Source organism: Diospyros lotus, chromosome 1 (genome assembly GCF_014633365.1).
Source record: "Diospyros lotus cultivar Yz01 chromosome 1, ASM1463336v1, whole genome shotgun sequence".
NCBI lineage: Eukaryota > Viridiplantae > Streptophyta > Magnoliopsida > Ericales > Ebenaceae > Diospyros > Diospyros lotus.
This window is the reverse complement of record NC_068338.1, coordinates 31,682,340-31,889,036: the sequence shown is the minus strand read 5'-3', so window position 1 is coordinate 31,889,036 and position 206,697 is coordinate 31,682,340. Positions and strand designations below refer to the sequence as shown.

Genomic DNA, 206,697 nt, shown 5'->3' with positions numbered 1-206,697 from the left:
AAGTTAGAAGCTTACCATTATATAATGGGAATGCCAACAGTTACCAGACAGGAACAGTGGACATCTGCCAAATGGAAGTACTTGGTAACCAAAATGAACTACTAGATTGCAGTTCATTCCAGACGTAACCTTTATCCAACAACTTCATAAGGCTTAATTCCACTATGTGCAGTTAGCTACATAAATTCTATAGTTCTCCAAAATTCACAATGTTTAGTCACCAGTTTTACAGTAGTTATCAGCTACTTACTGCAAGCCTCCTCTTTTACCTGAACTTCTAACTGGCCTTAAATAGGAGGAATACCTTTACACTAGAACTTTATAGTAAGGATATTACTAAATTAACAGGCAAAGCTAGAGACAACCAATATGAACTAAGAAACAGACAACAATCTCCTGAAGCCAGATAAGAATCACTTAGAAGATGCAGCATAAACAGCAAAGATAGGGACTTGGTTTTAAAGTTGAGTTCATAAAGATGTAATCCACTTCAGGATAGAGACTTGGTTAACAATTTCAAATTAGCTTAACATAATATGTTTTAGCAAATTTTGGATCTTATGTTGATTTCCATGTCAAACTAGTATTTCCAAATGTCTTCCCCTAAACCTTTGGTAATTTCTAGATTCTCCACATTTAACCTTGCCATTTAGCAAATGATAAGCAAATCATTCCACATAAATAAGAACGCCCATGCATCCTATCTTTCTCACTTAATACTTTGTTTCTCTTTTAGTTGTCAAACTCCACCAGATCTCCAAATTCAATTATAAAAGGACCAAATTTTCCAGATGTCAGTTTCAAAAGTGCTAAGGACAAAGTAAGTAGTTCTCAGTTCCCTTCAGGTTGCTACCATTTAAGGATGCATATATTATAGAAAAATTAGTTCAAATTAAGCTGATGAGTGAGATGAGTCATTACACCAAACAGACCCCATTTAGTAGCATAGAAGATTGTATGATTCAGAGAATCATCTGATTAATTTGGATGGCAGCAATTGACCAGTACTCACGGTTATCACTTATCAGAATAGCAATATATCACAAAGATATGACTGAATCATTTGAAAGAGCAAGATTGAATTTTTTTCACACTTTATGTTCCAAACAGACCTGTAATTGCGTCAAGCAGAAAAACAATTTTTTTTTAACCTTCTTATAAACAACAGTAGAATAACATCATGGACCAAAAGGGGTATAAAACTTGAAGGCAGAAAAATCTCAACAAAAAAACTATATATATATATATCATGCATTTATATATCATTAGCCGAGATACATTTTTGAGCACATCTGCAATAAAACATTGGAAATGGTTTCCAAACGATTTGTGCATTATGTAAACTGCACCGCATAGAAAATTTTTAGTCAATCACACACATGGAAATGTTAGATTTGCATTATTGCGTCACTGGAAGGCATGTCAAGTGCAGAAAAACAAGTAACAACAATATTTCGTGCCTTTGTCCAAAACATGAAGAAGAAACATAAATATTCTGTTTTTACAGGTCTGCACTCCATTGAACAAGTGTACCTTTAGCTCATGCGTAGCACACTCTTGGCAGAAGAATGTGAATTCTTCCGCCTGCTTCTTCCAGATTTCCTCCGAGAAGTCCATGATGGTGTCAAATGAAACCGCAAGAGTCCATTATCAAAGTGGCTAGGCGAGTACCTAGCACTCCGGTTTTGCTCCAACGCAGGCTCTTCTCTACTCTTAACAGCATAGCTTCTGGACTCAGCTACACTTGATGATCGATGGAATGACCCATTCATTTTGTAAGAACTGCTTGAGCAACTACCAATCCGAACAAATTTCCCACTAGAAGACCCATCGGCTGCTACATCAGCATCCCCATTCTGTTTTTCTAAGCAATCTCCAAGTGGGTAACCAATTGCATTCCCTTCTGGTACTTCGTATTTTATGTCATGGAACCTATGCATGAAACCCAAAATGTTCCAAGCCTTTCGCCACTTCCCCAATTTCTTGCCCCCATCCTGGATACCACCGCCTGCAACAGAAATGGCATCCTTGCCGGCAGATTCAAATCTCCCGGAATGATCATATTTGACAGAACCAAAATCTATGTCTCTAGTATCTGTATTGGCAACAGCAGACTCCATATTTGAGACCTTGTAATCGGACAGAGACTTCATCTTATCAACTTCTAGTGTCACCGTCTTCTTATTGGAACTCTTACCAGAACTTGAACAATCAAAACTATTTTGCCTTTGAGAAGATGAGGAGTCAGAACAGTAATCCCTGGTTTGAGCTGATCCACCAGAAGTCGTCTCGTCTTCGTTTATTGGATTCATCTGCTCTTCGATGGATACCCCAACCCCATATCCAGCCCTGTTCATAAGCGGCAATGGCATCATCGCATTTTCAATCACAGAAAGCATCGGCGCAAGCCGCGGGATTGTCCTCGCGATCATGTATCCATCCCAGGAAGCCCTAGGCTCGTCGAAAGAGAATCGTGGATCGTCTAAAGACATGCGAGCAGCGTCAACTGAAAACCTTGGATCTGTATCGCAAGACCTCCGGCCATACCCATAGTCTCCTACCTCCGACTGCGTCTCCCTAAACTGTCGTCCATTTTGCTTGTTGCCTGGCGTCAAATCGCCACCGCCGCTGCGGCTTTCGCCGCAGTCACTAGGCTTTCGCATCCTCTGCTTTAGCTTCAATTTTCGCAATTTCTGGCTGAAAACAGACGCAGCGCCCCAGAAACTTTCCGCAATGTGCTTAAAATCCCTTACCTTGTGCCTCCTACTCTGCCATTCGAGCTCTATGTGCTCTTTCATCGTCTTCACGTCTTCCTCAAACTCTTCGTCTCTCGGCTGGCTAACATTACCATTTGCTCCCGACACATCTTCAGAAACCCTAATCTTATCACGAATCTCGGCCACCGAACGTGTAACTCCGGAAAACCCTAAGTTCTTCGATTCGACCTCGATTCCTCTACCCAACCCCTTCTCTTCGTCGTCAACGTCGAAAAGATGTCCCAGGGTACTCCGAGCCCTGGCATCGCAAGACTTTCGCCGCGGCTCCGATGCGCCGGCATAAGCTCTGCATTTTCCGGCCGCATACGACTTGCATCGACGGAGCTCCTGACGAGGTGCGTCGTTGGCTCCACTCCGCGCACCGGCTCCATCATCTCCGCCGCCGAAACCGATAATGACGGCTTCGGGGGCAGTGATTGAGGAAGAGACTTCCGGATGGGCAGGAGAATCAAGGCCGGCGAGGCGTTCGCGCAAGCAGGAGGCGCAGAAGCCGGTAACCGGCTCCGCTGGGTGGCGGTGGCAGATGGAGAGGCGGCGAGGCTTGGACTGCAGTTCGCGGTGCGTCATAGCCGGAGGTGCGCAGAATACGCGCGGCTCATGTTAGAGGAAAAGAGATTGTCAGAAGAGGGGGTTGCAACGGGAAGTGAACAGTCAACAGTGTAGAGAAAAGGATCCGAAGGGGAACCAAGTGGCGGTGGGGTGGCAGTGGAAGAAGCGTAATAGAGAGAGGTAGGGACAAAATTCTGGAGCATTTTTATACTTCCAAGAAGCCAAGGAACCCTTCATAAGCCCTCCTCCTATCAACCATAATAATGATATTTGTTTTCTATTTTATATATTAAATTAATTGAAGTCCACCAATAAAACATAAACAAGAATATTAAGACACCAACTTATCAAGGGATTACTAGGTATTATGTAACATTAGGATAACAGTTACTGGCATATAAAATGTATTTTATTTTTGGATAATATATGTTTATTAAATTTTAAAATAATTTTATTAATTGATAAATATTATAAATTTATTATTTATCAATAGGAGTATATTTTGATGAAAAAATAATATATGATAAATTCAAAAAAATAAAATATATTTATTATACTTAAGAAAATAACTAACATTACCCTAAAAATGCGATTCTTACATAATATAATAAATTACAATTATAAGTTGATAGTTCAAAACCATATTGATGCGTGACTCTTTCTTTTATTAAATGCAAAAATTATTTATCATGACTTGTTTCTTCTTTCTTTCTTTTTTTTTGGTGTTGAAAAGTAAAAATCTGAGGGACCCACTACACATGAATCTGGCATCAAAATTTAAGATCATCTGCCTCAAAAAAAGTTGGAGAGGATGATGACACATGAAATGAGTAAAGTACAATCTAATTTTGTCCAGCCAATAATGTTGCTTTTGCTGGGGAAGATACCTATTTATTTTCTAACTTTATTTTGAAATAAGGCTTCTTATTAGCAAACTAATAATTATAAGGTAGACTTTGTCTCGGAAAGATACGAGTTTAATTTGTGTATTTAACTTAAAAATAATAATTATAATTTATTTTAATAAATATCTATTTAAATTTGTTATACGCATTTCTCGCATCATTCTTCATGGGCCAGACTTAATCCAATGAGCCGGCCCAATCGCCCGAAGCCCAGAAGGCCAAGGCAGCTTCGCTAAAGAAAGTCCATACACTATCAAAATCCGAAACTCGTAAAGCGAGCTCCCGGCAAAGCCCATAGCTAGCTCTCAGCGATCGACTAATGAGCTACTGGCAAAGCCTTCAGTTCGTTGGACCATCCAGATCACTGGCCTAAAACTTCCAATTCGCATAAGTGGCAAAGCTGCTAAGAAGTTAAAGGAATGGTCCATTTACTTTACCTGCAACAGTCCATGCTCCTCATAATGAGGATCTCACTCCCGATTTTGTATAGATGATAAGGGTTGTTTGTCCCCCAAAATGTCATCTTTATATTTCTATATATTATCCAAATTATAAAGGCCCCTCATTATAAATAGAAATCAGATATATCATGAGGGGTACAAGGAAAATAATCAGACACTGTCATTCTGAGAGAATAATCAGAGTGCGGTCGTGGAGTAGGCATCGTTCTGATCGAATCACGTGAAAATCGCTTGTGTTGACTCACATCTGGGATCTTTATTTTCCTCCTCTTGGCATTTTTGGACTCACTCATCGTGGTTCAAAACGAATCACGATCGACTGAAATTGAAAATCGATAAAATTAATCATTAATCACATAATAATTAAATAAATTACAGTAAAGTACTCATATATTGTTTGCGTTGATAATAAGGGGTGGAGCTAGCGGCCAGGTCCATGCCCGCCCTCTCACACCATGAGTTTTTTTTTATTTATAAATAATTATAATATGAGATTATGACTTTATATTTATATTTATATTTATATTTATATTTAGACAGTCTCATGTCATAAAATTAATGAATTTAAGAAAAATAAATAAATTTTTAGTAGAGCATGAGGTGGCTAAATTGTTGAGAGGTTTTACAATATTTCTTAATTTATCTAATTACTTTTAAAGGATAATGATATATTTGTGAATTGGAAATCTACAACTATTCTTTTTGAAATTTAGGTACCTTGAGCAAATTTGCTCATTAGCCTTTTAATACAAGAGAATATTAAATCTAATTATAATATTACAATTTAGTCATAACTTGTTATGTATAGATAGTTGTTAACAAAAATTAAAATAAAATTTCCACTATTATGTATTTCATATTGGGAAAAAATCCAAATTAGCTTCTAAATTTTTTATTTTGATCATTTTTTATTTCTTAATCAAATTCACTCCTAAACCTTTCAAAATGATAGATTTATTTTGCCCCATAAAATTATAGTTTTTGATTCACTTTATACCTTAAAATATTAGTTTTTTTAAAATCAAATTGATCATTAAATTAAACTATTTAAAAAGTTTGAAAGTGAATTTTAGAAAAAAAAAAATCAGAGCTAAACCAAGTAAATAAAATTTAAAGACTAAGTTAATCTTCTTTCTATTTAAAACTTACAAACAAAATAAATTATAATTAAAATAATATTAATGAGTATTCTAACAGCAGCCCTATAATTAAATTGTCCACTGGCATATCTAGAACATTTACCTATTTATATACTTATTTAATAAATATTTAAAATATATATCATATTTATATCATTTAAACATAATTTTTTAAAATTTATTTTAATTTTTAAAGAATAACTAATATCTATTTTAAATAATCTTTACTTTTATAATTTATTTTATAATTATTTTAATTTTAATAAATAAATAAAACTCATTTATTAAACCATTATCATTCCTCCCGGGAACTGTTAAGATGGTTGCACAATAAGCCGCGTGATAATTAATATCGAGTCATAGACCTCTCTTGTAAAATAATTGCTAATAGGCCGAACCGCCTCGCTTTGATTTGACGAGGAGAGACAGCGGGGGAGAGAGGTGTAGCAGAAGAAGGCCAACAAAAATGGAGAGGGCAAAGGAATCCTTACAGTTGACCAGTGAAGAATCTGAGTCAGTAGCCCGACTCACCGTCGCTCCTCACCGAGTCGGCATTGACAGCAGCTTCTTCGAAGACTTTATACTGAAGGGCATCCGAGTCGACCGAGTCGAGCCCGGCCTCGTTACATGCACCTACAAGGTCCCTCCTCGCCTCACTGTATGATTCCTCAAACCCTTATTTGCATATGGTTTGTGATTCGCTTCGACAAGTGTAATAGTTTCATATTTTTAATCTCAAAACTCAAATGCCGTCCGATTTTGCCACAATTTCGAGAACCCTAATTATTAAACACCAGTATGCATGTATACAGTCTTCGATGATTGGTTACAGATTTTGAAATCAGTTTTCCATCCAGGATAGAAATGGAAAGTTGTGTGCGGGAGCTATTGCGAATCTGGTTGATGAAGTCGGCGGTGCTGTGGTCCATGTTGAGGGTCTTCCCATGAATGTCTCGGTGGACATGTCCATCTCCTTCCTTTCGACTGCAAAGCTCGATGTAAGTCGCATTTGCCTCGAAATCCCTCACTTCGAGATGATGTTTTTGACACTAACGTTTTCTACCTATTGCCTAATTGTCCTTTCTCCTTTGTCGTAATATTTTTCGCGAATTCTTAAGACTTATGCCCTCTGCCATTGCTGAATTAATTGCACACAATTTGTTTATGGTCACACACATTGTATAAATTGAGGGTATCTTCATTATTTGGGCTTGTTTGGCATCTATATTTGGCTTGCCACCTAGTTTTAACATTGAAATAACCTGTTAACTCGCAAAGTAAGCTCAAACTGTCCCTAATTCTGCAGCAGAGGGTCTTTACACCGAGTATATGCTATAAGACTCTGGTAAAATGGTTACTCGTCCAGCTTTCTGAAATCCTTGAATTAAGGGTATTATAATATGTATCAAATATCTTGGTACTGATATATATATATATATATTCGGGGTATATTTAAGCATAAGGTGGATTATAATATATCATCAGATGTTATGATATGAGATATTGAGGGTTAAAAAGAAATGAGTCATGAATTTTTTTCCCCATATCAAAAGAGAGATTTTTAACTTAAAAAACATAATTAAAAATTTGAGAAGTTAAGCATCCAAGTTTGGGTAGAGCTTTGGAAATATTTCACCTGCCTTTTGCCGTATTAGGTGAAGACTAGTCTGCAAACGAATGCACTGAACTATTAGCAAACAAACATCTTCCTACTGAAAGGTCAATCATCTACAAGATAATTGCTCCTGGGAACGCGTAAATTGTTCTCCAACTGACGTAGCTTCTTCATTGCTTGTATTTTCTTCTTAAGGGATGTATATATGTTCTGAATTCTCCAAATTGAAGTCCTCTCCGAGACTTCTCATCAAAATTAATCATAAAAAATTACAGCAAAATGCTTTGTTTGTCCGGAATATTTGTAGCTACAGCTATCTTATCGACCTGTTATCAGAATACATGTTTGCTGGTCGGTTACAGATTTGCGAAATAAACATGTTTTCCAAGTATTATTAGGCTAAGGTCATGAAGTTACATGTTTTTACTGTAACTGAAGACCATTGTTTCGTTGCTGCATGCATCTGAAACAATGGCCATCATTTTAGCATTTTGTGCTGAATATGCCAGTGTATGGTGTTTTCATTTTCTAGCTTCATTATGCGAATATTAAACTGCTATAGATTTAGTTGTATGCTTTGCTAGATGTGTCATGTTTTACATCCTGGACATTGAATTGGCAGGATGAGTTGGAGCTTACCGCAAGGGTTCTAGGCCAGAGAGGCGGTTATTCTGGAACGAGCGTTCTTGTAAGAAATAAAGCAACTGGAGAGCTGGTTGCTGAAGGTCGACATTCTTTATTTGGTAAACATGCAAGCAAACTCTGAATGCATCATTCTGTTGAATATCTGATCTAAACGGTATTGGCCTTTAGAGTTTCTTCTTCTGTCAAGAAATGTGTATAGTAGTAAAATGGCAACAAAATAAGCTGCCTCTGGAACCATTTGTTTCTATGCATCCAGTAAAGTTAGAAACGTAATGATAGCAAAATCAAACAAGAACATTCGTAATAGTTGCATATGGTTTAGAGTATCAAGTTGAAGTGTGAAGGCTGATGATGATGTTGGCTGCTGATAGTGTGAGGCTCCAAAGAGGAAGAAGCTGGAGATCCTATCCTAAATCAATGAGATCTTTTATGCCCATCAGAATGATCTTGCAAGTACGAGGAAAAAAAAAACTTTTGATTTATTTGGTAAAATTGCGTGGAACTGTTACTTTTTGGGTAGTCTGAACTGAAAAGACCAATGGGTTTTAAACCTGGTCCCAACCGTGACAATTTGGGCCCAACAAATTACGACCCAAATTGGTATCAATGCCATCTGCCTAGGGGAATGTATGGTGAGACTGCCTCATTCAGGGTTGTGAATACTGGTTGAATTGGTTTGGGTGGCTTTGAAGAAAATCGCCTGGTAAAAAATCAGCTGAATGACGGTGAACTGGTTGACTAGACTGCAAAGCTGCTCACCAAGCCATTCTTTATGGATAATGCTAGACCCATAATTTTATCGTGACAACTTTTGTGACAATCAAATTTATCACGATATTTTGATACCAGTATATCATGATAAATTTAACTTAAAATTTTGAATACATGTTAAAATCTTCTCTCCCCTCAACTCTCTCCCCCCCTCTCTCTCTCTCTCTCAAAGATTGGCCTCGCCGTCAATGTAAGAGACGCACGCAGGACGACAACAGATGCTAGAGAGCATGAGCAGACCAAAGGACGTCAGATTCAGACCAAACGCATTTGACATCTCTCCCTTTTGTTGTTGCTGGTGTCTCCTACCTCCTTCGTCCTTTGTCGTCACTGATGTCTCTTCTCCTTTTGTTTTCGTCAACATCTCCTCCACCGGCGGCAGCCTCCATCGCCGCTGCTGCTAGCATCCCCTCCACCCACCCTTTGTCTACTTTTTGTCTCTCCCTCTCTCCCCTACTCGGACCGGCTCCTTTTGCTGCCGTCGGCATCTCATATTGGAAGGATTTCTTTTTGTTGTTTGTTTGCTTTTTTGTTTAGTGTTATTTTCAATTTTAATTATTATTTTTGTTTTTTTAAATTAAAAATATGAGCACTAAAAGCATATTTATATAATGTTAATAATGAGATGTTGAAGGCTTTCTTTGGCGTTGGACATGTTTCAAGCCTCTGGTGTTTAACTAAAACTAGAGCGGGCAATCAACAGTGGGATGATTTTGGTGGAGTAGGGCTTAATCTGATGCTTTTGCTTCAGATACTACCAATTTTGCTAAACTTGTTGCTTGCTTATCTACCATTCTCAGAGTCCGATTATTCTTTGCAGAAGAATTATTCTTATCAGTTTTCCAAGATCACTAAGAAACATGGAATGGATTTTTTTTTGTTAAATCACCACATTTGATTAAGGCATTACCAATACAATACATTCCGTATACTGAAGACAATAAACAAATGAGCCAAACGAAATACGTCACTGAGTAAAAAAAAAAAATGCATCATGGGGGGGTTTTAAAACCTAAACAAATAAAAATTTATTCAACCGCCAATTATTTTCCCATAGAAGATTAAGTCAATGTTGCTTCTCTTATGCTGTTGTATAAGTATTTCCTTCCATAAATCTGTTTCTGCGAGTGAACTCGTCAAATCAATTAGTAAGCTATTTTATGCAAGCAATACAAATAAGTAATAACATAAAAATATACTTTAACCCAAAGTATATTATTTATTTATATCGTTGTTTATTAGTCTATATTTTTATTTGAAAAATATGTATATCTACCCTAAAGTTATATGCAAATACATTTTCAGTAAATATATTATATATTTGTGTTATTTTAATTTTTTAAAAATTAGAAATAAAATGGTCAATCCATACAATTTGTTAACAATACCGTGTTTTTATCATTTATGATAAGCTAAAAAAGCATATTTTTTTCGTCAAAATTTTTAAAATATTAAGTGCAATATATATAAAATAAATAAATATAAATCTTTTTGATAGGAGAACGGCGAGAAACGACGGCGAACAACGGGAAACTATAAATGAAGAGGAGAAGTCGTGGGTGAGAGCAAGAAGATAAAGAGAGAGGGAAGGAGATAGAGGTGTCGTTGATGACTGGAATGATGAAGACGAATGATGATAGGAGAGAAGTAGCGAGCGAGAACAAAAAACCCAAAGAGAGAATGAGATGAAGGCAGAGGTAGCAGCTAGAATGGCGGAAGCGAACAACAAACGACAATAAGAGAGAAGTGGTGGGCGAGAATAGAAGACCTAAAAAGATAGAAGACATCTGCAAGAACGATGGAGGCGAACAACTATGGAAGTTGCAATAGAGGCGAATGGCGACCAAAAGCGTTGATGGTGGTGACAGAGATGGCTACGTTGATGGCAACAGTAGCGAGAACGAGAACATAAAATGAGAGAGAAGGAGATGAAAGCATCGACAATGGCTGAAATGGTGACGAGAAGTGTTGATGGCGGCGAACAACGGTATGTCAATGAGAACGAGTAGAGAGAGAGAGTACGAGAAAGAAGCATGAGGAAATAGGTAGCAAATTAGGGGTATTCAATTTGAGGGTAGATTTGTAATTGAAGTTGAGGGTAAATTTGTAAATAGAGCATAATTGTCACCTAAATTGTTCGTTCAGCATTATCTATTTTTTATTTGGGGAAAAGTGTTGGAAATGTGTGTAAATTAGTTAAAATTAATCAGTTTTTTGTGAACCCAGTCAAACTAATGACCCATCAATTGATCTTGTGAGAGATCACAAATTGGTACCTGATAAACCTGATCCAAATAATGAAAAAATTTCCCAACGCACCTAGTGGGAATAAACTAAGAAATTTCTTGCCTACTGATAAGTATGAAGATCTCTGATTGGCCCAATATACACATTTTAAATATTTTTTTTATTTTTTTATACAGAACAATTTTCTTTTTTGATCTAGATATAAGATTATTATCTAATAATTTTTTTTTTTTGTAATATTTAGGTGCAGTCCCTTTTTCTTCTAATACTAGGAAAAGCACATTGAAATTTTTATAATTATCACAGGGGTATGATTTTATTTTATTTTATGTTTGGATCAACATCATAAGGTATATTAATACCTTAATAATTTGATAATCGATCCATTTAGGTAAGTCAGTTTCTAAAAAAAAGTGATGGAGCAGAGAGTACTGGATAGCAGGCAGCTACTAGAACAAAGAACAATTAAAAATTTTATCATATATCTTTATGTCTTTAAATCCATAATATATTTTAAAAATATATTTTTATGTATTTTAATTTTTTATTTTATTATTAAATTATTACATATGATTTATTTTTCTTTTTTCACTTGATCGCACATTCTTTATAATATATATATATATATATATATTTTATCAGTTATGCTCATGTTTTGCATATTTGTTAGGGTTTAATTGGCTAACATTGTGAGCCATACTCTAAATATGGTCTAATCCCCCCAACACTTAAGAATTAAAAGTCTTCCTTTTGATTACAACTGGTCCCCAAACTTGGATAAATGAAATTCATTGCATCAAACATGAATTCTAGATAAATTTTTTAAAAAATATATATTATTTTTATAGAAACGTTCACATAAAAGTATTAATAAAATGATTTAATAATAATATGTTTATCATTATAATGAGTTCTTTTTTTTTTTTTATTTAAGTATGTGACATTACTTTGCGTTTCCCACATATATCTGCTTAGCATGACCTTTTATAAATGTAAGTCATTGTGATAATTTTTCAAAATTTTAATAAATATATTCATATATTATTTTGTAAGCATTATTTTCTTTGCATCTAAGGGTGCGTTTGATTGCAATGGTAAAATTTAAGTGAAAAGAAAATGAATTCCAAGAAATTGAATTACAAGGAAAATAAATTTCTGAAAATTGAAAATTTAAGCTGTTTGATTGGTATAATTTTCTACCTAGAAAATGATGTTATTTTTCATCTTTTGGTGTTTGATTGATAATATTTTTCATAGAATTTGATCATTTTTCTGGCATTTCGTGTTTGATAGGCATTATTTTTCATGAAAAATGACACATTTTTCATGGAATTCAATAGTGAAAATGTATTAAAAAAATATTAAATCTTGTAAAAAAAATTAAAATAATAACGTATTTTAAATTAATTAAATTATTTTTTCAAAAAAATAAAACTATAAAATTATTTTTGTTTTGTTTTTCAAAAAAATAATTCATACATAATTTTGGCATATTTTCTTTTTATATATTTATATTTATTAATTATTAAAAATATAAAATATAAAATATAAAATAATTTACAAACCCTCCCCCACCCACCTTCCCTTCTCCCTTATTCCCAGTTGTCACTCACCCATTGCCCTTTTCAATTGTCAGGAAAATTTCATCTCCTTTCCCCTAAAGAATTTGATTTTTATGGTTCGAAGGAAAATGACCTCACGTGACCATTAATAAGAAAGTGACTTCTCTAGAAAAAAAAATGCTATCAAACAATGTAAAAGTTAAAAATTAAATAAAGAAATTACTTTTTTCTTAAAAAAATTTGAGATATCAAACTCGACCTAACATTATATTACGGTGTTATTGGGTTCTTCCGGCAACAATGGATGGGCCTGTACTAGCACTGCTGCCACTGTATAAGGAAAGCCCATACCCTCCTCTTGGATGCATACGCATTATTTATTATTTATTATTATTAATGTATAAAATTGGAGCTTTGCATTCATTCAAGTTCAACGCTCGCACGTGTCACTCGTCGCTGAGATTTGGAATTAGAAACACGCAGTCAGATGATATCTGTTGATTTCGCCGATCTCAACGCTCTCTCCCCTTTTTCCTCTCTCCCATTACACGTGAACGTGATCCCTTTCCCTTCTTCATCCTCCTCCTCGCGATGCTAAAATTTATTTTCATTTCTCAAGAAGTTTTTTAATTCGAACAATTTGTATGAGTGAATTACTAACATTTTTATTATTTTTTAATTTCATAAAATAACGAAAATTATAGACCGTTGAAGGAAGGAACCTTTCACTCACTCTCTCAATCACTTCGACGACTTCACTCCGGAGAGGGGACTCTTCCGTCTTCTTCTTCTTCTTCTTCTACTGTCTCTGATATTTGTGGTCTCTCTCTCTCTCTCTCTCTCTCTCTCTCTCTCTCTCTCCGCATATTATATTATATTCCCAAACAGTCCCTTTTATCTCTCTTTTGGAAACATCTGTACAAATATCTCCATCGACTTTGTAACTTCTCAATTCGCTCTATATAGTCTAATATCTTAGCTCAGCAATTTTCCTGCAACTTGATCTATTCACGTGATTCTCTTCAATTTTCGCTTGGCTTTTCTACAAGAATCCTCATCAGGGGGAGCTTGAGGAGTTTGCCTCTAAGATCACGTCTTCAAAGAAGTTTAGATTACATTTCTGTGGTCAGATTCCTACCAAAGTTTTAAGTGAGAGAATTCATTTTGCTGTATACTTCTTCAATTCGGAATAATTCATTTTGAATAACTCTTTGACCTTGCATGAAACTGTTTGCCTTATTTAAGTTTTAGCAAAAATCTGGCAATTTGTAGAACAGTTTGGACGCTTAGTTTTAATTTTATTCCATTTGATTTTATGATTGTCATCCTGTGTTGATGTTATGGCTTTCGTAAGATTTAATTAATTATTGTTGTTGCTTCGGATTGATTTTGTCGTTTGTGGACTACTTGTAGAAGCTATACTAAAAATTGCTAGGCATGGGGACTGTAGAAGAAGTCAGTGGCAATACTAAGTCTGGACTTTCTGCTAAATCTGGTGTACTAGCCAAAATTCCGGCTGTTGCGCATCCGCTGGCCGAAGAACCAGCCGAGATTGCATCCAACATCAATTACCATGTCCAATACAATCCTCATTTTTCCCCTTTCAAATTTGAGCCAGAGCAAGCATTCTACGCAACAGCAGAGAGTGTTCGCAATCGTCTGATACAAGTAAAGACTTCTTTATTTGTCATCTGTGAAGGTTTTGGATTTGAAGTTACTGCGCCTAGAAATTTATCAGTTCCTTATAGATTTATAAACTCATTTTTTCCATAAGGTTGAAACAAAAAATGGTGTTATTTGTGTTATGCCTGTTGCATCTATTTGCTGAATGCTAACTTGTTGTCAAAAGTAATTTACCTTGCTGGTACCACAAATTACCTGTACTAAACTTGAACTGGACTAGGAAAGTCTCCTTTGGTATCCACTGGATTTTATTATTTCTTACGGTGCAAAAGTTGGCTGAAATAGAAGTTCTTTGGTAGCTTGGTCTAAAATACAAAACGAAACAGCTTTTTGTGATAAAAAATTTAATAATCAGGCAGAACCACAGAAGTTAAACATTTTACTGGATCGCATCTTCAGACAGAATATGCTTAACACTGCTCAAAGTCTCACCTGCCAGATTCAGTTGTGGTAGACAATTTCTTTTGGAGAATTTGCCATGATACATCTGATACATGCTTAATATCATGAATTACATCATAATACTAGAAATGAATGCACACATAAATGCATGTGATTTGGTGTTGTCTAATAAATCCACTTAAGAAAAAATACGAATAGAGATTTTAATGCATTTATAAAAAAAAATAATAATGATGGAGATAACATAACAATTAAATGCATATATTAGGTTTTATAAATAAATTAAATTGTAAAAACACTAAATATGAATAAAAATAGTTTTAAATAAAATTAATGTTAAGTTAATATTAGTATATAGAGGTTGGAAACATGTAATGAAGGGAGGCAGGGAGAGAGAGAGGGGAATTAAACCTTATAAAGAATGAAGATATACGATATGTTAACTTTTTGGACTTTAAACTCTTATTAAGCTTGTAAAAGAGGTTAATTGGAGATTAAACGTAGCTTATCTGCATTTATTTATTTATAAACTGCAGCTGATCAAATGGTGTCTGTGCTATGTGGCTATTTCTTCTGCAGCAATGGAATCAAACCTATCTTCACTTTCACAAAGCCGATCCAAAGCAAACATACTATTTATCCATGGAGTACCTACAAGGACGATCTCTGACTAATGCAATTGGAAACCTGGACTCTCAAGATGCATATATTGATGCTTTGAATAAGCTGGGTCATGACCTCGAGGAAATTGTTGAGCAGGTGTGATGATGTCTCAAATACCTTAATACGTTTTGCATAAACTTTGAAGCATTTGCTAATAGTCACAAGACTCGCAACAATTAAGTATTTTATAATAGACGTCTGTGCATTCATTTATGACTTTGTTATGGACTATCTTGGTAGAGAAGTTGAATCTAGCTCCAGATTTTTTTTCTATTAGCCTTCCTTAAAACACAAATAATTCCTGTGTTTTTCAGCTGCAATTTTGTTTTTCCTGCCTTCCTTAGTCTGCATGTCTACTAAGTCTTAGAAGCAGATTATGGATTTTCTCACAAGTAATTGTTTTGTAGGAGAAAGATGCAGCTCTAGGTAATGGGGGTCTGGGAAGGTTAGCTTCATGCTTTCTAGACTCGATGGCAACATTAAATTTGCCTGCATGGGGTTATGGTTTGAGGTACAGATATGGGCTGTTTAAGCAGTGCATTGGCAAGCAGGGACAAGAAGAAATTGCTGAAGACTGGCTTGAGGTTTGATTTTCCCCAACAATGTTCCATTATATCCATTGAAACTATCAAAAGCTGATAAGCCTACATTTTTGTGAGAGTGCAGAAGTTTAGCCCTTGGGAAGTTATCAGACATGATGTTGTCTTCCCTGTAAGATTTTTTGGTCAAATTGAAGTCCATGCCTCTGGATCGTAAGTGTGACTTGGAGGTCATCCCTTCATAAATGTTTAAAGAAATGTTGCTTATACTTTAGGTTGAAGAGTGCCATTAAAACTTTTAGTTTGATTTCTCTATTTAAGTTTGCAGTTGCATGTGATTCCTCATATTTCTACATGTTGCACACGCTATCTATCTTTCTGACTATGTTCAGGCGGAAATGGGTGGGTGGGGAGGTTATACAAGCTCTAGCATATGATGTACCCATTCCAGGATTCAAAACCAAGAACACTATCAGCCTTCGTCTCTGGGAAGCAAAAGCTGGTGCCGAAGACTTCAACCTCTTTCAGTTTAATGATGGACAGTATGAATCAGCTGCACAGCTCCATTCTAGAGCTCAGCAGGTTGGTTATTCTTTACTCTATAGAGGAGTGTGAATCACCCTTTTTGGGGTGCAAACATAATTCATCAAATGCTTCCATGAGCACTTACAGTTTTCATTCTTGCATCTAAAATGTTATTCTCTTCCAAACTCTTCTGATTTTCTATTCTTGAGCTGTAAATAATACATGGTTACTATAGTTGTGCGTGTGTTTACTTTTGAGGAGTAAATTGTCAAAGAGAAAATCCATGAATGGAAAGATTAGTCTGTCCTGGATCAGAACTGCAAAGGTTTTTTCTTTTTTTTACTACAAGTGCTTAGATGAGATGCATGCAACTTCACCAAGGGTTTTTTTATTTTTGGTTTTTGGTTTTATGTTCATGGGTGCTTCTTCTGCATCCATGAACATGTTTCAATTGCTTTAGCTAGTAATTACAAGCAGATGTGGTTTTGCAGATCTGTGCTGTCTTATATCCTGGGGATGCTACAGAAGATGGAAAGCTACTAAGATTGAAGCAACAATTTTTCCTGTGCAGTGCATCACTTCAGGTTAGCTGATTTTTCTTTTCTTTGTTGGTTGAGATCGCTCCAAAGTACTAGGTATCATTATGATGCTTCTGCCGGAAACATAACCTGTTGCGATTATATATCAAAAACACCTCAGGTTGAGTTTATGAAGGTGCATTGACCGAGAATGTCTTGGGTTTTTAGCTGAAGTAGATTTAGCCCTTAATGTTTCACTACTGAGAAAATCAAGGTTTTTTTTATTAATACATGGGTGAGACATGAACATATTACTTCCCACTCGATTTTCTAATCATGGGGCATTCTCAGGACATTATTTTCAGATTTAAGGAGAGAAAAGAAAAGGGTGTGCGGCAGTGGTCCGAATTTCCAAATAAGGTTGCAGTACAGCTGAATGATACACATCCAACTCTGGCTATTCCAGAGCTGATGCGACTACTAATGGATGATGAAGGACTTGGATGGGATGAAGCTTGGGATGTGACAACAAGGTGCAATTATCTCTCTTTCATGTTCTGCTTGCATAATACTTTATCTCACAACACCAATTTCTTTCTGCTCGCCACTGTTGATATTTCATGTTAAATAAATAATGTTTTGTGCTAGTGAATATAACAAAGAAAAGTTTTAAACAGGACAATTTCCTATACAAATCATACTGTCCTTCCCGAAGCACTAGAGAAATGGTCACAAACTGTGATGTGGAAACTTCTCCCTCGCCATATGGAAATCATTGAAGAAATTGACAGGAGGGTCTGTTCACCCCCGTTCTGTTTTCCTCTTTAAACATGCATATTGTTTTAGATTTTCTGTGTAAAGAATTTTATTTCTTGCAGTTCATAGCCATGATAAATTCTAAGCACCCAGGCCTTGAGAGTAAGCTTTCCAGCATGTGCATCATGGATAATAATCCCCAAAAACCAGTTGTACGAATGGCAAATTTATGTGTGGTGTCTTCACATACGGTATGAGTTCATTCTTTGGAGATCAACAGGTTGATTATATTATATACCCCATTCATCCAAACCCCTTTTAGAACCATCAAGGGTCCTGGTTTCACAAAGTGAAATGGTAAAAATTAAGTTACATTATATTATTACCACAGTAGTTCTTTTCAAAACATCTCCATACTGGATATCAACTATATTCTCATTGTTGAATTACAACTGTGGTTTTTGTCTCTGATCTTTGTTCAATAGTGTACTTGTAACTCCTAAAACGCAGATCATGCTATCAGGGAACGTCTTCTGTTACACACACACACCCCTATATTGATCCCTTATCGTTTTACTTAACCCTGTTTCCTTTTGCTCTGCCAATGCTTTTAGTCCTTGATCCACTAGTTGATGATCTCTTATGAACTGTTGGTTAATTTCATTTGGAAGTCAGAAACTGATTTGTTGTTAGCCATCTTGTGTAGGTGAATGGTGTGGCCCAATTACACAGTGACATTTTGAAGTCAGAGTTATTTGCAGACTATGTCTCTGTATGGCCTACCAAATTCCAAAATAAAACCAATGGTATAACTCCTCGTAGATGGCTCCGGTTTTGCAGTCCTGAACTTAGCCACATTATCACGAAATGGTTAAAAACTGATGAATGGGCGACCAACCTTGACCTACTTGCAGATCTTCGGCAAGTATGTACCAGAGAGAATATTTGTATTGCATTGAATGTTATTGCTGTCAGTAAATTTTTTGTTTGGTGGTAATAAAGTTGCTACTGAACCCTTTTCTCCAAACAGTTTGCTGACAGTGCAGCCTTCCAAGTTGAGTGGGAATCAGCCAAGATGGCTAACAAGCAACGATTAGCTCAGTACGTACAGCAAGTCACAGGTGTAAGCATTGACCCAAATAGCCTTTTTGACATACAGGTCAAGAGGATTCATGAATATAAAAGACAGCTGCTAAATATTCTTGGTGCAGTTTATAGATACAAGACATTAAAGGTATGGTGAACTCATGTGCAAACACCTTTAATTGTTCAGTACTCATGCTTAAGTAGCTTTACCTTGAACAAATTTCAAGATGTTTGCTGTCTGCAGGCTCTAGGTTCTTGTTATTTTCACCAAATGCAGCACAAAAATTTATGTATTTGTGTATATATGCATGTATATTGATTACCTCAATAGGGTCTGGAATTCACAAATGTGTTATAATCTCTTACACTAGCTCGTTCATTTCCCTGTTTCTCATCTTGATTACGCAACCTAAAAAAAAAATTAATAACTGTAATTCCTGAGGTGCCTTAACTGTCTTCATCTACTTCACTTTGTTGTCTCTGTGACTGTAATTCAACTGCCACAAAATTTTCTGGTATGACTAGTCTATCACAATATGGATAACTACTATGGTTTTCCTGCTTCTTATTATGATAAAATCCTTAAATAGTAAAAATGTTTTACAAGCAGTCAGTTAACTAGAACTCTGCTTTAGTCTTTGATGTATATCTTCAAAAATACCAATATCTCTTGGGTAGATTTATTGAGTGCCTTGTAATGGATTGGTGATAGGAAATGAGCCCTGAAGAGCGAAAAAGAGCAACTCCACGCACCATCATGATTGGAGGGAAAGCATTTGCAACATATACAAATGCAAGAAGGATAGTCAAGCTAGTGAATGATGTTGGTGCTGTTGTCAACACTGACCCTGAAGTCAGCAGCTATTTGAAGGTAAATAATTTGTATAAACTTTTTGCCACATGCAATTTTCCCGCTGTTGAGTCAGTGGTAACATCTGAAACAATACTTAATATGCCAAGTTTGCCTTCTTGTTTTTCCCTCCTGTACTCGTTGTGTGCCACTAGTTCCCTATATTGAAACTACATGTAGCAGTTCTGAATTTATTTGACGGTGTTTCTCCCAGTGCACTTTGATTAGCCCAGGGGAAGGCTGCACTCTGATGGGAAAATAAACAGTCAGCAGAAATTCTTTTTTGTTTAGAATAACTGGTCATTTCATTTAATCTGCAAGCCTGCAACCATCTTGGAACACTAAGAAATACATAAAACATATACTATTTGGAAAGAATAGTTTTAAGACATCTGATTAGGTATATATTGCCAAACACTAAGAGGGCACGTGGCATATATATTCTAACCCCTAAACTTGCACGTTTTTTTCATTTAGACACTCGAACTTTTTATTGTTTTAAAGACACCCCTGAATTATGCAATTTCGAGTTAATTGCACCTTTGAACTTTTTGTTGTTTCAATCACCCTTGAATTCATTGTGTGTAATTGACTCGAAATTGCATAATTCATGGGTGCAATTGAAATGAAAAAAAAAATTAGAGGTGCAATTGACTCGAAATTGCATAGTTCATATATGTATTTAAAGCAGCAAAAAGTTCGAGTGTCTAAATGAAAAAAACGTGCAAGTATTGGGGCTAAAATATATATTTGGCCCGGTAATCATCAAGTTGAACAGAATCACAAACCACATTGTCATCATCCTCTCTCATATTTGATTAGGTATTGTTTCCTCTAGCTTTACTAACCATGTAGTCAATCAAGATAGTTGATTGGTCTTCGATCACTAGCAATATGCTATGTTTAAGGACTTTTTAATTTATCAACTGTCTAGATTATTGGTATGGTTGTATATGGAGTTCACCAAATGACTGTGTTAGGCCCCGGTTCACTTGACTTATCAAAGAAGGTCCAAGGGGTAGCGATCAAGGGCGAAGGTGTAAATGAGCTGGCTAGCATAATAGCCAGCCATGTGCGTAAGGGGTAGAATGGGGAATTGCTAGTGTAACAACCCAACTATTGCATAACAGAATTCGGTTAAGGTGTAGAGTGAGGAATATGTATGGGGTGGGGGGGTAGAGAGAGGGGATAACGCTGGTTTCTGGAAGAGAATTTGGGAGAGAGACGGCCTCTCAAATGCCCTGGGTGTTCTTGTTCTTGGTTGGAGATCCTGATAGCTATTGAAATATTGCTTGCTGATTGAATTTTCTAATTGGGAATCTACCAATTTGGTATTAGAGCGTCATCGATCCTAATGGTGAACCTGATCGACTGAGTGGGTGAATTGGAAGGGAGGATGGAAGGCATTGAACGGGGTGTTGATGCTATGAGAGGAGAGGTTCAATCGGTGGAGAAGAATGTAGCGGGCTTGTTGGAACAGTTCATTTGGATGAGAACCAGATGGGAAGAGCAAGAGAGGGAGAGGAAGAACAAGGAGAAACTGGGAGGCCAGCCGCTGGACTTCGCTCTGGATTCTGAAGCGACACCGGAGGTTGGGGTGAGGCGAGCTGCAGCAGAGGACCTCGAGGGAGGTTGGCAACCTGAACCACACGGTCACTGGCTAGAGATGTCGTTGTTCGATGGGGGTGATCCAGATGGATGGATCTTCAGGGCCGAGAGGTATTTTTCGGTGAATGGGTTGACGGACATAGAGAAGATGGATACGGAAGCTATATGTTTGGAGGGACCTTCCCTCTCGTGGTTCCAGTGGGAAGAAAAGCGGCGGAGAATGAGTACTTGGGAGGATTTCAAGCTGATGTTGCAAAGCCGATTCCAACCCACTCAAGAAGGGTCGGTAGAAGAGTGTTTTTTAGCTCTTCGACAGAGAGGGACTCTCTCGAATTACCATCAAAACTTTGAGGCATTGGCATCGCCTCTGGAAAATCTACCAGAAGCTGTGCTAGAAGGGCACTTCATCAACGGTCTCCATCCGAAGATCAAGGCCGAGTTGAGGGTGTTGAGGCCAAGGAGTTTGGAGCAAATGATGGACCTGGCGCAACGAAGAGAAGAGAGGAACCTTGTGCTCCGGGGAAATGCAACTGGATCGACTTTGAATAGAGGTCAGTCCGTTTCATTCGCTATTCCAAATTACCAACGTTGCGGTCCTCATCCCTGTGTGCAACCAGCTTCTAAATCTTTGGCAGCGAACTCCCCCTATCCATTTCGGCCCCAAAACAGTGGGAAGGTGAGTAATCATCCTTGGAAACGGCTTAGTGAGGCCGAATGGAAGTCCAAGCGAGATAAGGGCTTATGTTTTAGGTGTGATGAGAAGTATACGATAGGCCACAAGTGTAAGAATAAAGAGCTACAGGTGATGATGATGATATATTATGAAGAAGTAAAGGAGGAGGAACAATAGGTAGAGGAAGAAGAAGACAACCAATGCATTAGCCAAGAGAGGGAGGCAGTAGGGGAACCAGCCTAAGGAGGTGAGGCCATTGAGTTGTCTATAAATTCTATGGTAGGATTGATAGCACCCCAAACAATGAAGATAAAAGGGGTGATAGAGCAGCAACCAGTTGTGGTCCTTATTGATGGAGGAGCAACCCATAACTTTATTTCTATGGAGTCGGTGCAGTTGTTGGGCCTAATCAGGGAGGAAACAGCAGGGTATGGTGTGATTATGGGGACAGGAGTGGCAGTTCAAGGGGCTGGAGTTTGCAAGGGAGTGAAGCTTTAGCTCCAAAATTTGCAGATTGTGGAAGATCTCTTACCCTTGGAGTTGGGAAGCTCGGATGTTATTCTGGGAATGAAGTGGCTAGCAGCGGTGGGAAAGATGAATGTGGATTGGAAAACTCTCACCATAAAGTTTCAAGTAGAGGCATGGCTGTAACTTTGTAGGGGGATCCTAACTTAAGCAAGACATTGGTATCTTTAAAAGCTATGGTGAAAGCATTCAAGGAGAAGGGGGAAGGGATGTTGCTAGAATTGGGGACAATGGCAATTGCTAAATTTGAAGAAGATCATATAGCAGTTCCAGAATTGTTGAAAGGGGCATTGGCCAAATTTGGAAGGGTGTTTACTGCTGTGGCGGGACTGCCACCTAGCAGGGAAAGGAATCATGCCATAAACCTAATTCCGAGATCCTCACCGGTGAGTGTAAGACCCTACCGTTATCCTTATTTACAAAAGAATGAGATTGAAAAGTTAATGGGTGAAATGTTGGCCGCAGGAATCATTCAACCCAATTCCAACCATTTTCCAGCCCAATATTATTGGTTAAGAAGAAGGATGGAGGGTGGCGCATTTGTGTCGATTATAGGGCCTTGAACAAGGTAACGGTTCCAAACAAATTTCCCATTCCGATAATAGATGAGTTGCTTGATGAGTTGCATGGTGCTAGGGTCTTTTCCAAACTTGACTTAAAATCTGGTTACCACCAGATTTGAGTTAGGCCTGAGGATGTTCCAAAGACAGCATTTAGGACTCATGAAAGGCATTACGAGTTCCTAGTGATGCCTTTTGGATTGATGAACGCTCTGGCTACATTCCAAGCTTTGATGAATGAAATTTTCAGAGATTATTTGAGGCGTTTTGTGTTGGTGTTTTTTGATGATATCTTGGTGTACAACAGCAGTTTGGAACAGCATGAACAGCACCTAAGATGTGTGTTAAAGGTATTAGCGGACAACCAACTGGTGGCCAACAGCAAGAAGTGTGTGTTTGGGTAGCTGGAAATTGAGTATTTGGGCCATGTTATTTCTTATTTGGGGGTTTTAGCTAATAGCAACAAGGTGCAAGCGATGGTAGATTAGCCTACTCCAAAAACAGTAAAGGAATTGAGGGAGTTTCTTGGGCTTACGGGGTACTATAGACGCTTTGTGAGAGACTATGGTAAGCTAGCTCGACCTCTAATGGATAGATTAAGAAAGAACAACTTCTTTTGGGATGTGGCTGCTGAACAGGCCTTCCAACAACTCAAGGCTAAAATGGTATCCTTACCCGTTTTAGCCTTGCCCAACTTTGAGAAGCCCTTCATCATTGAAGTTGATGCCTCGGGGCATGGAATGGGGGCTGTTTTGATGCAAGAACAGAGGCTAATCGCTTATTTCATCCAAGCGTTCAGTCAGTTGGGGAGGAAGAAATCAATTTATGAAAGAAAACTCATGGCCATAGTGTTTGCGGTGCAAAAATGGAGGCACTACTTGTTAGGCAGAAAATTTTTTATTAGAACGGATCAAAAAAGCCTCTTGATAAAGCAGCGGGAGGTAAGTCTTAAATATTTGAAATGGATGGTAAAGTTGATGGGATACCAATTTGAGATACATTATCGGGCTGGAATGGAGAATAAGGTGGCTGATGGGCTGTCTAGAATCTGCCACACAACAGCTTTGATGGCTTTGACAGTGCCTAGGGTGGTCCAATTGGAGCAGGTGGCAAGTGAGGTAGATGCTGATGCAGGGCTGCAAAAATTAATCCAGGAGTTACGAGCTGACCCCTCCTCCTATCCTAATTTTCAATTAGTGGACAAGCATCTCCTCTACAAGGGACGGCTTTACTTACCCAAAGGATCCGCACTAATCCCGTTGATACTCCAGGAAGGGCATGATGGGAGTGGGAGGTCATTCGAGGTTTTTAAAAACTTACAAAAGGGTGTCGGCGAATGTCTATTGGTCGGGTATGAAGAAATATGTGCATCGGTATGTAAGTGAGTGTACAACTTGTTAACAAAACAAATATATAACCCTGTCACCAGGGGACTGTTACAACCACTACCAATTCCTAACCAAATTTGGGACGACATCGCCATGGACTTTATTGAAGGACTCCCAAAATCTAACAAGGTGGGCTCGATCTTGGTTATGGTGGATCGACTTAGCAAGTATGGGCATTTTATTGGCCTTAAACATCCATTTACAGCTGGGGATGTGACTGGAACTTTTATCAGAGAAGTGGTGAGGCTCCATGGAGTTCCTAGGTCCATTGTGTCGGATAGAGACAAAATTTTTATGAGCAGATTTTGGGAGGAGATTTTTCGGCTACAAGGCACCAAACTCAAAAGAAGTACAGCTCATCATCCACAAATGGATGGGCAAACCGAGGTACTCAATCGGACTTTGGAGACCTACTTAAGATGTTTTGCTTCCTCCAAACCAAAGGCATGGTTCACTTGGTTACCTTGGGCTGAATTATGGTACAATACCTTCTATCACACAGCTGCAAAGTTAACTACCTTTCAAGTAGTGTATGGGAGGGAACCACCTCCCTTAGTACGGTTTGAGAAGGGAACTACCCCTGTCTCGATGGTGGGGCAGCAGATGATTGAAAGGGATGTGATCCTAGATGAACTGAACGCCCAACTATTGAGGGCACAAGCAGTAATGAAGAAAAGAGGCAAGAGACTTAGTTTATTTGAAACTAAGGCCATATCGACGAAGATCTTTGGCTGCTCATGCAAATGAGAAGCTAGCTGCCCGTTATTATGGCCCGTTTGAGATTGAAAATGAGGTAGGTCCTGTAGCTTACAAACTGAAACTGCCACCACATTGTCAAATCCACCCTACATTTCATGTGTCCCAACTACGGGAGGCCAAGGGTGCAGTGAAGGCTACTATAGAGCTGCCCTAACAGCTTAATGAAGACCTGGAAATGGTGGTGGAACCCTCAACAGTGTTAGGAGTGCGGTCGGGTGCTGGCAAGAATATGCAAGGAGCAGAAGTGTTGATCCAATGGAAGGGGCTTCCACCATTGGAAGCCACTTGGGAGCCCTACTCAGTGATTCAGCAGCAATTTCCATTTTTCCACCTTGAGGACAAGGTGAAAGTTGGGGAAGGGAGTAATGTTAGGCCCCCGGTTCACTTGACTTATCAAATAAGGTCCAAGGGGCAGCAATCAGCGGCAGAGGTGTAAATGAACTGGCTGGCATAACAGCCAGCCATGTGCGTAAGGGGTAGAATGGGGAATCGCTGGTGTAACAACCCAGCTATTGCATAACAGAATTCAGTTAAGGTGTAGAGTGAGGAATCTGTATGGGGTGGGGGGGTAGAGAGAGGGGATACGTGAAGGATCCATAAACGAGGATACATAGCATGCAACGGAAGCGGTTTTTAAAAAAACTTTCCTCGTATTGATTAGAATCTAGGAAACTTACTTTTCCTTCGGATTACCGGACGGAATGGAGCGATAGGAGGAGGATGAGCGGGAGCTTCTTCGCGTGGTGGAGACGACGGCTGTCCTGCAATCCTTCGGCTCCTTCGCATCAGAACTTGAAGGCTCTCTTTCGATCTTCCGAAGTATGACTCGAACTCGTGGCCTCTCTTTCGGTGAAGAAGAGTGAAAGAACCCTGGATGAAAAATAACCAAAGAGAGAATATATAGAGAGAACCCTAGGGTTAAAACCCTAGTGGGCCAAGTCCATTTAATTAATTTTCTAATTGGGTTAGCCCAATTAATTAATTAAAAACTAATGAACTATTATTTTATTCTAGCCCAATTAATTATGGACCATTCTGAATAAAATAATTCTCTCTCAATGTAATTCACCCAACAAGCCAAATGTATTAAATAATACATGAGTTATATCGAGCTACCCCGGGGACCAAAAGACAAATTATTCACGGCTACTAAAATGACCAAAATATCCCTGCTACCTAGTAGCTATATTTTGTCATTCTAAGTGTTCCAACTATCACCATATGGTAACACTGACCCCACGAATAATTTTGCATATGCCATGTCTTTGACCTACTGGTGTAATGACGAAAATATCCCTCTGCGTAACACCCATCATTTAGAAAGGAATAATGTACTAACACCTCTCTAAATGATTTCTATCATCCTTAGATCACTAGTCCAATAATCCGTGACTACTCGAATGTACTTGCTTATCACTGGGAGCTACCCAGAAGCACACACTCTTAAGTCACGTTCTCAGGGTCCTGGATTATTTGATTATTCTTGGACAATCACAAGGGGGTGAATCACAGAAACTATCTTGTATTAGTCTGTCTTAGCTAATTAGAAACCATACTCCCAACTCAAAAGGTTATTGATCTTTGATAGACCTCACCTACAGTGAATCTAAGAATATAGCTCTAGGTTCACTAGACCACCAACTAATACTCAAGTATTAGAGTACTCGTCCACGTAGTAGCAGTGATAGACTAGCTCCATGATAATTAGTACTTTGTCATTAGCTTCTATCATAGGTCCACTCTACGCATTCCAAATGCGCTTGTACAATTAGAGTAAACGGACTGTTTACTGGCTAAGGCAAGCCATCCTCCATTAGGATCTATTGTACAATGATCTTATCATGATAGAATGCCCAGTTCTATCAAAAGATCAAGAGTAATATTTTCTTGCTTATTAAGTACCCATGATTCATGCCTAACTGTGAAGAACGACCCATCACATGAATCACTTACTTAATAGCATGGACACTTTTCCAACAATTAAATGCAAATATTATATGTGCCATAAACTGAATAAAAGAAACATCATTACCATAAATTAAACAAAACGTGTCTTTAGGGCATACATTTCCAACAATACGTTGGTTTCTGGAAGAGAATTTGGGAGAGAGAGGGCCTCTCGAATGCCCTGGGTGTTCTTGTTTTTGGCTGGAGATCCTGATAGCTATTGAAATATTGCTTGCTGTTTGAATTTTCTAATTGGGAACCTACCAGACTGTTATATGTTTAGGCTTCTAGAGCAATTTTTTCCACAGGCTTGGAAAAAAAAAATCCATAGGTTAATAATTTTTGTTGTAGAGATTTTTTCTCAACATGCTTAACATAGTATTAATGATACTTCCTCATCATAGGTTGTCAAGATTGCCTGTTCACAGGTTTTCAAGATTGCCTATGAATGTTCTGGATATTATTAATTTGAGAAAGACAAATTGGTAATACTTTAAGAACTAGACTTCATCCTGTCCCCCAATTAAATATTAAGAGATAGAACCCTAGTAGTGATCCATTAGTGGATCTACCATTTTCCTTCGAAATTTGATACCACTTACTCATTCTTCTTATGCCAATGCTAGCATTGCAATCTTTCCATGTTCCAGTTCTCATTCATGATATTACAGCAAGTCTATTAAACATTTTCTGCAGAGGTTTATGACATTTAGTGACCCAAAATAACATGCACTTTACAAAACAATATCTTTTTTGATACCGTAAACTAATGTAATGGCTGACTATTTTGCATTTGGTATAATAAAGAGTACCTTGACATGCTAGCTAACATCATGACTGACCTTTGTTTCATACTACCATCTGTAGGTATCTTGACATGCTATAAGCCTATAATGTAGTTATGGAAATCGACATTTTTTGATTGTCCAAACTTTTCAGCAGTATGTACCTTTTCCAGTTGCTATGTTCATTTTGTAATGGTTTCAAAACATTTCAGGTAGTTTTTGTTCCCAATTATAATGTATCCGTGGCAGAAAAGCTTATACCAGGAAGTGAGCTATCACAACATATTAGCACAGCAGGCATGGAGGCAAGTGGCACAAGTAACATGAAGTTTGCACTTAATGGGTGTCTCATTATAGGAACATTAGATGGGGCTAATGTAGAAATAAGAGAGGAAATTGGAGAGGAGAATTTTTTTCTCTTTGGTGCAACAGCAGATGAAGTACCTCGGCTGCGCAAGGAAAGAGAAAATGGACTGGTAATAAGTTGTGATTCTCAATGTTTACCACAAATCAATTTTCATTTTGAACCACAAAATGCTTCTAAAGCCAATCATACTGTAGAATACTTGATCCATATTTGACAGACATCTTGAATAAGAAATGAAGTATCTAGTCCTTTGATTGTAATATCTACCAAGGATCTCCCAAAGGAATTAATCTGGACATAGTTTCTCTTTTTCATTGCTTCTCTTGTTGGCATGCACATGGGCTACAACATTTGTCCTAATACATAGTTTTTGGCTGCTTGTTCTACAGTTCAAACCAGATCCTCGGTTTGAAGAGGCCAAGCAATTCATAAGAAGTGGAGCATTTGGAAGCTATGATTACAATCCACTCCTCGAGTCCCTGGAAGGAAATTCTGGTTATGGTCGTGGTGATTATTTCCTTGTTGGTCATGACTTCCCAAGCTATATGGATGCTCAGGCAAGAGTAGACGAGGCTTACAAGTAAGACATTTGCACCTGAATAAGAATCTTAGTTCCTTTATTGGGAGTGTAGCCATAGATGGTCTTTTTCTCATTTTCATATAAATGGTCTTCATGGTCAAGGGTCCATTTATCTAGGTTGGGTGACTATTATTAAACCCTATACTTGACTATTCTTTCTTAAGACGACATTTATTTCTTATTTCGGTTCCTTGTCATCCTGTGAGTTTCTGGTTGGCCTTCTCTAATTTGAATCCTGACATCTTGCCCTGCTTGCAGGGACAGAAAAAGATGGATAAAGATGTCTATACTCAGCACTGCAGGGAGTGGCAAATTCAGTAGTGACCGGACAATTTCTCAGTACGCAAAGGAAATTTGGAACATAGAGGAGTGCCGTGTACCATGAACTACATGACGTAATTCACCTCCTCCTTACATAACTTTCATTTTGTTAAATTCCTGCCTTGAAAACATGAGTTAAGAAGAAAAAAAGAAAAAAAAAGCAAAAAATAAATAAAAGAAGACAATGTAACACGTATCTGCACTGTAGCCACGCGGATGGCATTAATAAGCTGTATTTGCTTGTACTCTTCTGCGCTTGTATTTACCAAGCAGCCAGTTTCAATCTTGCTATTGTTGTTTATTGAAGAGGTAAAGTCTTGTGTCTCGTGTTATAATGCATACAAAAAGTCCAATAATGCTTGCCTGAACATCTGTTTTGTTTTCTAGACATCTAGGACTATGCCCATCAACCACTTTTAACTACTTACCATGTCCATAGGGCTTGCTTCGGGTTTGATTTTGGTTATTTTACCCTTAAAATATAAAGGTGACCAGGTATGATTAGCACCAGAAAGAACAAAGGGGCATCAGGAATCTCGGGGTTGGACTTGCCATATCTGTTTCTATTGTTCAACATTAGGTAATCCAAACTCCAAATCAAAGTGTGCCGAACTTCCCGTGGATAAATTGGACACTGAAAGAACTGGAAGATCAGAAGTCCAACATTTTAAGGACGCGGAGAAAAGATCCAACACCATAAATAATTGGTTGCCTTAAAAGATCAATAGAACTCCCAGTAAAGTATGCATAGGGTTTTACTACAACCACATGATATTAAACTCGCACCTGCTCGCAATTAACTAAATTCCAAAAGTCATTGTCAAGCAGACCTAGAACTAACAGACTTTGAAACTGATCTGGAACGTACACTCCAACTACGGCTCCTGGAAGAGCTCCTGGAAGAATGTCCACCCCGCGAATATTCATACTTGTGCGAGGAGCCACCAGATGTACTCCTCAAGCTCCTCGGTTTGGGGGAAACACTGCGAGAGTAGCTTCTCCTAGACCGCCTGGGTGAACCACTTCGAGAGTAGCTTCTCCTCAAACTTCGCCTTGACCTGGGAGAGCCACTGCGTGAATAGCTTTGTCTAGAATTCCTCCTTGACCTTGTTGAGATGCTACGAGAGACAGATTGGCTGCGGCTTCTCTTGGAGTACCAGTCAGCTGGTGAACGCCGCCTGGAGTCGTAGGGGGAGTAGGAGCTATCACGCCTTCTTTTCCTGTAATGACGATCATCCGGGGCATAATACCTTGAGTCGTATGGGGAGTATGACCTTTCCCGCCGGCTTCTTCTGTAGTACCGATCATCTGGTGATTGGTACCTGGAGTCAGAAGGGCAGTGTGACCTTTCACGCCTGGAGTCATGAGGAGAGGCAGACCGTCTACGCCTGCCAACTGGTGACCTGCTGTAAGGTGAAAGAGATCGCAAATATGATCTTCCACGGCAGTAAGGAGGAGAATACGAACCGTGGCAGCCATAATAAGGTGAGTACGATCTCCTTCTGTGATAAGGAGAGTAGGATCTGCTTCTACCTCGTTCAGATGAATAATGGGGAGAACGGCTCCTTGAATAAGGGGAGTAACTTGGAGAATGACGTCGTCCTGCAGCAGTGGAAACAGAAATGTTAACAAGCTTATCTTACAAACCGAGGCAACCAAGAGGAACACAAAAGAACTCTCATACCTCGGATTGTTCTCAACCCAAGATACCTTCCTGGTGTAGGAGTCCGGCCTCTCCGCCTCCGAGCCTGCAGAAATAGATGGCATGAGATCATGAAATTCACCATCCAATCACAGCAATGCAAGGCACCCCAAATTGGACTAGTTAATACAAAGGGGCATATAGATGCAAAGGTTAGTATTAAGCAAGAAATAAGCAAAAGGCTAAATTGGTAGAGAAAGAGAAATGCAGGGGCATACAACCCTCTGATATAATAGTCTGATATTTGCTTGATGTGTTTGATTTGATTGGTTAGTTGTATTGACTTTGGTGAAGAGCTGCTACACACAGCTACCTGCTGCCAAGAAAACTTTAGGCAAAAGAAGCAAACAACTTTCAAACACAAAGAACTACTAGCAACGTACATACATCGCCTACAGAATTCAAACAAATATAGCAGGAGTGTTATAAACCTAAGCAGCTTGGAAAAGCCAGATAGAAATTGGATTAATTATACCTTTTCCACTGTAATAACCCGGCCCTCCAGAACAGATCCATTCAAATATTTGATGCAACGATCAGCCTCTCCAACACTGGACATGGTCACAAAACCAAACCCTCGAGACTCCCTTGTCCAGGGATCAACCACAAGGTGAATATCCTCTACCTGAAAAGGCCACATTCCTATTAACAAGCATGCAAAAGAGCATCTCAACCCTTAACACTGAAAATACTCCCTACACTTCATACACCTACAACTTCTACATAAAAAAAGAAAAGACTTCACACATTAACATATTATTATCATTTCCTACAACTATTTCAAACCAAAAAATCCAGGAACAAGTGGGGTTCCATAAGTGCTCCACCAAACTAAAACCACAAATGAAGAAAAAGCTACAGAAACAATTGGTACAACTATAAACCAATATCAAATACTTAAATCTGACTTGCATTCTTGCAACTCATTTCATACATAAAGACATATTGAAAATTGAGTCAATAATTAATACACTCCACATTACCTTTCCCTCTGTTGAGAAATGCTTCTCAAGCTCTCTCTTTGTTATCCGAGTTGATAATCCTGTCACATAGAGATTGTTTCCAGGATTCTCAACACTTGACTCACAACTCCTGTATGCTATGTCAAGATTAGATGAAGGAAACCACCTCAAAAACAAAACAAAACTGAGTAAAGGGAATAAATACAGAAAACAATAAAAACAATACAAAAGAACATAATTGGGTTGCAAGGTAGCACCTTGATCGGCTCCTTGATATTGAACTTGACCTTGACAATGACCTTGAGACAGACCTATACCTTCCATATGGGGAGCAAGAATGAGAATATCTAAAATAGACGCAGCAAATAAAGTGTGAGAGATGACTCCCAAAAAAGAAAAAAACAACTGCACATAAAATTAAATCCAAATCCAACACAACTACTATATATTTCCTCTAGTATTGGATGATCATGAACCACACCTTGATCTTCTGGAGTACGACATCTGCAACAACCACCCAAAAGCAACAACTTAGTACAATTATTAATAAAATATAAAAGTACAATTAAGAAACAAAGACAAGTCAAATGATTATTCTCAAACAATGGAGCATCCATTACACCATGCAGCAAAGAGTTAACTTTTCCATCCACATCTCTCAATAATCATATCATATTAAGTGCCTACACAAGAGTCAAGCACAGAAGTTGTGACCGCCCAATGAGGAATGAAAAAAGGGAATAGAAACCTCCATTAGTACTCAAGCAAGAACCCATCTTAGTATTGCAGTCACAAGATTTGCACCAGTAATATTTTGCATACAAAATATCCAAAAATACGCAAACACAACCCAGGAAAACCAGCTGCAGTCTGAAAGGAGTTCAACTGATGACATAGAAATTTCCAGATATGACAAGTTTCTTATATTTCGACGGATGCCACAGATCTGGAGTCTCTGGGGCGCAAGACCAGTTGCCATCAGAAAAGAATTCATTGACTGACAGAAAGGAATTCAAGAACTATCACATCTTTGAAAGGTCTGGCATAACTGCATTTTTAATCTAATCCTCAGGACCAGAACAGTATGCATGAGAACTTCTTTCATATCCTTGCATTGCCTCACTTCATTTTCAAAGCAACTAAAAAAAATAAAAATTATTGGAAATAACCAAATTGCTAACAAGATTATATAACTGTCCTACAGAAGCATTTCATTATGTCCTATTATAAAAACATATATCTCTATCTTGCATAAATAATTTAAACTCCTTTAGTCCTTTTGGTTGGTAACTCTGGGATGTGACAGTCAAGTGACTCGAGTCTAATACATATAATTTAAGTGCGTACCCCACAGTGACTAGCAAAAAGTCTGTCCTTACAAGAACTTCAATCAAGAAAAATCCAAATCTTTTCATGATTGATCACTAAGTGCTTGTGAGAACCAGGCGACACTCTTTATGCAACATACTTCTGAAGTAAGCCATATTCCCAAATTATATTTGTTAATACATAAACTTATTATCTGTGGACAACATACATAAGACACTAATGGCCTGAATGTTAAGAACTTTGAGCAACCAACGGTAGTAGTTTCAAATGCTCTAGATTACATTTGGTGAAACGTTTTCCCCCTAATGATTTGTGAATACAGGCTAGACTCTTATTACCAAATGTTAACCAACAACAATAACACATCACATTTTTATCACATTATGTTGGGTCAACTACACAAATTCTAGCCCGCCAGTCATGTCTATCTATGGTCTTATCTTATGTAAGGCCCTTACACCTAAGTTTCTCCTATGAAAATTTTCTTTTCATCTTCCTCTACCCCTTTTTCTAGTTTACTGAATGTTAAGCAACGACAAACTTGTGAGAATACCACGAATCAAGCCTCCTGTGAGTAGAGTTCATGGATGGAATGAAACAAATTATTAACAAAAGAGGCAGGAGACACCCAAAAAAGGCTTTCCTACTCTTTAAGTATGATATAAGTTATAAGAGTTTTACAAAAGATATATTCATGCAGTTGACCCCATCTAGTGAGATTAAAGCTTTATGTTATTGTTGCTGTTTAGCAGTTCATTTTCATTCTTAATTTCCTAATAAGGAGTAAAAACAAAGAAAGACAAGAGTTCAAAACACGCAATAAATAACAAAGGATCCACCTCTATAAATTTAAGACACGATTCAAAAGCCAAAACACATTTCAAAATGCATATGTTTTTATTTTCAATTGGATCAAAGCTCGTGCCATCATACCAAGGAAACCAACGGTATAGCAGAAAATTAGCAACCAATTGCTCGCTCAAACTCTGATAACAAAAGTTGAACCGAAGTACCACCTGAATTAACCACAAAACGGTCCAATCATAGATGGATCAAGTTTCAAATGATATATTAGGATTCTCCTCTTTCTCAATCACAAAAAAGACCTAAAACTATGAATAATCCAAAGAATTTGAACGATCCATTAGAACTTCCCCCTTTCGAAATCATAATAAGACCTAGAAAACTATGAAATCATCGTATACTGATCCAACGAGTTTGAACAATCTGTTAGAACATTCCTTCTTTCTCAATCACAATAAGAGTTAGAAAACTATAACATCATTGCATACTAATCGAAAGAATTCGAGCAATCCAGTTCCGATCAGTCGATCCAAGACACGAAAATCGCAACTTACCATAACGAGTCCTGAACACACAGTAGCACCGAAGACGGATCCACGGACCTCTCTATTTTCTTCTGTTCGTAACTCCGTATCCGCAGGCAGGATGGCTTTTCTTTCGGCGGTAATCTCAAAAGTGGAGAACCCGAGGGGGAGAAGGAATGAGTTTATAAAGGAAGAGGCGAAACCGAAGTTTCTGGAGTGGCGGACGCGAAAAATTATTAAAATAGGTTGATTTCTTCTTGTTCTGTGGTTCAGGTTCCCTGCGGGTGACCTCTTGATAATCTCCATGAGGCAGAGGGAGCCAATTAAAATAATTAATAGAAAATATTGTGGATTTGCTTTCTATTTCCGCGCCATAAAATTTAAGGCCTTGATATGTTATTGAGAAATTCGCATAGTAAATTAGAGATAAAATAAATTTATAAATTTGAAGGATAAAATTGTATAATTATAAAATTAAAATTTTAAATTTTAAATTTATTTTATTTTTAATAAACTCGATCTATCTTATTTAAATAGACTAAGTTTATGACTACAAATTAAATTTGATACTTTACATTGAATATTATTTTGAGATTTATAAAATTATTTGACACTTAATAATAAAACTTTTAAGGTGTAAGGTTAACTAATTATAAAATTACAAAATAAAAAAATTTTAAACATAATAATCTTTAAGTCAGTTTTCTCTCTATAATTATGCCTTAGTGATATTTTAAAATGGGTTGCAAAAGAGATGATAGAAGTTCTAAAAACCTCAAATTATCATGTTTTGATTTCGTTATCTGGAAGGGTTTTTAAACTTGAAGTTGGTTATTTATAATTTGATGATTTATCTAATTATATTATAATGGGTAAACTGTAAAAAAAAAATATTACCGTATCATCCTAGTCTCAATTTTATAAAATAAAAATAAAAATAAAAATTTTCAATTCATCTACAAAATTTATCTTTTTTGTTTTAATTGTAGAAGGTCATTAGTTTTTGTTCATTTTTATCATTAAAATAATAAATAACGACATCCTACAATTAATAAAATAAATTTAGTGTATGAATTAAAATTTTAAAAAATTACTTTTAAAATTAAAACTAAGTTAAAAGTTTACTATTTCGTTATAATTGACCCCATTATATGAATTATTTAGAGCTTCATTTGTTCTATTATGTACTTAATTGATCTAAATATACTTTATACTGATAAAAAAAACCTAAAATAATTATGTAATCTTATTGTTGTGCATCCATCTAGCTACCTCTAAAAAGAAAATAATATAATGTTTTTCTTGAGACTAATTCCATGTTATTGACAACACGCGGAATTAATAATGGTAAGAGTATCCAAATTGGACAATGCTATTTTAGCCAAGATGAGAAGGGAAAAAAAAAAAAAAATCATCTCAACCGCATAATAATATATTGCAAGATCGATCGCATTCCTATTTAAATGAACATAAGTGTAAAAAATCCTACTTTTTCCATGACATTTCAACCCAATTGCTGAAATAGAAATATTTGGCCACGCGCAACCTGGACCCACTGTTCAAGCGCAACGTGCATCCACCAGAATGAGTGGAAAATGAGAACAACTTTTTAACAGATGCATGAATCCGGGCACCCCATTCCAACGTTGCGTGGTTTTTTAACCTCATTTTTGCCTTGAGTTTTCACCATAAAAAGTTTCAACGGGAACGGGATCACCAATTAGTTAAATAATATAGACAAGCACGGCAACAATTGTGGACAAAAATACGACGGATAAAAGTTAAATCATGCCAAATAGGACGATAAAGAAAAAAATGAACAAAAAGATCCGGAAACTTTTGACAACGAACTGCAGGATGGTGGCATTACACACAAGAAGCAAATATAGGGTTTCATCCAAAGCACAATGACCGGCAATGAGTAAACCATCCACCATAAGTACAAGAACCGAGAAAAATACCACCTCTCATAAACCGTATCACTGCTGTGATGATCCTGGTTGTTCCGAATGCTGATACTGCTGAGCCGCTGGGGGTGGGGGTGGGGGCGGCATGGGAGGCATAGTCGAGTGATAAGGCACAGGAGGATATTGCTGGTAAGGAAGAGGTGGGGGCGGCGGCATATACCCATATGGTGGATAAAATGGCTGGTGAAATTGACCTTGAGGTGGTGGTGGTGGCGGCGCTTGGTAACCGTAATGCTGGCCTTGCTGCTGCTTTCCAGAATCAGCGTTGTTATCAGCTGCTCCTGTGGGCGCATTGGAAGCTCCCTCTTGGGATGGAACGAGGGCACCCATTCTCTGAGGATCCATGGATGGGTAATATGTCCTCTCCTGCTGAGGTGGAGGAGGAATGTTGAAGTAGTGCATCTGTGGAGGCTGGTCCTGAGTACCGGGTGGTTGTAGCTGGTTCTGTTGTTGGGATATGACTGCCCTTGGCAACATCCCACTATGAGCCAAGGCGGCCTGCTGTCTTGCTCCATCAGAACTTTCACCCTCGGGTTTTGGTGCCTGGGGCCTACCCCACATCAGCTTCAGCCTCAGACCCTTTATGACTAGCTTGTTTGAAAGTTCATCGGCCGCTTTCTCTGCACCTTCTCTGGTTGTGTAGGTTACAAAGGCACAAGCTCGTTGCAGCACCATCTTTATGGACTCGATCTCACCATGAGCATAGAAATTATCCCTCAAGTCCTGCTCGGTCACTCTTGCATCAAGCCCGCCTACGTATAAGGTTTTTATGCTCTCGTCCTCGGGCGGTTCCAATGAGGGCATTTCACCTGCCTTGTTTAATAACTTCAATGCCACAGGATCATTCACTCTGCAAATATTTTAAAATAAACCAAAAATGAAGATCATAAAGAAATGTTTTGCTGTAAAAGCGAATGAGCATGTGAGAATTGAGTGTGTGAAAATCACTTCCATAGCAACAAAGTCGGACATTTGGGACCACAAACAACAATTCCAACTTCAAAAAGTTTGCTAAGTCTGAAGTATTCAGTGATAAAAAAATGCACCAACTGCATCTAAATATCACAGTTCAAATGAAAGAGTTGTCTTATAGATAGATATATTTCTTCCACTTGTTTAGAATTCATTTCATGAAGGGAAGCACGCTTATATGCAGACACTTTGCCAAACAGAGATACGGAGGTAACAGAGAAGTCCATCAAACTCATATATACTGCAAGGAGAGATGACTATTGCTATAACATGTGATCATGGAAAGAAGCAATTTCACATAATATAAAATTTAAAAAAATAGGCCAGGTCAAGTAGGAACAAAATATATACTAAAACATCACACGTGACAAATATTGTTGGAAGGAATGGAGAGCCCGACCAAAGTTTGATTAGGAACTCATACCTCCTGCTCACCACATAACTTGACCTACTTGAGATTAAACTAGGGCATGATTTTCTATGCACAAATGAAAAGTGCTTAACTTTTGGTTAGTAAAAAAATTTGGTGAGGCAAAAGAATTTGCAGGTTGAGCAATCCCCTTAACATTTAAACCATTACAGGTATTCTTCATCACCACAGCTGGTCCCAAGCCCAGATAAAAGAGGAGAATTGCGAAGGTACAAAGCCAGTGCAGAAATCGCCAAATCTTTCAACATCAGTTCTAGAGATGGTTGGAGTTCTAAAATTCATGTAGCCAAAACTCCATTTAGTAGGATCAAGGCTTGTGATGACAATGATATGATGTTCATCAGAAAAATAGGGAGAGAAAGAGATGGAAAACTATATAACTTTGAGATGCTATTTGCCCACTCAAAAAAAACCTGAATATTTACCATTGTCAAAAAATTTCCCACTTAACAGTTATCTAATAGCACTTTTCAGCTGGAGACCTAGAAATAAGAAAAGTCTGTGTACAATAAGATCTTGGAAAATGACTAGAAGATTCACATTTGATAGTTTCTATAGGAAGTGGTAACAAGAGAATATGGTTGATCGTGGAGTAACCTGTCTACAGATAGTCATAGACCACACATGAGTCTAGTAGTTTGGAAAGTCATTTTTTCGGTTTGGGATCTCATCTCCAAACATTCACCCATTGAAGTCAGGATGGGTCAAGGATAAAACTCTAGTATCATAAATAGCTTGGGCATAGACATAAAGAAAAGACATGCTTGGGTAAAAGATCTTTTCTATCAGACTCAAAAAGGGAATCATTGGGTCACCAATCTTAATCATAATCTTGGATTCTAATACAGGTTTCTTTGGATTATGTGAAATCCACCATTGGACAGTGGGAGAATAGTCGTGTATGGCGCCATCAGTGGATGGAGCTGTTACTGTATAGTCCTTTTATGAAGTACTCAAAACTAAAGATGCCATAACTTTCCTTGGAAGGTTATTTGGAAAGTTGAAGCAGCCATGGTAACCGTCTTTGCATGGATGACTTCACATGGCTCTATCTTCACTAACGACAACTTGAGAAAGAGAATATCTTCTGTGGCTGATTAGTACTACCTGTGAAAGCAGAGTCAGTTAATTATCTTCTGTTACAGTGCCTATGACCAACATTTACGATATCTTCTAGCACTTTTTGTGGTTAGTTGGGTAATGACAACAACAGTATCAAACTTGTTTACTATAAGGTCTAGAAGCTATCTGACAAGACACTGAAGATTACTTTGGAACATCACCCCAGCTCGTATGATGTCATGCATATGGAAAGAAAGAAACAGACAGGCTTGTTTTTAGTTCAGTGGAAGGAACTTATGCCTAGGGCAGAGGATCTGGCTTCAAACCCAAGGAGATGACCGGGAATAATGACCCTAAAGCTTGGTACCCCTATGGACCAACAAACATGCTTCTGAAGTGTATGCTTTACTATATTTTGAAGACAAGATATCTCGTTTCCCTTTTTTGTTGTCAAAGGAGGATTTATCATTTGCCTTTTATGTTGTTGGACTTGTCTTTTTCCATGACTTCCCTTACTTCTTTTTCTTGATGAGATGGAAGAAAGACAGGTTCATTTTCTATATGATCTCCTTTGCTTACTGTTGTTGGAGGAGAACCAACCTCTTTAGCATCCAAGGTTCACAACCTTGGCATTTTGATGAGAATTACAACTTACTTGTTTAAAAAAAAAAAAAAAAAAGTTACCTTAACTGAATACATTAACAATATTAAACTAGGAAATTTCATCCAATATTTTACGTGATCATAAGACCCCTTTAAAGCTAAAAGAAAATTTTATAAGAGAACAGACTATAAGACCATTATTGTTATATGGCTTAGAATATTGAGCAGTTAAGCATCAACATGTGTGAAATACGTGTACATATATAATATAAAGATGTTATGATGGCAATGTTGTCATTTAAGAAAAAACAAAATTAAAAGTAAGATTATGCATAATATGATTCAGAGTTATTGAAGATAAAACGTGAGATGTGCAATTAAGATAGCTTGGACATGTGAAAAGAACAATAAATGCACCCTTTAGATGAGATTATACACAATAAGATTAAGAGTTATTGAGAAGAGATTTGGGAATGTGATTGAGATAGTTTTAACGTGGGGAAAACAATGAATAAATGTATCAATGAAGCAAATGGATGGAATGAAAGAAGTTTGTAGAAATAGAGGTAAAGGACAACCATAGACAAATTGGTTAAAAACTCTTGAATATGATAATGAAATATAATGGCCTTACTATATGGCCAAGTACAAATGGTCGGAGCCATAATTCATGCCGGCTCATGTAGAATCCAAAAGAAAGAACATGAGAATAAACTCGAAAACTCAAATCAATATCAATAGTTAATGTCAATAATCACAGCTACCTTCAATCACAACCTTAAGGACTATTTATAGGCAACTAATAGATAAAGTTATAATCCCAATCTAATTAAGATTCTACTAACTAATGGAAACAAAAGAAATCAAAAGAAATTAGGAAACAAAGTAAAAATAGGAAATAAATAAAGTAAATAAAACAACACTACTAATTCCTAAAATCTACTCTTCTTGTCCTACGTCGTTGTCTCACCTAATGGAATTAAGGCTTGTAATTGTTGTCTTAAAATTGAGTTCCTCTTGGCCTATTTGCCTTATTCATAGATGACTTATTGTGCTAGATAGGTAGCCCTGCAACTTCTTGGCCTATTTTGTAAAGGACCTCCCCCTTATTGAAGTCTTCCAATTCCTATGATATTTACTTAAAACTTAAAAAAAAAAACATTTCCTTGCTAATGCAACAAAAACCAAGTTTGGTAAAGTATCTCTCAAACTCCACAAAAAAATACCAACTGCACCCCCCCCCCCCAAAAAAAAAAAAAAAACAAAAAAAAAATAATAAGGGTGATTAACTAATGCTTGGTGTTGCGAATAGATGTTAGAGTGGCAAAGACCTAAGAAGTTCCACAAGTGAATTAACAATTATACATGCCAATAATTAGTTCATAATTTCACTTGTTAAGACAATTAACAGATAGGAACTGATGACAAATCTTTCTCATCTTTAACTCTTTTTATTTACATTTGTCTTCCTTTTTTTGCCTTTCCTCTTTCAACATGATGTAGTAGCATTATCTAATATAGCGGATAACTTTCAAAATAAGATTTTATAGCAAAAGCAGTGGTATTTTGGAACAACTACCCAACAGCTTGTTTGGAATCAATTCCAAACAGAATCATAATTCCAATCCCATAGTTTTAAAGATTCAAACAAAAATAGAATTCTTAATTATTTCGTTTGGAACAATACATTAAAAATTATAATTAAATTCCAATTCTTATGTTTGAAACAAGATGGAAATGAAATTAACGAAGTGGTTTGTCCAATTTTACCCCTAACAACCAAATAGAAAATAGTAAATGTATAACATTAAACAATTAATTTTAGTTTTTTTAAATATTCTCTATAAAATAAATAACACTGAATTGCATATTCTTGTATTGTAGAAAATATTAATTAAGATATTAAGTGTCAAAAATAAGATTACATAGACATCAAATATATAACCATGCCATTTTATCATTAAAAATAAAAAAATAAATCAAAATATTAACTGAATTTAATGTTAAAAATACGATTTTAACAAGTATTTTTTTCATAAATTTTTAAGGTAAGGTAAGAAAATTAATGTCACAAATATGGACATAAAAAATGAGGAGAATGTAAGAAAACCTAGTAAGATGAGAAAATTCTAATTCCAGACTCTGAAAGTAAATGGAATTCCAGTTCCTACACTTTTTTTATTCCAAACATAAGAATTTCTTAAAACTCTATAATTAGAATTCCAATTCTAGAGTTTTTGAAGATTCCAAACAAGCTGTAAAAGGAGATGTAAGGTTCATAGGCATCAATTGGCCTCAGGCATGCAGGCATATGCACAAGATAGAAGAATAAGATGATGAGAAGAGAAAGGGGGAAAAAATGTCAGCTGTGAACTTTATGAGAATAAATACTGTCAGCCATTGCGCATACCCATAGTAGCGATCTTTAATGTTTTGTTGTGACAACTCTCCAGTTTCGGGCATCTCATGCCTGTAAGGGCACTCAGCACCTCTTGTGCATTCCCCTCGAATGTAGAAACTGCAGATATGTGCTCTATTTCTCTTGTAATATGGTGTTGTTCTCTGAAGCTTCAAAATAGTATCATTAGGCCTTACCTTGCCGAATGAAGATTCATAATCTATACCAGCTCTAGCCTGCAAATAAGTATAAGCACTTTAATTGCCATAGACATATTTTATTTATTCATTCTTTTTTTTTTCTTTTTTTTGGGGGGGGTTGGGGGGGGGGGGAGGCATCACATTGTAGTTGACAAAAAAACTATTGATGATAAATAAACATACCCTTCGATCATGCTCCTCTGCAAAATATTCCCTATTCACATCACTTTTCGGAATGGCATCATTGGAATTAATACTGAGAGCAGTATCTCGAACCTGAACTGGCAATCCATATTCGAGATCCAAAAGGCAAACTTGGCAAACATTTTTCAACTTACTGCAAGTCTGGCAAATCTCAGTTTTTTTATACCTTGCATCACGGCCAGGCCTCCACCTAAAAACTGTAAAGGGCCTAGTGCAAATTTTGCACTCCTTGTCATAATCTGCCTTTGTCTGCAATCAACAAGTCATGCAAATGGAAATATAATTATAGCAAACAGAGAAATTAAAGTTGAAAATCAATTCAACATCACTTTCCTGAAATTACTTGTGCCTGATATGTACATTCCAATAAGAAAATTAGTGGAAGATGAGAGGGTGAGAGAGACTAAAACTACAAATTTGACAAGGCAAACATATAAAACAAACATGCATCCATGTAATTAGGAACAGCAGGCAAGATGCAATCAGGCTCCCACTCCAATTAACAATTGCTGAATATTTTGTATGATAGAACCATAATATCTTTTTAAACTACCTTGGAGAGATTCATAGAATAACATGTTATACTCTCTTTCTAAACAGATAGGCTTACACAAAAACACATATGTGCATGGTGGTACAAAAAACAGCCAAAACCTACCTTGCAATTGTTTATCTTGTAAACACATTCTGTGCTTTTGTTGCATCCCCATGATCTGGTCATTCGAAAAAATTTCAACTAATTAATTAAATAAATTCGCTTACACAAAAGTTTCACTACAATTCTTTATATTTGATGTGATGCGTTCTATGCTAGAAGTCTGGTGCCTATTGCGTATTCTACTATGTTCACTGTAAAGTTATAAGGAATTGATATTTCATTAATGTAAGGCCATCTGAAACTAACTTCTTATATCCATTGACTGTCGATAATGAAATTTTATCAGGGATTGTCCCTTGGCTTTTACTTTCATATGTAAACTCTTGTGTTCTTTTGTGGTTGTCTGGTGGGAAAATTTCATTTTATTTGTTTTCAAATAGTATCTTTACCCATTTCTTCCATTATATTACCATGACACTGGATAATTTTATTTGTTGATTGTTTGATTGAACAGGTATTATATCGACAGATCCTGCTTTTACAATCTCCAAGTAGCCATCATAGAGATGAAACCTGCCTTTCAATAGGTGCTACCCAATCTTTAAGAGCCGAAATATTCAGAGCTTGATGGTTATTACAAAAAATTCCGAGGCAAAAAATACTAATTAATAGATGATAACCAGTAAATATTGTTGCCAGCTATTTGTTGACTCTTTGATTAACTGGATATTCTCTCGACAACATCCTGTTTTTACATTCCCCAAGTAACTGTTGTATGACTGAAACCAGCCTTCCGACGGGTGCTACCCAATCTTTAAGAGTTGGACAGTTCAGATGGTCGATGGTTATTCCAAAAACACTCCAGGTAAAAATCAACGAATTAATATATAGTAATCTAAACGTTGTTATCAGCTATTTTCTGCTGCTTGAGGCTTCCTGCTGAATCAGATAGCACTTAAGAAATCCCTTCAGATGGTAATTGGTACTGCTCTCTTCCCAAACCACCCACTTCTTCCCCCTGAATCGGATAATCAATTGCGAGAGTTCTTTTACAACCTAGTTAACATTTTTAATTCACGCAACACAAGCTACATACAAGTTTCGAACTTTTCCACGGTATAAATCAACCTTGGGTTCGTAGATAGGAAAGTGATTTTTACGTTGAGAAGACAATCAGATAACTTCAACTTGTCATTCAAAACCTCAAATTAAACATTAAAATTAAGCTCTAATGGAGTGTCTAGAATATTACCATTCGAACGTACGGATTATCTCCGAGGCACGACTCGCATATGATGGGGAAGTCGGAACGTTCCCACCCATCGGCTTCGACGTCTCTCAGCAACCTGTGCGCCATGGTTTGGCTCTTCTCCGACCGATTAGCCGCTCCAAAGTCCTCGCTCCGTCCAAATATATTTGGAACCCTAGATGCAAACTGCGAGGCGGGGACGGAAACTGGAGAGCGAAAGGAGTTCGCCCGGGAGGCAGATATCGGGTAATGTACGACCGAATGCACCTCGAGCCCAAACCCGGTCCTAAACCCGCGTAAACCGACTTGCTCCTGTTTATAAAGAATAAAATATATATATATATATATGATTTTGACGAGTTTAACGCGGCCAACCTAATTATTTTGCTTTTTTAATTAAAATTACAATTTTGCTACTGTAATCAACTAATTTGATCAACAGCAATAGCTATTGATGAGGCAATATTTGATATTTTCTTGTTTGGTTTTGATTATAACACTTTGACTCTTCGGTTGAGTCAACGTCCTTTATTATGTTTTATTTTCAGTTTTTTTGGTATTTCAAAAAGTTCTCAATTTTCAAATAATAATATAAATAATAATTGCATTGATATATGAGGAAATCCCCTTCCTATCACCCCTGGCATACAATTCATTTTTAGAATTTGAAATATTTTTAAGGGTTGACAATTCAAGCTTTATAACATATGTACCCATATTGCATTAAATTCATTTATTTTAAATTACTAAATTATTGACTTAGTAATTAAAGTTAAAATTATTGATTTGTAAATTATTCGTAAACCAACGAGTTACACAATTATTACGTCAATTAAAATATTAATAATGTGAATTATCCAAACTTATGTTAAAAATAAGAGATTCTTTTTATTAAATAGACAATTGTTGATCTTTTAGATAGAAGTTAATAGTATTAATCTTTAGTGCAAATAGCTTAATTAATTATAGAAAGTAACCACATTTTCTAATGAGTTTCAATTATTTTTCTCTCTTTGTATTTTCACATTATGCTATATTTATGAAAATCCACCATTTAAGTTGAGCACTCAAATGTTATCTTAAGAAAATTCATAAATAATTTTTATTATATAACTTATAACACTTAAATACAAGATAAAATATATAAAATGATTTAAATACTAAATTGGTTTATATCTGTTATCGCCCAAAAGATAGTAACACCAGAGACAAAGCTAATTTAATTTAATTACACTATCAATTATTAATTATAAACGGTGTAGCTAGAGTCAGCCTTAAATTATTGTTTATTTATAAATTATTTAAAAAAATTATAAAAAAAAATTTATTTTAATTTTTTATAATGAATAAGGTTGACTTTTGAAAGTATTTCAAGAGCCTTAAATAAAAGCCTTATATATCGATTCAAATATATCAGTTGTTGATATACATCAGTTAAACAATAACTAATATCTTTTAATTGATATATTTGAACCAATATGTTTGAACTTGCATCGATATATTCGAACTAACATCTATCAATAATCAATATCTAAAACTGATGTCTTTGAATAATCTTTGTGCTTGTTTGACGAATAACTTGTACAAAGTAAATAAGTAAAAAATATATAATATAATAACAACTTAGGCGAAAAAATCAAGATGCATGGGCATTGTGTGTGGTGAATTTTTATTTATTTTTTCACCAAATTAATCAACGAGGAAGAAGATGCATCATTAAAAAATAAAAAAAAATAGAATACGATGATGCAGAGCTGATTACCTTCTTTAATCTCAGACCAAGTACTTGTAAAACGCAGTCGGGGACTCGTTCCCCGTGATCACTTCAACGTTCAAGTTAGTTAACATAATTATCCAAGCTAAAGTACGTAGCTATAAAACTCAAGGAAGAGAGGAATCATTTGTCTGTATTGGTTAATTTTTTTATTATCCTATTGTCAGTATAAGATTTTTTTTTCCGAACCTTCAGGATCCAGATCCCATCATTTGTGGAGCTATGATATTGGAGATCTGGATATGATAATCGTTTTCGAGGGATTCAAGATAATCCCCATCTCCATGATTTTCAGAACGATGATTAACGTCGAGAAATTCGGAGAATCTTCGTTGAGCAAAAGGTTAGTTGGTTTGTTGAGTTGTATTTGTCACGCGTCCCTCCTAAACTTATGGTGGATGGCAACATTAGACTGGCACCCGACGAACACATATCTTTGTCATTAGTGATTGTATTTTCGGGATATACGGGTAATTATGAATCCGATGACATTTTCCCTCATCATAATATAATAGTAGTTTAGGTGGAGAAAACAAAACGCACAATCACGGTGTGTGATAGACTTTGAAAATCTTCTTAACAAATTAATCAGCGATGAAAAATAAGCACTATTAAAAAAAAAAATAACAAAGAGAGAGTTAATTGAAAGACAAGAGTATTTTTATCCGATACACGTTAAAAAATCATAGACTTGCAAAAATTTGTAAAGTATCTTACTTTACAAAAATATAGTACAGAAGGTCCTATTTTTGCAAATTTCCCAAGAACATTTCACCAAAGTAACGAATCATCCTTTTCATTGCCCGTCAGATCCTTGCCGTTTGCAGAAGAGTGCTACTGTGGCGAAGAAGCATCAAGTCCAGATCGCCGCCGAACATCGGTTTCCTGGTTCGCAGGACGAGATTATAAGCCCAATTCGAAATCAACGTCTCCCGAAGGCGAAGACCCGGAGTGGCGAAGCGCCTCGCCGGAGAAGCGGAGAAGATTGAAATGGACAGGATTGTGGCCGCGAAGGAGCTCGCCTTTCGAGTCGGATTCACTGGCTACAGTGGCCACCTCAGGGTCGAACCCCTCTCGCCACTCGAACGCCCCAACGGTCTCAGCTCTCTACCCGATTTTGTGCCAGTCAGTGTTTCCGTCTCTCCTTCCGATGCATTTCCTTTATTTTCACACATCGTTTTTGTAAACTGAATTTAGTATGGGGCAGTTTATTTTATCCGGATTCTTTTCGTTTTGCTGGATTTGCGTCTAGGGTTTAAACAGGGTTTAACGACTGCCTCTTTTTCTCTGTTCGGGGACGGATGGAATAGTGGCTGGTACTTGTATATGACACTTATACGTGGTTATCTTAATTTTTTCGATGAATAAAAAGGGTGAAGTGGGGACTATTGGTAGGAGCTCAGATTGGACATGGGGTTCATGGTTTTTGAATGGGGTATGGCTGTGCGCGGTACACGGCCCGAGGGATACAAAGTGGTTTAGACATACCCGGTGTGGATTGAGTGCTTTGCACACCGTGTCTTAAGTGCAGGGGCATGGGACAATTTGCGACCCCTGGTGGAAGTCACCTATTCTACCAGGCAGTCACCTCCATTGGTATTAGGAGGAAAGGACATGTTTTACCACCTCAGCGATGTTCTTTCTTCACTTATTGTTTCTTAATTTCTCACTCTTCTATTGAGAACATGCAAAAAGGAAAATTAAAAACAAAACAGCAACATGAAGCAGTTATGAAAGCAAAGAGCACCTCCCTTGACCATTCCCAACTGTTATAATGGTGATAAGTGAAAATGCAATCATTTTAAGATGTTTAATCTTACATTTTCCCCAAGACACATCAAGATAAATTGATCAACTAGTAAATAATCAAAATTCTCACCATTATAGAACATTTCACCTTTGTTAGTATTGCCATGGATGCACCTAGTTGTCATTGTCCATTTATAGAACTAGAAATTATGGCTTATGAGATGGCACGCTTTGAATAAGGAAGCATAAACTATTCTTATGGGAATGAAAATTTCAAAAATCAAATAATAAGAAATAACATTAGAGTAGATAATGCTCCCTACTTTGTGAGAGCTGGGGGAGGGTTGTTTTTGTAAGCAACCTTTCCTTTGGTTTGCAAAGAGGTTTTACAACCTGAATCCAGGACTTTCAAAGGAGAAATCCTATGGCTGCTACCAGGGTTGCCCTCGTAAGAGAAAATGTTTGTGTACACGTGATTTTTCAAATTAAATCTAATACATGAAATTAGGAGGAAAGGTTTGTGCCATATTTGTTGATTATGCATTTATGATAATCAATCCAACTTGTTATCCTACTTCCTTGGAAGGATAATGAAATATTTCTTTAGTGTCAACTATGCTCCTTGCATTGAAGCATACAAAAAGTCGCGGGGTTATCATTTTCTGTTTTCTTAACTCAAAGTGGTGGAAATGGAAAGTTGCATGATGAAGCAATGAATTGAGCCTGCAGGACTTGGACTAATGGGATGCTGTCTAGAGCTACTTGGTGTACTTGCAAGACAAACAAAGGATTGGTCAGGATCTTCCATTAAGAGGCCCTCCAATGCTAAGTCAGCTTGAGAGATAATGTGGATGTATGAATAGTGGATAAAAATGTATATATATATATATATTTATATTTATACACATATAGAAAGAGAGTAGCGATACTCTATTCAATAAATATGATATGCTGTATGTGTGTTTGAATGAATATGTGGATGTAGATGTCTCCTTATGCTTAGGGTGTGCCCCTTTCATAGAGGGGATGCCTTTTGGGGGCCCAACCTTGTAACAACACGTGGAGGGTGGCCATATCTGGTGGTCCTTGCTCATATCAGAGTGACATTTGAAAAGTTCTAAGTTTCAGTTATGGGTTGTAGCATACTGCATCAAGGACAAGTTTTTAAGTAGTTATTTGTGTGATTATTTCCCGAGAGTATTATTTAACTTCTTTCAAAATCAGAAGGGGCTAGACTAGGCAAGAAATTTTGGAAAAAGATGAGGGGGAAACCAGTAAGATGCCAGAATATGTTTATTCCACTGCTCACACTCCTTGATCCGCATGGGATCTCATCAATTGAAGTTTGTGCTGGGGGAGCTTTTTAAATGTGAGGCTACTTAAATGTACTGTTTCAACAACATTCAGAGCACCATGAAAAAAGTATACTATTGTGACTGCTGATTTGAAACACAGGTCAATTACAGTACATTCCTCCAAAGCAGGATTGGAAATTGTAAATCTGGCTTCCTCCAGAGCAGGATTGGAAGTTGTAAATCTGGCTTCTTTGCCTCCTGAAATTCAAAGAAGCAAGCAACAAATTGAAACAGGCATTTCCTATTATTTACAATGAATAAAGTAAATTCCAGGTTTTAGATATATAGCCTGTTGGTGGGAAACCTAGGGGTGAAAGAAGGTTGAAAATATGAATTTTAAGGTCTAAAAACATGGTCTGGAAGTAGGGTTATGAAAACAAGAATCTAAAATTGAAAGATTAGGAAAAAGAGAGAAATATCTTTTGGGCTCACACCTAGGGTTGTGTAGGCATCACACCTAGGGTTAGAATTGCATCACACAATTTAAAGAAAGCATGCATGCTTAGAGAAAACTGCAATAATTGTTCCATTCACTAATGAAAAAGAGAGATTATAATCTTATTTATAGAGTTCTAGTAATGTTATTCCTATAGGATTAGGAAAACTAACCAAAACTTTAGCTATTAATAATAAGACTAGGAAAACTAAAATCTAACTATAAATAAAATCTAAACATATAAACAAATGACCCTACCAGATGTTATGTAGAATGAAAAAAAAAAAAATACCCCTGATGCCTAAAACATCAAAACTAAGCTTGACAAAGCTTCCCTGAGAGGGTTATTCTTCACCCAGATCATCCCAATTAGGCCTTAGAACTAGTTTTAAGATGCATCTTATACGTCTTTAGAGGTTGCTGCCAACATCTTCCATCAGAGTCTAAAACCAAACTATTATAACGAATTAATAAAAATTTCAACAACAACAACAACATATCCAGCATTTATCCCACTATGTGGGGTCGACTACATAAATTCTAGACTTTCATGTATTTGTCTTTTGTCATATCTTCATTTATGCCCATACACTTCATATCAAACTTGAATGTCTCTCCCAAAGTCTTCTTGGGTTTACCTCTACCTATTTTTTTGACTAATTGTTTCATTTCATCAACTCTCCTCACATGATCGTCTCTTGGTCTTCTTCTCACATGACCAAACCATCTTAGTCTAATCTCTTTCATTTTCTCCTCGATTGACACTACTCTTACCTTATTACGAATAACCTCATTTCTAATTTTTTCTTTTTTTGTATAGCCGCACATCCATCTTAGCATTCTCATCTCTACTACGTTCGTCTTTTGCTCATACTGGTATTTGACTGCCCAACAGTCTGAGCCATACAACAAAACCAGTCTTATAGCTGTCTTATAGAATTTTCCTTTCAGTTTGAATGGGATTTTACCATCATATAACACCCCTGATGCATTTCTCCATTTTAGCCAACCTGCCTTAATTCTATGCGTGACATCCTCGTGAATTTCTCCATCTTTTTGAATCACTGATCCCAAATATCAAAAATGGTATTTATTTGTATGATTTGGTTTTCCAATTTTATTATAATATCCTCTACTCTTGCATTCTTACTAAATTTACATTTCGTATATTCTATTTTCTTTCTACTTAATTTAAATCCCTTAGATTCTAAATTGTTTCTCCACAACTCAAGCTTAGTGTTCACTTCTTCTTTTGTTTCATCCACCAACACTATGTCATTTGCAAATAACATACACCATGACATCTCTGTTTGAATGTGTTTAGTGAGTTTATCTATTACTAAAGCAAGTAAGTTTGGACTTAGTGCAGGCCCATTGTAATTTTAAACGGTTTAGTCCCCTTTGCATGTTTTGACTCTTGTCTCTGCATTGTGCTACATGTCCTTAAGAGTTTGTATATAGGCTATTCAGACTTTTTTATTCTCTAAAACCCTCCATAATACTTCTCTAGGAACCCTATCATGGGCATTTTATAGATCTATAAACACCATATGCAGGTCCTTCTGAATCCCGATACCTTTCCATTAGGCGCCTCAGTAGGTATATAGCTTTCATTGTTGACCTACCAGGCATGGAAGTAAATTGATTTTCCAAGACGTCTGTTTCTTTTCTGAGTCTCTGCTCTATTACTCTCTCCCAGAGTTTCATGGTATGACTTATTAACTTAATTCCTCTGTAATTTTCATAGTTTTGAACATTTCCTTTGTTCTTGTATATAAGAACCAAAGTACTATACCTCCACTCATTTGACATCTTTTTTGATTTAAGGATCGCGTTAAATAATTTCGTTACCCAGGAGATGCCCTCTTCTTCCATGCATTTCCGTGCTTCTATTGGTATATTATCCAGTCCCACCGCTTTATGATTTTTCATATTTTTTAATGCTTGTCTTATTTCTTTTGAATTTATGCGTCGATAAAATGTATAGCTCACGTTCCCTTCGGAGTTACTAAGATGTCCTAACCTAACTCGTGTCCCTACCATTATTGAATAATTTTGTGAAATACTCCTTCCATCTCTCCTTAGTCGTTCCCTCATTCACTAACACATTTTGGTTTTCATCTTTTATGCACTTCACTTGGTTTAGATCTTTTTTTTTTTCCTTCTTACTTTAGCTAATTTATATATATCTCTTTCTCCATCTTTTGTATCAAGTCGTTTATATAAATTCTCATATGCTTTTGACCTTGCTTCACTAATAGCTTTTTTTGCTGTCTTTTTCGCTTCTTTATAATTTTTTAGGTTTTCTTCATTACTGCACTATTATACAGCCTTATAGCAAGTTTTCTTATTTCTAATTTTCAATTATACCTCTTCATTCCACCACCAAGACTCCTTAAGGTTTGGGGCTCTACCATTTGTCTCTCTAAGGACTACCTTTGCCATGCTTCTCTGGGCAGTAGCCATTTCCCCCTAGATTTGGTTTGCCTGTCCTTCTTCATTCCATTCCCTTCTACCCTTTAATTTTTCTTTGAAGATTAATTGTTTCTTCCCTTTTAAATCCCACCACCTAATTCTTGGATTTTGTTTTATGTGATTTTTTCTCTTCCAATTTCTTACTTGGACGTCAAGTACCAAAAGTTTATGTTGAGTAGTCATACACTCCCCTGATATCACCTTACAATCCCTACAACATAACCAATCCTCTTGTCTCATGAGGAAGTAATTTATTTGGGTGCTTGTTGTGATATTTTTATATGTGATTAAGTGTTCGTCCCTTTTTTTGAATTTAGTATTGGTTATGATGAGTCCATATGTCATAACAAAATCTAGAATAGACTTACTCTCATTATTAATTTTCCCGAATCCATACCCTCCATGTACCGCTCTATAGCCGTTTCCGTCTCTACCCACATGATCATTTAAGTCACCTCCTATAATCACTTTCTCTCCTCTTGGTATCATTTGTATGAGTCCCTCTAGGTCCTCCCAGAATTTTGCTTTTATCTCCTCACCTAACCCCGCTTGTGGTGCATATGTACTAAAAATTTTCATAGTCATTCTTCCTAGACCAATTTTCATCATAATAATCCTATCCTTTATTCTCTTTACATCCACTACCTCATCTACTAAGCTTTTATCCATAATAATCCCCACTCCATTTTTGCTCGATCATTTCTCGTGTACCATATTTTATATTCAATTTCTGATAACGTTTTTGCTTTTTTCCCTACCCATCTCGTTTCTTCAAGGCACATAATATTAATTTTTCTCCTAATCATCACATCTACCACTTCCATAGCTTTGTCTGTTAATGTTCCTATGTTCCATGACCCAATCCTTAATCTATGATTTTGATTTTGATTTTGACTTTGAATTTGATTTTATTTTTGATTTTGATTTTGGATTAACTTCTTTACCCGCATCAGTCCAAGCAAATGCGAAGACCCTTTTGTCACTACATCTGGGCGTCGATGCAGCGGCTCTAACTCACTTGACACTACACGCGGGTAGTGTAGCCGTCGCTATGAAGGGTTACGCCCTAACGATCTTTCATAGTTTGTCTAGAGTTCATGTTTTGGATCCGACTAGGTTTTATGTTGGTTGTCGGCTATCAACATAACCCTTCTCCTTTATCTGGGCTTGAGATCGACAGTAGATAACATCCCCAGGCGGAGTTGAATTAATAAAAATTTCATTGTGGTTTATTTTATATTGGTTTTCCTCTCTCGCCCTCTCTATATACGTGGTTCAATGTCTGAAGATTAGCAGGAACTGTGGCTGTTGGTAGTGCAGAATGGAGAGAAAAGGATCCCTGTAGCTGATAGGTTCAAGGTATCAAGTCCTAAACTTGCTTATTGCTGTACCAAATGTTTCCCCCATTTCATTAGGAGTTATCAGTACAAAATGTTAAGATTTTTGAGGAATTAAGTGGTGAAAGTCAGGCCAATCTTCTTATCGACTAGCAAAGATGTGAAATTGGTTGGTTGGAGTAAGATCTTAATCTCTGTATGGTTCTATATAGAAAACACACTGAAGCTCTTTTCTTCTGCTACACTTTATATTCGTGGCACAATATTAGTTAGAGGTGGTCCATAACTAATGATTTTGTGGTGGCCCTTAACTTCCTCTTTCAACTAATTATTATATATCTCTTTCTTCAGCCACCTGCATTTCCTAGGGAAACTCCTGAATCTATAAAAGAGTACATAGAGGAGAAGTATCTCTTTCCAAGATTGGATGCTGATGAGTTTTCTCCAGAAAAAGCTGGAAGGCAATGGGAATTTGATTGGTTCAGTAAATCTAAAATTCACCTAGAGCCATCATTGCCCCGGACTGTTGTAGTTCCCACTTGGGAATTGCCATTTAGACACCCCAAGAATGGATTGGGGAAAGGAAAATGCGAACCCATCTCGGTGCAGGTATATAGCTCTTACACAGTCTCTTTCTTTTTAAGCACAAATTTCGAGTTTTCTTAAGATGAAAAATTAATTGCACTTGTATTACTTGTTCTTGTGAGTTATTTCAACTACAATGTTTTAGGGGGAGGTATCAGGACTCACGGTAGGGGCTGAGGGATCTGCTGGTTTGCCACGCATGGCTGGACCTACAAAAGACTTTGTGAAGGGAAGCCTCAATAACCGCCCTTTCCGTCCAGGTGGTTTGGATGATTCCCAAGCCCTGGAGAAGCTTCTTCCTATGGGTGTCTCTAATGGGGAATGGGTATGGGAGGTAATTAATGGTGGCCCTTCCCAAACCATTCCTCCTGGCTTCAAGCATGGAGTGGATCTTGATGATCTCAAGGTAATTTTACTTGCTCTGTAGAGTTGAATCACTCCCAACAGAACATTTGCTTCCTGTTTTATTCAGCTTAGCATATTTTGATGTTTACTCCAATTCCTCAAAGGCACATCCCTACTCATGGACAGTTTGTGAGGACCAAAATGCTGTTGAGAGCGCATCTGATGAAAAGCTGGTCAGTATTTGTAGTCAACTGATGGTTTTCTGGTGAATGATTCAAAACACATTTCGGTGTCTTGATTGTATGCATACATTAATGTCTAGACTGAAGAATTACAACTTCTATGATAAACACACACATGTCAGTGCATCAATACGTGTCATTATTTAATAATTCAACATAAATGTTTTTTATGATTATATCTAATGTATTATTGATTTTTGCATTTGCTCATGTAATTAAATGCAAATCCTAATTTTGTGTTTGATTGATCTATATGTTTTTAAATATTTGCAGAATGAGTTTTCAGTGCAGTTTGATGACTTATTTAAGAAAGCATGGGAAGAGGATGTTGGAGAATTTGCGAGAGATGGTCTGTATGATCTACATTACAATATTCTGGCTTCTATGTTTGAAAGTATAGAGTACATGAAAAGAGTTCTAATGATCCAAGGCCAGCTTGGCTTAAGCTCATGCATGCTTTGTGAGGGGCAGATATTGGAAAGAATGATGTGAAGGAGGAATTTAGATAGGGCTGAAATGGAAAAGAAACCATATTTCTTTTTCTAAAGATTAATATAGGAACAGTTCTTGATTTCCTTCCAAGCTCAAGTTCTTATATTTAATGGAGAAGAACTCTGGGGAGGATAGGTTAAATTGTTTTTTTTTACTGAACCAGTTGACCAGTTACTAGACCATACATGGAAATGAATTTTACATGAATAGCTATTAATGTACAAACCAAAATTGATAAACATAATTTTGTGTCAAAAAGTTTCTATGGACTGCTAAAATAATTGGCCTTGTGAATCATAGATAATCACAACTGCTGGTTAGGTACTTTTTGCAACTTTGTTCAACCTTATAAGGTAGAGCTGCAAACAAATGTACTTAGTTATTGATCTAAACTTTTATGATATGGATCTTTAGTAGGGATGACCCTGAAATCAACTTGGTCCACCGGCATTTTTTTTGGGATCTGTTTTAATGGGGCTGTCTTCTTTGGTATTTTTGTTTGGTCAGTGTGAAAAAGAAAAAGAGAACTGCACTATCTTACCATGCATCCTATGGGAAGAACCAAAGGCTGTGTTAACCTTTTCCCTGTTGTGACTTTGCTTCGTGCCCCTGCCTCCAAAAAAAAAAAAAAATCCTTTCTTTCCCACCTAGTGATGCATTATGGGATGAACTTTTCTTGATATGACATGATGAAAGGTACATGACACGTGGTTGACCCCATGCACATATAAGGCACTTAAATCCCCGTTTCCTTGTGAAAAGATGCTTCTTACATTGGACATGGATAGGGAGATTGAACTCTGTTTATTTCTAATTTTCCACTTCATCTTATTGAATGCCAAGTTATTCCTAAACAAAAGCAGTATGCATTGTGATGCAAAATACAAGGTTTTAGACTTTGAATGTGGTTTATTTATTTCCGCTTGTGTATCCTTAATTTCCTGGTTTAGAGAGGTCCAGGGCCAATGCACCCACTTGAATTTCTGCCCATCACCAAATTGAAGCAATATGGCTGTCACTGCAGTGCAAAAAATAGTCAAGGCATGGTGTTTTGGAGAATCAACAATTTTATTGTTATCTTTCTTGGTTCAACTAGTTTCAAGTGAAATATTTCATATTCATTTTGCTTATAGTAGTGAAACTAACCACTTTTTGCAATAATTGAATAAAGTGATTTAACATAATGAAACGTGATTCTAGTGATCCAACACAATTTTTTAGCTTATAGAAGTCCAAGATCTTAGAGTTCCAGAAGGCTTAGTTTTCTGGGCTTAAGCGAAAGAGGTTCTGTAGTAAGCTTTACTGCAATAACAGTAGGTTTTTTGCAATTATTCCCAATCACTTGGAGTGAAAATTTACAATATGCAAGTTGCAATGAAATTTATCTAGGATAGGTTATGAACCATGCTTAAGAGAGCATACACTGGAAAAAAATCCAGTGGTTCTTGGGTAAGTGGAGTTGTTAGGTTTACAGTTTTATAAAGTAGAATATGTCTCATAGGGTTTTGATTAGAGAAGTTGCAGGTTGCAGTTGTGATCTAAAGGGCTGGGAAGACTATTATAGGGTTTTAATGATTTGAATCAGTAGCTTACTGGGACTTTAATGATTAAGGCTTGTTTAAACTTTAATTTGGTAGTATCTTGAGACTGGAAATCACACTGTTCTTGGAAACAAAACTGTAGATTTGAACTACTAATGTGAGACTGTTCCATGTCTTTATGTTTTTAAACATAAAGTTTGATTTACATTTTAAATCTTCTGATATGTAACATATCCCACATTGAACAGTGAAAGGTTCTCACTTATTGGGGTTACATTTGCTGCAATTGCATAGGGATTGTGGTAATCAACTTACTCAGCAAGCCGATTCCTTCAGTTTATCTACAGCTACCTTTCAACTCTCTACATTACCATGGTAGATTATGGATGTGATTCTTTTCAAGTTATACTTTTCATTTTTCGCCTATATCTCGTTTCTTCCAATGTTCTTTGTTTTATGTCCTCCATGCAAAAATTTACTGTCTTGAATTTCAATCTGAGGCCATTTTCCAAACTACAGTGTAGAGCTTACTCAAATTGGTAAGTCAAGATATCAACAGACAGTTGCCATCTTGTTTAGATACCTATAATCAGTGTTCTATTTTTATTGGCAATATCTGTTTTCTTGCTTTTGACATAGGATATAATGGCCTTAATGAGGATATGCATGTATCCAAACCCACCTTGTGAGATTAAGGCTTGTTGTTGTTGTTGTTGTTGTTTTGTGTTTTCTTGCTTTCTTAGGGTTCAAAATGGACTTTCCATTTCTTCTGTTTGTCTGGGCTTATACTGGCTGTTTCTATAAAGGTCACAATTCAGAATTGGAAGCTGAAGTCCACGAGGAATCTATTGAGTTGCAACCTGAAGCTAATAAGGAAAATGCACCTGGTGGTATTGACACTGAATCTCTGGTCCTGGATGAGATTTTGTCAGTTGAATCTGGAAGGTCAACTTCAAGACTGAATGAAACTAGTGATAGTGGAGCGGAGGCTGCAGAGCAGGACAAAGAGGTCATTCTAACTTCTTCAGTTGTTTTAGGTCTGTCTCTTGTGATGCTATTAGTTAACGAATGCTTTATCTGCAGGCCTGGGCGATTAGTGGAGGTAGTGAAGGGGTTGCTGAACATTTTCATGAACTTGTTCCAGACATGGCACTTGAGTTTCCTTTTGAACTTGATAAATTCCAAAAGGAGGTACTTTTGCTTCCAAGTTTTTATTGACATTTGTTTGCACTAGTACCTCTGCTAACACTGGGTTGGAAAGGTTTTGATTGGATACATTTCAAGAAATCTGTGCGCAAGTTTTTGGGATGTGGTTTGTTAAAGGGACTTTTCTACTCCTCCTTGGTTAGATGTGTAATACCCCGAGAGCCCAGAGAGATTAGTATATATCGAGAATAGTGTAAGAAAGGAAACAACACCAGCTGGATACCTTTTAGGCTGAATGTTGGCAAAAAAGTCTCAAGTTAAGCGTGCTTGACCAGGGGTAATCCAGGGATGGGTGACCCCCCTGGGAAGTTCGTGTAGGCCCTTCAGGATAAGTTGTTCTAGTCCTTTCTATCGCTCGATCGGGATGTTACAGGTGGTATCAGAGCCGACCCGGGCCGTGTGTTGGGACCGTGTACTAGCCAAAGGCTGGGGGTACTGGACTGGGGACCGGGGACACTAGACGGGGGAGAGCTGGGACCAGTTGTAAGGTCGCATGATGAGGACGTCATGTGCTTAAGGGGGGGAGAATGTAATACCCCGAGAGCTCAGAGAAATTAGTATATATTGAGGATAGTGTAAGAAAGGAAACAACACCAACTTGATATCTTTTGGGCTGAATATTGACAAAGAATTCCCAAGTTAAGCGTGCTTGACCTGGGGTAATCCAGGGATGGGTGACCTCCCTGGAAAGTTCGTGTAGGCCCATCAGGGTAAGTTGTTCCGGTCCTTCATATCGCTCAAACGGGATGTTACAAGATGTGTCCACTAGATCTAAGCATAAGGTGATGAGATATGTATTTGATGCCCTTACTGTAGTAAGACACTTGTTTCTTCTAGTTTTTAATGTTATTTGAAGAAATGTAGCCACAATGATATTGAATACAATTTTCAAAACTCTGGTATGGATAAGTGATAGATATCTTGTTCATTTAAATTTTATTTAATTTGAATTACATTACAGAGACAGTAATCATATTCATTTTAGAATATTATGCAATGCACGTTAGGGTTATTATTACTTTTTTGATAAGTACAAGATAAAAATACTCAATTGAAGAAAAATCGATTCCCCCTATTTCCTTTTGGTACAACTTAGAATTACCTTGCTTGCACAGGGCCATATCTCACATTGTTATTCTTCATTTAACAATCATTTTTTTCAATATTTCTTTTAGTAATTGTTTTGGGCTGTCTTTTCTTCTTTCTCTGTAATAACTCAAAAGTTTAATTAGAAGTAAACAATATGGTGTGAAAGAAACAATGAAGCCTTTTTTTTTTCCCCTGACAAAACAATGGAGCTTTTAATGATACACAGGGAGATTGACTGATTGGTTGAGTGGAACCTTACCTGTTCCATTATCTTTGTGGTTTAAGACAATCCTTTGCTCCTGTTTCCCTTTCTGTAATCTTTTAGTAATTTATTTGTGCCTGTAGACAGAGAGATCCTCTAGCTTCCTATTTATTATCTTTATTTTTACTTGGTTTGCCTCCTCTAAGGTGTTTCAGGTTAATGATATTCTTATTTGTGTATATGTAAGTTTTCTCAGAAGGAAAAAAGTGCCTAGTAAGGGCTGTTCTGATAGACTAGAGCTTTCCTTCTTGCTGTTTTAACCTCACTCTGATATTCATTTTCTTTAAAGTATTCTTTGATGAAGTCATAATCTGCATCCTCTGGCTTTGGGTAGGGATGTAAATGGGGCCCCAATTAACCCCATTTACATGCTTGTTTTGATAAATTTTCAAATAAGCCTTGAACCCATACCTCATTTTTATACTTATTTTCACTTAAGTGGGGTTAATTGGGACCCATCGAGGACCCCTTACACTATGAGCTTAAGCTTGTAGATCCATTGGTGGTTAATTCATATGGTATTCAAAACTTACTGCTAACCCGATATTAAAATAATTTTAAGAGTAAAAAAAATAATATTCACTGTTTAATTACACCTCTCTACAATTGGTGTTTAACAAATTAATAGATCCATTCTGCATAAGGTTTTCTAGATCTCAATTGTTTGCACTAATATGCTGGATGATATTCTAGTCAACTTAATTTCATTATAGTACGAATCACTCTGTGTGATGGGAATGTTAGGTTCTTCCTATTTACTTCTTTGGCATGCTCTCTGTGCATTTTGTTGAGAGCATAGAACTCTGTAAATTCTTTAATTTGCTGCTCATGTTAACATCATTTTTATTTTAATTATTACAGGCTATCTATTACCTTGAAAAGGGGGATTCTGTTTTTGTTGCAGCCCACACATCAGCTGGGAAGACAGTTGTTGCAGAATATGCATTTGCTCTGGCATCAAAAGTATGATTCTAAGTTCAAATCCCCACTATTTAGCCATGTGCTTCTTCATGCATGAATTTGTTAATAATTGAAGGAGTATTTTCTTTTTGCGTGATTCCTTGATATCAGATGATTTCCCTTCTATCCTTGATATCTTCATGTCCAATCTTGCTGTTTGGTTTTATGTAACTTCTATACTTGGATTTTTCAAGAAATACTTATGCCATGCAGCACTGCACGAGAGCTGTATATACTGCTCCAATTAAAACCATTAGCAACCAAAAGTACAGGGACTTTTGTGGGAAATTTGATGTTGGCCTTCTGACTGGGGATATTAGCTTGAGGCCGGAGGCTTCTTGTCTTATCATGACCACTGAGATACTAAGGTCAATGCTTTACAGAGGTGCTGATATCATACGTGACATTGAATGGGTAAAGGGTTTAATTTTATTCTGCATTAACTTCCCTTACTTTAGATTTTGTTATTTTATTACCTCCAGTTTTACTCCTTTTTATGTTTATTTCATTATTATCTGATATATATATTTTTGGTTATTTTATTTCCTTGGACATGAGGAGGCAGGTTATCTTTGACGAAGTGCATTATGTTAACGATGTGGAAAGAGGTGTTGTTTGGGAAGAAGTTATTATTATGCTTCCAAGGCATATTAATATTATCCTTCTTTCTGCCACGGTACAGACTTGTTGATTTCATTTTGATGTTTCAAGGGAATAGTTGCTGGGGATGATTTAATTGCTCATTTCTCTATTTGTCACATATTTGTTTTAAACTCCATCTTTGTATTAGTTACTGGTTAATGAGCTTGGTTAATATTTTATGAGGGAAAGTACTTGAGGAAGAAGGCATATACCATTTGCATTGTGATATTTAAAACTAATTAAAACTACTTTGGGATTTTCTAACCATTGCTTGCTTCCTCAATCAAATAACTAAATGTGCATATTGTTGTAGGACCCAAAAAAAAAAAAAGAAAAAAAAAGAAAAGAAAGAGAAGACCATCATCATTAACTACACGTTCTTAATGTCAATTGTCTTCTAAAAGTCACATTGACAATACTTGCAAAAGAACAACGTGACAACAATTTTATGCCGAATGCCCTTCTTGACACAACCCTATAATGAGGGAATGATGAAATAAATTTTGAACACCATCTTCATATGGAAAAGTTTAATGAGATGGTGTGAATAAAGATAATTGATATGGTTGTGTTTCATCAATAGTTGATATTGTGAAACCAATTTGTACAACATGCAAACATGACACAACAGAAGAAATAGAACGAGGAAGAGAAAAAGCAATGAAGAGAAGAAAATCAGCTGTGAAGAAAAAAAATTAGGGAAGAGAAGAAGGATGAAAGAAAGAATACAAAAGGAGAAGGAAAGGGAGGGTAATTCAATAACGATTTATTCAATGATTGAAATTTGAATAATTTCTGGTCTTGCGAGGTATTTATATACTTGAGAAAAATCAAACTAAAGAAGAAAGCAAAAGCATAATATCTTAATCATAGCTAAAATTGGAATTCAAATCATGAAAGAAAGGACTTAAAACTTCTAATCCTCTAAAGTTTCTAAATAACTAAAACACTCAGTTAAGAAGTTATAAAGCAATTATAACTCTAGATCTCTATTTTTCTCTTGGACTGAGTTGAATGGAGAGTCAGAACTGTGTTATAACTCAGAACCATCTAGGAGTGAATATATGGGTCCTCTTAAAATTATCGTGGTGAATCTAGTCACTCCCTTGCTGGTGTGGTAGTTCCAGGAAGCAACATCAAGCTCTTCAAGAATTTAGTGTATCCTGAAGAAAAATTCCACAGCCTTTTGTTTTGACTAATTTGAAGGAAAAATTCCACAGCCTTTTGTTTTGACTAATTTGCTATTACTGGATCTGTTTCGACCTGGTATGTAAACTGTTGTTGCTGCTGGTTGGTCACAATCTAGGTTGGGTTAAATAGGAACTTTCTTGCTTCATGTTCTTCCTTGCACTGCAATGGCAAAAAATCCCTAGGTCTCTGCCACCCCAGCAAACCAACAAACCTGACCTTAGACTTTTGCAATCAATGTCAAGGGACTGGATACTGTAAATTTGGTGTTGGTTGACTGCGATGAGGATGGAATTGACTTGATTATCTCTTATGAAGAAACTCATTATTCCCACCAGCTTAGATGTTGGATGACAAGGCTGCTGTTTGCTGTGAAGTGTGTTGGCTGCAAGCTGATGCACAATGGCAATTTGCAATAGATTTCAAGGATAGATTGAAGTTAGGTTCTAATCCGAATTTGGTATAGGACCTGAAGAAAAAGAAGAAATGAGAGAGGAAATCAATAATAATGGAAGGAATTCTCGTGGTTCTTCAACATTTTTTCAGAATAAATAAGCCATCTTTAAGGTTAATCTTGGCACCTACATAAGGAAACTAGCAATCAACCTACTAAGAAAATTAGTTACAAAAGAAATGTGTACAATTAGAAACTACCTAATACAAAAAAAAAGAAAAGAAATCTATACATTCCATATCTATTATTCCATATCTCGAGTAAATCCTCTAATTTATTCAGCCTTTAAAACAACATGGGCAAAGGTCCTAGGTTCAAATCTCATTGCTAACCTAATATTTAAATAGCTGCATGTATTTGGACCAATTATATAATAAAGTTTGCCAATACATGAGGGGGCATGCTCAGAGTAAAAATAATAATATAAAAGATAAAGTTAACTTTCTATCTACTAGTTTGAGCTTTTAAATGGGATGGTGGTTGATAATTTAATGTTGGCAATATCACAATTTACTCAAAAGGATAATTCGAGTAACAACTAGATATCTCTCTTAATCTTATGGCTGAAAAATAGGAGATAAAAGGATAAAGTGATTTGGAGATTAGTAAACTTCTAAAATAAAGGGATAAAGGCAGCAAATAATTCAAGATATCTCAACAGTTTTTTAAATTCTTATTGTTCTATTTGATCTTCTAAACATTCAAATATGTTCCTAGAATATAGGAGATAACCTAGGTGATTCTTCTTGTTGTATTTTATCTTCTAAACATTCAAATATGTTCCTAGAATATGGAGATAACCTAGGTGTTGTGTATAAATACCCCATGCTACCCGAGAATAGATCAAGCAAGCAATATACAGTTTTTTCAGCTTGTTACATTTTCTTCTACATGGTATCAGAGCCTTCTTTCTTGGAACCCTAATTTTTCCATGCCATCCTTAAGTTTTTTTGGTGTTGTTAGAGCCTTCATTGTTGTTCAACCACTACCTTCAATCCTCTCCCTTTTTCAGTCTTCATCATTGCATCTATTTAGCAAATATTGCCACTACCATGTCTACAATTTTTGATGCAATCACTCTAAATCCTTCTGATCTTCCTTTAGGGAATCAACCTACTGATTTTTCAGGTAATTCTTAGCCTACTAAAAATACACTTGCCTATCATAGTGATCTCCATCCTATTAATTCAGCTTATTGACTCCATGAAAAAAATTATTTACAATGGTTTCAAGTAGTTTCTACCTATCTAAAAGGGTGTGAAAAACTGTCTCACCTACTGGCAAGGGCCCTAGCTCTACCGATCCAAGGTTTGGGGCAGGGGATGAAGAAGATGCTATGATTATGTCATGGCTTTGGAACTCCATGCTACTAGAAATAAGTAGAAACTGCATGTTTCTATCTTCTGCTCATGACATTTGGGAGACCCTCCACAAAAGTTATTCAATAAAGTAAGATGCAGCAGTTATCTATGAGCTGCGAACCAAGGCTGATGCGAGCAGATGAAGATCCCTTCGATTGCATCTAAAAGCCCATGAACAAGATGAGCATCATCCCAATGAAGCTAAACCAGATTCAAGCAAACAAAACAAAATAAGAAAAGAATGATATAGACGCCACCCTCCATAATAAGAGAAGAAGAAGTTGGGAGTGATAAGCCTTGGAAATTGGACGCCACAAGATTGGAACAATCTTGATAAGTCTCGAGTTCTTGGAAAAGCCAAATGGGAAAGTTCTCCTTTCAAGAAGCACAAAAATAATCAACTTTTTGAAGTGTTTACAGTTCCCTTTTTAAATAGAAAAGGAAATATGAAATAACTACTAATATGAAATAACTATCTATAAACTCTAATTACCAGCCACACATACCCCACTACCTTAATGGTCGGCCCCCTCTCTCTCCATGCTTATAAATAAAATTTAACAAATTAAAATTACAAATTAGACAACTATTTTTGGCCAGCTACACATGGGCATGAGCTTGGCTGCTGCGTGTCATCTTCTAATGGGTTGATGCATCAATTTAGGTCAGCTAGCATGCTGATTAAATGGACATAGGCTTGACTTCCACTTGTTGTCTTCCAATTGATAGATGCATCAGTAAATGCTTGTTTGGCTCGAATGTCTTCAATTAACCCATTGAGTCTCTTTCTCATTTTCTTTGCCTTTGCTCGGGTGATTGGACCTCTTTGTAGGCTTAGAGGATCTTTCGCATCTTCATTAATATCATTAAAGGCCGCTGCTATGTAGCAAGGAAGGATGATAGTGACTGATTATTACAACACTCTTACTAGTATTTGGTTTGAGATCAATTATTACCAACATATTGTCATGACCTTAGGAGTGATGGAGGGGCAAAATTGTAATAGGGATATAAATAGTTGTTAGAAGGTATTTTGCAATTTTTTAGGATTACAATTGTATTGCACATGGGTGCATGGGTTGAGGCCAAACGGATTGCACATAGGTGCAGGAGTGGTGAGGCTATAAATAGGCAACTACTATAGGAAGAAATTATGTTTTGATTGATAAATGATATTTTGATTTTCCTTTTCCAAATTCTCTCTCTCTCTCTCTCGATCTTTCTCTGCCTCACTTTCTGTTCTTCTAATTCTCCCTATTCTTCTTCTAAATTTCCCCTTTCATTCTATTTCTTCCAATTTCCAATCCAATCATAGGTTAAACCCTAAGTACACAATAATTGGTATTAGAGCAATCGTCCTTGGATGTGATTTCAATCGATTCTAGATGTGAAGACGAGGCAGAGGCGATTGCAGAAATCGGTAGTAGTAAGGTGAATTCGAGCAGTGAAATTAGCAACTCTCAGAACCTATCTAGGTCGTTGTAGGTGGGTGAGACGAGCGTGAGCCCATTGGCAATCAATACAAAGGAACGTTGGCGATTGGTGAGGGAGTCCGTCAAAGGTGGTGACGTAGACGACCAGGAGGTTCACAAGTGAGTTTGTAATACCCTGAGAGCCCAAAGTCAAGTCCAAGAATGGACTTTAGAGAAGCTAGTATATATATTGAGGATAATAAGGAAGGAAACAACACTAGCTGGAGACCTTTTGGGCTAAATGTGGATAAAGAACTCCCGGGTTAAGTGTGCTTGAGCTAGGGTAGCTCAAGAATGGGTGACCCTTGGGTAGTTCGCGTAGGCCCATCAAGGTAAGTTGATCCAGTCATTCTATCGCTCGATGCGGGATGTTACAGAGTCGGACGAAGAAGTGGGAGATGTGGTTGTTGTCAATTGCGATTGGTGATTAGGCAGAGCAGGTTCGATAATTTCGATTGTGATTCAAGCAACTCTTCATGGATAGACTCGGATTTTGAAGGTGTAATCAAATGATTGCATCTCGGTTGATGCTTTGTGAGTTAAGCGAATTAGGATAGGCAAGCGGCCAATGACGAGATTTTGGTGACTTGGGACATTGAGAGTAGGCGACCTATAGGAAGTCATAACAAAGTTGATTGAGTATAGACCCAAACAATTTCTGATCGATTCTTGGTAGCAATAGAAACCAATTGTGCTTCCAGAAAGATTGCAGCGTAGTAGGTTGGTTTACAGAAGATTTTCAAAGGTAATTAAACTAAGTCGATCAGGTTTAGTTGATGTTCGGGTTTCACAACAGATTAAGTTTACTAAAATTGAAGCAGCGATTGAGGCGAAATAGGCGAATAGTAGCAGTTGTTTCGGAATCAATCGGTTTTTGGGAGATTGCGGTCCAAATCGGAAAGCGTCATAGAGTGAGGTTATCCTCGTGACTATAACAGATTAGCTGATTTGAATTTTCGTTCAATTTTTGGAAGGCGAAGCAGGTGAGTGACCCTCGTCCTCTAATTTTGGTGTTTCATGCTCGGAATTGAGGGACAAAGCAAGTTGGGTGATTTTCGACTTGAATCCGACAAATTGTATCGACTGCATCAGAGTCGATCAATATAGGAGGCGGATTTGGAGCAGTTGATTGCGAATTAGTAAGTAGTACCATAAGGCAGCTGCTGTAAAGTAGAGACAGAAGGGAAGTAAAATCAGAGGTGGATTCCATTTGAGAAGCGGATTCTTCCAACTTATCCTGCTCGTTTATTGTTGGTACTTTAGGCTGTGAGTAAAGGAAGCAAGAGATTGATTTCGACTTTTAAATCTTGTTAACTTGTTCGAAGGGGAGTGGTATGTATAGAACCCCTACCCCTTGGTCTTTGAAGTGTCGTGTTCGTGAGAAATCGGCCATGGGGAGCTGTGCATGCATGAGATAATAAGGGTTTCAATTGCACCAGAAGAGTGCTGCATGTGGGATGCCTTATTTGTGAGAAGTTGGCCATGGGGAGTAGTGCAAACATGAAACAAGTGGAGTCTAAATTGCGGCTGAAGAATTCAGTCGGAGGTAGAAATCATGAGGATTTTGGCCTAAAGCACGAGACAGGGGAAAATAAATTTGATAATGAATCCAGTCGATTGGACAAGGAAACAAGAAGAGTGATACACGAATTGTGTGTGGAATGGGGCTGTGTACTACGAGAGCAGTTGCAAGAGTTTGCGAGGATGTTGATTAAGAGTTATAATGTCAGCTTTCTCGCTGAATTCTTTGATAAACCAAGAAGAAATGTCTCAGATGATTATCACATAAGTTCTAACCAAGAGGAGTCCCTTAAAATGGGGTAGGCTAATGAGACGTTTGGAGACCAGGGCTCGTCTAATGTGGTGGAAGAGTTCAACAAAATCAGGCAGGTAGGGTCAGTGATGGAGTACCAATTGAGGTTTGAAGAGCTGAAGGCCATGATGCTCAATCATAATCCCTATTTGACAGAGGCCTGTTTCGTTTCAAGCTTCATAATTGGCTTGAACGAAGAGTTGAGGCTAATGGTGATGGCGCTCTAGCCCAAGACTCTCAAGCATGCTGCTGATAGTGCTAGGCTTCATGAATTAACGTTGGAAGCACTGAAGAAGAAATAGAGAGATAGAAGTGCTGATGGAACAACATGGGAACAATCAGATTTGGAACGAAACATTAACTTGTTGGATAAATCGATTATAAAGCAAGTCAGAGCTGGAGCTGAGAATGAAAATGCCTGTAACATGTATCCTAGGTGGGGTCAAGATTGTGATGGTCCATATGCAGTTGAAGGTGGTTTGATTGAACAATTAAGACTTGAACAATCTTATATTGGCTTTACAACAACTGATCCTAAAGTTGATGAACTTGGACAGGCATTCATCAAGGGCTTAGACCAAAATGGTGACGAAATATTAAAGGAAATTGGGGTCACGGTTAGCCAATCTCCTGGACGTGCACCAACTTACATTGAAGAAATTGTGGTGGGGAAAGTTGGTAAGGACAACAATTGGCAAATTTCAGCTGCTCACTTTGACCAACGAAGAGTGATCGATTTTGGTTGTGTTCCAGTTGAGGTGTACATGAGAACTACTACAAATTTGTTGTGCATATAGAGAATTTTCAAAACTTCTCCATTCAAGCTGTGGAAGAGAAGGTAAAAGGCATATAGGAGGCTGTGGAGGTTTGGCATTTAGTTAAAAACAGCAAAAGAGCAGCAAGAATAAATCTTGGAATGGAAATCTTGGAAGAAATTGTACTTCCTCGAATTAATCTATTAAATACTCCACGAGGAGTTTAAATAAACAAGAGATCCTAAAATCTAGGGATTTGAATGCAATAAAAAAACTATTTAAAAATACCACAACATAGATATAGCTAATCTCCTAATTTTTAGAGGAGTAGATAAGATTCTATCTCCTCCTAGAATTTAGGAAAGATGAAGCTTTATCTTAATCATAGATTAAGGCATTATCTTTGAATATTTCAACACTCCCCCTCAAGCTAGGGAATGGATATCTATCATTCCAAGCTTGCATGTTAGGTTTTCAAACCTCTTGGCTGCCATACTTTTTGTGAATATATCAGCTACCTGTTCCTCGGATGAAACATGAGGAACATTGATTATTCTTGCATCCAATTTTTCTTTGATAAAGTGTCGGTCTATTTCAATGTGCTTTGTCCTGTCATGCTGAACTGGATTATGTGCAATACTTATAGCAGATTTGTTATCACAAGACAACTCAATTGCCCCCTTAGTTTTTATCTTCAAGTCTTCTAGGATAATTTTTAGCCAGAACAATTCACATATCCCAAGGGCCATAGCCCTAAATTCTGATTTTGAACTTGATCTAACTATAATGCTCTGTTTCTTACTCCGTCAGGGCATTAGATTCCCACCTAAGAATGCACAATATCCTGTGGTTGATCTCTTATCATTCATAGATCTTGTATAATCAGCATCTATGAAGCCTTTTAACATCTAATTCTTTTCCTTTTCTGAACAATAGACCTCTACTTGGATTAGTCTTGAGATATCCAAGTATCTTCCTTATAGCTTGCATATGCTCCTCAGTTGGGTTATGCATGAATTGGCTCACAAGACTAACAGCAAATGTAATATCAGGTCTAATATGTGAGAGATATATCAACCGACTCACTAGTCTTTGATATCTCCCTTTGTCAATTGGTTGACTGTCAGGATTCTGCCATATTTTTCCATTAGGTTCTACTGGAACACTAGATCCCTTGCCTCCTGTAAGCTCTGTTTCAGTGAGTAAATCCAAAACATATTTACGTTGAGATAGAAAGATACCATCCTTATGGTAGGCCACTTCAATGCCCAGGAAATATCTGAGAATACCAAGATTCTTGTTTTCAAATTCGTGGGCTAGGTTCCTTTTTAGCAACATTTGTTCCTCCTCATCATCTCCTGTCACGATTATGTCATCCACATATACTAACAATGTTGTAATTTTCCCTTCACTTGAATGTTTCATCAAGAGTGTATGATCACCTCGGCTTTGATTATATCCCATAGTTTTCATGGCTTTAGAGAACCTGCCAAACCAAGCCCTAGGGGATTGTTTGAGTCCATAGAGAGCTTTCTTGAGCTTGCATACTTTTCCTTTTTCTTGAAATTCCGGAGGCAACTCCATGAAAACTTCCTCTTCTAGGTCTCCATGTAAAAAGGCGTTCTTAACATCAAATTGTTGCAGTGTCCATCCAAAAAATGCTGCCAAAGAGATTAGAATTCTTACTGTTGCCATCTTAGCCATTGGTGCAAATGTTTCAAAATAGTCTATGCCATAGGATTGGGTATATCCTTTGGCTACTAACCTTGCCTTGTACCTGTCTAATGTTCCATTAGCTTTGTATTTTACATTGAATACTTATTTACAGCCTACTGGCAAAACTCCTCTTGGTCTTGTTACTATTTTCCAAGTCTGATTTTTCTTTAAGCCTCTCATCTCTTCCATCATGGCTTGCTTCCAATTCTGATATCTGGCCTCTTCTACTGAATTAGGAATGACAATTGAATCCAAAGATGCTAGGAACCCTTTGTGTTTGTGAGACAGCCGATGGTAGGATAAGAAATTAGTTAAGGGATGCTGGGTACAACTTCTAACACCCTTCCTAACAGCAATAGGAAGATCTAAATCATCATAACTTGGGTTAGAAGGATTAGAACAGTCTGAAACTGAGAGCTGAGAGTCATTTTCTGCAATAGAAGGTTGTATAAATTCCTTACCTTGACTAGGATCAGATGATGCTGCTTGCTGTGAGTCCAGAACATGCTGTCTTTTTCTTTTGAAAACATAGGGAGATCCCTTGAATCGACCTGAGAGCTGTTGGCTGGACTGAACATTGTGAGAAGGGGGAAGAACAATATGCTCACTGTTGTTATTTGGCTGAGATGAGAAAGGCCCAAATTGAGATGAAGGATAAGAAGAGAGCGGAGAGATAGGAAGCCGGGATGGAGCTTGAAAGATATCTTCCCCAGCCCCAATTGTCTGGTCACCATCTAAACACTCCCCCTGGCGACCAGTTTGATGTGAAGGAAAGAAAGATTGGGTTTCAACAAATGTAACATCCTTGGAAATGTAAAATTTCTTTGTAATGGGATGATAACATTTGTATCCCTTTTGGGTAGGAGAATATCCTAGGAAAACACACTTTAAGTCTCTAGGATCAAGTTTGTCTTTGTTTTGTTTGGGAATATGAACAAAAGAAACACACCCAAAGACCTTTAGTGGAAGAGGAGAATGTAAATTGAGGTATAGGAAATAAGTAGAAAGGAGCTGGAATGGGGTTTGATTGTTTAAGGTTTTTGAGGATACTCGATTTATTAAATAGGCTGTTGTAAGAGTAGCTTCCCCCTAGAAATTCTTAGGCACTTTATGATGATGTAGGAGACTTCGAGCAATATTAAGAAGGTGTCTCATCTTCCGTTCCGCAACTCCATTTTGTTATGGAGTATGGACACACGAAGATTCATGAATTATCCCTTCTTGTTGAAAGAATTGGTGCAAGTGATTATTAACATAATCCTTTACATTATCAGTTTGGAATTTCTGAATTGTGCAATTGAATTGAGTGGAGATTAGCTTACAAAAATATGGCAAAATGGTGCTCATTGCAGTCTTATCTTTCAATAAGAAAACCCAAGTCATTCGAGTACAATCATCAATGAATGAAATAAACCATCAGGCCCCCGAACAATTTGGTATTTATCGTATTTTAGAGGGTCCCCATAGATCGGAATGAACCAAAAAGAAAGGTTTAGATGACCTCTTATTGCTAGATGGATAGGACACTCGATGATGTTTGGAAATAACACATACCTCACACTGAAATTTACTAAGATCTAGGGACTGAAATAAGGAAGGAAACATGGTTTCTAGAAGGGGAAACAGAGGGTGACCAAATCTGTAATGTTGCAGCCAAACATGTGCAGTAGAATTAGAAGTAAACTGAGAGAATCCAACAACCTTAAAGGATCGGTTTTCAATCAAAGGATAGCCTCCCTTTTTCTCCAGATAGTACAGCCCATGCTGTTCCTTAGCTGCATCAATCATCTTCCCGGTCTTCAAGGCTTGAAATTCACACATATTAGTAGAGAAATTGGCACGGCAGTTTAGATCATTAATAAGTTTATGAATGGACACAAGATTGGTAGATAAATTTGGCACATGTAGGACCTATTTAAGGGTAATACTTGGGTTGAGGGTGACTGTTCCTTGACCTTTAATGGAAACTGAAATTCTATTAGCAATGGTAATCCGTTTGGAGGTAACAATAGGTTCATAAGTGTTAAAAACCAATGGATTAGGGGTCATGTGATCAGTGGCTCCTGAATCTAGGATCCAAATGTCATTCTTATCAGTTTTAAAGGCATTAAGAGATACCAAATGTACATAATTACCTTGCTGGGCGAAAGTACAGTTTCCATCATTGATAGTCTTAAGAAGAGCCTTAAGTTTGTTAATTTACTCACCATCAAGTTGTGCAATCTCAGTACTTGGGGCTGATTCTACCTTACTAGTTGTTCCTCCTTCGTTTTCTTTAGATGGCATGTAGGCCTGCTTTGGTGTTGCCATATTTTTAAAACCGCCCATCTTTTTCAACACAGCCTCCTTACCATGAAGTTTAAAGCAATAATCTCGAGTATGCCTAGGCTTGTTGCAGAAACTACACCAAAGCCCTTCACGATTTTTGTTTGCCTCTGTTTTTCCCATCTTAAATCGTGCTCCATCCTTCTTTGCGGCAGTCATGGCTGATCCTTTTGTTCCTTCGTCACTGAGCATGACTCTCCTTCGGTTTTCTTCACTTCTTACCACAACGAAAACTTCATTCAGGGAGGGTAGCTTCTCCCTACCAAGGATTTGAATCCTTACTTGATCAAACTCAGTATTTAACCCGGCAAGCAATTCAAAAATTCTATCTCTCTCAATAATCCGGCTAAGAGTGGCTGCATCATTGCTGCATATCATCTTTATCTCCTGGTATTGATCTAGCTCTAACCAAAGCCCATTCATCTTGTTAAAATACTCGGTAACTGTTAGAGATGCTTATCGAGTGCTATTAATCTTTGTTTTGATATCAAAGATTACCGATACATCCTGTACCTTGGAATAAGTCTGCCTAATGGTGTCCCAAATAGCCTTAGCCGAATCTAGGAACATATAATTCTTAGTAACCTCAGGTTGCATGGCATTCCACAGCCATGACATGATAAGAGAGTCCTCAATATCCCATGCCGGAAAAGCTGGATCAGTGGTCTTCGGGGGTGAGGCGGTGAGGTATCCTAGTTTCCCTCGTCCTTTGAGGAAGGTTCGAACAAGCTGCGCCCATTGGAGGTAATTTTTACCGTCCAATCTGTAGGAAATAGGCATTCCAGGCAATTCTTCACTGCTGGTTCCAGAGAAGTTGCCCGCACTTCCAGTTATACCGGTAATAGAATCCGGTTCTGACTCTCCAGTAACAAGACCGGGATTAACATCTGAGATTGCTGACATCCTTGGTGATTAAGGAATCAAGAGAAGGCAATAAAGGCCTCGGGATGAACACAAGGGATGAGAAACAAGGAATGGAAAAGACCAGAGTGCAATGAAGGCTTGGCAAAGGTCTAAGAGCAGAATGAAGACTCTGATACCATGTTAAAAACAGCAAAAGAGCAGCAAGAATAAATCTTGGAATGAAAATCTTGGAAGAAATCGTACTTCCTCGAATTAATCTATTGAATACTCCATGAGGAGTTTAAATAAACAAGAGATCCTAAAATCTAGGGATTTGAATACAATCAAAAAACTATTTAAAAATACAACAACATAGATATAGCTAATCTCCTAATTTTTAGAGGAGTAGATAAGATTCTATCTCCTCCTAGAATTTAGGAAAGATGAAGCTTTATCTTAATCATAGATTAAGGCATTATCTTTGAATATTTCAACACATTTCTTAGGGACAAGACATGTTTTAAGGCAAGGGGAATGATCATGATCCTAGGAGCAATAGAGGGGCAAAATTGTCATAGGGATATAAATAGTTGTTAGAAGGTATTTTGCAATTTGTTAGAATTATAGTTGTACTGCACATGAGTGCATAGGTTGAGGTCAAATGGATTCCACATGGGTGTAGGAGCGGTGAGGTTATAAATAAGCGACTGCTGTTGGAAAAAATTATGTTTTGATTGTTAAATGATATTTTGATTTCCCTCCTTCAAATTCTCTCTGTCTCTCTCTCTCTATGTCTCTCAATCTTTCTCTGCCTCACTTTCTGTTCTTCTGATTCTCTCTATTCTTCTTCTGAATTTCCGCCTTCTTTCTTCCAATTCCAATCCAATCCTAGGTTAAACCCTAGGTACACGACACATATGACAATGATTTGCTTTGAAGATTCTCAGACACACTCTGCATTTGTGGAGAAAGATCGAATCTTTGATTTTCTTACTGGTCTTAACCTAGAGTATGACCAAGTAAGAGTGCAGATTTTAGGAAATGATCCTATGCCTCCCAGTTTAGAAGTATTCTCTATTATTCGAGGAGAAGAGACACGACACTCTGCCATGCTTGATTCACCAATATCTGCTGGATTTGCTATGACAGTAAATAAAACCACTCCAGCTGTAGCTAAAACAAGATCTAAGTCCAACAAAGATGATTTATGGTGTAGCTACTACAAGAAACCAAGACACACAAAAGAAAATTGTTTCAAACTTCATGGAAAAGAACAAGTACTTAGCAGATTGTGAAGTTTTAAATGAATTTCCAATGGCTAGGCTAATCTCACTAGTCAAGACAATTCTTAGTCAAGGCAAACTTCCTCATCGGGTATTGATATCAAAGAAGAGATTGAATGACTGAAAAGTCTCCTTGATACACTCTCCAAGTCCTCCTTGTTCATTTCCCCGGAATGGTAAGTGTCTTATTTCTTCTTCTTTTAATGCTTCTGGAACAGCTCCACCTAACTGTTGGGTACTTGATTCTGGTGCTACTGACCATATGATCCATGATTCTACTTCATTTGTTTCCTATACACCAAGTTTAGGGCATCACAAAATCACTGTTGCTAATGGATCCTCTCTTACTATTGTTGGTGAAGGCCACATTACCTTAGCACCTTCTCTTCATTTAACTAATGTCCTTCATGTGCCAAAACTCACTACTAATCTCATCTCTATATCTAACTAACCAAGGACTTAGATTGCATTTTTACCTTTTCTGACAACCATTTTGTATCTCAGAATCTGATATCGGGGATGAAGATTGGAGCTGCTAAAGTCCAAATGGGCTGTATCTTCTTGATAATGTCCAAGCTCTTGTTGCTTCTAAGAAATAGCCTGCTGAAACACAAGCCAAATCACTTAAACAGTCCGATATTTGGCTTCACCATAAACATTTAGGTCATCTCAGTTTTGGTTCTCTTAAAGCTATGTTTTCTTCTTTATTCCTGCATGTCTCTAGTACTGATTTTCATTGTGAAGTGTGTGAGCTTGCTAAACACTGTTGTGTATCTTTTTCACCTTCATCAATAAAAACTTCAACTCCTTTTGGTTTAATTCATTCCGATGTATGGGGTCCTTCCAAAGTTTCTGTCCTGACCCAAGGAACAATAAAGAGCATCATGGTAATATGGTTGCAATAGTTTGTCACGAGACTAGGGAAACTATAATTTCACGACCAAGTTTTGTATCGGCTTGGATATTACTTACTTGTATTGCCTTAGTATTTCATATTCTCTTGTTTGTATTTCATTTCCAGCTGGTTAGTTTGTTATGGCAGAATCTGCCAGGTGTCCATCTGTTAGAATAAGACAAATCAGTTAGTTAGAGTGGGTGTGATATGATGTGGCAGCACCCACGGTTCAAGCTATATAAGGTTGGTCCTTCTTCTGTAAAAGCATGTTGATTTTGATATTGAATTCTCAATTCTCTTCCAAGATTTCTCTCTAATTTCTCTCTCGTTCTTCTGCCATTTTCCTTCCTTTCTTCTAATTTCTCTCTCGTTTTTCTTCAATCTTCCCTCTATACATTTTGTTCTCGACTTTAAATGAATCGGACTCTTTTGATTTCCATTCTAGTCCTAGGCTAAACCCTAGGACCATGACAGTTTCTAATCTAAATGGGGCTAAGTGGTTTATTCCTTTTATTGATGACTATACTCGGGTCACTTGGCTATTTTTGTTGAAAGAAAAATCTGAAGTTCCAAAGATCCTTCAACATTTCTTTCAACTCATCCATACTCAATTTGGGGTTCATATAAAGTGTGTTTGGACAGACAATGGGAAGGATTATTTTAATCATACCCTACACCATTTTTTTTAATCCCATGGGGTCATTCATGAGTCCTCTTGTGTTGACACTCCTTGGCAAAATGGAGTTGCCGTGAGCAAGAATCGTCACCTTCTAAATGTTACTCGAGCCTTTCTCTTTGACACCCATGTTCCATCTTATTTTTGTGGGGAAGTAGTCTTAACTGCTACACAACTTATCAAGCGAACCCCATCTCGGATCCTTTACTAGCAAAGTCCCCTTCAAAAACTCTCTATTTCCTACCCTCACCTATCATATTTGACTGATTTACCTCTCAAGGTCTTTGGCTGCATCACTTTTGTCCATATCCACAAATCAACCACACTAAGCTTGACCCTAAAGCGCTTAAATGCCTATTTTTTGGTTATTCTAACACTCAAAAGAGATACAGTGTTATCACCCCCCTTCTTGGAAGTTCTTTATATCTCTTGATGTCTCCATTCATGAAGATCAACCATTTTTCCGTTTCCGAACCTTCATCTTCAGGGAGAGCACTATTCCAATTCAGAAGATGAAGCTTTTCTCCTTCCTTTGCCTGTAGCAACTGACCATGATCAACCCTTGCAACCTTCACCATCTGGCTAGGACTAGCCTGTAGCAACTGACCATGATCAAGCCTTGTAGCCTTCACCAACTGACCAAGACTAGCCTACAGACTAGCCTTCGCCTTTGCCTATAGCCACTGATCAAGACTAGCCCTTGATTGGAGCAACTACCCAAGACCAACCTTTGCCTTTGCCTATAGCCGCTGATCATGACAATGACCTTTCTATGACTAGCAATTAGTCCTCCCCTATGCCAACCTCACCATTGGAACCTCTAAATCAACAAGAGACAAGGAGATCACAATCTAATTTGGATCAAGAGCAACTCACCAGTTCCAACCCGACATTAGGTAATGAATTTTTGGAACCTGGTTGTTCTAACTTTTAGAACCCTACTGATCTTGAGTGGCCTATTGCATTGAGGATGGGTGTAGAAGGATTATTCACTGCATTTCAGTATTTTGTATTTTCTTATCTACAAGTTGCTTTGTTTATTTAGCTAATAGCTGTATGTATTGTGGCGGTGTAGTTAGGAGGTTATCTTGCTAAGTATAAATATAAACTTAGTATAGCTTTGTATGTTGTTGATTACACTTTAGTTCTATTCAAAGATTCACAAGAGTTACTTCTTTCTCGATTGTGCCCTAATCTACTAGTTCTCAATTTGTGCTGTTTCTCTTGGTGTATGTGGATGACATTTTAATCACTGGGTCAGATGGCACAACACTTAGAGCTTGTATTCATGATTTGGAAACTCATTTTGCTCTAAAGACTCTTGGATCTGTTAGTTACTTTCTTGGATTTGAGGCCTATAGAGATCATAGTGGCATCTATCTTACTTAATCCAAATACACATTGGATCTCTTGAAGAGGCAACTATGTTAGATTGTAAATCGTGTGCCACTCCAGTAACTACAACATAATCTTTAACAAATGAGGGTGATATTTTCTCTAATCCATCTCTATTTTGGATTGTGGTTGGTTTCTTGCAGTATCTAACCTACACTAGACTCAACATTGCTTTTGCGGTTAACAAGCTCAGTCAGTTCCTATCTACCCCCAAGCAGCAGCATTGGCTGGCTTGTAAAAGACTTCTTAGATACCTCAAGGGTACTATTAGTTTGGGCTTGTTATTTTCTCCTTCTTCTACAGATCTACCCGTAGTTGTATATACTAGTGCTCATCACGCTGGTTGCAAGGCAACTTGACGCTCCACAAGTGGATTGTGTGTATTTCTTGGAAATAATTTGATAGTTTGGAGCTCTCGAAAGTAGTTAGTTGGAGAAGCTGAATATAGGGCTATTGCCCAAGGTGTAACTGAAGTTATGTGGCTTAAATATTTGTTTTCAGAACTGGGGTATCCATGTATTCCTCCTCCTATTGTATGGAGTGACAATCTAGCGATTAAAAGCATTGCTGAAAATCTAGTATTTTATTCTCGCACTAAACATATTGAGATTGATATTCATTTTGTACGAGAAAAGGTGGAGAATGGTGAAGTTGATATACGTTATGTTCCTATTGCCTATCAGATAGCAGATGTTTTTACTAAGGGATTGTCAAGAAGTAGATTTCAGCTTCTATGTGACAAACTCAGTCTTAAGTTGTCACTTGTTCAAAAGGCTTCTTTTCAAGGAGTCTCAGGTAAGCAAACATCCAAAAAGGAAGTCTGATTTGAGAGGGAATGTAGAAGGATTATTCACTGCATTTCAGTATTATGTATTTTCTTATCTACAAGTTGTTTTGTTTATTTAGCTAATAGTTGTATGTATTGTGGCGGTGTAGTTAGGAGGTTATCTTGTTGAGTATAAATATAAACTCATTTTAGCTTTGTATGTTGTTGATTACACTTCAGTTCTATTAAAAGATTAACGAGAGTTTCTTCTCTCTCTATTGTGCCCTAATCTACTACTTTTGCCTGCTCTATCAAGGACTATTCATGAGGCGTTAAAAGATAAAAACTGGATTCTTGCTATGAGGGATGAAATGAAAGCCCTAGAAAAAAACAAGACTTGGGAGGTGGTTGATTAACTAAAAGGGAAAAGGGTAGTTGGCTATAAATGGGTTTATACACTCAAATACAAAGCTGATGGGTCGTTGGAAAGGTATAAAGCTCGTTTAGTTGCAAAAGGCTATACTCAAATCTATGGGATTGACTATTAAGAAACTGTTAGAAATTAGGACGCAATAGGGATCGTTCTTGAACAATTCTCTCATCCTCACCCAAGAAAACAATCACAACAGAAAATGTAAAACAGGAAATGCAAGAACAATAAAAGAGATTAAGTAAGAAACATCAAACCAAACAGCATTAGACGCAGATTTATCTTGGTTCGGAATGCCTTTGGCAATCCTACATCCAGTCTTCAAACACCCCTGAGTAGCCTTTATTATGATGAAACCGATCAGTACATCAAGCCTCTAAACCCTCATCTATATCCTTGAGTACAAGCACTCATTCTCCCAAGAAAACACAAGACTAAAACCAGCCTTTCTCTTCTCAAGAATGGAAACCCAGCACTCGATCATAGATAATATTAGACACTCTCTCACAGAATCATATATACGATTGCCTCCCCTACCCTCTTATTTATAGAAAGGGCGGACATCCCAAGGTAACTTAATTACTATGAGAATATTACAGTTTGGCCCCTCAAATTTCTAAGTAATTACACTTATAATTTTAAGCTCTAACTGTTCTAATCTTCCAGCCGATAGTCTTCAATATTTTACTAATCTTCTACTGCACAAACTCTAGGCAAACTCAATAGAAACTTTTGCACCTATGGTTAAAATAAATATTGTTAGAATCCTATTATCTCTTGCAGTTTGCTTTGACTGGAATTTGCAACAGTTTGATATTAAAAACGCCTTCCTACATAGACATTTAAAAGAAGAGGTTTTCATGGAATTACCACCAAGTTTTAAGAATAAATTTGGGCCAAACAAAGTCTGCAGGTTGAGGAAAGCTCTCTATAAACTAAAACAATCCCCTAGAGCATGGTTTGGTAGATTTATTGAAGCTATGCTAAGGATGGGATATCGATAAAGTCAAGGAGATCATACCCTCTTCATCAAACACTCAAAAGGAAGGTAAACTCACTATCCTCCTTGTATGTGTTGATGATATAATTGTAATTAGGAATGATAATATTGAAAAAGAAAAATTGAAGATTCAGCTGGTTAAAGAGTTTGAAATTAAAGATTTGGGAAGGTTGAGATATTTCCTAGGGATTGAAGTTGCCTACTCTAAACAAGGCATATTTATTTCCCAAAAGAAATATGTTCTTGATTTGCTCAAAGAAATAGGAAAGCTAGGATGTCGAGCTTCCAGTACACTAATTGAGCAAAATCACAAATTGGGAGGATAAGGAGACGGAAGTGTTGTTGATAAAGGTCAACATCAAAGACTGGTAGGAAGGTTAATTAACCTATCTCATACACGACCTAATGTTGCCTACTCAATAGTGGTTGTTAGTAGATTTATGTATGATCTTAGAGAAAAACATATGCAAACTGTTCACAAAATCTTATAGTATTTGAAAGCCTCACCGAGGAGTGGAATTTTGTTTAAAAGAGGAGGAAAATTGACTATGGAAGCTTATACGAATGTTGATTATGCTAGATCCTTGACATACAAAAGATCTACTACAGGTTATTGTATATTTCTTAGAGGAAATATTCTTTCATGGAGGAGTAAAAAACAACCAGTGGTATCCAGATCTAGTCTTGAGGCAGAACTAAGAGCAATGACTCATGGAATTTGTGAGTTATTATGGTTGAGAATTATTCTCAACAATTTGGGATTAGAAAGAGCAGAACCTATGAGGCTATATTGTGACAATAAGTCAACAATAAGCATAGCACATGACCAATGCAACATGATCGAACTAAATATATAGAGATTGACCAACATTTCATCAAAGAGAAATTAGACAATGGTCTCATCACCATACCATGTCTCTTCAAATAATGAATGGGCAAATGTCTTTACAAAAGGTCTTCCTATAACTAGATTCAAAGAAATTACATACGAGCAGGGAATGGAGAATATCCACTCACTAGCTTGAGGGAGAGTGTTGGAAATATCATAATTTACTCAAAGGATAATTCGAGTAACATCTAGATTTCTCTCCTAATTTTATGGCTATAAAATAGGAGATAAAAGGATAAGGTGATAAGGTGATTTGGAGATTAGAAAACTCCAAAAAATAAAGGGATAAAGGCAGTAGATAATTCAAGATATCTCAACAGTTTTTTAAATTCTTATTGTTGTATTTTATCTTCTAAACATTCAAATATATTCCTAGAATATATGAGATAAATAGGTGATTCTTGTTGTTGTATTTTATCTTCTAAACATTCAAATATGTTCCTAGAATATAGGAGATAACCTAGGTTTTGTGTATAAATACCCCATACTACCCGAGAATAGATCAAGCAAGCAATATACAGTTCTTTTAGCTTGTTTCATCTTCTTCTACACTAACATTAAGGAAACTAGAGAAATGAACAAGAACATAACATCCTAATGTGAACTAAACTTGAAGTTCAAATCTAAGTAGGAATAAAACTTAATATTCCTAATCTTCTAGAACAAATTAGATACTTAGATAGAAATGATCTAAGTGGCAAAGGGGTGAGGGGAAATGAATTCAATCAACTTGCATTGATCGACTACTGCATATATATATATATATATATACGCAAGTTGCTATCAACTTTTTTCTAAAATCTAGAAATTGAAAAATCAAATTTAAAATACAGTACAAGAACAGATAAAATAGGATTTAAATATGAAAAGTAGTTTTCCTCCCATCTTTATGGAACAATTGCAACTTCTTATCTTCGTTTAATTTCAACCTCTTCTTCTTATCATCTTATCTCTCATTCAAACAATTGCTCTTATCATCATTTAATCCGGAATTCTGATATGTTCTTGAGTCGGAATTTCTTCCTCAACACTCCCTCTTAAGCTGGTGAATAAATGTATTTTATTCTTAACAAGTCTCTAGATTGAGACTTGAATTTCTGAAACTATAAGAGAATTGAGGGAGAGAGAAAAGGAGGGAAAAGAGAGACAGAATTTGGAGGGAGAATTGAGAGAAGAAATTGGAGGGAAAGAATTCAATATTATTTATGTGAAATGAATTCCCATCCTTAAGCATTTAAGCCTTTTATAGGCCATCATCTGGCAGTTACAGCCTCACGTGAGGGTATAATAGTCATCACAATATAATCGAATCAGTTAGCTAATGCCTACTTGTAAAAGTTAGAAAAAATTATAGAATGGACTCTTAGGTTGTGATACTCCCCTACCCTTCAACAACATTCTTGTCCTCAAGAAGTCTTTAAAGTATTCTGGTAGCTCTGGGAAACTTCTTTAGCAGCTCGTAGAGGTATTCCTAGGTGGTATGGTCGGGCTGGAGGTGCGACCATTGGACCAAAACTTGAATGAGGGGTGCTGCACCTTGGTGTACCACCCTCCTGTCTAGGATAACCCGGGGTTCCCGTTGTTCAATTCATCTTCGTCCTCTGGTAGCTGCGGGCTCATGGATGCCCCTGGTTCGATGGATCTCTTAAGTAGAGAAACATGGAACACGGGATGCACCTGTATCCCTTCGGCCAGTTTTAGTTTGTAAGCTACCTTCCCTACCTTATCTTCTATGATATAGGGCCCAAAATACTTGAGGTTGAGCTTGAATATCGGTGTGGACGTGAAAGGCTATTGCAGAAATCTCTTCATCTTTAAAAACACCTTGTCTCCTACTTCAAAATCCCTGTCACTCCTCCTTCTGTCTACGGCCTACTTCATCCTATTCCAGGTATTGCTAGTAGTGGTGCAAATGAGCTTCACTTAGCTCGACAAATTTTATCACAGGCTCAAGCTCAAGCTCAAGTTTGAGTCAAGCCTAGAAGCTTGGCTTGAGCTCAATTAGCATAGCCAAAGCTCAAGCTCAAGTTTGAGTCAAGCCTAGAAGCTTGGCTTGAGCTCAATTAGCATAGCCTGAGCTTGTGCTTGGCTCGGTCTTGGCTCATTAATTTGATTGACGAGTCGAGCTCAGGCTCAAGCGAGCCCCAATTTGAGCTTGGCTCGGGCTAAAATATATCAAAGTTTTATTTAAAAAAACCTAATAAACCGATCTACAATAAAAACAAATATCAATCTGATAATCAACAAATATACCTAAATGAATCCAACTTGATAATCAACAAATATAACATCAACATAATAATTAAGTAATAATATTTTCACAAATTATAATAAGCATAATATCATTTACCGTACAAAAAGATAATCAAATTACTTGTTTAGTTATTTTCAAAATACAAACATAATCAAAATTACAGCACAACAAATATATTTTCAATTCAACTTCAAATTAGCTACTCCAAATATCAATCTGTAATTTGAAATTGTAATATTAATCAGTAATCATAATTATATATCAAATCACATATATCAACCTACAAAATACCAACATATCAAAAGTTTCCAAGAATCACATACCTTGTTTTGTTTCATGTGGCAGAAGAATTTCAATGATGTTATCCTATATATAAAAACATAAAAAATAATAATTTTTATCAATATCAACTAACAAGGTGCTCACGAGCCTATAAGCAAGTAAGCTCGTGAACCTCTATTCGAGATAGCTCACGAGCCTATAATCGATCCAGCTCATGAGCCATTATTCGAGCCAACTCGTGAGCTAGCGAGCTGAATTTTACTGAACTCAAACTCAGCTCGTTTATAAATCGAGCTTCAAAGTTAAGCTAAAACTTGTCTCGTTTACCTTAACGAACAAACTCGAACAAGCTTTTATTGAGTTGAAGACCAAGCCGAGCTCGAACGGCTCGGCTCATTTGCACCCTTAGGCATTAGTAAGCTCTCTTTTAAGGATAGAGAACATTTCCCTTCTTTGCTGTAAGTAATGCTTTACTGTCGCCAAGTTAGATGAACTGCTCGCTATAGCTGGTGGGAGGGGGGGGGGGGGGGGCCTTGTACCCAAACACTGCCTCAAAGGGGCTCCTATTGATTGCACTATGGAAATAGGTGTTATATCACCATTGGGCTAGTGGTAACCACCTGTTCCAGCTCCTTGGTTTGGTGAAACACATGCACCTCAAATAGGCCTTTAGGCATTGATTTACCCTCTTCATCTGGCCATCGGATTGAGGGTGGTAAGCGGTTGACAGGTGCAACCCTACTCTCAACTTCTTAAATAATTCCTGCTAAAAACTGCTGGTGAACATCTTATCTCTATTGGACTCAATTGTTTTAGGAACCCCATGCAACTTGATCATTGAATCTAGGTACACCCTGACCACTTCTTGTGTCAAGAAGGGGTGTGTTAGGCTGAGAAAGTGTCCAAATTTTGTCAATCTGTCAACAACTACTAGTATCACATCATTTCCTACGGACTTGGGTAGGCCCTCCACAAAATCCTTGGAGGTACCTTCCCATGCTTGCTCTGACACTTCTAAGGGTTGTAGTAGGCCAGGGTATGGTACTTGCTCGTGTTTGTAGCTCTAGCATGTTTCACAGGCTAATACAAAATCCACTACATCCTTATTTTGCCTTGGCTAAAAAAATAATTGCCTTATCTTGTGGTAGGTGGCTTGGATTCCTGAGTGGCCCCCTAGCGGTGAGCAGTGGAGGGACTTCAAAATCTTCTCTTTTAACTCTTTGTCATCCATAGTTGTTAAAGGCGTGCCTAGGCGCAAGGCGCCAGTTCGGCACCTCGCCTGAGCTGAGGCGAGGCGATTTCAGTGAGGTCCTCGCCTTGCACGTCGAGACGAGAGGCGCGCCTCATGAAACTTAGGTTTTAATTAAAACCTGGGCTGCCCAATTTCTCTCATTTTCTCGATTCCAGCATGTATACATTACAACATATTTACATAAATGTATCTACATTTTCTTTTATTTATATTTTAATTTCTATTTACTTTAATACATAAATGTAAATAAGAAAGTACCCCCATTTGGATTCAATAAAAATATCTAAAAAATCAAAATCCATAACAATAAGAAAATAGAATTTTGGTTTTAGTACAAACTCGGGATTTAGCGATTTTACTACCTTCAAAATACATACCTAATATTTCTTGAAAAATTCATTACAAATCATTTTAACAACAATGAATATTAGCCATCAAAATACCGGGAGATAGTTTTTCAAAATGAAAACATTTTCTTATATGTCTCCTTATAATGCGCTAATCTTCCAAACTTAGAAAAATAACATTTTTCAAAATGAAAATATTTTTCTTTATTGTGGACTTGTAGTGTTTATATGTTTGTTTAAAACTTTGCATGATGATTGATACTTGTTTGAGTTTGAGACTTTAAGTCTGAACTTTGATGATGTTTCTAGTTTAGAATTTGCATGATGAATGAATTAACTTTGATGATGTTAGTTTAGAATTTGAAGATAATGAATCATTAATGATATGCATGTGTTATTATTGATAATTTGATAGTTTTTTTTATGATTTTACAAGATTTTGAGTTTTTTTTTTTTTCTAAAAGATGCGCCTCGCGCCTCAGGCTCCAGGACCCTTTGCGCCTCGCTGCACCTCGCGCCTTTTAGAACTATGTTGTCATCTCCTATCACCAAGCGCCCTTGAAATCTGATGAGACCATTTGACAGTGAGTAGCCTTTTTTTCCCCTCGTTTGAACCGCCAATTTGGGTAAAAGGGACTACACCCAATCTGTATGTTCATAACTCTGCTCCGCCTCCTTCACCCACTTCGGAACTACTATAGTAATCCCATAGCATTTGCCCTCATTTTCTTTGACTTCTCTCCTGGATAGTGCATCTGCTACTACATTCTCTTTACCCTTTCAGTAGAGGATAGTGTAGTCCAAACCCATTAGTTTTCTAACCCCCTTCCTTTGTAATTGGGACTACAACCTTTGTTGGGAGAAAAACCTTAGGCTTTCATGATTTGTCTTGATTATAAACAGATTGCCTTCTAAGTAATGTCTCCATTTATCCACTACCTTCAACACGACCAGCAACTGTTTGTCGTATACACTCCAACCTTGGTGTTTAGGCCCCAAAGCTTGGATGATGTAAGCGATAGGCCTCCCTTCTTGCGTTAGTACTGCACTAATCCCTTTCTCACACGTAGACGTCTCCACCACAAACTGTTCGGTGAAGTCTGGGAAGGTTAACGCAGGGGCTTGCATCATGGCATTCCTTAGAGTTAAGAATGCTGCTTCTGCTTGGGGATTCCAGATAAACCCTTCCTTTTTAAGCAAGTCTGTCAGGGGCTGCCTAATCAATCCATCGTGTCTTATGAACTTGCGATAGTAGCCTGTTAATTCCAAAAATCTCCTTAGTTCTCTCACTGTCTGGGGTCTAGGCCACTCCACCATTGCTGTGACCTTGCTGGGATCGGTTTTGACTCCTCCTCCTAATGATGTGCCCCAAATAGCCCACCTCATCTTTGGCAAAGATACATTTGGATAGCTTGACATACAAGTGGTTAGCTCTAAAGACCTCAAATGTGGTTTTAAGATAGGCTAGGTGTTAGTCCAGGTTTGGGTTGTATATGAGAATATCATTAAAGAACACTAGGATGAATTTTTAGAGATAGGGAGCAAATATTTGGTTCGTAAGGGCTTGAAAGGTGGCTGGTGCATTTGTCAGCCAAAAGGACATGGCAACAAATTCATATAGGCCCTGGTGAGTGCAGAATGCTGTTTTTGGGATATCTGTGGGTTTCATCCGGATTTGATGGTATCCGGACCTCAGATCAAGTTTAGGAAAGATCTTGGCGCCTGCCAATACATCAAGTAGGGCATCGATGAGGGGAATGGGAAATTTGTTTTTGATGGTGTGAGAGTTGAGTTGACGATAGTCAACACAAAATCTCCAAATCCCATCTTTTTTTTTTTCACCAACAAAACAGGGGATGCGAATGAACTTTTGCTAGATTGAATGAATGAAGTAGCTAGCATGCTAGAGATTTGTTTTTCAATCTCTGCCTTTTGTGTAGGTGAGTATCGATAAGCTCTAATGTTCACTGGAGTGGTATGAGGTTTAAGGGATATGGCATGATCCAAAGGCCTTCTGGGAGGTAGGGAATTAGGTTCATGAAATAGGTCCTTAAAGTTTTCTAGCAGTACATGCAAGCTATCTAAAGTAGTAGTTACCTTAGAATGGGGAGCGTGGGAGTCTTTCCTCTCCTCTGGTAGGTACTTTGCTGTTTGGTCCGACTCCTCTCCTTTAATGGCATGTATCGAGTAGAGCTGGGATATTTGTCCCCCTTTTTTCACCAGCAACCTTTGTAGCTTGCCTCCCTTGATCTTTTTGCACTCCACTTGTTCCAAACTTCCCACCAATGTTAACTTTTTGTAGCCCATTTCCACTGTTACCACCAACTTGTTAAAGTCAAAGGTTAGTGTGCTAACCGTACTCATCCAATCCACACTGAGCACAATATCACAGTGTCATGAACCTAGGGTTTAGCTTAGGGTTGGAATGACAATTGGAAGGAGCTGATGAATAGAATCAAGAATAGAATGCTTGAGAGGAAGAAATGGACAGAAATGGGGGAAAGAATGTAGAGAGAAATGAGGGAGGGAAGTAGAGAAAATGAGAGAGAGATTGTAGAGAAATTGTAGAAAGAGAATCAGATTTCATTCATTTAATTCAAGCATATTCATCTCCTCCTACAATGGGGCCTTTATATAGGCATAGTAGCTACTAAACTAATTTCTAACAACCTCCTAACAGCGCCCATGTGCTTCTAACAACTTGTAAAAATATCCTAACAATCCATTACAATCCTATTACAATAATACCCTTCTATTATTCCTTGGGTCAAGACACACAGCCACTCAGCTCCAAAACCCTCGGATTAGCTTTGAACTCATTTCCTTGCATCATCCAAGTGAAACTCACACATTTACAGGGGCTGTACATTTTGTGTCTGTTGGCCACGGTCACTGATAGAGGATTAGTATGGGTCAACTTACACCCGAATTCCTTGGCTATAGCTTCATTAAGGAATCTATGGGTACTATTATTGTCTATTAGTACCATGAGCTTCTTCTTTCCCACATTGCCCTTGACTTTGATTATCTTGCCCGTAGGATCCCCTTTTAAGGCGTGGAAGGAAATCTCCCCACCTTTTGATCCTTTTTCCTCTTCAAGTACTTGTGATGGTGGTTCCTCCTTCTCATCTTCTTCTTCCTCTTCTCCTCCTTCCATGTTAAACAATTGTCTTCTACACTGAGGCCCTTGGCTATATTTCTCCCCACACTTGAAACATAAACCCAACATTCTCCTCTGATCCATGGTGGTGCTCCTATTTGCCACCACATTGGATCCCTCTTTTTGCCCTCTTGAAGTTACTATGGGCGCCATAGCCTTCAAAGTTCCCCCACTTAAGGCCCCTCCTGTAGGAAACGACCTAGTTACAACCTTGTTCCTCCTGAAAATGGCTTCAAGCGTGAGTTCTTGTAGCCTTGCCTTCTCTGTCGCTTCTCTTACCGCGGTTGGCATCATCATTTTCACCATCGATTTTAACTCGTCCTTGAGGCTGCTGATGAAACTAGAGACGAAGTATTGATCAGTAAGAGTGAGTTGAGCACTCCACATTAATGACCTCAATTCCTCAAACTTCTCCTGATAATTGGTTACTGTACCCTTTTGCCTTAACTTGTTAAATTCCTCAATTACGTCGGCCATATTCCTCTCCTCGAATCTGACACACATCTCCTCTGCAAAGTCTATCCATCTCACCCCCATACCCCTGGTTCTGGACCATCCTTGGTACCAACAATCGGCCACATCGTTAAGATAGGCCAAAGCTAACGTGATCCGCTAGTTTTCAGGGACATTGTAGAATTGGAAGTACCTCTTGTAACACCTCCTTTCCTGGACAGTCCCAACACTTAGGGAGCCCCGAAAAGGGAGCATTAAATGGGAGGATAGGAAACCCAACAATCACATTATTGCACGCAAGAGGGAATATTAAAAAAAATATCAAACCATACATGCCATCCATTCATTATACAACCTAAACCATGCATGGAGACTTTCATCATTTTACAAAACATACATCCCTCACACATATTACATTCACTTTATAAGAAAAATCATAATGCACTAGCCTCTCAAAATACTCCCAAGATCTTTATCTGAGGGTGCCCCGGCACACATAACTACCCAACTGTTTTACTCGGACCCCCATCGGCTACCTCTTTGCCCTTACTTGGAATGTTGAAGAATATAAGTATGAGCCACAAGGCTTAGCAGGTATGAAATATAAGAAGAACAACACAGCTGAATTCAAGGCATAATGGATATATGATGGGTGATATTTGAACCACAAAGGGGCAATATGATTAAGACAACCTCTCACCCACCCAATGTAACTTATTCCATGCAACATGCATAGGTAAGCCAATAAACACGTATACGGCCATGCGGCCCCACATAATGAATAATAACACATACCGGCTTGTGGTTGAAAACCTGAATCCAAAGACACTGTGACCTCTCTGGGGACTAATGGTCTTATCTTAATTGTTGGCTATAGCCAAATAAATAGGTATATACTCTCGCCCATAGTTGTCACCAGTGGATGCACCTCCGGTCATCACCAATGGAGCTTGAAACGCCAGTCAGGCTTAAGCCCACTAGTTGTTGGGGGATATATCCCGCGGAATCCTCCGCATCGCGTGCATTAACTTTCCATGCAATGCAACATTTTAGTGGCCACACACATATGCACATGCAACAATTATAATTTGTGCTCCATGCTCACTCATGTATCATGATATCATATGTATCATAAGATCATGCCCATGATGCACATATACCGTACTTTCCAAGTCATGCTATGCCAAGGCTCAATATTCACAAAATTAAAGACATTTCTATCATTTCATTATGGCCAACCACTCCTGCTAAGTTTCATTAGAGACCTTGGGAGACATGGAAGTATGAAGATATTTGTCTTAGAATTGATTCGGAACATTTTTGTGTGTTTTTGGTCAAACAAGTCGACTTAAGGTATATAAGAGTCGACTCGAGGGGAAATTAAGTCGTCTCAATTGCAAACAAGTCGACTCGAGAGGAAATGAGTTGACTCGAACTGCCATGGGGTCCAAAAATGAAGCAAAGAACAAGGCTAGCAACCCACCATTCCTTAGAAATTGTGGGGGGAGTACAAACTCCACTCTGGCTCACAACAAACATGCACAAGAATTTAAAGCCATCAAATTCAAGAATCAACTAAAATAAAGCCAAAACCCCTCTTCTCCCAAAACTTGTTTTTCTCCCCAAAACTATCTCCAATACTAGAATCCCATAGTTTACAACTCTCACAAGCCCTCAATTTATTACTTCAAGACCTCAAATTAGAGGATTTAACAACCCAATATTTCCCAAACCAAGCCCCCAAAAGGGAATTAAATGCCCATAATGGAAGAAAAGAAAGGGAGCTTGCCTTATTTACTTCTTGCTTCCTTACTTGATGGATTTGGAGCCTTTAGAGAGGAAGAATCTTGCTTGAGAATTGAAGAAGAGAGGTTGGATTTTAGAAGGGAAGAGACCCACCAGAGCTCTTACCAAATGCCTCATTTTTCTCTTAAAATTTCAGATTTTATGTTTATATATTTTCCATTAAATTTTACTTTATTGCTCCACCACTAATTTTGCTCTGAACTCAAAGATTGTAAGTGTTTTACACCTTAAATATACCCCATTTCGAGCTGTTTTCCACTCCCAATCTTCACCCTTAAGGCTTCTAGAAAGTCTTCTCCAAGGCCACAAACTTTTGACTCTTGCGTTCTCCAACTTCATGTTTCTAGAAGGCCTTCCTTAATCCTTAAGTCTTGACTTTGCCTTCATCAACTTCATGCTTCTAGAAGCTCTCTTCAATAGCCTTCATGTGCCATCCGAGAATTCACTTCTTCAATCTCCCAATTTCCATTTTGACTTTTCAACACCCACTTGAGCTCATGACTTCCATTCTTCCACTTCACCATTTCACTTAGAATTTTTAACATCTCAACAATACACAACATTTGAATTTTCTACAATAACCAAACTAACTTGAATTTCACTAGCACTCATATTACTTAAATAATCTACATAATTTATTGGAAATAACTAGACCAAAAATCTTCATACCCGGCCTTTCTAATGCCGTGATGTCGACTCTCCAGGCGCACCGTCACATACTCTCGGTCCTTGGCAATAAATAACTTAAGCTCTTTAGGCTAAATAATCCCATAATTAAAATACCCAAAACGGGGCATTACACCTGTTGCACCTACGGATCCACCATGTCGGTTTAGATCCCTCAAATAGAGGTATCTTTAGCCTCGGCAGGGGTCCTTGGTTAGTTCTAGGGGAATTCAAATCCCTTACCTGATCGTAGGTCTCCTCCATGTGTACATTATTAGCCTCCCCTACTCCCTGAGGTCTCGAGAGTATTCCTTGTCCCGAAGTCCCCGTCTCCGGTATTGATCAAGGGGGAAACTTCGGCAGTAACCGGAATTGAGGGAGTGCGGACAACATGCTGATCACGCTGTTGATTCGCTGGTCCATCGACTCCTTTTGTCGGGCCAATTCTCTCAACACGCCTTCTTGGGAAGCCGCCATGTCCTCCCGCAGCTCCTCCTTAATGGATCGTGCTTCCTCTCTGCTCTGGGTCACCGCTTCCTGCGTCTGCGTTAGTCCATACTCGATCGCCTCCATCCGATTCTCCAGTTGCTTCATTCGTGTGTCCTCTGTCATTCCGAATTCCGTCGTTCAAGTTTACTCTGATGATCGATCACTACTCCGGAATCACAACCTAGGACAGCCGACTCTAATACCAATTGACAAGTCTCTGGATCGAGACTTGAATTTCCAAAACTATAGGAAAATTGAGGGAGAGAGAAAATGAGGGGAAAAAAAGAGAGAATTTGGAGGGAGAATTAAGAGAAGAAATTGGAGGGAAGGATCATTATTATTTCTGTGAAATGAATTCCCATCCGCAAGCATCTAAGCCTCACGTGAGGGTATAATAGTCATCACAATATAACCGAGTTAGTTAGCTAATGCCTACTTGTAAAAGTTTGAAAAAATTATAGAATGGACCCTTAGGTCGTGACAATTCCTAGCTTGCCTCTAATTAGTTCAAACCCTTGTTTAGTCATGGCTTTAGTAAGAATATAAGCTTCTTTTAATCCTGTAGGGATATATGTAAGATTTACTCCACCATCTTCAATTTCCTGTTTGATGAAATGTTGATCGATTCTTACATGTTTCATCATCTCATGTTGGACTAGGTTATTCACTATACTGATGGTTGATTTGCTGTCACAATATATCTTTGTAGGGATAGTTATATGCACTTGCAGATATTCCATAAGCTTTCCGAGCCATATTATCTCACATATACCTTAAGCTATAGCTCGGTATTTTGCTTTAGCACTGTTTCTAGCCACCACACTTTGTTTCTTACTTCTCCATGTCACAAGATTACCTCATACCTTAGAATAATATTCGGAAGTAGTTCTACTATCTTCTATAGATCCAGCCCAATCAGCATCCACAAAGCCTTTTATTTCTCGGTCCTCATTCTTTCTGAACATCTACCCTTTTCCAGGAGTTCCTTTAAGGTATCTTAGGATATGACAAGCAACATTAAGATGTTTGCTAGTGGGTGAATCCATAAATTGACTCACTACACTCATTGCATATGTTATATCAAGTCGTGTAAGAGATAAATAGATTAATTTTCCCACTAACCTTTGGTATCTATCTTTTTCTAGTGAAGTTTCTGTGCCATCATCTTTAGCCTTCCAGTTGGGTTCTAGTGGTGTGTTGGCTGGCTTACAACCAAGCTTACATGTCTCATTCAGTAGATCCAATGTATACTTTCTTTGGGAAATAAAGATTCCCTCCTTACTCCTTGCTACTTCCATTCCTAGGAAATATCTTAGTTATCCTAAGTTTTTGACTTCAAATACTTGTTGTAAGTGTCCTTTAAAGTGCCTTTATTTCCTACACATTGTCACCAATAATGATAATATCATCTACATACACTATTAGGATAGTTTTCTGGCCATTAGCTACATTTTTAGTAAATAAAGCATGATCAACCTGCCCCTGTTTATATCCTAATTGGTTTAAGGTTGTACTAAGTCGTTTAAACCATGTCCTAGGGGATTGTTTAACTTTTCCTTCCCTACCTTCCGTCTCAAATCTAGAAGGAACTCTCGTATAGATTTATTCCTCAAGGTTGTCAGATCATAGATTTGACTGGGGAAATTCTCTTCTATTTAGAGGAGAATTAGGCGGGAATTGTAGAAAAAGGGAGGGGAATTTGAGAATTGAGGGAGAAGGATTGAGAAGAGAAAGTGAGAGATAGAAAGTAGAGGGAAATTAGTGAGAGAATAAGGCAATTTAAATTGTATTCGATGCCTTCAAACTGAGCCGAGATTGTGCTTTTAAACAGATCCACAGATAGGGAGTTGGCGCAAAAAATGGTTACTCCCGTGTGTACAAATCTAGATGCACCCCCTTAGGTACATGTCGTCACAGCCATAACCACCCCGCGTATTACAATAGTACCCTTACAATAACACCCATATTACAGTAGTGTAGTCCAAGTACATGATATCGGTCCCCATTGATGAATGCATTTTTAATGTCTAGTTGGTGTAATTCCCAATCCAAATTAGTTGCAAGAGATAGTAAGACATGTATAGAATTGAGTTTTGCAACTGGTGCAAAAGTCTCTTCATAATCTAAACCATGTGTTCAGGTGAAGCCTTGGGCCACCAACCTTGCCTTGTACCTATCAATACTCCTATCAGATTTATACTTTGTAAACACCCATACCTTACCACCTTCTTGTCTTGAGGTAATCTTACCACTTCCCATGTGCCATTCTTCTCCAGTGCATTCATTTCCTCCATTACAATATTTCTCCAGTGCGGTGTTTGTAATGCCTTATAGATATCTCTAGGAATTTGTAATTCATCAACCCTTGTAGTGAATGCCCTGAATTGTGAAGACAACCGAGAATATACCAAATGATTAGAAATGGGATATTTTGTTCATGATTTCACCCCTTTTCTCCAAGATATTGGAGTATCCAAATCATAGGGCTATGCATTTTCTATCCTTTGTTCCTTCCCAATAGGCTCTGTTATGATTTCAGCTCCTTCAGATTCCAGTCTTCCATTCTCTTCAGGTATCAGAACTTCTTCCGGGGTTAATGACTGGCCTTGCTTTGGTTCATAAGTCCTCCTTCGAGGATACACTAGAGGTGGTGGTTGAGGAACTTGGACTAGCTGTTCTCCCCCTTGGTCAATTACATAACTAGAAGTAGGAGTAGGAGTAATCAAGTTAACTGCCTTAGGATAAAATAAAAAATCCTTACCTTGCCCTACACTAGAAGTCCTCCCCTGCAGAGGTATGGTAGAATAAAAATAGTGATCCTCGCGCAAGGAGACATCACAAGACACAATAATTTTCCTAGTGTTAGGACAATAACACTTGTAGCCTTGTGTGGGGGAGTAGCCTACAAACACACACTTCAAAGATTTGGGTTTCAATTTGGAGGGATAGTTATGCACAAACGTTGTACACCCAAAGACCTTTGGAGATAATGAATTAAGCATTCGGGTAAGAAGAGGATAGGTAGCTACAAGCGTGCTCAAGGGAGTCTTGAACTTGAGAACTCGGGTAGGAAGTCTATTGATTAGATAGGTAGCAGTAAGTATAGCTTCTCACCAATAGGAAGTAGGGACTGAGTTGGTAAACATTAAGGATCTAGTTGTTTCAAGAAGGTGTCTATTCTTTCTCTCAACCTTTGCATTTTGTTGTGGATTATAGGGACAAGTACTTTGGTGAACAATTCCATTCTCACTGAGATAGGTTTCAAACTTGGTTGAGAAATATTCCTTTCCATTATCTGACCGAAAGATATGGATTGAGGTTTGAAAAACATTGAGTATCATTTGATGGAATTTTCTGAGTATAGCATACACTGAAGAATTTTCTTTTAGTAAAAACACCCGACAAACTCTGGTATGATCATCTATAGAGGTGACAAATCAGCAAGTGTTAGTCAAGTTTGGAGTTCTTATTGGTCCCCATAAATCACTATGCACTAAATAGAATGGTTTAGTGGATAGATAAGAGTGAATAGGATGTGAAGCTTTTGTTTGTTTAGCAAGAATACATTGCTCATAATTGAAAGACTCACTTTCTTTATTGACAAACAAATGAGGGTACAATATCTTTAGGTATCTAAAACTTGGATGGCCTAAGCATTTGTGCCCCAATTGAATATTAGAGTCTGAGATAGCAGAAAATGAGGATGTATTATGTAACTTAGATAAAGTGGGAGTGCAAGCAGTTCCATTAACATAATATAGGCCTTTTTTTTCCTCGGCATTGCCAATCATGTTCCCTGAAATTAGGTCCTAAAACACACAATGAGTTGGTGAAAAAATCACTTTACAATTCATATCCTTAGTGATTTTGTTGATTGACAACAGATTACATTTCAATTTAGGCACATATAAGACAAACTTCAAATGTAAACCAGCTATATATACTGAACTCTCTCCCTTAGCACAAGAGATAGTACCATCTGCCATGGTCACTGTTATAGTTTTACCACATCTTTTATAGTCTGACAATCCATGCAATGAACCGATTATATGGTTTGAGGCTCCTATATCCACAATCCAATCATCTGTAGACAACAATTTAGAGAGAGAGCATTAGCAAGGGAAACAATTGCTTTTGGGGTTTCAACCAAATCTGACGATTTTGTAATCCTTGTCTGGTTCAGTACTTGTTGTAGGACCTCCAACTGATCTGTTGTTAAGGTAAAATTAGTCATTTTACCTTCTTTAGCATCTACTTCATAGGTTGCTTGAGTTTTCCTTTGGCTTTTTCCTTTTCAGTTTGTTGGTTTCCCATAGATCTTCCATCAAGTGTCTCTAGTGTGATAAGGCTTGTGGCAATGATCACACCACTGTTTCTCTTTTTGTGGGTCTCCTCATGTTGGTGCTGTTCTTTGTTTAGAAGCAACAAGGGCTGAACCACTCTGATTGCTATTTTCAGGTAATGAGTTAAGCATTACCTTCTTTCGACTTTCCTATCTTCTCACTTTTGCAAATGCCTCCCGGATAGATGGGAATGGTTTGGTCCCTAACAACCCCCCTCTGATTTCATCCAAGTCAGAATTAAGGCCATATAGGAAATCAAATACCCGTTCTTTTTTCACCATCTTAAGACTATTTAACTCCATCCTTGGTACACTCCCAACTAAGGTCATAAAACAAGTCAATTTCCTGCCACAATTCAAACAACATATTAATCAGTTACTGAGTGATTACCTTGTTGAGTGGTCCGCATAGTTGATCAAACTTCAAAGCATTGTGCCGTGTTTTCCATATCTGAGTAGAGACTTTGTACATCTTCCCATACTTCTTTGGCTGTCTTGTAAAACAGATAAGTTCTCCCTATTTTTGGCTCTATGGAATTGATGAGTCAAGCCATAACTATGGAATTTTTGGCATCCCATACTTCATAATTAGTAGCTTTGGGATCTGGTCTAGGAGTACCCCCAGTTAGATACCCCACTTTTCCCTTTCCTCTCACAACCAACAAAACTGATTGAAACCATTCTCGAAAATTAGTCCCATTCAGTTTATGCTGGGTAATTTGAAGGGTGTGGTTGTTGAGGGAAATAAGGACAGCTGAAGGTTGTGAGGTTCTGGTGGATACAGGACAAGTAGTGGAGGCTTCACTGGTTAGTGAATTACTAGTCATCTTGGAACGGTTGTGTGAAGAAGAGGATAAGGTATGCAGTCACTGGATTGATGGCTCTGATACCAAGAACAAATTAGATACTTGGATAGAAATGATCTAAGTGGCAAAGGGGTGAGTGGAAATGAATTCAATCACACACTTGCATTTAATCAACTACTGCATATATATATATATATACACGAGCTGCTCTCAGCTTTCTCCTAGAATCTAGGAATTCAAAAACAAATTTAAAATACAGTACAACAACAGATAAAATGGGATTTACATCTGAAAAGTAGTTCTTAGATCATTTTATGAAACAACTGTAACTAATCTGGAATTCCAATCTGTTCTTGAGCTGGAATTTCTTCCTCTTAACACTTCTAAATGCTAAATTACAAAAGCCCATATATAACTTGAACTATAAAATTCTAAAACAATTAGAACTCTTGATTTGCATCACATATAGAGCATGGACTTGTTAATCTTCATTTGTGACTTTGATAAAGTAGATGACCGCAAATCAATCACGACATAATTTATGAAATATTTTATAGTTAAATTTTGTTACAGAAATCAAAACATGTTTGGAGAATTGGAAAAGGAAAGAGCTTGTTCTTTTTTTTTTTTGGGGGGGGGGGGGGGGGAGTACATAAAAAGCTTTTTTTTTGGGTAGAAAATGTAATACTCATACCCTATGGTGAGTAGACTGCATGATTAGGTTGGGTAAGTCATCAAGTTGATGGCTTACCTCTTGACATTGACTTCCCTGCTAATATGGATGTAAATGATCTGCGCCATTTTATAATCATTTTTGCAGGTTCCGAACACGATTGAGTTTGCTGATTGGATTGGTCGCACAAAACAAAAGAAAATTCGTGTAACTGGGTAAGTGGCATTAATGATTGTAAAATTTCTATCTGTATTCACCTTCTTGTAAGTTAATCTTGTCATTTTCCTCCATATTTTTCCCAAAAAGGTCATATCCTCCTAGTGCCCTACATATTTGTTTGTAAGGTTGAAGAAATAGGAATTATGCCTTTTATTTTGGTTGACTTATTTTAAATTAGCTTTCCTGCATTTTTTTATGTTTCCCCCCCTCAAATCAGGACAACAAAGAGACCAGTTCCATTGGAGCATTGTCTCTTTTATTCTGGAGAACTTTACCAAATTTGTGAAAGCGAAATCTTCATGCCTCAGGGTGTCAAAACTGCTAAGGAGGCATACAAGAGACAAAAGGCAACACATGGTGGTTCTTCAGGAAAATATCCTGGGTTTTCATCAGGCCACGATGGGAGTAGACCTCAAAAACGTGAAAATTCTCATGGAAGACATAATAAACATTCTGGTTCTCACAATTTGGGTAGCTTCTCTGGGATGGGTGGTGGGAACCAACATAATGCTAGCAATCGTGGGTCCTGGAGATCAGAAGCATCCTTGTGGCTGTTGCTTATCAATAAGCTCTCAAGGAAGTCATTACTACCTGTAAGTGGACTTTCATTTTGCAACTCATGTTTCTTTCTTATATTTTCTACTAAGATCTATGAAATTACTACTCATACAGTTACTGCACCATTGACAGTGAACTTGAAGATATTCATTTCTTTTAATAAATGAACCTATCTGCTTAGCACTGGACAATCTAAAGCTTGAGTTTAATTGTTGAGGTGCTGGTAGTGTTGAAGTCTCTGAAGAAACCCTATCTATTTGTGTTTCTAGTTGTTTTCTATAATTTAAACATTGCCTTTGCTTTGTGAATTTAGGTGATTATTTTTTGCTTCTCAAAGAATCGCTGCGACAAATCAGCTGACAATATAACAGGGATCGACCTCACAAGTAATTCTGAGAAAAGTGAAATACGAGTCTTCTGTGACAAAGCATTTTCGAGGCTAAAGGGATCTGACAGGAATCTACCACAGGTTTGTTGCTTGAGCACTTATCCTGTCTTTTGTTAATTTAGACAATTTTCAGCATGAGGCATATTATGTTTCTGCAATGTACAGGTGGTCAGAGTTCAAAACCTTCTCCGGAGAGGTATTGGTGTGCATCATGCAGGTCTACTTCCAATTGTTAAGGAAGTTGTTGAGATGCTTTTCTGTCGTGGGGTGATTAAGGTGAAGCTTTCTTTCCATATACATGTTCAATGATGTGGAAGTTTCTGTTGGGCCTTAACTTTAGGTTCTGCTGCAACTAGAGTTTTTCTTCAATGCTTATGTTTTTTGACGTGTTTGTTTAGTTTATTAGGGTCATTGTAGAGGATTCCCAGTGTTGATAATCATATCTACTTCTGCAGGTTTTATTTTCAACAGAGACATTTGCTATGGGAGTTAATGCCCCAGCTAGGACAGTGAGTCTTGTTTTCATCTCAGTTCTTTTATTTCTTTATTTCATGCCCAGGTGACCCAAAGTCATTTTGAGTTGAGACAACCCCAGTACTCTAGGTTTGTCAACAGAAATGTTGCTGTCAGTATTAATAAACTATGGAACATCATCTTCAACATGTTTACAAGTTCATCCCTTAGCAAACCAAAGAGATAGGAATTCGGTTCTGGTTCTTGATGTAATCCTATTGTTCAGTGGATTTCATTTCCATCTTGCAATGTTATCCCTATGTACGGTTCTTTAAATACACATGCCTGGCTTCTTTGGTTGTTTTCGTTGGTAGATAAGTTATATTTATATTTCAATATTCATCTAATATTTTATTTCATTAAACAGGTATTTGTAGTATTGAAGTGACCTTTTTTTTTTTTTTTTTGCTGTGTAATTGAATCAATCTTTGACTGAGAACTATTGTTTACAATTTTTTCTTGAATTGACTTGTCCACAAGTTCTATTATTTAGTTTATGGAACATGTGTTGTCTAATGTTTATTGCAGCAGTACATCAAGGTGTGTAATGTATTCTTCAACTTTTCAATTTCTCGTTCTCAATGTACACATGGCAGGTGGTTTTTGATACCTTAAGGAAATTTGATGGCAAGGAATTTAGACAATTGATTCCTGGAGAATACACTCAAATGGCTGGTCGTGCTGGCAGGAGAGGGCTTGACAAAATTGGTACAGTTGTCATAATGTGTCGCGATGAAATTCCCGAAGAGAGTGATTTGAAATGTGCCATTGTTGGCAGTGCAACCAGGCTTGAATCTCAATTTCGACTGACCTACATCATGATCTTACATCTCCTTCGTGTTGAAGAACTGAAGGTGAAAATCTGGACCATGTTGATGTTGGTAAATCTGTGAAAATGTAAAAGATGTGCATCAAGCCTTATTGGAATATTGGTCATCAAACCTTATTGGAATATTGGTTTCTGCTTAGCCACTCCTTGCTATTTATGTCCCTTACTCAAAATGAAGGAGCTATTCATTACCTAGGAGTAGTTTGTTTATGTTATGGAAAGTTGTGTATTAACCATTGTCAGAATGTTGTTCTCCTGTTAGCCAGCCATCCTTACCAATTTGCATTGCATATACTTTCAAGGTTATATATTTTATTTCAAGCTTTGATCTGTGGCATGATTTTTTCTCAGATGCAATTTGAGCCTCATAGATGCCCTTTTCACTCCTAATATGCAATTGAATAGTTAAAACATGGTGGGACTAAATCTCACAAGAAAAACTTCCTTGATGACTTAAAAAGAATAGAACACTTGAAAATGCAGCCATATGTGTCAATCAAATCTAACCACCAACAAATTCTGAAGTGGTAGGTGGACAATACTCACCCATCCAATATGAATGTCTTTCAATATGTTGTTTTTTCTTATGTATTTTGGTAGGTACTATGACATTATAAGAAATGATAAGAGTTTGAGTGGGTTTTGACATTATAAGAAATGATAAGAGTTTGAGTGGGTTTAATTTTGTTACAGAATTAGTATCTGTCCAAGTGTCCATCTAAGAACATTCCCTTCTTCATCACACAATTCAACCACTCTTTTTCTCTACTTGCGTATTTTATATAGTTTTTGCTCTTCCCAAAATGTTAATTTTGCCTCTGTTTATTCGGGATCACTGCAGGTTGAGGACATGTTGAAAAGAAGTTTTGCTGAATTTCATACTCAGAAGAAACTTCCAGAGAAACAACAACTTCTACTGCGAAAACTTGCTCAGCCCGTAAGAACTATTGAGTACGTATGTTAGGACAAGATTCTGTTTGCTGATTCTTGTCTGTGCAATTTTCTTCTTTCTTTACAATAAACTACACTTTCTCCCACATCCATGTAGTAATTAGTGACACTGTTGATGGCCACAAACACATATTCTGAAATTTGATTGTTTAGCTTGAATGTCATTGTTAGGCACTTTAATTTCTTGGGATATTCTCGGTCTATGCGTATCCTATTTTCATCTAAAATTCCCTCTTTACCAAGCTGCACTGCAAAGAATCTATAGATTCTGAAATTACCATTTTTGAGAGGCTGTACATTTTATGTAATATACTGGGTAGCTTTAAAAATTGTTTGTGAAGATACTGAATCAGAAAGTTCTAGTATTTAATTGAGGTGTGGCATTTTTGCTTATAAAATTGTTTTACCATCACACTTAGTTGAAGGTATACTGTGCAACTTATTTGCAGCCAATGAATAGGTTTGTCAGGGAGGGTTTGGTGCCATTGATATGTTCGCAGGGACATGTTGTTCTTGTAGTGTTTGTTGTCTCATTGTTGTTTATCTAGTTTAAACTTCACAATCATATTTTGATTTACTATATTTACACCTATAATATGAACCAACAGAAGCTTGCTTATATTCAGGCTGTGGAATCCTGCTTGCCTTGGAGAATTCCATTATGCCTTGTATTTTATTTGTGTGGTTGAATAAACATGGGTTTGCGCATGTAGGTGTATAAAAGGTGAACCAGCAATTGAGGAATACTATGAGATTTATTCAGAGGCCGAGAAATATAGCAACCAGATATCAGAGGCAATTGTCCAGTCTCCCTCCTCTCAACAATTTCTTATGCCTGGAAGAGTCATGGTTGTGAAATCACAATCAGTGAGTTCTCATTTGATTGTTTGTTCTAATGGTTCCTTACTCCCTTTAGTTTTGTTTTGTATTTTTTTGGGAGTAAATGCCACGTGGCACCACTGTGATTTGGCAAAAAGGTGCTAACACCCATGTTTTCAGAAATAGCACAGATCCTCTTTCTGTTAAAAAATTAGGGAAAAAAAAACATTTCACCCCTGCCTTGCTTTCTCTTTCCCCCACCCCCCTCCTCTCTGCTTACTCTCTCTCGTTTGCTGAACCCATCAAACCATGAGAGGGGAGAGAGAGAGAAAAAAAAATTTAAAAATGAAAAATAATACCGGCCACCACTGTCGCTGGAACCCCACTGGTGGCTATGGGTTATGTGATGAAGCCCATCATGGTTGCAATGGGTTGTAGAGAGGAAAGCCAGGGAAGGAGAGAAAGAGAAGAGGACAAGAGAGGAGAGGGGAAGGAGAGGAAGGCAGTCAATTGGCCATGGATGAGGTGCTTTCTATCTCTTTCCTCTCTTTCTCTCTTCCATTGCTGAAAGCCTCTCCCCCCCTTCTCTCTCTCTCTCTCTCTGTCTCTTTCTTGCTTTGCCGGCTAAACCCCATAGTGATGGTTGTGATGCTGGATGGAGGAGGGAGGGGGAGAGGGGAGAGAAATAGAGGCAGCCATGGCTTTTTGGTGACTTTTTGACGGTGAGGTAGAGAGGAGAGAGAGATAGGGTAGAGAGGAATTTGATGATATTTTGGTCATTTTAAGAAGTTTAACAGTAATAAATGTAATGGTAGGGGGGAAGTTTGCATGGTCATGAAAGTCAAAGGAAGTCAGTGTTATTTCTTAAAACAAGGGTGGTTGATGCCTTTTGCCAAACCTCCAGGATGTTGTGTGGAATATAACACCCCCCCCCCCACCCCCACCCCCAAAAAAAAAGAAAAAAGAAAACAACTTTGTTCTTTCATAATTTTATTTTGGTTTCTATATGTTGTTGGCAAGGTTGTTAAAATCGTGAAATCGTAAGAGGGTCTTCGACATGTAAAATCGTAAAATCGAGTGCGATTAAACTTCAAAATCGTAAGGGTTTTCGATGCAAAAAATTGTAAAATCGTATCCGTAAAATTGAGAGTTTAACAACCATGATTGTTGGTTCTCATTTTCACTTCATAAGTGTTTAAATTGTTAAAGATATTGCTGTTAATCTTGTTTTTCCTTTATTTTGTGTTACGTTTTTTAACATTTACTTTTTACATATGAGATTGTTTGGGATGGTCTGATTTCTGGTATTTTGTCAGTGTTGTAGTTCACATGTTGCATAATTATACCTTGGCTATAAATGCACCATAGCTGTTTATTTTAAGCTAACTGTTGTTGAAATTTTATTATTCTTAGTGTTAATAATTTGAATTGTGGGTGAAATAAGGATTAGTGATGGCATTCCTCACGTAAAATAATTGTAATTTTACTCATAAAGAAGCGGACTTTTCATTGATGTATGAGTTCTTCATAATGTTTAGATGGCATGCCAGCATTTTGTAAAATGAGTGTAGCTTTGGAACAAAAATGAGCTTATTCTTTTTTAACTTTTCTAGATTTGTCTTGTTCCATTCTGCCTTCTACTATTGAAAACCTTATAGAGATCAACGAATTATATTCTTGTCATGCTAAGGACTTCGAAGAAAAATATGCAGTTCTTGCCGTCTTTCCTTCTTTAGCCATTAGAATGGTTAAAAACTTGAGGATAGTAAGCTAGGAGGAAGCTTGTTTATTTTGGAACTTCAGTGGTTTAGATGTTAATTCTATCAAGGAGTCATCATCAAAGGACAACATAGTGAGCAAGTGTCTATCATGAACCATGGAGATGAGCTAGGGTATGAAAGGAAGATCGAGACTAATAAGAGAAGAATTTGGGGAAGAGATCAGTTGAGAGGGAGAAATCAACAAGAAGATAAAGGAGGAGATCACCGAGAGAGAGAGAGAGAGAGAGAGAGAGAGGGGGGGGGGGGAGATATTAGAGAGAAACAGAGTATTCAATTCATTTTCAACATGCTTCTTCCTACAGCTGAGACAATATATATATAGAGCCTCACTTAGTTACCAAACAAAGCTCTCTAACCACCTAAGCTACAAGACAAAAAGGGAAAATAACAGAATAACAACACCCATGTGCTATAACCGAATTACAAAAATTCCCCATAGCTGTAATTGTAACTCAATTACAGCTTTGCCCCTATAATACCCAAGGTCGTGACAATTCCCCCTCCTTGAAATGTTTCTTGTCTCCAAGAAACTTATTACCACCTAGCCGTTGCTTCTTTATCCAATGCCAATCTTCACCCAGTGGTTACTTCTTCGCTTTTCCTTCTTCTTATCTTGTTTTTTCCCTTTTCTTTCTCCTCAGCAACAACAACATTATGTCTTGCTGCCACACCAATTTCAGCCATCCACCTCTTCTTTAGTGTCGATAAAAATGGTTCCAAATGTGCTGTCAGCCCTACAACCCCATCCTCCAACTCTTCTTGCTGCAATGTTACCTTTGCTTTGTCTTGTGTGCCTGTGCCAATGACATACATGTGAGATGTTCCAAGCAAGGTGCTCAGTGCAATCCTTTGTTCCTTCTTGTTAGACTCCTTATTCTACTGTTTTAGGAGATCACTGGCATTAGGAGTCTTAGCACCAGTGACAATACGTGAGAAGTTGCCAACTGATTGAGTGTCCTCCTCCCCAATCTCTTCTTCCACGTACTATTTAGCCCTCTCCACAGCCAAGACCAAGGGAGCAATATGTTTAGACCCTTCCATATCTTCTGTAGGGGCCTCCTCGAGTGGAAATACTTTTACTTGCTGGTAGCTGGAGTACACCAAGGATTTACTTTCAACAAGGTTGTCCTTCTTCGGCTGTTCCACTTTAAGGAATTCCTCCTTGTTAAAACTTCCTTGATAATTATCGAAGTATTCTGCGGGGAAGTTGTAATGATACTTCTTAGTCAGTATCATTGCAAACTCCTGCAGCTTCTCGCAGAACATTCGACTGAATTCCTTGTACTCTTCATGAATCCCACTTCTTGTTTCCTTGTCCCCTTGGTTGATCTCCTTCTCAAATTCTTTCCCCATGTTTGATGCTTCTGGTCAACTGAAAATTCAACATTTTTCTGCTGCCATTGAGGATATGATTGTCTGACGTGGGCACTGCTTTCCAAAACCTCCCGAGTAGGACATCCCACTAAAAATGCAGCACTGTTTCGCTGCAATTAAGGTTGTTGTCTTGCTTGAAAATTAACCACATCAGTCGACAATAGCCTAAACGGATTAGAATTCACCCGACTAGCTTGCCGACGAAGTCCACCTCCCAAACTCCAATCCTCAGTGCTATGGCAGCCGTCTATCACCCCAGGCATCAGATTCACTCTCTGAAAATCAAACTCGATTCCGGTACAGGATAATTTGCACGTTACAAGAACTTTGGTTGGTCTTCAAGAGTTGCCTAGGGCTGTCAATTCTCCTGTCACGCCTGCTGCAATAGTTCCTTATACTTACTGGAATCACTGTTGAACTCGCCTTATCCAACCACTCAATTGCACCCCAAATTGTTAAAACTCAAATGTATTCCTTCCACCCGTCGGAGTTTCGCCAAATCGCCGAAATTCAGTACTAGAATGGCCTGGGTTGCTCGCCTCCCTTGCTGGATTGTGCTGTAACCAAAGGAATTCCCTGTAATTAATACCCAATGATGCTGTAATTTTATGAATTTGTTTATAAATCCGCCGAATCTGCTTCAGCCTTCCATTTCGAGCAATAACGGCTCTATTAAATTTGCAAAGAGTCGGCCAGCAATAACCCTCACAATAAGATTGGAAGCAACTGCTTATCCGCCGTCAATCACCTTCATGCATTGAAATCTAACCACGAGAATCAATGGCCCAGAAAAATCGCTCACCCAATCACCGTCTGAGTAGTGTCGGAATCCCTGCACCTGTTGTCCATTCCAGTTCGCGAATCCTCTTGGGTTGCTCGTCTTCAAGTCTGGTCTAGATTATTGGAGTCTTAGCCCCGATCCAATCCTCCTACTTCTCCTTCGCGTCTTCACTGGAAGTTGTTGCTTCTTAAATCGCCTTCAAGCGACGAACCAGGATTGCCAAAGTTTTGCCAAACCGACTTTGATCACCATCGTAGTTTACGCTCACCTCACCCAGATCGCCTTCAAAGCCTTCTCAACCTGGCCAAACCGACTTTGATTTAAGAATTCATTCCATTCAAGTCTTCTCAATCTGGGCTCGATTAAATCAAGCAGAAGGAGTCGACGGCCCCGGATTTGCGCTCGCCTGGTATATCTGAAATTTGATAGCAACTGCGATGGATTCAAAAGGTCGCCTAGATTCACTTCTCACCGTCTGGGTCAGAATCACCGACCTATCAAGCGTTAACACCAGCAAAGCATCGGTCGGAAGCTTCACTGTCTGCCTGCGTTGCCAACTCCAGCAGATCTCCTGCACCAATTGTTCGCTCTAGTCACGACCCTCCTGGCTGTCTGTGTCACCACCTTCAACGGACTCCCACACCAATCGCGAACGTTGTTTGTTTGCGTCACCTTAGGTTAGCTCTCCTATTGACCCACTCCAATCGCAAATGCTCCTCTGTTCGCGTCGCCTTTGGTGCTCCTTGAATTTGCTGGAATGATGCCCGACTTCTGAAACCGTCCTGTGCTTAGCTCTCAATTTCGTACCAGGAGTTGTTTTGTTTCTCGGTTATGACTCGTCCTTTGATTCCTCGGAATCTGATCGGAATCGCTGCTTGCACTCACCTATCAAGAGCTGAGAACCCCCAGTTTCGACCACTGTTGGGATGTAGTCATTCAACCAAATTGCTATGAGTTCGCTGGAATCACTGTCGAGGAAAGATTGGCTCTGATACCATTTGTCATGAACCTTAGAGATGAGCTAGGGTATGAAAGGAAGATCGAGACTAATAAGAGAAGAATTTGGGAAGAGATCAGTTAAGAGGGAGAAATCAACAAGAAGATAAGGGAGGAGATCACCGAGAGAGAGAGGGGGGGGGGGGAGAAATATTAGAGAGAAATAGAGTATTCAATTCATTTTCAACATGCTTCTTCTTACAGTTGATGCAATATATATACAGACTCACTTAGCTACCAAACAAAGTTCTCTAACCTCATAAGCTACAAGACAAAAAGAGAAAATAACAGAATAACAACATCCATGTGCTGTAACCGAATTACAAAAATATCCCTTAACTGTAATTGTAACTCAATTACAGTTTTGCCCTTATAATATCCAAGGTCGTGACAGTGTCTTACTGACCTTTTTTGGTAATATAAATCAGCTCCATATCCCATCCTCTTTTCCATCCTGCTAGAGATATTCGTCCTCTTGAAGCAACCCTTGCCAAGAGAGATATCGGCGATGAATATTCTTGAGCTTCATAATGTAGGATAAATTTATTACAAATACACCCGTAGTAGATCTGTGGTTGCATTTAGAATAGAGAAGCTTATAGGGTTCAAAAAGGTTGAAATATCCTTAGGTTTTTTTTACCCCCCAAAAAAGTCTAAAATTGATTTAATCACATAATCAGGAGGCTAGTATTACCTAGATAACAACTATTTTATGGTATTCTGTACTGTCATGACCCCAAGGACATAGGAGTAATTGTTCTGTTACATGTATTTGTCCTTGTTATACCTTAGGCTATTATGGTGTTGTACCTACAGTTAGTTACTAACTAGAGGGATGTAACAACCTATAAATTGCTGTAGAAGTAGAGAATGGTAGTTCATGAATGAATTGGAATTTTGTTTCTCTCTTAATTCTCTTAACTCTCCCTCGATTTTCCTCTCTTCTCCCACAATTCTCTCTGTTTTTGTTCTGTCTCTCCCTCCCTTCCCGCTTCCTCTTTCTCGTATTCTTACCAAATTCCTTTCTAAATCCTAGGGTACTGACATTTGGTATCAGAGCCGTCGTTCCTCGATGGTTCTCTCTATTAAGTAATTCTGACGAATATAGACAACTGCCTTCTTATGTAGTTGATTTTCGAAACTTGATTCCAACACACGTAGGTTAATTCTCGGCTAAGAGTCAGGAGATCTAGGTGACTCTTAAAGGCCGATCAAAGTCACTGCAACTGTGCGACTTGTCCTGCTCCTAAATTAGGTTTGACGTTGAAGCAAAACGACACCAACGATTCTTGGCAAATTGTAGGCGAAGTAGATTTCATAATCCAATCTGACTTGAGACATTGAAGACGACACAGATTCCAATGACTTTTGATTAATACTAGGCACTGAGAATCAGACTAATTCAGTCTAGCTAATTCTTGACTATTTCGGGTGATATTCCATCGTTTTTCGATTGTAACCTCCAGTAGCAAATCCGGAAGGAGCGAGCGACTCTTGGATCAAATTTTGCTGCTGAAACAAGAGGTGATTCTTGGTTGTGTTTTTTGACGCTCCTTGAAGGTTAATTTTTGATCGTTCATAGGCTGTTACTTTCCGACGATTCTTGGCTGTGAGTTGGAAATTTCAATGGCTGATTCGGCCATTGGATGGTGATTCGGTGAGAAGGAAGGCGCAATCAAAAGCAAAGCCTTGAGTGATTGAGATCGAAAACTGTTCAGAAGCAGATTTTCGCTAACGACGATTCTTAGGCTGTCGATTTCTCCATTTCGACGTTAATTTCTAAGCGGTGAATTTTGAGTTGACTCAAAGGTAAAGGAGATGGACTGAAATCGAACGAGCTAGGCAATCCAACCCAGCGATCTTGGCAGCAAGTAGAGCTAGGCAATCTTCGAACAATTCGCGACGGAGTTGAAAGCGAAGCAGAGGAACGCGGTTCTTTGCTCAAATTTGAAGGGAATTAAGAGCAAACCATTATTGGCTATTGTAGGGTGGCTTGGGCGATACCTACGGATTAATTTTCGATAGTGACTGCTAGCAATTCAGAGCAATTGAGCCGGTCGACTATCGGCTGATTGATTTTTTATGCTTCTCCGTTATTAATTTCCAATGGTGATTTTCGACTATGATTATGGCCAATTGTCGTAGTTGCAACCGAGTGGATCGAAATATCAGTTGGCAATCTCTGTAGATCTCGATGGCTCCTACTCAAGTTACTAAATCATGTACTAGAAGGTTGTCCTTGGAGCAACAAACTGTTTGCGGTAAGTAACTTGAGGAAATGGTGGAAGGCAACCACATGATGTAGAGAGAATTTGATAAATACAGAGAGAATCTTGATAACTTTGGCCAAAAGCTGGACCAAATGGACGAATTCCTAATTCGGCTTGCTAGGATGTATTGGGTTAGTATTTCGATTGAAACTGAGGTTAATTGGACTGAGTTGATGAAGGATTGAAGTGATCGGTCTGGAGAAAAGTCAATGACCGTTGCGATTAACGAATTTCATAAACTAAAACAGGTCGAATCAGTGATGGAGTATTAGGACTGATTTGAAGGATTATAAGGTCCTTGATGTCGACTTTGCAACCTGCCTTAATGGAGCGATACTTCGTTTCCAATTTCATCAGTGACCTTGAAGATGAACTACATATAACTATCAAGATGATGTAGCCTGCCACTGTTAAGCATGATGTCGAGAAAGCGAGGTTACTGGAGCTTGCTTTAGAAGTGATATACAGAAAGCATGGGTTGCAACCTTAAAATTATTCTATGAGCACAAGCAAATTGACGGTACTTCTAAGGCTACCAATCAAGTAGTGTAGGAAGATGATGAAGTAGCATTGAAAGAGGAGGATGGCGAAGAAGATAGTGTTTATGCAACTGTTGAGAGGTATGAAGCTAATGAGGTCCTGAGAATAGGAATGGCTGTTGCAAGGAATGGGGAAAAACCTAAATTGGATCAAACAATTCAGGATGACGAGAAAGGATTGGTAATTGCTGGAGAAGTTATTGAGGTTACACTGGAGGAAAAATTTGCTAGAAGTGAGCATTTGGTGTACACCAACAATTATTGGGTAAAAGATACTCCACTTGAGGAGGTCTCTATTGAAGATGAGGAAGGAGACGAGGTTGTGAAGATGGGAAAGGATACGACTACACCAATCTTGGAATTTGAAGATTTTGAGTTTGTTTTTCTTGAAGGCATAAACCATCAATCACCAAGATTGAAAGAAGTTGTTGAATTACCTACATTGGATCAGGTAGCTTCAACTGGAAAATTAGACAATGGTAAGGAAATCGGTGCTTTAATCAAAGTGAATAACCGATGGAGTACAGTTCGAGGTTGGTTAGAGATTGAAGGGAGGATGCTCGCTCTTGGAAGAAATTGATCACATTGAAACCTTCAAGCAGTATATTCTTGATCTGGAGCAGAGGAGGATGCTGAAGGAAAAAGTGAAATAAGATGAAAGGAAGGTGATGGAAGAAATTTTTGTTGAGGGGAACAAAACTCTTGCTGTTTTGTTTATTTCTATTTCAGTTGGAGAGCTGTAGCGTCAAATTAGATTTTGGCTTGCAGAGAAGTTTGAATTCCTTTCTATGATTGGAAATGATAGGGTGGCAGGAATGACAGATCAATTAGAACCATTTCCAATGGCAATAGGGAAGAGGTGGATGGTTGAACTGGGTGTTGCAGCAAGTCATAGTACTGTTACTGTTGAGGAAAAAGAAAAGGGAAAGCAAAAGAAAAGGAAAATAAGATATAAAAACAAGAAAAGGCAAAGAAGAAACCAGATGTTGAAGATAGGCATTGGATGAAGAAACAACGGTTCGGTTGTAATAAGTTTATTGGGGACAACAAACCTTTCAAGGAGAGGGGTTTGTCACGACCCCAAAGGCATAGGAGTAATCTTTATGTTACATGTATTTGTCCTTGTTATACCTTAGGCTGTTATGGTGTTGTACCTACAGTTAGTTACTAATTGGAAGGATGTAACAGCCTATAAATAGGCTATAGAAGTAGAGAATGGTAGTTCATGAATGAATTGGAATTTTGTTTCTCTCTCTTAATTTTCCTAACTCTCCCTCTATTTTCCTCTCTTCTCCCTCGAGTCTCTCTATTTCTGTTCTGTCTCTCCCTCCCTTCCCACTTCCTCTTTCCCGTATTCTTACCAAATTCCTTTCTAAACCCTAGCTAAACCCTATAGTGTGACATGTACGGAATTGATAGCCAAAGGGTACGAGGCCTTTGATAGTTTAACCAAAATCAGGACTGTTCTTGGGATGTGACTGATCAACTAATAAAGAAATAAAATCATACTAGCTGCCAACCACTAAACCATACAAATTACTCATAGCCTCAAGTATCACTATACCAAGGCATGCTTCACATAAATTCTAAAGATCTTGTTCTTTGAATGGTCCATATGAATATGTAATGAGTAAGACAATTGAATGTGTCTAGCATTCTAGCTCCAGATGCATATGATACGATCTTTTAGAACTCTTATCATACCATGTTCCCATATCCATTCTATGTATTGGAATGATATGCTCCAGTTAACATGGTTTTGAGGTTCATTATGAAATATCCAGTTGGGGTGTGGATAATATTTTAAGAATGCCAGTTGCCTCATTTATTTTTTATTTTTAGGGTTTTTGGGAGGGGATAGAATAGTTAACTCCATTTTTTTTTTTGAGACTTGTGACAGTGGTTTCCTATTCATTGAAACTATTCTTTTGGGAGGCCCAAAATCACTGACCCTATTTCCTATTTACTGAAACTATTTTTCCATAATTGGCAGGCCCAAGATCACTTGCTTGGTGTCATTGTGAAATCACCTTCTGCTAATGCTAAACGATACATTACTTTAGTTCTGACACCAGAATTACCATCAACTTTTCAAGGTCCTTTGACTGGTGGTAATTTGCAAGATAAGAAGTCTCCTGATTTCCAGATACTGGTACCTAAAGCAAAACGTGGCTTGGATGATGACTATTATTCTGCTGTTACATCTCGGAAAGGATCGGGCATTATCAACTTAATATTACCTCACCGTGGCATTGCTGCTGGTGTAAATTACGAGGTTAGGGAGATTGATAATAAAGACATCCTATCTATATGCAGTTGCAAGATAAAGATTGATCAAGTGGGGCTTTTACAAGATATCAGCAGTGCTGCTTATTCCAAGACTGTGCAACAGCTGTTGGATAAAAAATCTGATGGAAAATACCCTTCAGCGCTGGATCCAGTGAAAGGTATGTAATTTCAATGCTAAATATTTATACCACCACCAGACAAATAGAGCACCTCATTTACGCCAATCAATTCCTTGACATACTGTTGGTTTGAATAGATAGGTACAACTAACTTGCTATCATGATGCATCTGAGACTATAATCCATAGCTGTTCACAAAAACTTTGTTTAGCTGATCGTGAAATGACCTGTAATCAACTTCTGAGAAGAAAAGGAATATAGAAAACTGGCTATACTGTATTTAACCGTACATAGCTCTCTACTGAATACAACACTGCTCTCTACTGAATGCAACCCTGCAGTGCAAGTTCCTAATCGCTACCACTAGCTTGCCAACGTCTGGACTTTCTCTTCTCTGCTTTTACTCTCTTTAAAGCATTCATGAATTTGCTTCCTTATAGTAAGCTAGTATATACTTGTGCACTTATTTATCTTTGGGATGAAAAAGAAAGAAATAATGTATGATGTGCTTATTTTCTAAGAACGTAGCACTATGTCCTTTTTGACTGACTGTGTCCTGATTCATGGGATGGATGTACCACATCTTTTTCACTATTTGGAGGGAAAATTGACTACCTTTATGTTATTTACTTTTAGCTATTTATCACTTGAGGTTTTGTTGCTTCCCTTCCCCCTTCATATTATTAGTCCTTCAATCCTGCAGTCATTTTTGTCTGGTCAAACTAGAGAGTGACATCCATATCTCATTTTCACTGGCTGTAGATTACCACCAGAGTGTTTTTTTTCCCAGCACATCATACCAGACTTGTAAACTAGGGCAACATCTTATATTGGGTATTAGTTGGAGTCTGGAACCAACAGCAAAAGTAATGGAGGTTTCGCAGCTTCTGAGTTTTTGTAGGGGTTGAACTTGGTGACATAGTGACTAGTATTTATAGTGATGAGCCCAATTAGTATAGAAACAATGCTTGGGTTCTATAAGAAACTCTGTTTGTGTGGGAAGGAGTGACAAATGGATTGAACAGCCTGTGGTACCTTGACTTCCACGTCACTGGTCTGGGTTCCTATCTGTAATTTGAACATGTTGGGGGCCATTGTTGTGTGTGGGAGACTCTCTCTCTCTCTCTCTCTCTCTCTCTTTGTTGTCAAGGGATGTTGGGGGTAAGTTTTACCCAAGAAAATTGTTTTCTACAATTTACGTACTTTGATATTATTTGTGAAACTTTGATTAATTATGTTGAGCTTTCTAATGGAAGTCCTATGGCAGATCTGAAGTTGAATGACATGAATATTGTAGAAGTTTATTATAAATGGAATAACTTATGGCCGAAGATGGCGCAGAATAAGTGTCATGGGTGTGTTAAATTAGAGGAGCACATCAGGCTAGCAAAAGAGATGATGAAGCACAAAGAGGAAGTTAACGCATTGATGTTTCAAATGTCAGATGAAGCACTTCAGCAGATGCCAGATTTTCAGGGTCGAGTATGTGTTCATTATATGATAATGTTGGAAAAAATTCTCTCATCATGTTAAATTTTTGGTGTAGACTCTGTTATGATAAAGTTGGAAGAAATTCTTCTTTGACATCTTAGGTGACCTTCTGCAGATAGATGTTCTGAAGGAAATTGGGTGTATAGATGCTGACCTCGTTGTTCAGATTAAAGGACGTGTTGCTTGTGAGATGAATTCTGGGGAGGAGTTGATATGCACTGAATGCTTGTTTGAGAACCAACTGGATGACCTGGAACCAGAAGAAGCAATGGCAATAATGTCTGCCCTTGTATTTCAGCAGAGAAATACTTCTGAACCTTCTCTTACTCCCAAATTGTTCCAAGCCAAAAAAAGGTTATCCTCTTTTTCCTGTTTTCTTCCTAGTTGTATAGTTTTAATCTACTGGTCTAATATTTTGTTAATTGAGCGATTTTGCAACAATTATAACTCTTAATTTCACTAGGTGGGTTGGCTACATGAATCCTAACTTTCCAACTTTATCAATCCAGTTTAAGGACATTATATCCCATGTCATGTTTAAGGGTATTCCACAATGTTTTCTTTAGTTTTCCTGTACCACTTTTGCTAGAAGCTTCTTCCATTCCATCCACTTACCTTATTATAGGTGTACCTGTTAGTCTTCTTATCTTATGTTTATATGTTGCAATGCTAAGATGGATGTGCGTCCAGACAAGAAAAAAAAATTAAAAATGAAGTTATTTATAATAAGGTCAAAGTAGCTCTTAATTAAGATAAGATGCATGTGACAAAATTAAGATGAAGACTAATATAGACTCCCACGAGGAGAGTGGATTAAATAGAACAAGTATCTAGCAAAAGAGGTAGAGGAAGACCAAAAAAAATTTGGTGGAAGACACCTAGGTATGATATTAGTTATAAGGCTCTTCTTACAAAAGATAATGCCATAAATAGAAATGATTAGAAAGCTAGAATTTATGTAGTTGACTCTACATAGTGTGATAAAGTCTTGATATGTTGTTTAATGTGCCCATATTTGGAGCTTTTTAATATAGGAACAACGGTAACAACATCAACAATCCCAAGCCTTAATCCCACTAAGTGGGTTTGATTACATAAATTCTAGACCTCCATACATTTTTGAACAAGAATGAAATAAGCTGAAAAACTTACTTGAGTAACATAGAAACCTTACTCGAGTAGTTTGAGAGCTTACTTGAGTAACTAAGAAAGATTCCTCGAGTAAGTTGAAAGCTTACTCGAGTAACTAAGAAAGATTACTCAATTAAATGGAAAACTTGTTTGATCTATTATTGCATTCACGTATGAATACACACACACACAAGAAATCTTCTACAACATTCCTAAAAAACATGAAAAATTTTGACTTAGACTTAGAAGATAAAGTTTATCAACTGAGTTGGAATTATCTCTTGTAAATTGCCACCTCCTTTAATCTCGGACCTTATCTCCTTTATCCCTTTAATCTTTGTAATCCTCTCTTATCTCCAAACAACCTTATCCTTAGTTCTTGGCCATGAGAGAAATAAGTAGGATTTGATTTTAATTTTCCAACACTATCACTTTATTCTTTATTTCGGTATTCCAACACTCCCCCTCAAGCTGGTGAATAGATATTGTAAAAAAAGATGAAACAAACTGAAAGAATTGTATATTACTTGCTTGATCTATTCTCGGGTAGTATAGGGTATTTATACACAACACCTAGGTTATCTCCTATATTCTAGAAACGTATTTGAATGTTTAGAAGATAAAAGACAACAACAAGAATCACATATTTACCTCCTATATTCTAGGAACATATTTGAATGTTTAGAAGATAAAATACAACAAGAATAATTTAAAAAGCTGCTGATATATCTTAAATTATCTGCTGCCTTTATCCCTTTATTTTTGGAGTTTTCTAATCACTTTATCCTTTATCTCCTATTTTTCAGCTATAGGATTAGGAGAGAAGTCTAGCTATTACTTGAATTATCCTTTGAGTAAATTGTGATATTTCCAACACTCTCCCTCAAGTTAGTGAGTGGATATTCACCATTTCAAGCTAAAAATATAAATGAAAAACATCACAAATCACAGAATCGTTTAACTGTAGGAGAATAATACTTGTGCCCTTGCTATGTTGGTGAATAGCCAACAAAGACACACTTGAGGCTTTTTGGATCTAGTTTTCCTCGATGTATGGATGGAATATGAACGAGGGTAGTGCAGTCAAAAACTCTTGGGGTTAGAGAATCAAGGGGTTAGATGGAAGCCTGTTAATTAGGTATGCTACAGTTAAAATAGTTTCCCCCCATAAAGAGTTAGGAACATTGTTAGAAAACATCATAAATCTAGCAACTTCTAGGAGGTGTCTGTCTTTTCTTTCAGTTATCCCATTTTGCTATGGGGTGTAAGGGCAAGTGCTTTGATGAAAAATACTTTGATCAAAAAGGTATTAGGTGAATTCTGGGCCAAAGTATTCCCTCCCATGATTAGATATGAGAATATGAATAGAGGATTGGAATAGATTTTGTGCAAGTTTATGAAATCGAATTAAAACGGAATTGGCTTCAAACTCGTTGTTCATTAGATAAACCCAACACACCCTTTAGTGATCATCAATAAAGGTAATAAACCAGTGAGTACCAATTAAGATTTGAACTCGGGCCGGTACCCAAATATCATTGTGAAGAAGACGAAATGGTTTGGAAGGTGTATGTGTGTTAGATGGACTAGAAATACGAGATTGTTTGGCAATAACACACTATTCACATTTAAAAAAACCAATGTCTTTTTTTCTAAATAATCTGGGGCACAAACATTTTAGGTAAACAAAGCTAGGATGGTCTAATCTCTTGTGCCATAACATAACATCACAATAGGACATAGATCGCCTGTGAGGAGTTGGATTGGATAGAAAGTAGAGACCTTTTTTTCCCTTTAACATTGCTAATCATCTTCTCCAAAAACAGGTCTTGAAAAACACAAGAAGAATAGGAGAAGAGGAGAACTTAACTGCACAATATATATCTCTAGTCAACTTACTAATTGATATCAAGTTGCAGTTAATGTTGAGAACATGTAGAACTGACAAAAGTGTTCATTCCAGCAGTTTGATATCTCCTTTACTAGCTATACTAGTCAAATTGTCATCTTCCACTACAACTTTGGCATTATTAGTACATTTCTCATAGGTAGAAAATATGGAGAATCAGCTGGTCATGTGATTTGATGCTCTTGAATTTATAATCCACACATTTTTAGAGTTTCGGTGAGATAACAAGGAGAAGTGAAATTTACCTCGTTGAGCAACAAGACTGTTGCATTAGAGATTGTAGGTTCAGGTTCCTTAGAGACCTTAGATTGGGAAAATAGAGTTTTCAAAATCTCTATTTGTTCTGTGATAAATGGAAGAGAATTGCTAGGCTTCTCATCTGTAGGTAATGATTCAGTAGCATAGGCTAGTTTAGGTTGGTCCCTTTGATATTTTGACTTCCAATGAGTAGGTTTTACCGTGAAGTTTCCAACAAATTTCCCTGGTGTGATTAGGTTTACTATAGTAATCACACCAAAGGTATTTGTCTTTACCCTTTTGAGTCTTTTGGTGAAGTGGACCATTTTGATGTACTGCCAAGTGCCAAGGTAGAATTTTGAATACATGTGTCTGGAATTTGAGGAGATGAGTTGTTAAGAATCACTTTCTTACTGCTTTCCTCTCTTCTAATTTTAGCAAAGGCCTCGCGAGTAGAAGGAAAAGGTTTAGAACCTAGGAGGCGGCCACGTACTTAATCCAAGTCCTTGTTGAGTCCGTGTAATAAATCAAACACCCGTTCCTTCTCAAGCATCTTGGCATATTTGGCACTATCTTTATAACAATGTTGATTTATGTCATAGAATAGATCAATTTCCTACTATAATTTGAAGCATTTCGGTAGAAACTTGAATGAAAACTACCGTAATAAAATTCATTCAATGGTCATAGAACTTTATACACAGAGAGACCTAAAAATAGTTAACTTTATCTCCTAGATATCAGCCCATCTATCTCCTAAATATTAGCTAACTTATCTCTTAGATATTCTCCTATAAAATAGGGAAAGATTACAACTCAATTTACAGCTAACATGATAATCTACAACCTTTAAATTCTAGAAACCTTCTTCTTCCGTGAGATTATCTTCCAAGACTCCTAATGGATTATAACTTCTTCCAACACCCTCCCTCAAGCTGAGGAATAGATGCTCATCATTCCCAGCTTGCTTCTAAGGATTTCAAAACCCTATTTTTGCAGGGCTTTAGTTAAGATATCTGCTTCTTAATTTGCTATACGGATATACATTAGTTTTATGCCTCCTTCTATCTCTTGCTTAACAAAGTGCCTGTCAATTCTGACATGCTTCATTCGGTCATGCTGAACCGGGTTGTTCACAATGTTAATGGCTGATTGGCTATCACTATATAGCACCTTAGATGATGATATAGGCATAAACAGGTCACCCATTAATTTTTCTAACCAAATTACCTCACAAATTCCTTGAGAAATGGCCCGGTATTCCGCTTCCGCACTGCTCCTAGCTACAATTGGCTATTTTTTGCTCCTCCAGGTTACTAAATTGCCCCAAACTTTGGTGCAATACTCGGACACTGATCTGCTATCTTCAATTGAACCGGCCCAATCCGAATCAGCAAAGCCAATAATGCTCCTGTCTTGATTTTTCTTGAATAACAGCCCTATCCCAGATGTTCCTTTGAGATATCTAAGAATGTGATAGACTGCCTCAAGATGTCTCTTGCTCGGTTGGTGCATATATTGACTGATAATGCTCACAACATAGGCTATATCTGGCCTAGTGTGAGATAGATAAATCAGCTTTCCTACCAATTTTTGATACCTCCCTTTATCTACCAAATAGTCTCCATTCTCTTCCTTATTTTTCCAGTTTGGTTCTAGGGGAGTACTTGCTAGTTTGTAACTCATTTTTCTTGTTTCTTGTAGCAGGTCCAGTGTGTATTTTCTCTGAGATATAAATATGCCTTCACAACTCCTAGCTACTTCCAATCCAAGGAAATATCTTAATTCCCCAAAGTTCTTCACTTCAAACACTTGCCTCAACTGTTGCTTCAACCTCTCAATCTCTTGCAAATTGTCCACTGTGATGATAATATCATCTACATACACTATCAAGATAGTTCTTTTTCCATTTTCTTCAACTTTAGTAAAGAGAGTGTGGTCAACTTGGTCTTGCTTGTACCCAAGTGTGTATAGAGTATCACTAAACCTTTCAAACCAAGCTCTAGGAGATTGTTTAAGCTCATAGAGTGATTTTTTCAATTTACATACCTTTCCTTTAGTGCTGCCTTCTTCAAAACCTGGTGGAAGTCTCATGTAGATCTCTTCTTCCAGCTCTCCATTTAAAAACGCATTTTTTTACATCTAGCTAGTGTAATCTCCAGTCTAGATTTACAGCCAAGGACAATAACACTCGGATGGAGTTCAATTTTGCCACTGGTGCGAAGGTTTCATAATAATCTAGGCCATGGGTTTGGGTAAACCCTTGTGCGACAAGCCTTGCCTTGTATCGGTCAATTTTTCCATCAGATCTATACTTTATGGTGAAGACCCACTTGCTTCCCACTGCTTTCTTTCCCTCTGGTAGTTCAGTCACTTCCCAGGTATTATTTTTCTCCAAAGCTATCATTTCTTCCATAACAGCTCCCTTCCAGTTCTTATCTTGTAGAGCCTGATTAATATTTGTAGGAATAACTTCCTGATCTAGACTTGAAGTAAATGCTCGGTATAGAGGAGACAATTTTGAGTATCCCAAGTGATTTGAGATGGGATATTTTGTACAGGTTCTTACCCCTTTTCTTAGGGCAATTGGAATTCCAAGGTCATCTTCACTTCTACTCTCGGTTGCCACTCTGCCTTCTTCAACATTTTCTGGACTTATCCCCAAGTCAGATGAAGGTGTAGGCTGAGGATTCTGAGGTCTTCTTGAGTAAACCTGGAGAGGAGGTTTATTTTTAGCTTGATCTTCCCTACAGGTCTCAGTATTTTCTCCTTCCCTCCTTGGATGATCTGAGAGCGGATTGATAGAGTCAATATTTAGATTAGGATCATCCTGAGAATTCTCAAGCTTTTGGGATAGCTCAAGAAGAGAATTGGGATAAGGATGACCAGATATAGGCAATAGAGTACTCCATATATCTTCTGGGTTGTTTATACTTTCTTGAGGCTGATAGTGTTTGAAGAAAGGCTAAGATTCTAAGGAGGAGACATCACAGGAAACAGTGAACTTTCTGTTAGTAGGATCATAACATTTATAACCTTGTTAAGTGGGAGAATGCCCAACAAACACACATCTCAAAGCTTTAGGGTCTAGCTTAGATTGGTTTGGTTGTTTTTGGTGTACAAAGACTGTACATTCAAACACTTTTAGAGGCAGAGAATTGAGGAAAGAAATCAATAAGGACGCTCAAGGGGGTTTGGAACTTCAGAATCTTTGAGGGTAGCCTATTGATGAGATAGGCGGATGTCAGGACAGCTTCCCCCCAATAGTTGTTAGGAACTGATCTAGCAAACATCAAAGCCCTGGTTGTTTCAAGAAGATGCCGATTTTTTCTTTCTGCAATCCCATTTTGTTGAGGGTTGTAAGGACATGAGCTTTGGTGAACAATACCATGCTCATCTAGGTATTGATTGAATTCGTTTGAAAAATATTCTTGGCCATTATCCGTTCTTAGAATATGAACGGAGGTTTGGAAAACATTCAAGACCATTTGATGAAACCTTTTGAATACAAGATAGGTTTCAGATTTGTCTTTCATAAGGAAAACCCAACACATTCTTGTATGGTCATCAATAAAAGTGATGAACCACCGGGTATTTATTATGTTGGATATCCTAGTTGGTCCCCAAATGTCACTATGAATCAAGTGAAATGATTTTGATGGTTTGTAAGCATGTTTAGGATGAGAGCTCTTAGTTTGCTTTGCAAGGATACAATCCTCACAATTGAAATTCTGAAGTTTATTTCTGGGAAGATCTGGATACAAAATCTTGAGATATTCTAAGCTAGGATGCCCTAATCTTTGATGCAATAATATCAATTCTAACTCTGAAACTGAAGCTACATGTTTTGAAAAAATAACCTAGACTCTGTAGGAGATTCAAGCTAATTTATTTGATATAATCCTCTTCTTTCCTCAACCTTGCCAATCATCATCCCCGAGAATATGTCTTGAAAAACACAATAAGAGGAGAAAAATGTTACTGAGCAATTCCTTTCTGAAGTTAATTTGCTTACTAATATTAGGTTGCATCTCAGATTTGGTACATAGAGTACCGTATCTAAGCTTAGGCCTGATATGTAAGCCTTTCCCTTTCCTTGTGCTGAGGATTTTGTACCATCAAATAGCAATACTGTTATTTCTTGATTCGCAGGTTCAAAATTAGATAAGATTTCCAGGGATCCTGTCATATAGTCAGTAGCTCCTAGATCTACAATCCAACAATTAGTATACGATCTTTTAGATAGGAGAGAGTAGCATATATTACCTTACTTTGCCAAAGGCATCTCAAGACTATCTGTTACTTCCGAACTCCCTTTTCCTTTAGAATGATTTAGTAATTGCCGAAGAGCCTCTAACTAATCGTCTGTAAAAGTAGGCATATTTGAGTTACTCTTCTCCGTTTCTGCAACATATGCGGATTGACCACCTTTCCGTTGATTTCTTGGTTTCCACTAAGCTAGCTTTCCATGTATCTTCCAACAAGTTTCCCTAGTATGATAGGGTTTATTGCAGTGGTCACACCACTGTTTTTCTCTTTGTATTTCACCTTTGTGGAGGCAGAGGCCTTTCCTCGTGACATACTCAATGCTGAGTATCCTTCGTTTCCTGCATGTCCAGCATAAGGCAACATCACTCATTTCCTACTTTCTTCTCTTCTTACTTCAGCAAACACTTCTTTTAGAGATGGGAATGGTTTAGTACCAAGCAACCTGCCCCTTACTTCATCTAGATCCGAATTTAGGCCATGTAGAAAATCAAATACTCTCTCTTTTTCCATCATTTTATCATACTTCATTCCATCCGCTGGACACTCCCAAGTGATCTCATAAAAGAGATCCATCTCTTGCCACAATTCAACTAAGGTATTATAATACTCAGTGATCGAGTTATTACCTTACTTTGTGGTTCGGATAGTGGATCGGACTTGAAACTTTGTGCTGTGTTCTCAAGATCTGAATATATCTCCTTGACAGCCTTCCAAATCTCACTCGCCATCTTGTAGAACAAGTATGTCCTACCAATCTTTGGCTCCATGGAATTTATTAGCCATGCCATGACTGTGGCATTTTTTGCTTCCCAGACTCCATAAGTTGTTGCTTCTGCACTTGGTTTTTCTATTTCTCTGGTCAGATAGCCCATTTTGCCTTTTCCTTTAACCACAAGCATAACTGATTGGGACTATTCACGAAAATTGGTTCCATTGAGCTTATGCACGATTATTTGGAGAGTATGGGTATTGAGAGCTGTTGTAGAGACTGGAATCTGATGATTCCTAACCTAGGAAGGAGGATCAGAGGCTGAACTCTCACTTGGTGTAGAGTTCTCGGCCATCATGATGATAGATGAGTTCTAGTTGAACTAGAACTTCTGATATACTGCCACAAACCGTGGCTCTGATACCATGAAGAATTTCGGTAGAAACTTGAATGAAAACTACCATAATAAAATTCATTCAATGGTCATAGAACTTTATACACAAAGAGACCTAAAAATAGTTAACTTTATCTCCTAGATATCAGCCCATCTATCTCCTAAATATTAGCTAACTTATCTCCTAGATATTCTCCAATAAAATAGGGAAAGATTACAACTCAATTTACAGATAACATGATAATCTACAACCTTTAAATTCTGGAAACCTTCTTCTTCCATGAGATTATCTTCCAAGACTCCTAATGGATTACAACTTCTTCCAACATAATTCTATTAAGACATTATAGTATTCAATAACTGACATAATACCTTGTTGAGTAGTCCTGATGGCAGATCAAATCTCAAAGCATTGTGAGGTGTTTTTTAGGTCTGAATAAATTTCTTGCACAACTGTCCAAATATCCTTTTCAATTTTGTGGAATAGGTATGTCCTTCCTATCTTTGGCTCCATGGAATTGATGAGCCAAGCCATTACAATTGAATTATTGACATCCCAGGTTGAGTAGTGAGGTGCCGTTTTTGGAAGCATGGGAAGTGAGCCATTGAGATAGCATACATTTCCTTTACCCTTCATAAACAACAATACTAACTATTTCTGAAAATTAATCCCATTCAATTTGTGTTGGGTGATTTGAAAGGAATGAAAATCAAGGTTTGAGGGGATGCAAGGCATAGGTTGAGATGGAATATCAGAGATCAAAGAAGTGGGAGAAGGGTTGCCCGAAGAGGAGGTGTTGTCTGCCATAAGAATAGGGACCGGTAAGCATAGAATGACTTAACCGGACAGGAAGAAATCAGCCAGTAGAGTCGTCAGCTCTAATACCATGAGCAAGAATGAAATAAGCTGAAAAACATACTCGAGTAACATAGAAACCTTATTTGAGTAACTAAGAAAGATTACTTGATTAAAGGAAAGCTTACTCGATTAAATGGAAAACTTGTTCGATCTATTATTGCATTCAGGTATGAATATATACAAGAGATGTTCTACAACATCTCCTAAGAAACAGGAAAAATTTTGAATTAGACTTGAAGATAAAGTTTATCAACTGAGTTGGAATTATCTCTTGTAAATGACCGTCTTCTTTAATATCGGAAGCTTATCTCCTTATCACTTTAATGTTTGTAATCCTCTCTTATTTCCAAACAATCTTATCCTTAATTCTCGGCCATGAGAGAAATAATCAGGATTTGATTTTAATTTTCCAACACTATCACTTTATTCTCTATTATTGGTATTCCAACAATTTCTTTCTAGGTGCATATCCTTATGAGGCCACTAAATCCTATGTCATTTTTAAGAGTTACCCACCAAGTTTTCTTTGGTCTATCTCCCTCTTTTATTACTAATTTCCTAAATGTCATCCACTCGCCTCGCAAATGCTTTTATTGGTTTTCTCTCACATGTCTAAACTATCTTAATTTTAACTCTTGCATCGTATCTTCAGTAAGTACCACTCCAATCTTATTATGTATGATGTTCTTTCTTATTTTTCCATTTCCTATATGTCTGCACACCTATCATAACATTTCATCTCAATTACACTCACATTTTGCTCATGTTGGCACTTTAACTGGCCAACATTTGGTCATACAAGGATGGTCTTCTGATAAAATTTTCCTTTTAGCCTTCAAGGAGTTATACAATTGTATAAAATGTTAGATACACCTTGTTACTTCTACCATCTTGCCTTGATCCTATGAGTAACATCCTCCATGATTTACCTTTCTTTTTGAACAATTGATCCACTTGTTTTAGGAATAACTTGATCTCTAAGTTTAAGAATAACATCATCTGCACTTCTATTATTGAACAACTGCTTAGCTTTCAAGGAATTTTATGATTTTATAAAATGCTAGATGCATTTCGCAACTTTAACCACATCCTGCATGATCTCCCTTTCTTTTTGAACAATTGATTCAATATATTGGAACTGATACTTTTTGGAATAACTTGATCCCCAAATTTCACAATATCATTCATACTTATTGAACTCACATTCTGCATGCTCAGTTTTCAATTTTCTTAATTTATAACCTTTGGGTTCTAAGGCGCATCTCTATAATTCAAGTTTATTATTCTTTCTTTTGTCTCATTCATTAAGACAATATCGTCTACAAATAACATACACTGAGGCACTTTTTCTTAGAAGTGTTTTGTGAGTTAATCCTTCACAAGAGAAATGAGATAAGGGCTCAATGCAGATTCTTTGTGATGCCTCTCCCCATTAAGAGTGTCATTGGATTATTTATTAAGTGATTTGCTCCAGAAATTATTATTTTTCCCCGTCCATAAACCATTTTTTCGATCACTTATAAACCACTAAGAGTTTGCATTATTTCACTATAATCTAGGATCAACCTAGAAACACCTGTAGTTAATTATACTCCTGATTTATGTGTATGAATCATGCCTTAAAGGTACAAGTGACCTTCGACTGTCATTGTCAACTATACAATTGGCTTCCTAGAGATTCTGGAAGTCCCCAGTTGACCCCGCCGCTATCAACATGCTAGTTGATCACCTGGTTTTCTCAGCCTTTCCAGTTGACCTCACAGTTGTGAAAGCCTATAAGTGGTATGGGGTATTGCATTCTTGGTGTAATCCAATTATAATTGGGAGAGCCATAGTACCTCCTCCACAAATCCCTAACGTGAGTTTTTGCTTGATAAAGAAAATATATACTACAAGCTTCAAATGTTGAACCTGGTTCTGAAAACAACGGTAATGCATGTACTATGTTATGGTGCCTCTATCCTTGCTTTGTTTTGTATCAAATCCTTCTTGAGAGTTTTCTAATTGCAAGTGACTGCTTAAGGGGCATAGATTGACTAGTTCTTGGATTGGAAGTTGGTACCTTTTTCCCCCCTTTTCATGGTAAACCATGTGCTAAAACCAAGTTCCAATTTTGTTTCTAATAAACTTGTTAAGAGTTGAAAAAAGTACCAACTGTAATCCATGTCCATATGTACATGGATTGGTCCGTACTTCTCATCTTCATCTCCTTGCTAACGACTTGCAGATTGTATGAAACTGCAATAAGACTTGGGGAACTTCAAGCGCACTTCAAACTACAGATTAGCCCCGAGGAGTATGCTCAAGAAAATCTCAAGTTTGGTCTTGTCGAAGTGGTCTATGAATGGGCAAAGGTTGGTTCCTTGTATATTTACTTTGCAGCCTTTTTTTTTTTTTGAAAAGATATCGACAAAAGATCTCACTTATTCCTCAAATTGGCTGGCCTGATTTATTTTGTCATGGCAGGGAACTCCGTTTGCGGATATCTGTGAGCTCACTGATGTTCCTGAAGGGCTGATAGTCAGGACCATTGTCAGACTGGACGAGACATGCCGGGAATTCAAAAATGCGGCGTCAATCATGGGTAACTCTGCCCTGTACAAGAAGATGGAAGCTGCTTCGAACGCAATAAAGCGCGATATTGTTTTCGCTGCTAGCTTGTACATTACTGGTTTATAAAGCATTTGCCTCAGCGCTTAAAGAATAGAAAGGGGATTTTCCCAAAGTGTCTGTTGTACATTTTCATCTGGAGTAGTGTCTCAAACCCCACAGCTTTAAGTTGCTGAATTACCCCAGCATCTGTAACCAGTTGTTGTCTAATTGTTTCCTAGGAACAGCTGAAAATGTATATTATTAACTTGGCGATAAATGCCTCAACGAGCCAATAGAGATGATTGAGATTTGAGTGATAGATGAAGCCATTAAGGCCTGATATAAATAAATTTACAGTCAACTAAGCCTTAATCAACTTATAACCCAAATGCCTAAATAACGCCTGCATTGTTTATTTGTTTAGTTTAGGAATCAAGAAAATTAGTTTATAAATATATATAAATATTTTGAAAGGTTAAGAAAAAAATAATTTGTATAATTCATCTCTATCGAATTTTTCAACGGCAAATGGCTACAAATTCGATGGTTAAAATATTTTTTGTTATAAGATATATTTTTAAGTAAATGTTGTATAGTGAACCGTCTCAGCCCAATCTTTACCCAACTTTCACCGTCCAATCTCGACCCAATTTTCATGGCCCAACCTTGGCTTGACTCTGGCTTGCGCCAACTTGTAGCCCCATACCGAGTATTCGCGCACCTGTTTAAATCACATTTTTATTAATGGTAGATAATATTTACATTAATGAAGATCTCGTCAACACTATGCTATCAGTTGAGAATTTTTATCGGCACTGGATACTCAGTCTTATCACCTACAAACACATGGCGTACACATGCAAGAGGATTATTTCTTCTTATATATGGACACGCTTTTCATAGAGCTAAGGTATTTTCTTCTTTTAAATTTACTGATATTTTGTCATTTTTACTCTCTTACTTATTAAAGTGTCGGAGTGTTTGCAGGTGTCAGCTGTCTCCCTGACGGATCGATCGCTAGGGCCCATCCCTCGTCATTGTAGGCTTGTTTCCGACCATTCTTTTGTCAAGAAGGAACATATAGTGTATATAATATAATTATATTTTTATTATATTTACGACTTAGTTTGGTATTTTTAACCAAACTTAAAATCAAATTACAAATCTTTTTATTCAAAATTTACAAATTAAATTGTCCTTTAAAAACACAAACTAAATTAAGTTGAACGAATTAAACTAATTTAATTTGATTTTGGTTTGATGTATTGGGTCATTTATTTATTTTTTCTTTAATTGAGATTACGCTTTTTTAATCATATTTTTATTTTGAAAATTTGAGTAAAGATGTTGTTTGATAAGATAAGAGTAATTTAGTGAAAATTGTTACAAATTTAATAGCAAGGTTAACTCCAATCGAACTAACCTTATCAAAAGAACTCAAATAATTTAGGTAATGTTATTAATTAATATATAAATTGAAAAAATAAAAATATAAAAAATATTTTAAATAAAATATTTTTTATTTTATTTGTTAAATTTATCTAATAATTTTTAAAAAAGAACTCATGTAACTTTTTATCTCTTTTTGGATAAATTTATTTTAATCCTTATAAATAAAAAAAATAATATATGTGTTATTTAATGCATTCATAAAATTTTAATAAAAATTTTAAAATATTTTCTATTTTTATATTAATTATTTTATATTTTAATTCAAAAAATATTCTGTTGATTCTAGCAAACGCTACCTTGGATTCAAAGAAGCAGATAACCAAGTTCATAATAGGGGTATTTAAGGGAAAACAAAATAAAATTGTTTAAAATATTTATTTAAATGCATCAAGTCCAAACAACAAACCCATGCAAAGTAAACGACAAATTCCACTTTAACCACCCCTCGCCGCGTTTCAATCTTCTAGACTCGTCTCGTCCGAATCTCTCACCGTGCACGTTGTGGTAATCTGGACGGTCAGGCGTCATCATTTTTCAGTTTAAAGGACGTAAATGCCCTCCGCTTTTTCAGAAATGACGTAGTGCCCCAACTTAGATGCTTTAATCTATCGACACCTATTCGATTGCCATTTTTCAGATGCCGTGCCGGCTGCAGAGGATAAATGCATTTGGCGGTTGCAAGTTCGAATTCAATGTATAATGGCTACGGAATTGCCTAATCCGTAAGAGAATTTTGGTTCAATGGCCCTCTCTGTTTTCCTTATTGGGCCACAAATTGGGGTTTTTCTTCTTCATTTGTGATCTGGCCTTTCTGGTTTTCTGCATCTGAAAGTGAAGACTGAAGACCTTGTTGGAGAGGCCATGGAGGGAGGAGATAGCGACTGGGAAAGCGAGCGCATGTGTGTTTATTTCTTCTCTCTGGCCGCGATTTTTCTTTTTCTGTTCTTCTTGGTTGATTCTTTAATTAATTTTTGGGATGTTTTTGCAGGCTTCGTCTGTTTATCTATGCTTATCTGAAAAAGACCGGGAACGAAGACGTTGCAGAAGCCTTTTGGAAAGAGGCTCTCTCCTCAAATCTACCAACTCGTCCTCGTAATCTTTTCAAAGATTCATTGCGTTGTTTCATTGTTCTATTTCGTACATATTTTTGTATCTGCTTCTCTTCTTTCTTTTCAGTTCTGGGTTTTGATTATTTTTCGTACAATTTTTGTCTCTTTTTTGTCGGTTCTGTTTATTGCGAAGAACGGTGAATGCTTGTACTGATGTGGCCTTAATTCAATGTTTAGTAACCTTCTCGGTTTCTTGGTCTGTGTTGTATGCTTTTGCTTCTCTGTTCCTTCTGTTTCTCTCTTCCAAGTGGACCTGGGATTTCATGAATTTGATTATTGAAAATTAGTACTAGTTCTTATTCCTTTTGATTTATTCGGAAGATTTGTCCTGTTGTTACTACTCTATTTTACGTTTTATCTAAAGTCCAAGCTGGATTGATGAATGCATATATGAGCTTGTCTCTTTTCACTTGCAAAAACATGAAGATTTGTATCTTAGAATGTCTGAATACATCGATGTGCAACACCTGAATTTTTATGTTTAGATTTTGTTGTGTTATTTTTAATTTTTTAGTATATTTATCTAATCGTGATGAGAAGACTGGATGAAATACAGTGCAAATAAAGAAAACCAGAGAACTAGACAAGACGAGATTTAATAAACATTTGCTTGATTGAGATAAACATTTTTTCCTTGATGTGGAATATGATTTGTTGCTTGGTTCTGAGGATTCTGACTTGCGCTAAAGGTCTTGTTTTATTTTCTTTTATTTGTCCTTATTTTTATCCCAGAAGATGATGTTCCTGGTGGGTTTCTGCATGAATTGGGGTTGAGATTTTTCAAAACGTTTGAACAAGAGCTGCCTAAGAATGCAGACAATGAGGGTTCCTCCTCCTCGGTGATTTTTTAATCAGTTTATTTTTTACTACTGATCATTACGCATACAGCTCTTGTTTTCCCAATTGCACTAATGCTGTTGTTGTGCTCTGTTTTTTAGATGACTCGACCAGGTAATCCTTCTTCATGGAGTAAGCAAGAGATGTTTGAAAAACTGGCTGCAGAGCTGACTGTTGGTGGTGATTCTGGTATGCTGCCTGAATTTTCCATATCTTCATTTGGGTATCTTGAGATGTAATCCAATAATGGCATATGTGATCAGAAATTTGCTATCATTTTTCAACTACTGAATTCTTTTGTCATTTAACATTTCTTCATCCAATCCAGTAGGGTAAATTGGATGGATAACAGTTGAATGATAAATTAATTCATACATTAAATGGCCAACAGTTTAAAAACATTTTCTTGATTGGGATAAACAAGATCTTATTTTATTATCTTTTATTTTTTCCTTGTTCTTTGGCCAGCAGATGATGCTCCTGGTGCTTTTCTGAATGAATTGTGGTCGAAATTTTTCAAAATGTTTCAAATAGAGCTTCAAAAGACTCCAGAGAGCAAGGGTTCCTCCTCCTTGGTGATTTTTAAATCAGTTTCTTTGTTGCTGCTGATCATTATGCTTACAGCTTTTGTTTTGCCAATCATACTAGTGCTGTTGTCATGTTCTGTTTATAGGTTCAAGAAAGGATAAATTTGACTCAACTAAGAATGGTTGAAAAAATGACTGCAGAGCTGACTGCTGGTGGTGACTCTGGTACACTGCTTGAATTCTTCATATGTTTTTTTTTTTTGGATAGTTTGAGATCTATCCAGTAATGGCATTTGCAATCAGAAATTTGCTATTATTTTTCTACCACTGGAGTCTTTTGTCATTTAACATTTCTTCATCCAATCCAACAAGACATGGATGAAAAACAGTTGAATGATACATTAATTCGTATATTAAAGGCCGACAGTTAATAAGCAATTTTTTGATTGGGTAAACATTTTGCCTGGTTTATAAAGGTTCTGACTTGCAATTAAGGTCTTATTTTAATTTTCTTTCCCAGAAGCTTGTGCTCGTCGTGGATTTCTGCATGAAATGTGGTTGAAATTTTTTCAGAAGTTTGGAGCACAACATGCAAAGAATCCAGACAAGGGTTCCTCCTCTGTGGTGATTTTTTGATCAGTTTATTGTTAATGCTGATTATTGTGCATACTGCTCTTGTTTTCCCAATCACACTAATGCTGATTGTCATGTTCTGTTTTTAAGGTTCACGAAATGATAAAGTTGAGTCAACCAGGTAATCCTTCTCAGGACAGTAACAGTAAGCAAGTGATGAATGAAAAATTGACTACAGAGCTCACTCCTGGTCATCCTGGTATGCTGCCTGAATTCCTCAAATGTTTATTTGGGTAGTTTGAGATGTAACCCAATAATAGCATATGTGATCAGATAATAGGAAGTGAGAATGACATCACTTCAAATTTTAAGTGGAACATAAGCATTTAAAGTTCACGTTGTTTGAATCAAATGGTGATTCTTATGTTTAGCAACCTCATTCTGTTGTGGAGTATGAGAACATGAGGATTGATGCAAAGTCCCTAGGATTGCATAAAAGAAGTAAATGAGATAGAAAAATACTCACTAGCATTATCATTGCGCAAAATACAAATAAGCATACCAACTTGCATCCGAATCTCAAAACAAAAAATATTCAAAGATGGAAAACAACTATGAATGATCTTTCATTAAAAGCAACCAAGTGCAACAAGAATAATTATCAATGAAAGTAACAAAATACTGGAATCCCAAAGCAGAATTGACACTCAGATGCCATGCATCAGAATGGATAATAGGAAGATGGGCCTCAACCTTGTTATTGACTCCACTAGAAAGTATGGACATATTGGCCTAATTAACAAGACTCACAATGTAAGGAACGTAACCCAGAAAGGCTGAGAACCATCATTTAAAGTTTGGACAGATTGGCATGTCCCAAGTGGCCATAAGGGAGAGTAGGAGAATCTGTGGTAGTGCAAAGAACTGCCGATGTTGGTGGAATGAGGTGGTAAAGACCCAATGAGTCAAGCCCTATACCAATCATCTATCCTCCTGCACAACAACAGAATCAGCAACAAAGGTTATGGAACAATTAAGGGTGCGAGTTAGTTGACTAATGGAGATTAAAATAAAAGGACAACTAGGCATATAGAGAAGAGGGGATGAAGGTAACAAAAGAAGAGGTATGGCATGACCAAGACCCTTGGTAATGGATTTGGAACCATCTACTAAGTAATAGTGTTACGACCTAGATAAATTAGGAAGTTATTATTTTTATTTCAGTTGTTATATCTTTATTCAGTTGTTATTTACAATTATGTGTTAGGAGTAGTTATGTGTAGTGGAGTAGTGGAAGTGGAAGTGGAAGTGGAAGTGGAAGTGGTGTAATCACCATAAATAACTGTTGAATAGTTTTATATAAAGCTATAACCCATAGTGCCGAGGATATCATACGAGAAGTAAGGAATATCAAAATTCTAGTTTCCCTCTCAATTCTTTGCTTCCCCTTATTATAATGTTTGTTTCTTCCTACTTTCTATCTATTTCTCCCTCATTTCTTTCTATTTCTCCTCTCTTTCCATTCTATCTTCAAAGAAATTTGTAGTTAGGACTAGGGTCCTGACAAAGTGGTATCAGAGCGACAAGTTCTCAGTTGTGATCTAGGTTTCCTAGTAGTTGATTCCCATTAGAATAATTTGGTTATTGGAAGCAATTCCAAGAGTAGTTCCCTGGTCTCAGATCTAGCTCTTTTTAGATTTTCTCCATAGCTAATGGTTACTAGACGCTCAAAACTTCTTTGGATAGATTTGAATGGAAACTGGATGAACTCATGATTACGATGGTGAAGCGATATCAAGTTAACCTTCTAGCGGAATTACTTTCTAAGGAATATTCTGATCTAATTATTCAAAAAAAAAAAAAGATTAGTCCCTATGACAGTTGGAGATCCACTCCTGCTAAGTAATGATGTGGTTCATAAAACTTCACAAGTCAACTTGTTAGAGGATTTTTTTGTCAAAGGAGAAAGATGAATAAATTCTGGATGATAATGAGTTTCCATTAAAAGAAGATGAACAACTGGCCAAAGCTATACAAGAAAGCTAGAAGTTAACAAGGTTCAAGATATGCACGAGTTGTAACACTTAGATTGGTTATGAAAGCTTGAATTGCATGGGTGTAGTTTGGCATCTAGAATGTTTCAGATGCCATGCCTACAATCAACCAATTTGCGATTATGAGTTTTCTATGTCTGGGACTGATCCTTATCATAAGTTTTGCTACAAGGAGCGCTATCACCCAAAATGTGACATGTGCAAGCATTTTTTACCAATAAATGTTGTTAGGTTAATTGAATATAGAGAGCATCCTATTTGGGTCTAGAGGTATTGCCCTTTTCATGAATTTGATGGTACTCGTTCTTGTTGTAGGTATGAGCAAATGGAACCAAGGGAAACCAAATATGTTACCCTAGAGGATGGTCGAAAGTTTTGCCTAGAGTGTATCGACTTGGGCAATAATGGAAACTCATGAATGTTAGCCCCTTTTTCTTGATATGCAAGAAATTTAAGAAATTGAAGTGGATGAAGGGATGGTAGAAGAAAAAGATGTAGGGATTGGATGAAGAATGAGTGGCCACTTACTGACTTCTTGGGGACAAGAAATATTTTAAGGGAGGAGGGAATGTCACAACCTAGATGAATTAGGAAGTTATTATCTTTATTTCAATTGTTTACAGTTATGTGGTGGGAGTAGTTAGGTGTGGTAGTGGAAGTGGAAGTGGTAACTATTGTAACCTTTGTAAATAACTGTTGGATAGCTTTATATGAAGCTATAACCCATAATGCTGAGGATATCATATGAGAAGTAAGGAATATCAAAATTCTAGCTTTCCCCTCAATTCTTTGCTTCCCCCTGTTATTCTGTCTGTTTCTCCCTACTTTCTATCTATTTCTCCCTTGTTTCTTTTTGTTTCCCCCTATTACTGTGTCAGTTTCTCCCTCATTTCTTTCTATTTCTCCCTCCCTTTCCATTCTATCTTCAAAAAAATCTGTAGTTAGGACTAGTGTTATAATTGTGACCCAAAATTCAAATTTGATTGAGATTGGAACTCCTAATTTGACAGTGATTATAACTTTAAATTTGATTGTGATTAGAATGTTGTCAAATTCGATTTTGATTGAGATTTATCTCAGTTGGAGGAATATTCTCATGAACCATCTTCTGATCAGAATATGATTTCCTATGTATATCTATAGATGAATTTAGGTCTGTAAATAGGTGTCCAATACTTTGGAATTGGTTGCAATTATATCAATTTTGTTGTACCAATATTTGCTTAGTGATATTTTGGGTGTGGCAATATCACTTTTGTACTAGCAATTATTTGCTTAGTGATATTTTATTTTTTCTACTCGTGGTTTTTCTCGATTTGGGTTTTCCACATAAAATTATATGTTTGTGTGTGTGATTGATGGTTTGATCGTGGTTTGTTTTCAATTCGATTTTGTAACAAAGTGGTATCAGAGCCATTGAATCGAACTATCAACGTTTGACAAATCTTAGACGTTGGATCTGCACATCTTTATCATCTTTCAACCAGAACACAGGTTGCCTAGCTGCCATTACCACCATTGTCATTTTTCCTCCTTTAATCCATCATCGGTTGGCCCTCATCCTTCATCGACCACTGCGGCCGTTCGCCTGCATCCTCTTCCAACTGCCTCACCCTCGCCGTTCGTTGTTGCAAGATGCCATCAATTGGTGCCCTTCCATTGTTGGCTGTTTTAGCCAACCCAGATCTTGCCTAGATCTGGTTTAGATCCAACCCACCAAGCTTGACTCACTTCAGATATGCCTTTTGCTCAGATCTGGCCTAGATACGACCCGACCTATTAGTCCATTCCAGATCTAATAGCCTAGATCTAGATCTGTTTTTGCCAAGATTTTGGTATTATTGTTTGTCTTCTATTCGGATTTTGTTTATCAATCGTTTGGCATTATTTGGGGTTATTTGATCTTCGTAATGGCTATCTTGAAGTATGATATTCTATTATTAGATCGAAATATTTGATTCTTACTATGGCAAGTTAAATTACGTGCAATTTTGGATGGATGGATTTAGATGAAGGTGGAGTTATCAAGGTGAATTTACATTGGTGAATGTGGAGTCATTAAAATCAGTAAAAATATAGTGAGGCTAATCTTGTTGGCTATACTTTAAGTGCAACTGAAGATATCCACTACAGTAAATTTTGTGTGGTATTTCCCGTGATGCAGTTTTGGTTGGTATTTATCAAGAGATTAATTCTCCATAATTTTGTTGGAAGAAAGAATTATGAATAATTCCATATTTGAATTTTATGTCAAGGTGAAGCTTGTAATAAGTGTGACTCGGAGTTCAAATTTGACTGAGATTGGGACTCCTAATTTGATAGTGATTATGACTTCGAATTTGACTGCGATTAGGATGTTGTCAAATTCGATTTAGATTGAGATTTACCTCATTTGGAAGAATATCCTCATGAATCATCTTTTGGTCAAGATATGATTTCCGGTGTACATCTATAGATAATTTTAGATCTATAAATAGGTGTGTAATGCTCTGAAATTAGTTGCAATTATATCACTTTTGTTGTAGCAATATTTGCTTGGTGATATTTTGGGTGTGGTAATCTCACTTTTGTACTAGCAAGTATTTGCTTAGTGATATTTTATTTTTTCTGCTCAATAGTTTTTTCTTGATTTGGGTTTTTTACATAAAATTTTTTGTTCATGTGTGATTGATAGTTTGATTGTAGTTTGTATTCAATTCAATTTATCTTGACAAATAGCAGGAAGAGAATCAGAATATGTAATATTAGTAAAAAGAAAGCTACTATTAGATATATGATTAGAGCACCGAAATCAAGGATCCATGGCCCAAGAGAAGTAGACTGAGAAACTCAAGCAATAGCATTACTAGCATGAGCTGTAGCAGCAAGAGAAGATGAAGGTTCCTGGCTGCCTGAAACAGTAGAAACTTTTTATAATCAGCATCAGATAAGGGAATGATATGACTGACATAAATATATTCAATTCATGTGCATGCTTATTTTTCTTTCTTTTTTTATTGTTTAATGCATGCACTATCTTGACTAGTTCATTATTGTGATCTGTGTTAAGTGCTTGTAACTTCAGTTCTAATGCTTTCTATGTGATCTAACTAGTGGGGAATACATTCTAACTGTCCTAACTCTTCTAAGCTTTCTATCTCTGTGGGTTATAGAGCATCCAATAACTTGACTTTGAGTATGGTATTACACACAGATGCGTTGAGTATCATCTTAGTCTTTCAATGATGTGTAATATGAACTGGAGACAATGAAATACACAACAACAACCTATCAAGCCTTTATCCCTTAGGGAAATAAATTAGGGGAAAAAATGACATCTCAACTGATGGCTTTGATCAAACCGTGCAGAAAAACACAAAATCTTTCTCTAACCTCATATCTGAAATAGTACTATAACCTAAACTCCAAGATATATACATTTTTTCACTATAACTAATTCAATTACATTTAATGTCCTGGTTATCTTTATGTCTCAACTCAGCTTACATTTCAAGTTACAATGTACTGTTTTAAATCTGAGATCTCTAAATGCCTTATGGTGTCAAACAAGTCTTCATCTGTTTTCCTCACTTCGATCTGTGAAAAGTTGCAGAAAACACTATGCTATGACTCATTCTTAGTATTTGTTTTAGAAGTCTTAAAAGTCAATTTTAGCTGGCATTTTTCCAGAGAGGAACCAGAGCCAATCCAAATCCAGTCCTGTGGGCAGAGCTCAGGATGATGTCTTTGTTGACAGACGACTGTAGGCTAGAACTAAAATGACACAAGATCTGTGGCTTGGTGGGGGCTTCATGATCTAAACAAATAGAGTTCTTCATTGCTCAATCCCGCATTGGTAGTATATTGGAGATTGATGTCTTATGGATATCATTTAGTCCTATTGAATTTTTTAGAAGTAATTTCAGGTTGCACTCTTGGGTAAGGGACCATAGTGATACGCAATACATGCGGAAGGAAAGCCAAAATATGTTAAAATTGGTAGAAATTGGGAAAATATATTGAGATTAGCAGATTGTATATTCTACATAAATGATGTTATAGCACTTACGTATGCTACGTAAGCAATCATTCACGAAAGAATTGCCTTATAATCAGCAAGACAGACTGATCATGTTGCAAATCACATGCAAACCATAGTGTTTGTTTATGATTTAATTTTGTCATGACTTATGAAATGACCTTTATGCTTTTGATAATTTATGCTAAATACTCTTTAGGATGAACCATTGTTTTCTGTTAAAAATGATCTCTTTTGGTCTTTTCATCTAAAAACCAACTTAAAAAATTCTGTAAACTTCTAATTTTTTGTTGAGCAGTGAGCACTAATCATAAAAATGTTTGCTTGCAGTTCAACCAGATCTGGAGACCCAAAGCAAGTGAGATATTTCCATTTGTAGTGTGGGCTTGTTCTCCACTAGCAACCAGTCAAGAACAAAAAGAATCTATGGGCGTGAGGACTTTGTTGCTTTCGTATTCCCTGATACATTTTATTTTCAGTCTATGGCTTTTATAACTAATGCTCTTATGTTGATTAAAGTGAGCTTGCAGGAGTTCTTATACAGGCAATTTTATATAATGATAAATTTTATTGTTGGACAAGGGTGTAGCAGATAAAATAGGTGACTTTATCCAGAACAATGATAAAGTTGATTGCTCAATGGGCCCTTTGCAGGAGCTAGTATTTGTATTTGTAATTTGCCATTGGTTAACAGGTGTCATTTAGCTATATCTAGCCAAAGCAATTGATGGTTGAAGGATCATAGCTTAAGTTGGGTTTTTGTGATATGCCAATTTTGTTTAGTGTTGGCTAGCTTTATTTAGAAGGTGACCCTTGGTAGCAACAATAAGGTTGGTCCTTTGTGATTGGAAGGTTATTGATTGAGTTGTAGAAGCAGCCTCTTTGTGAAAATCCAAGAGGAAGGCTACTTACAAATATGACCCTCCCCTAGCTCTCACAAAGTAAGGTGCCTCTTGTATCAAAGACACTCAATGTCTAGCTTTTTCAAATACAGTAATGCACAGTAATAGGTTAGACATTTAGGATAAGGAATTATTGTAGATGTGGCACAATTGTGGCTTACTTTGAATACTATATTTACCTTAAAACAACAAAAGTTACAGTTAGATGATGGGGACATGCTCTATATATACTTAAGAAGGGGAGTGATTTGATTTCTAGCCAAGGACTTTGTCACTTTAGTAATAAATATATCATAAAGGAGGCAGTGAGAATAATGATTGCTGGTATTTCTGAATCCCAAATTCTTTCCCGTTGCACACTTGATAGAATAGAACTTATGTTGGAGATGTTGGTATTTTGTTTACTACTCATCATCAACTAGACCTTGTCCTAAGCAAGTTAGGGTTGGTGGCAGGGCATTCATAATGTCAATTGACAATACAAATCCATACAAAAGAACAATGTGGTAACATTTTATGTTAGATACCCTTCTTGATGCAACATGCAAATGATGGAATGAAGAAATAATTCCAACACCATCTTTATATGGAAAATTTTCATGAGATGGCAATGAATGAAGATATTGATATGATCGTGTTCCATCAAATATTTGTTATTGAGAAACCAGCCTATATAACATGGAAACATGACATTATTTTGTTTACTACTCTTTGCATGAATTTCCATCCTTGAAATGTGTATAATAGCTTAGTGCTCTTGTACCAACTTGAATGGGACAAATAGAAATAACCAATGTAATAGACTCTCCGTCTTTGATAAAGTTCAGCATATAGTTTGTAATGGTTCAAAGGTTCTAGTTGGTGTTGTTGTGGCTTATATAATAGTAGAGTTATCGATTATCCTGAAAAACTTAAAAGCTATTAGGAAATGTGCCCAACAATGTATATCAAGCCTCTTAACACCATCCTCGCTTGCAATTTTGCAGTTGCATGTGGACAGATTATATAGGTAGACTAATAGACAAATCGCATGTTAGTGCTAGAGGCAAACACATGAAATAAATCTTGAACCTAGAATCCCTTCGAAATGGAGGCCTATACCATGTTAATTAACGACTTATTGTAAAACTTTTAAGTTATTTGAAAGAGTGCCAACAATATAGTTCTAACAATAATATTTCCTACCACAATTTCTTTGCTAGGATAAATTTTTATGTAACTTTTTGTAGGTATAATCTTCATGGAGAAGTTGATGATTGTGAGGGTTTGAAGTAATGGAATTGGATGGAATGGTATGTGATGGGGAGAGATTGTATGGAGCCCTTTTCCATCCAATCTCCTCCAAAATGAGCATTTTTGCTCTCCAAATTAGAGGAGAGATTGGATGGAAATGAGACTCACCTATCTATTATTCCAATTCCATTACTTTTCATTCTATCTTCTCCCGAACAAAGAGAAAGAATCTTTAATTCCATTTCCTTCATTTCCATTCCACCCATTTATAGTTCATTCAATTCCATTTTGTTACTAAATCTCATCCCAAATGCAACCATATCCAAAAGTATACTCTTAATAACCAAAGTAGGAAAATCCAAAACAACTATCACAAGCCTTAATCCTAATGAATGGGGTTGATTACATGAATTCTAGATCAACAATTAGCTCTATCCAATTTATAAGAAAATTATATCCTAAACAAAACTAGGAAAACCCAAATTTGGAAAATATTCCCCAGCAACTATTAAATAGGAAGCAGGTGCTATTTTATTTCTTATATGAAAAAAATTGTCATCTTAATATTGGTTAATTATATTTATTTCTTAGTTGGGAAAATGTGATTGAATGACATGTTTGAACCTAAATATCTCTGCATTACTCTATCATAAAGCATTTATTATTGTTAACTTGAAAGGAAACGGAATTCAATCTCTTTGCTCTTGTTTAGATTTGAGAACTTATTAAGGATCCCAAAATTCCATTGCGTCACAAGGCATCACACCCAAATCATTAAGTCCTGCAATTTAAGAATTATCATAATTTTTGTACTTGTAGCCCTCTTGGACTAAATATTCATCATTTTTGGAAATGTGGGCAAGGGATTCTATTTTGGTTGAGAAAGAACAACAAAGTCCATTTGAACCATCCAATGAAGAACAAGAGAAGAGAAAAGCATCAATGGCCAACAAGCAATTCATTATTTCATTGTTTAAGCAGAGAGTAGAGCTATTGGTTGGAGACAAAAAAAAATTTATAGCAATAAAAGTGTGAACAATTCTTAGATGCTAAAAAAGCCAAGATGCATATTATTTTGTAGGACTTTGAGAATGCAATTCTAGGACACCAATAGGCGTTACAAATGAAAGGGAAGAAAATCAATAATACTCAAATTGTTGAGGTTCAATGACCTTTAGATTATGCAATAGTATTTTAAGGTTGTTTGTTTCCTTCAGACAACCAAGTCACAATGGAAACAATGTTTCTCAACTAGGATGTAAAGCTATGGTGGTGAACAAGATATGAGCTCCCTAATGTCAGCTCATTAGAAAGGGCCAAACAATAGATAGGTTGTATATGCTTAAATTAGTCTAAAATTCAACACTTAAAGATTTCATGCAACAACCCGTAGCTTCATCCCTAAAATTGAAATGTCCTAAATGGGATTATGGGATTTTAATTCAATTAAATCAAGAAAGACACTGGAATTATTAAGACATCTAAATTTTTGCGACAAATGTCTGAATTACACTACAAAAATTCAAGTTTTTCGCTACCTATGTTCAAATGTCTAAGGCATTAATCTTAGATGTTTGAAACTTCTTGCAAGGGCATTTGAGACTCTCTAGCTTCGCTCAAGTTTTTCGCTACCCATGTTCAATTGTCTAAGGCACTAATCTTAGATGTTTGAAACTTCTTGCAATGGCATTTGAGACTTTCTAGCTTCACTCAAGTTTTTTTCTACCTATGTTCAAATGTCTAAGGCACTAATCTTAGATGTCTAAAACTTCTTGCAAGGGCATTTGAGACTCTCTATCTTCACTCAAACATCTGCACCTTACACTATGGACATCTAGATGTTGTCATTGTTAAATATTTCAACTTTCAAGTGGGTTCAAAATTGTTTAGACCTCTCAATCAAACCCCCTAGTTGTGCACCACCGAACCCAATTAGCATCCAAATTTGTGCAAGGCATGCTAAAAAAGAGAGGACATGTACAAACTAAGATGAACAAATTGTAAGCTGGCAAGAACAAGCCAAAAATGGTAGGGGACCACTTGCTTTGTGCAAAAGGGGGCTCCAAAATTAAGAGAGATTTGATTGCTCCCCTTTGATTTGGTGTCCTTTGACACATTTACCCCTCCCTCTAGCCACTCTTTACGTACTTGTAAGGGTAAGACAAGTTGTTTGTAAGGTTTGTTCCCTCTCTTTTGTAGGCTATATCTGCTCATTTTCAGTCCTGTATGATCAGGGGATCAGCTCTCTTTTCAAGAGAAACACTCAACCTAAAGCTTTGTAGACTCTCATTGCTCAATCACCTAGGTGTGAGGAAATTAGTTGGATGGTCTTTTGTTGTTGCCTGCCATAGACATGTGTAACTAGTGGTCAAGCACTATCATCAATGCCTACTTGCTTTGATATCAAAGTTGATATAAAACAAAAGATGGACTGCAGAAAATTGGAGAAGAAAAGATATTTGAGAGAAGGAACAAGAAATATTGGGAAGGGGGAGAAGAGGAAGAAGTAGAAAAGGACAAGGAGACCCGAGAATCGGGGGGGGGAGAGAAGAAGAGGAGAATTAATTTAATGCTAAATCAACTGTCTCTTTTAATCACATCACTAATGCCCATTTATAGGCTGAATTTCAACCACAAAAGAAAAAAAATCATGTTACAATTGTCTGAACAAATCTACCAAAAATTGAAGGGCGTCCCAATGCCCAAGGCTTGTTATTTTGCAAGGTCTAGGACTGGGTCACTTCTATACGTACCTTGCCAGTACTTTGTGAAGATTTTGTTTTCATAACTCGAATCTATGGCCAGTTATAAAGGAGCAACCTTATCGTTGCTACCAAGGCTTGCCCTTAGATCTACTAAAAAATAAAAGTTAAAAAAAATCAATTTCCTAGTATCAACATTAAAATTAATCAAATTTCCTATCAATATGACTAGGCCAAAAATGGTAAGCATCAAGTGCAAGCCCTACAAAAAATGACCTAGCTAATGAATAATTTTTAAAAGCAAAAGGCAAAGATTTAAGTTGTAAGACGCAACAAGTAATAAAAAAAGAGGCATTTTAGCATTAGTTTTCAATTATAAGTGCTTTATGTAAAGATGCACGAGTTCTTAATATGGGGTGTTCTGGAATATTCATTTTCTTTCTTGTTAGATTTTATTAATAAAAGTGTTATGAGAAGATAAGCCTTGTCAATATCATCTTTCTATCACCACAAGTTGTTACCCACAAAAGTGTTAGGTGAGGATGACTCTCGAGTTCATGGGACCAAGTAATCTATCTAAAACCTCTAATAGTAGACTACTAAAGTGGTATTGGGTAGTGATAAACTCCCTTTTTTTTAATTTCGAGTGCCTTGTCAAGTTAGAAATCCCAAATCTGAATCTAACCCAAGTCAATATTAAACACTTTCCTTGTTGACCCTCATTCGGTAGTGGTTATGAGTTGGCTTTGATACCACTTGTAACATCACTGATCCTCACCCATGGGTTAAAGGTGCCTCTTGGGTTCATGGGGCCAAGTAGTATACCCAAGACCTGCCCAATTAACTAAAGTGCGAGATTTAGTTGTGACAATCTTTGTTCTTATGGTTTCTCCTGGAGTAGATCTCCCATTTAACCAAGTTCTTGACCAGGGGTCTCAAAGAACCCCATTGACGACCTCAGCAACCCATCAATTCGATGATGGTCGAAACTTCTGCCATCACCAAACCTTGTTGTACAAGAGTGTGACAGTGTATGTGTATGTGTATGTGTATGTGTATGTGAGTGTGCGTGTGTGTGAGAGAGAAAGAGAGTTCAAAATGAGGAATGGTTAATTTACACAACAAATTAACAGCAAAGCCAAGTGTAATTTACTCTTTGTTATACTTGTACTAAGAATTTTAAGTAGCCATATATATATTCTAAACAAGATTGAGAAAATATAATTCTTTATTTCTTAGAATAATGCAATGATTTCCCTTTTCTCTTTATAGAGTAAGAGAATAATACAAAAGGAAAATAACAAAAAAGGAAATAGGAATATACATAGAATCTAAGATATATAAAGAATATTTTATATTCAATAAATACTTCTATTTCTACACTCCCCCTCAAGCTGGCTTGAAGATATCTTCCATGGCAAGCTTGTTCACAAGTTTCTCAAACTAAGTTCTATGTACTCCTTTTGTAAGAATGTCAGCCACTTGGTCAACTATTGGAATGTAGGGCATGCAAATTACTCCATTATCAATTTTTTCCTTAATAAAGTGTTTATCCACCTCTACATGTTTCGTCCTGTCATGGAGAACTGGATTATGAGCAATAGAGATTGCAGCTTTATTATCACAGTAAACTTTAGCTGGAAGGGAAGTGGAGACCCTCAAGTCTGATAGAAACCTCTTTATCCACATGACCTCACAAATACCATGGGCAACTGCACGAAATTTAGCTTCAGCACTGCTTCTGGCCACCACATTTTGTTTCTTACTCCTCCAAGTAACAAGATTACCTCCCACAAAAGTGCAGTAACCTGATGTAGATCTTCGGTCAGTTATACTGCCTGCCTAGTCCGCATCTGTATAAGCCTCTACATGAAGATGTCCACGTTTTCTAAAAAGTAGACATTTCCCAGGGGTTCCCTTTAGGTACCGCAGAATTCTGTAGGTAGATTCAAAATGTTGTGAACCAGGTGAGTGCATAAATTGACTTACAACACTTACAGCAAAGGCTATGTCTGGTCGAGTATGGGATAAATAGATAAGTCTACCCACAAGTCTTTGATATTTCTCCCTTTCTACCACATTCTTGGCCTCGGCAGGTTGAAGTTTTAAGTTGGGTTCAATGGGAGTTTCAGCAACCTTACACCCAAGCATTCTTGTTTCATTGAGTAAATCAAGAATATACTTACGTTGGTTGACAAAGATCCCCTCCTTAGATCTTGCAAATTCCATCCCAAGAAAGTACTTTAGAGGACCCAAGTCCTTGATTTCGAACTCGTGAGCTAATGTCCTCTTAAGCTCTTCAATCTCTCCCTTGTCATCACCAATCATTATTATATCATCCACATAGACAATTAAGATTGCTTTCTTACCGTCATTGGCGTGCTTGAAGAATAGTGTGTGGTCTGCTTGGCTTTGAATATAACCATAGCTTTTTACTGCCTTTCCAAATCTTTCAAACCACGCTCTCGGAGACTGTTTTAGACCATACAATGTTTTTTTTAAACGACATACCTTGGTTGTACCGAGGCTCTTTTCAAACCCTGGTGGAAGATCCATAAACACTTCTTCTTCTAAATTACCATTTAGGAAGGCATTCTTAACATCAAATTGGTGGAGTGGCCAATCAAGATTCACTGCAAGGGAGAGGAGAACTCGAATGGAGTTTATTTTAGCTACTGGAGCAAATGTTTCTTGATAGTCGATGCCATATGTTTGGGTGAAACCCTTAGCAACCAATCTTGCTTTGTATCTTTCAATGCTCCCATCTGCCTTACATTTTATAGTAAATACCCACTTACAACCTACTGTTGTCTTGCCTTCTGATTTGTTCACAATCTCCCAAGTTCCATTCTTGCTAAGAGCACTCATTTCCTCCTGGACTACTAACTTCCAATCTGGGTCACTAAGGGCATCTTGAATTGTTCTTGGGACATGCAGGTTAGAAATATTTGAAAGAAAGGCCTTGTGATGATTGGACAATTTTTTGTATGACAGGTATTTAGCAATTGGGTGTTTGGTACAAGATCTCACTCTTTTCCTAGTAGCAATAGGGACATCAAGACCAGACAAATCAAATGAAGAATAATCTGGAGGAGTGAGTTTAGAGTTACCATGAGAAGAAGAAGAACTATCAAAAAGCCCATCACTCGAAGACGTCGATTGTTCAATTGTTAGAGGAATATTCGAATTGATAGTATTCTTCAGGGTTTGTCTTCTAGTATAAAACTGAAGCTTCGGTTTTGGAATATTTTGATCCGTTTGTGGTAATTCTCCCCTTAGTTCCAATCCCATCACGCTAAGCACCTATGAACCAGACACACCCTGTTCCACAATATTTGGAACATTTATATCCTTGAGTTGTTTATCAGAGTGGAGGGGAGCACCAATCATGGTAGGACGAGGATCATAGAGTTTTAAGTAACTATCCTCGTCAACATTAGAATTCAAAAAATTATCTTCTTTCTCAATATGCTCCCCTTGAAGATGATTTTTGGGAAAGTAGGGTTGAGTTTCGAGGAAAGACACATCCATACTAATATAAGTTTTTTTGGTAACAGGATTAAAGCATTTGTACCCTTTTTTATTTGGTGCATAGCCCAGAAAGACACATTTTTCAGCTGTGGGATCTAATTTGGAACGAAATATTTTAGGAACATAAACAAAACAAGTGCATCCAAAAACTTTTAAGGGTAACTCAGAATATATACAACAGAGAGGGAAGAGTTGTTTTAAAAAGTGTAAGGGGGTTTGAAACTGTATAACACGAGTGGGCATACGATTGATGAGATAGGAAGTTGTTAAAATTGCATCACCCCAGAGGTATTTAGGAACATTCATAGAAAACATGATGGCCCTGGCAACCTCGAGTAGATGTCGATTTTTCCGTTCAGCAATACCATTTTGTTGGGGAGTTTCACGGCAAGTGGATTGATGTAAAATTCCTTTTTCTTTTAATAAAACCCCTAAAGATTCATTAAAATATTCAGTGCCATTATCAGATCGAAGAATACAGATTTTTGTGTTAAATTGAGCTTCAATCAGATGGAAAAATCCTTGAAAGCTCTAGGCACATCGGATTTCTTTGCAAGTAAACCCAACAAATTTGAGTATGATCATTAATAAAAGTAACAAACCACTTTTTGCCAGACAAAGTGGAGACCTTAGAAGGGCCCCAAACATCACTATGTATTAAATATAATGGTTTTGAAGGATAATAGGGTTTTGAAAGAAATTTAATATGATGATCTTTGGATAAATGACAACTCTCACATTGAAACATAGAAAGATCCACTCCTTTAAACAACGTAGGAAATAAATGTTTCAAGTAAGGAAAATTAGGATGGCCTAGCCTAAGATGTCATTGCATTATTTGATTAGAAACAGAAGTAGAACTAATACCACTCAGCTCGTGAGCTTTTTTATTACGCAAGACATCCCTATCTAAATAGTAGAAACCGTTTATTTCTCTAGCACTGCCAATCGTCTTCCCCGAGTTTTGGGCCTGAAAAATGCAATAGGAATCAAAAAAGATAACACGACAGTTAGAATCTTTGGAGAGTTTACTAACAGAAAGAAGATTGCAGGCAAGTTTAGGAACATAGAGTACTGATTGAAGAACAATATTGTTAAAAAGTTTAATGAGACCTTTACCTGCAATAGGTGAAGGACTACCATCGGCTATTCTTATTTTTTCACTACCAGAACAAGGAATATACAAGTTGAACAGATGCGATAAACCAGTCATATGATCAGATGCTCCTAAATCAATGATCCATGGAACAGACTGAAAAGAGCTAGATAGGGCAAAAGAGTTTCTACCTGAATAGGCCAAAGAACAATTGGGTGTACCAGGGGACATATTAGGCTTTAGCAGTCGCAGAAGTTGATCAAGTTGCTCTTTGTTGAATGGTCCTGCATCAGCTTCATGAGCAGTAGGTTAGGATCGCTTCGATCTAGACTTCCAATTGGCTGGCTTGCCATGAAGCACCCAACAGGTCTCCCGAGTATGGCGTGGTTTATTGCAATGATCACACTAAACACGAGGTTTTTCTTTCGCCTTTCGTTGACTCGCAATATGCCGTCCACCAGCATTAGCATCAGCAGTCACAAGCGCCATATTTTCAGATAGCCCACTTTCTCCACTCTTTTTCTTGCCCAACATAACCAGTCTTCAGCTTTCTTCACGCCAAACTTCAGAGAAGGCTTCACTAAGAGACAGGAGTGGATTTCTACCGACGATCCTCCCTCGAACTTCATCATACTCAACATTGAGTCCAGCGAGAAACTTAAATACTCGGTTAACATCGACCATTTTCTGATAATATTTGCGATCTTCTGTGTTTTTCCACTCATATGTATTAAAGAGATTCAAGTCCTGCCAAATGCGCTTTAAAGAATTAAAATATATGGTGACAGTATCACTACCTTGTCGAATCTCACCAAGTTTCAAGTTGAGCTCATAGATTTGGGATTGATTCCCCAAATCGGAATACATGGCAGTGACTTCATCCCATAGTTCTTTTGTTGTAGAGAAGCACATATAGTTCGAACTTATCTCTTCCTTCATGGAGTTAACAAGCCACGTCATCACTATTGACTTCTCGGCATCCCAAATGTCATACAATGGGTCTTTACTGTCTGGGGCTAATGTGGTGCCAGTCAAATAGCCAATCTTTCCCCGACCTCGAATGTACATACGAACAGATTGCGACCAACACAGGAAATTGGTACCATTGAGACAAATGGTCATAATCTGTACCGGATGTGAGTCGGAGGAGTTTCGGGGAATGCGAAATTGGTCTTGAGAAGACTGCGATTGCTGGGTCGGAGTGACTGAAGATGCAGAGTTAGTCATGATGGTTGAATAAATGGATCAGGGCAGCAGAAGCAAGGACCCACTGGCAGTTGGATCTGGATCTGTACAGATCTGGACACCCTAGCAGAGACCCACGGATCTAGATACTTGGATCTGGGTACTCAGTTGCCCAATCTGAACAATAAAGGTCCAGCACGAACAGCAGCACAAACGGCACGAGCGAAGCACGAACGAAGCAGCAAGAACGAAGGAGGCGGCTCTGGTGTGCGATGCAGAGCCAACCTTCGCGACAGCAACAGGTGCGAACCTTCGATGCGTGATGGAGAAGCAGCACGAACGACGAGTAGGGGCGGCTCTGGAGAGCGAGGCAACACCAACCTTCGCAACCAAGGATCGCGACAGGTGCAACTGATGAAAGCTGACCTTCGCGAGAGGCTAGGGGATCATGACCATTCCAGAGGTGGGAACCCTACTGGAGAACAACGACGCCTGAAGATGCAACAGCGGTCGGGATGGCCAGTGAAGGATGGCGGTGCTTTTAGGGTATAGCAGAGGAAATGAGGAAATTAGGGTTTCACAGTTGAATGGCTGTGATTTAATCCTAATTTTAGCTCTGATACCATCTAAACAAGATTGAGAAAATATAATTCTCTATTTCTTAGAATAATACAATGATTTCCCTTTTCTCTTTATAGAGTAAAAGAATAATACAAAAGGAAAATAATAAAAAAGGAAATAAGAATATACATAGAATCTAAGATATACAAAGAATATTCTATATTCAAGAAATACTTCTATTTCTACATATATATATATATATGAGCAATTATGGATCTTATATTTAGAATAATGAACTATGGAAATAGTGACTACGCCAATAGGCATTGGCTCATGATTAGTCTATACACTAACCAAGTCAGAGACATAATTTATGAATGCAATATTTAGCATATTGAACATATAATTTTTTTTTAATCACAAAACGCTATCAACAAAAATGAGAGAATGATCATAGAAGGTGAACATGAGGGAATGTTTCAACTTATGCATGTGCCAATTCTTTAATTATGGGGGACCGTCAAGCACATATGGCAAGGATCAAAGAGGAAGGCAAGGATAGATAGATAAATCCTTTGGATCAATCGATAGCTGCTATTAACATAATCTTTCCATTTCAATTGACATCCTAGTTTTGAGTATCTTAGAATCTTGTATCCTTTTCTTTCAAGCAATAAAGACTTTACTTGTGAAGATTGCATTCTTGCAAAGCAAACCAAATGCCCTCATCCTATTCGTGTTTATTCTTCATCCCTTTCATTTAATTCAAAGTGACATTTGGGGACCATCTAGAATCCCAAATCTCACTAATAGTCGATAGTTGATCACTTTTTTGATGACCATACAAGAAATAGTTGGGTTTTCTTAATGAAAGACAAATCTGAAACCTATTTTGTGTTCAAGAAGTTTTATCAAATGGTGCACAATGTCTTCCAAACATCAATTCAAGTTTTAAGGACTGATAATGATCGAGAATACTTCTCGAATGAGTTTAATCAGTACTTAATAGAGCACGGTATCATTCACCAAAGCTCATGTTCCTATAGCCCCCAACAAAACAGGATAGCTGAAAGAAAGAATCGACATCTTCTTGAAACAACTAAGGCACTCATGTTTACCCATTCAGTCCCAAATTCCTATTAGGGAGAAGCTATACTTACATTTGCATATCTCATCAACTAGCTTCCCTAAAAAATTCTAAAGTTTAACTCCCTAAATGTCTTTCTTGAATCTTTTCCTCATCATTCTCGACTCTTAAACTCTCTTACTCCTAAAGTGTTTGGATGTACTGCTTTTGTTCACAAGAATCAATCCATCCAATCTAAATTGTATCCTAAGGCACTCAAGTGCATTTTCGTGGGTTATTCTCCTACTCAACAAGGGTACAAAAGCTATAATCCTATTACAAAAAAAAATCATTGTCTCTTGTGATGTTTTGTTTGTTGAAACACAACCATTCTTCCAAAAACATTCCCATCAAAGGAACATTACTGAAACTGAACACCATTGGGATCCAATGGTGCTCACTCCAGATTATTCTATTCTCTTGCCTAGACCCAGCTCAATCTTGGAGCCATCTAAACCTTCACTTGAAAGCTGTAAAATACCTATGTCCTTTAACCAAACCCATCAAGGGGGAGAGAACAAGGAAAACAAAACTCAAGAGAATGATCATGTTCAAAGTAAACATCCTTTAATGGTTTATTCAAGGAGGCACCGTGACCCTCAGTTAACCATTTTATCTAAACCGAGGATAAGTCCAGAAGAGGCAGCTAACAGAGATGCTAAGGCTCCTAGCTGGGGGGAGGAAAAACGAGAGAATGAAGAGTATGACCTTGATATTCCTACCCTTCTAAGGAAAGGGGTGAGATCATGCACTAAACACCCCATCTCAAACTTTTTGAGATACTCAAAATTATCCCCTCAATCCAGGTCCTTCACAGCCTGTTTGGATGATATGGATCTTCCTAGAGACATCTATCAAGCATTAAGGAAGAAAAATGGAAGGCAGCTGTCATGGAAGAGATGAAAGCACTAGAAAAAAATGATACTTGGGAGATAATGAGGCTGCCAGATGGGAAGAATACAGTAGACAACAAATGGGTGTTTACCGTCAAGTATAAATCAGATGAGAGTATTGATAGGTACAAAGCAAGGCTTGTAACTCAAGGCCTTGACTATGAAGAAACATTTGCACCTATGGCTAAACTTAATTCTATTCGAGTATTACTACCCTTGGCAGTCAACTTGGATTGGAGATTACATCAATTAGACATAAAGAATGCCTTCTTAAATGGTGAGCTGGAGGAAGAAATTTATATGCGGAGATCACCCGGTTTTGAAAGAGATGACACTAAAGGAAAGGTATGCAGGCTGAAAAAATCTTTATATGGCCTAAAGCAATCTCCTTGAGCATAGTTTAAGAGGTTTAGTAATACTTTAAATCAGTTTGGATACAAACAAGGTCAAGCTAATCACACTCTTTTTACAAAGATGGAAGCTGATGGGAAAATGACTTCTAGTAGTCTATGTGGATGACATAATCGTCACTGGTGATAACATACAAGAGATTGAAAATCTGAAGAATCAATTGAGGGAGACATTTGAAGTTAAAGAACTGGGAGACCTGAGATATTTCCTAGGTTTGGAAGTTGCTAGAAACAAATAATGTATCTTCATATCACAAAGGAAGTACACCATTGACTTGTTAAGAGAAACATGCAAGCTCGGGTGTAAGCTTGCAAGCACTCCTCTAGAACCTAATTGGAAGAATAAAGAAGGAAATGAAGATAGTAAAGTTGATAGTGGGAGATTTCAGCGTATGGTAGGTAAGTTAATTTACCTATCTCACACAAGGCCAAATATTGCTTATGTTGTGAGTGTAATCAGTCAGTTCATGCATTCTCCAACAAAAAGGCATGTTGAAGCTACATACCATATCCTAAGGTATCTGAAAAGGACACCTGGGAGAGGACTTATGTTCAAGAAGAGCAAAGAAAGAGGAATAAAGTGTTATGCTGATGCAGATTGGGTCAGATCTGTTGAGGACAACAAGTCCACATTAGGATATTGCACCAAGTTATGGGGGAGCTTGGTCAAATAGAGAAGCAAGAAGCAGTAAGTGGTTGCGCGTAGCAGTGCAGAGGTAGAATACGGGGCCATTGCACAATGTATTTGTGAATTGATTTGGATAGAAAGGTTAATGAAAGACCTCTCTACACATGTGGATTCTCCTAAATTGCTTTATAGGGACAGCAAATCAGCTATAAGCATAGTAAATAATCCAATACAACATGATCGAATGAAGCATGTAAGAATTGATAGATATTTTGTCGAGGAAGAGATAGAGAAAGGAGACATAAGGCTTACTTGTGTCCCTACTGAAGACCAAGAAGCAGATATTTTAACAAAGGCTATGCAAAAACAAGGATTTGAAGCTCTTAGAGGCAAGCTGGGAATGATGGATATTTATTCTCCAGCTTGAGGGGGAAGTGTTGGAAGAAGAAAGAGACGAGAGAGAGGAGCTAGATGGATAAGGATCAAGAGTAATCAAAGAGATGACAGCTAAAGTATTCTAATCCTAATCGATAAAGGAGAGTAGAAGATAAAAACAATCTTGGAATCAGCTAAAGAAATCCAAGATATATACTAATCCAAATCGGTAAATTAGATTAGTCTAAAGTTATGTTTTTATCCCTTTAAAATAGGAGAGAAAATAGGAGATTTTTCAGGAGAATATTTATGTAGTTTGTTGTATATATATCTTCTTAATCAATAGAATTTTTACGGTGGAAGAGTTATTCATTATCCAACAGATTATTTCAATAACTAACAAGAATTTGGTACTTTTACAAATTTGATGTTGATAAATGAAAGAGCCAACACTGACATGCCATTATATCAATTCTTTTACAGATATTTCTAGTTTCTGTCATATTAAATGTTACTACTCTACATTTCTAGATAACATGTAAAGGAATTTTAATTAACTACAAGCTCCATATTCTTATTGCAGAATCCTTCAACTTTTTTGAAGATTTGCAATATTTGATCGCTTATACTTTCAGCATTATTTGGAATCCAAGTGGTTTATTCTTCATCAGGTATGGTTTCCACAAGTAGCACAGGAAGACTAACAGATTTTGAGTTCTTTTTTAGTTCCATACTTGTTTAAATATGCAATTCAAGTTGTAGCTAGTTTTGCACATCTCATTATCCAATATTATCTCAAACTCTTTTCCGCAATTTGTCATGCCAGTAATTTGCCTTCTAGACAATATTTAATCTGGTAAAGCCCAATGGTGCATGTTAGAGAAGTGCACATCATACGTAATCGCTAAAGACCCTGCAAGAAGTATTTCCTTTCCTAGTCTTGTCCATCTCAATTTTGCAAGTACCTTTGAGTTTATTAGTATCATGCCTCGTTTTTCTTTTAGAGCTTTTACGGGATGATACTTGATGGTTGTTCCTATTTCCACTTTCCATGCATTTGCTGCTGGTAAATAAGATTATGTTCCTTTGACGTTCTTAACTTCTTGTCCATAATATTGATTTCCTGATTCTCTATAATTATTCCGAATTGTGTTTTGTGGAGCATCATTATTCTTCTTCTTCACTTCTATACTTTTCCAAGTTAAAAAGGAGTGGTAACTGGTTTTCGTTGGATTTAATTCTAGGAGTGATTTTTTTTATGGCTATAAGCAGTCATCATTTTATCAGTATGAAAAAATCATTATGGAAAGAAGGTTACTATTTTTGATACTTCTATTTTGATGTTGATGATATGCACTTTGGTGAAATTCCTTTTTTCATGGCTTATTTTTTCAAATTTATGTCATTTGAGTATATCCCAAAAGGTAAAAGTGCTCCAAAATTAAAAAGAAAAGGAGATTGATAAAAATTAAGGATCTTTAAGCTTAATAATGGTCATAAGGAGGTTATTGTCTGTTCTGAAGACAAGGAGAATTTGCAGTCATTTTCAGGTGCTGGGTGATTCCACCCCCAACATTTTATAGTGTTGAAGGCATTCGTCATGAGAGCCACTTCCAAGCAAAGGAAGAGGGTTGTATTAGGTAGCCGATAACTAACACAAAAATCGTGAGATCTTTCGACATGGATTCTAGACAAAAATTGGAAAGCTAGAAATTTATGTAGTTGATCCCACCAAATGGGATTAAAGATTGTGATACTAATTTCGGGTGTTGGGTATTGAGAAAAATATTTGTTTGTTGAATACGTCTTTTTTCTATTATTTTATTTCTAAGAAAATCATCAACCGCCACACACACACAAATGTTTAATAGTATGTGAAATGAATGGTGATAGAAATGGAAGTCATAAAATTCCTAAGCATATGGCAGTCTTATGAAAGCAATTTATTTCCTAATTGACAAAATCAAAAAGATGAGAGCGCAATCCTTGAAAAGGTAATGAGGGAATCAAAAATCTGAAAATACTGAAGCCATCATTGAATGTATATAGAAGTCATGATTCTATACTTAGATATTCCATATTGATCCTTCTCTCCAAATAAGCCAACTGACTAACAAGAGATTGTCATTGATGAATTGTCAAACATCAAATCTGAAATAAATTATAGCATGCATGACCAGAGGCGGAGGGATATGAAGAGAAGGGTTGTCTAGAAAAAATTTAGGAAGTCTAATATATTGATATCCAGCAGTCCTAATGAATAAATTTCATCTTTGAGGATCTATGTAACGCTTAACAAACAGCAGCAAGAGACATTACAACAGTGATCCTAATCAGCACGTGTTTGAGGAACTTAAATTACAATCAGCATAAGTACATCAACTTAAATCCATAGCCTAAATCAGTTGATACATGAAGGAGAACAAAAAAGAGTAATATTCCTGCTTGATTAACTTACTTTTGCCAATTGGCGTGTTGAGACCCTTCTGAATGCCGTGAATTATGCTTTGAAGAGTCACATGACTAGCTTAACAAGTCAACCCATCTTGATAAAAATACCCCTAATAAGAACTTGCTGTACATGGATCTAAATGAAGATATGACAAAAGACAGAAATACATGGAAGTCTAGAATTCATGTAGCCGACCCCATATAGTGGGATAAAGGCTCGATATGTTGTTGTATGTTGTTGTTTAAGAACTTGCTGTACATGACAACTTTGAGGATGCCTTGCATATGACATTTAATGGAAAAAATTCTAAGCAACAGTAATGGACCATAGCCTAATGGATCAAACCTAATGTGTAAAGTGACACCCTAAACCACCCAAACTAGATAAGAATGAGATCAAGTTGTTCATTGATCTTGTCCTGCATATAAGTTGAGATGACTGGGGCAGCAAGGGAAAGCATCAGATTTTCTCAAGTTACGTTCTGCTGAGTAATCACCCAGTTACGTAGAAGATTATGGGGATTATGAGAAGGAGATTTAAAGGTTTAGTTTTATTTTAAAAAATTATTGACCTCACATTTAGATAAATAATGATAAAAAGGCAAGGGGTATTGTGTGGTTGCTAACAAATTTTAATCGTGTACATTGTATTATCAAGATTACCAATAATTAAACATTATATGATAAATCTTAAGAGATAAAATTGGTATTGGGTTTTCAAAAATGAAGAAAACCCGACTCTACAATTTATTCAATATTTGAATAAATTGTGTTCTCAGTTGGTTTATTTCATATTAAATAAATAAATTGAGAACATGATAATTAAATAAGTCGAAATCACAGATTATTCGATATATTGAATAAATGGTGTTCTTGGTTTATTTAGTATTTCTGTAATTTATTCAATTTAGACTTACCAACAAATATTGAATAAATCGATAACACAATTATTCAATATATTGAATAAACATCATTCTTGGTTTATTTAGTATCACCTAGTTTATTCAATTTATTCACCACAAATATTAAGTAAACCAAGAACATGGTTTATTTAATATATTGGAAAAACAGTGTTATTGGTTTATTCAATTTAGATTTATCAACAAATATTGAATAAACCAGCAATACGATTATTCAATATATTGAATAAACAAGCATTGAATAAATCGTGACAAAATTGAATAAACCAAGAAGACAATTTATTCAGTGTGAAATAGACCATGTTCTGATTAACCTGTGAACACAGTTTAAACATTATTGAACGAATTTTTACTGACTAATTTCTTTTAGATTGCTGTTGACAGGCAAGTTTGTTCATTGGATGGCAAAGTAATCTGAGGAACCTCTCTTTTCTGCATTCCAACAGCTCGATCTAGTGCGAGTCTGGCTGGTTTAATATCAGTGTCTCAGTTAATTAGATGGATGGATCAAGAGTTGCACTAACAGTGTGCTCTCTTGTTGCCTACTCACTCTAGTACATGTTTATCATAGTGATTCACTGTCTAACCTTTCGCCTCCGATCAACCATTAGTTATGACTAAGAACTTATTTAGGTCCACAGTTCCAAATAGCTTTTTAGAACTCTTAACGATTAGTGATATTCTCAAGATTTTAAGTGCAAAGTAGCTAGGTGCCCCAAGGAGAGTTGGAGCTCCCGGTGAGGAAGGCGAAGTTCCCAATTCCTTTCAAATTGTTGCATTTCCTCTGTTTCAACTGCAGGTTCTAATTCTGAGGAGAGAAGATGCCAATGGCAGTTATATCGTTCTAGAACTTGTCTCCGCTGCAAGTAAAGGTTTCTTCTCCTTGCTGTTTGAACGCGGTTATTTTCAATTTGCCGTTTGCCTGCCACTTCAATTTTTATCTACTGTTGTATCTTAGTTAATTTTATTGTATCAGTAGCGTGGCTACTGGAAATGAAGTCTCATAAACTGGAACTGTGGGGAAAAGCTCTTTACCTGTGTACTGGAATACTATTTAGTAGCTTAGTTTGCCAAAAAGATACCAGATAGATGACATGCATTCTGGTAGGCTGCTCTAGAGCTCAGGACTGCCCCATGGACCATGGGTCGCGGCCCAAAAGTAAGAAAATGGAAAAACAGAAACAAAAGCTTTATTCAAAGGCATAAAGTAGTATTGAACAGTACAGAACATCTGAAACACAAACAATTCCACAGCAAACACGGATTCCTTAGCAAGTCCACATAAGAAGAAAGGACAATAAATAACCCAGATGCTACTTCTAGTGTAACTGCCTCATTCTCATCTCAACTGTCACTTCTCCTTGGCTTGTCGGAGACGAAATTGACCTGCAAAATGATTTTTATAACATTTAAGAAGATTTTGATAACTTTGGTTTACCATGTTGCAGCCTAATAATGAGAGTTTCCTGGTTTACCATGTCGTTAGCAGCCGGAATCCAGTCATTAGTTGCCGGGTTACCCTTGGAGGCGGCATGGTGGCCGTTGTCAGTGTCAGGTTCAAGGCTGAAGCCCCTGGCATTTGCGTTCTCCGCTTTAATGAATCCGGTGCCCGTCTGGTACAATTAAAAAAATAAGAAGACAATTATAACCGGATAAGTTAATGAAAAAAATGCACGTAATCGTTTTTAATTATTTTTTTTGAAAAAAAATATTTTTAACCATTTAACTAAATTAATTAAATTATATAATCACTTAAATAAACTAATTAAATTTTATAATTATTTTTAAAAAAAAAGATACTTAAACTGAAAATGTAACAGTTAAAATTGGTTGAGTTAAAATTTAAATAAAATGACAGATTTATAAAATTAGTTTCTAGGATCAAAACTGATAAAATGATTATAAAGTGTAATTAATTTTTTTAAGTGATTGGAATTGTTTTTTTTTTTTTTTAAAGATTAAAAATGAATTTTTTTTTAAGACATGATTAATTTTTGTAATTTTCACTATCCATGAGTCTGTAATTAATTTTATTTTTAAATGGGTTAATTGGGATGCATTGAGAATCTATTTACCTTACTACGTAAGTATAAAAAATTTTAAATAGAACATGGAGATTTAAAAAATATAATTAACCTTATGAATTTGAACACGAGTTTTCGGTCTAAAAGAAAAAGGATCACGATTTTTAAATTTTATATAAAAAAAAAAGTAAAATTTTATAAAGAATTGGAGATTAAACAATCGGAAACATTTTCCACAACTAAAATGTAACCAATTCATTAGCGAATGTGTTAAAAAGTTACAGTGTGGTGCTGCTTGTCGATGTCGTTGAGATCTTTGTAGTACTCTGTTTCCATGAACTCTTCCCTCACTTCGATTCCATCATAAACCAGTTTCTGCAACAGAGATCGAGAAATGAAAAGTGAAAAGGGTAGACTAGTAAGGTTCTTCGCCATAGATCAATACTGAGTTAGAGCTTAGAAACGACAAACATGCGGTTAATACCTTAGAATCGCGTTCAAGCTGCTGAAAAGCGACGAGCTCCGGGATGACGCCGTCACCATGCCCATCGGAGAGGGGATCGATGTAGCGAGCAGAAGGCTCGCTGCGCTGAGGCTTGGAATGGCGCTTCGGAGCTAATCCATCGAAGTAGTCCTTCGTCTCGCCCTCGATCCTCGCCTCTTCCTCCTTCGAGAGATGAATGTCGCTGCGGTTAGGTCTTCTGTAGATCTCCATGGATGAAGCTTGCTTGATGATGAGCGAAAACTGTGGATCCGTGTATATATATTGGCTGAGAAGATATTTCTGGTTGATTTTTTATGCTTGCTTTTTGGTCCACGTGGAGGAAATATCTGATAAAAATCTTATCCTCAATGGAATAGTCAATGGTAGGAGGAGAACGCCAACCATGCTATGCGCGCAATAAATAAGGGTTCCAATTAGAATTCATTAAAAAAATAATATATTCTAATAATATTTTTATATAATTACACTAATCATAATTAATTACCTGCTCATGCACCAAAGTCCTGTTTATGTCAGCTTTTTGCCCACTAAAAAATAAAGAACTTTTTCGTAAGCCGTAGTGTATCAAATCAACAACTGCCAATGAACTTTATTTTTCTGCATTTAAATTAGAATAGTTTTATTTGAAAAGGGATGATAATACATTCTTATAACAAGCGGAAGACTGACTACACATAAAGCCAATTAATTGATTCAGATGTAGTTTTTTCAACTTTTTTGGGTGATCAAGTGCCATAAACTACTAAATTAGAGAAAACTTGTATAAAATAAATGCATCAGATCAGTTTTCTCTTTAGTAAGTGTAGAGAATGAATTCGTTGGGTCACAAACTTTGTAGTAACTTCAATAATAATTAGTCAATATTTTAGTAATTAATTAATGTGAAAATTTAAAAAAAAACAGCGACAAGAAGCTAGATGAAAATGTTATTAACTAATTTAGCCAGCAAGAAGTGCATTTGCTGCGTGAAAATGATGAAAAGTCATTTCATTCAATTTTTTTTTTTTTATCATGATGAAAAGTCTCAAATTCTTAAGATGAATTGAGAGTGGTGCCTTGGATTTATCTTTACTGAAACGGTGATCCTTGTAAATTACTAGAAAAAATTATGGATTCCTATTTGCCCAGTTAATTAATTCGACTAATTGATTGGGAATTATGTATCGTCTCGAGCCCTCGTGGCACCATTATTGATTTATTATCCACCCTCTCTCTCTCTCTCTCTCTCTCTCTTCTCAGCTTTGTTCAGAGCTCTGAAGACTGAAAATTATTATAGTACTAGTGAGTGATCAATGAATCAACAGATCTCACGTTGACTCTCTGTTTGGATTTATTGCTGCTCTTTGCTGCTGATTTAGCTCCAAGATTTAGAAACGGAGGGGATCAAGGAGAAGAAAATGTCGACCAGGGTCTCAAATTTCTCCGATCTGATCCAACGGGTCACCGCTTCCTGCTTGCTCCACCCGCTGGCCACCGGTCGCCACGTCCCAGGAGACAACTCCGATCACCGCGACGAGTCTGAAGACGAGGCCAAACCGTACGAGACGGAAGATGAGGAAGAAGACGAAGGTGAAGAAGGCGGGGAGAGAGAGGGATTTGGGGTCTGGGAAGGAGAGAGGGACAACAGGGTGATGGAGATGGAGATGCTGATGGCGGAAGTGTTCGATGCGGTGTCGGCGATGAAGAGGGCGTACGTTAGCCTGCAGGAGGCGCACTGTCCTTGGGATCCGGACAAGATGCGCGTGGCAGACGTCTCGCTGGTGGCGGAGTTCAGGCGGCTGGCGATTTTGCGGGAGAGATTCCGGAGGAGGGAACCGTACGGCGGGAGGCGGAGGAGAGGGTTGGGGATGGCCGGAGCCTCGCTGAGAGAGGTGGTGGCGCCGTACGAGGCGGCGGTGGAGGAGTTGAAGAAGGAGGTCAAGGCCAAGGACGTCGAGGTTGAGAACCTGAAGGAGAAGCTCAAGGCTGCCACCAGTCTCAGCGGCGCCGGCGGGAAGAAGGGCCGGTCTCAATCGCATCAGTCAAAGAGAAAAGTCAGCGCCAGTCAAGCTCAGGGTCAGGGTAAGCTCCATCTCTACTTAGTACTTACCTCAAATTAAAATTCAATAAATATCTCAAAACATGATAAGATTATCTTTAAACCTAAATTAAGTATAATAAATATATTTTATTAAAAAATAATGTCTATTTATTATAATTTAATTGTTATATTTATTATATTATTACTTACACAAACAATAATTAGCATTAAATTTAAATTATTTACCCAAAAACCAATTAAAATTTAATAATCTATTTCTCCATAATTACCAAATTTTTAATTGTTTGATTGATTGTACGGACCCGTAAGATTGGTACTCTGGTCATGTCAAAGATGATTCCGAAATCTGACCCCCGTCTCTGTTTGTCCGGTACCAGTTCCGCCGGCGCCGGAGCTGTTCACAGCCACCATGGCTACAGTGGTTGAAGCATCAAAGTCATTCACAGCCCTTCTTCTTTCCCGTATGCGCTCTGCCAAATGGGACATCGCGGCCGCCGTCAGATCCATCGAAGCCGCCGCCGCCACGCCGGAGACGTCTGTCGTCGGAGCCAACCACGCCAAGTACGCGCTGGAGTCCTACGTGAACCGCAAGATCTTCCAAGGCTTCGACCACGAGACCTTCTACATGGACGGAAGCCTCTCGTCTCTCCTCCACCCGGACCAGTTCCGGCGCGACTGCTTCGGCCAGTACCGCGACATGAAAGCCATGGATCCCGTCGAACTGCTGGGAATCCTACCCAGCTGCCACTTCGGCAAGTTCTGCTCCAAGAAGTACCTCGCCATCGTCCACCCCAAGATGGAGGAATCCCTCTTCGGAGACTTGGAGCAGCGCCGCCAGGTGCTCGCTGGAAACCACCCCAGGAGTCAGTTCTACGGCGAGTTCTCGCTGCTGGCCAAGGCGGTGTGGCTGCTCCACTTGCTGGCCTTCTCGCTTGACCCGCCGCCGAGCCATTTCGAGGCCAGCACGGGCGGCGACTTTCACCCGCAGTACATGGAAAGCGTCGGGAGATTTTCTAGTGGCCGGGGAGCAGCGGGGGAGGTCGTGGGATTTGCAGTGAGTCCGGGGTTCAAGCTCGGGAACGGGTCGATTATCAAGGCTCGGGTCTATCTTGTACCCCGGACGTGACGGGTTTCTGGGTCGGGTGGAACCAACATTTAGAAGTTAAATTATGGTGTGTCTTGCACTTGTAGTTAAGGTTTGGGTGGATCTTGTGTCTACTGTAAGTGTAATAATTCTTGAATTTGATATTTTCTTATGATGATCAACTTGGATGTGTTCGTAGCTCCGGACAATGCATAATAATAATACGATCACCGGGGAATAGTTCTCTGAACGATCGTGCGCCTCTTGACCCACAATAATAGGAGAGCAAATGATACTATAGGGTTGAGAACTCTTCTCAGTAATCTTGTGAATTCATCTTTTTTACCATCAACCTTTATTGGTTATTTGTTAATATGGCTTTCCTTAATTAAGATATAAATTAAAAAAATTAAGATATAAAAAATATTTTAAATTTTATTTATATTTATTTTAAAAAAATTACATAACTTGTTATCTTAGATTATTTAGATAAATTATCTTTTTTTTCTTCAAAACACAAAATTAAAAACTAAAATATAAAGAGAACAAACTCTTAACTTTTGAAATATGATTTGCCCACAAGCCTATTAATAGATGGCGTAAGTAATGAGATGTGTTAGTGCTATTAAAATTTAAAGGTTAAATTTTACACATTATTTTTAAAATTTGTCTAAATTATGTAGACTATTTTTGTATATACCTCCCTTGTAATTAACTGATTGTGAAAATTGATAATTTTACGCATATAATTATATAGTTTATTATTTCTTTCTTGCTCTCTTTTTTTTTTTTCATGTATCTCTCTTTCTTTTTACTCTCTTAAATCATGTATTCAGCGATTCTCGAGCATTTCCTCAATTCTTCTTATTTGACGATTGTGTAGTGCCCCTCTCTCTCTCTTTCCTTACCTAAATCCCTATTTTGCGGTGAAGATTTTGTAGAATAATTTGAAATTGAAAACAAACTATTCAAAATTAAAACATGTAATGAAAAACTACAAAGAACGAACACATAAAAAACATTGAAAAGAAAAACAAATGAACCATGAAGAACGTTAGAATGAATAATGAACAAACCACAAAAAATAAATAACATGAACAGATTTGGGTTTAATTTAAATTGCATAGAACAGAAAATAAAGAACACGAAACCCAAATCCAACCAAATCAAGCTCAAATTTGGGTTTGCGTTCATGCAAAAAAGAGTGATAGAGAGAGAAAAAAAACCTTCATCTTCATCTTCATTGTTATCATTGTGACGTCCATAGCCATATTTTAATTTCTTCTCTTCTTTTTGTTGGCTTAACCCTTCTATATAAAGTATCATAAGAAGGAAGAAACCCCATCACAAAACTTGCTGATGATGGGGCTAAGAGGGAAATGGAGTGAGCTGCTAGAATTGTTGCCTAGAAAAGATATGAGAAAAGCAAATAGACAAGGGTGACATGTTCTCTTAGTAGTGCGATATAGAGATGAGGAGACAGAAGGATTGAGGGGCTTTTGGGCAATTGAAAATATTTAATGATCATTTTGTAACAGTTGGGGGGGGGGGGGGGTTGTAAATTGATCTATAGTTGTAAAAGTAAACTAAAATTAATATTATTTTAAAAATAAAAAATAATCAATACAATTTAGACAAAGATAAAGTGATGTATTTACGTTCCTTGCCCAAAAAGAAAAAAAAAAAAACTCTTGTATAGAGATTATTGGATCACCGATTCACCATTGCCATGACAACTTGGGCTTCAAGGCCGAGGTTATTCAATCATGAATGGGCCAAGCCCGGCCCACAATCTTGAAAGTTTTGGCGGGGAAATACGATTGTACTTGGTCTTCCAAAATCTTCCGATATGTACATGTATAATTCCAAAATCTCGCTCCTCGCTCTCTCTTCCAATCCATAGCCCTAGCTTTTCAATTCAAGGCAAAATGTTGGAGCTGAGGCTTGTCCAGGGGAGTCTTCTGAAGAAGGTGCTGGAGGCGATCAAGGACCCGGTGAACGACGCCAATTTCGACTGCTCGGCCACGGGCTTCTCGCTGCAGGCCATGGACTCGAGCGACGTCGCCCTGGTGGCTCTGCTTCTCAGATCCGAGGGGTTCGAGCACTGCCGATGCGATCGGAACATATCAATGGGGATGAACCTGGGGAACATGGCCAAGATGCTCAAGTGTGCCGGCAACGATGATATCATTACCATCAGGGCCGACGATGGCAGTGGTACTGTCACCTTTATGTTTGAAAGCCCTAGTAAGTTTTGGAGTTCCCGCCGTTTATGCCTTTGAAGTTCGATTCGTTTCCATTTTTAGGATTCTACTGTGTTATGGGTGTATATGTTTAACATGAAACAGGGGTTGGACTTTCATTCTACTTTGTATTGGTTAGATACTCATTTAGGAGATTCTATCGCTATCTTAGTTATGAGGTGGGAGAATTTGGCGTTCCTTTACTGTTATTTTTCAGTGTCGGAACTTCGGAACTTGATGTTTATTTGATGTGGGTTTTTTTCTTCTGTCTTATGGGCAATGTGTTACAGCTAAGGATAAATTGCTGATTTTGAGATGAAGTTGTTGGGCATTGACAGTGAGCATCTTGGAATTCGAGAAGCAGAGTATCATGCTATTGTGCAGATGCCTTCTGCAGAATTTGCTAGGATTTGCAAAGATCTCAGCAGTATTGGTGATGCTGGTACTGTATTAATGTGCTCAACTGATAAAATGAATGTTGCGTTCAGTTTTATGTCAATGCTTCACAGATGTCCTATGTTGTACTTCCCTTGGTTATTGTGACATTTTGACAGATGTGCGCAGTTGTGATCTCTGTGACAAAGGCATCAAGTTCTCAACAAGAGGTGATATAGGAACTGCAAATGTTGTTTGTAGGCAGAGAATACCACAGTGGACAAGGTAATAAGTTGGTGCCTTTTAGGCCTTTGCTTGAAGTCTAAAGTATGGCCTACTTTGTAGGCCCCAAATTCTTTTACCCATGGTCGGTCTATATTGTGTGCAACATTTGATGTTTAACATGTTATATGATATGCTAATTTGCAGCCAGAGGAAGCTACAGTTATTGAGAGGAATGTGAGCCAGCGTCATTGACATTTTCTCTAAGGTACATGAACTCCTTCACAATGGCAACGCCTTTGTCAAACACGGTCACGATAAGTTTGTCGTCCGAGCTTCCTGTTGTGGTTGAGTACAAGATTGCTGAGATGGGTTATATCCGGTTCTACTTGGCTCCTAAGATAGAAGAGGATGATGATGAGGCTAAGCCCTGAGTTTAAAATTTTTAAGTTATGATATTCAGCATACCGTCTGGTGTTGATTTAATCTGCCATTGTGTTGGCAAAGAACATGTTTCGGGTATTTCTTTTATTTCATTTCTAGTTAAAATGAGTTCGAAAAAATCATGGTAGCCTAGATGATTTTTGTTTTCTATTTTATGGATAGGCTGTAGTTTAGATGATTATAGGAAATCTTGGGCAGTTTCTGAATTTAGTGATGAATTACAAAAAAAATTAGGTAGTTTTTAAAATTCATCTTTTCACCTCGTCTGCTCAATTCTCAAGCAGACATTATGTTAAACTTCGTGTGCATTTGTTTTTTGATTTCCTCTCCCACCCAGCCTCTGAACCCCTGACCTGACCTCAGACAAATCAAACACTGAAGGCCAAGAAGCACTGTCAAATCCCAATATACCCTTTTGCTTTGTGAGCTCACTTGCATTAGTTTGTCTTAACTTCGGCTATTCAGGTCTAATCTTGCGCTTTACGGGTGCTGTTTCGAATACAAGATTTGGATAAAAATCTCCCTTTTCCTCTGTTCGTTTTACCATTTATTTGATTGTTTTTCTCAATGCTCTAATAATTTGGCTCAAATACTTACATGGCCTTCAATTCATTTTCAGAATAATTGATTGACCTTGGAGGGCCCTCTTGACCAACAATTTGTTTAAATCAAATTGAATTAACATATTCAAGGTGTTAAATAACATCAAAGTACCTCCATAAATGGAAGCGTCAGTGGCAAACAAACGAGCTGCTTCAGGATCTCAATCTAGCAAGGAATGCTCTCATTTTATATTCTTTTGTTCAAATTATGTATTTGAGCAAAACCCTCCAATTACAATCCTCAATCCCGCCTACAAAAGTTGACGACGCTCAAACGCAGCAAAACTGTACGGTATTCCGGGTACCATTTTACACATCCCAGGAATCTTTAGAGGAGAAAATACAAATTGCCACTGTTAGCGCTCATTGGAAATTCCCTGCAATTCTCAAGTCTCCTCGTAATTGGATGAAACACTGATTTACTAAGTTGATAAATGTCATTTCGTTGTGCAGACCAACACTGCCTCATCAGACTCATGCTGAACCGAAGGAAACAAAAAGACTCCACAAGCCAGGAAGTGACTGGAAGTGAAAGGAAAATAACAGAACGGCATGATCACGACGCCTTCCAATCATCGCCAGCATAGACTGCTTGATCACCCAGCTCTTCTTCAATTCTAAGCAACTGCAGAATACCCTAGCCATTAGTCCCGTGCCTTAAACATATCAGCCAAGAAGCAGGTCTATTAAGAAAGGATACACATTTTGTAACTACATCATAATTATTAAAGAAAAGAAAGGCCAGGATAAATAAACAATCGATTGCAGAAAAAATATTGCGTTGACTCCAGCTCTAGATGATGTTGTAAACTTAATATTTGGTTGCTCAGTGGCACGAAGTTCTATATGGGAGAGCAACCCAAAGTTTGAACAGGGTAGAAAGGAATAACATTTATTTCATTCTCTCTTTTGGGAGATAGAGATTATTTGAACAAGGGTTTAATGCATCCCGTCAAGATTTAGAGTGGTGTATTCCCCTTAGCATTCTCCCAACGTTAGAAATTAACAGTGTCTCCCCGAAGAATTGCAACAATAGGCACAATTAGCCAAAGAAGATTTATGGATAGCTTTCTAGCATACTACTGCACTATGTTGGGGGTGTCTCACGAGTCATAGGCACAATTAGCCAAATATATTATCATATTGATCAATGGAAACACCTTCGTATCTTTCCATGCCAAACTATTGGTAGTTTACAGAAGAACATAATTGTACTGAGTATGTATCTATTTACCCAGATCGTACTTGGTAAACTCACATTACCCATTGTTCAGACATGAGTTTCAATGGGAAGCTGATGGCCTGATCGGCTGATCCTGCAAATACTATATGGTACTCAAATATGTTTTGTTGTTTTAAATATAGCTTGCTCCCGACAGAATCCTTGCCTCTCCATCATCTAATTTCAACTTTAATCAACCCAAACACCAATAATGAAAAAAACTAAATTTGAGCTACGATTGGAATAATTCATGCCTTAGTATTATCCGCAATTATTTTAGAACTGGAAAACTGCTCAGCAGGAAAAGCAAATCGAAAAGCATGAAAAAGTGAGTAAACCTGATTGTACTTTGCCAGCCGCTCTCCTCGGCAAGGTGCACCTGCTTTGATCTGACCTGATGATAGGCCAACAGACAGGTCGGCTATAAAAGAATCTTCAGTTTCACCACACCTGTGAGAAACCACCACCCCCCAGTGTTCATCCTTCGCCATCTTCACTACTTCAATGGCCTCGGTCACAGTCCCTAATAGATTCATCTGAATTTAGACAAGTACAATCAGAATTTACTAAGGTAAAAATCATTAAAGCTTCACAACCAACAAAGTTAAATGCTATAGACAATTTGATTCATGAGTATTCTTGATGACAAACAGCAACAAAGCTACAGATTGACACATCATTTCTTTTATAAACTACATAGACAAATATGAAATAATACAAGGCTGACCCCATACAATTTCAATTAGAACATAAATGCTTAGTCTCTGTTTGACTCCATAAGGAAGGAATTTCCAAGCCAAACAACAGCAGGAGTGCAACATCATATATTGAAAATAAAGGCAATAGGCCAGACATGATTATGACATAAGAAAGCTATTCAATTGAGCCAATTACTTTATTATTTTTCTTTGCTGGCAACTGGTGAGGGCAAGGCTTAGTAGCAAGTGTAAGGCTAATCCTTTGTGACAGGTCATGGATTCAAGTAGTGAAACAACCTCTTTGCAAAGTGGGGGAAGGCAGCATACAACAGGTGCCGTGCCCCAACCCTCTCAAAACATGGAGCTTGCGCACTGAGGATACCATTTTTTATGACAGCTGATCTAGCTATTCTGGTGATGAAACATGATGATTTCAATGAAATTGGATGAAAATAAAAGAGTCACATTTAATGGCCAATAAAGAAACAGTGTAAGAGCATTCTCTTTCTTAAAATGTTTTATTATTTGCATTTTAATGTTATTCATAATGACCAAAAGAATGTTCATCACAATAATTTTTGAAGAAAGAAGAAATAGCAGTAGAACAAGTAATGGCATGGTAAAGACTTGTTTCCAAAATAAATCGCTAAGACAAAATAAAAGCAAAATCTAAAAATCAGTGCTTACCAATAAGATTAACAAAACCAGCTTGCAACAATTTTTGAAGAAAGAAGAAATTGCAGTAAAATAAGTCATAGCATGATGAAGACAGCCATCGCCACTCAGAAATAGGTAACAAAGACTAGAATGAAGACAACTAAAATTGGGGTTTGCTCATAAGATTTCCACAACCACTTTGACAAGATAACCACAAAAAGGGCCTCTATGGAACAGCAGGATACCTTGAGAAGAAGAGCATTGCAAGCAGACTCCCGAGTGGCTCTCTCAATACGTTTTGGATTAGACATCAATAAGTCATCCCCAACAACCTGGAAAAATTCTTCCTTTAACTAAATCAGTGCATAAAGATGATCTGCATAATAAAAAGAACGAACTGGGGATACTTTATCTTACTTATCATACAAAAAGGGCAAGGAAAAAAGAAAGGACAAATGAGGCAATCCAGGAACCAACATAACTTTTGAATGTGAATATGGTCAAATCCTGTGCTGAATCTAAGCCTACTTAAGGGCAACTTACAAATGAATGTAACTAACCTCTTGGACTTTTGTTAAAAAACTACATAATCCTGAAGTCGTAGTTGTTAAATAAAAATTCGAATTGAGAATCGAAATCCTTATTTTATGAATCGTAAATCGAGAATCGAATCGAATAGTAAAATTTGATACACATTTTCAATTTCAACTACAAAAAATATATATCCATAGAAAATAAATAGTGCCCACCATAATCAATTTTTTAAAATATAAATAAATAAATAATACTTCTAAATATATTTGCTAAATTTAAAATTATACCAAAAGGCAAAAATATATTCATGTTGCTTTTAAATTCAAATTGCACCAAACCAAACCACTTTCAAAATAACAAGCTAGAAAAAAAAAAACACTACAACTATTAGGCTACTAATAAACTCCATTGTCCATAATCTTCACTAGTTATCAAACATCTTCATCTTCATCTTCAAGTTCAAGAGCATCATCATCTTCATCATTTTTATCATCTTGTTTGTCTTCAAACATAGCCAAATCGGATGAATATTTGATCAAAGCACACATGCAAATGAAGTCACACGAATCGTGTGATTCGTCCAATTCACGGTCAATTCTAAGGAATTTTTGATTCACCCTATAAATTTAACTTGATATCCATACGAGTCGAATCGTATGATTCGAACAACAGTGCCTGAAGTTTATTAAGTATACATGTTGCGGATAAAGAACCTTATCATTTAGAAGATAAGGAGTGGCGGTTAATGATGAGAAGATAAGGAAGCATAAAGCCTAAGAAGATAAATCAAGTTTGAGTTTTCATATTTTGTATAAATCTGAAAATTATAGATGATTATTGTTCCTACTTAATAGGTTGTTATCTACTCCTAGTTTTTAGGAGATTTATTAGCATACTTTTTGTATATATAGGGTTTCATACCCATGGAATAAATAAGAGAGAATTTATATTCAATCCAAACTCTCTCAACATAGTATCAGAGCCTGGTCTCTAGGGAATTCTGTTTAGGCCTTCATTGCCCCTTTTCCCTGCTTAGTCCCATTCCGGGCTGTTCTTCTTGTTCCGTTTTTTGAAGAAATCAAAGTCAGTTGCGACTTCCTTTTTCACCCGATATTCTCTCATTGTTTTTCCCCTCATCCGTTTGGTCCAAGTTTTTTCCTAAGATGTCTACCATCTCCAACACCAATCCTTCATCAGAAGCGGTTGAAACAAGCAGCCCGTCATAAGCTCCATTCACCGAATCTAGCAACTCGAGTAATGGAGGAGAACTACAAAATCTCTAGGTAGCCTACCGGTTGAATGGAAGAAACTACCTAAAATTGTCCCAACTTATCCGGACCTTTCTCAAAGGTAAAGGTAAGATAAGTCATCTCTTAGGGACTGGCCCTGAAGAAGGAGATCCTATGTTTGCTGGATGGGATTAGGAGGACTCTTTAGTTATGTCTTGACTTTGGAATTCGATGATGCCCGAGATAAGTGATACGATGATGTTTCTAACAACCGCTAAGGATATTTGGGAGGCTGTCAACCTCACCTATTCTAAAGTGAAGGATGCAGCACAAATATATGAAGTCTGAACTAAGATTGTAGCAACCAAACAAGGGGTAAGATCTGCTACTGAGTACTCTAATATGCTGCAAACTCTAGGGCAAAAATTATATCATTATCATTTATCAATGTCTAAAGATGAAGTGTAGTGAAGATGCAGCCCTACATAAAAGATTTGTGGAAAAGGAGAGAACCTATGACTTCTTGGCAGGTCTAAATATGGAGTTTGATGTAGTCTGGGTTCAAATACTTGGCAAAGAGGATATACCTTCCCTAAATGAGGTAATCTCTCTAATCCGGGCTGAAGAAGGGAGAAGAGGAGTAATGCTAGACACTGCTCCTATAGAAAAGTCAGCATTAATGGCATTGAGAGGTCCTAACCAGGGTCCTAAGGAGGAAAGGAAGGCTGCTGGAGATAAAACTTCCAGCAATAGAGATTCTCGAGACTCTCTATGGTGTACCTTTTGCAAAAAACCAAGGCATACCATAGAGAGATGTTGGAAGCTACATGGAAAACCATCTAAAGGAGGACAGCTTGGGGTCCAAAATCAAGCCTATATAGCCAGCAGTCAACAGCAACAGACAGAGTACAAGCAAGGGGAACAAAAGGAGCAGTCAGATGGCTTGGATTTCAACCAGGCAGAAATTGAAAAGCTAAGAAACTTTCTAGACTCTCTTGAAAAGAAAGAAAAAGGTACCTGTTCTCTTGCACTTACGGGTATATCCTCCCATTCTCTTACCCTACATGCTTCGAAAATAACCCAATCTAATTCTTGGATTCTTGATTCTGGGGCAACAGATCACATGACCCCTTTATCCCATTATTTCACTACCTATAGTCCTTGTTCAAGCTCAAAAAAGATAACACTGGCAGATGGCTCTTTGACCACTGTTGTTGGCCAAGGAAATATCATTCTTAATAACCATCTAACTCTCAAAGATGTTCTCCATGTCCCTAAACTCTTCACCAACCTCATCTCCATTCAAAAGCTTACCCTAGATAACAATTGTAGTGTTAATTTTTCTTCTACTTGCTGTGAAATTTAGGAACAGGGGTTGAAGAAGAGGATTGGGCTTGCTAAAGCTAGGGCTGGCCTATACTACTTTGATGGATCAAATAGGGAAGAAAACAAGGACAAGGTGAATCTTGTGTCTTGTTTGGTGCAATCTAATAAGGACCAGATCTGGTTACATCACCATCGTCTTGGTCATCCTTCGTTTTCTACTCTTAGAGTTATGTTTCCAGCTTTGTTTAGGAGTTGTGATATTCAAGACTTTCATTGCCCTATTTGTGAATTTGCTAAACATAAAAGGGTGTCTTACCCTTCATCCAATAAAAGAACCTCTAGTCCATTCTCTCTTCTACATAGTGATGTTTGGGGCCCTGCAACTGCTCCCAATCTTTCTGGGGCAAGGTGGTTCATCATATTTGTGGATGATTGCACTAGGGTAATGTGGTTGTTTCTTATGAAAAACAAATCTGAAGTAAGCACTATTTTTCCTAACTTCTATAACATGATTAGTACTCAATTTGGAGTGCCAATCAAGAGGCTAAGGACTGATAATGCCAAAGATTTTTTCAATCAATCCCTCGCACATTTTTTCCAACAAAAAAGAATTATTCATGAATCATCTTATCCATATACACCCCAACAAAATGGTGTGGCTGAGAGGAAAAATAGGCACCTATTAGCTGTGACTAGGGCACTACTTTTCCACCATAATGTTCCAAAAAATTATTGGGGAGAGGCTGTCCTAATAGCCACTACCCTTATTAATAGACTGTCATCTCAAACTCTTGAATCCTATAGCCCTCTTCAACTCTTAAGCAGTCATTTTCCTGATTTACATATATCTAGCTGTTGGAAACCAAAAATATTTGGGTGTGTATCATTTGTGCATGTTCACAACCTAATAGAGGCAAATTAGATCCCCGCGCTCTGAAATGCATTTTTATTGGATATTCCTCCAACCAAAAGGGCTATAAGTGCTACCACCCTCCTTCCAAAAGATTCTTTGTCTCGGCTGATGTTACTTTTGTGGAAAATTCTCCCTATTTTGATCACTCTCATGATAGTAAAAAAACTGTCGAGGGAAATCCAGTCATGCCCCCCTACTTGATCTAGATCCCTCACCTCAACCTATCTCCTCACTAGATCCGGTTACTACAAAAGATACACCAGACAAGACTCTAGAGGAATCCTCACCAAGTACTCCTCCCCTGCAGGTCTACTCAAGGCAGCAGAAGCTGGCTACTAGCCCAGTGCAGATTCAAGAATCTACTTCCTCCTCTGAACCTGTTAACAGCACTGACACCAGCAGGTAATAATTCTATTGACTCCACTGCCCCTATAACTGAACATCACACACCTCAAAATGCTCCTACCTTTTCTAGTGATCTAGAATGGCCTATAGCCCTCAGAAAAGGCACCAGGACCTGCACTCAGCATCCTTTACACCTGGTCTTATCCTACTCTAAATTGTCTACCCCACACAAAACCTTCCTAAATAGCCTACATACCATCCCAATTCCTCACCATTTTTCCGAAGCAATAAGGGATGAGAATTGGAGGACTGCCATGGAAGTCGAGATGGCAGCCTTGAAAAAAACAATACTTGGGAGCTAGTTCAACTATCCAAAGGAAAACAACCGGTAGGATGCAAGTGGGTATATACAATCAAATACAAATCCGATGGGAACCTAGACCGGTATAAGGCAAGGCTAGTAGCAAAAGAATACACTCAAGTATATGGCATTGATTATCTAGACACCTTTCCCCCAGTTGCAAAGCTAAATACGGTGAGAGTTCTTCTATCTCTAGCTGCTAACCTAGGCTGTCCATTGATGCAATATGATGTAAAAAATGCCTTCTTGCATGAAGACCTAGAGGAGGAAGTTTACATGGACTTACCCCCCAGCTATAGTACAGATACTCACGGGCAGGTAGTGTGCAAACTAAAAAAGGCATTGTATGGCCTTAAACAGTCTCCTAGGGCCTGGTTTGGCCAGTTTACCCATGCAATGCTTACCTTAGGGTATAAACAAAGCCAAGGAGACCATACCCTCTTCATCCATCACTCGACCACAGGGGGAGTAACAGTCCTATTGGTATATGTGGATGATATTGTTGTGACTGGAAATGATGAAGAAGGTATGACTAGATTAAAGGAATGCCTAATTAAAGAGTTTGAAATTAAAGACTTGGAGAGGCTGAAATACTTCTTGGGCATAGAAGTTGCACACTCAAAAGAGGGCATCTTTATTTCTCAACAAAAGTATATTGTGGACTTGCTAAAAGAAATTGAGTTGCTAGGTTGCAAGGCTGCTACTACTCCAATTGAATTTAACCACAAATTGGGGGAGGTTCCGAAGATAAAGAGGTGAATAAAGAATCCTACCAAAGGCTAGTAGGGAAACTAATTTATCTAGCTCACATCCGGCCAGATATTGCATATGCAGTGGGGGTTGTCAGTCAATTTATGCATTGTCCAAAAGAAACTCACCTTAGAGCAGTTTTAAGAATACTTCATTACTTGAAAGGGACACCAGGGAAAGGTATTATGTTCAAAAGGGGGCAAAATATGATACTTGAAGCCTATACTGATGCAGATTATGCAGGGTCAGTGGTGAATAGAAGATCCACATCTGGCTATTGTACCTTTCTAGGGGGTAATCTTGTAACTTGGAGAAGCAAAAAACAAAGTGTGGTGGCCCGGTCAAGTGCAGAGGCAGAGTTCAGATCCATGGCATTAGGGGTATGAGAGTTACTTTGGTTGAAAATCTTGTTAGATGATTTGAAGATCACTTTGGTGGAACCTATGAGACTATATTGTGACAACAAATCAGCAATCAGTATTGCTCACAATCCGGTACAACATGATAGAACCAAGCATGTTGAGGTGGACCGACACTTCATTAAGGAAAAATTAGATAGTGGGCTAATATGTATTCCATATATATCATCTTGTGAACAACTTGCAGATATTCTCACTAAAGGGTTGCCTACAGTTGTGCATCAAAGGTTTACTAGCAAGCTTGGAATGGATGATATCCATTCTCAATCTTGAGGGGGAGTGTTGCAGATAAAGAACCTTATCATTTAGAAGATAAGGTGTGGCGGTTAATGATGAGAAGATAAGGAAGCATAAAGTCTAAGAAGATAAATCAAGTTTGAGTTTTCATATTTTGTATAAATCTGGAAATTATAGATGATTATTGTTCCTACTTATTAGGTTGTTATCTACTCCTAGTTTTTAGGAGATTTATTAGCATACTTCTTGTATATATAGGGTTTCATACCCATGGAATAAATAAGAGAGAATTTCTATTCAATCCAAACTCTCTCAACAATACAAAAAAGAGGTGAAAGATGGATTATTGCTAGTGATCATTCTGGCCATTTTTTGTGTTATGCATCTCTTAGTTATTACCCTTATTCTTAATTTTTCACTACAACTGGATCTTAATTAAAATCAATACTTACCAAGAAAAATGCCAAAGTAGCTCTCTTGTATGCCACTTAATGGTGGAACACAGTAAAATTCTTCCATTGCAGAATTGGGTGCCAACAGCACCTTCATATGACAACAATACCTTAAACTTTCTAACAAGGAAAAGCAGACAAACCTGGCAAATTCCAAGACTGGAAAAAAACTTGACATGCTCCCAGTCCTCCTTGTCAAAAGGATCTTCAATTGATACGATAGGGTAGTCTAGAAGCCAAAAAAATTCAATCAACATCAAGGCATATATAGTTCATTTTGCAGCATCAGACAAAATGTTAGGAGAAGCTTTAGTGATCTCGTAGCAGAACTGATATACCTGCACATAGTTCTTTGTACAATTCAATCATGTCTTCCCCTGACTTGAAGTTTTGCCCTGACTTATTTGGTGATTTATGATCCAAGTCATACTTAGTACCTGAATCAGGAAAAGAAAAGGATAAGAGGAGGAAAATAGAAGCTGACTAGAGCAAGAACATCAAAAAGATTGTAACTCAAAGGGTACATATAATTCTTTTCTTTTTTTTTTTCTTTGATAATGGGTACATATAATGCTTTTGGTAACCCATACAAATAAACTGTCAGCTTTTCTTATCGTCCATTGTAAAATTCTATTCCCTTATATGTCAACCATCCTTCATGAGTTTCTATATAGTGGCACAACCATAATTTTTCAATTGATGGTTTAGATGAGAGAGCTAACAATTTGAATTTCCAAGTTAACGAGTAGTTAGAAGACAAAAGACAGATGAAAATACCTATGCAAAATTCAGTAGCAGATATGTCAATCGCAATCTTTATTTTCTCATTATACCCTGTTCTGTTTATGGCCTCTTTTACAAGATCCAAACCTTCTCTAACACTGCAAACACAGAGGACCACAGTCACTAAATGAACACGCAGAAAAGAAAGATCAGTAAGAAAACACTTGCCTAGAAATATTAGGAGCAAAACCACCATCTTCACCAACATTACATCCATGCGCACCATATCTTTCCAAAATAACAGCCTGCCCTTTATTCCAAGTAAACGATGATCATAAATGAGCCAAAAGTACACAGGGTCTAGAGATACAGACATCTAATAACAAGTTCTGAAAAGATATCAAGCATAGTGTTAAAATCATGCATGTAGATTAACACTGTGATGAAGCAGGACAGGATGTCAAAGATGACCCACAATCATTTGATACGTTATCAAGAATGAGCATTTCAATTAGTGATTGGCCATCTATAACCATCAATGGCGTGTAAACTACAACTCATCAATGTAGTGTAACAAAAGAGTAGATTTAGAAAGAAAATGGCCATTTGAATTAATTATTGGCAGTCTTATAACAACCAATAGTGGCCAAGATTTAACAACTCATGATCTTATCCATATCCCCATGTGAAGAAGAATGAAATTGAGAAATTTCTGTAGGAAATATTATAACTGGAAGTCATTTAGTACAACACTTTTTCTTTCTTTTTTTCAATTTTCTATTCCCCAGTCCTTTGGATCAAGAAAAAAAGGATAGATTGTGGTGTTTTTGTGTTAATTATATGGCACTTAACCAAATTACCTTTTAAGAACAAGTTTCCTTTCCCTGTCATAGATGAGTTATTATCAAAATATATGGTAACAAGTGTTGGTTTGGACCTCAAGTCAGGGTAGGCCCCAATGCAGGAGTTCTTCATGCCTCCTTGGGCTCACTGACAATTCTGCAAACCTTTCAAGCACCAATCATTGACAACCTTGCTAAACCAAGTCAGCATTTTATAAATCATTCCCATCTATAGTCAATCTTGGGCAGAGGAATTGCATTGTTGTAGCACTTGCAGACTGCTTCTACATGTTACAAGATAAGCAGTTAAACCTGAATGACTCTAAATGTACATCCAGGAACAGTTAATAGCACTGGGGGGGGAATAATATCATCAGGGGGTATCTGCACATCCAAGTAAGATTAAGGCAAAGATGAATTATTGCCCCTTGAGATAATATCACTCTTAGGCAAGTTTTTCTAGTGGACTGATTATTACTAGCATTTTATTCCAGAGCATGAGAAATTAGCAGCTCCTCTCAGATCTACTCAACAGAAAGAGATTGAAACGGCCACCAGAATCAAATAACAACTCCAGACACCTAAATTGTTATGGGAAGCAAATGGTTTCGGCAAATTGCTATCACCAGAGTGGAGACCCATCCCGTACTACAAGAAGCTCTTCCAGGAAAGGCCTTGGCTAAATACAACTATGGAAAAGAAACAATGCTGATGATACAAGCAGTGGAAAAATGTCATCCATTACTGAAGGACAGACACTTAAAACTCATATAGATTGGAAGAGTTTGAATATCTACTTCAACTCCAAAGCAACAAAAGTAGATTAGCCAGTTAATGCCAATTCTCAAATTGTTTATAGGATAATAAGTTGACACAGTGGATAGCGAGTGTGTAAAGAAACACACAAAATAAACCCTTGAAAACAAACTTCAATGGCCGAAACTTGGCTTTCAAAGAAACGTAAAACTAAACCTCTTTTGTTGGAAACAAACCTGAATAGGTTGTTGTAATTGAATTGATAAAAAGTTTATTACAAATCCTAGTTTCTAAGCGCATATATATATGTATATATAGTGTTCGGCTAATCCATCTAATACTTGTAAATAAAATCCAACTAGAATCCTAATAAAAATAAAGCCCTAACAAACATGAAATAGAATTAATATCCTAAAACATATGAAGTATTAAAATTCTAAAAACTTACAAAGTTTCGTCCTCGTCCCTTTCGGCGCCCCCCCCCCCCAGGCGAACTGTTTCATTACTGTTCCGCTACTATTTGGGCCGTCCAGGACGGCCCAGTTTAGGTCGGTTCGACCTTGGGCCGGGTCTTCAAACAAGAACAGTGACCACATCATTTACCTCCACTTAAGAAGAATTCGACCTCGAATTATGATCCGAGTATGACAACACAATATCCAGCAAATACAAAGAAAGATCAACAACACTAAAGGTTTTGGAAATACCCATATGATTAGGTAAATCCACAACATAAGCATTGTCATTAATCTTCTTTGTAATCTTGTAAGGACCATATTTCTTTGGCTTGAGCTTGTTGTGCTTTCTTGCTAGAATCCTTTCCTTCTTCAAGAATATCACGACTTCATCTCCAACCTCAAATACCATGTGCTTCCTATGCCTGTCAGTTGTCGCCTTGTACTTCTCATTTACCTTGTGCAACTTTTGCTTAACATCCTCTTAAACCGCTTGTGCTTGCTCGATTAAATCACTAGTTGCAACATTAAAACCTGGTACCTTTGGCAACTTTACCAAATCCAATGCATGATTAGGAACTTTCATGTATACAATGGAAAATGGTTATCTTCCTATTGAGTTATGCACGACGTTGTTGTAGGAAAATTCCGCTTGAGCGATGACTAGGTCCCATTATCTTGGCTTGTCTTTGCAAACACTGCAAATCAAATTTCCCAAGGTACAATTCACCACCTCTATTTGTCCATCAGTCTAGGGATGCGCTATGCTGCTGAAATTCAAAGATAAATCAAACATCCTCCCCAAGGTAATCCAAAAGTGACTCTAGAACCTTGTATCACAATCCGAAATAATAGTTTTAGGGACTCTATGTAGTCTAACAACCTCCCTGAAAAACAGTTTGGTTGTAGCTACTGCATCTGTCGTCTTCTTGCATGAAAGAAAATGCACTATCTTGGAGAACCTGTCAACCACTACAAAAACAGAATTCATACCTCGTTGAATTTGCGGTAAACCCAAGACAAAGTCCATAGACAAATCTTCCCAAATAGCATTGGGAAAAGGCAATGGCATGTAGAGACCGGTGTTGGAAGATTGCTCATTAGCTATTTGACATACATAACATCTAGCCACAATAATAGAAACATCTATCCTCACTCTAGGCCAATAATACCTACCCATAATGGCCTCATTAAGTTGATCAAGCATGTGATCAAGTCTAGGAATTGGAAATTTGTACCCAATAGTAATTTTGTTGATTGTTCTGTTGTCGACACACATCCTCCAACCAGGGCCGGCTCAAGGGTTGTTGGGGCCCTAGGCGGTAGTCCGACAGCCGGTGGTCAGCAGCGGGTAGCTGCGCAGCAGGCGACCCCCCCACCCCCCACCCCCCCTTCTCTCTCTCTCACTCGCTCAAGGACCGTAATCCCGTCTTGCTTCTGCGTGAATCCTGAATGGCCATGGAGGCGAGTGAAAATGAAGGCGAGGATGAGGACAATAAGGAGAAGGGCCATGGCAAAGAGGTAGAGGGCCAGGAGGGACTACTTGTTCCAATAGGCGCCGACGAAGCCGCCCAGGACACCAGGAGGATGGTGAGGCCGATGAAAACGATGGGCCACCGGAGCTAGTGGAGGCACTCGTTGTCCAACTTGGAGGCCAGCCAGATCCCAGAGGCGATGATGCAGATGGAGCACAGGAAGCCTATGAAGTTTAACACCGACGTGATGTTGTTGCTCACTCCTATGGCGGTGGCAACGTTCGAGAGAGAGAGAGAGAGAGAAGTGGCTGAGATGGGGACGGTTGTGGGTGAGGGAAGGCTCTGGCCCGACAATTTTTTGGGCCCTCCCCTTTTGGGGGGGCCCTAGGCATAGGCCTCACCAGCCTATGCCTTAAGCCGGCCCTGCCTCCAACTCCCATCTTTCTTTGGTGTCAATAATGCAAGAACTGCACATGGACTCATACTAGTCTGAATGTGCCATTTTCACAATAATTCTTCTACCTGCTTCTGCAAGATCTCATTCTCCCTAGGACTCATCCTATAGTGTGGTAGGTTAGATAAACTGGTACCAAGAACCAAATCAATGTGATGTTGAATATCCCTCAGAGGAGGTAACTCATTAGGCAACTCCTCAGAAACCACATCATGAAATTCCTCCAACAATCCCTACACCTCCATTGGAATTTGATTCACCTACAGTGGCTCAGTCACACTCTCCCCCTTGACAACCAACAAAAGAACCTCTCGGGTACTTATGTGTAATGGTAAGAAAATTTCACCCCTCCACTTCAGAAGCTTTGGTTTGGTTCTTTTCCACTATGGGTAACAAAGTATAACGCACACCCTCTTTCTCAAACTAATATGTGTTCTTCCTACCCGAGTGCTTAGTATCCACATCAAACTGTCAAGGTCTCCCAAATAAAATATGGCAAACATCCATACCAACAATATCACAATAGATTTCGTCACAGTACTTACCAATAGAGAAAGGCACACTACAACATTCATCCACACGTATGCCACCAACTTCTTTGATCCATCTAATCATGTAAGGGTTGGGATGCTTTTCAGGGGTCAATTGCAACTTTTTCACCACATTTCTTCCTATAATGTTCTCCTGACTTCCACTATCAATAATCAGCTCAAAGATCTTCCCCTTCACTGTACATCTCGTGCAAAAAAGCTTATGCCGCTGAATATTATCTTCATTCTTTTGAGACAACATTAACTTCCTCACTACACATGTATACTCTTCATGCTCATACTCTCCTTCATCATTCTCCCCATCAAGCCCACAATATACTTCCTCTTCAACAGCATCTGCCTACTCCCTTTCTACAATATTAATAGTCTCTCTCCTTGGACAATCACTGGACTTATGTCCAACCTCATTGCACTTGAAACACTTTAAAAGAACAGGCTTTGCATAAGGATTAATGGGTTTTGGAAGATTAGAAGTAGTACCTCGAGTGTTTCCTCTCGTTGTAGCCTTATTAGGGTTGACTACATTAGGTGGATTGGAAGGTTGCACTCCTTGAATCGACTTGCCTCTATCAAAAACTGCTTGTTTATTGTCATCCCCACTATACCGGCAATAGTTGTCATTACAGGTTTTCTCACTCAACATTAACTCAGCCTTCAAAGCTAAGTTCCTTGCTTCTTGCACACTCAGAACCATCTAAACCCCAATTTTATCACGAATACCAGGTTTCAACCCATTCAAATAACAAGTTGCTTGTTGATTATCACTTTCTGATAATTGGTTCCTCTTTGTCAATCTCAAAAACTCAATGGTATATTCATTCACACTCCTCATTCCCTGTGCACATTTTTAATAGGCTTCAAATATGTATTGTTCATAATCAAGGGGTAAAAACCTACCTCTTAACAACTGCTTCATTTGTCTCCATGTCTGAACTAGATGTTGGCCTTCCCTCAATCAAGTCTCTCTCAATTGTTCCCACCAAACAGATACGCCTCCCTTCGATCGATAGGCCACTAGCTTAACTTGTCTTTCTTCTGGGATCTCCAATGTATTTGAAAAAACGATCAACTTCAATAATCCAATCTAGGAACCCTCACTAAAGGTAGGAATATCAACATTTAATTTATACTCATCGTTACCCCCCATGATTGTGTTGTTACACATTCCTCCTAACCCCTTTACCACTAAGGTTAGCTATTACTAGATCAAGATCATCTTCATCATCACTATCCCCCATCATTGGTCTTCTAGGATTAACAGAGACAGGATTAATGGTTGATCTTCCCGAGTTAACTCCTCCGACATGATTCATTCCATTATTCTGGTTCCTGTTATCATCACCTTGTAATAAAGTACCCAATTGGTTGTTGATATGCTCCAATTGTTGTTGCATATTACGAGTTATTTCCCGTTGTTCTTTGATTTCTCTCCAAACTGCAGGCAACCCCTGATCACCGTCGCAAGGTTGGTTGCTACCACCTTCAAAATTGGCCATCTAATTGGTTGATTAACCGTTTTGATACCACCTGATGCAGTGGATAGCGAGTGTGTAAAGAAACACACGAAAAAAACCCTTGAAAACAAACTTCAATGGTCGAACCTTGGCTTTCAAAGAGGCGCAAAACTGAACATGTTTTGCTAGAAAGAAACATGAATAGACTGCTGCAATTGAATTGATAAAAAATTGATTACAAACCCTAGTTTCTAAGCATATATATATATAATAAACGACTAATCCATCTAATATTTGTAGATAAAATCCAACTAGAATCCTAATAAAGTAAAACCCTAACAAACATGAAATAGAATTAACACCCTAAAACATATGAAGTGTTAAAATCCTAAAAACTTATGAAGTTTCGGCCCTATGGAATTCACCCCCCCCCCCCCCAATGGACTGTTTCAATACTGTTCCGCTATTGTTTGGGTTTCTTTGGACTACCCAGTTTAGGCTGGGTCGACCTTGGGCCAAGTGTCAGATCCCTAATCTAACAAGTGAATTCTCAATCGCTTGAGAATGGTGGTCGCAAGAGAATTGAGAGAATGTGGGGGAGAATTGAGAGATCAAAGAGAAAGAGAGGACAAGAATTCAGAGAGGAGAGTTTGTGAGGAAAACTAATTTTCAAAATTCATTCAACATGTGGGGTAGGCGTAGATCAGTTGCTTTTATACTGATCTATGGCCTAAATGGGAGCCAAAAACGGTTATCCCACCCACTTGCTTTACATTTTGCCCAGTAGCATGTTGGAACATTCCTCCGGCTATGCTTATCCGTGGGCCGGCCTACAACCTACTAACACGGCCTACAGCCTATTACATCAGCCCAATATTCGAATAACATAACATCAAGTCTTGGGCAGGCCCGATCGTCGGCCTTGGGCCAAGTCTTCAAACAAGAACAGAGACCGAATCAGAAGTAGTGAAAAATGCATTAGCCAACCAAGGGTACAACAACCTTCTGAATGGGATATCCATTTAGGATGAAATGCAGTAAGGGGTAAGGAAGGAAGAGGCAAATTTAAGGATAAGTGAGAGGTTGAAGATAGATCAGACCAAATTTAGCTAGAGCTTCATAATGCCACCTAAAAGAAAATGTTTGGCATGCCAGCAGAGCCTACACATTCACTTATTCCCCATGTTCCATGTTAAGCAGTGGAGTATCACTTGGGGAAATTCAGAGAATATATATTGCTCCAGTAGCAACTGGAGAGGAAGAAGAGGATATGCCACAGTTTGTGCCAGTGTCATGTCTGCCAATTAAGTGAAATATGAGGTCATGTCCCATGTGTGATTATTACATATAGAGCCTCATCCAATTTGAAAATGCATACGGGAGAACATCTACACTGATTGATTGAGTGTCTGCACAAATCAGAGGAGATGAATTAGTTGTGGACTGTTTTAAGAACCATGGACATTTTATTCCAATTAAAGAATCCAATCACAGCCCAAAGAGTACAAGAGACTTTTTTTGGAACATACTAGAAACTTCTGCCATGCAGGTACCAACCTGGATTGCATTCATAAGTTGATTGCTGTTATGGTGACTCAGATTTCTTTAGTATATTTAGGACCACTAATTCAAATTGCCAGGGCCACTCATTCAAAGATGAGATATGATTAAGGCCCATTTGTTCTGACATAAAATGTTTTCTGGTAAATATTTTACCTATTTTCCAGCGTTTGGACTTTGGATAGTAAAAAACAAGAAAGCATTTCACATTAAGATGTAAAAATTGATTTACCTAAAAAAATTTGGCAAATCATTTTTAGTCTTGAGTCCAAAATTAAATTCTTACTATTTTGATGAGAAATCACATACATACGTGTGATAAACTATTTTTTATATGTAATATTTTAATGAAAAATAATATGAAAAATATTGTTTATATGGAATAACTTTTAACAAATAATATTTACATAAAAAAAATTTAAGCAAAAATATATTTTTGTAAAATATATTATTTCAACGTATATATTTTATATGTAAATGCCTAGTATTTGTATGTATTTGAGTGTAAACTGTAATTTTTTTAATTTTTAAATGCAAGCCAAATGCTGAAAATTAAGATTGAAAATAATTTTTTAAAAACATCTTCTTATGAAAATTATTCTCCAATGTAAAATACTTTACATTTGAAACAAAGCCTAAATAGATGGTCAAAATTGTCATTACCATTCTGGCCCACCTTTAATCAAATTAAATCTGTTTTTGGTTGATAACTGGTGAATCATATGAAGAGTCATTGAGGAACAGAATAATTTATTCAACACGCAAAGGCATTTAAGACATGCCTGCAATACCTTTTATTGTCAGAGGACTTCCCATTCAGAAAGACCAACTAGTGTGTATCTAAGGACTGACCACCAAGGTCATGAAGGCTGAGATTAAGGTATTATTAGTTGATAAAGAAAATATTTTTTATTTTTTCTTAGTATTTTTAGCCACATAGAACAGTTATTAAATTCATTGTAGTGTGTTTTTTGTGTTGGCATCCCCATGGCAGCTAAAAATTTTCATGGATGCCAAAATACTTGAAGGATCAATTTCTGCCATAATGTATATTTCAACAGGAGACAACCTTATAACACATCAAAAACTCTACACCAAGGCCATTTGTGACTGCCGTTGCAGTAGAACAAGCAAAACACAAACAGGAGAAAGATAAAAATGGAGCACAAGCACCACATTTTCCTATTCTTTAACTAGAATGAGTAAGAGAGAGCAACTAAGGTAACTCTGTGTCAGAATATGACCTGAGTGAACTCCTATACCTATGAGGCCCGTGGAGACCCAAAGGAGCCGTAGTTGTACATCTAACCCCGAAGACTCAACGCAAATAGACTACATGCCTCTTCCATGGTGTCTAGATAGATAATTATTGCCACAAGCAAGTTTATTTTTCTGAATAGTGTGAGGGAAAAGGGCACAAGTTGACCTGTGACTTCTTAGAAGTGGTATTCTTAACAGTTCCCCCTATTCTACCAAGTTATCACACCCTCAATGGCCGGAGCCATGTTTTCAAACATAAATGGTACTACCATTCCATTATCTGAAGACAATAAAACAATGGATTGACCAGATTTTGTGATATGAATGCTATGGAATTCTAAGTTCAGTCTACCAAAGGTAAGATGCTGTATAAGATGATATAAAATGAACTCCTCCTACACCCAGGGGTTCATTTTGTTTTGACACTGTTGGTTGGCAATTAGAAGCCATGGGATACGACAAGAACTCAAGCACATCTAGCATGACCATAGAAGTACACATGAAAAGCATAGAAAGGTGGGTTTTTTACATTGATTATCAAGGGTTTATGAAACTGCAACATGCTGCAAGCTTATCACAAAAAGAAAACTCAATACCAGCACATACATAGTTTTGGGCCATATCAAATACAACAAAAGGATAATTTTGCAGGTGACATTTAGTACCAAAAGAAAATCAATGTAGGTTGTGTATAAGTTGAAGTTACTGAAAGAGGCATGTTCACGTCCAGTGTTTCATGTTCCAAAGATAGAAGGGTAAAATGTGATTAGGTATTAGTCCCTCACTGTTGCCCAATTTTCACAAGCAAGCAGTTACTTTAGGACCCACGGTTTCCAGTGAATTATTGTTTGTAAAGGAGGTATTTCTTTGGCAGGACAGCTTGCCAGATTAGGGCACAACTTAGGAAGTCAACCCTTAAGAGTGAAAGGTCCTGACCAATTAGGGTATATACATATGTACGGATCCAGCATTGCCATACATGGTTCAAGTATAAACAGCAGTCTCTGCCACCCCTCCCTCCCCAACCCCCCACAAAAATAATAATAATAATAATAAAACTTAAAAGAGTACTCCCTTCAGCATTCAAAGACCAGTCCAAGTGGCTAACCTATTGCTATATGCAAGTTATTATTTGGGTTAATGATTCTACACTTCACATAAATACAATTTAGATTATCTTTTATTGGCATGATGATTAGTTCACAAGCCCTTCAAGAGTTCAAGTGACACTCATAAGAGTCTTGGATTTTTTTACTTTTTCTTATTGAAAGTTAGTTAAGAGTCTGGGACAAAGCTAGGAGTCCTGATGCCAGATGTTATCGTCATATGTATCTTTGTTTCAATCATCAATGCAGGAGAGCATATCTAATTCTAGAAAATAATGATGAAGCTGAGAACTCTCTCCTGACACATTCTATACTGATATGCAATACTTGTACTTTCCCAAGAAAGAAACTGTCATGTGACTTCTCAAGTTGTAAAAATAAAAAATGCACGATGAAGAATGATTTTCTTCCTTCAGACAAAAAAGTGCAGTAAAGCAAGTGAACACCAACTTTAGATTACAAGAATAACTAAGATCAAATCAAAAAGATGGTATCTACTATATCTTGACTTACCTTCAAATGATGGTATGTTTCAGATCCCATTTGCATTGCCTCCTCAAATTTTCTTGCTCCAACAGGAAGAATCATAATATCCTGACAATGTTTCAACCACAAATTCAACTTGAGAAACACAGCCTAAGAAACAATGTTTGTCGTAAATAATTGAAAGAAACAGGCAGCCACTGATACAAGTATACAAATGGAATAGAGAAATAAAATTAAACAATAGGTATAGAGAAGTAAAGATGCAACAAGAAACACAAAATGTGAGGGCATAAAGGCAAATAAATAGAAACATGGTGCTGAGAATAAATAAAATTATTTCCAAAAAGTTTTTCCTTGTTAAATCACATAAATAAATAACGCATGATGGAGCTTCATAATCTTCATATACTGCAAGATGAACTCTCCCAGTTCAAAAGGTTAGTGGATCAGCCCACTTAGAAAGCGAACTTAGTATTGCAAACAAATTGGTGTCACTCTGTACATGGTAATGTCGAGGCAGGGTGAACCAGGGCCTCCTTTGGCTAGACAGTAATTTTTTAGCCTGCTTTGAACAATATAGAACAAGGAGGCCAAACATTGGAGAAAACATCAGGCATTAAATTGGAAGGTCCTGATCAATCATGATGCAACTAATGACTAATTCTGGCATGTTCCCTGAGGTTTGGCCTAAAAGCAGGCAGTACTCTAACATACGAGAAAATATAGCAAGCACCCTTTACTATGTTAACTGCATTGTTGTTATCCCCCTGTCATTAGTTAACATCAATTAAATTTTCAAACTGCCTTCCCTCCCTCCCCCTCTCCCTCATTGGTGATGGTTCACTGGAGACTGACCATCTTCTCTCCCTCTTATCTTCTCGAGCAGGTAACAGCTCGAAAACTCATCTCTCTCTTTCTCTCTCCTCCTCTTTTTTCTCAATTGTCCAATCAAACCCCAGCAAATCACTAGGGTTCGATCAAACTCGCTGGGGATACAGAGGAACCCAGTGATGGGGTTCCACCTGGTTTCAGCTTCACCAAAGATGGGAGAGAGGAAGGGGGGGGGGGGGGGGGGGGGGGAGAGGAGAGATGGGAAAGGGAGGAAGGGAGAAATGACCATTCTCTCTGTGTCTCTCTCCATAGCTGGAAGGAACAACTCTCCTTCTCTCTCTCTCTCTCTCTCTCTCTCTCTGTTCTTACTGTTTCTGCAATGCTGATTTCTTCAATCCAGACTGGGATTCTTTCTGTCTCCACAATGTTCCCTATTTCATCAAACTAGAGGTAGATCCCAGATCTACTTTCTCTCTCCGCATATATCTAACATATATATACATATGTTTATGATTGAGGTGGCTTTGCTGTCTGGGATGGGCCACTTCAATCAACTACCAAATCTGCTGCTATTGATCTTTAATGGGACTAGCAACGTCAAGGCCCTAGGTCATTAGAGAGTCATTTTTTCAGGAGTGTTCTCGAGCCTCTTTTGGCTCGTCGTTGGCCGAATCTCGAAGCCGCTCCGAGACCTTGGCCAATTCTTGGCCCCAATAAGTCCAGTTCGAGAAGGAGGTGTAGAATGGGTCTTGGGTTTCGACTGCCCTTGAGGACTCATATGGTACTGCCACAAAAATGTTGGTGATAGGGGAAAGAAAAGGGGAAACAAAGAAACTGGGGTTGCAGCCATGGCAGCCGAAATCAAAACACTCCCCCCTCCCCCCCCCCCCAATGCACCCCCGCCAAAGCCATTGACAATTTTTTTTTAAATTTTAAGATAATAATTAGTAAAAATAAATTTTAAATATTTTTAGTTTACATAAAAAGATTACAGAAAATATATTTTTCGCAAACATATGTTATATATATTTTTAGTTTATATATAAAGATTAGAAAATGTATTTTTTGTAATTAAAATATATTTTCTGCAAGTAAAATAAGCTAGGGGAGAGAGAAAGAAAGAGATAGAGGAGAGAGAAAGCAGGGGTAAAATGGTCATTTACCTATATTTTAACGGCAGAGGAGGTCATTGTCATTTTCAAAACATGGAGGATAGTCTTTACAATTAAGGCAAACCTCAGGGGTGATTATTGGAATTACTCTTAAGTTAAAACTTAAATGTCAAGAAAAAGTTATGCACCCACTCAGAAGCGAGGCATTTGATTGATAAGTTTCAGCATAACTTGGCAGCATCCAAGTCACCAATATGTATCAGGAAGATCCAAAAACAAGTGAAAGCAACAGCAAATATGGCCATGGAAGTTGCAACTCTATGACTATCGCCTTACAAGGTATTTAGTCTCTGAGGAAACTCATCTGCAGGCATTTAAATTCTCTTCAGAAAAAGAATCTCTGTGTTCACAAAGGAAGAGGTCCCCAATATAGAAGTTTCCAGGGAAGTGCTCTCAGTGTTCTTTCCCTCCCCATATTATTGCTACTTTTCAGTTCTCCAGTATTGAGTTATTCAGGGAAGTGCTATAGCTGCTCTTTTCCCTCTCCATTTCTTTCTCCTTCTAGCTGATATGAGCTCAAACATTACAACATACTCATTCATGCCAGGAAAATTCCCAATTCTCAGAATCACAAACCCATGAGAATCCCTTTAAGCATCTAGTACCACCGTTTACACCTGTTGGACGAAATTCAAAGTTGAAGATCATTTATGAAGGATAAGGCCATCCGGCCATGTAGATTGAATTATTGTAACTTATAATTTAAAGTTTGAATGTGTATGTTTAGATTTTAGGTTATCTCTATAATTTAGGAGATAGTATTTCCTAAGTTTTAGGAGATAGAATATCCTATCTCATCTCCTATTTTCTAGGAGAAAAGATAAGGATAGGTAGAGTATTTAACTTCTTGTTCTCGGCACATTTAGATTCAATCAAGCATTACTTTTCTGCTTGTTTTCATGGTATCAGAGCCTAGGTTAAGCCTCAAGTAGTTTTTCTGCCGTTTGTTTTTTCCCTTTTTTCGAAAAAAGTCATGGCCGATGCAAACCAAAACCCTACCCTTACAGAAACTTCAGCCACCAATTCCCCAAGTGTTGTTCACCATTCGACTCCTTCACAATCCGTTCCTAACATGTCCAGCCATTCAATCGACAATCACCCACTACAAATTACTCACCATAAGTTAAATGGGAGTAATTTTAGGGAGTGGTTTCAATCAGTTTTATTGGTAATCAAGGGAAAAGGGAAAGCAGGATATTTTACTGGTGCGATTCCAGCTCCTTCGCCAACACACGTCTCTTATGGCATATGGGAGGCAAAAAATTCAACCATCATGGCATGGTTGATAAATTTCATGGAGACTAGGATTGGAAAGGCATACCTCTTCCACAAAATAGCCAAGGAGATTTGGGACTCGGTGCAAGAGATGTATTTAGATTTGGAGAATTCATCTCAAAGCTTTGAGGTAAGGTCAGCCATAAGAAACACCAAACAAGGTAATCTAAGTGTTACAGATTATTTTAATAATTTGGTAGAGTTATGGCATGAGATGGATTTGATTTATACTATTACTTGGGAGAGTGTTGCTGATAGTGTTAAATACAATAAGATGATCGAAAAAAATTGGATTTTTGATTTTCTCCATGGACTTAACAGTGATCTAGATGAGGTACGTGGCAAGATCTTAGGCACTAAACCTCTGCCCAATTTAAGGGAAGTTTTTGTAAAAGTTAGAAGAGAAGAAAGCCGTCGAAAGGTTATCCTTCAATCGACTGCTAATTTGACTAACCAACATTCAACCCTTGTTACTGTTAAGCAAGGGGATTTTGGTCAAAAATATTCCGGGAGAGAAAAGCAATGATGTGATCATTGTAAGAGACCATACCACACACAAGAGACTTGTTAGAAGATCCACGGCAAACCAGGTGATTGGAAACCAAGGAATAAATGAGAAGGCAGCAGATCAGCCTATGTGGCTGCTACATCTGGTGAAGATGGGCCAAAACCAAGTGGAGAAAAATGATTAAAACCAGACCTAAATCTGACAGAAGAACAAATACAAACATTGTACAAGCTGCTTAGTCAAGGAACAAGATTGGTTGATTCTTCTAATCCTCAATCTACAGCCTCTATTGCTCTGCAAGGTAACCCTCACTGCTCTTTAGTGTCAAAACAAATTCCTAAGGATGTATGGATAATAGATACAGGGGCATTTGACCATATGTCAAGTTCCATGGAATGTATGACCGAATATAGGCCATGTAGAAAGCTGATTGAGATTTCTATGGCTAATGGTTCTACCTCTCCTGCTTTGGGTCTTGGTAAAGTGTGTATTTCAAAGTTAAAACTTGATTCAGTTCTATATGTTCAAGGATTAAGTTACAACCTGTTATCTGTGAGTAGGATTACAAGTGACATGAATTGCAAAGTAATCTTCTTTCCATCCTACTATTTATTTCAAGACCAAGCCTCGGGGATGATGATTGGCAGTGCTGAAGCTAGGGATGGCCTCTATTGGTTGCCCGGGAACTCATTAGAAACTGCTCATTCGAATAAATTTGTTTTCAATGTTAACGCTAATGCCAAAGTTATGTTATGGCATAAGCGGTTAGGACACCCTAGTTTCCCTTATCTTAAATTTTTGTATCCCCAGTTCTTCATTAATAAAGATCACATTTTTTCGTGTGAGCATTGTACTCTCGCAAAACAGTCTAAGGTCCATCATTCCATCCAATCTTACAAACCCTCATCTCCATTCCATCTAATCCATAGTGATGTTTGGGGCCCCTCTAAACTCCCAAATATTTCAGGTTCTAAGTGATTCATAACCTTCATAAATGACCACTCTAGAACATGTTGGGTATACCTTATGAAGGAGAAATCCGAAGCTAGTGGTATCTTCAAATGATTTCATCAATTTGTTGTAAATATGTTCCAAGCTTCAATTCACATTCTTAGGACTGATAATGGGAGGGAATATTTTTCTCATGACCTAACCAATTACTTGCTTGACCATGGGATTTTACATCAAAGCTCTTACCCCTACACACCACAACAAAATGGTGTGGCCGAACGGAAAAATAAGTATCTCTCAGAAGTTGCAAGAGCAATGATGTTCACAACCCATGTTCCTCATTCCTACTGGGGGAGGCAGTTCTTACAGCAGCTTTCCTTATAAACCGTCTACCCTCCAAGACCTTGAACTTCAAAACCCCCATTGATACCCTTCGTGCCTTATATCCTCATGCTCCTTTTCTCAAATCCCTTGCGCCTAAAGTGTTTGGCTGTGTTGCTTATGTTCATAATCATAGTCCTTCTCGTACTAAGATTGATCCCAAGGCCCTAAAATGCCTCTTCATTGTTTATTCTCCTACCGAAAAAGGATACAAGTGTTACAACCCTATGAACCGAAAATACTATATTTCCTCCGATGTTACATTCTATGAGGATATTCCCTACTATCAGTCCAACTCATCTATGGATCCTCCCACTGATCCACTTTCTACTCCCACTCTTTCACTGCCAATGTATTCTCAAGGGGGAGAAATTATTAAAACCTCTGATAACACACTAACAGTGAAATCCCCTCCTACAACAGCAGCTACAGCTCTAGCTGACCCTGAATTAACCGTTGATTCTAACACAGCAGTATCTGACCATTGTTCTAGTCAGAACAATACTAAACCAACTGACCCTTTGTTTGTTTATTCCCAACGACCAAAAGACCAAACTAAGCTGCAACAGTGTCAATCATCTCTACCAACAGCTGCTGGTCCTTCAGAAGACGCCTACAGGACTGAAGAAGAATGTTTAAAGGACAGCCCTGAAACAAGGGAAACTCTCAGCAAGGAGCATGACACTAGCAATGATGCAGCACCTGAGGACGGGCTGGATTGGGCAATGCCCATAGCTCTACGAAAGGGGGTAAGGTCCTGTGCAAAATACCCACTAAAAAATCATTTGACATATGCTAAGTTGTCTCCTAAATTCAAAGGGTTTATTGCTAAAGTTAACAGTATAGTTGTTCCAAAAGATATCCAAGGAGCAATGCAGTATCCTAAATGGAAAGCAGCGGTTATGGAGGAAATAAAGGCCCTGGTGGGAAATGGCACTTGGGAAATAGTGAGGAGACCTTTAGACAAGAAGATAGTTGGATGCCGATGGGTATTTACTGTGAAGCATAATGCTGATGGTAGTGTTGAAAGGTATAAAACCTAGTTGGTGGCCCAAGGGTTCACTCAAACATATGGGATAAATTATGAGGAGACTTTTGCACCTGTGGCTAAGTTGAATTCCATCCGGGTAATCCTTTCTATTGCAGTAAATTTAGATTGGCCACTGTTTCAGTTTGATATTAAGAATGCATTTCTTAATGGGGACTTAGATAAGGAAATATATATGAGGATCCCACCTGGTTTTGAAGGGGAGGCTGGCATAGGAAATGTGTGCAAGCTAAGAAAATATCTATATGGATTAAAACAGGCACCTAGGGCATGGTTCAAAAAATTCAACATGACCTTAATTCAATTTGGGTATCAACAGGGACAAGCTGATCATACATTATTTGTGAAAACCACAGAATATGGGAAGAAATCTATTCTAATTGTTTATGTTGATGATATCATTGTAACAGGTGATGATCTATAAGAAATTGAAACCTTAAAAGGGCAGCTAAAGGCGGAATTTGAAGTCAAAGATCCCGGGCTTATGAAATACTTCTTGGGTATGGAAGTGGCTAGAAGTCAAGAAGGGTTATTTGTATCACAAAGAAAGTACACCCTGGATTTACTAAAAGACACTGAGATGTTGGCATGTAGATCTACTGGCACTCCACTAGACAAAGGCTGGAAATCAAGAGAAGAAGAGGGTGATATTCCGGTAGACAAGGAGAGGTACCAACGCTTGGTGGGAAGGTTGATTTATTTGTCTTTGACTCGGCCTGACATTGCCTATGCAGTAAGTAAAATAAGTCAATATATGCACTCACCCACACAAAGACGTATGGGTGCAGTATTTCATGTACTAAGGTATCTTAAAGGAACACCTGGAAAATGATTAATGTTTCAAAAAACAAAAGAAAATGGAATTGAATGATTTGTGGATGCAAATTGGGCAAGCTCAAATGAGGACAGCGGGTCAACAACAGGATATTGTATCAAGGTATGGGGAAATGTGGTGACATGGAGAAGCAAAAAACAATCAGTGGTAGCCCGTAGTAGTGCTAAGGCAGAATTCCGAGCGATAGCTCAAGGAATATATGAAGTGATATGGTTAGAGAGGCTATTGATGGACCTAAAGATACCCTTAGCTCAACCTACAAAGGTCTACAGTGATAGTAAGTCGGCAATATGCATAGTAAAGAATCTTGTTCAACATGATCGCATGAAACATGTGAGGATAAACAAAAGTTTTATAAAACGAGAAATTGAAGAATGAGGGATAGTCTTGTCTTATATTCCCACCAAAGATCAAGTAGCAGATGTGTTCACAAAAGCTATGGTGAGACCGGGGTTCGAATTTCTGATTGGCAAGTTGGGAATGATGTGCATCTACTCCACAGCTTGAGGGGGAGTGTTGGACGAAATTCAAAGTTGAAGATTGTTTATGAAGGATAAGGCCACCCGGCCATGTAGATTGAATTATTGTAACTTATAATTTAAAGTTTGAATGTGTATGTTTAGATTTTAGGTTATCTCTATAATTTAGGAGATAGTATTTCCTAAGTTTTAGGAGATAGAATATCTTATCTCATCTCCTATTTTCTAGGAGAAAAGATAAGGATAGGTAGAGTATTTAACTTCTTGTTCTCGGCACATTTAGATTCAATCAAGCATTACTTTTCTGCTTGTTTTCAACACCCAATGCCATTTTGGGTCATTTCACATCATGCACCAGGCCATTCCACCTCCTGAATAGGAATGCATAACCATTCTTATTGAATGGGATTCATTGTCCAACCATTCAGTCAACTACAACCAGCCAACCTCCCTATTACATTTGTAATTCTCAAGAAGAATTCAGTACTAAATAATTGCCACTAGCAAGGGATGACAAATTATTTGTACACACAAAAAGGTAGGAAGCTACAACCTGAATAGCCAGATTGTTTCCAGCATGTTTCCCACCACTTATCAAAGAGAAGGCAGGGACAGGAAGAACCAGGTTGGTTTTACCAGAGATATCAGCTATGTGCTTGTAAAGTGGAACCTGAAAATTATAATGTCATGAAAATTTAAAGAAAGTTACAACAAATTTCACCACAAAATATAATGTAAGAAAGAGGAAACTGAATCAGAACTGACTTCAAAATAAGTAAAGAAAACAGTCAGTGAAATGTGGACACAACAAATATACATACCTCCTTTTCAGCAGCGCCAGCTTTGCAAGCAGCAATTGACACAGCTAGAATTGCATTTGCACCAAGTTCACCCTGTAAATAACATGAATTAAGATAAAATGCAAAACGAAGTGTTCCTAACAAAGTTGTTTAGCCTAAAAGTCACAGCAGAAGAAGGAAAAAAGAACACTGAGCAGTAGCATGGGAGGAAGGAATGCAGAGAGGAACATATCTCTATAATTCCAATTTCCAAAAGAAAAGATAGAGAAGAAGATATAGGGAATAGATAGAGAATAGATGAAACAAGGCAAGGAAAGAAGAAGATACGGCTGAATAGCAATAAACAAGAAGAGAAACAAAAGAAATAGAGAAGATCAGTGCCAAGAGAAAGAGAGATGATAAGATGATAGATAAGAGAAACAAAGGAATAGCAAAAGAGCTGAGAAGATGACAGATAAGAGAAACAAAAGAAGAGCAATGAAGACGAGACTAGAGAAGAATGGAGATAAAGGAGAATAGTTTCAGAAAAATAGAGAAGTAGAAACCTGAAACTACAAGCATAACAGAGGAGGGAAGGAGAAAGCAGATGGGGGGAGGTTAAAAACTCCCCAGGTTCCAAAAAATCAAACTTTATTCATTCTTCTCCATCCTATTTTAGTTTGAAATAACCCTTATTTATAGGCCAGTGACTTCCATCACCAGCTCCTCTATCATCACACCACCAACTTTGTTGACCATCCAGCACTAGGCAGATGACCAACTCATACATATTAACTTAAATAAAAATAGTACATAAACAGCAAAAGAATAGCCAGCCTGAGATGAAAAGGAGGGGTTGTGGAGATTTGTACTATGACACCAAATCATAGATTCCAAAACTTGTAATAACTAGGAATTAAGGTTTCAGATTCCAAAACTTGTAGCAACTAGGAATTAAAGTTTACATAACCCCTTAAAGTTACATATGGTCACAATAACAGTCTTTTTTTTTTTTTTTTTTTTTTTTTTTTTGCATACAGCATGAAAGCAAGGTGAGTTGAACCCTTGACTAAGACATAGGTTATGACACCATTCATTATTGGGCTAACGACACTCCTCAATTTTAGATTATTTTACAAACTGACCTTCCTGAAAATATTTATGGATATGTGAATAAATCTTGATCAATGTACTTGTCATCTGGTACTGTGATTTATATTAAGACTTGAGTAGAATATCATATATTGCACTTATGGCAAAATTCACATAACCAGCTCAACCTAGATGATGTTATCCAAATTTAGTTCAATATCATCAAAATCAGATAACTGATATTAGTAAAAGCATCATCATTTGCTTAAAAGCAAAGAACCTGAGGATGACGGTTTTGAAATTTCCATATAGCAATGTATCAAATATGGTGTAGTGCCAATTATGTATCAAAGAAGTCAGTGGGAATTTCAGACACTATTATGAATAGCAAGTTTAAATGCATTCGAAGAAAAAATTGAATGTATAACAATATATAAGATTAACTAAAGAAAATTGGAAGAGACAAAAGGCACCTTCTTCTCTGTCTTGTCCAAATCTATCATTGCCTGATCAATTTGTGCCTGAAGTGTCGGATCCATACCAATCAAAGCTTCAGATATTTTCTCATTTATATTCTTGACAGCTCTTAGCACACTGTTTCCAAGATATGTTCCCTTGTCTCCATCACGTAATTCAATAGCTTCATACCTGGAGTAAATAAATATATTTGAGCAATGATTCTTCTAGGTATTAAAGTCAAATTCATATTTTACAAGATAAGAATTTAAAAAATATGTCAAAATGATCAAATAAATGTCAAATATCAACTATGCAACAGAATAAGACAATTTTTTTTCCCTTTTTTGGTCTTCTTCCACTTCTTTTACTACAGGCTTCTTCCATTCCATCCATTCACCTCATGGACGAGTCCATCAGTCTTCTTCTCACATGTCTAAAGCATCTTAATTGCATTTTGTACATTTTATGTTCAATAGGCACCAATCCAATTTTATTACATATAATCTCATTTCTAATTTTGTCTTTTTTAATGACAATGGCAACCGCAAGGTTGTTTCTTTGTAACTAGAAGGTCGTAGGTTTGAGTTGTAGAAATAATCTATTTGCAGAATAAAAGTAACATTGCATACCAAGACAAAGATGACCCTCCTTTTCAACCCTCGCAAGGGGCATTGATCTTGGCAAGGTCAATAACCTCACTGCAACAAATATTGGCCAAATCACCACCTTGTGAAGGCAACTCAAGGATACAAAACACTCACATTCTAGAAATCCTCAATTAGAGGCACCCTTTTTTGTATGGCACAAATCCACCTTAAAATTCTCATCTTAATTACACTCATATTTTGCATATATTGATACTTAACTACTCAATATTCTAGGCCATGCAACACATAGTCTTATAGACTGTCTAGTAAAACTTCCTTTTTAACTTTAAAGAGATTTCACAATTCATAAAATGCTAGGCACACTCTACTTTTAACCATCCTATCTTGATTCTATGAATAACATACTAAATATCCCCCATTCTTTATGAACAATTGATTCATGATAATTAAATGAACTCTTTCTAGAATAACTTGGCAATTTGGGGAAGTGAAAGGTGCACGGAGGCACTAGCACTACAACTTTGTTGCATGGCGGAAGAATATCACAAACTGGTTGTCCTGAGAAGTCAAATGAGCTAAAAGGATTGAATTGGGTTACAATGTTGGCACACATGATTAATCATGCCATGCACATGATGGGTTCAACGGCTCATATCAAGATCACATACGTCTAGGTGATAATATCTTTACAATATTGGATAATTAAGTATAGACCACTCCAACATGACTTATGAAATCAAATATAAAGTTCAAGAAAATTTTCTGGGGCTATTGTGGCTCTTGGAACATACAGTGTTTCTAGCTGGCACATTAAAAATGGCCCAAATGCCATTATAATGGCAGTTCTAGGCATTTCCCCTTGCACCAACATGGACGATGCTAACCATGCACCCCCTTGGTGAAAGTGACTTGGAGGATCCAACTAGTGCTACCACGAGGGTACCATAGTCCTCAAAAGCTTCATGCTGAAAGGCAATTGCAGATGCCCAGGGTTGTCTACATTAGGTGACTCCACAAGGGCGGAAGTTCTGGTTTGCATTAAACTAGATCTCAAGAGGGCTGCCAATGACACGCATACAAAGTGTTAAATTGTTAACCATCATCTCATCTAAAAGCTTAAACTAGTAGATAGAGAGTTCACTTTATCTTTTATATTACTATTTTATAGAATACTTCCTTTTTATCAAAGACAAGACCATCTAAAGTGCCAAGCCATGTATGGATCAAATATATGTTAAAAATTCAAGTGAGATAATGCCATTTTTAATGGTTCGACATTTGAAGGATTGTCCTCTCCGAGCCACTTTTTATTTTTGTGGGCGAAGCCTCTGCAAATGTACTAGAGCTTTTACCATAGCCAAGACAACAGCGTGCTGATTTACTAACTACAAACTTTCTCGCTAGAGTTCTCAAAACTTGCGTCTGATTTTAGCACAAAACACACACTTAAAAACTTCAATGCTAACCCCAACAGTCAAACTGGTGAAGCTTTGAAGCAATGCAAAAGGCCATGAGGAGACATAAAAAGCTTACATTCCAGAAGTAGCGCCACTAGGAGCAGAAGCACGGAAAACGCCTTTATTGGTGTGAAGATCGACTTCCACTGTAGGAATTCCCCTGCTGTCGAGGATCTGCCTGGCTTTAACCTTAGTGATCACCGAAGGTACCGCTTTCTTCATGTGATTAGACTGGAATATTGAAAAGTAGATCCAAACATATAATATAACCACAACTGTTTGGACGCAAATAAATGAGATTAAAAACAGATACAGAAGGGAGGTTACGATGAAAAGAACGGGATCGGGAGTCTTGGCCCTGACGGCGGCATTGACGGCGTCCTCGATTTTCCGGGAGAGCATGTGCTTGTCGAGATATTCTTGCACCGACATTCTGGTCTGCAAATTCCTTTCCCTCCTTTCAATCTGGACTTGAGATTATGGGGCTTCTTGGAACCTGAGACCTTGAAGATTTGGGGTCTCAAAAGTTCCGTCTCTTTAAGGCAATTAATCGAGCAGAATTTGGCGTGTGGATTTGAAGAAACGATGTGGTGGGTAGTGAATTTTGTGTTCGTTCAACTACAGGCAGGGTGTCGCTTATACGTTGCGCTAAATATTGGGGTTTGGGGAGCGCTCTGCAATCAGGGCATCTAGGCCGTGAAGGAGACACTAGAAGAAGTGACCAGCCTTGTCCGGTCCGCAATGATGCCGTTATTGGGGGAAATTACTTAGGGTATGTTTGGATCGGGCGTGAAGAAGGGAATGACCAGCTTTTGCTTGGAAGATGTTTTGAAATAAGTCAAAGCGAATCGGAGGGGGGAGTCAATCCCTCTCTTTATTTTTTGTTTTTTTATCGATTATGTATTATAATAAAAACTATAAGGATTATGTTAAAATTTTAATATTATAACCTTTTTCTTTCTTTTTATTTTACTTAAACTCCCAAATAAGAAAAAAAAAGAATTTCTTTAATTTTCTTCATCAAATATCTAAATAAAAATAAAATAATTTTTCTATTTTTTTCAATTTTTCTATAAATCTTTAATTGTCTTTGCCTCCAAAACTCTTGAACATAAATTTAATCCTAATGTCTTGTGTGACGCCCCATCCCTACTACCGGGTGTCACCGTAACCCGTGATTACGTCAGTAAGTCCCGCTCCGGAGGCCGGCTATGCCCTGCCAATAGGGGGATAAAATGACGTGGGCGCCCTGGGTGGGGTCCAGGATTTGCCGCCTCCGGCCATCGAGGACTCGAGGTCTATGACTCATTTGCAGCAAAAGGACACTCGAGTCTCAAATCTGACATGTGCCTTATAAGCAGATTAAAAAAATTACAATTAGGGTATAACATAATTTGCTCACACAAAGTACTAGTTAAAAGTAATAAATCCAAATGGGAAATACAAGCAGCGTTTAACACATCCACAAAATAATTATATGACAAACACAAGTTACTAGGTCGCATTCCCGTCATGGGTTGCCATTCTCATCATTCAACTGGCCTTCGGCATACACTGTCTTCCCTTTATCGAACCCCGAATTATCTGTGTGGTTAGTGGGAATGAAATAGTGAGTCCTATGACTCAGTAAAAGTAATATGCAATGCAGTAAATTATTAAGCATAACATCACATATAAAAATAAAGTGCAACATGCATGCAAACCTGTCCACCGCACTTATCTCAAGCTCTAGGTGCCCCCTAGTGGTTTCCATCTATGACCCCGTCCTAGGATTCCAACGGTCAACAATCCACTGCCCTATACCTAATCACTTCCTCAATATCTTATACTAGTCATGACAAAAGAAATTTACACACAGAGCATATTAAACCCTTACCTCGAGATACGTGCCACCTGATAACTCGTACCGTCGACGCACTCAATTTCCTTAAAAAAATATTTTCAAAGCAAGGTCAACCCATAATTAAATTTATTAACTATTGAATCCACAAAGTTATTAACTAATTAACTAACATAAACATTATTCCTTACTAATTAATTTAACTAACTAATAATTAAATTAACTAATTACTAATTAATTTAACTAACTAATTAGAATAGACTTTAGCTTAATCAAATATACTACCTCACTAATCAATTCATTAATTGACTAATAATAGAATAGGTTTAAATTGAGCATACCTTATTGCTCTGCTTTTCCTTAAATTGGCGTTCATTCCCCTGCCTTCAATTGCCCTCTAGACTCTCTATTTATACTACTCTTCACTGAGAATTTTCATCATTTCATGACATAATTGGGTAGTCCACTATTTGGACAATATTATTGATATTCTTTCCAAGTTTCTAGGGAAATTGCATCAAAATGTGGAGTGATTTTGGGCTGTGGCAGACAAAATTAGAAGGCAAAGCAGCAGCCAGCGCGGGCTGCCACTTGGTGCGGCTAGGAAGGCCGCACAGCCGAGCGCCTGTGCGCTAGACGCCTCTTGGTGCCCAAAACGGCGCCGTTTGGTGCCTGGCTGGGAATAAAAATTCCCAGCCTTTCTTTTGCGCATGCAGGGGTTCGATCCCCCGCCCCTCACATGCACACGAGCATAGTGGCCACTAGACCACCGCTCCTTGTTTCATACACCCCTCTATTTTATTTTTTAAAGTGATTTTTGTTCTAATTTTCAATATTTCCATAATTACTTCCAAATGAAATAATTAATTCCTTAATTTTTCATTTCCTCAAAATACCATAAATATTTTCTCCAAATTTTTTAAATATTCCTCAACCAACTATTATTTATTTTTCAAGATTTACAAAAACTCGGAACATTATAGTCTCCCCTCCTTATAAAATTTCATTCTCGAAATTTTTATTTTTTTTAAACATCTCACCACATTATGCACCAATTGCTATATTACTCGTGGCCTTCAAATAAGTAGGGGTATCGCCTTCGCATTTCTTCTTCCATCTCCCAAGTTGCTTCTCGTTCTGAGTGCTGACTCCACTGTACCTTTACCATAAGGAGAGTTCTCTGCCTTAACTGACGATCCTGGCATCCTAGCACCCGTATAGGTTGCACTTCAAATGTCATATCAGGTTGGAGGTCAATTTCTTCAATGTGCAATTGTACATCAGGATCGTATATGTGTCTCCGTAATTGAGATACATGAAATATATCATGTAATCTGGTTAGTGGTTCTGGCAAGTTCAACCGATAAGCAATTGGTCCAACTCGATCTTTAATTCGGTACGGCCCCAAATATCGAGGTCCCAACTTCCATTTTCGTTGATGTCTAAACGCCGGGTGTACTGGAGTAGCTCGAATGTACACTAAGTCTCCGACAGCGAACTCCAAAGGTCGGGTCTGACGATCCGCATACTTTTTCTGTCGATCTTAGGCCGTTTTCATGTTTCTACGAATTACCTCTATCTGTTGCGTCGCTTTATCCACAAGATCTATTCAAGCAAGTTGTTTCTCTCCCACTTCAAGCCAGCACACTGGGGATCGACACCGTCGTCCATACAACGCTTCATATGGTGCCATCCCTATACTTGATTAATAGCTGTTGTTGTAAGCAAATTCTATCAAACTCAAATATTCATCCCAACTGCCTCCAAAATCTCGTACACATGCCCTAAACATGTCTTTCAAGATTTGATTGACTTGTTCTGTTTGGCCATCTGTCTGAGGGTGATAGGCGGTGCTAAAATTCAGTTGAGTCCTTAGTTCTTCTTGCACAGCTTTTCAGAATTTTGACATGAACCGACTATCTCTATCTGACACAATGCTCACAGGCACCCCATGAAGGCGAACAATTTCCTGGATATAAAGTCGGGCAAGTTGTTCAGAGTCCATTGTGCTTCTTATGGGCAAGAAATGCACTGACTTTGTTAGTCGATCCACAATTACCCAAATAGCATCAGTTTTCTTTGGAGTTCGGGGTAAACGTATGATGAAATCTGTCGTTACATGTTCTCATTTCCATTCAGGAATTTCTAATGGTTGCAAACTCCCCAATGGCTTTTGATGCTCGGCTTTTATCCGCTGACAGGTGTCACATTTTCTTACGAATTCAACCACGTCTCTCTTCATTCCTGGCCACCAGTACACTTCCCATATGTCACGATACATTTTGGTGGCTCCAGGGTGTACTATATATGGCGTCCAATGTGCCTCATTCAGAATTTTTTGCGGTAACTTGCCAAGAACTAGTACATACACCCGTCCATATATTCGCAGTATTCCGTTACGATACTCAAATCCCGGTTGCTTCGATTGCCCATACCCATCTATCCATTGTTCCAAATTTCCTTCTTGAGTTGTAGCTTGTTTAATTTCGTCCCATATATTTACTTGTAATTGCATTTGCGATACAATTGCCGTTTCGCCACACGATTTCACGTTAAGGGTCAATCCTACAAATTCTTCAGTCAGAGTTTGTAGACAGACCGCTTGGCACACTCCTACCATAAAACTCTTTCGGCTTAGCGCATCTGCCACTACATTTGCTCGCCCAGGTCGGTACTGGATGGTACAATCATAATCCTTTAGAAGCTCCATCCACCACTGCTGACGAAGATTTAAATCTCGTTGGGAGAAGATATACTTTAAACTCTGATGATCCACATATATCACAAATTCCTCTTTGTATAGGTAATGTCGCCACAACTTCAAAGCATGTATCACAGCTGCTAGTTCTAGGTCATGCACTGGGTAATTCTTTTCATTATGGCGTAATTGTCGAGACCCATAGGCAATCACCTTCCCGCGTTCCATCAACACACATCCTAACCCTATTCCCGAGGCATCTATATATACCTCGTATCCTCCAGAGCCTTCAGGTAACCCCAAAATCGAGATTGTTGTTAGTCTGAACTTTAGTTCCTGAAAGCTCATTTCATAATGCTCATCCCAAATGAACTTGACCACCTTCCGAGTAAGTTGAGTTAGTGGTGCAATAATGCTCGAGAATTTTTCGATGAACTTGCGATAATATCCTGCCAATCCCAAGAAACTCCTTACCTCAGAAACAGTAGTGGGTTGCGGTCACTCTTTTATTACCTTCACTTTTGCAGGATCCACTGATATGCCTTCGCCCGAGATTATATGCCCCAAGAAGGAAACTTCCTTCAACCAGAAGTCACACTTACTAAATTTTGCATACAACTTACGGTCCCTTAGAGTGGACAAAGTAATCCTCAAATGTTCCTGATGAGCCTCCTCATCGGGTGAGTATACTAATATGTCATTAATAAACACAATAATAAATTTGTCTAAATACGGCTGAAACGTTCGATTCATCAAATCCATAAATGCCGTTGGTGCATTGGTCAAACCAAACGGCATCACCAAATATTTATAGTGACCATATCGTGACTGGAACGCTGTCTTAGGAATATCCTCTTCTTTTATCTTTAATTGGTAATATCCCGACCGTAAGTCAATTTTAGAAAATACTCAAGCCCCTTGCAACTGGTCAAACAAGTCATATATCTTGGGTAGTGGATACTTGTTCTTAATAGTCACCTTATTTATTGCGCGATAATCAATACACATCCTTAAACTTCCATCATTTTTGCGTACAAATAACACAGGTGCTCCCCAAGGTGACATACTAGGGCAAATAAAACCTTTTTCCAGCAAGTCCTGTAACTGAATCTTGAGCTCTCGTAGCTCAACTGGGGCCATTCGATAGGGTGGAATGGATATGGGGTTGAGATGAGCTTCGGGGAGTAAATAAATGGTAAATTCGATTTCTCTATCTGGAGGCAAACCAGATAAGTCTTCTGGGAACACATCTGGGTATTCTCTTACAACTTTTATAGCCTCCACCTTCTTCTGGGGCCTCTCATTGGCCACCACTTGTAAGGCGTAACCTAGAGCTCCTTTATCCAAACATTTTCTAGCTCCCAAAGCAGATATAATTTTTAAGGGTTACCCTACTTGAGTTCCAATAAATTTTTCAGCTTGCCCATCAGGCCCTATCAATTTAGCTACCCTCTTTCCACAGTCTAATTGAGCTTGATATCGAAACAAGAAGTCCATGCCCAATATAACATCAAAATCCCAAATTTCTAACAAATTCAAATCCACTGGAAACACAGTTTCTCCTATTAAAACTGGGCATTCCGGCACCACCTGGTGCGAATAAGACCAAGTCCCCATCGAAGTTTGCACACTCATGGGAACACATGATTCCTTGGTGCTTAAATTTGCACAGTCTACTGCGGCGTATGATATGAAAGAGTGTGTAGCCCCTGAGTCTATCAATGCACGCATGCATGTATTTTGAACCAAGAGTGTACCTTCAATCACTCAAGGGTCTACTGTTGCATCTGTCTTCGTTAGGTTAAATACTCTCCCCGCAGTCACTGGTGCCTTTCCTCCAGTCTGTTTCACCTGCTCGACTTTGTCACGGCGTGGGCATCGAGGGGCAATGTGCCCTGGCACATTGCAATTAAAACATACCATTGGCTTTTTCTGAGTGCCACTGGTCGGCGGGGTGGGCATAGTCGTAGTCATTTCCATCTTCTTCGGGCAATCCCTTGCAATGTGTCCCGCTTCTCCACAATGATAGCATACCTTCGCAGCTCTAGCGGCCTTACACGAAGAATTTTGCTGGTGAAATTTGTGGCAATAGGGGCATTATTTCGACTTCTTCTTAAATTTATTTTCTCTCAGGCTGTCAAATTGATATCCTTACTTTCAAGGTTGTTAAAATCGAGATTTTAAGTGGGATCGACAAAGGGTCCATAAAATCGGATCGTAAAATCGTAAGATTTTAGAGATAATTAAAAATACCCTTTAATTTTTGTAAATATATGTTTATAATAATATAATTTTGTAGAAAATAAATTAATATTATTTAATAACTTGATTATTCTTTATTATAATTCAAAAAATGATACTTCCCAAATATAGCTCAAAAACTAACAGGTTGGTATAGGCAATTTAGAGGCAAAATATAGGTAATTTAGAGGTAAAATATAGCTTAAAATTCTTTAGAGGATGCTTTCAATGTCTTCCATTAGATTTAGATTACAATTTTTTCTTGATTTAACATTGATTAAATCAAGTAATATCCCAATTTGGGGTTGGGTGGTCCATTAATTAATTACTTGTTTGTCTTGATTTACTTATGCAATCAATGTTAAATCAAGTAAAATTATAATTTAAATCAAGGAAATTGGAACTTATGCAATTAATGTTAGATACTATGTGACATTGGAATTTATGTAATCAATGTTAAATCAAGTTCCAATTTAGAGGCAAAATATAACAATTCATTGCATAAGTTCCAATGTCAGATGCTATGTGACATTGAGACGTTGGAAGCATCCTCTAAATTACAACTTAAATCAATAGAGGTATTTGAATCGTAAAATCGTTTGGGGATCTCTGAAGCGTAAAATCGTAAAATCGTACATGTAAAATCGAGATTTTATAGGATTTTATCCCGAATTGGATTTTACATGGGATTTGAATCGTTTGGGGGTCTTCGAATCGTAAAATCGTAAAATCGTACGCGTAAAATCAGGATTTTAACAACAATGCTTACTTTGACTCCATCTTCTTTTGACTCTCGCCTGGCGATTCCTTGGCCCGGGTAATTTTTCGTAATTCATCAGCTTCTTTTTTATGCTTACCGCCTTGGCCACCGCCTCTTGAAAGGTATTTGCCTTCGAGTAGCTCATCCTCCTACGCACCTCAGGGCGTAACCCTTGAATGAATCGTTCCATCTTATCAGCTTTAGTTAACATGTACATTGGCATGTACTTTAGTAACTTCATGAACTCATCCTCGTACTGGGATATGGTCAGATGGGATGGTTGTTTTAACTCCATAAAGTCTCGCTTCTTCTGGAGTTGCCAATCATGCGGATAATACTTTTCATGAAAAGCCTCATTGAACTGTTCCCAACTAATTGGACGTGCTTACTCCTCGTCCTCCTTTGACTGAATATTTTGTTCTTTTAGCATCTCGGCAGTTGATCGCCACCACAATCTAGCTTGCTCAGTTAGCACGAACGTGGCGCATCTCACCCACTGGCTTTTAGGGCACTCCATGTATTCCAGCAGTTGATGGATGTCTTCTATCCAATATTCTGCTATGCTTGGGTCAGCCTCAAGTTGTCCTTTAAAAGTTGGTGGTCGTAAGTCCATGAATGCTTTCAGCCATCCAACTACTTTTGAGTCCACCTGACGGCCACTGGGTGGCTCTCTTTCTACTCGGTGGCTTTGAACCTCCTCCGAATGTTCTGATACCCTTATCGGAGACCTTGGAGCAACATTTCCCAACCGGGAGGCATCTAACATCCGAGTACTTTGTCGCGTCACTGGTGCCATCTGCACACCACAACTGTCCAATTTTAAACACTTATCACCAAAGTGTCACAACAAGGATTTATTAGCCTTAAAAGGAAGTCACAGTTTATTTCACATAAGTACGCAAAGTTACATAGTTAACTAAACTGGTATAAGCATACATAACTAGCAAGTCCCCTGACATCACTACTACCCCCAAACTAGATTGGTACAACTCAAATAAAAACACTTTCTTCATCCCCCACCGCCCGGGAGGTAGCCTCGTCAGCTAAGTACGAGAGATTATCATTGTCTCCCATACTTGAGTGAGACCTGACTGACTCTTCTTCATGTTGCACCGGTCCCCATACCCTAGCCTTAGACGGAAATGCCGTAGGGAACGCACCAATCCCTGTCGGATCAATAGGTGGCACACATGGATCCCATTCATTTGCCTGTCGCTCAATTGCGCGGATGAAGTTGTTGTAGTTGAATCTAAGGGTCATGTCCCACATCAAATCTTCAGTAAGCTGCTTCCACGCATCATTCATGTATTTTCTGACAAATAAGACTTGCTTTTCTGGCAATCCCCATAGGTCCGCTCGTATAGTATTTCGAAATACCTAGTTGACCCGACATAGGAAACTGATAATTCCTTCATCCTTATGCTGACCGCCCCCCATCAGGGTAAGCAGCTCATGCTCCCACTGCAGGAAAAAAAAGGTCCACAAGTGGGGTAAAAGGTTTTGGGTTCGGCATTTCAATATTTGATCCTTCCGATTCCATGAGGGTGTTCTATTCTATGCACGCAAATCAAGGGTCGGATCAATAATCAATATAAATCACTTTCCCCTACAAGGCCCAAATTTAGGGATCCATACATCCCTCTGCTCGCTATCCTGGGAAAATACATTTCCTAAGCAAGCACACATCACACCCTATTGGGAAAGCATTTTGATCTTGGTTACGACCTACCCCGACCCATGCATGCATAATTTCATCACCCTCATCTCAAAATCCTTGAACCTCCCCATCCTATAGGCAACCTTCATTGATTAAAATTCCTGCTCTGATACCATCCCGCATCGAGATATAGGAAGGACTGGAACAACTTACCCTGATGGGTCTACGCAAACTTCCCAGGGGGTCACCCATCCATGGATTACCCCAGGTCAAGCACGCTTAACATGGGAGTTCTTTACCAACATTTAGCCCAAAAGGTATCCAACTGATGTTGTTTCCTTCATTACTTATCCTCGATATATACTATACTCATCTGGGCTCCCGGGGTATTACATTCTCCCCCCTTGACCACATGACGTTCTCGTCATGCGACCTTACAAATGGTCTCAGACCTTCTCCCCTTTGGAGGCTGTCATCCTAAAAGCCTGCCAGGAACCGCTCCTTGTACAGGCCTCACGCCCCGGCGCCACTCCCCGCCCTCATCGGACCGCCTTCTCCAAGGGTCGGCTCTAATACCACCTTGTGACTCCCCGTCCCCACTACCAGGTGTCACCGTAACCCACGGTTACGTTAGTAGATCCCGCTCCGGAGGCCGACTATGCCCTAGCAATAGAGGGATAAAATGACGTGGGCGCCCTAGGTGGGGTCCAGGATTTGCCGCCTCCGGCCATCGAGGACTCGAGGTCTATGACTCATTTGCAGCAAAAGGACACTCGAGTCTCAAATCTGACATGTGCCTTATAAGTGAATTAAAAAAATTACAATTAGGGTATAACATAATTTGCTCACACAAAGTACTCGTTAAAAGTAATAAATCCAATTGGGAAATACAAGCAGCATTAAACACATCCACAAAATAATTACATGACAGACACAAGTTACTAGGTCGCATTCCCGTCATGGGTTGCCATTCTTATCATTCAGCTGGCCTTCGGCATACACCGTCTTTCCTTTACCGAACCCCGAACTATTTGTGTGGTTAGTGAGAATGAAATGGTGAGTCCTAGGACTCAGTAAAGGTAATATGCAATGCAGTAAATTATTAAGCATGACATCATATATAAAAATAAAATGCAACATGCATGCAAGCCTGTCCACCGCACCTATCTTAGGCTCTAGGTGGCCCCTAGTGGTTTCCATCTATGACCCCGTCCTAGGACTCCCACGGTCAACAATCCACTGCCCCATGCCTAGTCACTTCCTCAATATCTTATGCAAGTCATGACAAAAGAAATTTACATGCAGAGCATATTAAACCCTTACCTCGAGATACGTGTCGCATGGTAACTCGTACCGTTGACGCACTCAATTTCCTTAAAAAAATATTTTCAAAGTAAGGTCAACCCATAATTAAATTTATTAACTATTGAATCCACAAAGTTATTAACTAATTAACTAACATAAACATTATTCCTTACTAATTAATTTAACTAACTAATAATTAAATTAACTAATTACTAATTAATTTAACTAACTAATTATAATAGACTCTAGCTTAATCAAATATACTACCTCACTAATCAATTCATCAATTGACTAATAATAGAATAGGTTTAAATTGAGCATACCTTACTGCTCTGCTTCTCCTCAAATTGACGTTTATTTCCCTTCCTTCAATTATCCTCCAAACTCTCTATTCATGACATAATTGGGTAGTCCACTATTTGGACAATATTATTGATATTCTTCCCAAGTTCCTAGGGCAAAATTGCATCAAAATGTGGAGTGATTTTGGGCTGTGGCGGACAAAATTAGAAGGCAAAGCAGTAGCCAGCGCGGGCTGCCACTTGGCGCGGCCAGGAAGGCCGCGCACATGATGTGCTCGCGACAAAGCCGTGCGCCTGCGTGTTGGGCGCCAACGGCGCCGTTTGGCGCCTTCTTTTGCGCATGCAGGGGTTCGATCCCCCGCCCCCTCACATGCACACGAGCACAATGGCCACTAGACCAGCCACTCCTTGCTTCATAACACCCTTCCATTTTATTTTTTAAAGTGATTTTTGTTCTAATTTTCAATATTTCCATAATTACTTCCAAATGAAATAATTAATTCCTTAATTTTTCATTTCCTCAAAACATCATAAATATTTTCTCTAAAATTTTTAAATACTCCTCAACCAACTATTATTTATTTTTTAAGATTTACAAAAACTCAGAACGTTACATCTTGTATAGAGTTTACATCCTTTAAAGTATGAATCAAGTTTTTGTCTCTTACACATTTAAGTCAATAACAAACTTATTATCATATGTTAATGATTAAAAATAATAATAACATAAACATTTATAAAATTGTTGTGACTTGTGACTATTGAGATGTTGTGGTTGCTAATGTTGTGCTCAAAATAACATATTTGAATATGCTATATTATAATTAACCCTTTAATCTCATCATTTATGATAGAAGTTAAGATGTGATACAATTACTATAAGTTTTGGATGACTTCTCATTTGAGACAAAAAAAAAACAGAATATTGTTTTATTTTTTACATGAGCATCAGAACTAATTGGTGTGATTTTGAGCAATCTAATTATTCAACACTCATATAAGATTAAAATAAATATTTCAAATGATTCAACATGTCATGAAAGACAATAATAGAAATTTTATTGCCTCTGAATGTGAATTTCTCTAACAATTAAAAAAAATTATTATCCTGAGAGCTAATAAG

The 206,697-nt window shown here is 37.7% G+C and overlaps 11 protein-coding genes across 39 annotated transcripts; 6 read left to right on the top strand and 5 right to left on the bottom strand.

Moving 5' to 3' along the window:
- Window positions 1-1,535: 1,535 nt before the first annotated feature.
- Window positions 1,536-3,344, bottom strand: LOC127787909 (protein OCTOPUS-like). Its single transcript, XM_052316013.1, has one exon. It carries the CDS (start codon window positions 3,342-3,344, stop codon window positions 1,536-1,538), a length of 1,809 nt encoding a protein of 602 aa, XP_052171973.1.
- A 2,859-nt stretch (window positions 3,345-6,203) lies between these two features.
- On the top strand, window positions 6,204-8,403 carry LOC127797973 (uncharacterized). Of its 3 annotated transcripts, none has more exons than XM_052331243.1 (3): window positions 6,204-6,471; window positions 6,689-6,829; window positions 8,069-8,403. In XM_052331243.1, the coding sequence occupies exons 1-3, from the start codon at window positions 6,298-6,300 to the stop codon at window positions 8,210-8,212; spliced, it is 459 nt and encodes a 152-aa protein (XP_052187203.1). In that variant the 5' UTR covers window positions 6,204-6,297; the 3' UTR covers window positions 8,213-8,403. The 3 variants fall into 3 exon arrangements, with proteins under 3 accessions (XP_052187203.1, XP_052187184.1, XP_052187193.1); XM_052331224.1 differs by having other exon boundaries at window positions 6,204-6,489; window positions 6,677-6,829; XM_052331233.1 differs by having other exon boundaries at window positions 6,205-6,489.
- Window positions 8,404-13,147: 4,744 nt separating this feature from the next.
- Window positions 13,148-29,512, top strand: LOC127796505 (alpha-glucan phosphorylase, H isozyme). Of its 3 annotated transcripts, none has more exons than XM_052328685.1 (16): window positions 13,148-13,491; window positions 14,085-14,339; window positions 15,336-15,515; window positions 15,827-16,003; window positions 16,086-16,171; window positions 16,351-16,540; window positions 16,975-17,067; window positions 17,353-17,534; window positions 17,679-17,796; window positions 17,880-18,008; window positions 18,464-18,682; window positions 18,788-18,991; window positions 19,556-19,714; window positions 28,151-28,414; window positions 28,695-28,885; window positions 29,144-29,512. In XM_052328685.1, exons 2-16 carry the CDS (start codon window positions 14,109-14,111, stop codon window positions 29,268-29,270), a joined length of 2,550 nt encoding a protein of 849 aa, XP_052184645.1. In that variant the 5' UTR covers window positions 13,148-13,491; window positions 14,085-14,108; the 3' UTR covers window positions 29,271-29,512. The 3 variants fall into 3 exon arrangements, with proteins under 3 accessions (XP_052184645.1, XP_052184637.1, XP_052184629.1); XM_052328677.1 differs by having other exon boundaries at window positions 13,149-13,796; XM_052328669.1 differs by having other exon boundaries at window positions 13,149-13,820.
- A 391-nt stretch (window positions 29,513-29,903) lies between these two features.
- LOC127796522 (serine/arginine-rich splicing factor SR45a-like) lies at window positions 29,904-34,723 on the bottom strand. Of its 14 annotated transcripts, none has more exons than XM_052328698.1 (8): window positions 34,558-34,723; window positions 34,133-34,215; window positions 32,352-32,374; window positions 32,128-32,217; window positions 31,892-32,036; window positions 31,384-31,533; window positions 30,891-31,221; window positions 29,904-30,808 (listed from the first exon to the last, which is right to left on the bottom strand). In XM_052328698.1, exons 3-8 carry the CDS (start codon window positions 32,372-32,374, stop codon window positions 30,027-30,029), a joined length of 1,521 nt encoding a protein of 506 aa, XP_052184658.1. In that variant the 5' UTR covers window positions 34,133-34,215; window positions 34,558-34,723; the 3' UTR covers window positions 29,904-30,026. The 14 variants fall into 14 exon arrangements, with proteins under 14 accessions (XP_052184658.1, XP_052184719.1, XP_052184679.1 ...); XM_052328759.1 differs by having other exon boundaries at window positions 31,892-32,007; XM_052328719.1 differs by having other exon boundaries at window positions 31,892-32,000.
- A 1,620-nt stretch (window positions 34,724-36,343) lies between these two features.
- On the bottom strand, window positions 36,344-44,483 carry LOC127809177 (zinc finger CCCH domain-containing protein 49-like). The gene is made up of 4 exons (XM_052347928.1): window positions 44,214-44,483; window positions 42,343-42,612; window positions 41,972-42,195; window positions 36,344-37,344 (listed from the first exon to the last, which is right to left on the bottom strand). The coding sequence occupies exons 1-4, from the start codon at window positions 44,316-44,318 to the stop codon at window positions 36,507-36,509; spliced, it is 1,437 nt and encodes a 478-aa protein (XP_052203888.1). The 5' UTR covers window positions 44,319-44,483; the 3' UTR covers window positions 36,344-36,506.
- A 2,246-nt stretch (window positions 44,484-46,729) lies between these two features.
- Window positions 46,730-124,880, top strand: LOC127797192 (DExH-box ATP-dependent RNA helicase DExH11). Of its 6 annotated transcripts, none has more exons than XM_052329851.1 (25): window positions 46,730-47,109; window positions 53,296-53,358; window positions 53,688-53,945; window positions 54,067-54,327; window positions 54,431-54,499; window positions 54,782-54,857; window positions 56,836-56,916; window positions 57,348-57,550; window positions 57,625-57,732; window positions 59,960-60,061; window positions 60,272-60,472; window positions 60,624-60,734; window positions 96,639-96,706; window positions 96,928-97,303; window positions 97,582-97,737; window positions 97,822-97,932; window positions 98,112-98,165; window positions 98,766-99,023; window positions 99,840-99,949; window positions 100,663-100,744; window positions 110,503-110,956; window positions 112,185-112,399; window positions 112,524-112,762; window positions 124,144-124,270; window positions 124,383-124,880. In XM_052329851.1, the coding sequence occupies exons 1-25, from the start codon at window positions 46,975-46,977 to the stop codon at window positions 124,593-124,595; spliced, it is 4,131 nt and encodes a 1,376-aa protein (XP_052185811.1). In that variant the 5' UTR covers window positions 46,730-46,974; the 3' UTR covers window positions 124,596-124,880. The 6 variants fall into 6 exon arrangements, with proteins under 6 accessions (XP_052185811.1, XP_052185785.1, XP_052185794.1 ...); XM_052329825.1 differs by having other exon boundaries at window positions 46,731-47,109; window positions 100,663-100,816; XM_052329834.1 differs by having other exon boundaries at window positions 46,731-47,109; window positions 56,790-56,843; window positions 100,663-100,816.
- A 1,671-nt stretch (window positions 124,881-126,551) lies between these two features.
- LOC127806482 (uncharacterized) lies at window positions 126,552-154,669 on the top strand. 5 transcript variants are annotated; one of them, XM_052343849.1, is made up of 10 exons: window positions 126,552-126,859; window positions 126,949-127,052; window positions 127,805-127,908; window positions 128,008-128,095; window positions 128,375-128,481; window positions 128,580-128,658; window positions 128,954-129,057; window positions 129,157-129,265; window positions 135,409-135,510; window positions 150,304-154,669. In XM_052343849.1, exons 1-9 carry the CDS (start codon window positions 126,822-126,824, stop codon window positions 135,438-135,440), a joined length of 765 nt encoding a protein of 254 aa, XP_052199809.1. In that variant the 5' UTR covers window positions 126,552-126,821; the 3' UTR covers window positions 135,441-135,510; window positions 150,304-154,669. The 5 variants fall into 5 exon arrangements, with proteins under 5 accessions (XP_052199809.1, XP_052199800.1, XP_052199817.1 ...); XM_052343840.1 differs by having other exon boundaries at window positions 127,802-127,908; window positions 128,378-128,481; XM_052343857.1 differs by having other exon boundaries at window positions 127,802-127,908; window positions 128,957-129,057.
- On the bottom strand, window positions 154,260-155,864 carry LOC127806513 (uncharacterized). Its single transcript, XM_052343867.1, has 4 exons — window positions 155,600-155,864; window positions 155,398-155,490; window positions 154,567-154,704; window positions 154,260-154,477 (listed from the first exon to the last, which is right to left on the bottom strand). The coding sequence occupies exons 1-4, from the start codon at window positions 155,828-155,830 to the stop codon at window positions 154,436-154,438; spliced, it is 504 nt and encodes a 167-aa protein (XP_052199827.1). The 5' UTR covers window positions 155,831-155,864; the 3' UTR covers window positions 154,260-154,435.
- Window positions 155,865-156,094: 230 nt separating this feature from the next.
- LOC127806476 (protein GRAVITROPIC IN THE LIGHT 1-like) lies at window positions 156,095-158,983 on the top strand. Its single transcript, XM_052343813.1, has 2 exons — window positions 156,095-157,681; window positions 158,039-158,983. The coding sequence occupies exons 1-2, from the start codon at window positions 157,018-157,020 to the stop codon at window positions 158,785-158,787; spliced, it is 1,413 nt and encodes a 470-aa protein (XP_052199773.1). The 5' UTR covers window positions 156,095-157,017; the 3' UTR covers window positions 158,788-158,983.
- A 1,647-nt stretch (window positions 158,984-160,630) lies between these two features.
- On the top strand, window positions 160,631-162,731 carry LOC127806128 (proliferating cell nuclear antigen). The gene is given in 7 exon segments (XM_052343192.1): window positions 160,631-160,996; window positions 161,279-161,430; window positions 161,553-161,567; window positions 161,570-161,628; window positions 161,631-161,648; window positions 161,793-161,822; window positions 161,825-162,731. Coding segments are annotated over 7 exon segments (792 nt in total). The 5' UTR covers window positions 160,631-160,673; the 3' UTR covers window positions 162,020-162,731.
- Window positions 162,732-162,798: 67 nt separating this feature from the next.
- On the bottom strand, window positions 162,799-195,593 carry LOC127806116 (cytosolic enolase 3). 3 transcript variants are annotated; one of them, XM_052343162.1, is made up of 13 exons: window positions 195,099-195,590; window positions 194,848-195,002; window positions 192,721-192,895; window positions 191,198-191,269; window positions 190,930-191,046; window positions 182,924-183,004; window positions 172,726-172,802; window positions 172,552-172,655; window positions 172,113-172,211; window positions 171,918-172,003; window positions 165,454-165,540; window positions 164,192-164,389; window positions 162,799-163,256 (listed from the first exon to the last, which is right to left on the bottom strand). In XM_052343162.1, the coding sequence occupies exons 1-13, from the start codon at window positions 195,201-195,203 to the stop codon at window positions 163,188-163,190; spliced, it is 1,425 nt and encodes a 474-aa protein (XP_052199122.1). In that variant the 5' UTR covers window positions 195,204-195,590; the 3' UTR covers window positions 162,799-163,187. The 3 variants fall into 3 exon arrangements, with proteins under 3 accessions (XP_052199122.1, XP_052199131.1, XP_052199139.1); XM_052343171.1 differs by lacking the exon at window positions 172,552-172,655 and having other exon boundaries at window positions 172,726-172,807; window positions 195,099-195,593; XM_052343179.1 differs by lacking the exon at window positions 162,799-163,256 and having other exon boundaries at window positions 164,232-164,376; window positions 195,099-195,593.
- Between the last annotated feature and the right edge of the window lie 11,104 nt (window positions 195,594-206,697).

Bases quoted from the DNA above. Each gene is read 5' to 3' on its own strand.
- LOC127806476 (XM_052343813.1), top strand. From the start codon at position 157,018: ATGTCGACCAGGGTCTCAAATTTCTCCGATCTGATCCAACGGGTCACC. The intron at 157,682-158,038 runs GTAAGCTCCATC...GTCCGGTACCAG, and splicing joins CAGTCAAGCTCAGGGTCAGG to TTCCGCCGGCGCCGGAGCTG.
- LOC127806116 (XM_052343162.1), bottom strand. From the start codon at position 195,203: ATGTCGGTGCAAGAATATCTCGACAAGCACATGCTCTCCCGGAAAATC. The intron at 191,270-192,720 runs GTGCCTTTTGTC...TGTTATTTACAG, and splicing joins TGGACAAGACAGAGAAGAAG to GGTGAACTTGGTGCAAATGC. The intron at 191,047-191,197 runs GTATGTATATTT...TATAATTTTCAG, and splicing joins CTGGCGCTGCTGAAAAGGAG to GTTCCACTTTACAAGCACAT.
- LOC127806482 (XM_052343825.1), top strand. From the start codon at position 126,822: ATGGAGGGAGGAGATAGCGACTGGGAAAGCGAGCGCAT. The intron at 126,860-126,948 runs GTGTGTTTATTT...ATGTTTTTGCAG, and splicing joins GACTGGGAAAGCGAGCGCAT to GCTTCGTCTGTTTATCTATG. The intron at 127,053-127,801 runs GTAATCTTTTCA...TTTTTATCCCAG, and splicing joins AAATCTACCAACTCGTCCTC to AAGATGATGTTCCTGGTGGG.
- LOC127797192 (XM_052329825.1), top strand. From the start codon at position 46,975: ATGGACAGGATTGTGGCCGCGAAGGAGCTCGCCTTTCGAGTCGGATTC. The intron at 47,110-53,295 runs GTCAGTGTTTCC...GAAGATTAGCAG, and splicing joins CTCTACCCGATTTTGTGCCA to GAACTGTGGCTGTTGGTAGT. The intron at 60,735-96,638 runs GTACAGACTTGT...TCATTTTTGCAG, and splicing joins TTATCCTTCTTTCTGCCACG to GTTCCGAACACGATTGAGTT.
- LOC127797973 (XM_052331224.1), top strand. From the start codon at position 6,298: ATGGAGAGGGCAAAGGAATCCTTACAGTTGACCAGTGAAGAATCTGAG. The intron at 6,490-6,676 runs GTATGATTCCTC...TTTTGAAATCAG, and splicing joins AGGTCCCTCCTCGCCTCACT to TTTTCCATCCAGGATAGAAA. The intron at 6,830-8,068 runs GTAAGTCGCATT...TTGAATTGGCAG, and splicing joins TTTCGACTGCAAAGCTCGAT to GATGAGTTGGAGCTTACCGC.
- LOC127796522 (XM_052328799.1), bottom strand. The intron at 31,534-31,891 runs GTAATGTGGAGT...TGGCCTTTTCAG, and splicing joins ATTTCTCAACAGAGGGAAAG to GTAGAGGATATTCACCTTGT. The intron at 31,222-31,383 runs GTATAATTAATC...TCTTGGCAGCAG, and splicing joins GGGTTATTACAGTGGAAAAG to GTAGCTGTGTGTAGCAGCTC.
- LOC127796505 (XM_052328685.1), top strand. From the start codon at position 14,109: ATGGGGACTGTAGAAGAAGTCAGTGGCAATACTAAGTCTGGACTTTCT. The intron at 14,340-15,335 runs GTAAAGACTTCT...TTTCTTCTGCAG, and splicing joins TTCGCAATCGTCTGATACAA to CAATGGAATCAAACCTATCT. The intron at 17,535-17,678 runs GTGCAATTATCT...AGTTTTAAACAG, and splicing joins GCTTGGGATGTGACAACAAG to GACAATTTCCTATACAAATC.
- LOC127787909 (XM_052316013.1), bottom strand. From the start codon at position 3,344: ATGACGCACCGCGAACTGCAGTCCAAGCCTCGCCGCCTCTCCATCTGC.
- LOC127809177 (XM_052347928.1), bottom strand. From the start codon at position 44,318: ATGGCGCACAGGTTGCTGAGAGACGTCGAAGCCGATGGGTGGGAACGT. The intron at 42,613-44,213 runs GTAATATTCTAG...TGTTGATTGCAG, and splicing joins ATAATCCGTACGTTCGAATG to ACAAAGGCAGATTATGACAA. The intron at 37,345-41,971 runs GTATGCGCAATG...AAATATTTGCAG, and splicing joins ATTAAAGATCGCTACTATGG to AGTGAATGATCCTGTGGCAT.
- LOC127806513 (XM_052343867.1), bottom strand. From the start codon at position 155,830: ATGGAGATCTACAGAAGACCTAACCGCAGCGACATTCATCTCTCGAAG. The intron at 155,491-155,599 runs GTATTAACCGCA...TCTCTGTTGCAG, and splicing joins AGCTTGAACGCGATTCTAAG to AAACTGGTTTATGATGGAAT. The intron at 154,705-155,397 runs GTAACTTTTTAA...TAATTGTACCAG, and splicing joins TCGACAAGCAGCACCACACT to ACGGGCACCGGATTCATTAA.